At 36.0% G+C, this 288358-nt stretch overlaps 3 protein-coding genes and 1 long non-coding RNA gene across 5 annotated transcripts in view; all 4 read left to right on the forward strand.

Annotated features, from left to right (window-relative positions):
• Positions 1 to 6580, forward strand: part of LOC123246985 — a 19036-nt gene extending 12456 nt beyond the window's left edge. Inside the window, exons 2-3 of the long non-coding RNA XR_006506130.1 lie at positions 4559 to 4778; positions 6499 to 6580. This is a non-coding gene — a long non-coding RNA (uncharacterized LOC123246985). The remainder of the gene's footprint in view (positions 1 to 4558; positions 4779 to 6498) is intronic.
• Positions 6581 to 44969: 38389 nt separating this feature from the next.
• PKIB (cAMP-dependent protein kinase inhibitor beta) lies at positions 44970 to 166587 on the forward strand. 2 transcript variants are annotated; one of them, XM_044676889.1, is made up of 5 exons: positions 44970 to 45039; positions 127020 to 127081; positions 158857 to 159034; positions 164240 to 164330; positions 166485 to 166587. In XM_044676889.1, the coding sequence occupies exons 3-5, from the start codon at positions 158884 to 158886 to the stop codon at positions 166552 to 166554; spliced, it is 312 nt and encodes a 103-aa protein (XP_044532824.1). In that variant the 5' UTR covers positions 44970 to 45039; positions 127020 to 127081; positions 158857 to 158883; the 3' UTR covers positions 166555 to 166587. The 2 variants fall into 2 exon arrangements, with proteins under 2 accessions (XP_044532824.1, XP_044532825.1); XM_044676890.1 differs by lacking the exons at positions 44970 to 45039; positions 127020 to 127081 and adding an exon at positions 155091 to 155160.
• A 46166-nt stretch (positions 166588 to 212753) lies between these two features.
• FABP7 (fatty acid binding protein 7) lies at positions 212754 to 217130 on the forward strand. Its single transcript, XM_044674526.1, has 4 exons — positions 212754 to 212826; positions 213342 to 213514; positions 214805 to 214906; positions 217060 to 217130. The coding sequence occupies exons 1-4, from the start codon at positions 212754 to 212756 to the stop codon at positions 217108 to 217110; spliced, it is 399 nt and encodes a 132-aa protein (XP_044530461.1). The 3' UTR covers positions 217111 to 217130.
• Positions 217131 to 220701: 3571 nt separating this feature from the next.
• SMPDL3A (sphingomyelin phosphodiesterase acid like 3A) lies at positions 220702 to 255699 on the forward strand. The gene is made up of 9 exons (XM_044676891.1): positions 220702 to 220825; positions 228599 to 228812; positions 230125 to 230269; positions 234300 to 234396; positions 247990 to 248168; positions 249136 to 249316; positions 250610 to 250734; positions 253986 to 254303; positions 254519 to 255699. Exons 1-8 carry the CDS (start codon positions 220702 to 220704, stop codon positions 254301 to 254303), a joined length of 1383 nt encoding a protein of 460 aa, XP_044532826.1. The 3' UTR covers positions 254519 to 255699.
• Positions 255700 to 288358: the final 32659 nt, after the last annotated feature.

The following is a 288358-nucleotide window of genomic DNA, read 5'->3' on the forward strand; positions in this document are numbered from 1 at the left end:
TCTTTGCCACCACAAAAGAGCTGCTATAAATATTTTACACAAATGGGTTCTTTTCAACTATCTTATATCTTTGGGATACAGACCTAGTTTGATGAGTCAAAAGATATGCAAAGTTTTATGGCCCTTTGGGAATGGTTCCAAATTGCTTTCCAGAACAGTTGTATCAGTTCACAGCTCCACCAACAGTGTATTAACATCCTCCTTTTCCCACATCCCCTCCAACATTTATTATTTTCCCTTTTTGTCACATTGACCAGTTTTGATATCATTTCTTTTTTTTTTTTTAATTTTTTTTTTTAATTTTAAACCCTTAACTTCTGTGTATTGACTTATAGGTGGAAGATTGGTAAAGGTAGGCAATGGGGGTCAAGTGACTTGCCCAGGGTCACACAGCTGGGAAGTGTCTGAGGCCAGATTTGAACCTAGGACCTCCTGTCTCTAGGCCTGGCTCTCAATCCACTGAGCTACCCAGCTGCCCCCTTGATATCATTTCTTAAATTTAGTATGCGAGATTTTTTAAACTGATCTTTAGAGAAACTTACAATTATTAATTTTTCCATGAATTTTTACTTTGAGATCATGTTTTCCTTATATAGGGATTATATTTTCTAACATTAATGCTTTTTGCTTTTCTTTTTCCAGATTATCCTTCTATTTTGTCTATTTGCATTTTCAATCGGTTGATCTCTTTTGTCCCTATGATAAGGTCAGCCCACATGAAATGATCTTTTCCTCCTAATCTATCAATTATTTCTATTGTGTAAAGCATAAATTCTACTTTCAAAATTTGTGTTTCTTTTTTTCTTTTAAAGGATTCAGGAACACACAGTTGTGATTTTTATGTTCTTGTGACTCTATATGGTCTCCTGCCTCATCAGGTGTTCATTTTCCCTTTTCTTGTAATATTTATTCATAATATTTGGACTTGTTTAACTGATCTGAGACAATATTTCCTTTTTTTATTAATATCTTATTTGTTGATCTGCTTATAATCAGTCTTTGAGTTCTTCATCCTGAGATCTTTAGAATTTTCAATTTTTTCTCTTTATGTTCCTCCACTTTCTTTCCGACTCCTTTTGATTGTGGTTTCTTTGAGAGCTGGACCCTAAAGCTGTCTTAATTCCTCACCAGCCTCAGCCTCTGCCCCAAATGACTCCTATCATGGTTCAATCGTGCCCAACTCTTTGTGACCCCATTTGAGGTTTTCTTGGTACAGATACTGGTGTGTTTGCCATTTCCTTCTCTAATTCATTTTACAGATGAGGAAACTGAGTCAAAAGGAGTTAAGTGACTTGCCCAGAGTTACCCAGCTATTAAGTATGTGAGACTGGATTTGAATTCAAGACTTCTTGACTCTAACTCTGGTGCTCTAACTACTAGCTGCCCAAATGTCTTCAATGGAGACATAACTGGCCCTGGCTGGATACTGCCTGAAAGTTGTCCATACTGGCATCCTGCCTCAGTTCCCTCTGTTCCTTGAATTGTTGGATTGAATAATTTCCAGGGGTAAAACCCAATCAAAGCAACCCAAGCGTGATAGAGAGTCACTCCCAGTAGTGTCCTTTCCCTGTGTTCCTTAGCTCTCTGATTAAGCTCTGTTGTAGCATAGAGCTCTGATACACTGTAGTCCCAGGCAGGGAAGCTTCTGCTTTTTGGTTTTTCACCATGGGTGGTAGAACAAAGATAAATTATGTGGCAAACCTGTGGATTGACTTTTGTAGCTTTATCGAGAGCACACAGGTTTGTGGGAAAGGAAGTGTTGTGTGAGCGCAGGAGGAGTTCGGGATCAAACTTCTCTGCTGTTATTTTATCCGGATGCTACTTTGTTTATGTCACTGGTGTCTTTTACCATGGAGGCAGCTAAAACTGCTTTATCTCTCATGCCTAACTCCTGTCTGGGAGAGATTTGAGAGGTCATAAGTACCAGTGTCTAGTCCTTCATTTTTATTGGTTTCATGACCTCCTTTAAGTTCACTATTAGTCTGGATTGCATTTATTAAGCCACTACTACACGAGAAGCAGCTAGTGCTATAGTGTACAGAGCCCTGGTTTGGGAATCAAGAAAACCTGAGTTTAAATCTGGCCTCAGACACTTGCTAATAACTGTGTGATACTGGGCAAGTCACTTAATCCTGTTTGCCTCAATTTCCTCATCTGTAAAATGAACTGGAGAAAGAAATGGCAACCCATTTCAGTATCTTTCCCAAGATAATTCCAAATAGGATCCCAAAGAGTTGGACGTGACTGAAAATAGCCGAACAGCAACAGGAAAGGCACTATGTGAAGTATTAGGGATAAAAATACAACAATAAGAGTCCACATCTTCAGAGGGTTTTTATATCATATTATATATATTATAAAAATATATAATGGTTTCTCTGAAGCTCTCACTCTTATAACATCTTAAAACATTACATATTCCTCTTATGTAGAGAGGAATGTAATTTGCATACAGTTCTATGAAAGAAATATTTATGCAAAGTGACAATAAAATAATTCTTAAGAGGAAGAAATAATAACAAGAGAGGCTAAAGGAAAGGTATTGTGTAAAAGATGGTTTCAGGTTTTTTCGTTTTGTTTTTTAAGGAAGCTACAGATTCTTTCTACTAGAGATGAGCAAGGGAGTTCATTCCAGCACAGGGGACCACTTATGTAAAAGCAGAGAAGGCAGGAGACGGAAGAGAATAGGCAGCTAACAGTTCAACTTGAATGAATGGAGAGTGGAGAATGGGAAATAATATGAAAAAGAAATGGAGAATTAGATGAGAGCCACATAATCAAGAGCATTATATATTGGATTGAGGATTTTCTATTTTATTCTACAGAAAACAAAAAGTCACTGAAGATTTTTGAGTAGCAAAAAGAACTTAATTATGTCCTAGACCAGTGGTTCCGAAACTTTTTTGGTCTACTGCCCCCTTTCCAGAAAAAATATTACTTGGCCCCCTGGAAATTAACTTTTAAAAAATTTTAATAACAATAGGAAAGATAAATGCACCTTTGGCCATCACCGCTCCCCTGTATCGCTGCAGCACCCACCAGGGGGCGGTGGCACCCACTTTGGGAATCACTGCACTAGAGGAAACTAGTAAAATATCTGATTAATATTTTTCCCCATATCTTATATTTAAAAAGCCTTATTTCACAATATGTAGCATACCATAGGGTGATAAGCAAGTTATAAGTGTTTCTATTAAGCACAAATATTTGAATGAAACTGTTATAGCAAAAATGTGAATGTCGCCTCAAATGATTTATACTGTAACCATGTTAATTCCTGCCTATCCTGTGTAATTTGTATATATCCTCTCACAAATAATTCATCAGAGGGAAACCCTCTAAGGATGCTGGATGACTTCCTTGATTTCTCCCAGCATCAGTTAGAAGTAAAGCACAACTGCTGCCTACAGGTTACCTCCACAGGTATCTTTTGCTCTCACCACATGAATATCCCTTCTCTTTCTTTTCCCAATTATAAATTTCTCTGGCATATTTTTCTTTGCTTGGATCTTTAATTGCACCCCCTGCTGTACCTACCAGCAAGTTGCTTCCATGGTTATTCTTTCTTTCTCTCTAACATTTTCACTCTCTACCTGAAAACATATCTAGTTCTCTCTCATCCTTAAAAATCTTTCCCTAAATGGCTGAATGAGTCATATATTACTGTGCTGTAAGAACTTAGGAAAGGAGATGTTTCAGAGAAATCTGGGAAAACTTATAGAAACTGATAAGAGTGAAATATGTGGAATCAGGGCAACAATACAGCCATATTGTAAAGACAAACAATGTTGAAAGACTTAAGAGTTCTGACCAACACGATGACCAACAATGATTCTAGAAAACTAATAACAAAGCATTCCATCCAATTCATGATAGAGAGGTAATAGATTCAAGGTGAAGAATGAGGCAGGAATTTGTTTTGCTATACCATGCATATTTGTTTCAAAAGTTTCATTTTTCTTTTTCAGTGTTTAACGGAGGGGGAAGGGAGAGAAATTTTTTGTTCATTTAAAATTCTAAAATCCTTCCATTAACCTTGTTGCAGATATTTCCTTCTTTTATTTTATTTTATTTTTTTTTAATTTTAAACCCGTAACTTGTGTGTATTGACTTATAGGTGGAAGAGTGGTAAGGGTAGGCAATGGGGGTCAAGTGACTTGCCCAGGGTCTCACAGCTGGGAAGTATCTGAGGCTGGATTTGAACCTAGGACCTCCCGTCTCTAGGCCTGGCTCTCAATCCACTGAGCTACCCTGCTGCCCCTCCCTTCTTTTTTCATAGCCAAACTCCTAGAACAAGTTTGTTTATTGTCTGCACCTCTTCTCTTCTTACTTGCCTCTCAAACTCTTGTAGTTTCATTTTTAGACCTCAAGACTACTGAAATTGATTCCACCAAAGTTACTAATGCTCTTTTAATCATAAAATCCAGGGACTTTTTTTTCAATTCTCATTCTACTTGACCCCTCCATATTTTTTTATACTATTGACTACCCTCTGTACCTGTATACTGCAAGCTTGTGAAAATGGGCATGGGCAAATGAGAACGATTTGTTCCAACAGCCATGAAGGTGGCTGAAGAAGGCACGGTGAAGCACTTGGAGCTTGGTCAGACATAGAATACAGCAAGGTCATCCACCGTATCCTGGGCCATTGCCAGTCCTGACTTTTATCTTGCCCCTGGACTTCAAAGACTTTGGAAGAGAAAGTGAGGCTGAGCACTTTGTGGAACTCAACCTCAATAAATCCAACTCGCCTTGAAAATGAAGGATGAGTATCAGTTGTAAGTGACTTTATTCTCTCATGGTCTCCTTCTGAGTCTCCTTTACTAAATCATCATCCATACCCCACACTCTGATTTATGAGTGTCTCCCAAGGCTCTGTCTGGGGCTTTCTTTTCTTCTGGGGATTGTAGAAAAAGGAAGAGGGCCTTTGGCAGAGCTATTGCTTCTAGGATCAAAGACAAACTACCCTGTTTTGATATTTAAAGTCCTTCAAAACTTAGATCCAACTTCTCTTTCTAGGCTTATTACACATTGCTCTCTTTTGTCTAGTCTTTTTATTACTCCTGACCCAGCAGAGAACATTCCGCCTCTCATTTCCTTGACTTTGGACAAGTTATCAGCTAAGTGGCACAATGCATACACAGAGAGGATCTTGGAGTTAGGAAGAATTTGCTCAAATGCTACCTAAGGTTACCTGTGTAACCTTGGGTAAGTCACTTAACCCTATTTTCCCATCTATAAAATAGGAATAATATTACCAAACTTATAGGATTGTTGTGAGGATTAAATGAGAACTTATAATGCACTTTGCCAACCTTAAGTTTCTATATATTATTTTGAACATACCTGAAATGTATTGCCTCAAAGTACTCTATCCTAGCCTGTTAGAATCCCCAGGGCCCATCAAGTGCCACCTCCTCCATCACACTCTTCTAGACTGCTAATGTGTCCTGAAATTTTCATATATCCATTTTTCACACATTTTGTATTATACAAATAATTTCTTCAATAGAACCTTCTAGAAGACTCTTAAGTTTCCTTGAATCCAGGAAGTGTTTGGTTTTTATCTTTGTAACCCAGGACCTGGCTGAGAAATAGATGCTTAATAGATACTTGTTGAATTGATTCATTTATTGGCATTGCACCCATAAGTGTGCCTACTTTATTTTGGGAGACTTTGGCCTACTTGGCCAGTCTCAGCACCAACCTGTGAATTTTCTTGAATGGCTTAGCAGCCTGTTAACAATGTTTTTTACTGGAATTTTCTTATGCTGGCAAGCAGAGAATATTAATTGATCTGGTGTTTTTTCAATTTTATCAATGCCCCAACACACCCACTATTTCCCTCCCCCTTGTTCAAATCTTTTGTTAGGGTCAAAAGAAAAAAAGTTTGAGGGGGAAGGTGAGGTTATTTATTCCCTGATAGTACCTTGGAAGACACTATCCCTAGGAGAGCTGTTTTCTTTTTCCTTAGAAAATAGCAGGGATTGCAGCTGTTGCTGATAATAATCATTATCCTCAATTCATGTTTATTGAGCAACCTGCTGGGTGTATGGGACTGGCACTATATTAAGGACTTTAGTTTGCCAAATGTCTGACATAGTCTATCAATCATGGGCCCAAAATGTACATTGGGTGACGATAGAGCCCAGCATCTTTGGATGATGCTACTATAATCTGGTCCTTCTAAGAGTCCTCATAATTTGAGGAAATAAAAATGTAATTATTATATTATGCTATGATTTGGAACCTCTAAGCCCTTATTATTTCATCATAAATGTTATAAAAAGATAATAGAAAGCATTCCTATGTTTTGTGGATGGGGAGTGGTTTGCAGCTGAACTGTTAGATCTCAGGGAACATGCTGGCTTCTGTTTCCTGAATCCTCTTTCCTCCACTCCCCAATAGTATTGCTGCGTTGTTTTTGATATAAGGTTTCTCTCAGTGGATCTGCCCTATTCATCTTGATTTATAATTTCTCATTATTATCATTACTAGGCAGAACTGAATATCGAAAGCCAAATGGGAAAAGACAAGTTATGCAAATTGGTTAGGAGCCTCAGAAAGGACTTTAATGGATTTGCAAATGGAGCACATCAAGAAGATATTAAAACAACTTTTAATATAAACGTTAGAGGGAGGAAATCACTAAATCTTGAAACCTGGAAAACATTGTTAAAGGTAAATGGACTCATTTATTCTTCAACTTTCCAGCATGATTCCCTAGTTACTCATTTTCTTTCTCAGCCTTAGTATAGCCTTGCTTTTAAAATTCTAGTTTATGAGGGTATATTTGTGCTGTTTTAGCTTCTTTCCTCATTAGGTGATAAGATCCTTAGATAAGGACAGAGACTAGAATCATTCTTTTAACTGCATTGGCAAATAAATGTTTGTTGCCTGAGCATATTTTCCCTGATGTCAGAGGACAGGTACATTCTAGAACCATTCTAGCTTTGTTTATATCATAATTGTGTAAATCAAATCGGGCTGCTAAATGGTACAGCGAATAAAGTATTTGATTTAGAGTCAGGAAGACCTTAATTTGAATCCTGCCTCAGATACTAGCTGGGCAAGTCACTTAATCTTTCCAGACCTCAGTTTCCTCATTTGTAAAATGGGGATAATAATAGCACCTACCTCACAGAATTATTTGTGAGAATCAAATTACATTAAAAGTGCTTTGCAAACCTTAAAGTGCTATCTATATAAATGCTGGCCATTATTATTAGTCTAATATTTGTATGGAATATGTGCTAGAATTCAGAGGAGAGGCACTTGATACAACACAGCATTCTGATTCCACAAATGTCTTTTAAGGCAATGGGAGACTGACATTGGCCAATGAGAACCTAGTTCTTATAGAAGACTACATAGATTTTGGAGAATGTACAGCTGTTTTTATGGTCTATTAACAAAGAGGTGAAAAATATAGACTTTAGTCTATTGTATAGCCTAGGCTTGAGCATGCTCATTTTGCCTAGCATGGAGCCCACAGTGTTATTTTTCATATGGGCAGGGTCATCTCTTTTGATAGTCTGCCTTCATCTTTAAAAATGGTAAGAACATACACTCTTTTTCTGTCAGTGTTTCATCTGACCTATAGGTGACTCCCATTTGCTGTGCCCAGCCTAGATTCCATGAACTGAATTGGTGAAAGAGGAGGGAAATCTCTGATTTAGTTTATGGCTATATATCTAAAGGCAGGAAGAGAAAGTTACTACTCCATCTCATATTTTTAATTTTATTTTTTAACTTTTAGATTTTATTTTTTGCTCAAATACCCAATTTTTAACTTTTACTTTTTAAAAGTTTGAACCAAATTCCCCCTTTTCTTCCTTCCCTTCCCTAAAACACCAAGGAATATGATATAGACTTTACATGTACAATAATGTAAAAACCTTTTTCCCGTATTAGTCATTTTGTGAAAGAACTCCTGAACAACAACAAAAAAAGAAAGTGAAATGTAATATGTCTCAGACTGAATTCAGATTCCCTCAGGTCTTTCTCTAGGTGGCAAGTGGCATGTTTCATCATGAGTCCTTGGGGATTGTCTTAGATAACTGTATTGTTAAAAATAGTTTTCATTCACAATTGTTCATCATATTGCTGTTATTGTGTACAGCGTTCTCCTGGTTCTGCTCACTTCATTTTGCCTCAGTTCATGTAGGGATTTCACCATTTTTAAAGACTCAGAAGCCAATAAAAGAAGTCTATTCCACCAATGTGGTCGCCATGCCCGAGTTACAATTGACTGCTTATCCAAAACTGAATGTGTATTCAAAAGGCACCAATTATAACTGGTCAAGGCCCTCATTCTTTCCTCCTTGAGTACAACTGAGGGAAGAAGTGTTGGAAAGCTCTGCTTGGTGAAAGAAGCTTCAAAAATTCAGAGAAGGAAGCCACTAGCGGTTTGGGAGTTGGAGTATTTTCCAGATTACATAAACAGGAGAACTTAGCTACTTGCTTGCTACAGAATAGCAATAGAGCAAATGCCACCTAGAGGAAGCAGCAGGCATAGTAGTTTTCAAAAATGCTTTTCATATATTAGCTCATTTGATCTTCAGAATAACCCTTTGAATCATTCCCATCAGATAGATGAGGAAAGTGACTTGTTGATGGCCACAAAGTCATTGTGGAATTTGGGTCTAGGTCTTTTGGTCAGAGTCTAGCACACATTGCCTATCTGACATAAATATAGCTTTATACTTAAATTTAAAACAACAAAACAATAACTAAATAACAAGTATATTTTGCAACTGAGAATTTGAGTTAACTAGAAAATCATGATGAGTCTGCATTATGATATGGCAACCCAAAAAATCCAATATAAATTTAGGGTGTTTTATTTCTTAGTATCTAGCATTAGGGAGAAGCTAATCTAGCTATATTCTGACTTGGCCAACCACAATTAGAATATTGTATTCAGCTCCTACCCCAACATCTTAGGAAGTAAAGATATGGATAAATTAGTGAGCTTTTAGGAAAGAGCAATTAGAATGGTCAAGGGCCTTGAGATCATACCATAGAAAAACAAGTTGAAGAGCCTGAAGATACTTAGCCTGGAAAAGAGTAAGCCTTGGTGGGATTTGACATTTTTCTTCATGTTGCCTCTAATTTCTCATCTTCCACTCAATTTGTAACCCTGTGCAATATGTCTTCTGATCCCTCACTTGATTGAAACATGTCTCAAGTTCACTAGTTATCTCTTCATTGCTAAATTCAATGGCTTTTTCTTGGTCTTCATTCTTTTTGATCTCTTTACATCATCTGATATGGTTGGTTTTCTTCTCCTAGATATTCATTTCTTTTCATTTTTATAGCACTGTTCTTTCCTTGTTCTCCTCCTCCTCCTCGTCTGATGGCTTTTCTTCAGTGCCTTTCGAAGGATCATTATCTGTAGTCTTCCCCTTACGTGTGGTTATCTTCAGTGGTCCATACTGAACTCCTTTCTCTCTGTCTACACTTTCTTAGAGTTCTCATCAGCACAAAAGGGTTCCATCATCACCTCTCCAAAGATGACTCCCAAATCTATATAATCAATCATTATCATCAATCTCTCTTCAGCTCAGTGCTACATCTCCAACTACCTGTGGGACCTCTTTACCTGGATAGATACTTGAAAAACAATATGTCTAAAATAGAATATATTCACTTTCCCATAAATCCATTTCTCTTAATTTCAAAAACACTGCTTCTTTTCTAGGCATTCAAGGTCTATAAGTTTTTAAAACCTCAATCACCTGTGATTTTTCACTTTCACTCTCCACCTCCCTATATCCAATCATTTGGTTACTAAATCTTCTCAGGCTTGTTAATAGTATATTATTCAGATCTGAGAAATTCCATTGTGTTCCATAATAAGGCAGAGGGAAAGACTTGGAATCAAGAGGTTCTGAGAAATAATCCTGCCTCATACATTTAAAAAGTTATTTGACCATGAACAGGTCACTTAACCTTAGTCTTTTCATCTCTAATATATGGATAATAGGCTATTATTCTCATTTTTAAGTATCACAGGATTTTTCTGGGGATTAAATAAGATTATATGTAATTGTACTTTGCAAACCTTAGAGTTACATAAGTTTTGCTCTTATAATAGCCCCACTCCAATTAGTCTCCCTAATCCAGCCTCTCCCTTCTCTGATCAATCACTATCTAGCTGGAAATTTGAAAATCCTGAAGTATATGTCTAACTATGTCAACCTCCTGCTTAAGAAGTGTCAGTGACTCTCTTGCCTCTAGATTAAAATATAAACTTCTTTGTTTGCATTTAAAATCCTTTATAACCTGGTTTGAACCTTTCTTTTTTCAAGTACACATAGAAATAATTTTCAACAGTTGTCATCTGAAATTTTGTAATTCAGATTTTCTCCCTCCTTTCCCTCCCTCCTCCTCAAGGTGACAAATAGTCTGATACAGGCTACATCAGTGCTATCATGCAATACATATTTCCATATTCCTCATGCCATGAAAGAATATACACATTGCATTTATAAGAAAACTGAGGAAGGAAATAGAGTGAAAAATGGAATATTTTAATCTATAATCACTCCAAAGTTCCTTCTTGGCTATGGGTAGCATTTTTCATTATGAATCCATCCCTAAGAGTTATCTTGGAAACTTGCATTGTGATAATGGTTTAGTCCTTCACAGTGGATCATTGTACAATATTTCTGTTTCTGTATACACTGCTCTTTTTTCTGCTCACTTCACTTTGCATCACTTCGTATAAGTCTTTGCAGGTTTTTCTGAACTCACCCTGTTCATCATTTCTTATGTCTCATTAGTATTCTATTATATGCATATACTACAACTTCTTTAGACATTCCTCAATTGATGGATATCCCCACAGTTTCCAAATATTTGCCATCACTAAAAGAATTGCTATAAATATTTTGTGCAAGTAGATCCTTTCTCCCTTTCTTTGATCTTTTTGGGATACAGATTCAGTAATGTTGGGTCAAAGAATATGCATAGTTTTGTGGGCCTTTGGGCATGGTTCCAGATTGTTTTCTGATCAGCAGTTCACAATTCCACCAACAGTGTATTAGTTTCCCAATCTCCCCACATCCCCTCCAACATTTATCATTTTCTTTTTTGGTCACATTTGATTTCAACTCTTCTTACTAAACTGATTACATTTTTCTCCACACCCATACATTCTACATTCCAACCCCTTACAAATGAGGATGAAATTTTTTCCCCTGAAAGTTTACAGACAAAGCTGTCCCTGGGACTTGTTTGATTCAGGGGCCTAAGGCTCAAGTTGAACTTCTCTTGAAGCTTTTTGGTAATCGCTGGCAGTGTGGCTATGGCTTCCTGCTCTCTTAAGAGCATAAAAATTCTCACTTTTGCAAGAGCCTTTTAGCCTTGCCAAATGTCCCCAAATCATGCAAGTAACCTCACCCTGCTCTTTTGAGGAGATGATAGTTTCTTAGTCTGTTTTCCATTTGGAGACTAGGAATAGTCTACCCAAGCCAAGTATTGGAATATCCTTGTTCTCCTTTCTTTGCTATGGCTAATCAAACCTCCTGTTGTTAATGTCAAATGAGTTCCTTATTTCATTCTAGCATTAAACTTGAACTAACAGTATTCTGGCCTGAGTCCAGCCCACATCTAATACTTGTAGGTGACACACTCTCTCTATTACTTTGCCTCAGCACAGGCTGCCCTGGAAGTGAATACTTCTTGAAATCCTAAGTCCCTTCACGGTTTGATTCAGTGGTCACCTTCCACAAAAAGCTTTTCTGGATTCCCTCAAAATCATTTCATATTTATTTCACATTTATTTTGTATTATTTAACTGGGTATTTGCTATTTCTTTCAGTAGAATGTAAATTCCATGGTGTGAGGAGGGTTAGGGAATATGTAATTTTTGTCTTTATATCTTTAATACCAAACAATGTATGGAACATAGTAGGCACATAGTAAAAACATGGTGCTTACTAATTACTTGTTAAATTGAACTGAAAGTATTTGGAGGAGTGTCATTTGGCAATGTGCAGGGGCAGAGGAAGGAGGAGACTCGTTCTGTTTGATCCTTGAGAAAAATATAAAGAAGATGCTGAGAGGCAAATTTAGGCTTGATATGAGGAAAAAGCTCTTGTCATTTAGAGGTCTCTAAAAGTGTAATGGACTACTTCAAGGGAGAGTGGGTTCCTGCCCTGCAGAAACTGAGAGGGTGAATGGTAAATTGGGTGTGTTGGAGAGGTGATTCTTCTGCAAGTCTCAGATGGATAAAGTAATCTCAGAGCCTTTTCAAATCTGAGATTTTTGTTGTGCCCAGAAATAATAGATGCATACAGGAAGGTAAAAAGGTTGATTGATAGATGATTTATTGATTGATAGATGATTTGATTGATGATTTGATTGATAGATATAGATAAATAATAGAGAGAGCATTTGTTAAGACTTACTATGTGTCAGGCACTAGGCTAACTGCTAGGAGTTCAGAAATAAAATGTCTCGTGGAATGTACATTCTAATGAAGAAGACAACACAGAGGGGAAGGCATCCTAAGGTCAGGACAAAACAGTTGGTTTGGAGGTGGAGCAGAGAGAGAGCCAGACGGGAAGTGGATAGCCTGGCTGGGATTTCTGTTCATGTGGCAGGTCCTTCCAAGGACCCACCAAACATTGAGTCAGTCTCAGGGCAAAGCAACTGGTGTGGAGGTGGAGCAGACTAAAGGGTGAGCCAGAAAGGAAGTGGGCAGTATGACTAGGACTTCTGGTAATAAGATGGTTCTTCACTAATCATTGAGGAAGCCTCAATCTGAACCAGATGTGACTTGATAGAGAAGAATGAAATCTATACTTGACCTAGACACTATGCTACTCAATATGAGTTCAGATAACATTAGCTTATTTTGGCTGCTGTACCCTTCTGTTGACCTACATTGAATTTGTAGCTTTTAAATCTCTTAGATCTTTATCTCAAAAATTCTTGTCTAGTAATGTAATCTCTCACTTGTATGAGAGTGTTTGGCCTATTATTTGATCCTATCACCAGTTCTTTCTGTATCAGTTGTTTTGTGGAAGAGAAAGAGACTGTAATGAAAGAAGTCAAAAACCCTTAAGGACTTAACTAAGTGGGACTGTAAGGTCATGACCCAATATAACTCAGAAATAGCTAGTCTCTGACTTTTTATTTTTAGTTCCATCTTATTCATTGGCTGACCCCTTTTCTTTTAATTTGCCTTCAAGGAATGAATACTGCTTCAAAACTTTCCTTGGAATTTCTTATTCCTATGAGATAATTTTCCTGAGTTTCTGCCTTTCTTTTCAGAAGCAAGCTTGACTGAATTCCCTCCTCACTCTCCCCTAAACTTTAGGATTCCTTTTGTAGAGAACACAAAAAATAAATTGGTGGCCTAGACCCTAATGGTGAGTCAAGACTGCAGAGAGAACTCTGAGATTCACGTACATCTGAGACAATTCCAAACTATCCTTTCCATTCTAAGCATCCACCATTTCAGTCAGAGAGGTCATCTTAGGTTATGTCTATGCTACTCACAGTTTCCAATTAGACTGCTAGTTCCTGAGTAACTCCTGTTTCTCTTATTCTTCTCTTCTCCCTCTCCCCAAAGTATATTTTTGACAAAAAGTATTAAAGATATGCATGTTAAATGAAAGAATTAATGAATGATCGATAGACTGTTAGATGTAGAAGGAAAATAATAGATCATCCAGCCCAACCAGAGCTTGGAAGAGATATTTTATGCTCTAAGGCTGGAAAATCACACCCCATGTATGTTACTGTCCATCCTTGGCCTTGTATCTTCATGGTAATATGCACTTGACTTATAGAAAATAAATGTTTAATTGACACAAGAGAGAATTTTCTGGCTTTAAAAATCTGTGCATTTATGAAAAAATATTATTTAACTGTATCTTTTGTTGCTCCCCCCAGATGGATGCCTACTTTGTTTTCTTGTGGTCATATATCTGGTTCCAATATCCTGGTTTTGCAGATGACAAAAGTGAGGCACATAAAGGTGAAGGAACTGGGCAAAGGTCACACAAGTGACAGAATCACAATGAGAATACACATTACCTACTTCCAACACAGTGTTCTTTCCCATAAGACACAGACATTATCAGTGTCAAGTTCATGGAATTTTTATAACTTAAAATGCCATAGAATCATGCAATCTCAGTCAAAAGAAACCTTAGAAGCTGTCTAGTCTACACAAGAATACCTTCTATAAATTATGTCCAAGTGATCATTTTTTCTTTACTTGATGACCCTAAGGGGAGCAGAAGATTTTATTTCCTATGGCAACCCATTTCACTTTGGGATTGCCCATTGTTCCTACTTGTATTCTATTTGTCCCTTAAAATGAGTCTAGTCCCTCTTTCACATGACATTTCCTAAAATATTTTAAGACAGCTATTATGTTCTCCTCTTTATTCTAAACATTACCAGGTCCTTCAACAAGTCTTCATATGCTCTTCATCATTCTAGTTTTCTTTTTCTCTATACAGTCTTAAACTTATCAATATACTATCTAAAATTCATCCAGAACTAAAGATAGAACTCCAGGTGTTGTCTGACCAGGGCAGAGTACTGCACAACTATCACATGGACACTGGAACTGTCTTAATGCATCCTGACATCAAATGAGCTATTTTGATTATCATCACACTGTTGACTCAACTAAAGTCAAACAGGTGGTTTTTAAAATAAAAGCTATGGAATGTTAGATTATAGTATGGAATATCAGAATAAAATGCATGGACTCTTTAATTATGTTCCTTTCTTTTACAGATGGGACAATTAAGGCACAAAGTTACTTACCCAAGATAATTAGGGAGATTAGAACAGAAACCATGTATCCTCATTCCTAGTTCAGGAGTCTTTGCACTATAGAATGCTTAGGGCATTTACTGGGCGTTTTCTCTTTTCTCCATTCTCCTCATCCCATATCACCCAGATTACTTGCATTGCTATCTCCTTCTACATTGCTGGAGGAATAGGTGGTACTTGTTTTCTAAGGAAAACACCTCTACATGCATAAAATGATCCCACTCCATCTCATTTTTTCCAGTAGATTGTTCTCTCCATTATCCTTACATTCTTACTTATCTTCACTTTCTCCTTGTCTACTGGACATAAACATCCCCATGTCTCTTTTATCCTTAAAAAAAAAAAAAAACAACAACAAACTCATTTGATCCATCTATCTTGCTAGCAATCATAAATCTTCTACCTTTTATGGGTAAACTTCTTGAGAAGACTTTTGTAATTAATCCCTTTCTTTGCTTTTATTCTCTTTTTTAATTCTCCAAAGTTATTATTGATCTTTTTTGTGGGATTTATTTTATTTTATGCTTCCCTCCCTCTCTCCCAACCCCACATTAGAGAATGCCAACATTTGACACACACACATACACACCCATATGAAACCACATAACACATTTCCATTTTCAGTTCTTTACAAGATTATTGTAGTTGATATGAATATTCATATAACTCAAAATAGTCATCTGCAATTACTCTTTTTAAACAATATTAATGTTACCATATAACAAGGTTCTCTTGTTTTTACTTGTTTCATTCTTCATTATTCCATATGATATCATTATTTCCATGTTTTTTATAAAATCAACCTGTTCATCATTTCTTATAGGACTGTCATATTCCATCACAGTCATAGCATAACTTATTAAGCCATTCTCCAGTTGATGATCCTCTCAGTTTCCAGTTCTTCGCCACCCCAAAGAAAGCTACAGTAAATATTTTAGAACAGAAAGGCTTTTTTTCCTTTTTTCCTGATCACCTTGGGAAACAGACCTAATAGTGATATTTCTGGGTCAAGGGGATACATAGTTTTATAACTCATAAATTCCTCTCCTATCCATAAATCTGATAGGTAATATATTTTCTGTTATAATTTGCTTATGATATCTCCTTTCATGCCTAGATCATATATCCATTTTGATCTTATCTTAGTAAATACTGTAAGATATTGGTCTATTCCAAATTTCTACCAAACTACTTTCTAATTGTTTCAACAATTTGTACCAAGTAGTGATTTCTTATCCCTAAAACTTGGACTTATGTTTTTGTTAAATACAAAGTTAGTACAATATTTCCTTGATAATTTCTTGAAAAATGTCTCAACTCTTTATTTTATCATGACTTTTAGGTAGTCCAATGTAATTGCTCAGCTTATCTCTTAAATCTATTTTAGCTTTAATTTTGTCTGAAATCATGATGGTTAACCCTTGCATTTTTTTTTAGCATCAACTGAAGCATAATAAATTCAACTCAAGCGCTTTATTTTTATTCTTTGTGCCTCTCATTTTTAAATTTGTTTCTCATGAACAAAATATTCTTGGGTTCTGATTTTTTTTTATCCATTTTGCTATTTGTTTCCATTTTATGGGTGAATTCATCCCATTCACACTCAAAGTTATAATTGCTAGTTGTATGTTTTCCCTCCATCCTATTCTCTCTCTCTTCCTACCCATCCCCCCATCTCTCTTTTAAAGTCTAATTTAATAATATCTGGACACCTCTCTAAGAATTCTTTCCTATCCCCTTGCTACCCTTTTTTTCCTGTAATTTAAGAAGANACCCAATCCTCTCCTCCACTGTCATAGCTTTTCCATTTATGCTCCTTTTTGTATGAGATAATTTGCTCTCTACCCAATTTTATTTTTCAGGATCATCCCAAAGATTTTTATCTATGTATATTCTTTCAAAATACCACTGTAATGATAACATTCTTAGGAATTACAAATATCATTTTCCTGTATAAGAAGTAAACTATTTAACATTATTAAATCCCTTATAATTAGTATTTCATATCTACCTTCTTATGGTTCTCATGATTCTCATAAGCTGAATTTTCTGTTCAGTTCTGCTCTTTTCCTCAAGAATATCTCAAAGTTCTTTAGTTCATTAAATATCCATTTTCTTCCCCTTACAGGATTATGCTCAGCTATGCTGGATAGATTATTCTTGGCTGCAAATCTAGATCCTTTGGTCTTCAGAGTATTATATTCCATGCCCTTTGACCTTTAAATGTAGAATCTGCTATATCATATGTTATCCTGACTGTAACTGCGTAACATTTAAATTGTTTATTTTGAATTGTTTTCAATATTTTTTCCTTGATCTGGGAGCTTTGAAATTTAGGTATAATATTCCTATGAATTTTCATTTTGGGATTTTTTTCAGGAACTAATTGGGGGAATTTTTTTCAATTTCTACTATATCTTCTTGTTCAGGTACTTCAGGACAATTTTCCTTAATAATTGCTTGGCGTATAGTGTCTAGGATCTTTTTTTTAAAAATTATAACTTTTGGGTAGTCTGACAATTTTTATTTTCTCTCTTTGATCTGTTTTCCAGATTAGTTGCTTTTTTAATGAGATGTTTCATTTTCTCCTCTATTTTTTCATTTCCTTTGGTTTTTATTATTTCTTGATGATATTATATGAAGTCATTAGCTTGCCCTTGCCCTGTTCTAATTTTTAAGGAGTTACTTTCTTTGTAAGTTTTTGGATTTCCTCTTCTAATGCATTGACTTTCTTTTCACAGTTTTCTTGCTTTTCTTGCATTACTCTTATTTCTTTTCCCAATTTTTCTCAAATTCTCTTATTTTATTTTTGAAGTCTTTTTAAAGCTCTTCCAATAACTCTTTTTTTTAAACCCTTAACTTCTGTGTATTGGATCCTAGGTGGAAGAGTGGGCAATGGGGGGGTCAAGTGACCTGCCCAGGGTCACACAGCTGGGAAGTGTCTTGAGGCCAGATTTGAACCTAGGATCTCCCGTCTCTAGGCCTGACTCTCAATCCTCTGAGCTACCCAGCTGCTCCCCCCCCAATAATTCTTTTAGGGTTTATGACTATTTTGCATTCTTCTTTGGAACTTTACAAGAAACTATTTTATCTGCTTTTGAATTTTTGAACCATGATGTTCTCTATCACCATAGTAGCTGTCTATGATCTGGTTCTTTCTCTGTTTTTTAACTCCTTATTTTAAAAAATGCCTATTTCTTGACTGTTAACTTTATGTTACGGCCAGGAAAATTGTTTCACCCTGTCCTTTTGTGGGATCCTCTGCTCCAGAATTCATTTTGAAGCTTTATTTCAAAGTTGTTTGGAGAGGAATTTGGCACAGATCAAGCAAAGTCCCCTCCTTTTCTCCACCATCTTAGCTCTGCTCCTATCATAAAAATTATGATTCTAAGAACCTCTAGTCCTCATTTTCCTATTTTGACATCACCATTATAGATATAGTATATTTTCCAAGGACCAACTTATCTAAGTATGGAGAGGCTATATTTCACCAGTAGGCCAGACTGGTGCTGAATTCTTTGACCATGGCAACCTATAGAAGATCATTCCTGAAGCTTTTTCAGCATGGTGATGTCAGAGTTTTTATAGTTTTTGAAAATGCTGTCAGATTCTATTCCTCAGTTATTGGAATAGAACTTTCTAGAGATTTATTGCACATAGGCCTTTGTTTCATGGAGAAGCCTATCTTTTCTTAAAAAAACAAAACAAAACACAACAACCCTAATATTCTGTCTTAAAATCAAGACTGTGTGATGGTTCCAAGGCAGAATAGTGGTAAGTGCTAGGTAATGCGGGTTAAGTGACTTGCTCAGAATCACATAGCTAGGAAGTGTCTAAGGCCAGATTTTTTTTCTTCCTTTTTCTAGACTTCACTCTCAATCCACTAAGCTAGCTAGCTATCCACAGGCTTCTCTTTTCAATAACAATATTTCTCCAAGGTATTTATTTGTATGGCTGTGGTTCTTAGAATATGAAAAGTTTCCTAGAAGGCAATAGAATGGCACATGTCAGGCATGGATAGGCTGAACACATTACAAACATGGAATTGCAAAGGGAAAGTGGTGTAAATGTTATCAAAGAAATATATGATTGAAAAAGAGAATAGGCTGGTCACATGATAAGAATAAAGGACAACTAATGACCATCCCACATGTTCCATTGGTATCCTTGTGATAACAAGATGGCTCCCAGCATCTTGGTCTAAAAAGAGAATCAAAGAACAATAATTGATCAGGATGGGATGAGATGGATAGGTTTATTATGATTTATCACTGGGGAAAATATTCACATCTATGAGATCAAAGATTATTGAAGTATTAGAGTTTGTACTAAATTCTGTTCTATATACTGAGAATATGAAGTCAAGAAATTAAAGTGTTCCTTGCCTCAGAAGAACTAATATTGTTCTGGGGGGAGTGGGGAACGGGAGATTGGGAGAAAGGAAGGCAGAATACAATATGTACAAGTAAAATACAAAATAAATATTATTGACAACCTTGTTTTACCAAATCCCAAAATTTACCTCTGCCCCATGGGAACTTGCCTTCAAGGAACTCCTGTACTGACCTCTCCAAGATACTCTAGCCTCAGGCTACAACCTCTTTCCCAAACCCCTGTGTAACTGGTCAGTTTTCCTTCCTTTGCTATATGCCCTAAAGTGTATACAAGACCCCAAGTGATTCATTTTGATGGAAATTCCCATCTGTGGGACATTTTCCTGAAGACACTGTTCCCAGCGACTCAGAGCTTGGCTTGGCGTGGTATTGGTATTGTGTGTGCACATGACTGTGTGTTGGTTCTGTGTTTTTCCAGGTTGACCCTGTGGAATGCAGACATCAGAGAGGCTCCCTGACTCCAGGGTCAAAGTAAGCTTTAACCTGTTGAAGCCAGTATTATTTCTCTGGAAACTCCTCATTGTGGGGTCTGGAACCTGTTGTTCTGACCAGTTGACCAATCTCTTCAGTTTTCACTATGGACTTTTGTCTATTTTGTAAAATAACATGTAACAATTTTTAGAGGCTATGCCTTCCATGAGACATGCTCTCATCTGAAGTGTTGAAACTCTGCCCTTACTGGCCCTCCCAGGCACTCTAGTACTTTGGTGTTGTCTTGTGTTCTGAATTGCAATTCTTTTGCCTTGATTTAAGACCTTTGTCTTGAAACTTTGGTATTTCTCTTTGTGTAAGACTGACAATACAAAGTAATACAAAGCAATTTCAAGAGGGAGAAGGTGCCAAATTGGTGGGGGTGCAGAATCAGGAAAGACTTTATACCACAGTTTCTTAAGGCTAGGTTTACATTAAAATGGAAACAAATCAGGGCCCTGAAACAGGATTAACTCCTTTTACTTCATTCTATGTTTTTAGCAAAGTCCCAAAACAAGGGAGCAGAAACATGGGTTTGTACCTTCCAAATTGTTCAGGATCCTTTTTTCATATCTAACTGAGAGAACGTTTTAGTTCCTATTTAATTTTCTCAGTAGGATAAAAGATCAACATTTTCTTGGAAATTTTGGCACTTACTCTTCCAAAGAACACAGTGTGAGACAGAAAAGTAATTTAAAGGTGTGGTATTTTTTTAAAGGTGATTTAAATTTTTTTTTCAAAAGTTTATGTATTTAAATTTAAGTTAGTCCAAGTTATGTTTTCTGCTAGGCATTTTTTAATTATGGTCATAAATCCCTTGTAGCAAAAATATCAGAAGTATTCTCCATTTCGAGTAGTTAATATCCATCCATATCTTATGTGGAATAAGGTCTACTTAAGTAGCTGAGCTAAGAAAAGGGAATAGTGAAAAGAATTATTTTTCTTTCTGTCACATTTACTCTTCCTCCTTAACCCTCAACTAGCAAATTAGATGATTTTCCTCATCTAATTTAAGAATAGTTCTAGGTTTCCAGGAAGAGGCAAATGGAGTTCTTATTGCTTATCCAATGACTTTTGCTCAAATAAATTCAGTAGCTTTAGATAAAGTCTTTAGGCATTGCTATAGCTCAAAATGTTTTATTTACATGCAATCCCCACTTCAATTACATACTGCCCAGGGAGTCTTTCCATTACAGTAGAATGAGAGATATATTTTGAAAAACTCACCAAGGACCCTTTCTGCAAAATCTAAGGGAAGTTTGGAGAAAGCCAGCTCCAAGCAAAACTAGGAGGCAAAGGGTTGTTTGTGTTTTAGCCCTTCAAATCTCTTGTTTTAGTTTTGATTATCAGAGATATTTACATTTCAGTAGAAGTCATTGCAAATAAAAAAGTTTTCTTGGTTGCCCAACAAGGCATATAGTCAATAAGGATTTATTATGTAAGTATTTAAGTTCATTAATTATGTTAGGTTGTAGGGATAGAGACTTAAATGAAACCATCCCTCAAGCTTTCATTCTAAAATGGGAGACAACTTGCATATACATAAGTTTATAGTGTTTCCTGGACTGGTAGGCAGTAAACAGTTCGAGCTGTAGGTCCCTTTACTTCCCAAAATTGCTTTGTGGGGATGGAGCGTCTCTGGGATTCGGTTCTAGGAATCTAACTTTCTCCCTAGCCACTCTTTTGTCACACTCCCTTCTGAGTTGTTTCCTTTCAAACCTAGAAGCATGGAAGAAGATTATTGTTGCATTTTTGAATCACTACTAACCAGTTAGGTTTTTTTCTTTTATTGGCTGGTTTTGACCTAAAGGTAACCTGGGTAGAAACATTCTATCTTCTTGGAAATTAGTAAAATAAATCAATGAATTAATTTTTTCTGAGTTTTTCTTCAATTTTTTTCCTTAATGGTGACATGTTGTTTTATGAAGTTCTCAGGCACTCCAGAATTACCTTAGATAGGATTAGTGGGTTTGTCCTAGACTGAACATAAACCTTCAAGTGCCAAATGATTTCAGCCTAGATAGTAGTATATATAATCTAATCTTAAGTACCTTTCCATTTTAAGTTTCTCCCTTAGTATCTAGGTCTCTCCCAGGTAGTTCAGCCTCTGGCTAAATTCTTCCTTCCTTTGTCTCCATGTAAGCCAATCAGTTGTCCTTTCCTTCCTTTATTCTCCAAAGTTTATATAAGACCCCAAATTCTTAGGTCCCTTGGATTCCCATGATGGACTTTCCCATTCCTGGTGCATTTTCCTAAAGATATTTTTCCTAAGTTATTCCCCAATTGATAAATGGTCAAAGGATGTGAATGGTCCGTTTTCAGCTGAAGTAATCAAAGCTATCTATAGCCATGGGAAAAATGCTTTAAATCACTATTAATTAGAGAAATACAAATTAAAACTACTCTGAGGTACCATCTCACATCTAGGAGATTGGCTATCATGACAGAAAAGGACCATAAGAAATTGAAACACTAAAACACTATTAGTGGAGTTATGAACTGATTCAACCATTTTGGAAAGCATTTAGGAACTATTCCCCCATCTCACCTTCCCAGGCCTACAATATCATGCATACCCTTTGGCCCATCAGTACCACTACAAGGTCTTTCCCAAAGAGAAAATAGACAAAAAGGGAAAGGACTTATTTGTATAAAATATTTATAGTAACTTATTTTGTGAAAGCAAAAAGTTGGAAATTGAGGGGATGCCCATCAATTGGGAAATTGACAGGTAGGAAGATTTCGGAAAAACCTGGAAAGATTACATGAACTGATACAGAATAAAGTGACTAGGACTAGAGGAACATTGTACATAGTAACAGCAATATTGTAAGATGTACAACTGTGAAGTAGTTGGCTCTTTTCAGCAATGCAATGATTCAAGATAATCCCAAAGGACTAGTGATAAAAAATGCCATCTGCCTCCAGAGAAAGAACTGGTAGAGTTTGACTCTAGACCAAATCTTACTTTACCATATTTCACTCTCTCCCTCTCCTTCCCTCTTCTTCCACAAAAGGATTAATATGGAAAAATGGTTTGCATGATTACACATGTGAAATTCATATCAGATGTCTTAATGACTCAGAAGGAGGAGGAAAAGGAAGGGAAGAGAGAATTCAAGATTCAAAAGGGGAAAATGTTAAAAAATAATGTTTACATGTAATAGGGAAAAAGGTATTTTAAAAAATAAACATTAATTTCACCATTGGTACTATAAAGGCAAAATCTTTGTCCAGTGATGAAAAGGTTAACATGCTACTGAGAGAAAAGAAAAATATAATCTTCTCATTTTCATTATAAATGAACCCAAAAGAGAAAAAGAAATTACAGCTAAATGAGAAAATCGCTCACAAATACAAATTGTCAGTGGGAAGACAAAGTAGTTTATGGAGCTAGACTTGTTTGTCAAAAGTAATAAGAATTATCTTTCATGAGATACTTGATCATCTCATTTCAATGCTCATGATAGAACTTTACAGAAAAGCCACCAAGAGATATAAAACTGTATATAACCTTTAACCTATTAACACTAGTACTAGATTTGTATCCCAAAGAGACTAAAGAAAAAGGAAAAGGACCTATACATACAAAAATGTTTATAGCATTTTTTTGTGGTGGCAAAGAGTTGTAAAGTTGAGGGGATACCCATCAATTGGGGAAGGGCTAAACAAATTGTGGTATACGATTGTTATAGAATATTATTGGTCTAAAGTAATGGTTTCAGAAAAACCAGGGAAGATTCTTTTGAACTAATGCATAGTGAAGTGAACAGATTCAGAAGAACATTGTACACAGTAACATCAATGCTATAAGAATGATCAACTGTGATCAAGACAATTCCAAAGGATTCATGAAAAATGCTATCCATCTTCAGAAAGAGAAATGATAAACTTTTTCATTTTTTTCACCACATTGCTAATATGGAATTTTGCAAGACTTCACATGTATAATTAATACCACATTGTTTACTTTTTCAGTGGGTGCAGGTGAGGCTAATGAGGGCAGGAAAGTAGAACTCAAATTTTAAAAAATTGAATACAAAATAAGAAAATAGTCATTAAGATTTGGCCAATATCTATTCAAACCTTTCTCCCTACTTAACTCTAGTATGTATCCATTCTAGTTCATGGAGTCAATGTTGTATTAAATGATCCCTGAGATCTGTTTCAACTCTAAAAGCATGATTCTAAATCCTAATGCAAAATGGTGATGTTATTTTGTCAAAATTCAAAAGATCATTCAAGGGCATGGAAGGTCAAACACCACCAGAGTCTCAGTTTCCATGTGAAAAGGTTATGCACATTATGCCCACAGTCTCTCAGTGACGTGAGCCTGAAAGAAATACTCATGTTAAGCCACTGTGGATGAGGATACGAATTCAGTTTGACAAAAATTTGACAATCACATACCACAGTTTGTCTAGCCATTCCCTAACTGGTGGATACCTCCTCAATTTCTAGTTCTCTGCCACCAAGAGAACTGCTATAAATATTTTGGAACAGATAGGTTCCTTTCCTTTTTCCCTGAGCTCCTTGGGAAACAAGACTAAGCAACAGTAAATAGTTTTTCAATTCTGCTTTGTTCTCCATACACAAAATACTCTTAAGAAAATCTGAGGAGAAAAAAAAGATATTTTCAGCTAAGAAAAGATAAGGGAAAGCTACACAGCGGAGGTAGTCACTGACTCAGACTTTGAAAAAAGTGAAATATTTCAACAGGTGGAGGTAAAGAGGAAATGTGTTCTAGTCCAGCATGGCAAGTGGCACAAATGTGTAGATGTAGAAAAGCCAAGAGGAGAGTCAGTGATGCCAATCTCCTCCTGATTTTCAGTAGATGCTTCAAAAGAAAATAATTTGAATGTCAAAGAATTGAGAGGGCCTTGAGAAGTTTTATATAGCTTTCAAAAGTTTTTGTAGCAATTCTTTTTTATGACCCTCCTTCAAAAGTTCAAGTTGAAGTGAAATAATTTTGTGCTATTAAAATTTTGTCAGGAAAAATAAAACATTAAAAAAATCCTGGATTTATTTTTTGTTTGTTATAAGAATAAGAATGTAGTTATAATTAAAACTTATATTTTGTTAAATGTAAAATAAAAGACTTATTTTCATAATTTTCAATTATTTGCAAGATAAAATCTTAATGAAACATTTTTTCACTATCAAGAAATATTGATTCCTACATTTAAGTGAATTCACTACAGTGACCTTTTTCTAATCCATTGGATAATGTGGTCCGACTGTACTTTGATACTTTGTGATTTCATGGCAAAAGTGGACATATGAGAAGGAAGAGGAAAAAAATATTGGAAAATATACTTTAGGAGTGTTGTGGGCCAGGACATCAATAGATATGATTTGACCCTCCACCTCTTCATACTAACAACCAGCTCTATTCTGAGATAAAATTTGTGGACATGGGTGAGAACTGAATAACCTCCCCCCAAATGTACCTAATTTTATTTTAAAAGACAAGAATGATTCATTATTTCCGAATCAGCTGTTTGCATATAGTTGGACCATTGATTTGTTACAATAAAGATGAAAATTAATACAAAGCTAGAAGAAAGAATGAAAATGAAGACAAGATAGGGACTTAACTTGTGGGGTAAGGAAACTCACTAGACACTTCTGTTCCTTATATAGTCTTAGAGACCTACCCAGGACATTGATAAATAACAACTGCCATGATACCTAGAAAAAATATGGCATACTAATAAAACAACTCCAGTTTGAACCTCTTAAAATAAATAATGATGTCAAAAAAGGGAGGGAGTGAAGAAATACGAAAAAGGAAATTGGTACAGATTATAAGAATTCCATACAGAAGTTAAACTGATGCAAATGGATTATTGTGTTGTGAGGAAACTAAAAAAGTTTTAAAAAACTGCCTTAGTCAGCTAACACTTGGCCCAGTTTTCAAGATGGGGATATGGGAAGTGAGGGGATTATTGGATTAGGTTATGAACACATTTGTATAATCTTTTGGAGAAAGTGAGTATTGGATTATGAGTGGTATCACCTCAAAAAACAGCAAGAAGAAACAAGGAGTAATTTTGTTTTTGAAAAATTTAGAGATCTGATTAGTAAAATCATCCTAATGATCTTTAAGAATGAGAAGGAATGAGGATGAGAGTGAAAAATGGAAAAGTTCTGAAGAAATTTTCTAAAACAACCTATTTGCTATCAGGGGCAGCAGAGTCTCCATATTTACATTCTTCTAACATCATTGGCCCAGATGTGCTTAAAGGATTTGGAAATGGCTGAAGAAAACAATTAGAAGAAAAGCAATTGGATTTGGTCAACTATTCCCAGAGGCGAGTATTAGAGATGACACAGCTTTGAAGGTCTTGTGGGATAGAGTTTCAAAGTGTTTGAAGAAAAGATTCTCAAGCCTCACTTAAAAAGAAATAAAAAAGGAAGACAGCAAGCATAAATGAGCCATATGGCTACTTTCCCATCTCTATATATACATCAAGGGCATCCTTGATGAGACAGTTAAAAGAGAATAGACAGGCTTTTGCAAGTGACACAGCAGGCATTTTTTTACCATCAAACAAGTTATTGAAAGATATAGAATATTCAAAATATCATTTGGCTTATTTTTGTATCTATATACACATATATGTAATATTTATATATTTCTGTTTTTGATTTATTTGATAGAGCAAAATATTTCTTAAAATTCTTTTCAACACTTTGTCTTCCACAATTGTAAAAAAATATTCAAAATCCTTTAAAAGACATAATAACAGGGGTAACAATTTGATGACTGATCATTATTATCAACTAAGGCTTAAATTGATTTGGCCAAAGATGTCCAATAGTGTCATAGAAGAGATCTAAATCAGGGTACAAGTAAAAGAGGCATTCTGTATAAGTGGAGAGAATTTCAGTTTACAGATGACCATGCAGTGATTGTTTAGAATATTGCAGAATATTTAGAATATTCCCAAATGAGATCATAAAGAATCCAAAAAGTTTTATCTAATCATCTACATGGGGAAAAAACAAGACAGATAGATCATCCATCAATATATAGTAAATTATCTTTTGTTGTGTTTATTCAGTTGTTTCAGTCATCTCTTCATGGTCTCATTTGAGGTTTTCTTGGCAGAGGCACTGGAGTGGCTTGCCATTTCCTTCTCCAGCTCATGTTACATATGAGAGATCTGAGGCAAACAGGGTTAAGTGACTTGCCCAGGGTCACAGCTAGTATGTCTCTGAGGCCAGATAGAGCTCAGGTTTTCCTGACTATAGTCCTGGTGCTATATCTGTTATGCCACGTAGTTGCCCCTTAAGACACTGCAAATGGCAATGAGTTATACTCAAAATAGAAAAGGAGAGACCCTGCCCCAAGCCTTGTACGTAGTAAACACTTTAATAACAATTTTTTCCTCTGCCATTTCATATGTCCACTTTTGCCACGAAATCGCAAAGTATCAAAGTATAGTAGGGCCACATTATCCAATGGATTGGAAAAAGGTCACTGTAGTGAATTCACTTAACACTTAGCTTTCATTTGGCCATTGGTCCAGAGTTAAGGATTCTGAATCTGGGATTTGTGATCTTATTTTGAAAAAAGCATTTCAATATAACTGAATTCTTTTGTAATACTTTATTAAGCATTTAAAATATTATACTGAGAAGAGGTCCATATATTTCTTTTTTTAAATAATCTGTATACCTTTTAAAATATTTGTCTCCCTCCTTCCCTCCCTTCTCTGCAATAGAAAAAGCATTGTATGTTTCACCAGACCACCAAAAGGGTCCAAGGCACTAAAAAGTCTGAGAATCCCTGGCTAAGGTTCTTTTTTTTTGTGCCTAGCTCAATGTCTTCCTCAATGTCTTCTTGTCTTGGGATCATATCCACAGTTCCTTCAACTGCCCATTAAATGGCATGGTCTCCTTTTAACATCTTCTGGGCTGTTGTAGCTTGTGTCCTTCTTAAAGTGTTGCAGTACTTCAAATGTGATCTGTTCAGGATGTTGTTTTATTGTTTGTTCTACATTTTTAGGAGAGGACCAGTGACATCATGGGATGATATCCTGACTTGCAAGTGAAATGGGCAGAGTTGCATGAAATCATTAGCCTCCCTTTCTCTTTCAGAATCATTAAAGTCCAGTGGCAAGACAAAAGTGAGGACTACTAGTGATGGCTTAGGAGGCAGTGGATGACCTTGGCATCTTGAATGTCTGACCAAGCTCTAAGAGACTCACAGCATCTACTTTAGCCTTCATAACTATTGGAACAAATTATTCTCATGTATCCATTCTTTTGGGGGGAGGCAGTAGTCTTGACTAGGATAGAATCTAGCTGAATTATCAATTCCCCAGATTTGTATATTAAGGTCCTCTTATTAATAGCACAGGATAGCATGAGTTCTTTTGTCTTCCATGTCACACTGTTGGCTCATATGGAGCTTGTAATAAACTAAAACCTTCTGGACAAGAAATGGCGAACCACTCCAATAGCTTTGCCAAGAAAACCCCAAATGGTGGGGTCATGAAGTCAGATATGATTGAAAATGACTCAACAATAACCACAAAACCTTAGCTCTTTTTCTCAGGAAATGTTATCTAGCCACAATTCCCTCATCCTGTATGTATAAAGTTAATTTTTAAATTTAATATAGAATTTGATACCCCTTTGAAATGTCACCTTATTCAATTCTGCCTGTCACCATAATCTCTTGAGATCTTTTTAATCATGACTCTCTTACCCAACATGTTGACTGTTTTCTAGCGTCATTTTATATGAAACTTGACAAGCATGTCTTCTTTTGCTTCATCTAAGTCTAAAATTTTTAATAGCATAGAAACAAATAAAAATTACGAAAATACTCTTTCCAGGTTAACTTTGACCCATTTATAACTAATATAACAACTAATAATAACTTATATACTATAATATAATAACTAATCCTTGGTCCAGGCATTGAAACAAGTCCCTAAAAAACACAGAAATCTACTATTATCTAACTGGCATTTCTCCATCTTGTTAAAAAAGGGTTACAATATCTATTGTGTCTTCAGATTTTTGTTTCAAGAAGACTTTTCCTTCTAAGGAAATATTAGGTTACTAATTCTAGCTATACTTTCTCTGAATTTTTTATTCTTAACAAGAGACTATACCCAACTTTCTTTTTCTTCCTTATCATACACTCTATGATGGAGTCCTTTGTCCCAAGGTTTCCATCATTTCTGTTTCCTTCTTTTATGGTAGATTAAAGTCTGGCATAGTAATTCTCTTATCTCTTCCTCACCTTTTGAAGGATGAAGTGATTATCTTTAATACAAGATACAAATATATCAGTTACTCTCTTTTTGGCAAGGAGATTTCCAGCAGATATCTAGATAATTGAAATCCTACATCAGTGGAGTATCTTCTTGTGCCAGGGTGACATCAACAAAGACTGGTATGACTTATAAGAATTTATTTTTCACATATTATGTTAAATCTTATAACAGGGTCCTGGAGTAGAAGGGCCCCAATTCCTATATATTAGGGAGAATTACTGTATATTTCTATGTCTGGGATCTGGGTCAGAGATTCTATCTAGTCTACTACTTTTTGTCTTATAATCCTGTCACTGATCTGGTACTGTAGATATTATTATCCCCTTTTCTTAGGGGACAGCTAGGTTGCCCAGTGGATAGAGCACCAGGATCTGGAGTCAGGAAGACCTGAATTCAACTCTGACCTCAGAAACTTACTGGCTATGTGACTATGAACAAGTCACATAGCCTTACTTGCTTCAATTTCCTCATTTGTAAAATGAGCTGGAAAAGAAAAAGGCAATGCCAACAAAACACTAAATAAGGTCATGACAAATTGGACACAAATGAAAAGACTAAACAACAAAAAAACCTCTTTTTACAAAGGAGGAAACTATTTTGCTATAAGGAATAATGAACTGGATAATTTCCACATGAACTGGAAGAACCTCCATGCAGAGTGAAATGAGCAGAACCAAGAGAACATTGTACACAGAAAGTGAAATATTATGGAATGATCCAAAGTAATGGACTTTACCACTAGCTCCAGTGCAATGATCTAGGACAATCCCAAGGGATTTATGAGAAAGAATGCTCTCCACATCAAGAGAAAGAACTGTGGGAGTAGAAACACAGAAGAAAAACATGACATCACCTGTTTATATGGGTATATGATTGGGAGTTTTGGTTTTAAAAGATTGTTTTATTGTAAAAATGAATAATGTGGAAATAGGGATCAAGTGATAACATTTATATAACCCCTTGGAATTTCTTGTTGGCTCTGGGAGTGGAGAGGGAAGAAAAGAGGAAAAGAAAGTGAAACTGTAAACATGGAAAATATTTTTAAAATATTAAAAAAAGGAAGAAACTGAGGACTTAAGAGGTTGCTCATCCACAGGAACACAACAAGAGGTTAAATAGCTCATCCACAGGAACAGCAGAATTTAAACTCGAATCGTTCCTGACTCCAAGGTCAAGATCTCTGTCCACTCAACTACATGAATAATAGATAGCATGTAGTAAATAGGTGGCAATTTAAGGCACCTAAGTGGCAACATTGGGTAGAGTGCCAGGCCTGGAGTCAGGAATACTCATCTTCCTGAGTTCAAATGTGGCATGAAACAGTGTGTGACCCAGGGCAAGTCACTTAACCCTATTTGCCTTAGTTTCCTCATCTGTAAAATGAGCTGGAGAAAGAAATGACAAACTTTTCTAGTATCTGCCAAGAAAACCCCAAATAGGGTCATGAAGAATTGAGCATAACTGGAAATGTTGTGGGCAATGCTGATTAGGGTCTTTTCTAAGAAATTGATGGCTCAAACTGAATCCATTTGTGAGGAAACAAGCTTTATTATCAGAGATATTATTATGATATCAAATATTATTTATTATAGTAACAGAGTGGCTATAGACAATTAAATAGCTTAGGTAAGCAAAGGTAAAGGTGATAAGCAAAATTAAAGGTAAGAGTAAGAATAAAAGTGGGTAGAGGTTTTCAAGAATGCTTTTTTTTTTTTTTAATCTTGATTATTTACTAAGAAAGGGATCATTTGTTTGGGCAGTTGTTTCCCTGTGTTTCTAAGGAACTGAAGTCACTTTACCCAAGGTTCCCTTTGATCTGAGTGACTACCCATGGTTCATTCTGTTTACCCACTCAAGGGAATAAATGGAATGCTAATGATATGTTAAATACCCTGGGACAACTTTAGGTCAAATTTTGCTCTTTTTTTTTTTTTTTTTTTTTTTTTGCATAGACCAAGGAAAGCAGTAAGTGTGGAAATTGAGCATTGTCTGAACCTAGTTTCTATGTGCCTGGGAAACTGAACCACCTGTATTTGGCCATTTAGGGACCCCAACCAAGAACCTAGATTATATCTAAAGTTTAATCTGAGGAGTTTTCTCAAAATTGTGAATCTAAGCAACTCATATGTCTTATCTGAAAGGTAGCCCCATACTAATTAGCTAGTTATTGTTTTTGTGTTCTTTTGATTATTTACAACTACGTGGCAGGGTTTGGGAAACATTTTAGCCCACATCAAAATGACTGAACAACCACCACAAAGCACTTTGAGATTTGTGAAACATTTCACTCATGTTATCTCATGTGATCCTCAAGAACCCATTGAGATAGGTGCTGTTATTATCCCCATTTTTCAGATGAGGAAACTAAAGTTCAGAGAAATTATGTGGCTTGGCCAGAGTCTTGCAAGTAGTAAAGGTTACACATCTAATAAATCCCGTCAGAAGCATGATTCAAATGCTGGTCTTTCTGACTCAAGCCCAGTACTGTATGACCTGTAACACCTAGCCTCCTCACTACAATAAACAATGAAAACAGTCAAGATAAAGAGCAGTGATCTGTAAAAATGGCAAGCAATGATGAAATTAAAGTTATCAAAGGGTCAATGTAAATTATATATAAAAACATAAATGTGGTCAGTTCCAAATAGAGCACCCCTCAAATCCTAGATGAATGGTGTTGCTGGGGAAGACTCATTTTCTCAGACTTGGATAGTCCTAGGCTCCTTTGCCTTTAAAAAAATTTCCCTCATTAGTCAATGTGTATTTTTTGGCATTTCAAAGGAAAATCAAAAGAAACCAAATAAAATTAATATCTGAAATAAAGGGAAAGCATAAACAGGTGTTCGATGGGAAGTGGCAAACTTTACACTGTCATCACAGAAGGGAAGAAACTGGTTAAAATAATTCTGCTGCTGAATTCTCTGGCTGCTGCTAGCAAACATGATGTCATCTTATATTAAAAATCACATTCAGGAAGAGCTCCATGAATAGCTATTTTAAATAAAGTCTTATTCACAGCCATTCTTTCTGAGAAATATTTCATCTTATGAATTTTCAAGATGTTGTGACAGGGAAATAGATTACATTTTTTTGAAGTTCTTGAGAATCACTCTCCCCTCATCCTAACAACAGTCCTCCTCTCCTCCCCTACTCCCCACCATCACAGACAGTGGAAGAGGTTAGAAAGCTAACCTAAATCAAAACAATAAAAACATGACCCACACCTGGGAAATACTGAATTAAGTAGAGATCAAAGTTATCTGGGTAACTTGTGAAGGCAGAAATCCAAAGATACAATAATTCTTCCTTTTACTTGTACTACTCAAAACTGAAATCTAGAATTATCCTTTTTAGACAAGGAGGACATTGGGGACCATCTAATTCAACCCTCTCATTTTACAGATGAGGAAACTGAGGCCAAGAGGAAAAAAAGATTACTTTGAGATTACATAGCTTTTAGGTACCAGTTAGTAGAAGAGATGGGATCTGAGCCCAGGTTTTCTGATACTAGATGCAGCCCATTTTGAAACTGTTGGTAATAGTGATGGTATAATTCATCTGAATTTGAGATCAGGCAATTGTATGGTTAATCTGATGAAGCTAGAAAGTGAAAGATAAAATAATCCAATGTTCAATATGTACTTTTCAGTATTTGGAAAAGGGAACAATCCTAGCATTTTCCTTTCAAAGTTCCATTCCTTCCTTCTACATAAGATCTTTCATGATCCTTCTAGCTGTTCATGTTTCCCAGTCCTGAAATTACCTTGTGTTCACTTTGTATATATTTTGTATTTATTTATGTGTACATGTTATCTTCCTCAATAGAATATAAATTCCTTGATGGCAACGACTAGTTCCTTTTTAAAAAAATTTGTATTTTTAATATAATTTTTAATAATAAGTGACACATAATAGGATTCAATCAATGCTTTTGACTGATTCATTTTGGGGAAATAAGTGCTTGGAAAGTAGTATTTAGTATATAGATGATGCCAGTTTTAATATAAAAGTTTAATTGATTTTGAAAGAAGAAGGGGTTTATTGGTGGAGGAGAGAGGAATAGGCAGGAAAGAAGATCTATGAAGATTGTGTGGAAGGAGGAGACTTTTTAAAGTAATTTTCTGTCATGTCCAAACAGCTATTTATTCCATGGTTATAGGATACTCTTACAAGTTCTTCCTGACCATTAAAAGATGTAGAGTATAATGGATTTCACTTTGAAAAACTAATTATGTAATTTATCCTGCTTTTCAGGAACTCTCTTAGACTACAAGTTGCAGAGAAGGCATTGATCTAGAAAGAGATCCCTATACTGGTGAAGGTCCAGGTCCAGTGAAACAAAACAAATAAAATGAAATCTTTGATTCCAAGTCATTCTTGCCAATAAATACTTTTCTTCTTTTGATACCACCTCTTTTAGAAAAAAAAGTCATATGATTTAGAGACTTAACTCATGATAGTTTAATTTATTTACAATTTTGGTTTCTTAACAGATAGTAGGCTAGTGAAATCAATTTACTTCAATTCCATGTGCACTTTCAAGGTGTCTGCAGTGTGTTAGGCACTTTGAGAGGCAATGGGGATACAAAGGCAAAAATGAAAAAGTTCATAATTGATTCCTTTCTCTTTGAGGGTAGGGGAAGACAACACATATACAGGTAAGTAAATTATAAATTCAAAATAATCTCAGAAGGATAAGGAAGTGTTAATAACTTGGAGAATCAGAGAATTCTTGTAGGTGGTGGCCATGGGCCTGAGTATAGAAGAGGACAAGGGAGTCGAAGAAGTAGAAGAAATAAGGAAGGAAAGGATTCTATACATGGGGGCAATATGTTCAAAAGCTGATGGATGGGGAGAAAGCATTTTCAGTGAACATCTTTTTATGTTATTTAAAAGTTTGACCCAACATAAAATAGATGTCCTCCAGTTCATTCATTCATTAAAAGTAGAAAACATCTGGTCACTATCCTCTTTCCTCACCTTTCAGGGACAGGAGTTTATTTTTAGGATCAATAGTTGAATTATGAAATGACTCTAAGTAGGGAAGCCAGCACTCTTTTTCTGGGCTCAATGCCACTCCTGCTGGATGCTAATCCTATGTAATGCTTTAGAAAGTTCTTACCAAGGTACATGAGAAATTGGTCTAAAAGTCTTTTCATTTTAGGAAGGCTAGAAAATGAGACCTGGGCTAAAAACACAGTCACTCATTATATGCGGATTATTGATAGGAAGCCCAAACACAGATGTCTATCTAGTCAGATAGGGTTAGTAATAATGATGGAGACTTTTCCCCAAATTGTGGCTTTTCACTAAATTAGAAAACTGATTTAAGTCATAGCTCCTTCTTAACTCCTTGGAGTTATATTTGCATGAAAGACTTTGTTATGGTCAGTTCACTAATAAGGGCTCTATGGAAGTTATGACCTGTTAGGTCCACCATGAGTCAAACCTATCATTTGGTGTAGAACCACATTTCTGATAAAAGAAAAACTTGACTGAAATTGATTATATACAAAATGATTGTTTTGAAAGAAGCAATGGCCACAAATGGTCACTTCTTGACTTAAACTATAATTGGCAAGGTATTAGCAAAAGGGTTCTCATTTTAGACTAGCTACAAAATACTTGCAGGACTTTGGGCAGGTTATTTGATCTCCTTGTGACCACTTTTTTTATAAGTATCATTCACCTTATAAACATTTCCACCCTGTACACATACTCTCTCTCTCTCTCTTGATTTCTTATAACAAGGTAAAACAAACAAAAAACTAGTGATAAAATTATCTCATCTGAAAGTATCTGCAACATTACACATCTGTAGCATCCTGTTCCCACCTTTTTGTTTAAAAAAACGGAATTAATAGAATGCTATTTTTCTCCCTCCCACTTCCCACCCAATTGAAAAAAAGAGAGAAGAAAAACAAATTCCTTGTAACAAAGAGGCATAGTCAAGTATTCTCTCATCGATAGTATACAAAAATATATGTGTCAATTTGCACACTAAGCCTTTAACCTTTCTGTGAGAAGTGAATAGCATATTTTACTTTGGAATCATGGATGTTCATCATATTGATCATAGTTATTAAAGTATTCAAACTTTGTCTTTACAGTAGCTATTCTTGTTTACATTTTTTCTCTCCTGGTTCTGCTCATTTAATTCTTCATCAATTTATAGAAATTTAAAAAAATTAATAATATTTATGCTATACTAAAATTGTTCTTCAGGTTTTGCATACTTTACCTTTCATCAGTTCATACAAGTCTTTCTATGTCTCTGAAATCATCTATTTCCTCATTTCTTATAGCATAATTATGTTATATATTTTATGGGCCTAGTTTAAGTCCTATCTGCAGAAGACCTCCCTTTCAACTCTGATTAGGATCACCTAGTCTCCTTTTGAAGATCTCAAAGGTTGAAGAATTATTTTTTGTCTTGAGGCAACTCTCTACTTCAGGACTGCTCTAACTATAGGAAGGATTTTCCTTAAGAGTTCAAAATCTGCCTTTTTACAACCTTCATCCATTGCTGTAAGTATGGGCCACTTGGAAAATGTAGAACAGATAGATAAATCTTCATATGGTCACTTTGATCAATGCCCTGTGAGCTATCCCTAAGAACAAAGATTTTTAAGAGAGAAAAATAATCAGTTTAGGAAAAATGACTAATAAAATCTGTATTGCTTGATAATATATGCAATATTCTGTATTCATATCTTCCCACCTCTGCAAAGAAGAATTCTCACTTCATTTTGCATCTGTTGCCCCCTGCTAGGGTCCATAGTCTCTTCTCCCCTCCTTCTCCACTTGCCTCCCCACTGCTTTAGCTCCTTTGTTGTGTTTACTCCTTGAGATTGTAAGCTCCTGGAGGGCAGGGACTACTTTCTTTTTTTTTTTTTTTTTATTAATTGTATCCCTAGCTCTAGCACAGTGGCTAACACATATTTTTTTGGATTTATTAGGTTTTCTCAAATTTTTTTTTCAAGGTCAAGTTTATTTGTTCTAATTACACAGCATGGAATTTTATTGTTCTTTCTATTTACTTATTTTTAAAATGTTGTAATTTGAGTTCCTGGTCCTTTTTATTCATTTTGCATCAATTTATGTAAGTCATAGTCATCATTACTAGTCTTGTGGTATCCAAAAATTTGAGAAGAATGATATCTATTTCCTTATTCAAGTAAATGAAGGAAATATTTAATATTTGGTGTGAGACTAAGACCAAAACCCAGAGTACTCCACTAAATAACTCCCTCCACATTTGCACACACCAAATAATGCATCCAATAAATGCTTGTTTCCTTCCTTCCTCTAAAATTCTGACTCTGATTAAGACTGTGAGGAAATGAATAAGATACATTCAGTCATTATTTTAACTAAAAAAGGCAATTATATTTTTAAATGAGAAGTTGAGTAGTTTTGGGAAATAAGTCTATGATTTCAACCATCAAGAAAGAATTAAGTTTTCTGTAGTCAAAAAGCACAGTTTCTTGTTCTTGGGTTTTGAATTATTTTCTTAGAGAAGAATGATAATTGCCTTAGAAACAGCTGAATGTGAATGCTTTGCTTCTGAGGTACTCCAAATTGGAATGCTGAAAATGTTGCTTTTGCCAATGTGGACACTGGATTAAGCTAAACATTAATCAGTCATTGTACAGTGACAGCAGGCATCCTCTTTTTAAAAGGGAGGGATATCCAGTTTATATAAAGAAAACTTCATTATTTAGTCATTAAGTCACAGATTTTTAGTGAGATGTACTAGCTTGGAATTGGGATCAGATTATGTTGGCATTTTCTATGAAAATGGGCACGTCTTAGAGTTGACTTTCCCTACCAATCTATTCTAGCCACTAGATGATGGCCTAAGTGGTGTACTGTACTAGGTCTATCATTTCAAATATGATCTAGTATGTTGGATTTGGTAATTGATCCAAGTGGATGAAACTTATCTTCCTATCATATTGATATGGTGTCTTTAAAGTTATCATGATCCCATGTCAATTATGAGGTTATACATTTACTAGTAAACTATAGCATCCTCCCAGGAATCTATGTTGTCTGATCACAATTGTAGCAATCTTCATCACCTCTTACTTTTGGCCTGAAGTAATTTCCTCAGTTGGGCAGCTAGGTGGCTGCTAGCAGAGTGGATAGAGTTCTGGGCTCAGAATCAGGAAGGCTTATCTTCCCAAGTTCAAATCTGTCCTCAGACATTTACTAGCTGTATGACCCTAGGCAAGTTGCTTAACTCTATCTGCCCAAGTTCCTCATCTGAAAAATGAGCTGGAGAAGAAAATGGCAAACCACTTTAGTATCTCTAAGAAAACCCCAAAATAAAGTAATGAAGAATCAGTCAAGACTGAAGCAACTCAACAACAACAACCACAAATTTTTCCTCAAAGTGCCACCAAACAGTTTTGAGCTAATAGATTTATCTTATGAATAAAATGAATAAATTTTTTAGGAAGTATGATTTTACCTCAAAAGGGGCTTATCCTTAGAAAATGTGTCACAGTATAATGGAACAAGAAATGGTTATTGGGTCAGAAGATTTGGGTCTAAATTTGGTCTCTGATGATCTTGCATAAGTCATTCCGTTCACTGTTCCTTAATTTCTTCCTCTGTAAATAATAGGTTTGAACTCACTTGCTCCAAGGTCCCTTTTAGTTCCAGATCCATGATCTTCTGGAATGGAAAATGCATTTTGCTTGTGTACCTCTTTCAGGCACAGTTTCAGTATTTTCAAAGTAATTATTTTCACTACCAGTTGTTTTAAGGAATTCTTTCAACTGACTAGACTCCTTTATTGACAATGAATAATTTGTAACAGCGTAGAATTCACATAGGTTGAAATGTTTCAAAGGCAATATGTGGAAATTGTCAGGATAATCCTAGTAAAGGATATAAATGTTTTGTTTAAAGGAAAGAAATATATTTTTTCCAAAACCTAATAAAAAAAGCTCATTTAATTACAAAAATGGTTAGCAAGAGCCCCTTTTCTCTTCTCTCGAATTAACCCAGTATATAACTAGGTATCTCACTAGAACACTGACTTGTTTGATTATTGTTTATTGGGTAAAACTAAACTCTGAGATTTTAATTTATTTTAAATTAAGTAGCATAGATATGACAGTTTACACAGCAAAAGACAACCTCTGCAAATAAACATTTCAAGGAAATGTGAATATACCTCAAAACACATTCCTTACATATTTTTAAAAGCTATATTTAGATTAAGAATCTAATAGATATGACTATATATCTGATAGATTTGTCAAAGAATTTGTCTTCTGAATAAGAATGAGTGAGGAAAAAAGAGATGAAAGATAAACAAAATTAGATTGAATAGACAGGCATATCTTGGAGATATTGCAGGTCTTTCTATGTTTTCCCAAACTAAACCTGATTATCATTTCTTATGGTACAGTAGTGTTCCATCATAATCATATGCCACAACTTGTTTAGCCATTCCCCAAATGATGGGCATCTCTTCAAGGTCCAGCTCTTTGTCACCATAAAGAGAGCTATTATAAATATTTTAGAACATATAGGTTCTTTCCTTTTTTCTTTAATCACTTTAGGAAATAAACTTAATAGTGGTTTTTCTGGGTCAAAAATTTTATACAGTTTTGTAAACTCTTTGAGCATATTTCCAGATTGCTCTTCAAAATGGTTGGATCAGGTCATAGTTGTACCAACAGTGTATTAGTATCACCATTTCCCCACATCTCTTCCTACATTTTCATTTTGCCCTTTAAATAATTCATCTTTTGAAAGCAGTTCTTTCATGTCTTTCACAATTATTGAGGAACTGGTCTTTTCTTTGTCTATGTGTTTTTAAAAGAATTTTGTTAATAATCCGATTTGCTTATTTTAACCAACTAAAAATAACTATTATTGCTTAATGAAAGCTTATGCTTCCCGTTGTTGACCAAACCAAATGAGATTTCCATTTCTATTTAACTATTTGTCTTTGAATTTGGTTTCACACTTATTTTGATTTTAAAATATTGATTTTAGTCAAGTTTAGCCAAAACTAAAATGGACAACAATGTACTCAAGGTTGAATTTGTAGTTTAGTACATCATCTTGACACAAAAAGGAGGTAGATAGCAGTTATTGAATATGCATATTTAATTTTTAATAGATTTTAATAAGATTTGGTGCTATATAAAGTGAGATAAGAATTGAAATAAATGAAGTATGGAGTTGTCAGAAATGGTGATAATAATACATTATATAGCAAGGTACTTCTTAATAACTTTAATTCAACAAGAATTTAGAAGTACCTCCTATATGCCTTGTACTGAAAATTCAGTCATTTCAGTCATGTCTGACTCTTCATGACCTCATTTAGGGTTTTCTTGACAAAGATACTGGAGTGGTTTGCCATTTACTTCTCTAGCTCATTTTGTAGATGAGGAAACTGAGGCCAACAGTGACTTGTCCAGAGTCAGACTCCAATAAGTGTCTGAAACCACATTTGAATTTAACAAAATGAGTCTTCCTGACTTCAGGGCAAGCATGCTATCCACTGGGCCACCGACCTGGCCTCATGTACTGAGAATACAAGGATAAAAACAAAACAGTCAATGCTATCGAGAAACTTGTTTTCTGCTGGGGGATTATGTGGATTTTGTGTAGATTTTGATTGGGGGATTTTGTGAGGTTGAGGTGAGAAGGGAGTGTACCCACAATTAAGGGTATGGGGGAATACCCCAGTTAATAGCAATAAGGCAGAAGGTGAAATGTTGACTAAACTGCAAAGTAAGCTGACCAGTTTAAGGGAAGAAGAGCAGCAATAAGGCAGGAAAGGTAGGCTGAAGCCATATTTTGAAGGGTTTTAAAAGCCAAACAAAGCAATTTTATCCTAGGGGAAAAGGGGACCATTAGCACTATTTGATCAGGGGAGTGACATGTCTAGACCAGTGCTTTACAAATATCTGCTAGCTGCAAGGAGGATGGATTAGATAGGGGAGAGATTGGAAGTAAGGAGACCTATTAGAAGGTCATCAAAATAGTTTATACTAAAAATAATGAAGACCTAAACTGGGTGGGTTGAGTGGAGTGAAGACAAGATTTTAAGTGTAATTTGGAGATAGAATAAACAAGACTTGGCAATTAGACATGAGGGGTGAGTGAAAATGAAAGATTGAGGATTGGGTAGCAAACTGGATGACTATGGATAAATGACATGCTTTATAAAAATAGAGAACATAGGTAAAGGGAAAGATCTTTGAGAAAGGATAATCAATTTTACTTTAGACATCAATCATCCTATTATCAAAAAAGATAAGGTTTGAGAAAAAGCCATTCGAGTCAGCAATTGAAAAGTGTTAAGATTGAGAAGTCAGAATGAAAAGGGTTTACAAGAAAATTAGAGGAGAGGAAATGGAGGCAAAACAGTAATATGTTGGAGATGTTTACTAGATTTTCAGATGGAGATGTCTAATAGGCAGTTGGTGATTTGTGATCAGAAGAAAGACTGGGCTGATTATATCAAGATTGAAGTCTCTGATTAGAGGTGATAGTCAAAAGTAAGAGATCTATTGAGAAAAGCCATAAAGTACAAAGAGAATAGAGAAGGGGATTTAGGAAAAACTTTTGAGGTGGCAATGAGACAAAGATAATGATTTTTCAAAAGAGATTGGGAAGAAGCACTCAGATGGGTAAGAGGACCAAGAAAATCTAGTATCCTTACAACCTTGAAGAGAAGATGGGTTCCCTAAGGTGTAGGGCAAAGGTCAGGAAAGACTGAGAAATGTCAATGGGATTTGGCAATTAAGAGATCATAGGTAATTTTGGAAAGAACAATTTAAATTTAAAAGATAAAATTGGAAGTGGGATTATAAGGGGTAAATAAATAACCAAGAGACTGGAAAATGGATGAAATCAGTTTAAATTTTTTTCTAATCATTTAGCTGTGAAATTGAGGAGAAATGGCAGTAGCTTGAAGGAATGGTGGATCAAATTTAGCAACATCCTTCTAGTAGTTTTTCCCCAATTCATTATTCATTGGTTACAAGTCTAGTCACCAGGGTGAAACCTCTATTCCAGGTTCTAAAGTATTCTGTGGGTTAAAACTCCTGAACCATACATAATTCATGGGTTCTTACTGTTGTATTTACCTTTAATAGTTATTATACACAAGTAAATCAAAGCAAATAAATACATTTACTAAGATGGCATTATAAAAACAGTAGCTACAAAAAGCATCTCCCTTATAAATATGGGATCCCTTCCATAAGTACATTATCAGTGAGAAACATGAGCACATGAGAGAGAGGGAGACACTTAGGAACCTATGATGGACAAAGCAGTTCCTTCCATTGGCACTGCAGAGTCCTGATGGACTTTATTTCCTTGTGGTGTCTCCTCTCTTGAATCTTAGCTGCCAGGGATAATTATTTCTTGAATTCATAGTTCGTTCTCTCTCTCTCTCTCTCTCTCTCTCTCTCTCTCTCTCTCTCTCTCCCTCCCTCCCTTCTTCCTTCCCTCCCTCCCTCCCTCCCTCCCTCCCTCCTTCCAAAGGTAATATCCTTGGACCTACTTCCACTGCTTTGTTTTCTGCAAGGTGCAGTATCTTCTGGGAAAGTAATTCCGTTCTAACCATAACTGATGAGAAGAAGGGGAGAAGGAAGAAATTCTCTCCTTATCCCTAATACTGCCCTTTGATTAAGGCAAAGAAGTCATAAGTCTCAAGATCTGGGTTCTTTATTCATAAATGACTCTTTTCTCTATTGCCATGGGTCCACTTCTTAAAGCTGTTTCTTTCCTAGACATTCCCTCCCTATGGAGTCTTTTTTTTTTCTTCTTAAACCAGGAAAGTTGTGGCTTACCATCTGCCAGCCAATGGTTAACTATTTCTAACTCCATAAAAGAGAATCTATTTTCACATAGTTGATGATCCTTCTTTAAATATTTCTTAGGACACAAAGGCTTTGTTTTTTCTGTTCCTTGCCCCTTCATGTAATTCCACTAAATGGGCTGGGAATCAGTGTGTGGGAGGGAAAATAAATTATGATGGCCAAAACTCCATCTGCTCAAACACCAGCCAATCTTGACACTACCTATTTTCTTTTCTTCCCTGGTATCACTGTGGATCTATTACATTGTTGAGTAGGTGCCCACATTAAGTTTGGTCAAAATAGAAATAAAAAGTATGAAAAGACATATTTCAAGATTGTAATTTTACTTGTTAATACAATTTTTGCTCTGACTACAAATAACAAATTACTACAAATTTTAATGAAAAAATATAGAGTAAGAGCAAGGAGTGTGGAGATTAAGGTTGAGAGGTGAACTAGCTAGTCCAGATTGGAATCAGAGGTCAAAAAGTTCCTGTCAGATCAGAGTGGGACCAGCATAATGTAGTCCAAGCATTTCTAATCTGGGAGAGTCTTTGAACAAATTGATTCTCAACTTTTCCCCTCCCCTTCTCACACCCTCAATCAAGGAGGAAGTGAGTCAACCATTTAAAAATATTCAATCCATGGATCTCTCTAGTACCTAGCAGTGTTTTGCTCATATAAATATCAGTTCAATTAACTTGGGTCAGCACACCAGAAACCACTGGAGAGAGAGGCCAGGTTCTTAAAAAACGAAAAGCACTTTGAAGATTTAGGAAAATGAACAATTTGTAAAAGGCAGTATTTAGCAGCTATTGTTACGAAAAGTACTTTTTTGACAACACTTTCAGTTTCTACATTTTGAACCTCAGAAGAAATGGTAGATTTCACTTAGAAGGAGTTTACAAAGCCCTTCCTTACAGCATTCTTTTAAGAGAGAGAGAGAGAAGAGAGCAAACATTATTATGATGAAATGGAAGTACAGAAAGTTAAAATACCTTGCCCAAGACCTCATAACTCTGGCTCATAATGTTAGAGCTCAGATCCCAAGCCAAGGCTTCTGATTTCAAAACCAGTGATCTTTTGACAACTTCATGGTTATGCTTTTGATTGCCTAGTTTATTGTTACATTGGTCCTAGACAATTAACTCATACATTTGAAATGCAAAAGGTGAGTTTGTGTGTAATAAAATAGTTTTACAAGTCAATTCAGATTGGGTCTATTTACCCATGAATAGCTAGATGGATAGATGCCTTGAGTTCATTTAAGCTACTCTTTTTTTTTTTTTTTTTTTTTTTTTTTTTTTTTTAATGCCTGGGCTCTGCCATATAAGTGAGTCTTCCTGGAGTGTGATCCCTGATACTTGCTAGAGACAAAATCAGCTTCATGGCTGTTCATTGCCCCTATCTTATACTCCTCCTCTCCTACCCCCATTGTCCAGCCCAGCCCTGACCCACAGAGAAAGCTACAGATGACAATCTATTTTCCAAAAAATTTGCACAGGAGCAAAAGGCTTGAATTACTGGTATACACCTGGAAATACAGAAAAATCTGTTACTTTCATCATTCCTGCTTGGCGCTGATATTAATAAATTATTTAATCCTGGATGCCAATGGTAGATTTTTCTAAAGAAAAAGGTTCTAACAGTTCATATCAGAAAAAAACTATCCCAAAGTGGAATGTGATCCCTGGGGGGATACTGGGTTCTCCTGTCACTGGAGATCTTCAAACAAAGGTTCATGGCATCTTCTTGTTCAGATGTGGTTTGAATTAGATGGCTTCTGAGTTTCCTTCCTCTCTGAGAAGGATTAAGGTTATGGGTGGAGGTAGGAAGAGGAAGAGAAAATAATTAAGGGACGCATATTTTTTCTACTATTTTATGTTTTTCAAAGTGCTTCTCTCATAACCCTGTGAGGAAGGTAATGCCAATATTTTACAAATGAGGAAACTGAGGTTCAGAACAGTTAACTGACTTGTTGACAGTTACACAGGTCATAAATGTCTGTATTAGGAACCAAAACTCAGATCTTCTGATTTCAAGGTCAGAGCTCCCAGAAGCTCTCTCTTGATGAAGTTAGTGCTGAGAAGGAACTTGAAACTTGACTTTTGTTCCACGAAGTTACTTGGAATCTCCAGGGAACAAAGGAACAAGCATTTATTAAGTAGCCTACTACGTGACTGGCAGTGTGTCTTACAAAAGTCTCCCTTGAAACTCTAGCATGTCGGGAAGGAATGGACAGTCACATGGGGACCCTTTGTGAGCATCCAAAGTCAAATCCCCGCCCCTTCTAAGCACCCAGTTCAGGCAGACCTTACCCACACAGATAGGGCGGGTGAGGGTAGCTTTCTCTAAGGGATTGAGGTGACATTGAATTCTTTGTACTCCAGTATAGAACACCTGTAGTCAAAATGTTTTCTGATCTAACGTGTAAATAAATCAAGACCACCTGGATTCCTTGTATTGACGAGAGAACTGCCCTGTTCCATGAATTTCTCTGAGTCAGGTTGGGCTAAAAGACGGCTCTTCTGATTCTTCAGTTTCCCTAAACAACCTTATGCTTATTATTACCAGCTATTCCTTGGTCATTGCCAGCCGCTGCTACATGTGCCTATCTGCATACGTGTGCATATGTGATATGTGTGTATTTCATATATGTAAATATCAGTCACACTCAGGGAGCCTGAGTCTCCGTTTCCGTCTCCCTCCTTTGCTCATAAGCCAGGATCAGAGGAAGGACACCTTCAAGCTGTCAAGTCACGTAGGTAGGGACTGGGGAGAACACCCGTCTGTCGCTGACCAAGTGTGATTGAACAAGGCGTCTAGCGTATTGAGCTGCAACATCATTCCCTGAAAGTTAGATCAATTTGGACCTCCACCTGATGCGGCCGAGGCAGTAGGTGGGTGACTGTGTTGGTGTTCTCCTAGGAAGCCTGGGTGCGGGAGAGGCAGGGGGAGTGGTCCAGCTCCTTCCCTCCCTCTCCTCCTCCTCCTCCTCCTCCTCTCTGGTTCCCTCCCTCCGGCTCTACACCTCTCCACTTTCTAACGCCACTGCCGCCCTCCCGCCCAGCCTCTTCCCTGACTGTTAACTGCATCCCTCCAGACTGTACGGCAGGGAAAGAGCTGGAGAGTGGAGTGAGCAGCGCGTGGCGGGGTGCCACAGACTGACCAAAAGGCAGGAGAGCCAGAGCTAGCGGCGGGAGCTCCTAGAATCACTGCTCACAGCTGGTAAGTATTTGGGTCGCAAATACAGCGGTCTCAAGGAACAGGTGCACTCCGGGGCAGAAATGCCTGGTGAGACCAGACCAGAGCAGATAGGACAAGTGAAGGTGTGGTAAAGAAAACTTTCCTATTTTCTCGGCTGGCAGTTTAAAACTTGTTTATGAGGAGAAATTAAACCCCGTTCCTTTTTTTCGTTGTTGTTGTTTCCCCTATCCCCTCCCCCTACTCCTTAATTACCTCCTCTTCTTTCCCTGGCGTTCCTAGGGCCTAGGTCTTGGAGCGGTCTGGACGCCAAAGTGGGGGTGGGGGTCTGAGATGTGCTCTTCTCTCCCTGGTCTCTGTGCGCTCGGGGGCCTGCGGGAGGCAAACAGAGAGCAAAGATCCAGACTGGCGCGTCCTGGGGTTCTGGGTGCTCGATTGCCTTGGGGAGGAGCGGGCAGCGGTGGCTGAGGAAGAGCGGACGACCGAGCTGGTGGAGCTTGCTCGGGCATCTCCAGCGACTATGCCACACCTGACATGCGGGCCCGAGGGAGCTGGTAACGGGCTGCCGCCGCTGGCAGCCCGATTTGTAACCCTGGTGGTTACCCTAGCTGGTGCAAAGGGAGAGTGCCAGTGCGCTTGGGGGAGGGTGGGGGGCGGACGGGAGGTGGGGACCCTAGTGACGGGTAGAGCTACCTCAAACCTCTACCACGTAGCCGCAGGACCCTCTGCTCCTTTAATTCTACTTCAGCGTGAGAACTGAGGCATTTCTTCTGATTCATTAAACCTTTTAAAAAATCGTCATCTTCATATCAAAGATTTGGACAATGATGGCAGAGATGGTTTTGAATCCAAACTCTTGGAGAAATTGCAACCAAAGAGTTTACTTCTCTTTAAGGACTTTCCCTCCCTTTATTGAATTGAAGTAAAAGTTGGTATTTATTTTAAGATTCACAAAGCCCTTTTTTTCTAGTCATCCTGTTTCAAAACCAAAACCACAAATTGTTAGTCCTGTTATCGAACTGGCTAAACCGAGATTTAGAGAGTTTAGAATTCTTTTATCAGGGCTCCTGTGGCGCAATTGGTTAGCACGCGGGACTTTATAAGACAGCGCTGGTGGAGCAATGATGAGGTCAAGCCTCACCTGAAGCTAGGTAATTTTGAGAAGGTACTGTGGGATGGCACGAGAGATCAAGACAAATCCTTCTCTTTCCTCGCTGCCAGGCAACTCAAGTCTAACCATTGGCTTACCTCACTGCCTTAAGCTAGTGCTGTAGATCTTTAGACCCTTACTTTACCCTCTATGGTGCTATAACTTCCAGATCCTTTTACTTCTCGGTGGAAGTAATAAACCGTTAAAAAAAATCCAGAGGCACACTCTTTATTAAAATAACAACGGATAATATATTCTTTTAAAAAATCACTGGCAGTCCTAAAATAGGTACTGTCAACTTTCATTACAGAAAAGAATAATCAAGTGGACTTAAATATAAAGATGCAAATTGGAACTCTTAGTTATATGAGCCCTTGACCAGTGTGATATAATGGTCCCAGGACTGTACTCGAAGTCAAATCCTTTTTGACTGGAACTAGCCATATGATCTTGGACAAATCGGTATCCCTTCCTTCATTTCTAAGGGATCTTAGATCACAGATGATAGACACATTGCCATTCTGCTTCAAGCTGAGAATGTTTACAAAGCCAACACAGACCCCCAAGTTCCTTATTTTAATCTGATTTTAGGGTTCTTGGCTGCAAAATAGGGTTATTTATACACGCACCAGTTATTTTGGGAGGTTATGATGGAAAAAGTTTTAAGAGGGCCAGTATTGTTATTAGAATAACATTTTAGAAAACTGAATTAAGGCAGCCCCTTTAGGTCACTGGCACTATAATTTATGTCTCCCCAAAGCCAGTGTTCTTAAAACTTGTTTGTGTATATCATGGACCCTTTTGGCAGGTTGGAGAAGCCTGTGGACCCCTACTCAGAATGTTTTTAAATGCATAAAATACAAAGGCTTTCCAAGGAAACATTACATTGAAATAGTTCTCAAACTATTTTTTAAAAAGTTCTCAGACACTTCACTAGAATAAGAGTTGTACTGTACTTATTCAGCGTGATGTAGTGGATAGAGTGCTGAATGGCTTGTCTGAAAATCTTGAGTTTGAATTCTGCCTCTGGCACTTTCTAGCCCAGTAAGTCTGGGCAAGTCATTTAACATCTCTGAGCCCCAGTTTACTCATTTGAGGTTCAACTAGATAACTTTCCAACTGTCCCTTCCAATCTTAAATCTAAGAGCTCATGAATTTACTTATTAATAAATTCTGGTAGCTGAATGGTTTCATTACTTTGAAAAGAAATATGTCTCAGTAAACATTCAGTAATAGACATTTCTTACCAACAAGATATTGATAGTACCTGAATGTTAGAACTGGAAAGGATTTTAGAAGTTGTCTGGTCTACTCTCTTATTTTGTCATATGCAGAACACTCAAAAATATAAAATTTCCTTTTGTGGATAAGGAATTTATTTTTCTCTCCTGTTTAGGTAAGTGATTTAAAAAATCCTTAGATAAAAGACATTTACTTTCAGCATTCTTTCATTGTTCTTTAAACCTACTGTCTTAAGTTTTGCTGTAGAATGCACTTTAAAAAATTATGCATTATTAAAAGTGAAAGTTGTTAAAGAAATATAATCCTAGATTCAATGCATCTAAGTGACGCTATGTAGATAAATAATATCCAGAAGGGTATCACATTTTGCTGTGTGTAGAATATGAGAGTTCTGATGGAATATGGAATTTTTGGAAAGGGCTGGTAATGTTTCTTGGAAATAAAATATCCTTTACTTAAAATTTTTCTGCTGTGAATCACCATCATGGTTATATGAGAATTAGGTTCTTCCAGCATAAGATTAAATTGAGAGGAAATGTACTTTAGAGTTTGTATTTTTACATGGTGAAGGGACTTGAACTAGAGCAATGATTAATTTAAAAATAAATTTTATAACCTTCACTTCTTCAGTGTAACATTTTTACATGCCTTATTTCAATGACAGAGAAAACTAAGAATGTCATGAGGAGAAAAAAGAAGCAAGGATATCTCTGAAGTCACATTACTCTTGTGGAAAAAAAAAACACTTAACCCACTTTAGAGTGAAGAACTAAGGGATAAAAATTACATAGTTTGTATGTTTGAAATGATATATTCCCAGTTAGGGGTAGTTGCTGGTTCCTTAGGTTTTTAGGGTTCTTGTCTGCAAAATAGGGTTGATAGGTAGGTCTACTAATTGCTACTTCAGTAACCTTTTCCATTGGGCTAGCTAGATGACAAGCTTGATAGAGTATCCTTCCTGGACTCAGAAAGACGTGAGTTCCAGTCCAGACTCAGATACTACCTGTGATGACCTTAGGCAAGTCACTTAACCCTATTTGCCTCAGTTTCCTCATCTGGAAAATGAGCTGGAGAAGGAAATGACAAACCACTCTAGCATCATTGCCAAGAGTACCCTAAATGGAAATACTCAATAGAAATAACTACCCAAAGAGTCAGACACAAAAAACAAACCTTTTCCATTACCATAGGGTCTTAGACTTAGAGTTTGTCTATTCTAATTATTTTATTTTACAAATGAGAAAAGAAACTTAGACTGGGATTTGATCTGCCCACCAGAATACAGAGCTAAGCTTTGAATCCAGGTTCTCTGACTCTAGATGCATTGATCTTTCCCCTCTAGTACACTGATTTTTCTAAACTTTCTTGATCTAAGAATTTTCTGTAGAAAAATATATGTGATTGTACTCCTTGGCACCTATAATTATCTGGTACCCTGAATGGACTTTACAAAGGAAGTTAGACTACTCTCAAACAGCTTAGATTAAAGATAATGATGGCAATGAGGCATGTGTATTTAGCATTTTATTCACTATACTGGAGCTCTTGAAACATCAAGTTAAAGAGACTCTACTCCCCTCTAACAACTCATGTTCTGAGAAAGATGATGATATGGACCTGGGTACCAAACATTTTTTTCAGGATCACAAAAAACAACAATAAAAAACAACCACTACTTCAAGACTCTCATACTTCAGTGAGTACATTGTGTGTCTGCTTAGAGAAGGAAGCTTAGTAGAAGAATAAGTGAGACCATAAAAAATTCAGAAGATATACAAACAGATGGTAGTGGAACAGGAGAGGGTTATCTCACGTGGACTGAGGCATGTTAGAGCCCTATTTCTGAAAATGGAAAAAGAGGAGATAGGATGAAGTTCCACAAAGGCTAGAGTTCTGGAGTAGTGGCAGTGGCCAATGGCAGATTACATAAAAAGCTCTCCTTTGACACTTGGTCTTTCCCCCAAATTTCCCCTCCCCCGCTTAGCATCTACTATGCTGATGAAAAGGAATAGTGTGGGTACCTACAAGTTTTATATTTTTGGTAGAGAGGGGAAGGTTGAGATAGAGTAGGATAGTTTACTTGAGTATTTCTAGTTTAATTAACCATGAAATGGCATATTCTTGTCTGCTCTTTATAGATAATATAGATGTCTCAGAAGTTAAAAATACTAGTCTGTTTTGGTGAAATTAAGATATTTTTCTCTGCACACAATAGAAATAACTAGTCTAGCATATATATTTATTTTGAGAATTAGAATACTCCCATGCAAAGCCTCAAGAGCCAGATATAACATGAAAAATCAAAACACTTAAATTAGCCCTACGCATCTGCCTTTCTTTCCCAAAGAGGCTTTTAAATCTAATGGAAAGCCAAATTCAACATATGTCTTATTTTGCCACACTGAAAGCCTACATAAAAGGGGAATGGCTATGGAACGAGAAGAGAAAGTTCTAAACCTGAAATGCTACATCAAAGTTTGCATTCTCCTCAACAGCCTTCATCCAGAGGCAGTGCACCTGAACTAGAGAGCCAGGGTGAGGTGGGTGCTAGGGAAAGACTTTGTTCCTGCTGTTTAGGGACCCCTCAGTGGAACTCTCCCCAGTCTGCCCCAGGGTTGCCCTACAGCCCCACTGGAGGCCTTTAAGAAGGAGCAGAGCCTATGAGAGAGGAGTCCTGGGCAGACACCTCCGCACACCCAAGGGAACAGGGAAGCCCATTCAGGGTAGGGATGGGATTGTGTATTCTGGGTTGCCTAGAGAGGGAACAATTAAAAACCTGAATGGAGTCGTTTTCACTGTTCCAAAAAAAAATGAATTGTCATGAAAAACATCATGAATTCCTTTGGCCCTCTGGTGAAATATATTGTAAAGAGTGAATCAAACTCTCTTTGTTTGATTAATGAGAGAGAGAGAGAGAGAGAGAGAGAGAGAGAGAGAGAGAGAGAGAATGAGTGTGCACCAGCTAGCTTCCATTTATTTATTTGTTTTTGTTTGTTTATTTTTTTTACTTTTTTCTTGGTAAGATGTTCATATTGTAAAGAGTGAATCAAACTCTCTTTGTTTGATTAACTTAAAAATTGCTGATTGATAGACAGATTGATTTACTCTTCACAATATAAACATCTTACCAGGAAAAAAAGTAAAAAAAAATATATATATAAATACATATATATATATCTCCATAATTGAAAGAAATACTCATGTTTTGCATGATAATATATGTATAACAGATTGTATTGCTTGCCAGCTCTGGGAAGGGGGAGAAAAGATGGGAGGGAAACAATTTGGATTAGATAACTTTGGAAAACTCATGTGGAAATTTATTAAAATTTAAAAAAATAAAAATAAATGAAAGAAATACTAAATTTTAGTTTGAGGTTAGGAAAAAAAATTGTTTTTTTCCCCACCTGAGCTCATGGACAACTCCCTCCTCCCAAATCTATCTATGGTGAGAGATTGGTAGGAGACTGGAATGGTGTCTGCAGGTCCTACACATGAGTCATCACTGGAGACTCTAAGCTCATACCTGTTTGAAAATACAGAAGCAATCTGAAAACTCTTAAGAAGGCCAGAGTGATGAAAAGTTTAAAATGGATTATATTTACCCACTTCTAGACTTTCATAGGGAAAGTCAGGTGATGCAGTGGATAAAGTGTTGGATCTGAAGTCAGAAAATTGGTATTATTTAGTCATTTTTTGGTTCTATATGACTCTTCCTCTTATCGATCCCATTTGGAGTTTTCTTGGCAAGAGGGATTGGCCATTTTTTCCCTGCTTATTAGACAGATGAGGAAACTGAGGTAAACAGGGTTGAGCAACTTGCCTTGGGTCACCATAGCTAGAAAGTGTCTGAAGTTGCATTTGAACTTAGGAAGAGGAGAGGTCCAGACTCCTGAGGTCAGAAAGAACTGAGTTCAGTATATATCTTTGTCCAGAAAACCTACACACAGTATGGCCCACAAACCTATAGACAGTCATGGAAAGTCAGATGTGATTCGACAACAGACTTTAATGTCATTCAGTACTAGAGGAAAAACTATTTTATAAGGTGCCATTGAGGGTAAGACTTCTGCTCTCTTACATGAGACTTCTAGTGCTTGAGTGATGATAAGCTTCATAAAGGCAGAGGGATGATTTTATTCTTTATACCTGCATGATTGCACATCTAAGGGGCTCTGAACAAATGCTTTTTTTCTCTATTGAATTTTACATCATATATTGATATTTCAGGAAATATTTTGACCTACAATAAATCTGCCTCCAAGTAACAATGTTGTTTTATAACAGCAGTTCTAAGTTAATTCATCTCCGAATAGAAATGTAGGTTGAGTGTTTGACATGAAAGTAGATGCCTCTCTTCTCTCTTGCCGCTGGACTTTGATGATTCTGGAAGAGAAAGGGAGGCTGAAGGCTTTCTGTAGTTCTGCCTCACTTAAATACAATTCATGCACAAGTCAAGATATCATTCCATGACGTCATTGGTCCTCTTCCAAAAAACGAAGGATAAAGAACAATAATGCCTAGGGATGGAAAAGGCTAAAAGTTTGTTATTTTTATTTATTATTAAAAATAAGTTTCTCATTGATTTTCAGAACTTTTTATACCTTTCCAATAAGATATCTCAAGCAACAATTGATTTCTTTCTTCACTCTGTCAGTATATGTTTGCAAACAGGCCATTCCAACCTTTTTAGGAGCCCTAGCTTGGGAACTATTGACAAGGTTACTGCTAAGGAATGACATGTTTTTGGGTTTTGGTTATTTTTGCTCTTAAGTGTAATATAAAATCATTGTTGACATTTGTTCATTAAATGATGAATTTCTTACTTTTCCTCCCCTGTTCCTTAATGGATATAGAAAACTAACTCTGAAAATACAACTGCACTACCATAGCCCAGGCTAATAATAGATATTTTGTTAGGAATATTTACAGTTTATTCATATTTGTAGAAGTCACATTTTCCAAAGATAGGTTGCCATTTATGCTTGATGGTAGGGTGAAGCTTAAGAAATTATGGGACTCTGTTGTGAAAGTAGTCAACTACTTTTTTCTTCCAGATCCTCATGCTTTTTTGATGCCCCACTTATCCAGCATCATTGGGAGAATGAGATGTCCCAAATGAATGGATTTGTACCCAAATTCCTCCCATACACAAGACAACCAACACTTACTCCTTTAAGGAAATATTGTTTTATTTCGATGATTTTTGATGGCTCTCTTTACAGATGTGTTTTCTCTCTTATTTAACAGAGGTTACTCTTAATTTGAGTTTATCTTGATTACTCAGGATGTTATATTCATAATCTGGGAAGTGATGGATGCCACCTTCAATGACAGGGATGGCAGTTGGAAGACTCAGGATGTTCCCAGGTGCCTTGAGCCAGGGGCAAACGTCGGTTGGCCCCACGGTATAAATACCCCTGACAGCCAGGAAGTCTCTGGGCAGGACTCTCTGGAAATCTCAGAGAGGATGGTTGAAAGGTGGCAGGGAGGTCTATGAAGAAGAGGGCAGGAATAACTCTGAAGCTATTTCCTGATAGACTGTGAGAGCTAGTGCATCACCAACACTGGTAGTGAGAAAGCTGAGAGAATAAGATCATCAATACAGCCGCATCAATAGCTTCCCTATTCTCTGACTTGGCTGTGGCCAGGTCTGGCCAGAGGGAGTGGAGTGAGCAAATCTCCAGCTTCCACCTGATCAATAGCCTCCAGTCCTGATTGTTAACTAGTTTATAGATAATATATCAATAGGGTCTCCAATCCCCAATCCTTGTCCTTGTTATCCTTTTCCTGAGTATAGATAAAGAGAGTTCAACAAGTACCATCCTATGTGGTCTTTATATCACAGGCCCTGGGAAGGGAGTCAAACGCAGTCAGAGCCTAGTCATCCAAGGCAAATCAATAGCCCAATACTAATCTATCCAACCCCAGGTTGGACCTGAAAAGGTTACCCATCTATTTAACCTCTTGAGGGTCCTTCTTGGGCAACTGTTAGAGAGCAAGGGATAAATTACAGCAGCAGTAAAGGGTGATTGGAGTTGGTGTTCCTCCATCATCTGCAGCTGAGGAGAGTACAGATAGATACATCAACATTATCGTGCATCTATACATCTCCTTTGGACCCCTTTTATTTATAACAAGGATTATCAGTTGTGGTGCTCTTTTAGAAACTGGAAGTATGGTTCTGTTGATCCCTACATTGAATAACCTCACACTGGAGTGTTTTGAGTTTTGATGTCTTCTTTTTTTCTTTTTTTTCTTTTTCTGAATAATTCCTGAATGCCAGGCTGACAGCCATCACAGTTTCCTCCTTTAATTTATTATTTATAATGATTTTTGGAGGAACAGTAGTGGTGTATTGGCTAGAGAGCTAAATTTGGAATCAGGAAGACCTGGATTGCCACTCAGTTTCCCAGGGTCATACAGGTCTTTAATATTTTTAGCTGTTCATATACATGGGGGCAGGAATGATATTTCCACACTAGGAGTTTCTCATATTGCTGAAAGCACAAGTATGAACCCACTCCAAAGCAATCTTCAGTGATCATAGAGGGAGCATGGTATATTGGCAAGAAAGCTGGCCTAAGAATTAGGAGGACTCTGGGATCAAGTTCCATCTCTTACATCTACCCAAAAGAAATTTTTTTATGGGGGCAAAAATAGACACTGGAAGATATCAAATATTCTGGGATCCTCACTTCATTATTTTTTGCAAACTACTACAATTAACCATCTCTGCACTGATAATTTAGTATAAATTAAATGGACATTACATTTTTTAAAAATTTAAAAATTCTTTCTAGTTTAATTTTTTTCTTTTAAAGATGCTACATAGTCCAATAGAATTGATCATTTATGACATAGACTAATTTATAGTCAACTCTCAGTTATCCGCTTTGTGGATTCATTGGGGGAAGGTTCCCCCTGAACACTAGTTCCTTACTTGGTGGATTGTCATACCTGGCAATGAAAGAATAGCAAAATTAGGACCTTACTTATATTCAAATGTCCTTACTGTTTCTGCATTAGCTAAAATTTTGTCTCAAAAGATTTGTATATGGTGAAAAACCTCCTTTATTTTGGGCTGTTATTTCTTCTTCAGAAATATGATATGAGGAGGCATCATTTAATGAATTTACATAGTACAAACATGGCCTTGAAAATAAAATCTGCTAAAGCTTCATTAATAGTCAACAAGCATTTTAAAGCACCTATTATGTGCTATGAAACTTGCTAACAGGTAAACTAAGAGCATTCAAGTAATCCTTTATTGTTTTAATAAGCAGAAACCAATTCTAAAGTAATCTCTATTATACTCAGTTCTCTCCATCTGGATGACTGCCAACTAAGGAAGTGCCAGAGTGGGCACTGCAGGTCCATTGTCTATTTGACCAGCTATTTGGTCAGAATAAGTCACTTTGTAGGAAAGCCAACCTTTGGGATCTGAGATTTTTAAAACTGCTAAGTAGCTAGTTACTCTGGGTTGTGGAAAGACTGGTGGACAGGGAGTCAGCAGAGACCTTGACTAGAGATTTTGACTCTGATATTTTCTAGTTTGGGTCACTTAATCCATGAACATCAGTTTCATCTGTAAAACAGATGATATGCTGTAATAATTCAGCAATTTCTTCCTGTTAATGAGGATCAAATTACATGATATGTGCAAACCTCCAAGCACTATTGCTCTTCTTTTGTTACTTCCTGCCCACTTTTGCCCTGGATGATGCCTGCTCTTTTCTTTGTTGTGTCCTTTTGGAAACTTGTAAACAGAATTTGAATATAAGACACTCCTGACTCCAAGTCTAGTGTTCTTTCTTTTGAAGTGCCATATGTTATAGTTAAGTTATGTACATATCTTATATTCCCTACTTTTAAGTTCCACAAGGACCAGAACTATGTCTTACTCATCTTTGCATCTCCCATAGAGCCTAGAGTAATGGGTTGTATACAGTAGGTGGTCAATAAATATCTTAGGAATTGAACTGAATTAGTTGGCATTGAGTAAATTCAGTACCCACTCATTTTGTGAGTTTTGCTGTGGTTGTGTACAGGACATTTATTAGTCTAAAATATTAAAATTTTTGAAGTTTTCCTTGCTCCAAAAATTAAGTTTTGTAAGTTTAGTTTTTTTCCCCTTCCTCATGTTAGTAGCATTATAGACATTCAACAGCACAGATCATTTCAATCGTGATTTGTTTGAATGGGAAATTAAAATGCTGTTGCCGTGGGCATTCTGCCCTGCACATTGTGGTGGTCTGAATAATTCACCATCTAATCAGTCAATCTACAAACATTTATTATCCAACTGTCTCCCTTGGGTTTTCTATTTCCTTTTCAGCTTTAATCCTGTCATAGCCACTGGACCACAGGATGAGAAGGTTGAGGAAAAATTCTATCTAAATATCCTGAATGGAGAGGAGAGCATACGATTTTCCCCCTTTTTTGATATTTTTTAAAAAATGAGTCTTCTTTTACAACATGACCAAAATAAAAATATATTTTCTATAATCACACATATATAACCCAGATCAATTTGTTTATCATCTCAGACAGGGATAAGGAGAAGGAGAGGAGAGAATTTGGTTCTTAAAATTTTGAAAAAAATATATGTTAGAATTTTAAAAAGCTTTGTACAAACAAAACTAACGTGGCCAAAATTAGTAGAGAAACAACAAATTGGGGGAAAAATCTTTATAACAAAAACCTCTGACAAAGCTCTAGTTTCTAAAATTTATAAGGAACTAAATCAATTGTACAAAAAAATCAAGCCATTCCCCAATTGATAAATGGGCAAAGGACATGAACAGGCAGTTTTCAGATAAAGAAATCAAAACTATCAATAAGCACATGAAAAAGTGTTCTAAATGTCTTATAATTAGAGAAATGCAAATCAAACCAACTTTGAGGTACCATCTCACACCTAGCAGATTGGCCAATATGACAGCAAAAGAAAGTAATAAATGTTGAAGGGGATGTGGCACAATTGGGACACTAATACATTGCTGGTGGAGTTGTGAATTGATCCAACCATTCTAGAAGGCAATTTGGAACTGTGCCCAAAGAGTTTTCAAAGACTGCCTGCCCTTTGATCCAGCCATACCACTGCTGGGTTTGTACCTCAAAGAGATAATAAGGAAAAATATTTGTATGAAAATATTTATAGCTATGCTCTTTGTGGTGGCAAAAAATTGGAAAACGGGGGGGGGTGTCCTTTGACTGGAGAATGGCTGAACAAATTGTGGTATTTGATGGTGATGGAATACTATTGTGCTAAAAGAATAATGAACTGGAGGAATTCCATGTAAACTGGAAAAACCTCCAGGAATTGATGCAGAGTGAAAGGTGCAGAGCTAAAAGAACATTATACACAGAGACTGATACACTGTGGTAAAATCGAATGTAATGGACTTCTGTACTAACAGCAATGCAATGGCCCAGGACAATTCTGAGGTACTTATGAGAAAGAACGCTATTCATATCCAGAGAAAGAACTGTTTTGAGTAGTGAAGTGAGTAAATAAATACAAATACACACACAGGGCTTCTTCTGGGGAGAAAGGGATAAAGGAAGAATGAAGGTTGTAGATGTATTACCATCTTAACCAAATACAAAAGGGCTGTGCCAATGAGAGTGAATCACAGTTGGGATCCAACTGCCACTTAGATTAAAACATCCAGGGATACCTTACTTCTACAGGGAAAAACACAATAGGAATAAAAAACACTTTTTAATAGTTAACTTAAGATTAAAAGAGGTGGGAGAGGTCATACTACTCTAAAACACTATGGGATCAATTCAGGGTTAAAGATTAAAGATCTGGGAAATCCCTACACTAACACTATGCTGGCAGCCAGGACACAAGGGACTAGTGGAATCTCACATAGATGGTCTGATGGTCTTGATCAGTAGCTCAAAATATTTCGTTCCAAGCATATTCCAAGAGGACAAGTTTTAGCCAAATTAATCCCAAAGGGTAAAACCAAGGAGCTTTAATCAGCTTGGGATGTCCACCAACCCAAGTCTGATCCTCCAGCTCAACTTGAATTTCCCCACAGGCAGGTGTTTCTTTTGGGAGGCAAATCCACTCTCTCGTGGACTCTTTACTGGAGACAGTTTTCAGAATCCAACTGCTCTCTCAGCCATTACAGAATCTCGCAGGAAATCACTTCCTTCCTTGCCATAATTCCATCCTTGGAACCTTCAGGTTTTATCTGACAGCCTGAAAGCTTGGATGCTAATTTAACTAAATATCTATACTCTTCCTCATAACAGTAGAAATGCTGAATAAAAAAATATGATTGATCACATGGTAATGTTGACTTTAAATGATCTTTCTATTGCAAATAGTAATAATGTGGAAATGGGTTTTGAACAACGACACATGTAAAATCCAGTGGACTTGCTCGTTGGCTCCAGGAGTGGGGAGAGAAGAGGGGAGGGAAAGAACATGAATCATGTAACCATAATCAATTATTCTGTTAATTTAATAAATAAATTTAAAAAAGCAAATACTGGTGCAGTCATTAAGTAACAAACACTTTAGTGTGAATTAGTATATCAGGCCAGGCTAATACTATACATTTTTAAGTTTAAAGAGAATGTTGGTCTCTAGGGGCATTGAGGAAAGGAGTAGAGGAGGAGGGGTGGTGGGGAAGAAATATCATCTTCATTAATTTACTCCACTTTTTTTCCTGAGAGGGATGGAGGGGAGAAAAAAATGGACTATGACAAGTGACTACAATTTTGAAAGTTGTAAGAATTATCATCAAGTACAATGATCATCTCTACAGGTATTGCAAATGGCAATTTGTATTCAGACTTTTTCAATGTATTGATCAATTATGCTGATTTTTCTCCTTATTTTATTAGACTGTTATGTTATTAATTTTGGAAAAATTAATAGAAATCATTGATGCGCTAAATACCTCTGAAAGTTTGATAAAAGCTGTCATTAAAAAAAAAGAAAATTGGGGCAGATAGGTGACTCAGTAGATAGAGAACCAGGTCTGGAGATAGGAGGTCTTCAGGCTTCAGATACTTTCTAGCTATGTAACTCTGGGCAAGTCTCTTAACCCCAATTGCTTAGGCTTTACCACTCTTCTGCCTTGGAATCAATACTTAGTATTCATTCTAAAATGGAAGGTATGGATTCAAAAAAAGATAAGATGATGATTCCATTGTCTTTTGATATTACATTTTTTAAACTTTATCAATGTTTCATTTCCTCTATCTTTGCCATTTTATTACCTGCTGTTTGGGAAGTAAAAACGATAGGAATTAAAATCTAACTGAAATTTGAGGACTAACATTTGTCTTGAACCATCCTGGGCAAGACATTTATATCTTTTTTTCCTCTGTAAAATAAAGACAATATTTATTTAGCTTCTATCCAGAATCATAAGGAAAGCTGTTTATAAGCCTTAGAATACTATGTTAATATTATTCTCTGATTAGTTTTGAGCCAATTTTAAAACACAGAAAGAAATATGCTTATTGTAGGAATAATTAGTCCCTTATGACTAGGTCATAAGAATGACTGTAACCCGTCCCCTTGAGGATTATGTGGGCTCCCAGGGCTCAGGGCAATATCTCTAGTTAGATACTGAAATGCTATCGCTTAGTAATCCATGATGATGACTCATAGAGGGATTTGGCTGCTGGTACAAAGAAATGCTCCTTGACTCATGATTTACTGATAGTTGCTGTCCTTAGAAGAGCAGTAGTTTAGCAGAGATTTCAGCCTTTAAAAAACCCCATATTTTCCTAGTAACAACTGTAGGAGAGAAGAGCAAGGGCTAGGCAAATGGGGATAAGTGACTTGCTCAGGGTCACATAGCTATGAAATGTCTGAGGTCAGATTTGAACCCAGGTTTTCCCAATTTCAGGCCTGACTCTCTATCCAGCTGCCTTTGAGTTTTCAGCCTTTTGTAAAGCTTTGGTAATTACTAGCAATAAATGGCTAAATTTATATTTAAGGTAAAGTAACATAGCCCCTAAAAATGAGGAAGTAAGAATAACTTACAATGATATAGAACTTTAAGGTTTGCAATGCACTTTCCTTAAGATAACCATTCAAAGTCAGCAGGGCAAGTATTATTGGGGAGTAGAGAGGAAAGAACATGAAATATTCCTAGAGTCATAAGTCCTGTGTTCACAATGAGGATTTGCCACCGATCACCTATGTGACTGGACAAGTTATTTAATGACTTGGGACCTGTTTCTTTATTTGTAAAACAAAAGGATTGGACTAAGTGACCCATTAGACTCATTAAAGAAGTAGATCTAAGACCCTATGTTAGAAAATAAATCTTGTGGAAGAGTTTCTTTCCTTTCCAGGTATTAAAAGCTTACCTAAGTATATTTTCTTAGTGTGGGAAAGATTGTTTTCTTAAGCTGGTTGGAATATGCAAAGGTTTAATGTAAATCAAATATTTACACTTAACAATGGGGGGGGGGAAGGCAGAAAGGTAATACTATTCTGGTCAAAGAGATCTGGTTTAGGCCTGATTATATTTCCCTTAGGATCAAAGAAGGGACCTTTAATAGTAGTCTTCAATACTGGTCCATTTCTCCTCTTTTTACAAAGGACAAATATTAACAATTCTGTAGCATCACTTTTCATGTACTTTACTTTTGCCACAGTCCATAAATGACTCCTCTGGAGAACTGGGGAGAATTTTGAAACTTCATGTTTAATGAAGCCTCCAGAGAAGATATGTTGGCTCTGTTGCAGATAAGATTTAATGCTACTTTTATGGATAGGTTGATTGATTATGTCTCTCCTTAATCCTGCTACACTTTGTAAATGCTAGGGGACAATTCTTTTCCTGGTTCCAAAATAACAGTGTCATTTAGAAGCCACAGGATGAAGTAACAAACTATGTATTACCTTGTAAGAGAAAACAAAACAAGATAAAACCAAAACTTTATTTTTCATATTTGTCTTCTACATCAGTTTCCTCATAATACTTATTACTTTTAGCCATGGCCATTTGTTTTGGGGGAATGTTATCTGTTCCTTTTTTGGATTCAGAAGTAAGGGCTTTGTTCTGATGGCAAATGCCTTTTTATTTGAGTGTTCCCTCTTTTTCTGTAAAGCTTGAGAAGCAGGCAATTTAAAGGCATAAAAATCTTCTTACTGTTTTTGCTAATGTGTATAAAACCCTCATTTTGTCACGCTGCTCAGATGTTAGTTTAGATTACAGCACAATTAAGTTTTAAAAGATATTTTGTTTCCAGATATATAACTTTTAAGTCTATAGAAAGGTGATATTAAAAAAGTTTCTACTGGATATGCTTTCTGCATGAACATTCTCTTAATCAGTGCCTCTATTATATTTTAATGGCTTTTACTTAAGTCAACTTTATTCGAGGAAAATCTTATTTAAATTTCAATTATGGGGAACTTTTAAGCCAGGTGAGGCAGTCTGAATTTTACTTAGAGGGCAACTTGGAACCCCTGAAGATTTTTTGAACAGGGAAATGATGTGTGTAGGTCAACACTAAGAAAGTTAATTCTGAGCTCCTAATGAGCATATGAAAGACTGTCTCCAGTTCAGGAAAAGATGATAAAGCCATTTAACAACATAACCAGTTGATGCTTGTTTACTTGTACTTCTCAATATAGTCTTGTGAGAGATTATTTAAAAAAAAAAAGGAAGAGCTTAACTTTAGGAAGTAGTGCCAAACAAATACAGTAGTCCTAAGGCAGTTTTAAACTACTTTGTATTACTCATATGGAAATTCATCTTCTGTTTCATAAAATAAATAACTTTATGAAAAGAATGAGTTAAAGAAAGGTAAGTTTCTAGTCATCTGCTGAGTGACTTCAGTCATTTAAGTAGGGTTACTTGAGTGTACAGAGTTCTTGATGCAAATTGGTATTATGCAAATTTGACTATGTAAAGAATTCTCAAAGGCATGAGAAATAGAAATATGGATGAAAGGAGTTTGGAAAAAAAGGTATCCACAGTTTTGTTCCTGATTTTCTTGGTTTTGCAAAGATGAAATGTTCAAAGAAGTGAGTGACTAGTTTGTAAAATTAGCACAAGAACTAGAGCTAGAAGTGGATGAGAATGATGTGGAAGAGTTGATTGAATCTCATGGAAAAGAACTGATGAATGAAGACCTGTTTGAGCTGCTAGCTGCAAAGATTGCAAATGAAAGAGAAGCTTTAGAACCCAAGGTCTAATCAAATAGGGTCACAATGAAACAGTTGGCAGAAGCATTTCATGAGTTGAGTGAATTTTTTTCTTGTATTGAAAAGATGAATCCAAATGGTTCAAGATTTTTAAAAGTCCAAAGATCAAGTTAAGGATAATATTGTTTTCCATATTGTCAGATATACAAGGAAAAAAGAGAGTCTCACTCTCCAAACATCTCTTCATTAAAAAAAACAAAAACAAAAACAAAAAAAACCTTCAGAAAGACATGTAAAAGGGTAAAATTTTTCCCAATTTATAAGGAGATAGGTGGATGAGAGATAAAGATAAGAGAGGATCTTTTAGAAGAGTGTATAGATTAATAAAAGAGAGCTCAAGAAGATAAGATAAGGGAAGGAACATTAGAGTATGACAAGGGGCTATAGTAGGGAACAATAAAGGGTATTCATACTAGGAAATAAAAAACTAAGGTAGCCAAGATTACAAGGAAAGCAGAAAACTGCGGAAAAAACTGTGTACAGTCTCTCAGAGAGAAATCTCATATCTAAAATATATATAGAACTTTGTCAAATTTGTAAGAATATAAGCCATTCCCCAATTGATAAATGGTCAAAATATATGAACAGTTTTTGAATGAAGACATCTAAGCTGTAAATAACTATTTTTAAAATTCAATAGAACATTTTTGATTAGAGAAATACAAATTAGATTGACTCTGAGATATTCTCTCACATCTATCAGATTGGCTAAAATGACGAAAGGGTAAAAATGACAATTGTTGGAGGGGACACTAATAAACTATTGGTGGAACTGTTACCTAAACCAACCATTTTGGAGAGCAATCTGAAATTATCTCCAAAGAGTTATAAAACTGTGTATATCTTTTGACTCAATAATATCTCTATTAAGTTTATTTCTTAAAGTAATGAGGGAAAAAGGAAAAGAACCTATGTACTCTAAAATATTTATAGTAACACTTTTTATGGTAGCAAAGAATTGCAAACTGAGATGATGCCCATCATTTGGGGAATAGCTGAACAAATTGTGGCAAATGGTTATGATGGAATACTATTGTACCATAATGACAAGTGAGTTAATTAAAAAAAACTATAGAAAGACCTATATGAAAGTGAAATGAGCACAATCAAGAGAATATTATATACAGCAAAAGAAATATTATTTGAAGAATGACTTCTGTATGTCTACCTCCCAGAAGGAACTGAAAAATAGCAAGACATGGTTTTATAAATACACATATCTGTTTATTAAATGATACTTTCTCTAGTATGCTACAGGGAGAGGAGGGATACAGGAGATACCTGGGCATTTTAATGTAATAAACAAACAAATTTTTAAAAAGTTGTTTGGTCAACTACCAGTGATAAAGGCTAGGTGCAGTGGTTGGGGAAGAGGCAATATATTGCACACCTATGTCAAATTTATTGTATATAGTACTGTACATATTTTACAATTCAATTAGCTTTACCTTCCATTTAAAAATGTTGTTTATCATGATATAGTTTTAACATGTCTGCCTTTTATGACTTGTATAAAGTTATTATTTTATGTATACCTTTGTTATGTAGGCTAAGGGAAGCAAGAAGATAGGGCAAATTAATATTAGGAAAAATTGCTTTTTGTAAAAGTCTGTGAAATGATCACTTATGCCAACTGAGATCTGCCTGTACTTTGCACCTAACACTACCATGAGTACTATGAAGAACAGAAGGAACTAAAACACTCATGCAGTATTTCTCTCTGCCCAGTAGGAATATATGTTAATTGAGGAGAGAGATGAGAAACCTGTTTAGGTGGGAATTCTCTTCTCTCTCAATGAATATAATCACAGAAGACCCAGACAACTCAAATAAACCAGTCCACAGGGTAAATTAAGTTATATAATTTTCCTATAACCTTACCATAAACTTTTAATAAATTCCAAAGGATTATAGGCCATTTGATAAGGTAATGTCCCAGGCTTCTTATTGCCTTTGGGATAAAATTTTATTTCCTCTGTTTATCTTTTAAAGCCCTATTCAACTTGGGCCCAACATACCTTTCCAGCTTTGTTGGATATCCTTCCTCCTTTTGCATTCTGTGATCTAACCAAACAGCCTTCTCTATTTCTCAGGAAACTCCATATTTCCACCTTACTGCTTTTGCACTTGCCCTCCCCATCCTCATAAAACACTCCCTTCTTACCTTTGTCTCAAGGAATCTCTCTCTGTTTAAGATATAGCTTATTCAGTATCTTTAAAAACAACCCAAACCCCCTTACCTTCTATCCTAGAATGAATGCCAATTAGATCAAAGCTTCTCTTCCTATACAGAAAAACAATTTGAAGCTTTTCTCCTTTCTTCTTTTTCCACACAAATCAGAGTGGGTAGCAAAGAGTAATAGGCACTTCTGAAAGACTTTATCATTCATAAACTCTAGGGAACACTAAAAGCCCAAAGCAAGAACTCGAATCTCTATTCAGTCAACCAGGATTTAGCAACCAAAGCCTTCTTCTTAGCTTCTGCTATTAATTTCTTCAAACAGCTATGACAAAATAAAATTTAAGATTTTGAAATTATTAATTAAATAAAGGCTGTTTATTTCATAGGGAGTAATATACTTAGGTTTTACCCTACCAAGTTAAAGACTATTAACTGCCAAAAGGTATTGCTTTAATCCATTGAGAATCAAGAAATTGAGTAGAGAGGGTATTAAAGAATTTGGCAAGAGAGGAAAGACTTGGCAGGGATTTAGGAGGTGGGTTGAAAGCAGCTTTAAACTAAAATGGTGGCAACAAAAATGCAAAAGAAAGAATATATTTTTCCCTTACCTTTGCTTTCTAGAGTCTCATCTTGAAACTCTTCCCAATTCCCCCAGCTGCTGTTGTCTTTCCTCCAAACCAATCTTGTATTCACTTTCAAAATACTTACATTTGTACATATTGTCTCCTCTTATAGAATGTAAGAATTTAGAGATCAGGAACTATTTCATTTTTCCCTTGTATCCTCTGCATCTAACACAGTACTTGACACATAGTTGCTGCTTAATAAATGTTTATTGATTATTCATTGTCCCATTCCAGTACTCTTTTAATGGCTCTATACTACACTGTTAATTTCAATCAGAAGACCCAAGTTCTAGTTCCAGCATTGCCATGAGACCTTGGGCAAATCACTTAATCAAGTCACTTCTTTGTAAAAGGAAGGTATTCCTAAATGGTTAGAGTTGGAAGATAATGAAGGGATCAATAAGTCTAATCCCTTTATTTTATGGATTAATAATCTAAGGACAGGAACCATGTTGTACTAGATGGTCATTAAGACTCATTCCAGCTCTTAGGTTCTATTATTTCTTTCTTTTCCTAGAACATCTCCTTTATCTATATTTAAGTGTATGTTCTTGTGTGTGTGTGTATATATATATATATATACATTTATATATATATACATAACAAAACATATTCCCCAAACCAAAAATGATTAAGAAACATTTATCTGAATCACCATGCTCTTAAATAAAAGTTGATTGGGCATATTCAACAAATAGTAGAAATTTATCCCCAGAAGAATTGGATCATTGACTATAATCATTTTCACTGCCTAATGTGATTTCTATTTTGCTAGTGTCTACCATTTGTGACATTTTAGGTTACACCCTAATGTTTATAATATCTTAGAAAGCTATAACTAGGATGGAGAAACTAGTGCTGTGCCTAAGAAGTCAAAATCTAGAGGACCATACTTTCTTCTTGGGAGTGAGAAGTCTACTTCTTTCCTAAAATTATCTGGAGAATGGCACCCCCATATTTTGCAGTCTTCTGCTGGCCTGCAACATGGCGTAGATTAGGGGTAATAGAGTATTCTTAGAGAGCACAGGGAATCAGGCAGTCATAGATCTTATTGGACACCATCTTTTGGAGTATGCCATTGCCCTTGCCACATACCTGAATATTCCTTAGGTGTTTGGAATCCTAGTAACTTATCTGATTACTTAATATGGCATTTAGAACTTCATAAAAGCATAATGTTAGATCTGGAGGGGACCACAGGGATCATGAAGTACAACTCCCACATTTTACAAGCAATAAAACCGAGCCCAGAGAAATGAAACAATTTAACCCAAAGTTCATGTGACTAGTTAGTGAGAAAGGTAGAATAAGGACTCAAGTCTCTTTATTTCTAGTCTAGAAAGGTTTTTTTTTTAAATCTTTTCTGTCTTAGTAGCAACTTTAAGACAGAAGGGCAAGGGCTAGGCAAATGGGATTAAGTGACTTCCACAGGATCACACAACTAGGAATTGTCTGAGGCCAGATTTAAGTCAGGCTCTTCTGACATCAGAGCTAGTGCTCTATCCACTGGACCACTGAGCTTCACACCCTCCCCACCCCCACCCCCATCCCCAGTACTATCTTTATACCATAGAGCCTCTCTGATTCACATACTGCTTTGTAGCTATTTGTAGACACCCCACCTACTAAATCTGAAGTTCTTTAAGGGCAGTGACTGTATTGTATTGACATTCTTCCCAGCACTTGACATAGTGCTTCTGGTAGGCTATTCAATAAATTTGGGGCTGCATGGATGCATGAGGTGTGAGATTTGGCAAATCAGTGTTCCTTTTATCAAAATTCTATTAAAAGTTTGTCACCCATTTAGGCAAAGGACAATGAATATTTGAAGACCCAAAGACAGAGTCAGTAGGTATGTTGCCCTGGAAATAGACATTGGTTTCCAGATTAAGGACAGATGTCCTCATTCCATTAGTTATATGGTCTCTCATATTCTGCCCTGGGACTTAGTGGTCAAGATGTCAGTATAGACCAAGTTATTAGGAGTGGTGAAGGAATAGCAGAAAAAAGCTAAAGAATTAGAAGACTCCATATTTCCCAAAAGTTTTAGTTTAGTCCAAAAGTTGCATGTCAGAATATAATAAATAGAAAAATACTTCTTCAAGTAACATAGTTGGTAGCAATTATAGGTGTGTTCTAGAGGGGAGGAGAAAACCTGACAGTATTTATGGAGCTTAAAATAAAAAATCACTTGATCCTCACAGTGGCAACTAAACACTGCATGAAGTTGTTTGGCTTTTAATTGTTTCAGTTCTTTTGAAGATGGGAGAAATTACTCCAAAATTTCTGTTGTAACGTTAAAAGGAAATAGAAGAACTTCAGTGCAGCAATAGAGAAGGAAGGACCTTCATTACATAGCATGCTCTAGGGAGATAGATCCAGTTAGGAAGTGTCCAAGAACATTTGGAATTATTAGCTATTTACCCTGTAGAATAGAATAACACAGGCAGGACAAATAACAGCTGGACTGTTATCACTGTGTGACAGTTCTAGGCGATTAAAATTCTTCAGAAGGTTGCATAGCTGTCCTGAGCCTTTTTTCAAAATTCAGCCTGGTTCACATCCAAATGTGCTCTCATATGGTTCCACTGGGATTTTCTTTCTTTGGAAGCATGCTGCAAGATTCTTGAAGACTTAATAATCTCAAAGGGAACTTGTGGAAACTTTGTGTGATCACAGTTACTGATTTGGGATCCAAATTATAGTATGGTTTTGATAAAAAATCTGTTTTTGAAGTTGACTCCTGATATTTATAAAGATACACTTTGGGGGCATGGAATGATCGTTTCTGCTTAATAGTTTATCTCTACAATATTTGTAAACCATTGTTATTTAAACAAATAATAAATCATTGTCAATCATGGTACAGAGCCCTCCTAAGATTCTGGATTCATATGGACTAGATTAGAAGTTTGAACCCAGGGGGTTCAGGTTCTTTCTGGTACATGATGCTCCTTCCTTCCTGAATATTTTGAGGAATACATCTAAAATACAGGTTAGCTATAGCTTTTATCCAGACTTCTCTAAAGAGGGATAACAAGTTTCCCCAACATGGGTATTTGGTGAACAACATGGATAATAGGTATGGAAGAATCTTTATTTTACTCACTTCTGATGCAAAGAATGTAGTGGAATCCATGAACGTGTAAGGAAATATGAGATACTCATATAGCTCATTATATTCTATACCTGTACATCGTTGCTCCATCCCCTGTCCCAGGTAGACACATTGTATAACTACTGAACAAATATTCCTCATTAGTCCAGGACCTCTGTTGTATATTCACAGCCGTATGATGGAGGATTGACTTTAGTCATTGAGGTGTAGATGGATTCTCAGTGCAAGAATCTCTTTTCTTTTTTGGATGATGGTGTCTGACTCTCCAGCTTAGAGATTTTTCATCTCCTGGGAACTCTTAATCTCAGCATTACCCATGAAGTCACTTTCAAGCTGGAAATGTTCATTCTTGGGATTTCTGCTTTCTGATCTATCCTTAGAAAAGGAAATAAGGCAGAGAAGGTCATTAAAAAAAACCCAACAACTTCCTTCTTAGATTTATCTGGTAGATCATTTGGCATGTGCTTCTTCAAGTCAAGATTTCCCAACCCTGGAAATGCAAGGGAGAAAAGGTCCTGGAAAAAAGACAAAGGAAAGAGGGGAACTATTTCATGTCTCGCTAGAATAGACCATAGAGAGGTGGCTTCTTCAACAAGAGTTTGTTCCCTTGAACAGACTTCAGTTAATCTGTCATTGAGGAGACAGCTTCAGTCTCCAAAGCCTACTCAATGAGGTTTCAGAGCCACTTCAATGAGAAATGTTACTTAATGACTGACTAGAGTTCCATACACTATAATTGTATGAAATTAGCTAAATGGGAAGTCACCAAATTGATCAAAGGTGACTCAGTGGTGGCTCAGAGGATTGAGATTCTAGGCCTAGAGATAAGAGTCCTGGGTTCAGGTCAGGCCTCAGAAACTTTCTAGCTGTGTAACCCTAAGCAAGTCACTTGGCCCCATTGTCTAGCCCTTACTGCTCTTCTGCCTTGGAACCAGTATGCCATATTGATTCAAATATGGAAGTTTTATCTGAATATTGCATTATCATTTCACTAGAAAAGACTGAAACAAAAGGTGCTATAGAAAATTTAAAAAAGAGAAAGAAAAAATAGGGTAAATATAAACAAAACAAAAGTTCTGGCACGATGTTTGTATTCTGTGGTTTAAATAGTATGAATACTGAATTATGGTGAAATAAGTATGTGTCTAATATATTTTCCTCCCAAATTCTTAAGTCTTACCAATAGCACTGTCCTATTTCAATTCATTATTTAAGATGTTCAATAGAATACCACTACTGAAGGTCTGAACAGCAACAAAATATACCTTAAATTAATGTTATGAAAATAAAAAAAGGCAAAACAAAATAAACAGTAAAAGAAAACAAGGTTATAACATTAGAGGCAGCTTGGTGGTACAGTAGGTAAAGCATTGGACTGGATTTCAAATCCATCAAATCCAGATACTTACTAGCTATTTGACCTTGGACAATTCTTCCTCAGTTTCATCATCTGTAAAATAAGCATCATAAAAGCATCTATTCCTTAATGATGTGAGAATAACATTAGTTAATATTTGTAAAGTGTTTCCCAAACCTTACAGCACTATATAAATGCAAGTTATTATCATTATGATAATATCACTATTGCTTCCTGTGACAAAATTCTTGTTGGCAATATTAGTTACAGTCCATTTGAGGAATCAACCTATTTAAATAGAGGTTCCTCCATTTGTGAATTGGACACTTACACAAATGCAGAAAATCCAAAGATTGAAGGGCCATTTAAAACCCATTGGAATAGCAATGCCCTTTGAAAGAGGTATATTAACTACAAAAATGTCAAGTTACCTGAATTTTTGTTAAATAAAACAACCAAGCCTTTTATAACCAAGTAGGGAATTCTTCTCTAGAATACCCATTTAACTCCAGGATTAAATGAGAGTCATTTTGGGGCTTCTAATCCATTTATTAAAATTTACAAACACCATTCTGCACACTTGGGGTCATAAAGTACAAGACTAGTTATTGTCTCTCTCTCTACTTCCCTCTGACTGATACTTCTGACTTTTTTTTTAACTTTTTTGTCTCAAACTCAGATTTCTTTTCATGTCCTATTTTGATGGGAAGATACTCATTTTTTCTTTCTTCCCTTCTTGTTCTTCCTCTGCTCCTGAAATGACCAGAATATGAAAACAAATTCTTAAAATTTATTGCACTTGAGGAGAATTGGAAGCAAGAAGACCCAGGATCTTGATCTTATGGCTTTTGGCACTGTGTCCTTGAGTAATTTAACCCCTGTGGTTTTTACTCTTTGCATGTTTCAATTGAGGGGGTTTAACCCACTTTAATAATCTCCAAGACTTTTTCCAGTTCAGCATTTCCATGATTCTAAGTAATAATTAAAAGTTTCTGTTCACTGTTAATAATTCATAAAAAATGTTGAGTTGAATATTTGTCTTGTCTTTCCATTTGACTTTAGCCTTCTTGAGTACAAGACTATTTTAGCCTTGTACCATTACAGCCATCAAGGTGTCTTATAAATAGTAGACATATATTTTGCACATAGAAAGCATGCATTATGTACTCAGTATATACATAGCAGGCACTCAGTAAATATTTGCAGAATTAATTTATCTCACTCAAAAACAAGCATACACTTTAAATTTTATTTTTATTTCTTTACAGAAAAAGTCTTTTCCCCTCACTTTTGACTTTGAAGGGATTTGAGCCACATTCAGACATTGAAAACTTGGTTTTAATGAATTAGAAAGTTAGAAAAAGACACCAGAATCAATTATTAAATACATATCAAATGAAAGCCTTCAACACATGATACTAGGCACTATGAGACATGTGGAGAAGTATAAGACATTCTGATTGGGATGACAGGATTGCTCTCCATTTTGGGAGAGAATTCTTGATGCTACTGATTTGAAGCCAGAACTTAAGGATCCTAATAGTTGTGAATGGTCCTGAGTTGTTCTCATTTTTGTGCTTAGCCATATTTGATTCAATTTTAGTGTAATTTATATTTAACAAATCTGGTATATGGAAGACATTTTTCATTTTACTTCCACATGTAAATAAGGTCTGGTCATGACATATAACCTAAAGCCATGTCTTCTATCTCCTAGACCTAAAGGACTTTATTCACTAAGACAAAGCAAGTTTGTAAAACACGAATAGTTTTTCTTTCCTCTGGTACATTTTTAAAAAAGATAATAGTGCTCCTAGAAAACCAGACTTATAATTTTCTTACCATGAAATTTAAACATTTTCCACATTCAAACAGGAAAACTCCCAAAACTAAATCTGAAAGTGGGGGCATGTATTAGACTATGGTAAGCTGTGACCATCTCTGTAGAAATTACACTTTGAAAAGGAACACAGTTGAAGTTTATTATTTTGGTTTTAAATTCAAGATTTTTAAAAAAAATGAATTGCTTCCTTGAGTAATATGGGTTATTGTGGGGAAACCATCAGATTTTTCATCAGATGTTTGTGCAGAGGAAATGTACAGTTGACCTCTCTTGCTAATGAGAGTACATGTTGATAATTTTCTCTTCTGGAACTTCATGTGTTCAGGAAGAGAGGGGAAAGTAGAGCAGCTACATCACAATAAGATTGAGAAAAAACAAGAACATCCTTCTGTTTGTTGCTTGCAAACAGAGGAAATGCTGCTGGGGTGGATTAAGTGTTGCTTTTGTAATTACACATCAGAAGTCTGTCACTCAGCAGGTGAACATATTTCAGTAGAAATTTAGCTTGTAGAGAAATATATGTAGTGCCAAGTTGTTAGTTTTAACTGTGATTTAAAAAAATCTCTGACAGCTCAAATGATATTCTTTTAGGGAAAACTGCTTAGGTGACTTATGAAGTTCTTAGAACACAGTTGATACATTTGAATCCTGAACAAAGCAATAAAAACCTAGTGTTTTTATAAAGGCTATTACATCTCCTTACTAAAAAAATTGATCCTGAACCTGCTATAGATTAGCAGCCAAAAGGAGAAGAAAAAGAGGGTGAGAAAACAATAATGAAAATTGTCTTTTTTAGATGATAACACAATTGATCACTAAATTAAGAGCTATTTTATAAGGAACCATCTGTCCTTTTCTTGAGAGAGAGAAAACTAGAGATGTTCATCTTTATGCCTTTTCGCTTCTCCCTTTGGGGTCATGGTATTCTGGAAAAACACTCAGTCAAGAGAAAGCTGGAAAACCAGCAATTTATTGAGGCAAAAGGATTCTCAGGAGAAAGAAAAGGGCAAGGAGCACGTATATACTTTTGCTCTCTTGATCTTGGGACTGAGGGATTATTTGATTTATTATTTTTTTATCCCCAGTGCCTGGCACAATATTTAGCACAGAATAGGCACTAAATAAATAACTGTTGATTGATTAATAATGACTTGTTTAAAGTCCATGGAGATGGAGGATGAAAAGGAATAGTCAAGTAAAGAGATCTTAGTTTAAAAAAAATCATTTCATAGTAGACTAGTTCACAGATAAGTGACTTATATGTGAGTTTTTTCAGTAATTAAGATTAAGAATAGAGCCTGAGGCAGTTGGATATGTTACTAGCCCCTGATCATACTAGCTAGATAAATACTGGTGAGTTACTCAGCCTTTTAGTGCTCAAACACATATTAATTGTTCAGGAATTGCTAATCTGTAATAGGACCAGGAGTTTCCCTATAGCAAAAAATTACAAGTATGAGTTTTCTGCCCCCCAAAAGATCCAAGCAGATTAATTTGAATTTAGTATATCATATTTGATCTACTGTCCATCAATAGTTGTTAAGTTAGTTTGTTATATGTATGATTTCCTTCTCAATCCAATGCCTTCTTATTTAAATTTCCCTTGGTTTTATTTGGAATGACTAACCCCCAGAACAAAACAAAATTCAGTTACCTAGCAATTAAACTTGTTTATAATAACTGGCATTTATATGTGCTTTAAGGTTTGTGAAGCATGTTATAAATATCCTCAAAACAACTCTGGGAGTAGATGTTATTACTCCCTTTTTGCAGATGAGGAAACTGAGTCAGCAAAGTTAGATGACTTGCCTAGGCTCACTTAATGTGAGGATGTGAGGTTGTATTTCAATTCAGTCTTCCTGACTCCAGGCTGAGCACTTTATTCTTTGAACCAATAATAAACTAAATCTATTTTTTCTCATTTTTTCCAGATCTCATTAAAATCTACCAATTAAAGCATTAAGGTGAAAAGAGAAGTTTCAGCACAAATACTTAGTGAATGTGATGATTATTGATGGTCTAAGGACCATTTAGAATTGTTTTCTTTGTTTTATGGTAGCTCATGTATAGATATATGTAGATATATATCTTAATTTTCAATGCACATTAACATGCAGAACCTCATTCTGCCTAAAAATGGGTACTTTGACGCTAACCACCAACAGAAGAGTCATCAGTAGATAACATGTTCACATTGGATTCTACAAGATCTAAGACCAAAAGTCACTTTGGATACTTATTAACTATGTGATTATACTCATTACTTAATCTTTCTGAGAGTAGTGGCACCGTAAATTAGAGTATTGAGTGAAAAATCTGAATTCAAATCCAACCTCAGGTACTTAATAGCTTTTTAACTCTGGGGAAGTCATTGAAACCCTTCCTGTCCCAGTTTCCTCAGTTGTAAAATGGAGATAATAATAACACCTAACTCTCAGGGTCTTTGTGAGCATCAAGTGAGATGGTATTTGTAAAGCACTTTGCAGAATACTTGGCACATAGGTAAGTGTTTACTAAATTCTTATTTCCTTCCTTTTTCCGTTTCCACATTTCTAAGGTCACTTCACATAGTAAATCTAGGGTATCGTGAACTAATTCAAAGATTAGCTTCAAGTATCAGTTTTGAGGGTGGAATAGGTTTCTGTGTTCGTTATTTTCTTACAAAGTGAGATAATAAGTAGACATAGTAATTTTGGAAGTAGTTTGTAAAATAGGACCCATAAGAATTCTTGTTTGTTTAATTTGCACTAGTCATGCCAAAGTTTGTTAGAACTGGGTCTGATCCTGGAAGTCATCCCCCATTTTTATGTATTGTTTCCCAGAGCAGCAGTCTAAAAGAACCCACTAGTGCCCAGCTTAGCATTTAAAGCTCTTTTTCTGCTGGGCATAAAGCATCCTCACAGTTCCCTCCCACACTCATAAACCCCATAAAATTTAAATGCAAAGGGAATAGAAAGGAAGAATGAAGTTCACAAAATTAAGCTTAGGTTCACTGCCTAATTTTCACTGAACCTGCAGCCCATCTCTTTTTGTTGCAAGCAGTTTATATTCATGCTCCAAATATAGTGATATAGTTTTTACTTCACCCTTTTTTTGTTTGGTAAAAGTCTATATAACAGACAATGCAAAAATTTGAAATATGCCACCTGCGGACAGTCTGTTAATGCATTATTTTAACTACTACGATGAATTCCTAGTTATTATGGAAAAGTTGCAATCTCAACTTCTTAAAATGTAAATTGATCTTATACTTTGAACAAAAACATTTATATTTCAACAAATTCTATGACTAAAAACCTCATGCTGAGTGAAAATAATTTAAATATAAATTCGAATGTAGATAGGAAGCTTTAATAGGAAGTCAAGTTAACAAAGTAACTACTACCTGCCAAGCAATGTGCTAAAAGCTGGGGGTTCAAAGAAGGGCAAAAACATAGTCTCTGCTCTCAAGGAGCTCACAGACTAATAGGGGATATAAATACTCCCTGTGGAGATAGTCCAGATGTGCTATTTTCCCAAATAATATTTTGGATGAATTCCAGAAATGAGTTTCCTCATTGAAAAAGACAAAAAAAAGTGTTTTTGACCATTTCATGATAATTGCTCCCACCATCACAATATTCTGTGCCCTGGGGTATTAGAAGCCAGGGATGGGAATGGTTGAAAATCAGGGGGCTAAAATCGAGGAGTGAAAATCACTTTATATTTCTGAGGAAGAGAGTAGGAGGGCAGTTGGTGCCACAATTCTTTTCTTCTCTTGAGTGGTACCTTTGGTACTTACAGTCTTCCTGGTGTCCTGAAGGGCAAGCACATGGAGTGGGGCAGGAAAGGGTGACAGTGATAATCTCCAAATAACCTATTATATGTCAGTGCTACTTTGGAGCAAGTGTCTACATAGAAGCCACTGGCTCCAAAGAGTTGATCATCTTCTCTTTTAAAAACCTGATCTGTTCCCTGGGCTTGGATTTTCAGCTCTCTTCAAATTTATATATCAAGCAGCACCCTCTTCAGAGTCAGAGGACCTACACTCAGTTCCTGCCTGTGAAACTAAATATGTGTCTAGCTCAGGCAAAGCACTTGATGTCCATTTTCTTCATCTGTAAAACCAATGTGTTGGACAAGATAGCTTTTGAGGTCTCTTCCAACACAAGATCTATGATCTTCTTTAGTCAACTTGATATCCTGGAGATATCCCAAACTCAAAATGTCCCAAACAAAACTCATTTCCTCCTCTTCTGTATCCCAACTTCCGTGCTTAAAGTACTTCCAGTCTCCTTTGTTCAGTCTCTGAGTCTTGTAGTTCTGCCTAAAACCTCTCCTCACTCCAATCCATCCCCTAAAGTGCCTCCTTATTTCACATAGTGCTAACCACACAGTAGGCATTAATAATGTTTCTTAATTGATTGATTACCATTCTAGGTATCACTTATGACCTCTCATTAGGAGTATTGTAATAATCTCCTAATTGGGCTCTCTTCCTCTAATCTCCATCTTCCATAGCTGCTGAAATAATCTTCCTGAAACACACTTTTGACCAAATCAGGCCCTTCTCAGGAACTTTTAATGACTATATCTTCCATGGTAAAATATATATTTGGCATTTAAAGTATTTCACAGTCTGGTTCAAGCCTCTTTCTGGGCTTATTATACATTACTCCCTTTTAAACACTTTACATTCTAGTCAGATTGGCTTGCTATCCCCTGAACCTGGTACCCCATCTTTTGCCTGGGTTGTACCCCATATCTAAAATTTTGCCATTCTTCACCTTTGCCTCTTAAAATCATTAGCTTCTTTTCGGGGTTAACTTATTTGACTCTTTATGTGGGAAACAACCATCCCTCAAACAATCATAACTACAGACTTATTAGTTTAATCTTTTTAACTGACTATATAAGATCTTGAAGACAGAGCTTACTAAACAATTGCTTGTTGGATTGGATTGAAAAGAAGACATGGAACGAATGTAGAGAGGGAACTTTTCCCTGCTGTGTAGAAGGAAAGCACATTCTTCTCTTCAGAGTGTCTCAAACAGCAAACAATTTATTGACAAACAACCTCTAGAAAATGTATTGAAACAGAAATCTGAGAACAAATCAACAAATCTTGTAATGTATCAATCTGCTGCTGTTGAAAAACTTAATAAAATTTAATAAAAATGAAGGTCTGAATACTTTGCTTTAGGTATACAAAGAAATTCTTAGTTTATCAATACATTTTGTTAATGCTCTTCAGGGCAGGTAGATAGATGGTTGAGAGGATAGAGTGTCATTTCTGGAGTCAGGAAGACTCATCTTTCTGAGTTAAAATCTGACCTCAGACATTTACCAGCTGAGTGACCCTGGGCAAACCACTTAACCCAGTTTGCCTCAGTTTCCTCATCTGTAAAATAACCTGGAGATGGAAAGGGTAAACCATTCCATTATCTTTGCTAAGAAAATTCCAAATGGAGTCATGAAGAGTTGAACACAACTGGAAAACAAAGGAATAGCAATTCCCTTTAATGTAAAACATCATGGAGTTTTTGTGTTGTGTTTGTATTCCTGGTAGAAGAGCCAAGAATAAATATGGAGTTTATATAGGCTGTCTTTACATAGTGAGTATTTCTGCATGCTTTCATTGAGTGACTTAAGGAAATGGTATTTCTTGGTATTGTGGTATAATTTCAAATGACTTTACTTCTGGAAATGTAACCTGTGGTCTAGAGAGCTTTACATCAGAAGTAGTTAATTATATTGTTCCACTTCCCTAATTCTGTGGGTGTGCTACTGCCAGTCTTAACCCAGAGAATGTGAGTTTACACACAGCAGAAATTGGTAATTGCTATAAATCAGGGTTTGAATTATTGTTTGGTTTATTGTTTAGGTTTAAGAATATGTTAGTAATTCAGATTCTTACTGTGGGATCCTGGGTTAGTCACTTAATACTGCCTTAGTTTCCTCATCTATAAAATGAACTGGAGAAGGAAAAGACAAACCACTTTAATATCTTTGCCCAAAAAAACCCCAAGATGAAGAGTTGATTATACACAACTGAGAGAATCAAAAAAACAACAAAAATTTAATAATTGACAACAACCAAAAAAAGAGAAATGGAAAACAGAAACAATATTGATGCCCATTCTAATAATTTAGTCCAGAATCTTATTTAATGCAAATTAATGGCCACAACAAAAACCAAAAGTACTTAACATTAGTCAGAAAACATTGATCTCACTTATTAAATGGAGAGAGATAGCTACCAGAGAAAACTGGATTAGAATTAGAATACAGACATTTGTCAAGATTTATATAGAAAGATGGTGGACAGTTAAGAACAATAATGCTTCAGAAAGCAGAAAACAAAGAGGTAATGGAAGGTAAAAATCAATTTAAAGAAAGTTTGGCAAGATATCCAACTAAATAAAGCCATTCCAAGGGCTTCAAAGATGAAAATGGGACAACAAAGGGAAGAAAAAATGGAAAAGATTTTACTAAAATCCTTATAACAAAATGTTTCCTCCATCAAGAACAATGGAACCACTACACTTGGACCTCAACATCACAGTTCCACAAGTATTTGTAAGAGAAGCTGAAATGACCCTAAGGAGTTTGAATTGGACCAAGTATATAGAGAAATGATCAATTCTGAAAGCAACACAATTGTGATAGTAGTGAGGAATCACTATATGAAAGAAGGGAAGATATCAAAAGAATGGAGAAAAATCTCAGACCTTTCTTAATACCTCAAAAAGGTGACTAGAGAAAAATCAATAATGACTAAACCATGTCTACTTTCACATGTATAGAAAGTCTTTATGAAAATCATCTATATATAAATTGAGGAGATTCTCAGTGAAAATTTTAATAGTGTACAAGAAAGTTTTCACAAATGATATTCAACAATGAGCCACATCTCAACCATTTCACAATTAACAAAAGATATAGAGAAGACGAGATCTCACTATTATTATTTGTTTGTTCATTACAAAAAGTGTTTGTTCAGTAGAACAAATGTCACCTTGTAGCTTCCTTTAAAATGAGATCTTATTAATATCTGTATTCAAAACCATTTAAGATTCCTTGCAAAAGCCAACAAAAATTACTCTATATTTGGCCCCCTTACAAATTTTAGGTGAGGAATAAAATAGGGTAATGTATGCTTGCCAAATGTGTTTGCCACTATGACGGAGGAATTCTAGTAAAGAGTTCAAGTGGAAGAGAGAATTTTAGTAAACGATGAAGTCCTCCAGATTTGTGCTTATGCCTGACATTGTATTGATTGTATGAAGTTTCAGAAGACTGGTATCTCCTGTAAGAGATTTGTAATCACTCAAATGAGTTTGGCTTAATTAGCCACATAGAAAAAACAAATTGATAAAGCATATCTATCATATAGATTACAACATTAATTTGTATGGACAATCTGCAGAACTTTTCTCAAATGCTTTCTGCATCTGGGATAGACAGTACAAATGTATAGTAGATTGGTTCCAGAATTGAATACGAAAAGGAGAGTGGGATGTATTCCTTTCAGGAGATTACTGAGCTCCTTTGGCGATCACAAGCGTCTCATGAAATCAAAAGTCCATCTTTTCAGTACTAACATTGATGTTACTGTATGGAAGTGTTGTATGCAATACAACAGCCTATTAAGAACTGAAAATGGATCTCACATAGATGTTAAGAGGAGCGGTGCATAGTGGGTATGAACAAGATGCAACATGTAACTGCAAAGAAGGAGTAATGGTAGGGAGAAAAAGTTGGCTAGTCACATATGGGACGTGAGAGATGAGAGGTGGACAGATATGGTGCTCCATTGGTACCTTTGCAATGTCATGAGAAATAACGAAGTCTTCTAGTGTGTATAGAGGACTCCTTTTGTCAAACTAATGGGTGCATATGGATAAGAGTCTCTAAAGGATGGAGATATATATATGGTCTGCATATTGTAGAGATTAAAATTAATATAAAAGAACTAAGTATTATATTTTATAAATTTTTATTAATAATAAACTAACAAAAAAAAGCTAACTAAAAAGGTACTAATCCAGCCCACTAGTGTGACATTGAAATGGCAGAGTGGAATTCCAGTTGCAAGAGAGGGGATCAAGCCTCAGCTGAGAATTCCAGCCCCCCCCCCCCAACTCTGGGTGAGGGGGCAGTTTAAGGCAGTTAAGGGAAGTTGATTCCTGGGGTTTGGAAGTGAGCAGGTCACTTTGCTGTGCCCAGACCTTAGTTGCTCTAGAGGGCTTTAGACTTGAATCTGTACAAAGTCATTTTAGTTCTCTGCTGCCAACCTGTTTTAGCTTGACTAGACCTTCAATCAACATTATAGTTACCTTTAATTTGTTATTTAGATCATAGGAGAAGATTATCTATTAAGTTAGAGAGTTAATTAGCTAACTAAGATACCTTTCCCCTCTGGAGGGAGGTGCTGCTTGGACATAACAGTTTAGGGCTTCCCAGACCTCATATATCCTTGTTAAATCTCCCTTCCGTCCCTTCCCCACATAACATTAAACCTTTCATCATTTGGGAGCTGTGTCTGACTATATTCAGGGGAATACTCACAATTCCTCAAACTGATTTCCTCCTGCTGGGTAGCCCCAAAAGATTCAAGACATCAAGCTTTTACTATTTTCTCCTACTCAAACCTGTGGGGAAAATAGTTTAGAGAAAGTTAACATCTTTAGGAGTTTGGTCCTTCCTAGTTTCCAAACTGAGCCAGAAGATAACAAATCAACCTCCATTTTGTAACTGATTTCCTATCTGCCTAGTGGGAGGGGGAAAAGTGAAGTAGTACTCAGCAAGATCATACCCCTTCCTTCCTCCCAAGCTTGTCAGTGGGGGTGGGTAAGACCTGCTTGCTTCAGACCACTGGCATATATATACAGCTTCCCACAAATATATAACTGGTAAAACCAATATAACACTAGTGAGAGCAAAAGAGGAAGAGTAAGTCCAAGCCTCAGAACCTATAACCAAACATGAAGACACAAACATACACAAAGGGAAAAACATTGTGGGTAATACAGAAAGGAATTTTGGGTAATGTAGTTTTAGGGGTTCAAGATTTTCCAACTATACAATATCTATATCCTTAGAAGGAAATTTGATACATCTATTCGATACATCTATTATTTATGTATCTTATAGGAGGTGTCTTTGCTTTCAGTACTATCTTCTTGATTCTTTAGGCTGGCAAAAAAATAAGAATAAAAAAGAAGGCTCAAAGCATCCACATAATTCAGAAGTACCACAAATCACTATAGAAACAAAGAAATTGGCTCCACATTTTAAATCCAGAAACTCAGTCTTTTTGGGTCAACAGAACAGTGCTTCTCCAACTTTTCCATCTTTAGGAAACTTGTGACCATCACCTTTCCAAACAAAATGTAGAAAACACATTTTAATAAGTTGGATGAGGGGCAGCTGGATAGCTCAGTGGATTGAGTCAGGCCTAGAGACAGGAGGTCCTAGGTTCAAATCTGGCCTCAGACACTTTCCAGCTGTGTGACCCTGGGCAAGTCACTTGACCCCCATTGCCCACCCTTACCACTCTTCCACCCAGGAGCCAAAACACAGAAGTTAAGGGTTAAAAAAAAAATAAGTTGGATGAGCAATAATGTCTTTCCTTTGTTTCATCCTCAAAAAAAATTTAGGAATCATTCCATGTATGGTTTATGATATTAAATTAGTATTAGGTAGAAGAGAAGATTATTAATGGGAAAGAAAAACAAAATAGTGTAGAAAGAGAGACAAGAGGGGTACCTTGATACAACAGATGGGAGTAGGGGGTGATCTCATAGCCAGGAAGACATGGATTCAAGTGCTACTTATGATTTATACTGATTGTGTTACCATGGGCAAATAATTCAACCACAATACCCCAGGAAACTCTGGGACTATAGGTTGCTAAACAGTCAATATCCATATTGGTAGAGGAAATTTCCAAGTTCCCTCTACCAGTTAAATCATAGGTCTTGACCAAAAAAGAAAAAATGGAGATATCATCTAAATAAAAGATAAGATACAATTGAGAGACAGTAGATGACATTGTTTCCTTAGGCTTTGATGTTCAACTTGAGAAATAGTGACTTAACCACAAACAGTTAAAATAACATTATTTTAAGTTAAAAGTCATCTATATATCTATATCTATATCTATATCTTTACCTATACCTATATCTATATAATTAAAATTATAGTGACCTTGTGTTTGACTGGTAAAGATTTAAGTTTTGGGGGTGAGAATTCACTATTTGGTAAAAATTGTTGGGAAAACTGGAAAGCATTTTGGCAGAAAGTAGCTATAGATCAATATCTTACACTATTTGCCAGGATAAGATGAAAATGGATACATAACCTAGATAGAATATAAAGGGATATATTATAGACAAATTAGAAGAATAGGGGATATATTACCTATCAGATTTATGGATAGGAGAAGAATTTATGAATAAACAACAGACAGAAAGAATTGTAAAATGTAAAATGGATAATTTTGAATATATTAAATTGAAAATTTTTTGTAGAAATAAAACTAATGTGGCCACAATTAGGAAGAAAGTAATAAATTGGGAGAAAAATTTATAGAGATTTTCTATGATAGAGATCTTAACTATTATCTTTAAAACAAGTATCCAAGACAACTCTAAGGGACTCATGGCAAAAAAGGATATTCACCACCATCAAAGGAACAGACCAAATCTGAATACAGATTGGAGCAGATCATTTTTCACTTTATTTCCTTCATGATTTTTTCTCTATTGTAAGCAATATGTGTCTTATTTTACAACATAATGAACAGGGAAATATGTATTATATTATAATATATGTACAACCTAACATTACCTGCCTTCTTGGGGAGGGGGGAAGAGTGGGAGGAATGGGGAAAAGAAAGAATGAGATAGATTTTTGGACACAGCTAATATGAGGATTTGTTTCTCTTGGATAAGCATATTTATTATAAATCATTACATATTTATAACAATTAACATGTATTATATTATTTTTATGTTACATATTATATGTTATATACTAAAAATAAAAAAATAAATGGCAACAAATTTTTTTTTAAAAATTCCTTTCATCCTCTCCTGGGTCTTTTTCTATGCCCACAAAATCAGAGACACTTCCCTCGAACAAAGACTATGAAATATTAATCATTTTTAAGATCTCTTACATATTTGTTGAACTTCAATAAGTTTGGACACTTGGGCCAAGTGGCTCTTTTAATTATCCAAAAGATTATTTAGTTGTTTGTTCTTAGATGCTGGAAGTTTCATATTTCAGTTGAATTTTTAGTTTATCATTTTGGATTATATTGAATGATGTTATAAAGCAAAATTGGTTTTAGTAAAAGTATTTGGGACAGTGTGTTATGACTCTTTAAGAGAGGATCTGCTTATATATGTTGGATTAGATCATTCCTGTTTGGAAGGCATTGAAACTTTGTTTTTGTCTGAGTAACATTTTGAAGTAAATTAATATTGTTGTTTTTCTCTCCTGTTGTTTTATCTCTACTCCATCCCCAACAAAAAAACAAAACCATAGAAAAATTAAGAACATTGTGAGTTTATGTTAATATAGTCGAAATAACCAAAATTAATAAAAAAGTAATGAGCTCAATGGTGTGTAATTTTCTTAATGGTACTCCAGAGAGTTAATTTGCTTTTCCCAAATTTCTAAGAGGCTCCAAAGGTTTAGTTTATGTATGGGGAGAATATGGTTGAGAAGGTTTATTATACTCAGTGTTAAAATATAAGATCAAATAGTGCTAAAATGATACTCTTGAGGACATGATAAAAATAGAAAATTATATCTTTCACTTTAATATTGGCATTTAAAGATTGCCTTGGTGAGCAGCAAAAATCAAAGATGTAAAAAAATGTCATTTAATCATTTGACCTCATTTCTCTACCCTATCCCCATGCCTTATTTATTTACTCACCCATGCAAGAAGACATGAAGCAACACTAAGTCTGTCTTTAGATTTGTTTGAAACTGAAAGTGGTTTAACTCCAGATGAATATTATGAAACAATAAAAATCCAAGGGTGAAATAAAAAAATCCCTCCATACATAGATGACATCTTCCCAGTCCTATTTATACTGTCACTGGCTTTCCTACATTCCTGGAATGTTGGATAAAACAAGAGTTGTTCTAAATCTAGGATCCTATGATCCTATATATTTCCATAAATATTTTTTAAGGTAATGGTAGTAATGATTGGGTGTAAGCTATCAAAAAAGGTGTAGAATAATTAAATATAATTTAAATAGAAGAAAACTTATTTTGATCACTTTCATTTGGGGGATAGATCTGATTCTACTCATTGATAGTTGTACTTAACTTAATTAGACCCATTTTCTCTCCAAATTAAGGACCATCTGCTTCCCATATTTTCTTTTTTTCAGCTATACTTGTTTTCATAAGACTGCAAAAAAAGGGGAGAGTTGGCCATAAAATCATAGAACTAGATGGTAGGTTTGAAAAAATTTAGTCCAATTCCTTCTTTTTAAATATCTCCAGAGGATCTGAATATCTTCAGTTGAATTAAATAAATAATTTTATTAAAATTTTGCTGATGATTAAAAAATAAATGCTAAAAATTATTTTTACATACAGTTGGGAGAAAAATAAAATATTATTTAAAAATTAAGAATTTGCTGAGTTGTGCAGTAAGAAAGAGCCCTGGACATGGAATGGAGTTCAAGGTCATTGATTAAAATCCTCTCTGTCACTACCTATGTGGCCTTGGGCAAGCCAGGTACCTTTTCTAACCCTGTTCTCTCTTCTGAAAATCAGAGGCTAGATTAGATAACTTCTGAGGTTTCTTCCAGCACACAATCTAACATTTCTATGTTATATGCAAGAGGTTTATAATCTAATAGGATTAGACTTGTATAGAAATAACATAGGGGATCAAAGTGCTAAAAAATCTTTAGGAGAATTAGATTTCTTCCATTTGAGAGTGAACTTGGCCAAGTGCACACAATCAGAAATTCAGCCCAATGCACCAGCCCTTTAACCCATTGTATTGATGAACATTAAAAGTTGGTTTTTTTGGAGTCATTTCTTTGCCTGTGGATTTCCACAGTGTTGTTTTTGTTTTGCTGTAGTCATGATTGCTGGCTATCAACAGAATGTACAGTTTCCATAATACTGAAGGTGTCAAGAGTTGTGTTAGATACAGATTTTAGCTCAATCCAGAGGCTTTTCCAATCTAATCTTGAACACAGGAGCCACAGACAGGGAGCTAGCTCCCTTATGTCATAGTTTTCCTTTATTGTAAAGGCATATATTTTTATTATGTATGCATAATTTGAAGACAAGTCATTTCTTATTATGTTTTAATTTCAAAAGAGTTTAAAATAATTGAGTTTAATACAATTAAGTATGATAATTTAGCCATCTATAATTTTATCCTTTATCATTCTGTCTTCCAGTAAGGATTGTAGAAATAACTAAATGCAGTCAGTATTCTGTATTACTCTGTCTCAAAAAAAGTCTTAATGACATTTTGCAAATACCAAGTCCTAGAAACATGTTAAATAAGCATGAGATGATGGCACCATAGTGTGAAGGGAAGGATATTTCATTTGTAATCAGGGGATCTGGGTTCAAATCCTGCTTTGCTACTTGTGGGCAAATCGTTTAAATCTCCCTGAATCTTAATTTCCAAATCAGTAAAATGAAAGAATTATAGGAAGACTTCTATGAACTAAAACTGAATGAAGTGAGTAGAACAAGGAGAACAATTTATAACTAACATTAATATTGTAAAGACAAAAAATCTTTGAAAGATAAGAACTCCGATCAATGCAGTTATCTATCACAGTTTCAGGGAAGTGATGATGAAGCACTTTCTGAGAGAGATGCATTTGGACTAAGTGAAAAATGAGCCATTCATCTTTATGGACATGACCAATACAGGAATTTGTGTTGCTTGATGATGTTTATTGCAAGGGTTTTATTTTTCCATCTCCCTCTCTAACCCCTCCCCGCCCTGCTGCCCCCATACACACTGGAGAAAGGTGGGAAGGTGAAAAAAAATTTTTTGCTCATTAAAAAACTAAATTAAATTATTTTCAAGTTGAAGAGCTTAAACTAGATAAAATCTAAGGTTTTTTTAGTATAAATTTCATAAGTCGAAGTGAAATTTCTTCAAATTTCAGCTAATTATTAACCATCTATTAAATGTAGATAACTTATGCATTGTTAACCTTTGTCTGACATTCAAAACCCTTTATAACTTAGCCCTGCCTTACCTTTCCAATTTTTTTACACCTTATACTTTTTCTTCTACCCTTATACTCTTTTACACTGGCCTCCTTGAAGTTCTACAAACTAGCCTCTTCTTTTCTCAGCTCTGGATGGTTTTTTTCACTGTTCCTTATGCCTGGAATGCTTTTTGTCCTCATCTCTTGCCTCCTGGATTCCATAGCTTCCTTTAAATTTCAACTATAATTCTGCTTTCTCTAGGAAGCCCCTCCTAATTCCTCTGAATTTTAATACCATCCACTAAATATTTTCTTGTACATAGTTTGCTTCACATAGGATATATATCCTCCACCTTAGACTGTGAGCTCTTTGAGTTCAGGGACAGTCTTTTGCCCCCAGCACGCACTTAGCACAATCCCTGGCCTATAGGAAGCATTTAATAAATACTTTTGGACTGGCTACTATGAAATCCCAGTGTAGGACATTGTCACTGAGGGGAGTAGGATGTCTGCTATGATCCACCTGTGAGTCCCCATCATCTCTGAGTGGCTGTGACTTGGTGTGGAGTGAGAACTGCTCTTGGTGACATGGTCCCCCTTTCTGTTCTGCCTTTGGGCTTTGTGGGCTGCCTGCAGCATTTGCTCAGAGGGAATCACTCTCTGAATTTCTTGCATTGTCTGATGCTGTCCTTTGACATGTTCTCTTATATGATTTTTCTGAACTCCTCCCTTTTTTGTGATTCCATTTCAACATACTATACCTCATTTCTTAAGTATATATTTTTGTCTATTATGTATGTTTGAGGATCTAATTTGGATAATTTTTTCTTATAATTTTTTTGATAAAATCTGTAATTAATCACTCCCCCATCAATAATGTCTTTTGTAATTTTTAGAATCACAGGATTTCATTGTGAAAGACTTTAGGGATCACTGATTCCAACCTATCTTGAACCAAAATTACTCTTGGCAATGTTGGTGAAAAGTGGTCTTCCAACTTCTATGTGAGAAGGCTATCAAGTAGAACCTGCATGAAAAGTGGATGGGCACCCAAGGTAGCCCATTCCATGTTTGGTTAGCTGTCACTGGTAGGAAATATTTCCTCTTAATGAGCCTAAATTTTATTGTTGGTCAGTTGTTTTTCAGTTGTATCCAACTCTTCATGACCCTATTTAGAGTTTTCTTGGCAAAGATTCTGGAACAGTTTGCCATTTCCTTTTCCAGCTCATTTTACAAATGAGGAAACTGAGGCAAACCGGGATAAGTTATTTCCCTAGGGTCATGTAGCTAGTAAGTTTCTGAGGCCATATTTTAACTCAGGAAGATGAATCTTTCTGACTTTAAGCCTGACACTCTTGACTGAGACACCCAGCTGCTCGTAAATTTGTTTCCCTGCAATTCTGTTACTTACTCCTAGTTTTTCTGAATAGAACCAAACAAAATAAGTCTAGCACCCCTTCCACATGATAGCCTTTAAAATATTTTTTAATATAATTTTTATTTTATTTAAAAATATTTTTTCCATGGTTATATGATTCATGTTCTCTCCCTCCCTTCTCCCATCCCCACTCCCAGAGTTGACAAGCAGTTCCACTGGGTTATACATGTATTATCACTCAATATCTATTTCCATATTATTCATTTTTGTAACAGAGTAATCTTTTGAAAACCAAAACCCCATATCCCATGCCCTTATAAGTAAGTGATAAATCATATGTTTTCTTCTGGATTTCTACTCCCATAGTTCTTTCTCTGGAGTTGGATAGCATTCTTTTCCATAAGTCCTCAGAATCCTCCTAGATCATTGTATTGCTCTTAGTAGCAAAGTTTAGCATATTTGATTGTCCCACAATGTTTCAGTTACTGTGTACAATGTTTTCCTAGTTCTGCTTATTTCACTCTGCATCAGTTCATGGAGGTCTTTCTAGTTCTAATAGAAATCAAGCAGTTCATCATTCCTTTTAGCACAATGGTATTCCATCACCATCATTTACCACAATTTGTTCAGCCATTCCCCAATCGAGGGACACCCCTCATTTTCCAATTTTTTGCCACCACAAAAAGTGCAGCAGTCTTTTAATTCTTGACCACAGGAATAAATAGTCAGAGCTGGAAGAGACTTTTAAGAACTATCTCTTCAATCCTCTCATTTGACAGATTAGCAAAACTGAATCATAGAACAGTTAAATGAATTAATTGCCTTAAGCCACCTACATAGTAAGAGATAGAATTTGAATCCAAGTCTTCTGATTCCAGATCCATTGTTTTTTTCATTGTACCTCACTGTTTGAAGAGTATTATCATATGCCTCCTAGTCTGTTTTCCTTTTCCAGACTAAAATTTCTATCTCCTTTAACAATTTTCTGTATGGCCTAGTCTCAAAGCCCTCTTCCAATCTAGTTTTCCTTTTTTTTTTTTTATGAACTTGTTTGTTTGCACCATCTGTCAACTATGACATCTAGAACTAAAGACTATGCACTATCTCAAATGCAATCCAATCAGATGTTTTGGATACCAGTGTTGCGTCTGGCTGATCTCTTTTGTTTTTGGTATATGACCAGCCCACTTCTTTCCTGGTTACACATGTTCTTGATGATGCCCCTTATTTGATTTTTCATGTGCAAATAATTGCTGGCAACAGATTGCATCCTGCTTATTATCATACACTGGCCTTTGGGTTATCTGAAATTAGTTCTTCAGAGGAAATAGTGTTTAATGATTTTGAATCATATTTTGTCAGCTGGAGAAAAATGGTACATAAAAAGATAGACTTCTGCTGCATAGTCAGCAGCTTGATAACATTGAATATAGGGTGATATAAATAATTTAGCTCAGCTAGACCTAATTGCTATCAAATATAGGTTCTGATACTGAATCCATTACTGAACTTCTGTGTGATATTGGACAAATTATTCATTAGACTGTGTCTCAATTTCTTTCCCCTAATTTTCCCCCCAAGGCATATTGGAAGATTACTGATGTGGTAGAATGGTAGCAATTAAAATCCTTTCAAATGTGTCATTTTGAAGTAGTTGAGTTTTCCTGTTACTTGAGAGTTAATCCTTTAGATTCTGGGAATTTGAGTAATTGAGGGGCAGAGAACAGCAAGTGGAAGTGAGAATTGAATGAACCACACTGGCTGTATTTTGTGACTCAGTTCTGGAGCTAGCTCTGTTCCCTTTCTAGTCAGTTCTGGTTCTAGCTCAATTTCTGTCTTGTGAGAAAACTTGATTCAATCATAGAAATTGAGAGAAAACTTTATTGCACTGTTTGAAACTAGCCTGGTGTGGCTGGGTAGCTGGACTACCTCTAGATGCTACTTAGAGATCCTTAACTAAAGACCTATGTTTTGCTTTCCAAAAACCTGGTCAAAGTCAAAGATTGATGTCAAGGGGTTTTCTCACAATTATACATCTCAAGTAACCCATATATCTTATCTGAAAACTGGTCCCACACTGGTCAATTAGGTCAATATTGTTTCCATGTTCCTTTGATGGTAGATAGACACTTTTGGGGGGAGTGGGACACCTCTTTTTTTGATTTCAAAGAATTGTACCTGTTTGCTCTCTCTCTCTCTCTCTCAACTTGGAAAATCCCTAATCCTCAAATTTTGATTCCTGGTTAATTGTTTTCTTTTAATTTCTTTTAATTAGTTAATTTAAATAACTTATTCAGTTATTATTTTTCACATGAGAACTTGTCAACTCCTGTGTTTGGGGGCCAATGCCAAGGCCTGAACCCAATTTATTGGCATTGGGTGCAGGGAATCCTCCTCCCCAAGAATCACATATGGGGGTCCTACCTGGGTCCCGTGCTAGGTTTATATCACGTGAGAGCACTCTAGCATGGGTCACAGGACAATGACCTAGGCATTTGGCAGGGAAAGAAGTGGGATATCAATATGCGATAATAGGGGAGGAATAAAAGAAAGATTTCCAGGAAGTGGGCTCTCTCCATTTGCTTGGACACTTGGTGAAAAGACAGTGGTGGAGAGAGCACCATGGGGAGAATGCCATGTGGCTAGATTAGAATAGGTTTTAATTTCTCTCTATCTGTCTGTCTTTTCTTATTCACGTTAATATTAATAAACTCTATGGAAATTAAGGACCAGAATTTTAATTTAGCTTTAACAGCATGCTTTGCCTAATATATCGATATGCTTGGAAGCTCAGACCTTTGTTTCCTCCGTTATTTCATATTTTATTTGCCACCACATTTATTTTTTAAATGGAAAACTTTGAGAAGTTGACTACCTAAAATTGACCTCCTTTCTTAAAAAGAGAATGCTCTTATTCTAAAAATCAATGATTTCATAAGAATAGGCACTCCTCACTAATGCAGAAAAAAAGCCTCTGTTCCTTAGTTCAGAGTTTCTTAACAATTTTTTGTTTCATGGCTCCCTTTGGTAGGATAGTGAAACATTTGGGCTCTTTCTCTGAATATTTTTTAAAAATTCATTAAATTAAAAAAATCAAGTTACAAAGCAAATCAATTATATTGAATTATAGTTATCAATATTTTAAACAATTAACTAATTCTAGGTTAATAACCTCTGCCTTGGTAAATAGTTTTACAAGTTTCTGTGGCCAGAGTATTCACATTTTGGTCAACCTTCAAGTGATAAGTATCTCAGACATTTAGTTAGGCTAGTTCTCAGATAATAGACAGAGATGGAAACATAATCCAAATTTGATTCATAAATCTTACTTTTTCTTAAATTTTTTCAATCAGAAGAATTCTGACTTTTCTCCCCCTGCCCCATACCTCTCCTTCTTTTGAGAAGAAAGAAAAAGAAGACCTCTATTACAAATATGTATAGTCAAGCAAGAATAAATTTTTTCATTCAAGTTCTAAGAGATCTGGGCAATTTTCTTCTGAGATTTCTTAAAATATGCTTTCTAGACTCTCTTTTTAGTCGTGGTATTCAGATTAGTCCAGTGATTTTTATTTCTTTCTCCTTGATTTACTTTCCAAGTTAGTTGTTTTTGCTATGAGTACTCATATTTTCTTCTATTTTTTCAGTTTTTTCAATTTTAATATTTTTTGTTTCATGGAGTCATTCTTTTCTATGTGGTCAATTCTAATTTTCAGAGAGCTTACTGCTTGGGTAATTTGTATCTTTTGTGCCAGATTATTAATTCCCTTTCAGATTCCTCCATAGCTCTCATTTCTTTTCTACTTTTTTCTTTTAGAGTTCTTATTTCATTGATAAAATATTTTCCATTTAAAAAAACTTAAACATAATTTAAAAAACTCTTCCTTCATCTCTTTTAATAACTGTAGTTGAATTTGTATCCAAGTTGTGTTTTTCTCTGAAAATTTCCTTGTCAGTGTTTTGGAGTCATTCTCTTCTTCTGAGTTTGTGTATTGAGCATCCCTGTCATTCTTTCATCCTATTTCCTGACTTTGAGTTCAATACTAAAGTCACACTGCATGAACTTCTGTAGAGGAAATATGGGCTGGTCCTGTCATTGCTTTCTTGGGGTACTGAGTGATGTCCTATTCCAGAATCTCAGGGATAGATCAGACTGGGGTCTTGAAAATTTCCTCTGGTCCCAAAGGGATCTAGGACAAAATCCAGTTGTTATCTGCACTCATTCCACACCCTTACACCAACCCCTCATTTGAGCCCTGCAAGTTCTTGACCTGGGTTTGGGTCTGAGCAATAGAATTGTTGCTAAACTCAACCACTGTTAGCCAAGGGGGAAGCTCTGCTCTTCCGAGTGATAGAACTTTAGGTATCTATTTGGCCTGGAATTCTTGGCTTGGCTATTCCTCTGTTGGTTTCAGATTGGACTAGAAGTTGAAACGGAGAACCATGCTGTGCTCCTAGAGATCAGAGTCACATCACATCCATTTGGTTATGACCTTGCTCCTCTCAGCTCAGGTTCTGCTGCTGCTCCTGCCTGAAAAAGCAGGGAAGGTCTTCTTCCAGAGTCCTTTCTGGACAAAAGTATTCTTCCAGAGCCCTCCTTGGACCTGTGACCTGTAACTGAGTAGTGTGTGAAAAAACAGAATGTTGGCAGCTGCTCAATAGCCTGTAGTACCCTACTATGGCTCTGAGGTGTCTTCTGACTGATGTACAACCTCTCTCACTGGGTGCTGGAATGCTTTACTCATGGCTACTTCTGGCCAGATAACATCCTTGTTATTTCTGTCTCCTTATGTCAACCTTATGGCTAGAAAAATAATTCACTCTTACCTTCTCTGGGATTTCCTCATCTTGATTAGATCTGAATTTTCTAGAGAGTGGTTTGGAGAAGTTTGGGGCAGAAAACTCAGTTCACTTCTTAATGATACTCTGCCATCTTGGATTGTTATAAAAGTGTTAGATGTCTTTTGACCCAGCAATGCCACTATTAAGTTTATTTCCTAAGGTGTTCAGGGAAAAAGTGTTCTAAATTATTTATAGCAGCTCTCTTTGTGGTGGCAAAAAAATGGAAATTGAGGAGATGCCCATCATTTGGGCAGTGGCTAAATAAGAGTTGTGGCATATGATTGTGATGGAATGCTACCACACCATAAGAAATAACAAATTGGTTTATTTTGGAAAAACATGGAAAGACCTACATGGAATTATGAAGAGTGAAATGAACAGGACCAAAAGAATGTTATTTGCATCAATAGAAATATTGTTTGGAGAACAACTTGTGTTTGTTCACCTCTAGAGAAAGAATTGATAAACAGAAATAAGGCTTAGTTTTATATGTATTATATATATGTCTGTGTGTGTATATATATGTATTATATATATTTATATTTTTTGGTTCAATTATGCCTTCTCTAATGGGGAAGGAGAACATACATAATAACTATGTATGTTAATGTAACAAATATAAATTTAAATTAAAAAATAATCTATAGGGGGCAGCTGGGTAGCTCAGTGGATTGAGAGCCAGGCCTAGAGACGGGAGGTCCTAGGTTCAAATCCGGCCTCAGACACTTCCCTGCTGTGTGACCCTGGGCAAGTCACTTGACCCCCATTGCCTACCCTTACCACTCTTCCACCTATAAGTCAATACACAGAAGTTAAGGGTTTAAAAAAAATAATCTATAGGACTACAGGAGTGGAAACACAGAAGAAAAACAACTGCTTGAACACATGGGTTGATGTGGACATGATTGGGGATGTAGACTTAAAGGACCACACCAATGTAACTATCAATAATATGAAAATAAGTCTTGATTGATGACATATGTTAAAACCAGGGGAAATGTGCATTGGATATGGGGGGGTATAAAGGGTGGGTGTGAAGGGGAAAGTAAAAACATGAATCATGTAACCATGGAAAATTTTTCTAAAAAAATTAAAAATAAATAAAAATAAAAAACAATCCATATCTTCCATAAATATTTCCATCTATATTCCTTCCATTAGCATAACCTTCAGAAATCCTGGGCCATCCCTATGCCATGATGATGCATCAGAATAGTGCTTTATCAGAGAATTCAGAATTCAAAACACAATTTAACCTTTTTGTGATGATTCAGGCTCATCATTTTGAACATCAACATTTTGTACCTATCAGGTGCTTAAATAAATAGCGGTGAAGTGTATTATTCAGTATTGCAGTCTGCTGAAGTTGTGGGTCTGGGTACAGATGCAGTTGTTAGATGGGATAATACATAGAGCTAAATGAGTCTTGACCATAGCAGTGGCCCTGGAATTTGCTTTTTGTAAAAGTCCCTCATATCACCTTGCTTTTTGGCCATCTGCCTTTTTTACCATATGGGTGGAATGAGACATATGCAGATAAATAATCTCTGAGCAGTGTCACATGGATGTCTTTCTGCAGAATTAATTAGCAAACCAAAGGCTAAAATGACATTCTTCTCCCAAGTGGTTTTCTTATTCTACTAAAAATCATCTTCTTTAGTGTTGCTCTCAGTTCAATCACTTTTGACTTAAGGGAACTATTTAAAACATTTTGTTTGATTTCTGTGTCACTGATGCAATGGATCAAAAAGGAAAGAAGGAAAGAAGCACTTAATAAGTGTCTATTATATGCCAGGCTCTGTATTATATGCTTTGCAGATTTTTTTTCTCTTTTAGTCATATCATTTGGTCCTCACAACTCACCCCAGGAAGTAGGCAATATTTTTGTTCCTATTTTACAGTTGAGGAAACTGGGGCAGACAGAGTTTAAAATTACTTGCTCAGGGTCACACATCTAGTAAGTGCCTGAGGTAAAGGTCTTCCTGATTTAAGCTCCAACACTCAAAGATAGTTTCTGCCCTCAAGGAGCTGACCTTCTAATGGAAGAGACAACACATATAGGAAATGGTGGTCAGGGAGGTATATTTTGATTTGGAAAGCTACAGGAACTATGAGTGGAGCCACAGGAGATTAGTTGGCACATCCTTTCCAATAATAATGACATGTACTGATGTGACAATGGATCCCAAAATGGAAAGAGATGGGGAAAATGGGTATTAAATCCACCAGGTCATGGACTATGATTCATTTTACAGGAAGATGGAGGTCTTAGCTTCTCTCTTTTCTCTCCTCCCCTCTACTTCTAGTTCTTGAACCATAATTATGTAAATATTACCATTGTTATGAGAAAGGATATGGTTTAGGTGGGATGGGAATTGGCAAAAAGATGGTGGAAAATAAAGTGAAACATGACTGAAGCTGGTCTAGATATAGTAGATCATGAGAGGTACTCACCATCTGGATGGAGAAGGGCTGAAGGAGGAGAAATCCCTTACTATTTCATAGTTTTCTGGGAGTAGGTTTGGGAAAAGGCTTACCCTGAAGCTAGCAAATAACTCATTAACCTCTCATCATCATATGCCAGTAACAATAACAGTAATAGATAGGTACTGACTTGTACAAGCTGAAGTTGAACTCTACTAAAATAGCCATTTTGCTCCTCAGTTCATTCAGTTTTCTCCAAGATCTCCTTAATATTTGGTCTTAAATAGAGTAAACTTTCTTATGAATTCCTCTCTGTAACAACATTTTATATTTTGAATAGCTTCCTGGTCCATGAGTTAATCATTGAAATAAAATGAACTAGGAAGATGGTAAGATATCCCAGATTCACATCCTTCTTTTTGAATAGAAGCTCTATAATTGTCCAGCTGTAATTTAACTTTAGGGCAGCTTTGGGTGGCACAGTGGACAGAGTGCCAGACCTGGAGTCAGGAAGATTCAACTTCCTCTGTGTGATTCTGGTAAGTCATTTGACCCTGTTTGCCTCAGTTTCCTCATATGTAAAATAAACTGGAGAAGAAAATAGCAAACCATTCCAGAACTTTTGCCAAGAAAATTCCAAATGGAGTCATGAAGAATCAGACTTGACTGAAATGACTGAACAGGTTTAACTTTGAGCTCTTTAAGTGGGCTATGGTTCTGAAAAAATCTTTCACTAGCATTTGCTAGAACAGAAGATGTCAAGCAGTTTCATCACTATTATAAAATTGTTCAGGTGATAGACTTTTCCTAGAAACTAACTCTCTAAAAAAGTGACAGAATCTTCCATGACATTATTTGTTCGGGATTTTTCAACAGCCATAGTGAGACTTCCTAATTCCTTGTCTCAGTTAGAAATGCTAGAATTACTTCTCTGAAAATATTCGTGAGTCAACTTTAAAAAAATGAAATCTCTATTTTTCAGAAATATGGCACCCTCAGTTATTTTCAATTAACTTCATATTTGAAGAGCTCTAAATTGAGAGGGATATATCCTTTAATCTATTGAAAATCTGTAAAGAATTTCACTAGCTTGCCTTTCTAAGGTTTCATGGCATTTAAAGGAGATAACCAACAGACTTTTTATGACTATTCTTTTTTCCCTTTTTTTAATTTTAATTTTGAATATTTTCCCATAGTTACATGTTTCATGTTCTTTCCCTCTCCCCCAAACCTCCCACCCCCATAACCGATGCACAAGTCCATTGGGTTTTACATGTATCATTAAGACCTAATTTCATATTATTGATAGTTGGACTAGAGTTATCGTGTACTGTCTACCTCCCTAATAATATCCCCATCAGTCCGTGTGTTCAAGCAGTTGTTTTTCTTCTGTGTTTCTCCTCCCACAGTTCTTCCTCTGAATGTGGCTAGTTTTCTTTCTCTTAAGTACCTCAGCCTTGCTCTGGATCCTTGCATTGTTGCTAGTAGAGAACTCCGTTATGTTCGATTGTACCTCAGTGTATCAGTCTCTGTGTACAATGTTCTCCTGGATCTGCTCCTTTCACTCTGCATCACTTCCTGAAGGTCATTCCCGTTCACATGGAATTCCTCCAGTCCTTTATTCCTTTGAGCACAATAGTATTACATTACCAACAGATGCCACAATTTGTTCAGCCATTCCCCAATTGAAGGACATTCCCTCATTTTCCAATTTTTTGCCACCACAAAGAGTGCGGCTATAAATATTTTTGTACAAGTATTTTTCCTTATCTCTTTGGGGTATAAACCAAGCAGTGCTTTGGCTGGATCAAAAGGCAGGCAGTCTTTTAAAGCCCTTTGAGCATAGTTCCAAATTGCCATCCAGAATGGTTGGATCAGTTCACAACTCCACCAGCAATGCATTAATGTCTCAATTTTGCCACATCCCCTTCAACATTCACCACTTTCCTTTGCTGTCATGTTAGTTAATCTGCTAGGTGTGAGGTGATACCTCAGAGCTGTTTTGATATACATTTCACTAATTATAAGGGATTTAGAACATTTTTTCATGTGTTTGTTGATAGCTTTGATTTCTTTATCTGAAAATTACCTATTCATGTCCCTTGCCCACTTATCAATTGGGGAATGGCTTGATTTTTTGTATAATTGGTTTAGCTCCTTATAAATTTGAGTAATTAGACCTTTGTCTGAGTTTTTTGTTATAAAAATTTTTTTCTCAATTTGTTGCTTCCCTTCTAATTTTGGTTGCATTGATTTGTTTGTACAAAAATTTTTTAGTTTAATGTAATCAAAATTATTTATTTTACATTTTGTAATTTTTTCTAAGTCTTGCTTGGTTTTAAAATCTTTCCTTTCCCAGAGATCTGACAAGTATACTATTCTGTGTTTACCTAATTTTCTTATAGTTTCCTTCTTTATATTAGTCATTCACCCATTCTGAATTTATCTTGGTGTAGGGTGTGAGATGTTGATCTAGACCCAATCTCTCCCATGTTGTTTTCCAATTTTCCCAGCAGTTTTTGTCAAATAGTGGGTTTTTGTCCCAAAAACTGGCATAGACTGTCTTGCTGAGGTCACTTACCCCAAGCTTATTCCACTGATCCTCCCTTCTGTCTCTTAGCCAGTACCATATTGTTTTTTTTTTTTAAACCCTTGTACTTCGGTATATTGTCTCATAGGTGGAAGAGTGGTAAGGGTGGGCAATGGGGGTCAAGTGACTTGCCCAGGGTCACACAGCAGGGAAGTGGCTGAGGCTGGGTTTGAACCTAGGACCTCCTGTCTCTAGGCCTGACTCTCACTCCACTGAGCTACCCGGCTGCCCCCTACCATATTGTTTTGATGACTATTGCTTTGTAGTACAGTTTAAGATCTGGTACTGCTAGGTCACCTTCCTTCATGTTTTTTTTTCATTATTTCCCTTGATATTCTTGGTTTTTTGTTCTTCCAAATGAACTTTGTTATAGTTTTTTTCTAATTCAGTAAATAAGTTTTTTTTGGTAGTTTGATAAGTTTAGCACTAAATAGGTAAATTAATTTGGGTAGAATGTCATTTTTATTATGTTAGCTCGTTGAGGTTCAATTTGAACTTATTTTCTAGGCTTCAGACCTGTTGTTCTAACCATTGGGCCACCTGGCTGCTCCTGATATCACTGTACTATCCTAGAAATAGTGAATGCCTTTCCCTTTCATTCTCCCTCTCACTCTTTGGCTCCTTATATTTACCTTTCTATGTTTCTCTTTATTCCCATATTTGCATTTCAAAATATCTATTTACTCATCTTTGGTCTTTTCATTAGGAATTCTTGGAAATCCTTCATTTCATGAGAAGTCAGTACTGCCCCCCCCTTCCCCCAAGAGCATACTCAATTTCCCTGAGGAAACAATTCTTGGTTGAAAATTTATATATCTTTTGCCATTTATAAAATTGTATTCCATACTTTCTGGTTCTTTATAGTGGTGACTTTTAAAGCTTGTATGATCCTGACAGTGATCCCTTAATAATTGACTTCTTCCTTTTTGAATATATATAGTATTTTTTTATTTGACATGGAAGCTCTGATTTTTTTCTATGATGTTCCTGTTTTTTTTCATGAGAGTTTCTTTCAGGAAGTATCAATGGTTTCTATTTTCATTTTGCTCTCTACCTCTAAGAAATATGAGCAGCTTTCTTTCATGATTTCTTGAAATATGATATTCAATCTCTTTTTGTGTCATGTCCAGTGATTCTTAAATTAGCTTTCCTTCATCTATTTTCCATTTCAGTTTTCTTTTATGTGAGAGAGCTTACATTTTCTTCTATTTATTTTTAGCTTTTTGAATTTGTCTTACTCGGTTTTTTTATCTTCTCACAGTCACTTTTTCAAGGATTCTCTTTATTAGATAAGATTGTATACGTCTTATGCTAAGCAGCTAATTCTCTTTCCAAGTCTTCCTCCTTAGCTTTTATTCCAATTCTTTCCTTTATTGTTCTTTTTAAATTTGCAATATTTTAAACTCTAAAATTTTTTTTTGCATCATTTCTTGTAGAAATTTTAATTGGTCTTATGGGCAAGCTAGGTATTTGTTTGAACATTGCTTGTAGGTTTTTTGAAATTATTTTCTTCTGGATTTGAGACATGGGATTCTCTTGTATCATAATAGCTCTTTATCTTTTTGTTTAATTATTATTTCAGCATTCTGTTCTTGGCAGCCTCTCATTGTTAAGCCACCCTAGGTCATCTCACTGTGTAGACAGGGTACCAATCTCTCGGTGTTTCTCATAGTGCTTGTTCATAGTGTTTGCATGATCTTTTTAAGTTTAAGAATCCATGCTAGAACCATGGAATTATTTATATATACACAGATACATACTCATATATACATATATATACAAAATTCTATAGCACTATAAGAGCCGTCACCCTGCTGGTCCAAGCAAAACTAAACCTTTTAGTTTCAGTGTTTGTTTTGCTTTCTTTTCATTTTGTTGTTTATATTTTCATGTCTTCTTATGTCATGACAGAAAAGTGCCAGTCCAATCACTCTATTACAAAATATTGTTTTTAATTATTTGAAATTCTAGTTAATGTCTACCTCAGCATCTACTCTTAGTCCATATTTGGTTGCCCAATTTTGTTTCTTCAATTTTACTGGTTCCTTTTTTGATAAAAATCTCTGTCTTTTCCCACATCCCTCCTTCTTTCCTCTCTCTGTTCTCTCTCCCTCCCCCTTCTTTCCCTTCCTCTTTGTCCTCCATCCTCTTGCTTACTCTCCCCCCCCCCCCCCCCCCATCCCTTATAGTCAGTCAAGTTTGCCAGTTCTCAATATCTTAGTACAGATGCAATTGACACTCAAAGTTGTGTGGTTTGGGTTGCAGCTTTTTGTGTCTGCCTTCATTCTGTGTAAACTGATGTATTTCTTTATAACTTCAATGTTTCTGACCAGAGGAAAAAAGAAAAAAAATGAATTTATTGCTCCAGGTTTTTTCTTCTTTATGTGAAGTTTGTGTCTTCTATAGCAAAGAGAATATTTTTTATATCCTAATGAGCAGATTTTTTGTAGTGAACTTTTAATATTTTTACTTATAAGTCTCTTAAGAAAAACTATCTTCAATTATATTCTTTGAATCTGAAGTTAGGAAAAAAAGAACAGTCATTTCAGTTGTCTCTGAAAAAAAAATCCATATCTAGCTGGAGGATCTGGGGGCTGAGTCTATGATCTTGGCCTTTCTGGGAGACTTTTCCTTCCCTTGTGTACCAGCTTTCCTAGGTGGAGACAGAGTTTTACAATATGTTCTGAGTAATCTGTCCTATTTTGGGGGTCTGGGCATTGTGCTTCTAGGTTCTCTGGAAGCCCCCTATGTTACTAGCCTGGACCAGGGCTGAATCAACTTAGGGTGCTGCTCTCTTAGCTCAGAATTCTGGGCACTGATCCGGGACTACTTCTGTCCTACAGTTCCTGACCTAATCACTTGCCTGTAGGTTAAATTTGTGATCTTGGACTGGAAAAATGAACCAATACATGATGACCCAGTTTCTCCTTTGATTTCTGGCATTCTTTTTGGATCTTTGTTGTACTAATTGTGTGGATATTGGCTTTACCACTTCCTCCTACCTTGCCATCTGGCTCATTCTCCAAGGCATGACTTATATGAACTGATACAAAGCAAAATGAGCAGAACCAGGAAAGTAATATAGACAATGACTACAGCAATTTAAATTAAAATAATAACAAAATGTCCTGAAAAAATAGGATGCTTTATAATTATAATAACCAGGTTTGACCCTAAAGAAGAGATGAGAAAGTGTACTTCTGTAGTTTTTTCACAGAGATTGGGGATGGTGGATGTAGAACACTGAATATATTGTCAGACTCAATTGACATGTTGGTTGATTTTGTTAGAGGATCTTTAATTTCTCTTTAATTTTTTCTTTGTTGTAAAAGATGGATTTCTGGGTAGGATACCGAGAGGTATATGTTTGGAAATGAAGGTGGTGTAAAAACAACAAACTTTCAAATAAGACCTAAGCAGAACACTTTGTATGTTATCCATCACTTATGAACACTCATTCTTATATATCATGGGCCAATCTTCTCCTTTTTTGGTCATATCTCTGATAATATCCTTTATACCACAATACTTTTTTTTAAAATTTTAAACCCTTAACTTCTGTGTATTGACTCATAGGTAGAAGAGTGGTAAGGGTAGGCAGTGGTGGTCAAGTGACTTGCCCAGGGTCACACAGCTGGGAAGTGTCTGAGGCCAGATTTGAACCTAGGACCTCCCGTCTCTAGGCCTGGCTCTCAATCCACTGAGCTGCCCCCCTACAATACTGTTAATACAATACTGCAACCGATTCACTTCATTATTAGTTTCATAATTGTTTTCTGGGAGACCCACAGCTTTAATTCTTTGGTGATTGTAGTAGATTGTCAAGAGTCTGGACCTGTTGGCAGATAGTATGATTTCCTTTGCCTTTAGTAATGATTATGCTAACAAACCTTTCCCCTTGGAGATATTGTCTGATAGTCTCTCCTGGTTGCTTTCTATCTCTTTGTCAATCATATTATCTCAAGTGCTATCTATTCTCCCCATTTGGGAACCAAGGAAACTAAGACTAAGAGAAGATAAGTGATTTTTTTCAACTAAAATGTTCCTGAAACAGGATTTGAATTGAAGTCTTTCTGATGTTACATCTGGTATTCTATACATCAATGCATCTAGCTGACACTCAGCACTTTGTGGAAAATTTTAAAGAGATACAAACTCAAATGAAAGACTTAAGCTTACAGTTTAATGGGTAGAAGGAATGAGGGCTGGAGGAGCCACTAGGGACTAACACGTGAACAATTTTAAAATGATTAAATATTAAATTGATGTCATACCAATTTCTAAGTAAAATAGGTATTCAAAGAAAGGAAAAATGGATGTTAGAAAATGATGATTAAAAATTGCATTGACATGTAATCTGGAAAAATGTTAAAAAATTAAAAAGAAAAAAGAAAGGAAGATGGAATTTGCTGTGAGGTTTTTTTTCTCCCTTCTCTTGTCCATTGAATATGGAAATTTGTCCCAATCTCTCTGTTCTTTCTTGGCCTTAATCCTAAAATATGTTTTCAGCTTCCAGAGTTCTATACTCATTAATACTTAGACTATTTTAAGTATATCCCTTTCTTTTCTGCAGGTCTTTCCCCAACTGTTTAATTTTGTATTTCTATGATCTTACAGAATATATCCATTTGAATGTCTTTGCACTATTTCAAGTTTAGTAATTGGCATTTAAATAACAGTTTAAATTTTGCAAAGTGCTTTATATACATTTTTTTAACTTTGTTAACAAACTAGTAAGGCAGACACTATGGGCACTCTCATTTTCCAGATAAACAAACTGATGCTTAGAAAGCTTTTTGTCCAGTCACATATCCAGCACATATTTGAAACAGGATTTGAAGCCTGACTTCAGGTCTAATGCTCTAGTCCATAAACCTCACTCCTAATGGACTAGTTCATTTTCTAATTGTAATGTTTAGAAAAGTGCATGTTTATTTTTTATACTTAAATTGCAAACCTTTTTCTAAAATACAAAGCATGATTTATTATATACTTTTCTAAACAATTAGTTATATACTTTTCTAAACAATTTCTAAACACTCAAAATCAAATTCTATATATAATTACTTTAAAAATTTTATTTTTACATTGCCTTCATCTGGAAATAAATCCCTTCTTTAACTCCTCAGAGAACCATCCTTGTTACAAAGAATAAAAAAAGAGAAAGGAAAAAATTGCAATTCAGCCAAACTAACTAACATTTCAACCATCTGATGGTATATATATATATATATATATGTGTATATATATATTTATATACTTTCTCCTCCACACTGCCATTTCTACAAAGAAATAATAAAGATGCATTTTTCTCTTTTTACTCTGGAGCCAAGCATGATAATTATAGCTATACAGTGTTCAATTTGTGGATTTCTTATTGTTTTTATTCTTTCTATTATGTTATTGAGTGACTATGGTTATTGTTTTCCTGGACTTTAGCATTTTTGCTGATATTTTTACAGAATATACATTTGTATACATCTTCTCTATGTGTTTACTACCATCTTCTGTAAATGTCTTCTAAAAGTCCAAGTTATTTGGTGAATTTCCCGTATACCCACAAAGTCTCTATGGTCAACACTCCCCTTTCCTCCTTAGGATAATTTTTGTGTATCTGACTTAAGAATTTCATTCTTGAGTACCCTCTCTCCTAAGCTAACCTTGAGTATAAAATTTTAGTCCATTCAATCCCATTTTTATATATAGTTTTCCTTTGATTTAGTTGTAATAAAAGTGTTTATTTTCCCTTGCCTTGGTTTTCTTCACTTCATGTAACTTTGTATGCCTCAAATGTATTTGGTTATGTTCTTCACAATGTTCATTTAAAATTGTATTATCATTGGAAAGATCTGGATTCAAATTTGACCTCAGACACTTCCTAGTTAGGGTCACTTAGGTCATGCCACTATTCTGTCTTAGAATTGATACTAAAACAAAAAGTAAGGGTTTAAAAAAGTAAAAATAAAAATAAGATAAAATAAAATTGTTTTACAGCATTTCAAATATTTCACAATTGATTCACCATCTGTTGGATATTTTCAGGCAATTACTATTGCAAATAATACTACTATTTAGGCTTTTGAATAGATTTCTCATTTTAAATGATAATACTTCAAGGAGTATCTCCCCAGTAATAGGATTTGAGGGTTAAAAGTCATGATTGTTTTTTTATACTTGTTGCATAACTGGCTGATGACATAAGTTTTCTTCTTCTATTTCCAAATAGGACGAACTTCCCTTATTGTCTAAGTTATCTTTCTTTTGTCCAGATCTGTGTTCTCACTGGCATAGATGAGGAAAATGTTCTGGCAATGAGAGCAACTGTTATGCTATTAATAATCTTGGGGAGTGGCCTAGAAGACTGAGAAGTTAAATGACTTGCTTAGCATCTCTCAGCCAGTCAGTGATGTGTATATTAAAGATGGTATTTTAATCTGGGACTTGGTGACTTTGTAGCTCATCTAAGTATGAAAAATGGAAAGTTAATTCACATCCATTTAGAGAATAAACCAATGCCATAATTCCTGGTGAAATTAGAATTTATGGGAAGTAGAAATATCCTCACAGGAAGGCTGTTATGAATAGATAATCTGCAGAAGGAAAATCTTTTTCACTAGGTGAAAGAAGAAATTGGAGGGGGGAACTACATCAGTCACCGAATAGCTTGAAAAATAAATTGTAAGATTACTGAAGTAACTTTTTTTCTTTTCACAAAACATAGACTTGTGGCATGATTCTTGCTGTTGAAATACTAATTGCTATGAAATATGACATCCTTGTATAAATACTTTTAAAAAAGAACTTTTATCAATTTAAAATGTGCTTATCAAAATGAAAGGAAAATCAAAGATATAAAAACTATAATAAAAACTTCACAAATAGAAAAGAAATGTAGATGATGATAATTTATCTCCTTGTTTTTTTTTTTCACTTCTTTCTAGAAGGTCATGTCTTAAAATATGAGGTGAGGGTAAAAACACTAGAAATGTGTGCAGTAGATATGAATACAAGTGAAAAAAATGCTCCTTTTTTCCTCCCAATTACATATATTTGTGGGAGAATAAGGTCATCTTTAATATATATATATAGTTCCAGTGGTTCCCAAACTTTTTTGGCCTACTGCCCCCTTTCTGGAAAAAAATATTACTTGGCCCCCTGGGAATTAATTTTTAAAAAATTTTAATAGCAATAGGAAAGATAAATGCACCTGTGGCCATCACCACCTTCCCAGATAGCTGCAGCACCCACCAGGGGGTGGTGGCACCCACTTTGGGAATCACAATTCTATAATATGAATAGGTTAGAAAATTCAACATGTACTTGCTTAGACTTGGATAATGTGAGTTAATTTGTGAAATTCATTGAAAAATGATAGTATGGTCCCAAAAGACTTCATGAAATTAATTACCTTATCTTTGCAACCAAATGCAATTCATTGCTTCAATTTAACAAGACCTTTACAATAAGAATTTTGGCTTTTAAAATACACATTGTAATGGGAAAATGACATGATACCTTTCCACTGTATTTTTCTTTTGATACCTTTAAATTGTATATGAAAGATTAGTCTGCAGAAAGAAAGCTTTATTTATAATTTTTGTATTTCTTGCACATTGTGTTTTGTTTCTTTCCTATGGGAAATCAAACTGTTAAAGTCTGTCAGAAAGACAGGAAAAATAGACTTCAGGAATCATTATTTATCACAGTAACAGAAAAATACAAATCTCACTTCATGTGTATTTCTACCGTTCTTTTATATTGTGTGTGGGGCTTGGGGAAGGGGACACCTGGCACAAGGAAGAAAAAAAAATCGTAGGGAATATTTAGTAGATGACATTTTGTTTTCACAGTCCAGCTGCAGCAATTTTGTTTAGGCTGAAGTAGCTCCAGGCTGGTTGAAAACACTGGTGTGTTTCTAGTGTCTTGGGGAGGAAGACTCAGCAGGCAGAATGCTGGACTTGAAGTCAAATGATCTATCAACAAACATTTATTAAGTGTATACTGTCTTCCTGACTTTGTGCTAAATGTGGAGTACACACAGAAAGACAAAAATAGTCTTTGCCCTTGAGGAGCTTACATTCTAATCGGGGAGACAATATATACATAAATAGTAATATATGAGGTACATCAGAGTAGATGGAAGATAACCTCAGAGGAAAGACAAGCTTAAGGTCCCTGGAAAACCTCTTTTTGTTGTCGGTTGTTTTCAGTCGTTTCTGACTCTGTGACCCTCATTTGGGTTTTTCTTGGCAAAGATACTGGAGTGGTTTGCCAAATCCTTCTCCAGCTCATTTTACAGATGAGGAAACTGAGGCCAATAGGGTTAAGTGATTTTCTCAAGGACATCCAGCTACTAAGTGTCTGAGGCCAGATTTGAACCCAGAAAGATGAGTCTTCCTAACTTTAGGCCTGTTACTCTATCTGCTGTGCCACATAGGCATCTTCAACTAAATTCTTTTTGTCTCATTGTGAGTAAGAACCCCAACTGATAGAATTTCCAACTTAGACAAAAACAGTTAGCAAGGACGATTGACTGGAATCATTGAGCAAGACAAATCAGTGGTGATAATAGTCATATTGGGAAAATATAAAATCCACAAGTGTCCATGGGATCATAGATTGAATTGGAAAAAAAAATTTAATGTCCCTCAAGTCTACAACTATCCCATTTATGTTGCAGACAAGAAAACTGAGGCACAAAAAGGGTAAGTGACTTGCCTAGAATCACAAAACTTTAAATTGTCTAAATAATTTGAACCTACAGCGTTGCGACTTTAAGTCTAGTGCCCTCTACTAAGCTGCTTTTTGAGACTTTCTTGAAAGAAGGGCACCATAGTGATGGGACTCTGGATGGGGATGGCCAAAAGATAGTTATTATGTTGGTATATACCAATGGAGGACCACAAGGTGAGGAATGGGGATGCCATTTTCTTTGGAGAGGAAGCTGTTCTCTTCTCTGTGTCTTGGTTCTATGAGTTAAATTTATATATAATTGACTTTAGTTTATATTTGAACAGAATGGATTCTTGGTAAGCCAAAGCAAAAACAAACTCCTTGAAGGCTATCACCATTTCCCTTAGGCAACTTGAATTCCAAATCCTAATATGGTCTCAGATTCCCTCTCCTCCTGGATTATAGCAGCCTCTCCAGATTCTTGTGACATTGTTCTTTCTTGGTTCTCTTCCTACCCATCTGACCTTTCTCAGTCTTTTGTAGAATCTGCATTCATATTCTATCCTTTAACTGCAGCCATACCCCTATCCAAGGCTCTTTTATACTTTCTGGACTCTCTCACGAGTTGATCTCCTTGGTTTCCATGGATTCAATTATCAGCCATATGTAGATGATTCCCAGATCTAAGTATCCAGCCCTATTTTCTCTTCTGAGCTCTGGTTCTGTATCACTGCTTCTCTGTTGGATATTTGGAAATGAATGTCCCAAAGACATCTCATATTCAGAATGTTCAAAACAGAACTCTTTACCCCATTCTGAACTACTCATTACTGTTGAAAGTACTAACATTCTTTTTAGTCACCCAGATTCACAACCTCAGGAACATTTTAACTTCTCATTTGCTCAACCTAAATAGTTAGACAGTTAACAGATCTTGTTATTTTGACCTCCGCAACATCTCTCTTATAGGTCCCCCTTTCTCCATTTACATTGATCTTGTTACATCTTGCTGTACTATTGTAATAGCCTTCAAATTGGTCTCTCTACCTAAAGTTTCTCCTTGCTCTCTTCATCTTCCAAACAACATTAAAAGTGATATTTCTAAAGCATAGATCTGCCCATGTCATACTGTTATTATCTTCAAGTTAGTCACAGATTTGGCATTTAAATTCATAGCTTCCCCCTTTTTTACTCTTCCAATTTTCTCACATTCATCTGTACCTGGGATATTCTGTACATATTTTCTCCCTCATTAGAATGTAAAGTCCTTATGGACAGGACTACTTTTTGATTTCCTTTGTATATTCAGGGCTTAGCACATAATGAAGTGCTTAATAAATGCCTATTGATTGATTGGTGATCAGCTAAGTGAATCAGTACCTTCTACCTATATTCTTTTCAGATCACCACATTGCTTGTAGACAGTATAGGCAAATAAATAAACAACATCTAGGTCCTTGGAGGGAGCTAAAAAAATGAATCCCATTAGAATGGATATTGTTTACCTAAATTGCCAACATGTAATGGCTCATGACATGAAGAAAGAACTTCTCTGACATTCTTTCTCTAACTTCTTTCCACTCATACGACTACCACCTTAGGCAGAAACAAGTGGAAAGGAGGATAGAAGGGAAACATTTGGGAAAACTGGACAGAGATGATAACAGTTGAATTGGAAGAGTTCCAAAGTTCTCATCCCCTCTTGCCTAGATTAGTGCAAGTTTACTTATCAGTCCTCCAATTCAAGTTTCACAATCTAGTCCATCCTACACACGACCAATTTAATTTTAAGTTAAATACATATCTGACCATTCATTCCCCTTACCCTTTCAACTCTATTGTCTTTCTGTTGCCATTAGGATAAAATATAAACTCATTTTTTCAGCTTTTAAAACCCTTCACAATCCAGCTCTAGCATATCTTATTACAACTAGGTGGCACAGTGGATAAAAGTACTGATCTGGAGTCAGGAAGACCTGAGCTCAAATTTAGCCTTAGACATATACTGGCTGTGTTGTCCTAGGCAAGTCACTTTATTCTATATGTTCCATGTATTTCTCAACTGTAAATAGGGATAAAAATATCATTTACTTCCCAGAGGAAGTTATGAGAACCATATTAATGGATTAAATAAGGAACAAAAAATATGTAAACATCTGTTTGCCTAAGTTTCCTTAGCTGTAATATTAGGATAACAGTACTAACCTCACACGGTTATTGTAAAGATAACATGAGATAATATTTGTAAAGCATTTAATCTGGTGCTTGGCACAGAGTAGACACCATATAAACGTTTATTCCTTTCCTCCTTCCACCCCCCCCTTCCCTTTCCAGTCTTGTTAGACATCATTATTTCCCTTCTAGCAATCTGTAATCCAGGCAAACTTACTTTTTCTTCATCAGATGACATTCAAGGTCTCAGTTGTATCCTAAATAAATATTTAACGATCAGCTCTTAGGAGGTAGAGTGAGGAAGGAATGCAGGATATTATTTTTGGGTATAATCTACAGTATTAAAATTTTCTGCGTCATTTTTATAAGTCTAAACAATCAATAAAACAATAAATTAAGACCTGATTTATAGCATTTGCGAGCTCTAAGTTAAAAATGCTTGTGCTGAAAATTTAACAATCAGTTCTAAATCAGTTAGAATTGGCTCTAGCACACTCCTGCTGGAAGTCCAGATGATGTTTCTACCTTTGGGTCGGTCATTCCTGTTGCATGGAATATATTCCTTTCTTACCTCTGGCTCATAGAGTCTCTCTATTCATTTAAGGCAAAGCTCCAACAGCATCTTCTATGTAAAACTTTTAAAATAATCATAGCTGCAAATGTCTTCTATCCCAAGCTACTTTATATTAGTTACTTTATATTTATTAACTTTTTGGAGTTGGAGGACCTGATTCAAATTCTGTCTCTGATGCTTCTGCCTCTATGACCATGGCCAACTCGTTCTAGCTCTTTGAGTATAAAATGAAGATAGATTAGATGACCAGAGTTCCTGCCAGCTCTACATTTATGATCCCATGCTCATCAAGGTTTAGCATGTCCCAAGAACAACATCTCCAACAAGTGATCATTTATGTAAACTAAAGTATATAAAACTGTGCAACGCAGACTTTTATTTCAGTTTTTCTGTGATGTTTTTGAGTTTTATATGTAGATGATCAAAATAATGCATTCTGCTCACAATTTTAGAGAAGCTGTGAGGAGTAATGACTTAGTGCTTGCCACCAGCATTTTCAAAATGTCTTGGTTCTTCATGGCTAGAGTTTTTCAGACAGAGACTACATTGGTTGGGAAAACTGTAAAGAATATTTCTCCATAGCTACAAGCAGAACTAGATGACCCCTAGAGTCCTTTACAATTCTAATTTTATGGGAATCTATGAAAAATTCTGAAATACAGCCTTACAGACATCAAGGCAGTTCAGTCACTAAAAGCAGATGTAATGCTTTATGTTCCCACAGTAATAAAGAGTAAAAAGCAATAAAAGTGACTGGTACAGACTTCCTGACCAGGAAAAACAATCTTTTGATCTACTGAAGATAATTTCTGTCTCTCTCCAAAAACATCACAGATTTTGTATTCTTGAAAAACACAATATTGATGAAATCATTCAAAACTGAACAATCTTCTAGAAGAAGAGGGTAAGGCTAGCTCCTCCAGGCAGAGAATGTCATTGTTATTTGGTCATCTCTTCTTCACCCTGTATGGGGTTTACTTGGAAAAAACACTGGAGTGGTTGGCTATTTCCTTCTCCAGTGGATTAAGGCAAATGGGGAGCAGGTTGGTTAAGTGACTTGCTCAGTTACACAGCCAGTGAGTATCTGAGGGCAAATTTGGACTCAACTCTATCCACAGTTGCCTAGCTGCCTAGCTGCCAGGGTTTTGTGGCAAAATTCTAGGGGAAATCTTGTCCATAGAAAATGACAAACACAAACAAATGAGAAAAGTAAAAGAATACTAAAAAAGTACTAAATTTGGAGTAAGGGGAGATCTATATTCAAAATGTGACTTTATTTTATGGCCAGTCTCAGTTTTCAAATCACTGAATCTGAGTCTCAACTTTCTCATCTGTAAGAGGGGTTTAATAATATAACATTAACTGAAATTTATATAATGCCTGGGTACTGTGCTCAGCTCTTTTTAATTACCTCATTTGATTTTTGTAACAATTTTGAGAGGTAGGTGCTATTATTATTATTATTATTATTATTATTTTATAGATGAGGAAACTGAGACAAACAGAAGTTAAGTTAATAATAACTCTAGAACTTAATTTGCAGGATGGTAAGGATCCAATGAGGTAATGCCTATAAAATATTTTTTCAAACTTTTAGGTGCTCTTCTAAATATCAGCTATTATTATTGGATGGCCAAGATCTTCCAATTGATCATTCCATTTCACATTTTTGGATGGGTCTAGAGCAGGCAGTGTTGCTGCAGTTTTAAGGAATACGGAAAACAAAATTAACTTTCATGTATTCAACATTCAATTTCAATGCCAGACTATATTGCTTGATTTAGAGAATAGCAATCTTTTATTTCTGCAACTTGACAAGGATTAAAAAACCTTGATCCCTCATCTCTGACTCCTGAGTTCCCTGGCTTCCTTGAAGATTGGGCCCAAATCCTGCCTTTTCTGGTCTCCCCAGCTCCTAATGCTTTCTCCTTTCAGATAACCTTCTTTTATTCTGCATGTATTTTGTACATATCTAGATATTCCATGTTTTTTCCACCGTTAGAATATTTGCACCTGGAAGAGAGAGACATTTTTGTTGTTGTTTAAGTTGTTCAGTCCTGTCCAAACCTCAGCGACCCCTTTTGGGGTTTTCTTGCCAAAGATCCAGGTGTGGTTGCCATTTCCTTCTCCAGCTCATTTTACAGATGAGGAACTGAAGCAAACAGGGGTAAGTGAATCGTCCAGTCACACAGCCAGTAAGTATCTGAGGCCAAATTTGAATTCAGATCCTCCTGATTCCAGGGCCTGCATGCTGTCTATTGTACCACTTAAATGTTTTTTATCTTTCTTTATATCCACCGCCAATGGGGCATCTAGATGGCATGTACAGGCCCTGGAATCAGGGAGACCTGAGTTCAAATTTGGCTTCAAATAATGAATAACTGTGTAACCCTGGATAAAACACCTTACCCTGGTTTGCCTCAGTTTCCTTATGAGCTAGAGAAGAAAATGGCAAACCACTCTAATATCTTAGCCAAGAAAACCCCAAATGGGGTCACAAAGAACTACACATGATTGAAACAACTGAACAACAATAACAAATTAACACAAAGCCTGGCTCATTGTAAGGGCTCAATAATTGTTTGTTGACTAATTGATCTACTGATTCCCAAGCATGTTATAGGGTTAGTGGCTAAAAGAAAGAGCTAGGAGGGCTAGCTTATGGTTTTCCCAAATTTTGCTTTAGTACTAAATAACCACATGTGTTCTGTTTCTCTCAATAAATTAGGTAGTAGACCATAGAATCTAACTTCTTAGTAAGAATAACTGGAAAGAAAGAAGGTCATCTAAATCAGTAAAAACCTGTCTCAAACAAAACTAAATACTTCCAAATAGTTTTCTTCAGTAGGTTAAACTTCCTGCTTTCATCCCAAAACTTTATTTACCAAATTAATTTACTTAGCAAAGTATTTTCTTAAATTGACTGTGTATATCTTTTGACCATTTATCAACTGGGGAATGGTTATGTTTTTTGGATGAAGAAATCTAATCTATATATATTTATGTGAAAAAATGCTCTGTCGTTATTGATTAGAGAAATGCAGATCAAAACAACTTGAAGATAGCATCTCACACCTATTAAACTGCCTAAAATTATAAAAGAGCAAAATGATAAATGTTGGAGGGGAAGTTGGAAAACAGGGACACTAATACACTGTTGGTGGCACTGTGAACTGATCCAAATATTTTGGAAAATCTAGAATTATGCCCCAAAAGTGTTATAAAATTACGTATACCTTTTGACACAGTAATATCATTATTAGGTTTGTTTCCTAAGGTGATCAAGGAAAAAGAAAAGAACTTATATGTTCTAAAATAATTATAACAGCTCTCCTTGTGGTGGCAAAAAAAAACTGGAAACTGAAGGAATACTCTTTCAAATGGGGAATGGTTAAACAAGCTGTGGCATAAGATAGTGATGGAACACTACTGTGCCATAAGAAATGATGATCAGGAGAAAGAATGCTATCCACATCCAGAGAAAGAATTGTGGGAGTAGAAAATCCAGAAGAAAATGTGATTTGTCACTTGTTTATATGGGTATGTGATTTAGAGTTTTGGTTTTAAAGGGCTGCTCTTTTACAAAAATGAATAATATGGAAATGGGTATATATGTATAATCCAGTGGAATTGCTTGTCAACTCTGGGACTGGGGAGGGATGAGGGGAGGGAGAAAACATGAATCATGTAAAAAAATCCATTGAAGAAATTTAAAAATGAAAAAAGAAGTTAAAAAAATAAATGATGATCAGGTTAATTTTGGGAAAACATGAAAAAGACCTACATGAAATTATGAGGAGTGAAATGAGCAGAACCAAGAAAATATTATATACAGCAATGGAAATATTGTTTTTGAAGAATGTATGTCTACCTCTGGAGAAAGAACTAATAAATAAAAATAAGCAAGACACATAGTTTTACATATACATATATCTTTTTGTCCAATGATACCTTCTCTAATGGAAGGAAGGGAAGGAGAGAGGGAGTTACCTGGATGTTTTAATGTAACAAACAAACAAATTTAACTGAAAAAAATAAATTGAGAGTAATCTTCAATTTAAGGGACCTTCTAAATTATAGAATGTCAAAATTAGTGGAAATTAACTCTGTTAACTTTACCGGAAAAAAAATAGTTGTAAAATATTTTGAAATTAGCAGATGAAAAACCTGTGTGTGTGTGTGTATATTGTTGTGATAAGGATTTATTTAGCTTTCATTAAGAAGAGGTTTCAGGTCAGAGAATTATAACAGTATGTAGGTGGAAGTGTGCACACACATACTTGTTTGTGTCTGGATTCAGGGTGTGGGTGTGCTTCTATCTCTTGGGGTTAGGGAAAGAAAAGGAGGAGAATAAAAGTAAATTGATTAGTATGAAATATAATAGTTATAAAATGCCAAAGTAAGAACAGGAAAGCTTCCTTCTTCCTGTAAATAGGTTGTTCCCTACCAAGTCAATGTCAGCAGAATGCTTCTTTTGAACGATATTTTCAGTAACGGTTGGCATCAGGTGTATCTTCCCACGTGATCCAGCACTTACCACGGTGACTTTTTTCAGGGAGTATGACAAAATACAGTGGCACTTAAAAAAATGAAGAAGATAGTAAAAATAATGGATGCATTATTTAGCTAAGTGTACCAGACTGAGCTTACATGATGTTTCTGCCAGTTTCCTACCTACATTTTCTGTTATATATGAATTAGCATGCCACCAGGCAAGGAAAATCTTCTGTCTTTTTTGATCTTGCTAAGTAGCATTGCAGTTCTCTTTCACCCTTAAAACAAGGAGTTCGGGGCAGCTGGGTAGCTCAGTGGAGTGAGAGTCAGGCCTAGAGACAGGAGGTCCTAGGTTCAAACCCGGCCTCAGCCACTTCCCAGCTGTGTGACCCTGGGCAAGTCACTTGACCCCCATTGCCCACCCTTACCACTCTTCCACCTATAAGACAATACACCGAAGTACAAGGGTTAAAAAAATAAAATAAAATGCTTTATTAAAAAAAACAAGGAGTTCATGGTCTGAAAGCAAACACATTTTTCCTATCTTCAAGCATTTAAAGAACAAATTCAGCATACTGCCAGGCTCAAATGTTCCATAGCAAATTGTCTGCCTTTGTGACAGTGTGCTTAGGAAGCTTTGTGAGCTCTGAAAGAAGCTGATGAACACAAAATGGAAGCTGACTGTTAGCCTGTAAGGGGAGCTGATAAGCTACAATAAGACCATCATAGGGAACACAAAATTAAGGAGGAAAAAATAAAAGGAAGAAGGTATAGAAAAATCCTGTGTATGGATACACAGTAAACATGACAGGCAACAACAGAATGAACTTCACATAAGAAAAAAGGCATGTGAAAACACCGATTCTCTGCAGCATGAGACAGGAATACACTGAGAGAGCAGGTGAATCTGATTTTCCTTGACAAATGAAACAGAAATGACAAACAAACCTCTGGATGAATGAGAGGACAAACACTGAACCATCAGCAGGTGTAGTCAGAGCATAATAGCGCCCAGAGATTTTTGACATGCATAAGAAAACCTGCAGAAATAACTCTTGCCGAATAGTCATTTATCTGCTGCTTTTTCTTTTCTGTTGATGACAATAACCCAGTTATTGATTGATGGAAGCAAAGGCTTCTGTACATCCCTCATAGGAGTGAAAGCACAGTAGTGAGGTAGAACACTGGGAATGAGAAAACCTGAATTCTCATTCCAGTTCTTCTACTACCAAGCTCTATGACCCTGAGCACATGCAACCCCTAAAGACAGCTAAATAGCACAGTGAATAGATTGCTAGATCTGGGGTCAGAAAAACCCATGTTCAAATTTGACCTGAGATTCTTCCTAGCTGTGTGACTTAGACAAGTCATTTCACCCTATTTGCCTCAGTTTCCTCATTTGTAAAATGAACTGAAGAAGGAAATAGCAAACCATTCTAGTAACTTTGCAAAGAAAACCCCAAATGGGGTCATGAAGAGTCAGACAGGACTGAAATGAATTAACACATTTAACCACTTATCCTTTTCAGCTGTAAAATGAACAAGCTAGACTGGAGCAAACAGAAAACCTTTAAGCTGAGAAAAATGTCATTTAGTCCATCCACTGCTTAAAGAATGATTCCTTGTTATAATATCTTTAACCAGTTCTCATTCAACCTCCACTTAACAACAACAACAACAGCAATAATAATAGCTAACATTTATATGGGACACTGAATTTTGCAAAGCAATAACATATATTCTCATTTGATCCTCTAAGCAGATGTGATTGTCATCTTCATTTTCCAGGTGAGACACTAAAGTTGATAGAGGGTAAGTGATTTGTTCATAGCTAATAAGTAAGTCCCAAACAGAATTTGAAGTGAGACTTTCCTGCCATTAAGTCTAGCATTCTATCAATTATACCACTTGAATACCTCTAGAAAATGAAAATTCACTCTTTAAAGTAGATATGGGCTTTTTCAGCTCAAAAATCCCCTGATTGTGTTCTCACAGAATCACAGAAATTGAGAGTTGGAAGGAACATCAGTTGCCATCTAGTTCACCATGTTGTTGTTTGTCTTTTGCTTGGAAGAGGACGAATGACATCACGAAGGTGAAGTCTTGCCTTACCCATAAATTGGATTTAAGTGAGGCAGAGTTGCACAAGGTCATCAGTTTCACTCGCTCTTCTAGAGTCATTGAAGTCTAGAAGTCAAATGGCAAGACAAAAGTCAGGATGACTGATGATGGCCCAGGATGCAGTAGATGACCTTGGCATCTCGGATGTCCGACTTGTTTCACAGTGCTTGCTTCAACCACCTTCATTGCTCTTGGAACATATTATTCTTCTCTACCTACTGTACTGGAGGAAGTCTTTCCGTACTTGGGGCAGACGTCTCTCTAACTCAGTGATAGGTTTGGGGCCTGTTGGTTACCCTCATTCTGGTTTAGCCCTTTACCAAGTGTGGTCACTGTGCATAGTTGGATAGATAGCTTGCTAGAAACCTTAAATTAACTATATTCTTCCTCTCTTACACTAGAGTTTTATTGGAAAAAAGCCAAATCAAAATAAAAATGGGTTATTATCAAAAGCATGCTTTTTAGGAATGAAAAATAACTTCCAAAATATGTCCTGATGTCAATGTATATTCAAACTCATCCCCTATCCAGTTAATGGATTAATATTGGATTGAAATGGTCTTTAACAATAAGCCATACAGTGTTCTTTTCTATTGTCTTATCTTCTATATTATCAATCACTTTGATGAAGAGATAAGAGACATACTCATGAAATGTGTACATGATATAGAATTGACTTCTAAGAAGTTAGGTTACAGAATTAGGATTCAAAATTATTAAAAGATGAAATGATGGATGGAAACCTACAACCAGATTTAATAAAAGACACTATTATATTTTCTGCAGGAAATTCAAAGGTAAGATATGCAGTCCCTGCCCTTAAGAAACTTTCTTATCCTATTATTAACTAAGTGTAGAGAACAGACTTTTGCACAAAAATCAGGATCCTAAGGAGACTGAGTAAATGTAAAGAGATATAGGCCAAGTGCTATGAGAAATTTGATAATGAGGAAAGCTATTGTTCAGCTAGAGTGATGGACATCAGAGAAATCTTCATAGAAAATTTTCATATGAAACTTCTAGGTTGCAGAATGGGTAGAATACTAGATCTGCAGGAAAGAAGAACTAAGTTCCACTCCAGCTCTAATATGTATTAACTTTATGACCCTGGGCAAGTCACTTAGCCTCTCTTATTCTCAATTTCCTTATTTGTAAAATAAGGACAACAGCACCTAGTTCCCAAGGCAGTGTGAGAATTAAATGATATAATATTTGTAAGGCATGTTATAAACCTTAAAGTTCTATATAAATGTGTTTTTTTTAATTTTTTTAAATCTTTACCTTCTATCTTAGAATCAATACTGTGTATTGGTTCTAAGGCAGAAGAGTGCTAAGGGATAGGCAATGGGGGTCAAGTGATTTGCCCAGGGTCACACAATGTGATTTGTTTTTATAGAAGATTTGGTGCCTGCTTTGGGTTTTGAAGGAAGAAAGAGAATTTAACACCTAAAGGTTAGAGAAATAGGAAAGGAAGCATCCATTCTCAGCTTAGATAACAGCATGTCAAGAACAAAGAAGAGAGCATAACATAAGCAAAGAGAGGTGTGGAGAAAAGAGGGTAGAAGAAGAATGGAAAATTATGATTTTTTGCTAGAAGCAGATTATTTGGAAGGTAACTATGAGATAAAGCTAGAAAAGTAAGTTGTAGATAAAAGGTACTAGTCTTCAAAGCTAGGATTAGTTGGTACTTCTTTTTTTTCCAGTAAGCAGTGACTAGCCACTGGTGGGGGTTTGTTTATTTGTTTGTTTTTAGTAGAACAATGGCATGGTCAACTCAGGACATTCATTCTAGGGTAGTAGACATAAGACTAATTAGAGTTATTACTTTAAGTAGAATCCATAGGTCTTGACAATAGATTGGATTGTCTGGGAAAGGAAATAGTTAAGTGATTTCTAAGATTTTGACCCTGGATGATTGAAGGAATGGGGATGAGAAGGCAAGAGATAGAATGCCCATTATCATACATAGGAAGTCATGCAAAGCATATTTCCACATCAGCCACAATGCCACATCTCCAGTCATGATTGATCTCATAAATTCCAGGCTTATACCTGTTCCTGTTCTATAACTCTTACTTGGATGCCTTGTTGGCATCTCAAACTCAGCTTACCTAATACCTATTTCTTCATCTTCTAAAACATTTGTTTCTCCTCAAAGCTTTCCTATTTCAATTTACAGCAACACCATCCTTCTGGGTACTCCGACTCAAAAGATCAAGATAATTTTTTATTCTTCTCTTAACCTCTGTTTGTCTCAGTTTCCCTATCTATAGAATTGGAGTAATAAAAATGTCTACCTCCAAGGGTTATTGTGAAGATGGCATCAGATAATGATTGTAAAGTGCTTATCCAAGTGCCTGGCACCTAATCAGTAAATGTTAGGCAGCAGCAGCAATAGCAATTGTGGCTGTCTTCTATTGGTTTCCAATTCATTCACCTTCTTAGAATTACAGAAATTCAGAATTGGAAGTGACCTCAGAGACTATCTAGGCCAACTCACCCCTGAACAAGGAGCTTCTTTACAATATAGTCAACAAGTGATTATCTAACTTTTGAGTACTTCTAGTGAAAGAGAAGGGGCAGCTAGACTGGCTCAGTAATTAGAGTGCAGGGCCTGGAGTCAGGAAGATCTGAGTTGAAAATCCATCTGAAGAGACACACTAAGCTGTATAATCTTGGGGAAATCCCTTAACTGCTATTGCCTTAATCCACTAGAAAAGGAAATGGCAAACCACTCCAGTATCTTTGCTAAGAAAACCCAATGGACAATATGGTCCACAGGGTCATGAAGGGTTGGACACAACTGAACAGCAATATCAAATGAAGGGGGCAGCTGGGTAGCTCAGTGGATTGAGAGTCAGGCCTAGAGACAAGAGGTCCTAGGTTCAAATCTGACCTCAGATACTTCCTAGCTGTGTGACCCTGGGCAAGTCACTTAACCCCCATTGCCAAATAAATAAATAAATTAATAAAAGTTTTATGCACGCGCACACACACACATATGTATATGTATATATATATATATATGAAGGAAAGAACCCTCCTAAGAAAGCTTATTCTACTCATATAGTTATAATTTTGAACTTTGTAAATTCTACCAGTTGTTTCTGGTTCTGTCCCCTAGTTCTATGTCTAATTCCTAATTGACAATCTTTGAAAGTCTCAGACAACCATATCGTTCCCCCTAAGTCTTTTCTGATCTAGACTAAAAATCCACAATTCCTTCAAGTTATTTTCTTATGGCATGATTTTAAAGTGCTTTACCCTCCTCTGGATGATCTCTACACTTTACCAATTTGTTGTTGTTATTGTTAAATCATTTTTTTAGTCATCTTTGACGCCTCATGACCTCATATGGGCCTCTTGGCAAAGGTACTGGAGTGCTTTGCCATTTCCTTCTCCAGGAGTTTACCAATGCTCTTCTTAAAATATGACACCCAGAACCAAGCACAATACTCTTAGGAACATGGCATCGTACTTATAGTTGGAGACATTGTCTAAGATCATATTGTATTTGGGGGTGGAGTTATTACATTGTTGATTGATATTCAGGTAATATTTATATTCCACTAAAATTCCAATATATTTTTCAAACCAATTGATGCTCTTAGCTTATACATATGTACAATCTGTGTAAAGCATTAATCCTTATTAGATTTCTTCTTAATAGTTCACTCTGACATTGCTAACTTATTGGTGTCTTTTTAAAGTAGTTTATATATATATATATATATATATACATATATGTATATATATATATATATATATATTTATATATTAGTTCTCATAGGAAAAGGTCTCATTTGACCCTCACAATAACCCCATGAGTTAGGTGCTATTATCCTTACTAGTCCCATTTTATAAATGAGGAAACTGAAACTCAGAAATGTTAACTGGCTTGTCCAGGGTCATTAAACTAGGGCTAGAAAAGGGATTCAAACTTAGGTCTCCTCTTGCCTACAAGTCCAACCTTTTTTCTGCCCCAATATTCTCTGTAACCATTCCTTTTCAGTCTGACCACTCCTCTTTTTTGCTAGATCATCGTTCACTTGCTGTGCTCTAAGCACTCATCACCCAAAACTCTGCTCAGTGCCCTCTTCTCTTTCTCCACTGCCTCCTCTGCTGATTTCATCTCCTGGCATGAGTTCAGTGATCCCATCCAGGCAGATAATGCTAGATAGAACTTCTCCCAGACTCCTGTCCTGCATCTTGTCAGCACTTCAAACATCTGTCCAAAATGGAATTCCTTATCTTCCCCCATTCAACCCATCCCTCCTTCAAATTTCTCTTTCTTTCTGGCACCACTATCCCCCCTCGGTTCATAACATTTGAGTCATCCTGTGACCCTTTTCTTTCTCTCATCACAAACTTGTTCAGTGGCCATATTCTGTACAGTAGAATAGATGCTGGATTGGGAGTCAGAGAATATTGATTCAGATCTCCATCTGCTACTCAATCCCTGTATGACCTTGGAACAGTCACTTAGCTTCATTTTAAACCCTTACTTTCTGTCTTAGGATGGATACGAAATATCAGTTCCAAGGCAGAAGACTGGTAAGGACTAGGCAATCGAGGTTAAATGGCTTGTCTAGTTTCATGGTCAAATTGGAACAATTGATCTCCCATCTCCAGACCTGGATTTCTATTCACTATATTCCCTAGTTTCCTCTTTAAATTATTTAACACTCGTTTTCCTCAACCATAACATTAGAGGAAAGAGATGAGAGTAGATAAACAGATTAACGACAGATGAGCCTGCGGTTCTAACTCTACAATATGTAGTCTGGTTATTTTGTTTTAGAAATGAGAAGCTGAAACCGAGGGACTTGAAGTGACTTGCCTTAATTTGTGTAGCTAATAAAACTTGATTATTTTTGGATATGCCAGCTAAAAAAGTGAGAAGAATAAGAAAATAATCTTGAGGTTTGTAGTCTGGGTAACTTAAAAAATGGTAGTGCTGTAGATTGAAATAGGGAAGCTTTGAGGAGGAACACATGTTTAGGAAGATGAAGAAAGAGGTTTTAGATAAGCTGAGTTTGAGATGCCAACAAGGCATCCAAGTAAGAGTTATAGAACTGGAGCAGGTATATACCTGGATTCATGAAATAAATCATGGCTGGAGAAGTGGCACAGTGGCTAATGTGGAAATGTGTTTTGCATGACTTTGTATTGTAATGGGTATTCTATTTCTTGCTTTATCAATGATTGAGAAAGAAGATGGAAGAAGGGAAACACTGTGAACCTGAAAATAAAAATGAACAAACTAAATTAACAAAAAAAAAAGGAAAAAGAAAAAATATGGTAGCAGAAGAAGGCATATATATATATATGTGATTGTAGAAGTAGGTGTTAACATAGAGAAAGGAGTATTGGGGAACACACATAAGGGTGGAAGACAATGAAGCATTAGGAAAACAGACAAAGAAAGAGTAGTCAGAGATTTAGGAGAACAATCAGAAAAGTCCTTTCATAGAAGTCAAGGGAAAAAAGAGCATCAATCATAAAGAATGGTTGGCAATTTTGAGTGCTGCAGGGAGGCAAATGCTAGTTGACTGGTTTAAGAACTTAAGAAAAGGATTTGAATTTGTCAACTGGGAGTTGTCAGTGACCTTTAAGTAAGTGTTTTAATCAGTTCCCATTTATATGGTGCTTTAAGGTTTGCAACAGTTTTTTTTACAATAATTCTATAAAGTAAATAGTTGAGTTGTTCCCATTCCTATTTTCAAGTAAATTTTTAAAAACTTTTTTTGTTTTTACATCACCTACATTTCCTAGCTTCCTTCTTCCTCACAGAGATCAATCAGTGCCTCATGATAGAACATAAAAAAGAAAAAAAATTAGCCAAAAAATTCAAGAAGTCTGTCATATGCACTATTCTATACTTATAGTCCTTACTTCTGTAAAAAAAAGAGAAGATACCTTCTCTTATGTCTTCTTATTCGTCTTGATGTTTCTCTTTCGTTTTAGATGGACACATCTGGTGGCTCAGTGGATAGAACTCTGGGCCTAAAGTTAGGAAGGCCTGAGTTCAAATCCATTCTCAGATACTTATTAGCTATATGATCATGGGCAAATCATTTAATTTCTCTCTCCCTCAGTTTCCTCTCTGTTGTTCAGTCATTCATTTGTGTCCCACCCTTCACGACCACAAGGACCCATGGGGTTTTCTTGGCAAGGATACTGGAACAGTTTGCCGTGTCCTTCTCCAGTGGGTCCTTTTGTCAGGCAGTCAGATAGTAAGTGACTTGCCTAAGGCCAAGCAGGTTTTCATGTGCCATCAAGCAATACATATTTCCATATTCGTCATGTAAAAGAAGACATTAGAAAAAAACTCATGAAGGAAATGAAGTGAAAAATGCATCTCCATCTGCATTGACTCCATCAACTCCATCTATGGAGGTAATGAGTCCTTTGGCATGGTCCTGGATCCTTGCATTGCTAATAACAGTTATCATCCACACTTGATCATTGTACATTTTTGCTATCACAGTGTACAATGTTCTGGTTCTACTCACTTTACTGTTTTAAAAAATTATATTTATTATAAATACCGTAGAGAAGAAATACAAAGGCGTGTGTTTGAGAAGAGGGAATATAACATAACAGATATAAGATAGGGGAAGAGACTGGACCTATTTGTCATTGGAATAAGGAACTCCCAGATGAAGAAATCTCCTCTACCAAATATATACACTTAAATAGTAGAAGGAAATTTCTAACTTCTCCTGCAATTCTTACAACCCACTTTTTTTTACATAGTTCCTAAGCCTAGACCATTGCGCTGGCAGAGGAAAAGACCCAATCTGCCACTCTGACTCTATTGATGAGAGACTCTCACCTAGCAGAGCCCCAGAGGTCTCTCTCTCCTTCAGATTTCAGGCCTTATGGGGTGTATCACACTTTTTCTGATCCTCTACACACAACAGAACCTCAAAAAAGGAGTCATGAAGAGCCAGTTACAACTGAAAACAAAAAACAAGAGGGAGGTAGAAGGAACTCTAATGGAAATGTTTCAGGGAATTTTATCATGATAGAACAAAGATTCCCAATGGCATAATTAAAAATCATTGAGAGTAAAAAAGGGGTAGAGTGAGCTCAGGAATATTAGAAAGGAACTGAAATGAGATCATGGAAGAAAATTCTGTGGGTATGATAATTGTGGGTAGAGGTGGTTCATAAGGGTCAAATGGGGCAAACTTTTTGGTGTTTCCTGTAACTAGATCGGCTTGCTTAGATTAGCAGTGGAGGAAGGAATGTGCATATGTATGTGCAGGGCTGAGTTGTCTAAGTGGTCATAAGAGAAGTCTGTAGAACAAAGTAATCCCAAAATTCTATCTGGAATGATGGTGAAGTGGGTGTGGTCAATACAAGTTCTCACATCATCCTCTTCTCCTAACCAGTGCAGGGCTATAGCTTTGGGGTGGAAGGGTAGCTGGGGTGGGGAAAGCAGGTAGAGTAGCACCATTGGAATATTCTAATACATCATGCCTCTTGAATAACCCTATTCTTCTCTTAAGGTACAGTCCTAACATAGTCATTGCACAAAAGTTTATTTCTTTCCAATGGATGAAAAACTGCTACTGGGTCATGAGCAGCGATGCTACTGATGACTTTTTTGAACTTTTATACTGGCCCAGTGCTGGGAAGTAATTTTCTAGAGTTTAGACCTTAGAGGGACATGAAATGATGGTCTTAAATTTGACATAACTTTTCTACTTTTTGCTTTTTCTTCATTGTTTTTCTTATGGTAGCAATGTAGAGTAGTGAGTGTTGATTAACTTATAATATTAACTAATTTCAAACTTTGCTTCAGAAGCATACTGGCTTCTGTGTTTGGTTAAGACACTCCAAGACGGAAGGCAAAGGTTTAAAATTTTTTCAAAATATTAATTATCATTGTGAAAATAATTCCTTTAGTTAAGTCAAAGTTTCTTGTTAAAATGCTATTTGGGGGAGAGAGAGAGAATCCTTTAGACATTGAGACAACTTCCTTAGGAGTTGATAATAATCTATTAGATCAGCTGCCAGCATAATCCAGCTAAGCCATCACAATTTGATGGAGGGACCTAGAGAAGGAAGCCTATGGAATTCCTGGCAAGACAAACCTGGGTGAAGAAAGGGGTTGGAGTAGGACTTGGCCAGTCAAGAAGCAGGATGATAAAGCACCCTCGTGACTGGGGAGAGAGGATGCTGGTGTAGGTCTGGGGGAGGGAATATTAATATAGGTTTTGAATAGGTTGAGTTCTGAAAACATCACATCTTCCTAGGACTCACAAATAGAACCATGAGTTTGATGTTTCTTAATATTTTCATAGCTACCATTTTTAGATTTAGGGACATTCCAGAGTTTGGGGTTTCTGATTATTTCGTGTTCCCCTGCATCTTACAAAATAGTTAAGGATACAGTGATGTACAGGGGGTGGGGAACTATAACTTAGAAAAACAAAGCTTAACTCAGATTACAAGATGTTGACAATAATATGAGACAATTTTATTCTCATTAGAATGCATCTAAATGTTGACATCTCACAGCCATGTACCAAAATGACATCAAAATGGATATGTGATTTAGAAGTAAAAGCAAGTTAAAGGTAATGTACCTGTCAGACCTATGGACAAGGGAAGGATTTATGACCAAATAAGGCATAGACAAGAACACGACAAGGTGTAAAATAGGTAATTGTCTACATTAAGTTAAAAAAGTTTTTTACAAACAAAATCAGTGGAATCAAGATTAGAAGGGAAACAAAAAACTGGGGGACAAATTTTATACCAAATGTCTCTGACAAAGGCCATATTTCTTACATAAGGAAGGAACAGAGTCAAATTTATAAGAATACAAGTCATTCCCAAATTGATATATGGTCCAAGTATATAAACAAGCAAGTTTCATATGAAGAAATTAAAGCTATCTTTAGTCATATAAAAGTACTTCAAATCATTATTAATTACTGTAATGCAAATCAGATGGGTTAATATGAAAAAAGGAAAATGATAAATGTTGGAGAGGATATGGGAAAATTGGGATCCTTAACACACTGTTGGTGGAGCTCTAAACTGATACAACCATTCTGTAGAACAATGTGGAACCGTGCCCAAAGGGCCATAAAACTGTCCCATTTGGCCCTGTAGTACTAGTACTAGGTCTGTATCCCAAAGAGACCAAAGATGGGGTGGGGGGGAAGACAAGACCTTGTCTTTTACTTGTATCAAAATATTTTTAAGCAGCTTTTTTGTGGTTACAAAGAATTGGAAATTGAAGGGATGTCCGTCAATTGGGGAATGGCTGAACACATTGTTGGATATGATTGTAATGGAATACTATGGTGCCATAAGAAATGATGAGCAAGACAATCACAGGAAAAAATGTGGAAAGACCTATATGAAGTGATGCCAAGTGGGGTGAGCAGAACCAGGAGAACATTGTACACAGTAACAGCAATAATGTATAATGATTAACTGTGAATGGCTTAACTCTTATCAGCAATGCAAGGGTCCAAGACCACTCCAAGGGACTCATGATGAAAAAGGCTATCCACTGCCATGGAAGGAACTGATGACATCTGAATATAGATGGAAGCATGCCATTTTTCAATTAATTTCCTTCATGAGTTGTTTTCTAATGAGTGATATATGTCTTCCTTCACAACATAACAAACATGAAAATATATATTGCACGATAGCACATTTATAACCTCTATCGTTATCGCCTCCCATCTTGGGGACAGGAGATAAGTGGGAGGTAGGAAGAGAACATAGACTACAAAATGTCAGAAAATGATTATTAAACGTGCAATAAAATACTTCCAAATGGGTACTTCACTGGCTGACTATAGTTTTCCTTAGGTTGAACCTATTTCTTTAAGGTAATGGATCTATTTATTTATGCTCTGGCAGTATCCTAAAAATCTAGAGAATCTGCTTTTAGATATTGATTGGGTTTCATGTAAGGCTTTTGAATATCCTAAATGGTCTAGTGTGATTGAGTAGGGAAAACACTCCAAGGGAAATGGGTTACTAAGATATTAGCTGAGGTGATAATATTCCATTAAGCCTTAAGAAATCAATTTGATGGCCTTGATATTTAGAATGAACATTTTTTTTCCTGCTTCTCATCAGTTCAATTTTTGTGATGATGAGGACTTTTTTTAATGATTGAAAATCCACAAGGTGATATGACATAAACTAGCTTAGTATGCCAGGGCAATAGCCTATGATTCTGAGGTATAAATACAAACAACCTGCAAAGTCAGCAGACTGGCAAGGGATGCAGCTATGTGGGCTGACAACACGCATGGTGTGAGGGATGGCTGAGGCTTAACTCTCAACAGCAGTTACTTTTTAAGGAGAATTTTGAGGTGTGTCACTCTTAAAGTTTTCATTTACTCCCTTTAGAAATAGATAAAAATCCTTACATGCAGAATAATATGGTAGAGTGGATAGAATATTAGATTTGGAGCCTGAGAAATATGGTTTAAATCTGGCCTCTGATATGATCTGGGAAAATCACTGAATTTCTTAAAATGACAATTTTCCTCATTTACTCAATGAGGATAATAACCATGTTGCTGTTTAGTTGTTTAAGTCATATCTGACTCTTTGTTACCCCATTTGGGGTTTTCTTGGCAAAGATCCTAGAGTGGTTTTCTATTTCTTCCTCTAGTTCAGTTTACAGATGAGGAAACTGAGACAAACAGGGATAAATGACTTGTCCAGGATCAAAAGCTAGTAAAAGTGTCTGAGACCAAATTTGAACTCTTGGTCTGTTCTATTCATTGTGCCACTAGCTGCATAACTATATAGGACCTACTTCATAGAATTATTGTGAGGCTCAGTTGAAATAATATATGTAAAGTGCCTTTCAAACTCTAAAGCACCATATAGATGTCAGCTTATATTATTATTACCAGGTAATGATGAACTTGCCAGATATATTATAGGAAATTACTCAGCATATTTGCCTCCAAGATTTAAGGAGATATTGTTAGTATTAGCTTAAGATTTTATAATAATAGTAGTAGCATAACTATATTTAACATAATACTATATTTATATATAATGTATTACTATATTTACATATCATATATTTTTATATTTAATATAATGTAATATTATATTAAATAGAATACTATATTTATATAATACATTACTACATTTTACATATATCACTGTTTTTATATATTACTATATTTTATGTATAATGTATTATATATGACTATGTTTTTATATATATTACTATATTTATATATANACTCTAAAGCACCATATAGATGTCAGCTTATATTATTATTACCAGGTGATGATGAACTTGCCAGATATATTATAGGAAATTACTCAGCATATTTGCCTCCAAGATTTAAGAAGATATTGTTAGTATTAGCTTAAGATTTTATAATAATAGTAGTAGCATAACTATATTTAACATAATACTATATTTATATATAATGTATTACTATATTTACATATCATATATTTTTATATTTAATATAATGTAATATTATATTAAATAGAATACTATATTTATATAATACATTACTACATTTTACATATATCACTGTTTTTATATATTACTATATTTTATGTATAATGTATTATATATGACTATGTTTTTATATATATTACTATATTTATATATATTACTATATAATAGTAGTAGCATAACTACATAACAATAAAATAGTAGTAACATAAACATAACACTTTAGGGCTTTCCAAACACTTTATGTGTACTATCTTATTTAATCTTCACATGAACCCTACCAAGTTAGATGATATCATTATGCCCATTTTACAGATAAGGAAATTGAAGATGAAAGAGGTTCAGTGATAAGCTTGAAGTTTACATGGGCATTAAGTTTCTGAAGCAAGATTTGAACTCAGATTTTCCTGATTCCAAGTCCAGTGCTCTATCCAATAAATCACCCAGCTGCCTACAATTTTCTGGATTTTGAGGATTGATTCTTTTTCTTGATTTTAATATTGCTGCCTTGGAATTGAGTCTTTTATTATGGCAAAGAACCACAGTTGAGGGCAAGGTGTGCAGCATAGTAGAGTGGTCCCTGTTACTTGACAATCAGAAAACCTATGGCTCAGCTACCATCTCCATCCATCATTAATTGCATAGCCTTTTTTGAGCTTTTCTTCATCTATAAATGATGATAGCAGTCCCTTTAGAGGGCTGTTTTGAAGAAGGTGCTTGTTAAACTATAAAATGGTATACAGTAATTATCAAATCAGATAGTCTGAGGGTGATTTAGGGCAAGATTCACTCCATTCTTATAATGGGGATACTAAAACTATGGATGCCATACTGCAAAATCCCTTTCAAAGATGTGTTCTCTCAAGCTAAATTCCCAGAGGCTGCCATTGTGTAAGAATTCTATGGAAAATTTCTCTCATTCCAACCACTCTGCACTCTCCCTCTCTGCCCCCCAAAACCCATCATGCTTTCTCCCATCCAGAAAATGCATGCTGTGACTTCAAAGTCATTTTCAATTTTTGCACAAATTTCCTCATGTTGACATGAGCACTGCTGTGTTATATAATTACCCTTTAGATTTAGCTGATATTTAGTCAGCCTCTCCAGGAGAGACTGACATGTGATGATGGAAACAAAGCTGTGTTAACTTTTAATGGAAGGTTTCTGTTTTACCTCCACATTGACATTTGACCTAGGCAAGTCATGAAGCTTGGGTTAGTCCCAGACACTCACTGTGTTTAAGTGACTAGACATTATAATCAAGATGGCAAAAGTTATTGTATTGGAACTGGGGAGGCAGAGTTCCTTTTGGTTCATCACCACTGTTTTCACTTACAGGAGAAGCCTGGTCCAGCAGAACTAATCTTCAGGAGTACCTGTAAATCCTAATTAGGTGATCTGTAAGTGCGATTTACCTTTTCTTTTTCCTCAGTTATTTCAATAATTGAGTATTGATCTCTCAACAGGAGCAGATTCTTTTGACAACAGTGTGTAATACAATCAGAGTTTCATTGCTCATGACTGGTTTGAATGAGATTAAAATACATAGAAAAGCTATAAGGTTTCTTCTAGTTAGTGAAGAAATTGTCATAATTATTAATAATCTTTCCCCTTTGTTAGAATTTCTTGCTATTATAATTTTTTTCTTTGAAAAGCAGTTCTTTAGTCTGGTCTGCCATTGTGAAAAACCTTTTCTAAAAAAGGTTTTGCTGTTACTAGGTCTGTATGCCCCCAAAATAAAAAAGATAAAAGGACCTATTTATTCTAAAACATTTATTATAGTTGTTTTTGTGGTAGCAAAGGATCAGAAATTGAGGGGCTGTCAATCATTTGGGGAATGGCTGAACAGATTAATTTACTGCCATGCCTATCAAACTACCAAGGAACTTTTTTATAGAATTAGAAAAAATTATAACAAGTTCATTTGGAAGAACAAAAGACCAAGAATATCAAGGAAACTGCTGAAAAAAATGTGAAGGATGGGAACCTAACAGTACCATATCTTAAACTGTACTATAAAGTCATGATCATCAAAACAATATGGTACTGGCTAAGAGACAGAAGGGAGGATCTATGGAATAGACTTGGGGTAAATGACCTCAGCAAGATGGTGTACAATAAACCCAAAGATCCCAACTTTTGGAACAAGAACTTACCATTTGACAAAAATTGCTGGGAAAATAGAAAACAGTATGGGAGAGTTTAGGTTTAGCTCAACATCTCATACCCTATATATCAAGATAAATTCAGAATGTGTGAATGACTTAATTATAAGGAAGGAAATTATAAGTAAATTAAGTGAACATAGAATAGTATAACTGTCAGATCTTTGGGAAAGGAAAGAATTTAAGACCAAAAAAGAGATAGAGAATATTACAAAATATAAAATGAATCATTTTTACACTAAATTAAAATTTTGTTTGCACAAACAAAACCAATGCAACCAAAATTAGAAGGGAAGCCTCAAATTGGGAAAAAATATTTATAACGAAAACCTCTGACAAAGGTCTAATTTCTCAAATTTATAAGGAGCTAAATCAATTGTACAAAAAACTCAAGACATTCTCCAATTGATAAGTGGGCAAGGGACATGAATAGGTAGTTTTCAGATAAAGAAATCAAAACTATCAATAAACACATGAAAAAGTGTTCTAAATGTCTTGTAATTAGAGAAATGCAAATCAAAACAACCCTGAGGTGCCACCTCACATCTAGTAGGTTGGCTAATATGACAGCAAAAGAAAGTAATAAATGTTGAAGGGGATGTGGCACAATTGAGACATTAATGCATTGCTGATGGAGGTGTGAATTGATCCAACCATTCTGGAAGACAATTTGGAACTGTGCCCAAAGAGCTTTAAGAGAATGTCTGCCCTTTGATCCAGCCATACCACTGCTGGGTTTGTACCCAAAAAAGATAATAGGGAAAATATGTGCACAAAAATATTTATAGCTGCACTCTTTGCAGTGGCAAAAAACTGGAAAACAAAGGGATGTCCTTTGGGGAATGGCTGAACAAATTGTAGTATCTGTTGGTGATGGAATATTATTGTGCTGAAAGGAGTAAAGAACTGGAGGAATTCCATGTGAATTGGAAAGACCTTCAGGAACTGATGCAGAATGAAAGGAGCAGAACAGGAGAATGTTGTACACAGAGACTGATACATCATGGTACAATCGAATATAATGGACTTCTCTCTACTAGCAGCAATGCAACGATCCAGGACAATTCTGAGGGACTTATGAGAAAGAACACTATTCATATTCAGAGAAAGAACTTTGGGTGTAGAAACCCAGAAGAAAATCATATGATTGATCACATGGTCCGATGGGGATATAATTGGTGATGTTGACTTTAAATGATCACTCTATTGCAAATATTAATAATATGGAAATAGATTTTGAACAATGATACATGTAAAACCCAGTGGAATTGCTCATTGGCTCCAGAAGTGGGGAGGGAGGAGGAGAAGGAAAGAACATGAATCATGTAACCATGGAAAAATAGTCTAAGTTAAATAAATAAATAAATACATGATTTAAAGAATTTATGTGTTGTAAAAATAAAAATACTTGATGTTCCAGAGCCAAGTTGCAACTCTGCTGATGAAGTCCTATATCCTTCCAAGAATCCTTAAGAGTTTGAATTTATAAAGACTTCACAAGGTGCTTTTACCTCTCATTATTTTTATGTCAAACAGATCTTACTCAAGTCTTTTGAGTTGATGGCCATTCCAACCAGGACACTACACTAAAGTGTTCCTAAAATGCCTTTTTTATAATATGGAACTGATTCTGGTTTCTGGAAAGCTATACAAGCAAAGCTCAAGTTCTGGAAGGACCTACTAGGCTGCAAAAGCTTCGGTTATGGACCTGGTGACAGAATATATCTGTCATATGAGATCCAGCTTTTTAAACTGGGAAACTCATCATTAGATTGGCCATACTGTGGTGAATTTATTAATAATTTACTATGTGTAAGGTAACAGTGTGGTATATAGTGGACAGAGTCCTAGGAATAGAATCAGGAAGACAAGGGTTTGTTCTTCACTAGCCAGCTGTGAGTCCCAAAGCAATCACTTAAAACTCTTGAGTACTCCTCCCTAGGTCTTATCTTCTAAGTTCTGGGAGCTGGGATCCAGGAAAAGGTCAGGTTTCTAATCATCATGAAGCAACACAATACTTTGTGGAATAGAAAATTTGTATTTTTTCTGCAGAAAACAAATATTAGCTAATTACTGAAAACACATATGGGTAGTTCTTGCAGGAATTGGATTAGATTGTTTATATTTGCTTATCCATATGGGAGAGGGTTCATTAAATGTTTGTTTGGTTTTCTAGGACTTGGAATTGGAAAACTTAAGATTTTTACTTTCTACTACCCCTAGTTGCCCAAACCAGTCTTCTGTAAAATGGTGCTTTTGAATATCCACTTGATTGGATTTTTTTCCCTAGTGTTACATTTTAATTGGTTTCTCCTTTCTGCAAGTTTTCTGTTTCACATGAAAAATAAATGAAGCCCTTCCGAGCAGCTTGTAGGTTGAGGTAGTTACTGCATTTAATTTTTTTTGGATTAAGCCTATAAAGGCAAAGCAATTAAAAAACTTCTTTGAAATGGCAAGCATAAAAGGATAATAATTCATTTTATACTTTGCTAAAGACTGACGACAATGTAGCATAATTTGTTTTTAAATGTCACATCTTTATTGCACCTGCTAATTGCACAAGACTTTTTCTTTTCTCAAACACTATTCAGAAGAGTCAGATGTCACTCTCTTTTGTTCTTATAATAGACTGCATCCCTCCAATGTCTGTATACAGCATTTTGGAGATGCAAAGGCCTTGGAAATGATTTCTCTTTTCCAGCTCCCTTATTATCACATCATAATATTGGAATAGAGGGCACCTACTTCCTTAGTCTAGTGTCTCCTTCTGGGTCTGCAGCCTGCACAATCAATCAGACTACAGAAAAGAATTAGGTGTCTTTGATATTATCCAGTTCGGTTCCATAGACCTCTTGTTAGGATTACCAAGAAGCCTTCAGAATTTAGAAGAATGGAAAAGAGAAGATGATAACAGGTCATCGTTTGGTGAAAAAAGAAGTAAAAGTTATAGCAGATTTGTAAAAGGAAATTTGGGGTATTTAAGATCGCCTCAAAAAACTAATTTGGGGGAGTTTATTGAAAAGTGGAGGAGATGTTATGGCTAAACTTGTTCTTTATGAAGATCACTTTGCTACCTGAGTGGAGAATGGATTGGAGTGGGGAGAGGCTTTATGTGAGGAGACCATATATATTTTCTATTATATATTATTATACATTATATGTCTATGTTTAACAACATAAACATATAATGATGTATAATATGTTATTTTAATACTACATATAACACACATGTGTAATATGTGTATACTATTATAAAGTAAGTAATTTATAATATTATTAATCATAATAACAAAACATATGTATAATAATAATAGTACCAAGGTCTAGTTAGGTTAGTCATACCATAAAGACATAAATCTCTTAGAGGAAATTTTCAGTAGTATTTGTACATGTTAACCAACTTGTCTCCAAAAACAGTCTAACAAAAACAGCCTCATAAAAACTTTCCTACATATTCCCGATCTTTAAAAAATAAATATTTATTTGTTCATTAAAGTTCCCAGGTATCTCCCTTCCTCTGTCCCCTCCCCACACTAGAGAAGGCATCATTTGACACGTACACACAAAAAAGTATACATAAAACTGTGTCTTGCTTGTTTTTGAGATCAATGTAAATTCCAATTCATTAATCTTCACAACACCTAGTTGAAGGGGTTGACAGGTTATTAAATTTCTGATTTGAGAATAAGTTATCAATTCACCTCCAATTACTATGACTCAGTTGCCTAACGAAGGAGCTAAAACCTCTTTGATCGTCATGATGAATTTGGTGATTTGAGAAATGGGAATTACTATTGAGTAATGAAATTAAGGGAAATTGTGCCAGAGAGAAAACAGATGGTACAGTAATATTGAAGTCCCCCAAAAGATTTATGGCTACCTTGCTTTAGAGAGGAACAACTTTTATCCTTTTCTTGTAAAAGTATACATTTGGTACAGGTAGGGACCTTTTGAATGGTGGCAAGACCCAATGGAAGAAATATTGGTGCTGGAGTCAGGAAGGTCTGGGATTGAATCCTATCTCAGTCTTTCTAAACTTGGGTGGCTCATTTAACATCTCTTTGGACTTCAATTTCTTTATCGATCAAATGCAAGCACTAATAATGCCTAATTTATAGAATATCTTTGCAAAAGAAATGATATGTAAAACATTTTATAAACATGAGTTGATATATACGACAGACAAGCTTAAAGAAGTTAAGTGACTTATCTAAAGTCATACAGTAAATAAAATGTCAATCACAATTCAAACCCGATCCTCTGACTCATATCCACATATTAGTCAAGTCAATTATCTTGGACAGACTAAAGATGGGTCTAGTATTATTGGGTGGATACAGTCTCAATAGCTAAGTAAATCTACACTACTCACAACCATTAGACTAATTAATTAGACCATTAGAGATGGAATTGAGGGGATAGATAGAAAATCATATATTCTCTGAAAACTCTAAAGCTTACAACTGACCCCACTTACTTTTTGCAGGGCAGAGTACATAAGCTCACGAAGAGAAACATGAGATTTCCAGAGCCTACTCCTTTTTTGGTAAATTGGATCAAGTCAATGGTCAAAAAAGCCATCATGTTGTTGAATTGAAAAAATAAGAGGCCATCTGTTTCTAATGCCTTCTTTTCCTCTATTCCCTCTCTTACAATCTCCTCCTTTTTGATACATTCTTTGAAAAAGAGATGATGCTTATGTTTTCCAAAGTCAGCCCCTGTACTTGTCCATTTCTGTTTCCTTTTAGAGCTTTAAATTACCCTCTGCCTCTCACCTTCAGTCTGCACTGTTGGAGTGCCTACATGGCAGGATCAAGCATGTTGTGCCAATCTCTGATATAAGTGCCATTCATGCTAAATGGATATTGAGCTGTTTGTTGATTTTATGGATCTAGAGTTCATATTCAGAGTTATGGGAAATCTGGATATTGACTGAACTATGTCATTAATAGTCAATTCAAATGTTTGCATTGTTTTTGTTTGTACAAAAGCTTTTAAATTTAATATAATCAAAATTATTGATTTTACATTTTGTAATTTTCTCTAACTCTTGCTTGGTTTTAAAATCTTTCCTTTCCCAGAGATCTGGAAATTGATCATGTTTTTATGATGTGGCTAACACTATGCTTGTTGCTATTCAGGCTACAGAAAATATGTCTGGCAATTTTTAACCTGGAGGAGTTTACAATCTTTTCAGAGAGAAAGACCAAGATACTTAAAAACAATTGAAGAACAAAAGCAATAATATATGTTAAAAAAGATTATGAGTAAAATTTTGTTGTTGAGTCATGTTTGACTCCTAGTGACCCAATTTAGGTTTTCTTGGCAAAGATACTCGAATGGATTGTCATTTCTTTCTCTGGTTTATTTTACAAATGAGACCATCGGGATTAATGAAGGAGTTGAGAGTTGTTTTTTATGGAGTAGATGTTGAATGGAATTGGGTTTGAAATCCAGGATAGGAGATGTTAATACATATGAATCTATAGCATTTAAACAAGAGAAAAATAATTCTAATATGATGTCTGGTTGTATAGTAGTTATATTATTGAATTGTATGACCTGCTCCTTTAGCCTAAAGAAACTGGCAAATCTCTTTTGGAAATCTGTGTAGCATAAATCATAATTTTTAACCAAAAGTTTAGAAAAACATTTTCTTTTTGGAAAAGCAGTAAAAAATCCTCAGCTTTGTAAAGAAGTAATCTGCTTTAAAGCTAGGCTTATCTGTTTTCAGACAGTTAGAAGTAAAGCATATTTTGTCCCTAGAGAAGCATTGTTCTTCCCTTTCATCTTCCAATTTAATAACCTTATAAAAAGAAAAATCTGGGTCCATCTGTGTGGAGTTGTGCATAAGAAAGAAGTAGAATTAATTCACACTGTCTGGTGTCAGGATGTAATATGATTATGCAGACAAAGCTAAAAAAAGAAAATATCCAGAGCTCATAAAAAAAATTGGAAGAGGTCACAGCCACAACAGATGGGAAGAAAAGTAAGTCTCATCATTCAGCAGTTACTGAGATGAGGACACATTAACCTAGGCTTCCGTAGTATACACAGCTGATACAACCTGGTGAAGGTCACCAGATCTTAATCTTAAGCTAGAAAGGAGAGCTGAGAATTTTATATTGAAGTCCTGATTTGTCGTGTATATCTACCTCTGAGATAACCAAAGGAATTGGTTAGAACTATTTAATGGTTTAATATTTTGAAATACTGGAATTACATTCAACCCTCATTTACCTCTTTGTGGATAATTCATGGAAATTTTAAGATGATTTTTCTGATTTATTAATAAAACATATCAAATCATGAATGAAGTACCCAGACAACTGATAGAATCTCAGTCAGAAGGGACCACAGAAGTTATTTAGGTCAATTTATATTCCTGGTCATTTTTAATCTGATAAATTTAAGGATAGGTAAGATTTTGTGAATAAGTTCAAGAAAGAAGGAGAACTCTCCACACTGAAAATTCTGAAGATATGAAAAAAATTCTGAGAGGAGGAAACATGGAAGCTTTCTGAAGAGACTGATTTGGATTCATACAGAACTCCCCAAACAACTTAGATTTTTAGAAGCAGAGTAAATGGAAGCAAAGTTAGGTAATAGGATGAATGCAAGAGACTGACAAGATCCTGTAAAAATATTAAGAATGCTCAAGGTCATTATGAACTGAGGACAGCAAGGAAAACCAAGGCAGCAGCCCTTTCCTCTTTATTTGAGCTATATAGAGGGAAAGAGGAGAAACAAGGGATGAGGGCAATTACTGGCCTGGATGGGATGATGATAAATGACAAAGAAAGACAGGAGAACTGTTTTGTCAATCTAGATAGCCTTTTCATTGGAAAGGAGAGAATGAAAATGGTTAACAGGTGATTGATTCATAAGATACATAAGTAGTAAATAAATAAGCCTAGGTTATCCTTAAAAAAAAAAGTCAAGTCAACTGACATTTTATTGTTTGGTGACTTCAGTGCAAAGATTGGGGTAGATGAAGAGGGCAAAAAATATGTTAGAAAATATATGGATCAAGAATAAGAAATGAGAGAGACCAAAAAGTACAAGTCTATATATATAGACATATCTATAAGACAAATTTGACACCTACATATCTTTAAAAAGAAAAAAGAAACCCTTACCTTCTGTCAATTCTAAGGCAGGAGAGCAACAGGGACTAGTCAATCAGGTTTAAATGACTTGCCTCAGGTTCACACAGTTAGGAAGTATCTGAGTCCAGATTTGAATCCAAGTCCTCTCAACTCCAGGCCTGGTGCTCTGTACATGGCCCTACCTAGCTACCCCCACAGAGCCATACATCTTGAATATTTTCTTTGAGAAAACAAAATTAAAAGGTGCTAGGGATGCTGAATACCAGATAACATCAAACAATTAAATAGAATATATTTTAACAAACAAAACAGATAGCAAAACAAATCATTACTGACATGAGAGTTATTACTTGAATTCATTTTTTGTATAATCAAGTCATTAACTTGGTAGAGGAAAGATCATAGTATGTAATTATAAGAAAAAATAAAAATGAGAAAAAGACATGATCTATAATTAAAACAATTACAACATGATCTATTTAAATAAGTTATTGACAATGAAAATAAGATATAGATGAAAAGTGAACAGACACCAAAAATAATAACTTCAAACTAGTTTAAATTATGTGAATCAGTTGCCATAACAAGGAAACCAAAAGAGCCTAAAAATTTCCTTAGTCGGCAAACATTTAACTTACTTGCCAAGCTAAGAGATAGCAGCCAAGAGTGACACCAGTTTAAAATATAAACTTGTTTGTAAAATCTTAGGGAGAAATATGTTGGAAGATTATGAGCAGTAATATTTCACAAAACAGAGACAAATAGAGGTGGAGGGTAAAACTAATTTTTAAAAAGCTTGGTGTTTGACCCAGCAATACCATTACTAGGACAAGTCTGTATCCCAAAGAGATCAAAGAAAAGGGGAAATGATCTATATGCAAAAATATTTATACCACATTTCTCAAATATGTGGAAAACTGAGTCAAATTCATAAAAATATAAATCATTCCCCAGTTGATAAATGACAAAAGAATATGAAAGGGTAGGATAAGGTAACAAGACACTGAGATCCTTTCTTAAGCTCAACTGCCAAGCATTCAGCCTCTACTGTGGAGGATGCCACTCTGATGGACTGGCCACATTGTTTAAATGCAAAACACATTTACATAAAACACTATTTCATGGAGAATTCACTCAAGGCAAGTGCTCACATAGAGGTCAGAAGAAACAATACAAGGACACTCTTGAGGTCTTTCGGAAGAACTTTTGTATCAATTGTGAGACAGGGAAGACAATGGCACGAGACCATCCTGCATGACATTCCTACATCAAAGAAGATGCTGTGCACTATCAGTAAAGTAGAATTGCTATAGCTTAAAAGAAACGTGAGACATGAAAATTTAAAGACATCCTGAGACATGAAAGTTTGGGGACATCCTCATTCCAACATTCATGCAGGCTATTTGTATCTGACTTGTGCTCTAGCCTTCCAAGCTTGTATTGCTCTGAACAGCCACAGTTGGGCACATTGTACATTAAACCCAGTGTAGTGATGTCATTTTGGTCCCCTTTGAGTATGAAGTTCACCAACCCATTGTGTGCCAGGCATTGTGTTGATTGGGCCCTGGAAGCTTTCATTGCCCGGTGATAACTAGGAAGAGCTAGATGCAGAGGTGGCTATCTTCAGAGCCTGTGACCATATGAATGATGATTCTTGAGTTCATTCACCATTTCCTTCTGAGATATTGGTAATGAAACTACAGTATCTCTCAAGTTCTTCATGAGGTAATCCACTGGGTCATGGCCAGCCAGATCCAGATGAAGAATGGTGTGGGGAAGGGCATGACTTTCATAAATGGGCCCAGTGTGAGTCACACTATCACTGAAGTATGTGATTTAATAAATAATTATTAATTGCCCACTCTTTATAACAGGTTCTTTACTAAATACTAGGGATAAAAATTAGAAAAGACAGTCTCTGGTCCTAAGGAGCTTACAGTCTAATGGGGGAAGATGATGGAGAAAATGAAGCTAGAAATCGATGAGGGAGGAGATACTAGGGGGTACCTGGCATGGGGGGGCATCTTGTTCAGTGGAGCTAAAACCAGCTTGAGTGGGCCTCACAATGACTAGAGATATATAGGGACAGCATGGCCTGAATGGCAGCATGAATGACTGGAATATAGAAGGTCTTGAACATCTATGTCATCTTTTCTCTATTTGGGCAGCTTGAGTAGGTGTCTGTGAATAGTATGGGGTCCTCTTCAAGGGTCACATATGGCTCATTGCAGAGCAGTATGGTGCTCCATCTTCTCTAAGTTGTCCTAGTTGGTGAAAATGTCACCTTCAGTAGAATATCTCAGGGTTGGAATACCTTTTTTTGCTTTGGACCTTACGTTTTTCTGGCTCATGCCCATCCTCACACCCTGATGCCTGGGGCACCCAATGACAGTGGAGTAGAAAGCCTTAGGCAAATGTCTCCAGCAAAGCGCCAGCTTTCAGCTTTGTACATACTGAAGCCATTGTCAAAGAGGGCTGCTATATTCTTGATGAAATTTGAAATGTAAAGTTTAAAACTTTAAGCCAGAAAGAAGGGGACATGGTGGTGGCAGTAGTCTCACACACACTGTATGGAGGCACTTATAGCTCTGGCCGTTTTAAATTGAGCCAGAGCCACCAAGACATTCCTTCCCCCTGCAACTTTTTAAAAGATACTATTTCTTTCAGAACCTAGGTGGTTTGAAGTTTGTTTTGTTTGTTGCTCCCATTTCCTTACCTCTACATAATTTTACTATACTCAGATCTTTTACCCTTAAACCAAAGTTATTTTGAGCCTCATTCCCACCTGGTTTTCTTAAATTTATGTTCTGAATATCTACCTATCTCATTCCTTTATTCTTGGTTTCTGTCCCAGCTATGCTCTTACCCTTCTTGCTGACCTAACCTATTGATATTCTTCCTTTCCTCTTCAGATAGATTTTTCAGGATGAATCTTGTATTTTTGGATAATAGAATATTACTAAGAGTCTGATTGTCAGTGATAAGTCACTTCTGCTCTCAGGAGGTCCTGTGAGTTCAAAGAGATCTAGTGTAGCCAGACTAATTTAGACCTTTGAATTAAGTAAGATCAATTTGTCACATTCTTCCTAGAATATGTTGTCTGTTATGAGTTTCAGAAATTAAGAGGAACAATGTAAAATGTAGGGAAGATTCAAAGAAAAGCTACAAAATAATGAGGAATCAGAAAATGATACTTTAGAGAAAAGATGGAGAAGACTAGTAGTGTTCCCATTGGCCATGATTTCCAAGAAGTATTCAGGAGGTTACAAGTGAACTGATTTTGTGTTTACTGAGAAGCAAACATAGATTTTAGTTTTCTTGGTGTATTGAAGTTAGAGATAAGAATCTCAGTCTCATGGAATAGAATCTCATTGTGATGTGAATGATATGGAGGCAGAGCCAACAATCCTTGGCAATTGATTGGATCTGGAAGGTGATGGAGAAGGAAGAATTAGGGATGACTCGCAGGTTGTAAACTTGGGAGACAGAGAGAACAGTTATCTTAAGAAAAACAGGAGAAAGATGACAAAATCTGTTGTAGACATTGAGTTTGGGATGCTGGTGAAGAATCCAGGTGGAATCCCAAAAGAATTCGTAGTAAGGTACTGAATTATGGAGACAAATAAGGAATGGGTGAATAGATTTAGCAACCATTTGCATAGAAATGAAAATCCAAACCATCAGTTTGGAAGAAATCAGCAAAGGAGAAGGTATATATAGAGAGGAGACAGAATCCAGAGTTCTGGAGGAATTACAGCTGTTGGAAATGAGACCTGAAAGCTAATCTAGCAAAGGAGATAGAAGGATAATTCTAGAGACAAGCAGGAGATCCAGAAGAAAGCAGGAGAGCAGAAGAAAAGGGAGGAGAAAGTGATTATTAATGTCAAAATTGGGATAGTTTTGGATCATTGCATTGCTGACAATAGCTTCTCAGTTGTTCATTATAAAGTATTCCTGTTACTGTACAGTGGCCTCCTCTTTCTGCTTATTTTACTTTGCTCCAATTCATGTAAATTTTTCCAGGGTTTTCTGAGCCCCTTCTCCTTGTCATTTCTTATAGCATAATAGAATTCCATTTCAATCATTATATCTTACTCAGGCATTCCCCAATTAATAGGCATCCCCTAACTTTCCAAATCTTCCACCCCCCTTAAAAGAGCTACGTTAAGTATTTTAATTGTAAGAAAATATATGGCAGCCATGTTGAGTCAAGAGCGAAGGACAGTTACCTGCTTAGAATGCAGAATGGACTGAGCTTGCCATGAGCCAAGGCAGTTAGGGTTGGGTATAAAAGGAACAGACTGAACCTATCTTGGTCTCAGTTTGGAGATATTTGGGTGAGGGTGGATAGGGTTTAGGCATAGATTATACTCTCTTTACTCAGCAATCAGCTTTAGCTATCAGATTGATACAACTGTGTTCCATCAATCTCTGTTTCCCAATTTATAATCACCAAGACAATCAGCAAAAATAACTATCATTCAGCAGGGTCAAATCTTGACTCAGGGCTGTGGCCAGTCAGGCCTCAGCCAGGCTGTTAGCCAACCAAGATCCTTGATCAACAATATTCAAATGAAGATTCAACAATTTATTCATCTAGATTTATTTAGGATTCCCAATTCCCACTTTCCATCAATTACCCAATTCCCCTTTCCCTAATTCATCAACTATTAAATCATCTTATAAGAAAACACTTGCCTGAGTCTCAAAGATCTAATGAGGCTTCAGTTGACTGTGTTCTGAAAGGGGTTTACCAATATTCCTTCAATCAACTTCTTAAGAACAAATCTGCAGTCAGAACAGATCAAACTATTAATTGATCATTATAGATCAATAATCAGATTTATAGTGAATCAAGTCAAGGAATATAGCCATCAACATCAAACTTACAGGGCTTCAGTTGGGCAAGGGTTAGCTGAGTTCCACTATTAGCTGATTTCTAGCTTAGGCTGTTACCCCTGGGTTACTGTTAGCCATTTGGGGATTGGAATAAGCAGATTCTACATATTCTCCTTTTAACATCAGCTGCATTGGGTTTGACCTTTTGGGTTCACTACCATATCTAGGTGTCTCATTAGGATTCAACACCCCCAATTAATCCATTCCCTAGATTGACTATAACACTATACACATAGATCCTTCCTTTTTTGTCTCTTTGGAATACAAACCTAGTAATGGTATTGTTGGATCAAAGGGTATGTACAATTTTATAGCTGTAAGAGTTTGGGCAAATCTACTTTTTGGAACTGACATCCTTTTTGGGTCACTTCTGTGTTCCATCTGTCAGTTCCAAAAAGTAGATTTGCCCAAACTCTTACATAGTCCTTTAGCCATATGTCTAAATTGCTTTCCCAAGTGATTGAATCAGTTCACAACTCCCCCCAACAATGCATTCATGTCCCAGCTTTCCCATATCCCCTCTAAGTTTTGTCATTTTCCTTTTTTGACATAATAGCTAATCTGATAGGTGTGTAGTGATATGTCAGAGTTGTTTTAATTTGTATTTCTCTAACTAATAGTGATTTAGAGTGTTTTCACCTGACTATAGAGAGCTTTGTCTGAGAACTGCCTTTTTATGTTCTTCAGTCATTTATCAATTGGGAAATAACTCGTATTATATATTCAACTAATTTCTCTATATATTTGAAAAAAGGGCCTTTATTAGAGAGACTTGTAAAAAGAAATTTGTACCATTATGATTCCTGTGCATTTCCCCCCTTCTCCTATTTATCCCTGTTTAGTTTCTGATCTCCATTTACCCTCTTTTGCCCTCTTTTCTGTCAGACCCAGTCCCCTTATCTTATACCCTTCTTCTCCAACTCTTCTGTAGGGCAAGATAGCTTTCTGTATACCCAATATATTATTTGTTCTTCCCTCATTGAGTCAATTCTTTTTTAATTTTTTATTTTTTAGAAAAATTTTTCCATGGTTACATGATTCATGTTCTTGCTCTTTCTCCTCTCACCCCAACTCACCCCCCCCCACTCCCTGTAGCCGACATGCATTTCCACTGGTTTCTTCATGTGTCATCGATCAAGACCTATTTCCAAATTGTTGATAATTGTTCTGGGGTGGTCATTAAGAGTCTACATCCCAAATCATGTCCGCATCAACCCATGTGTTCAAGCAGTTGTTTTTCTTCTGTGTTTCCACTCCTGTAGTTCTTCCTCTGAATGTGGGTAGCGTTCTTTTTCATAGATCCCTCAGAATTGTCCTGGGTCATCGCATTGCTGCTAGTACAGAAGTCTATTACATTTGATTTTACCACAGTGTATCAGCCTCTGTGTACAATGTTCTTCTGGCTCTGCTCCTTTCACTCTGCATCAATTCCTGGAGGTCTGTCCAGTTCACATGGAATTCCTCCATTTTATTATTCCTTTGAGCACAATAGTATTCCATCACCAGCATATACCACAATTTGTCCAGCCATTCCCCAATTGATGGGCATACCCTTGTTTTTCAGTTTTTTTGCCACCACAAAGAGTGTAGCTATAAATATTTTTGTACATGTCTTTTTCCCCTATGATCTCTTTGGGGTATAAACCCAGCAATGATATGGCTGGATCAAAGGGTGGGCAATTGAGTCAATTCTGATGAGAGTAAGGTTCACATGTTCTCTTCCCTACCTTCCCCATCTTCCTCTCCACTCTGAATACTTTCATGCCTTTATTATGTACAATGATTTACACCATTCTATTTTTCCCTTCCCCCTCTTCTTCTTTCTCATGCCTTCATTTTATTTTATTTCTTATATCATCCTATTGTATTCAGCTCACACCCTCAATCTTTAAATAAACTCCCTTTAACTGCTCTAATAATAACAAGTTTCTTTGGTGTTACAGGAATCATTTCCCCATGTAGGGATGTACACAATTTAACCTTATTGAATGTCTTGATTTTTCTTTCTGGTTACCTTTTTATGATTCTATTGCGTCTTCTATTTGAGAGTCAAATTTTCTGTTCAGCTCTGATCTTTCCATCAGAATGTTTGAAAGTCTTCAATTTTATTGAATAGTTATGTTTCTCCTTAAGTATTTTGCTCAGTTACTGAGTAAGTGATTCTTGTTTGAAGTTCTAGCTCCTTTGCCTGGGAGTTTTGGAATTTGGCTATAATATTCCTGGAAGTTATCCTTTTAGGATCTCTTTTAGGAGATAATTGGTGGGTTCTTTCAAAATCTATTTTGTTCTCTCTTCTAGAATATTAGAATTATTGATTTATTGTAAGATGTCCTCTAAGCCCTTTTTTTGATCATGTTTTCGATGTAGTCCAATAATTTTAAATGATCTCTCCTAGATTTATTTGCTAGGTCAGTTACTTTTCCAAACAAATATTTCATTTTTTCTCTATTTTTCATTCTTTTGAATTTGTTTGATTTTCTTGATGTCTCATGAAGTCATTTGCTTTCACTTTCCCGAATTTAATTTTTAAGACATGATTTTCTTGATTGAGCTTTTGTTTCTCCTTTTCCATTTGTCCAGGTCTGCTTTGTAAGAGTTCTTTTCTTCTTTGGATTTTTGTGCCTCTTTTACCAATTGACCTATTCCAGTTTTTTTAAAGATATTAATTTCCTCAGTACTTTTTATGCCTCCTTTACCAAAGTGTTGACTGATTCTTTTTTTGTGAATATCCTGTATCACTCTCATTTCTTTTCCCAATTTTTCTTCTACTTTTCTTATTTGATTTTTTAGAATCCTTTTTGAGCTCATCCACTAATTATTTTTTGCCTTGAGAGCAATTCATATTTTTCTTGGAGATTTTGGAAATAGCAGTTTTAACTTTTTTGTCATTTTCTGAATTAGAGTCTACCTTGTCACCAAAATAACTTTTTGTGTTTATTTCTTTTTATTGTTGTTTGCTTTTTTCAGTCTATTTTAACTTTCAGTTTAAAAAAACAAACAACTATTAAAGTTGGGCTCTGTAACTGTTTCAAATTTCAGGTTCTTTGTGCATCTGCTTCCAGAGCTGGCACTGGGAATCTATCTACTTTCAGTTCTTCCAATATGGTATGATGTAGGGAGAGGTGTGTTTAATACTCTTTAGGTCTGTACTCTGGTCTGTGAGTACCCAAGCACTCTTTTATTCCTGGGAACTGGGACCAGGATCCCCTGGCCTGCTGTACTACAAGTGTTGATGTGTGCTGGTGTTCTTCCTCACCCTGTGACTGTGCCCCAGGGCTGTTCCTGGTTTTGTCTATGAGCAAGGTGACAAAAGTCTTGCTGCCAGAACCAGCAAAGGGGTCGAACAGTTGTCTGACCCTCCTTACCATCTGTGGCTGCCTCAACTGTGCCCAAAGCCTTTGGCCTCAGAGGAGCCTGCCCTGGCATGCTGCCCTTCACCTCTACCCTGGTGCACTAGATCTCTCCTGGTGCCCTTCTAAGTTGTTTTGGGCTGAAAATTTATTTCATTTTGATTTGGGGGTTATGCTGCCCCAGAATTCATTTTGGGACAGCATATCATTGCTTTTTGGAGGGAAATTTGAGGATCCATCTTTTTCTTTTAGCATTCTACCAATTTTTCTGTTTGTCTCTGAATGAATTAATATGGAAAGTATTTTATCTGAAGAATTTTAAAGTGAACTTCAATCAGGAAAATGGAGAGCTATAAGGTAGGTGTGAGCAGGCTGCAGCACATAACAAATAATGAGTTTCAAAAGAGGACTCAGGCAAAGAATATTGTCAAAGAAAAGGTAGAAAACATGGGCTGATCAAGTTGTGAGAGCAAATGATAGCACTTTCTTTTCTTACTCCTGTTTTCTGTCTTTTATTCTGAACTAGCATCCTACTACTAATTCTTTATCCTTGGCCATCCTTTCTTTCACTCATGTCCTTCCACTCATTAGGTTGAGGTGAAGGACTTGGAATATTTCTTGCTCCCTATTGCTATTTACCTATTGCCTCATTACCACCATCACTGAACAACCTTTTCTTCTTTAAGATTCACACTCTTCAAATTTATCAGCAATACAGATCTAGTGGCCATTATCCATAAACCTCCAGGTCATTCTCTCTTCCTCAATGAGTTTAGTACCTGACTCACAGTCTTTTCTCCTTCCTAATAAATCCTGCCTTCATATCAGGAAACTTTGGCATATATATTAAATCTCTCTTATGGAATTTCTCAGTTTCTTAATCTATAATTCCTATGAGCCAGTTCTCCATTCTACTTCATCAGTATACAGAGAAAATCCATACCCTTGATCTTGCCACTATTATTTAACATGTTTACTAATGATTTAGATAAAAGCATAAATAGCATTTTTACCGAATCTGATAATTACAAAAAGCCAGAAGGAATAGCTGTATGACAGGATAAGAATAAAAAAAACAGCATTAAGCTTAATCTCTCCTGATTCTCCTCCTACCTATCTGATCACTCTTTCAGTCTAGATTTATTACCTTCATGATTAAATATAAAAGGTTCAGTTAGGTACTTAAATTTTGTTGCAAACTTTCCCTCTCATGTCATGCCAGTCTTTTTACATTTTATTACCACCTATATACTTCACAATTCAGCAACATTGGTCTAATTGTTATTTTCTCCACCTGATATGATACTCTGTTGCCTGGTAGTGTGTGTTTTTCAGTGTCTGCCCCAGGGGCCTAGGAGGTCCTTCCTTGTTCGCCTCCATCTACTGGCTTATGTGGCTGTCATCAAGATTCAGCTTAAATTCTCCCTTCTACAAGAGGACTTTCCTGATCTCATTCCCTACTTCCTTCCCTTTGAGATTACCTTTCATCTGCTCGCTCTCTATATTGAAAGTACATAGTTTGTATGTTGTCTCCTTCACTAGAATTCAGGTTTCTATCTTTGGCTTGCTTTTGTATTCCCAGTGCTTGGGGCATGAAGCATACTCTTAATAAATGTTTGTTGCCTGCTCGACTGAACAAGTATGCCTCATTGGCGTTCTCACAATAGCATCTCACAATATTAATAGAAAGTGAGGAAAGTTCTTAGAATGTTAAGTAGACTTCCTGCAGAAGCCCTATTTGTGAACATGGGTGGACAAGAGTCACAGAACTGTGAATAACTTAACAATAATCATTAATGCAAAGAGTCAGGACAATTCAAGAGACTCATGAAGTTGAGAAGGGTTCTATGTGTTTCAGCAGATTGTCAGTGGGTCCATAACACACACAAAAGGTTAAGAACTTGGATCTTTGAAGAGGGATAGGTTGAAAAGCCTATGTTATCCTTATTTCTTAAAAGGTCCAAAAAAAGTAGAGAACCAGAGCCAGGATTCAAATAAAGGTCTCCTGACTTCAAGTCTAGAATCTTTTTCACTATATTACTTTCTATCAAATGAATTTAAGAATCATTTAATCATTCACTAAGTAGTTTCTGAGTACTTTCTATACAACCAACCCTGAAGAATTGAAGAACTGGGAGAGATACTGGAATGAGAGCAGTGGAAAGATATTTGGGGCCTGAGGTCTAGTTTTGCTACTAATGTTCTGTGTGAACTTGGGCAAGTTATTTAACTCCTCTGAAATTAATGTATTCATCTACATACAACGAAGTTTTACAAGATATCAAAGATGATGGCATTATATATAAAATAGATTGAATTAAATGATATTCACAGTTATTTCCAACTATAATATTTTGTTAATTAAAAGACAGGGATTTGTACAGTCATTTTATTTTAAACAGTGAAATGCACACAGAAGATGATAAGATTCTTCCCAATTGAAACAATTAAGGGAATTATTAGAAAGACGCAAAAGTGTCTACAATTAAGCTATTTTTGTATGTAGATGGACTTCTTATACATAATTTCTATAACAGAGTAACACGTTAAGAAACAAGAGTTCAACTTCAGGATAGAGAACCAGCTTATTATCTGAAATCAAATGATTAATATTAATTGAAGATTCAATTTTTAAAATAGCATATGCTATCTTTTCTCTTCAACTGAAATATTTTAAAAATACAGCTGTTAGACATGGTTCCCTAATATCATTTAGTCTAAAAATACTAATAAGGAACACCTCTGATGTTACTTAGCCTAATAATTAAATCTGAAATCAAGTATCATATGAGTCATCCTGACTTTGGAGAATTTTCAGGCAATTTCTTAATTTAAATTATTAAATGGGCAAATCAAAACCTAACAAAAATCCTGACAAATATTTTGTTCCATCTCACCTGTCCTCTTCTGTCTCACTTTCCTTTTCCTCATCTCTGAACTTCTCAGCATCATCACCCATTCTCCTTTTCTTTCCACTTATTTCAGAGGAAGAGAAGTCTGTGATTGTTCCCAAGGCTTATCCTTCCACCTGTATCCTTGATCTCAGCTCTGCCCACCTTCTCCAAGAATTTGCTCTGTCATCCCATGTCTTTCTACACTTTTAGTCTCTTCTTTTTCACAGATTCTTTCCTATATTATAAACAAGTGCTCAGGTTCCAATACTAAAACAACCCCTCCATTCATTCTTCAATTTCTCCAACCTACCACCTTTTCTCCCCTTTATGATAATTCTTCTTGAAAAAGTAGACCAAACTAGATGCTTCCATTTTTCATCACTTACTCAAATGAGGAAAGTACCTATATGAATATATGAAGTTTCATGACAGTAATTATTGGTAGTATTTTAAAATTATTATTTTCTCCTTTTTGCCTTGACATAATTGCAAAAATCTGTTAAGAGAGCTGGCAACTTCCTTTCCTCAGTTCTCTCCAGATTGTCTGGTGTACAAGTGGTATACAAGTACTATGTTAAAGAATACAATCTCTTGTCTTGTAGCTCGGTATAGCAGATGCACTGTTGTTAGTGCAATAAGGTAAAGGCTGTGTTCCCAGATAAATACATAAAAAGAAAATAAATGTCATTAAAAAGAAGTCTTGGACTTTTTACAAAAGTAGAAAATCAGTCTTAACCCCATTCCACCTCTCATTAGGCATCATAAGCAGGGTAACTAATTAGAGGCTGATAAATAGCTGGGACCCATCTCTGACTTCACAAACTAGTTCAGTTTCCAAGAGGTCAACACAGAGAGCAAATACAGGCATGAATATAAAACAACATGACATTTAAGAAGTTTACTCAAGTATAGAGGTCAAAAAAGTGCATAAAGGATAAGGACAGTAAGATCCTTAAGAGCTAAAGCTATTTTTCCCCTCTCTTTATGTCCCTAGCATTTAGCACAGTACTTGGCACGTTAGGCACTTTTTGTCGTTCATCCACGTCTGACTCTTCATGTCTCCATTTAGAGTTTTCTTGGCAAAGACAATAATCTACCATTTCCTTTTACAGCTCATTTGACAGGTGAGGACATTGAGGCCAATAAAGTTTAGTGAATTGCTCGGATCACACAGCTGGTAAGAGTCTGAGACTAGATTTGAACTGAGAAGATGGATTTTCCTCACTCCAGATCTGGTACTCTATCCTGTGAATAGAGCTGCCCTATTTAGGTACTTGATAAATGCTAGTTCACTGACTGAGGGTCATATTGTTCAATGTCTGCTTTCTTCTGCTGTTGGAAAGTGTGTNCTGTGAACCAGCCAGCTGCCCTATTTAGGTATTTGATAAATGCTAGTTCACTGACTGAGGGTCATATTGTTCAATGTCTGCTTTCTTCTGCTGTTGGAAAGCATATATATATATATATATATATATAACCTCATGGCTGAAGGTGAATTTTATGGAAGGTCCCTTATAGAGTGAGCTAGGACTATGTCTTTGGCCCAATATTTTTTTTCAATTGAATAGATAACATTTTTATCAATGGCTTGCATGAAGAACTTGAATATGGCATATTTATCAAAGTTAAAAATGACAGAGAGCTAGAGGATAATGCTAATACTTTAGATCATGGATGCAAAATTAAAAAAAAGTTTTTGGCAGGTTAAAATGATTATGGGCCAAGTCTAATAGGATGAAATTTCATTTGGGTAATGAAATTATCATAGCCTAGGCCTTTGATAATAACTGGAAAGACAGGAAATAACCTGTTGAGGAAGAAACTTGATATCTTGTTTAGTTTAAGAATGGATGAGTGGGGATTGTTAAATGCAAGAGATGGAACAGATAGGTAGGAATGGTTAGAAGAGATAAAGTTATAGTTTTAAGGAGGAAACTAAAGTACTGTGGGGCATTGTTGTTAGGTTATTTCAGTTGTGTCTGACTCTTCCTGACCCCTTTTGGGGTTTTCTTGGCAAAGATACTGGAGTGGTTTGCCACTGGATTATAATAAAAGAATCTTGAGAGTTACAATGGATTATAGAGGTCATCTTGTCCTATCTCATCCAATCCCATATAATCCTTCCAATGATATCGACACAGCATATGGATGATCTAGCCTGCTTAAACATCTCTAATGGCCTTGTCCACTGACTGGATTGGGATTCAGGAGATATAGGTTCTTGTCTTGGCTATAGCACTAGGAGCTTTGAACCAACTAAATGTTGGCTCAGTAGATAAAATATTATGCCTAGAGTCAGGAAAATCTGAGTTTAAATTCGGTTTTAGATACTGAGTTATATGGTCCTGAGAAAGTCACTTAACCTCATTTTGCCTCAGTTTCCTCAATTATAAAGTAATAGCACCTTCCTTGCAGAGTTGTTGTGAGGATCAAATGAGATAATATTTGTAAAAATTATATATTGCTTAGCACCATGCTTATAAATACTTATTCCCTTCCTCACTTCCCCTTCTTTTATACTTGAACAGATCTAATCCCAAAGAGGATAAGACCAAATCTACAAAATACCTTATATGCACTCACAGTTCTCTTCTAGCTATAAATCTACCATGGCTCATCCCCATCTGTGGCATATTTATTGAGCTTTTTAATCAACTGAGCAAAACTTCATCAATGATGACTACAAAGCCTCCAGACACAGATTTTTAGGTGGTGATTATTCTCCATTTAATGTCTAGTGGCATCTTCCAGAGAGAGAGTTGGTCTGGAGAGTAAGGACTTCCAGAGTGGGATTATACAGATTTTAAGATATTGACTATTATGTGTATTATATATATGTGTGTGAGTATATATACATATATATATGTATATATATTCTTTGTATTATATATCCTGGTAGGACATTTTGTTTTGATTCTACGGTCTGGCCAGTCCTCAAATATTTTTTTAATATGAATTCAATTAAGTTGATATGGTGAGTCTTAGATTGGACTTTCTGTAGTATATTTCATAATATGAATTTTGGAGCAAAATGGATCTTTGAGTACATCTCGTATATCTTCTCATGCAACTTTTCCAAAGTCACACAACTAGTTCCTGTTAGAGCTGGGATTTGAAACCCAGTGACCTATTTCCTCATCCTGTAGTCTTTCCACATATTTCATCACAGTGTTATCTTATGTTTGTATATCATCTTACAGTTTTTCAATGCTTTAAGGAACATTTCTTCATTTGATCATCACACCATCTCTGTGAGATATGTGGGTATTTTTAACCTGATTGGTAGGGGTGAAAAACAGAGACTCAGAGAAGTTATGACTTGCATAAGGTTACACTGCTCTGCTAGGAAGAGGCAGCACTGAGACTAGACCTGTTGCCGTCCAATTCCTAGACCAGAGCACATTATAATCCCTCTCCTGCAAGTTATATTTTGTACAGCTAACCTCAGTGATTTTGTTGTACTGGCCTGCCGTCACCATAACGAGAGGAAGGTTCTATATTTATTCCAAATTGTAACCAAATTGTGCAAAAATGATTTCCACTTCTCCTTCTTGTCCATATCATCAAACATTGTTTGCTATTTTTCTAAAATCCCCATTTTTATTAAAAGGGGAACTGGCCCCTGTGCAAGCGAATTGCTAAGAGCAAACCAGCTGCTTTTTTAGGTTATTTTTACTCTGCAGCTCATATTAATTCATCTGTTCATTTTGTAAATTATCCAGTGGTACCTAGACAACAAGTACCACCCCACTGTTGTTTTCTTATTAGGGCAAATATATAGGTGGGAAAGAGGAGAAAAGAATAAGCATTTATAGGCAGAGGACTTAAAAAAAGTTATCTCTTTTGATCCTCATTGATCAAACCTATGAGGTAGGTACCATTATGATCCTCATTTTATAGTTGAGGAAACTGACAAATGGAACTTAAGTGCTTATCAAGGTTCACACAGCTAGTAAGTGTCTTGAGTCCAGATTTGAATTCAAATATTCTTGACTACAGGCATAGTAGTGCTCTATCCACTGTGCCACCAACTACCTCTAAGACAAGATCATTAGACTTTCTGTGCTGAGTATCTTTGTATTTCTTTAGAGATTCTTTTAATGTTATATCTTTATGTTATTTTAATAGCAACATTCCACATAAATTTTTCTAAGTTATATGGTTAATGATGTCTCCTTTCTTTCTTCCTTCCTCTCCCCTCCCAGAGCTGCCCAGCAATTCAATCCAGGTTATACATGTATTGTCATGCAAAACACATTTACATATTATTCATTTTTATAAGTGAATAATCTTGAAAAACCAAACCCTCAAATCATATAGCCAAATTAATAAGTGATAAATCATATGTTTTCATGTGCATTTATGCTCCAACAGTTCTTTTTCTAGAGGTGGATAGCATTCTTTTCATAAGTCCCTCAGAATTTTCCTGGATCATTGTATTGCTGTTAGTAGTAAAGTATCACATTTGATTATCCCATAATATTTCAATAATATCTCTTTTGAAATCATTAAAGCCTCTGGATGTAGTAGCAGTTGATAAAAGGCAAAGATGAGAAACAATATAACCAAATTCAAGAGTCTTCTCAAATGTTTCCCTTAACTGGGCCAGAAAACTGAATTTCTTTAGGAAATCATGAGTGAAAAGGAGGAAGATGTCAATATTGGTATGGACCAAAGGATCTTAGCTTTTGAGCTATCAGGGAACTTAGAAGTCATCAAGGTCAACTCTCATTTTACAGATGAAGAAAATGAGGCCTAAGAAGATGAAATGACTTGCCCAGTATCACATAGGTAATGTGTTAAGGCTGAGATTTAAAGTCACATGCTGTGAATTTAACACTGTGAAAGTTTTGAGGTGAGGGAAAAAGGAATGAGAATGCTTCTCTTGCCTACCCCTCATCTCTGATTCTTCTTCAACCGACTCCAATAGTTTTGCCTTTGATATGGAAATAAGAGAATAGAAAAGATGTTAAGAGAAAAAGAGAATAGGAGAAAAGGGAGGAAAAATTTTTGGAGGAAACAAAGAACTTCATAAGCTCACAGAATATCAAAAAGAACTTTAGAGATCATTTGTTGATGTTCAATTGTTTCATTTGTGTCTGATATGTCATGACTCCATTTGGAATTTTCTTAGCAAAGATGCTGGAATGTTTTGTCATTTTCTTCAGTTTATTTTACTGATGAGAAAACTGAGGCCAACAAGATTAAGTGACTTACCCAGGGTCATACAGCTAATAAGTGTTTGAGTTCAGATTTGAACTCCTGAGTTCCACTGGACACCTAATTGCCCTAGAGATTTTCTGGTTCAGTCCTATCTATTTATAGATGAAAAAAGAAATAGTCTAGAATAGTTTTCACAAATAGTGCCATAAAATGAAAGCAACTGAAAAGAGTACTGAAATTTCTCTCCAGTGGTTCCCAAACTTTTTTGGCCAACTGCCCCCTTTCCAGAAAAAATATTACTTAGTGCCCCCTGGAAATTATGAAACTATTTATTGAACTCAGAATAGAATGTAATACAAAAAAAGGTGTGGCCATCACCGCCTCCCTGGATTGCTGTAGCACCCACCAGGATGCGGTAGTGCCCACTTTGGGAATCCCGGCTCTATACAGACTTTCTCAACTCCCTGCCCCCTATATTGAGAGCTATGTTAAAATGATTGTGTTCTGGAGTAAAATAACTGGAATTTTCTAAGGATGGCTATATTTAATGAAGAAGGGAAAACCAATTTATTTTTATTCTTTGGATCATAATTATCTTCAGGACTAGAGTTGAAAGGCAGAGTAATGTAGAAAAACTAGTGTATTGGTAGTCAGAAAATTGGAGTTTCAGTCTCTAGCTCTGTTACTAATTTATTGTATAATCTTAAGCAAGTTACTCCCTCTCTTTGAATCTCAGCTTCCTCATTGGGAAAATATAAAGGTTGGACCAGGGAATCTCTGAAACCCCTTCTAGAGAGAACCTACAATGGTGATGGCAAACCACTGACACATAGCCATTTTCGATGACACGCGGCCGCATGCAGCCACATACAGAGGAGTAGGGGACTGCATGCCAAGGATGAAACATTTGCTGTAGAATAGTGTAGACACTCTGTGCACTATAGATGACAATTCTACCTATATTAACTTACCTATTTTGGTTCATTAAATACAGTTATATATTACAATTATACGTTTTTGTTATTTAAACTATAAATTATGTGTATTTTTTTCGGTGACACACCACCCAAGTTATGTTCAGTTTTTTGGCAAATTTTCACACACCAAGCTCAAAAGGTTGCCCATCACTGTCCTACAACAACAGCAACAATAAGCATTTGTTATCTACCAAATGGGAAGTATATGTTAGGTACTAAATTTTCAAAGATAAAAAAAAGAAAGTCGTTGCCCTCAAGGAGCTTACATCTAGTCGTTAGAATATATACACAGAAAGTTAAATACAGACCATATTCAAAATAAATACAAAATAGTTTGAGAAGGAATGACATTAGCAACTGGGAGATGATACCATTGGATTTAATGAGATGAGCAATGAAATTAGAGGAAGAGAGGAGAGAATAAGGAAGAGAGAAGATAGAAAAGGGAAAGGGAAGATGAGAAGGAGAAAAGTCAAGGCTGAATATGCACTTTGGAGGTGTTTATTCTTAGAAGGGAGCAGGAGGAGTGATGGAAAACCAGAAAGCATTGACAGATTGGCAGGAGGAGAGCCATTTGATGAAAGCAGTGACTGAAGCCAATGAAAGATATTAAATGGAAGGGATGTCTGTCCAACAGGTCTTAATACTACAAAAAGGTCAAAGATGGTGAAGACTGGGAAAAGACTAAGATTTCAGAATCACTGGTTAATTTGAGGAGAGTTATTTGAATAGAATATTAGTGTCAGATGTCAAATTAAACATGGTTAGGTTTAATGAAGGAGTGAGAAAGTGAAGTCTGGAAATATAGAAGTTTCTCAATATAGGGGAGGAATTATAGGATGTGTGTTTGAAGAGATTCTAGGGTAAATGCAAAGTGTCTTTCAAATCATGGAACTATGCATATGTTTGTGGACAGATGGGAAGGAGCTAGTAGAGAAGTAAAGACTGAAGATGAAAAATGATAGAGGAAAAAAAGAGTATCAGTGGCACAAGGTCTTAATGGGGAAAGAAGTATATGTAGGGGGGGATGGGGTGAGGAAAAGAAAGTGTGATACCTGTGTGGTTCAGTCCTTTATTGCTCCAGGGATTGTTATAAGGAGTTTGGGAGATATTTTAGCTGTGTCAATCATGTTTCCGTCTTTGTGACCTAATTTGGAGTTTTCTTTTTCATTTTTTATTCAGTTTATTTAGATGAGGAAAATGAGGCCAGTAGGTTTGTGACTTCCTAGAGTCACATAGCTAGTAAGAGTCTGAGGCGAGATTGAATTCCAGAAAAGGAGTCTTTGTGGCTTTAGTTCTGGTACTCTCTCCACTTGCCCAACCCCGATACCCAAGATATGCCCTATGTTGTTTTTAAGTCGTTTTTCAGTTGTGTCCAACTCTCTGTGACCCCATTTGAGGTTTTCTTGGTAAAGATACTTAATAGTTTGCCATTTCCTTCTCCAACTCATTTTACAGACGAGGAAAGTGAGGCAAACAGGGCTAATTGACTTGTCCAGAGTAATACAGAGTTAGTGTATGAGGCCACATTTGGATACAAAGTTGTCTTCCTTACATCTCTAGCTTCCCAAGATATTAAGAGACTACCAAAATTTAGTGATTCTGATGAGGGTAGAAGGCAAAAGAGTCTTTTCCTCAGATGTCAATTAGGCTGACAACAAAGAATTAAAATCAATTAACTAAATGCACAGTATTGATTCTAAGATGGAACGTAAGGGTTTTAAAAAAAAAAGATGTTAGGCTGTTAATGAGATCTATTATTGTTGCATGACTCTCATTAGAAAAATGATGAGCACAAGATAAGATTGTGTTTTGCATTTTGAATACCATTTTGACCTCCCAAAGATATTCTCTTGGCTAAAAATGGTTATAATGTGTTTTTTGAATATGGTTTGAAAATGATTTTATGTCCAAAATGGACTTTGGAATGTGAAAACATAAATGGCATGTGTTTGCTCAAAAAGAAGGTGCATTGCTTTCTGGATTATATTGTAAGTTTTACTTAATGAGTGCCATTAAAGGTTTTTAGGTTACTTAAAAAAGAGGACCGGCCTGACTTTTTTTAAAAAGCAAACTAATGAGTAAATATATCCAACAACAAGATTTTAAGTTGATATTAAGTAAATAAAAACTTTTTTAACATGTGTCTGTATATGTTTCTGACAACTGTATTTACCCTAAGAAGACTTCTTAAAATGTGAATTGAGGATTTTCAAGGTAATAATAAAATGAAGATATTATTAGGATCCCCTTTATTGAGATTCAAGATTTGGAAAGGGGAAGAAAACAACTGGAATGTTAAAATTATGTTTACTTTTTCTCATCTGGTGACCTGGACAGCAAGATTGGCAGCAGATTAAATATTATTAACCAGAGGTATACTTTGCCTTTCTAAAAAGAATCTCAGCTCAAAATTACATTTAAAACTGAAAAAAATAATTAAGAATTCTGCCCTAAGCCATTCATTTGTTTAGTTATTGGTACCATGGTTGTACAGATACAAACTTGACATTTAATGTGCAATTAACTGGCAATTCTTCCCAGACATCTCCTTTGTTCCCTCCACCAAAAAGTCTCCTTTTATCTAGGGAAGTAACCATGACACCAGCTTTCCCAAAAACATATTTTGTTTTTCTTCCTTTGTCAGTTACTTTAAATAAATGCGCAGATTCTCTGACTCATTACCTCAAAAAGCTGTCTTAGTGAGCATACGGCTCATTCTAATTGTATTGAACAATGTAGTGGTTTTAGGAAGGTTATTCCTTTTACTCTGGCTTTGCATCAAGAAATGCAAATCATGAGACTTTCAATAGATATGATATTAAAGTGAAAAACTCTTGGAAACTTGAGATTCTTCAGAGATGAATGCTGTGGCAAGATAAGGAAGACTAACAAATATGCAAAAAGGATGGAGGGGCCAGGGTGAGTGAAAAAGAAAATACAATAAAAAAACTGTATTTATTTGTTTCTATATGGTGACTTTACACACAGTGTCAGCTATTTTTTATCCTATTGTGAGCTAGCCAGAGAAGTTTGTCATATGCCTCTAAAGAACCCTTCTGCTTTTCCAAACTGGTTGTGCTGGTTTTGTATTTACATTTCTGAGACTGAAGAAATGACCAGCATATATGACTATATTAGAGCTGGTAAAAGGGATGTGATTCTTTTGGCAAAGCAGTTTGTTATCAATTTATTTATAACAAATAGAAACACAAATGTGCCCTGGGTGATGTGAAATGACATTTCCTTGCCTATACTGATGGTGGGATCTTTGTTAATGGTCAGAATTTCAAAGGTAGTGTTTCTATTCTGCTCCTGAAAAAGAAGGTCACAATGGACCAGGAATTCTTAACCTGGGGTCCATGGATACCTAAGTGGTACATAGATTGATTTCAGGAGATACTTGAAATTGAATGAGAAAAAGTCATATTTATTTTCACAACCCCCTAACTGAAATTTAGCATTTCCTTCAATTATAAATGTAAGCCACAAACATTATTCTGAGAAAGAGGTCCATAAGCTTCAGCAGGCTACCATAGAGGTCCAGGACACAAACAAGTTAATAAACCATTGAAATAGACAAAACAGAAATGAGTCAGCTCCCCAGAGGAGAAAAGGGGATAAACTACTAATCAGTGACTATTTCGGTTAATACAAGTAGAGAGTAGACTGAATCATCTTTATAAGACAGTAAAATGAAAAACAAATCTTTTTTAAAAAAAGGTGTTTTCATTTTCCTCACTAATCCAATATTTTCCTTTCTTAAAACAAAAAACAAACAAACAAAAATACCTTTACCATTTACTTTAGAATCAATACTAGGCATTGACTCCAGGGCCAAAGAGTAGCAAGGGCTAGGCAATGGGAGTTAACTGAATTTGTCCAGGTTTATATAGCTAAGAAGTGTCTTGAGGCCAGATTTGAATCCAGGACCTCCCTTCCCTAGGCCTGACTCTCAATACACTGAGTCACCTAGCTAGCTGCTTCCAGTCTTTTCATCATTCTGACTCTTTGATAATAAACTCCTTGGGAACCAGAACTATCATTTTTTGTTGCTTATTTTTCTCTTAAAATACTCATAAATGTTCTCACATATGCATTATAATTAGTAAATGTCCTTTATTTTTATAATATACTGAGGATCTACAGGTTTATAATCTATTGACTTACTAAGATACAACTACAAAGGAAGCTTTCATTATTGCTTTTCACCTAGATAAAAGGCTGAATGATCAACACCTTTCTCTTAAAGTTAGTTCTATAATGGAGAATCTGGAGATCATCCAAGCAAAGTTTTGAGATAGTTTTATGGTAGTTTTGTCTCCAAACATCTAGCTTCAAACATTTCAATTAAAAACCTAGACAAATATTTATGTATCACATACAACGTCCAAGGTAATGGACTGGGGATATAAAGAATAAAGGATGACAATCCTGATCCCTAAGAAAGTTATAATCTAAAAGCAAGAAGATATGTGTACAGTTAACCATGCTACAAAGTAGAATGTAATTGTTGCAAAGAAGAGATTAATTTATCTGGAGAAAAGCAACAAAAACTCCATAGAGGAAGTAGTTGCTGAATTGGATCTTAAATAATTTCATCAAATGTCACGGAGTACGTTTGAATGATGGGAGATAGCTCAGGGGAATATATGAAGGAGGAAGGCAAAACAAAATCAGGGAGCAATCAGTTTAGTGGGAGTGTAGAAATGAAGTGGGAAATGTACACTGGTGCCACCATGGTGGAAGTGGAGGGCTGTAAATGGCAGGTTAAGAAATGAATATTTTGTCCTATAATAAGGTTTTTGAACACTGATTTCACTAGTCAAGCCTATGCTTTAGAAATATTGATTTGGTAACCATGTGAAGAATGGATATGAGAGGATAAATTGGAGACTGGAGCCAGGGAGACCAATTAGGAGGTTATTGTAATAGTCCATAGAAGAAGGTCTATTTACCTCCTAGAAGAGGGAAGAAAAAGGGAGAGAATCTGAATAGCAAAATGTCAGAAAACAAATTGTAAAAACATGTTTCTACATGTAATAAAAGCAAGTTTCAAAAATTTCAAAATACTTTTTCTTTAAAAATTAAAAGAAGTGATGAAGATCTGAAGCAGAGTAGTAGCAGAATGAGTTGAGAAAAAGGGTCTAATTCAGAATAATTCTTTAGAATTTAGAATTTAGAATATTTAGAAAGACTATGCTTAAAATATCAAAAATAACTTAATAATCTTCAAGAGAAGTAGCCAGGACCTGGGCATGGTGATTCATTTTCCTGGGGTGGGTTACTGGGGGTAGATTTTTTTGAGTTCTGGGGTTATGAGCTCCAGTATGGCTAATGACAATCGGGTGTCTGCAATAAGTCCTGCACCAATATGATGAGTCTGGGCAAGATAGAGAGTCCCAGAAGAGAAAGAGAGGGAGAGAAGTGGGAGCAAAGAAATATAGATGAAAGGAAATTTTTAATCTAAAAAATCATTGGACCAACAAGCCTTTATTGAGTGCCCACTACATACTAGGCACTGTGCCACATGCTGGAGGAGTCTTTTCAACAAATCAAGGCATATTGACTCTTACCAACATGCATGTCCCAAACTATTTTTCCTTTGACCTTTTCTACCTTAATATCCTTTTTCTTGGATATAATATGATAATTATTCTATTTAAATATTTTAAAGGATATTCTCAATACTTTGATAATTAGGATGATGATAATGTAATATTCAATGTTGAATTAGAAGGAATCAAAAAAGGCTTGGTGAAATATACATATATGTGCATGTGTATATACATGTTTTAAAATGTACATTTTAATGTATTTTTTACAATGATAGTCTAGGTTTTGATTCTGGCTTTATTAAAAGAGTGAACTAGCAGAAAACAAAGCATGATCATTAAAAAAAATTATCCTTCTACTGACCTCCATGTATCATAAAGATAATTCCTTTAGACTTCTTTGAGGTATAGATAATTGCTAGGCTACTTAGAGATGTAAAAGTAAACACTACTAACAGTTCTTAAAGGTATATAAAGAAAAACAAAAATTGTGTGCCCTTATCCTAAGACCACTCAAAAGTAGTTTGGAGAATAAAGTTAAATAAAAGGCTACAATTAAAATTTCAACTTGGCTTTGCTAAAACTTAGGGAAAAATTTTTTTGTCTAGCTTCCTCAAATTATAATAGGGTTTTGGCCAAGGACTCTATTAGGACAAGCAGATAGATTGGGGCCTATGAATAACCAAACAAATTCATTTTCATTTCCCTTTCAATTCTCATTCTGGTGGAGCCAATCTCAGAAAAGGGGAAGCAAATGAAAAAAAGGATCTGTTCACTTCAAAGGAATGGTTCTTAGGAAGTCTGAGAAGACTCTGTTTAAAGAACTTTAATTAACCATTGTGAGGACTCTCCACTGAGTTCAGGGGAGTTGTTGGTGTGCAGATAGAAACTTTGAGAACTGATGATTGGCAAACATGAGGATTTGTTAGTATCATGAAGCTAGAGCCCAGCGGCCTTTGGAAGGTTGTTGCTCTTGTCTTTTCTTATATTGAACTAGGATTGCTGGACTTTTAGGTTTTTAAAATTTTTTATTTCCTTCCTTTCTTGAATATTCTTTTTGCAGATGTTGCTATGAAGAAAGGATTCAGAAATGACTGATGTAGAGCCTGGGGTCCCAGAGTTTTCTTCTTCAGGAAGGTCAGGTCGTCGGAATGCTCTGCCAGATATCCGGGGATCTTCTGATACTCCTGGATCATCAGAACTGTCTAATGAGTTAGCCTCTAGCCTCACTTTGTCACAAGGTAATGCTGAAAATCCTGTTGACCATAATCAAATCTTTTGCTTTATTTTCCTTATTACTCGTTTCTTTCATGTCTTCCTAGTGTTGTGTAATTGGGGTATTTTCCTCTGTAGCTCAGAGGCTTGTCTTTTTTATGGTGGGCAGCATGGTACTCTCCTTGTGGTGAACAGAGCATATTGGATTGGATCTGAAGTCATGGACTCCCATTCCTGATTCTGGTACTGTTTGGCCATGGACAAACCACTTCCACTTCTCTGGGCTTTAGTTTCTTCATCTGTGAAATAAGGGGGTCAGACTAAACATCTTCTAAGATATTTTTCAGCCCCGTTTTATATTATAATTTTATTTTGTATTGCATAAGTGCTAAACTAAGTAAAATTGTTTGATTCTAAACCTAATTTAGATTTTTTCCCCTTCTGAAAACAAGAAAAATACTATTTTTTTTCCACTTTGTTATATCCTGACTTTAAATGGGCTGTATCTTCTTCTGTGTGTTTGTAATTTGTATATTTGTGGGGCTGGACTTTTGAGAAGAAGAGTAATCTAGAAAGATCACTGGTTTTGGAATCAGAGGCTTTAAGTTTAAGCCCGACTCTTGACTTGTGAACTATGTGACCTTCAGAAAGTTTTGAGATCTCCTTTTCTTAATATGTAAAAATGGAGGTGAGGGAGAGTGGTTTAGATTAGATGATCTCTGGGGTGCTTTTAGGGCCTGCTAGGGGATACAGTGAAAAGAGTGTGAGGCCTAGAGTAAAGAAGACTTATCTTCTTGAGTTAAAATCTGGCTTCAAACATTTACTAGCTATGTGATCCTGAAAAAGGCACCTAACCATATTTGCCTCAGTTTTCTCAACTGTAAAATGAGCTGGAAAAGGAAATGGCAAATTACACCAATATCTTCACCAAGAAAACAAAAAATGAGGTCACAAAAAATCAGACATGACTAAAAAATGACTGAATAGAGGGTGCTTTTGGACTATAAATCTATGATCACATGAAGTTTAGAAATTAAATCTCTAAACAGCCATCCATTAAAAATCATTTCTGGAAGGATTTTATCTGTACTTTGTGTCTGTACCTGCAGTGATCGACATTGATTATTCACTAAAGGCTTAAAGATAATGTGTATCATTATCAACCTGTAAAGAACTTCAGAATAGGAAAAGGAAGGATCTATCAAATCTAGAAGTGAAAAAAATGCAAATATTTCTGATTCCTCTTTTGGTTTTATAAAAAACTATGTAGTTTTCCAGAAGAATTGCACTATTCTAAAATAAATATATTGACAATTTCAATAACACTTCAAAAAGGGTATCATTTTCATCATAAACAAAATTATACTAGAACAGATTCTGAGGTATTATCTGACGTATTTTCCCTTCTGTAAAATGAAGGAATTTTACTATGTCAGGGCTCCTTAACTTGGGGCTTAAAGATCCCAAGATATCTGTGTCTATTGATTTCATGGGGCCTGTGTGTGTGTGTGCATGTATCCAACTGTGACTTTCCTTCCTGATTCTGTGATTCCAAGATTCAAATTCTTGTATGGACAAGTAGGGTGGGTGGGAGGACAAAATCAACACTGGAGATATTGTCAATCAGTGATTCCCAAAGTGGGCACCACCGCCCCCTGGTGGGTGCTGCAGCGATCCAGGAAGGCAATGATGGCCACAGGTGCATTTATCTTTCCTATTAATTGCTATTAAAATTTAAAAAAATTAATTTCCAGGGGGTTCTAATTAATATTTTTCTGGAAAGGGAGCAGTACGCCAAAAAAGTCTGGGAACCACTGTTGTAAATGGATATTTGGGATTGAGGCTGACAGTTAGCTTTGTACATAGAACCTTAGCTTGGATCCCTTGAGATTACTTTCCATATTATTTCAAGTAAGCCAAAGGTATAATTTTGGGAGCAATGAGAATAAAGACTCATGAGTCACTGCCAATCTGTTCTGTGTAAGGAACACAGAACAGGATTCTAAACTCCTTTCTTTTCCCAAGTGCCAAATATGCCTGCTTTTACATGCATCTCCTACCAAATGTGCCCATAGCACCCCCTAAATACGGAGAAAGGGAGAGTGGAGAGGATATTAAAGGAGAAGAAATAGAGGAGAAGAGAGAGGAAGGAGAAGGAAAAAAAGGAAGAAAAGAGAGGGAGAAAAAGAGGAGTAGGGATATCAGAATGATAAAGAAGGGAGGGAAAAGTAAAGTTAGAGAAAAATAGGAAAAGACAAGGGAGAAAGGAAGACAAATTTTAATAGGATTCAAAATCCAAACTTCTTAAGTTTAAGATATAGAGGAAGGCATGACTAAATAGTTTCTCTGAAAAAGATCTATGAGTATAACTAGATTGTAAATATTAAATGTAACTTGTATTTCAATGATCTGTAATTATATTGTCCACTAGTGAAGACTTCATTCCCTCAATGATTTAGGAGTCTTCAGGAATTGCTCAGCTGAAAATGTCATCAGCCAAGATGCAATCTGGTTGCATTTTTTCTAGATGTAATGATCATATAACAGATACATTCTGTCCAAAATCAAACTGTGTCATATGGCAACCAAAAAAAATAAAAATAAAAAGCTTGTATTAAGGAAGATTGCACTGGGACTAGGAGAGAGTTTCCTTCTATACTCCGATTAGGGGTTCAGACCATATTGTGTTCATGTCTGGGCACGAATTAAAATAAGAGTGCTAATATCTAAACCAAGAAAGACTAAAGGAAAGAATGAAAACATTAGACAAATATCATTAATGAATATTAATTCAAAAATTTATAAAATACTGTCCAAAAAATAATAGCAAATTATCTAAGAAAAGACTGAGGAACAAAATTGGAACAGAATGGAATGAGAGAGAAATAATGAGGTCAAAGTAAAGGAAAACTTCTGCCAAAAGGATGTTCCAAGAGACTGTTTTGGTTGGGAGAGTCAATATGAAAGATTTTGGATCATACAACCAAGTAAATAGAGAAAGCAGAGGTTCAAACGATGAAGAGAAGCATACAAATAACTTAAAAGGAAGAGATACCAACAACTTGGAAATTGGAAACCTGGAAGTTATTTAATTTAAATTTAATTAGAAAATAATTAAAAGTAAAATTAAGGGATTGGACAAGGAGGGAAAACCAAGAATCATAATTATGGGGAGAGAAGTTAGCTTTTGGTATGGATCATTTGAAGTGTGTCAGAAATGTTTAATTCTGCTACCACTAGTTGTGTGAACTTGGGAAAATTATTTCAGTTCTTTAGGCTTCAGTTGTTCTCATCTACAAAAACAAAATAAGGATTAAATGAGTTGTCAAATAATACCTAGAGTCTGTTAGAACTCATAATATTATATAATTCAACGATCTCTCCGTGCCAGGTATGGGAAAGGTTAAGCCAGAAGTTATCAAAAAGGTATTCAGAAAAGAGGCTAAAACTTTGGTCTAATATCTGAGTATTGAAAATTAGATGACTGGGCAGGCTGATCTTATGAAGTCTTATGATGAGGACAATAATTGTACCTTCTCCCAGGGATTTGGGTGAGGATCAAATGAGATAAAATTTGTAAAAAACTTTGCAAATGATTTTAAGGTTTATATATAAATGCAAACTGTTATTTATTGTTAGACAAAATGAGATAGGCATATATGTAAGAAAGTACATGGGAGATGACTCTTTTGTGGCAAGAAGAAAGAAATGAATAATGAGAATCAAAGAAGTATTTACATTGACAGAAAGCATTAGGAACAGTTGACTAGAGAGTGGCACAGTAATGAGACTAAGGCAGGATAAATTACCATTTTGCCTAGATGAGCTTTCCCTCATTGTGGCTTGGCAATGCTCACTATTTTTTGTTTTTCAGTCATTTTTCAGTCATGTCCCATTTTTGTGACCCCGTTTAGTGTTTTCTTGGCAAAGATACTAGAATGGTTTGTCATTCCTTCTCTAGCTTATTTTGCAGACGAGGAAAGTGAGGTAAATTGGGTTAAGTGACTTGCCCGGGGTCACCCAGATACCAAGAGTCTGAGGTCAATTTTGAACTCAGGAAGATGAGTCTTCCAGTCTCTGATGCCTTTGCCACCAAGCTGCTCCAGTGCTGACTTTAGTTAATTAACAATAAGGAATCTCTAAGGGACCCCTTAGAAATCAGTGAAAAAATAACCAACAATGTAGTCAGCCAAAAAATGTGAATTGTATATGAGGCTCCATTAAGAGAGGCATGGGATCCTGCACACAGGTGACAGTACCATTATACGGCACCCTAGTATCGCAGGGCATTTCTGCAGTTTGGGAAGTTTTCCCAAGATAGGCCAGTAATGCTTAAGGTTATAGACTTTTGTTATGCCCCATTTTAACTCACAGAAGAGAAGGTTGAAACAATATCCTAGGGCATGAACAATAAAAGTAAATAAGGTCATGAATTCTGAGAAAAAGCAGTAGGAAGAGTCTCAGGACTAGATTCAAATTTTCAGGTGTAGTTTTTTTGCTAGGGTACAGAGTTATAAATAGCCAAGTTTTGTGTGGAGAGGCTCTGGAGGCTTCTCCACATGGGAATAAGTATATAAAGTGGGGATGGGACAGGTAGTAGCAGTGTGAGAGCAAACTCATCTGAGCTGGGGTGGGGTATGTTTTGATGAGGTAGAGGAAACTTTTAATTTTAAATATTTTGCTAACTAGTTACTAAACCATCTACGTTATAAAGACCACAAGTACATTAGCACCCTCTAAATTCATCACCGTGCTGCAATACCCCACATTCCAAAATCCTAGTTATGACTGCTAAGTTATCATCACTAAATTCTAGCTATTTTGAGTTTGACTTCTATTGTTTATTTTCTGGATCTAAATTTGTACTGGAAAAAGAGAAGTACTCTAACTTAAATGCTGATAGAATGGTAGAACACTAATCTGCAAAGACACTGATGACCCCTTATATTCCAAGTCCGTTTTGCGAAGTAGATTCCATAAATCTAAATGCCTTATCTTCTTCATGTGTTATCTGCATGTTTATGAAAGTACAATTTATATTCAAAGGATCTTTCATGAGAAAAGAGAAAAAAAAAACAAATCAGGAAATACTGAGGGAAACTAAAAAGACTAAACATTTGTCTCCATTTAACAGTAAGTAGTTAACGCCTCTCAAGAGCTCTGTTAATCAAAGAGATAAATGGCAATGACCAGTTTTATATACTATATACTTATATTTATTTTCTTTCCAGATGATCCAACAAAAGCTGGAGGAAAACAACCTGGCAATAAGAACACGGAAAATGAAAGTCCAGAGATTAAAAAAAAGGAAGCTCATAAACAGTAGGGGGTGCTAGATTTATATATGCAGAGATAAATGGCCTAATGGTTCTGTTTTTCCTAAATTCCAAGATCTGGTCGTAACTGTAGTGACAACTTGAGATCTCTGCAACATGTATGTGTTTGGAAAACTTTGATGTGAATCAATCTAACGTAGATTTCTGCACCATTTTCTATTGTAGGTCATTCCAAAAGCCAGGTGCTCTTCAATTGTATCCAGGGAAAAAGAGGGGGAAAATGTGGGATTTTAAACAGCTGTTATTATGCATGCTGCCTCAGATGAACCCAATTAAACTAACTTTCATGATCTAAATTAGTGTAAACAATTGCATTAACTAACGTGACAGTAATTTTTCCCCCTTCGTTTGATTTTTATTGTCATAAGAAAATGATGACTGAGTGTGGAGTGGGGAGGGGGACAGGTTATTAGAACCAGTGTATTTTGAGGTCCATCTCTAGAAATGCTATCCAAATATCAACAATTTAGCACCTTATAGTTCTCTGTTAGTGTGACATAGTGCCTAGAGAATCAGTCTTGGAGTTAGGATGACCAGGGTTGAGGTGCCTCCGACACACCCTGATGATGGGACCTTGGTAAAATTGTTTAACTTCTCAGTGTTACCAGGCATTTCTCTAAACTACCAATTATAGATGACTTCAGTCTGCTTTGGTAGAGATAGTTTCCATACCAGGAGTTCTTCCAAACTAATGAAGTTACAAGTTCAGAATTTGCTATCCCTTATCCCTCCTCCCCAAAAAAGAACTTTAAAAGGAATAGGAGGACAAAAATAATTTACAAAAAGGAAAATTTTGCCCCAAGAATGTACCAGATTTTTCCTCTAACTGTGAAAATGTTTTGAAAAGTGGTAAACATTTTAGCAATTTGCAACTCTCTGAGCCCTTTTTTCTTTAATCATCTTAAGCTTAACACTATTCTATGTACTTTTTTCTGTGGGTTTTTTTTCCCTTTTATCCCTCAAAAGTCAAAATTTGTAAGCAACTTGACTTCTTTCATTGGAATATGTAGATTAAAATATTATATCTCCTTTTGTCTAATCTTGTATTTTCTATGTCTCTTCAATATCTTAAGGTATGTCACTAGGATATGATGCTCTTAAGACCAGCACTTGTAGAACAATTAAATGCTTTGTCTAGAATTAAGATAGTAGCAAGGCCTTGGTTGAAGCTACTTAATTGGAACATTGGGAGTAAACAATAGAAAATCATAATGCTAGTGTTATTAATGGGGTTAGAGGAGAGGTACTAGCATGCTTTTTTTTTACTCAAAAATATACAAAGTATTTAAAATAATCAAAATTCTTAAAAATATAGTTAATTAAAATTACTATTCCTAGACCTTGAAGTTATTGTTGTTTAGTCATTCAGTCTGACTTTTTTTGACCCAATGGATTATATATACTCTCTATGAGGTTTTCTTGGGAAAGCTATTGGAGTGGTTTGCCATTTTCTTCTTTAATGGATTAAGGCAAATGGAGGTTAAGAAACTTGCCCAGGGTCACACAGCTAGTAAATATCTGAGGCTGGATTGAAGCGAGGTCTTCCCAACTCCAGACCCCATGCTCTATCCATTGGGCCATTTAGCTGCCTCAAAGCTTGAGGTACAAAGTCCTAAAGTGTGATTTATTAAGGAAACCAACCCCTAAACCTTCTTATTGTCTAATAGTTACTTGTTTTCATTCTTTCACTTGGTCTAATTATGGTTTTTATCTGTCTCTTCTTTTATCCCCAGATGGATAGTATATGCAATTTTCTTTCCACTCTTTCATAATAAAAAAAAATAATTAGAAATAGATTTACTTTGAGTAAAAAAGCTCTTCTAGTTTGAACTCATGGCCATGATGCTGTCAGTTTTCAGTTTATCATCACAAAAGATGGTTGTCTTCTCTCTGGTAAAAGATGTGTTTGCCTGCTTTCAACTACTGTTGGATACTATCCCTTCTCCCTCTCTCAACTAGTGCAAAGGAGAATCTGCAAGACTTTCCAGTGATCTCATAGTTTTACCTGTTTCCAGTCCCATGACGACCTGAAGAAAGCGATTAATTCTACAGAAGCATGATGCTATGTTTCTACATGAAAAGTTGTGATTGACTTCTTTGAATGAATTTCCATATATGCATATATTTTTTATTTTTGCAGAAACCTTGTTCCTGTATCTCCTGATGACAAATACAAGTTGATACCAGAACATATCCTCCAAGTAGATTAAAAAAAAGATAATAAATAGTTTCTCTACACTGTTGCTCTGTCCATTTGTGTTATTCAGATTGGGCTTTTTTATTGAATATTTGTGAATACAAATATAGCCACACCCACTAAAAGTAGTATTTACTGAAATAGTTGAACCACTAACAGGCAGATGCACATATACATGCACACACAGATAAGATATAAGGATATATATATATATATATATATGTATATATATACACACACACACACACACACACACTTCAATTTCTCTCACTTCTCAGCTGGGATTGTATTTTTGGTTGGCCTACATTAAGGGTATATGCATAATCACACACAAAATAGATCCCAGAAGTCTTTGTTCTATTCAAACAATAATAACCCAACTTCCTCATAGCCCTCAAATGTGAGAGGCTTTGTGGTTTTATACTGAGGCTGACAAAGGGGAGCTGAGTCTCTTATAAACACACCATTTTAGAATTGTTTAGATAAATCTAAAGCATGGTGGTTAGTGGAATTTCTTTGGAATTACTGGCTACATTCATGGAAGTTCTTTCAGTCATTCTAGATGCTTTTATCTGCCTATTGTCCTTTGGGTAATTATCCACATGTACTCCTCTGTTGGATGAAGAGGCTCAAATGTCTCGTCCTAGAGGCATCATCATAATTTGCCCAGTTTCTCTTGTTTAAAATTTTGGGACTCAGTTGGACTGTTCCCTCTCCTTTGCCTCTTACACTCAATTATGAATCACTAATGATTTAATCCCCACAACATCTTTCAAATCTTCTCCAATCCCATTGCCACTATCCCAGCACGGGCATTATCAACTGATTGGACTATCAAAATAACTTTCTAAAAGTCCTTTTGGCCTCTATTCTCACTCCAACCAATTTTTCCTTCCACTGCCAGAATAATATTTCTAATGCACAGATGTGATCGTGTCACTTCTTTGTTTAAAATTGTCAATGGTTCTCTGTTGCAAACTTAATAAAGCTTAAACTCATTTGCCTAGAATTCAAGGCCCAGTATAACTGAGCATCACTCACACAAAACAAACTATTCTTTTTAGTGAAGGTACATGACGACCTCCGTGTATGATGCTCCCTTTGTTTGGAATGAGCTCTTTCTTCCTCTTGGCCTATTAGATTCCTATTTTTTAAAGTGGGTTGCCATCTCCTTCATGAAGCTTCCTTATTTTTCTTTTCATGAAGTCTCTCAAAGCATTTTGTTATGAGCTTCACTAACATGCTTATGTACTATTATATATTGTGATTTCTATGTGAATTTTTAGTCACTTACTGTGCTGAATGCTTCATGAGGACAGGAAGTCTGCCTTACCGAAACTCTACCCCCCTCAGTGCCAAGTAGTGTTCTTTCTGCACACAACAGACATTTAATAAATGTTTATTTAATGAGAGAGTGAATGGATGAAGGCTCACATTCATTTATTCTCTAATCCATTGTGACCACCTTTTAAGAGTTTATCCTAGAGAAGGTTACCACAAAAGCCTCCTCATTGGTTTCCCTGTCTCTAATGTCCTATTTCTCATTCCCTCTTCCCCATTCATTGTTCATATTACTACCAAATAGATCCCTTGAAACACCTCTGTAGTCACTTACAGAGGCTCCCTAGTATTTAATGGATGGATTCCCCAAGCGTCACAGCTGGGCATTGAAGGTCTTCCTTTGCTAGTCCACCTTACCTGTCCATCCTTCTGCTTTCAATATTAATGGGAACAACCAGTGATCCTGATAACACTGATCTATTTGAAGTTCCTTGAAATGTTAATATTAATATTAATATTACATTATATTATGTATGCATATATAATAAAATTAATATTAATAATAAATGAAAATATTAACCATCCATGTCTCTGAACTGGCTGTTCTACATGCTTGGAATATTCCACTCCTCCATCCCCTTCCTTTGAGTTCAAATCCCTCTTTCTCTAGGAGGCCTTTCTTGATGCCCTCGGCTACTTGTTATTATCTCTACAATGGAAAGGCAGTTATGTGGTGCAGGGGATATGCCAGGCCTGGAGTCAGGAAGACTCATTTTCCTAAGTACAATCTGGCTTCAGACTTTTCCTAGTTGTACTACCCTGAACAAATCATTTAACCCTATTTGCCTCAGTTTTCCCATCTATAAAATGAGTTGGGTAAGGCAATGGCAAACCACTCCAGTATCTTTGCCAAGAAAACCCCAAATGGAATCCAAAGAGTGGGTCACTACTGAACTACTAGACTAAATGCCCCTTTTGAGAAGGAACTGTTTTGTTTTGTCTTTCTTTGTATCATTAGCAAAGTTCTTGGCATATAGTTGGTAAGTGGTTTTTGTCCTTTATATTCAAAGAGGACCAACAGGAAATCACGAGGATATTGTCTTTTGACAAGCATAAATTGGATTTAAGTGAGGCAGATATGCACAGAATCCTTGGCCTCAGTCCCTCTTCCAGGCAACAAAGGTCCAGTGTCAAGAAAAAAGTCAAGATGACTGGTGATGGCTTGGAATGCAGTGGATGACCTTGGTTTCTTCTGTGTCTAAACAAGCTCTAAGTGCTCCACAGCACTGCCACTTTCAAAACAAATTGTTCTCATCTTTCCATTCCACTGGGGGATATCTTCACATGCCCTGGATAGACACCCCAATCCCCAAATCACCAATGGGTTGGAAACCTGTTAGTTTCTCTGAGATTGGTTTAGCCCACCCTTGCCAACACAGGTTACCTGGGTCTGGCCACTGGACATGCAACAGCTTTTGGGGCTACAAGTAAGAGTGGTGGCAACAGAAGAATCTCTGTTACTGCCCAACCCTGGGAGAGACCAATACTAGAATTTAGAAATCACCTTCACCCTTTTCCATGATACCCTTTCTTTTACCCTTGAATCGTTTTATACCTGAATAAACCCCATCTTAGAGATTTGAGTCAGATCTGGACAGCAGCTGATTTGGGAGGGAGACAACCTCTTCGTGGGTTGTGGAAGGAAAGTAGATTACTCACCATTTAAAACTACTCTCAGCTATTGGCAGTGGAGAGACTTGACTTAATTTAACCCAGTTCTGAACAATTGCCGGGGGACTTTCGGGGTTCATTCAATAGATAACATCTTCCCCTAACCTCTCATACTTAATTTATCCATATTGGGGATCTCCTACTCCTGAAACAACCTCAAGTGTCTCCCTAGTAAGGAGGAGTATTGTGAGTAGCTTTGGCCATATCCATTCAGGCAAGGGGGTTACCAAAGCACACCCCAACTATCTGCTACCCCCCTTCTTACAGTATCCCTCGACAGAAGAAAACTTTGCTCACTTGAAAGCACTTGATGAGTACTGCTGGTTATCCTCAGGTCCCATTTGAGGGGGTGGTCTACAGCTTGACTCTAGGCACTTAAATACCTAGTGAAGATTGTCTATTAAAATAACAAAATTTTTTAAAAATTTATTTTTTAAATTTTATTTTATTTAAAAAAACAAAAAAACAAGTTTTGTTTATAAAGTTTCTTTAAAGTTTTGGTAAAAGAAGTGATTTTAGAAGAAAGAAGAAAAAACAGACATTCTTTAAAAATAATGCATTTCCCTACTAAGTCATTTGTCTAAACAATGCTGTTACTCATTTATTTTGTATATTTGTGACTTAGTTCATATCGTTTCTCAGTCAATAAATCCATTCTATGGCTACTAAATTCATGAGATAACTGCCAGCACTCTCCTTTAGAGGCACTGAGGTAACGTGTTGTTCATAAAACACTGGATTTAGGAGACCATTGTACACAGAGACTGATACACTGTGGTACAATCGATCACTGGATTTACAGTCAGAAGACCTGAATTTAAATCCTACATTGAATATTAGCTGTGTAATGCTGAACAAATAAAAAAAAGTCTTTTTTCATCTTCAGCTTCTTTGTCTGTAGAATGAGGATAATAATGGCGCCTTCCTCACAGGGCTGTTCTAAGGATCAAAAATATAACATATGTCAAATGCTTTGCAGACCTTTAAGTAATTAGCTATTTTACCTCATTCTGTTTCTACAGTGGCCTTTTCTAAGCATGTAAAGCAATTGCAAGCATGAATTAAACAGTTCATAAGATCATAGATTCAGAGCTGGAAGAGAAACTTGAGTTTGTCTATACCATTCCCCTCATTTTACATTTGAGAAAACTGAGGTTCAGAGGTACAGCAAAGGTCAAACAGTAAGGATTTTAATGCATATCCTCAGTCTCTAAGACCAAGAATTCTTTCCACAATATTATAAAGACAAACCATGTTATAAGGCAGCATGTTTCAAAGGAGGAAGAGAATCCAACACTTGCGATAACAGAAGGCACTGGCTGTTTATCAAGCACAATAACCTATCAAAAAGATGGGTCACTGCCTTTGGCAAGCTGTGGGAACAGGTGCTCCTCCATGATGCCTCCCTCAACCCTAATATCACCACCTGTGCTAAAGAAAGCAGTTGTTGCGGATGGTGCTATGTACCACATGGATTAATGAATGTTAATGAATCTCAAATGATGAATGCTTCAAATTAACCTTCAACCTATTTGGCTTCACTTTGGATCTCTGTACTTCTTTGACAGAAACTTTTACAGAACAAAATCTTGCCTCACTTTTATTCAGTCAAGTACCTTTGCCATATGGATGACATTCAATTTGTTTCAAAATTAAGACACAGAAAGCATTTCGTTCGATATTTTTCCGTTGTGTTCAACTCTTCAGGACCATGACTCCATTTGGCATTTTCTTGGCAAAGATACTATAGTAATCTGCCATTTCTTTCTCCAGCTCTTTTTAAAGAAGAGGAATTGAGGCAGAGTTTAAGTGACTTGCCCAGGGTCACACAGCTAGTAAGTGTCTGAAGCCAGATTTAAACCCCAGACCCTGTATTCTATCCATAGCACCACCTAGCTTTCCCTAAGATGGCAAAAGAATCAGGTAATAGAGGAATGGAGGATAGATTCTGCAAAGTAGGATAACTTTAGGAATGAACAAGCATAACTTGGGAGTTAAAAAAATCCCTGTCAACATGTACCCCAATAAGTTACAAATCAGTTCATCAATAAATACTCATTAAGCACATACTATGGGCCAAACATTGTACTAAGTGCTAATATTACAAAGAAAGGCAAAAGATAATCTCTCCCCTCAAGGCGTTCACAATCACAAGTTCACAATGGGAGAAAATAATATAAAAAGATGAATATAAAAGATCATATTTTTTCAAATGGAGAAAAATGAAAGAGGGATTTTTTTGAGCCACAGTTATGGCTGGGAGAAGAATTCTTAACAAGAGGAGACCACAAAAGGCAAAATATATAATTTCAGAGGAATTATATGAAATTGAAAATCTTTTGGGGAAAAGAATAATGCTACAAGGATAAAAAGCAAAATTGTTGATTGGGAAAAGCTTTTGTATCCAATATCACTGAGAGATATGTGACATATAGTAAATTAATACAAATACATGAGTGAGAACCATTCTTCAATTGATGAGTAGTCCAGAGATACAAGGAAGGTTAAACTTTTAACAATTATATGAAAGACTGTGTCAAATCATTAAGAAAATAAATACATATTAAAGCTTCATCAAAAATACTGGCAATCTACTAATGAAGATGGGATTGAATGAGATCATTTGTATGTAGAGGGGCTTGCCTTGACAAGGAGAAACAGCCTTTTCATGTAAGGAAGTTGAAGAAGGAGAGAGTGGCAGAAGGCAACTGAATGATATGAGATAAGAAGGTCCTAGGGGGAAGAGGGAGTGTTTGACTAATGGGTCTCTTTTTTTAAAGTGAAATATGAGACAATATTCTCAGATAAGTAGATGGGAGCAAGAGGAACCATAGGAGCTTTTTGGAAAGGTGGAAACATTTGGAAAAGCTACTGTGGTGAGTAGGGTAATGAATGAATTAGGGAGATGTAAAAGGATTGTCTTGCTGTAGTGAGGACCCAGTTGAGTTTATGTACCATTAATTTGTAGTAGACCCAGGTAGGATGGTTTCATGATTTTCTCCAGCTCCATTCAACAGCATGTGAAGGAACAAAGGCAGTTATGCAGGGCTGAAGCTTGGCAGAGCAAGATTGACAATAGGATAAAGGGTCAAGAGACTCAAGAAGATTCTGTAGAGTTGACTTAGTTTACAAAGGGGTCAAAATGAAGAAGTGAGGAAAGTATAGCCAATGTAAAGGTTATGGTCTAGGAAAGAACTAGAGTGGAGAGTTTGAACAGAGTTAGGAAATGGAAGGTAGAGGGAAAGGTAAACAAGGATCTGATTGTGATAAGATAATATTTCAATGTTCACAAGCATAGAAGTGAAAGTGAAATGCAAGGTCTATAGCAAGAGTAAAAGCATAATGTAGAGCTGAGAAAGGGTGGAAGAATAGGTTATGGGAAATGAGTAAGTTGAATAACTAGGAAGTTAGAGTATTTGAGGAAGTATATGTCAAAGTCCTCTATTATGAGAGTAGGTATTAGAGAGGAAAGACTGTGAACTGAAATAGGTAAATGGGAATAACACACACATGGGAAGTACACACAAGGGTGTTAAATACAAAAAGGACCACTCCCACTAGTGGTAGGACACACAAGACAACCTTCACAAGGGATGTGGGAAATGGGTATTGGGCAAAGTACACACTAAGGTTGGCAATGGCAGTTGACAGTTTACTGGTCACTAGCCCAGCCAGGGAAACTCAGGTTTTGGAAGATATCTAACAGTGGGCTCTTTCCTTGGGGTAGAGGAAGACACAGGAAGTAAACAAATCCAGTTTAATGTTTTCAGGATTAGGGAAGTGGGTGAGGTATATCTAAAACCCAGGGATACAGCCAAATAGAATCCTAAGGATTGAGCTGTCTTTCTGCTTCTCTGCTAAACTAACTTCAGTCAGGCAGACAACTTTGGAAGAAGGCTAGAGTGGGCTGGATATTAAGATTCTTACAAATGGTCCAGGCTGATGCTTTGATGACTTCAGAGTACAGGAACCAAATCCTTGCTCAGCTAGTAATCCAATGAACACTAGGGAGGGAACACTAGGCTATCTGCAAGCTGTCCACCAGATGCAGACTCTTCCCTCTACCTAGATTTGCCTTGATAGATGGTATCTCCAATCTTCTCCCAAATCCCAAAGATCCACAGCTTGTAGAGTCACAGCTGACTGGACAACAGCTCCAAAACCTCCTTTTTCCAGCCCTGACAGTTCACTCTCACCTCTCTTCTCTACCTGCATTCTAATATAGAATGTCCATGGCTGGCAGCCTAAATTTTGCCCTTAGCCTGCCTGCTACCTGTCCTAAATTTCTATCCTACCCCATGAATTATTCATAACAGAACCAAGCACTAAATTCATTGAGGAAAGAGGTACAGTGTCCTAATGGGCATAGATAATGGCTAGAATCTTGATTAGATGATAAGTATCAATTGAGTGGATCTCAAAAGAGAAGTTACTGAGTGAAGGTGAGAGAAGGAGAGTCTGGAAGTGATTTGGGGGAACAAAGAGTATTCTGACTCTCCTGCCACAACCAATGAGTCAAGGGATATAAATGAAAATGCAACCAGTACTGGAAAGGATGGCCATTGAAGCAAAGTTGATGAGAGAGATCAGATCTCAGAAATGACAAGAAAATAGCATGGGAAAAGAAAAGTTCAAGGTGAAAACAAGTTTGTTATTCATAGAGTAGGCATTTCAGAGACACAGTGACAGGAGTGGGTTATTGTTTGGGTGATCAATTGAGAGTATGGGAATAAGGGAGCATTCAATGGGTGATAAGGACTAGGGTTTGTATGATGACAGTTCAGATTAAGAATCACTGAGAAAGGGAAGGTATGACAATGTAGGATATACTAATCAGTGAGAAATTAGTTTATTCAGGATATTATTATTCTCAGGAGGTCAGGCAGAAAGTACGGAGGTCAAGAACTGAAAAAAGGGGACATATATGTATGTATATATGTATGTATGTATACACACCAGAATATTCATAGAAACATTTTGCATGATAGCAAAGAACTTGAAATCAAGCTCATGCCAATTGATTGAGAACTAAACAAAATATTTGCAGATGAATGTAATAAAATATTATTTCTCTACAAGAAATTAAGACTGAACAATTCAGAGAAGCATGGGAAGATATATGAATTGATGCATAGTGAAGTAAGCTGAACCACGAAGATAATACAATGATTACAGTATTATAAAAGGAATGAATGATAAAATAAAATGGAAAGCTATTTAATTATTGCAACCAAGCCTGCCCCCAACTTCATCTAGTTGCATAAGCAAAGAGGTAAAGATGGCAGCTCCCTCATTTTGTTGAAGGGGTAAAGAGGCTGCTAAATTTTATATGTGGTTGATGTGTTAGTTGTTTTTTTCTGCATTATTTTTTCTTTTTAAAATCATTATTACTGGAGAAGCTTATTTGGAGTAGGGAGGGTGGTAATTAGAGATAAACGTGTTGCAAAAAGAGAAAGCATCAACAAAACTAAGAAAAAAGTCCTTTTCCCTCCCCAAGTAAGTCTTTTTTTTTTTACCCTTAACTTCTGTGTATTGGTTCCTAGGTGGAAGAGTGGTAAGGGTGGGCAATGGGGGCCAAGTGACTTACTTGCCCAGCGTCACACAGCTAAGAAGTGTCTGAGGCCAGATTTGAACCTAGGACCTCCCGTCTCTAGGCCTGACTCTCAATCCACTGAGCTACCCAGCTGTCCAAGTAAGTCTTTACTTGTCTCCTCAATCCCCAAATTCCCACCTTAGTCATTCATTTGGGTTTCAGGAACTGGAGTTGTTGTTTTTTTTTTTTTTTTTTAATTTTTTTAAGGCTAGGCAATGGGGGTTAAGTGACTTGTCCAGGGTCAAATAACAAGGAAGTGTCTGAGGTTACACCTGAATTTAAGATCTCCCATTTCCAGGCTTGGCTTTCAATCCTTACTGAACCACCTAGCTGCCCCCTACACATATTTATTTTTCACTGTTTTTACATTGATGTGGATATTTTCCAGTAGTGGAAGAATTTGTTTTTTTGTTTTAAAATTTAAAAAAGTTTGTAACATTTCTGTAAAGATATTCAATTAACTCCCTCCCCTCCTCACCCTGTTAAGAGAAGGCATCACTTGGCAAAAAGATATATGTATATATAAAACTGTCTTACTTATTTGTATTTATCAGAATGTGTTTTAATTTCCACAGTGTAGTTGGACATTACCATTAGAAAATGAGAAGTTATTGTAGCTGCTTTCATAAGCAGAGGCACTAGATGGTGCTCCCAGCTCACTTCCTACAAGTCTACACACTAGAAATACTGTGCTGGCTTTCCTAGATTTTGATTTTGATCAATTTGTCCACAAAAGGCATTTTTAAGAACTATTACAAAGCTCTGAGCAGTCTTTATTATAGAGGTTTGCCCAGAAAATAGAGTGAAATATAAAATATTTCTCTAAGTATTTATAGCTCTAAATCTATGATCCTATGTTGGGAAAGATTTTGGATCTTGCTTGGAAGTAAAATTTTTTGGATGAGGCTATGTGATATAGAAGCCAGCAGAGGGGGCCAGAACACACCTCAAATACATCTAGAACAATCATGGCTCAGAGATGCCTACTTTAAGAAGACCTTTTGGACTTCAGTTTTAGGAGGTATGTGTTCACAAATAATCTATTCACTAAGATCAAAGAATTTCTGAAAGCTTAGATCTACTGTAAGATCTCAGATCCTAATGGCGCTTTGATGTGTTTTGTTTTAAATTTTCAACTTTGACTCACACCTGCTTGCCCTTGTCTGAATAAGCCTGTGTTTGAATGTGTTGATGTGGCTTTTGCTTTATTTCAAAAATGTCCTTCATTATTGCCCTACACACTTAACAATCATTCTTCCTCTGTGGGAAAAAGAGAGTTTTAAGAAAACTACAAATGGGGTTACCACTGGTGACCTTCCTTGGATTTTTAAGGGAAGGGAGGAGACATGAAAAAAGATCTTCCTTGTCCATAGACTGCATTTCAGGCAGTACTGAGTGAGGACTGGTAACTGTGCCCATGAGGGACCCAAATAATGGGGTACTATAATGGAGAACATCTGGGTAAAGTGGTTCGTGAGTATGGTTCCTCTGTATTTGGAGTGTATTTTCTGGTTTCCCTGAAGAGAATTTCCCTTTTACAGTTTTGAATATATATGAGAAGGTGGGAAAGGTAGGTTTAGAGACTAGTGGGGATTTATCAACCACTAAATAATGTTTTGGTATTAGAAGTGTAAACATTCATCAGTTATGGCAGAAAATCAAAGAGGAGGTCAAAGGGACGGGGAGCTTTGTCTTGTCTGATCAAGGCACATGTCTCCTAAACCCAGCCGACGCAAGCTGAAGATTTGACTCCATTCAATTAACATTTATGATGCAAGTACCAAATGCTAGGCACTGGCATATAATAAACAGGCATGACACAGACCATGCTCTCAAGAAGTTTGTAATCTAATGGAGGAATCCAGGCAAGCAAATGAAGGAAAAACAAACCAGTATTTAACTACTTGCTCTGTGGTGGGCACTGTGCTAGACACTGGGAACACAAATACAAAAAGAAAGAGACCCTGTCCTCGAGAAGTTTAAATTTCCACACATAAAGGGCAATGGTGGCCAAGAAGGGCATTTGAGATTGTGAAGTCAAATGGATGATGAAAAGAACCAGAAAACAATTCATTGGCACATCTTTTCCAGGCATGGTAGTGTTGGTTTGATTACTGAGATCATAGTAAGAGGCAGAAAATTTGGAGGGTGGGAATATGGTGTGTGTGAAGATATCTGGAGATATCCACCTGGTACAAAGTCTCAGGTCAGAAGCTAGAGATTCAGGTGGAAAGTGAAGAAAGTTGGCATGAATATAGGATGAATGGAAGATAAATTTCTTATAGCCAAGTATGAAAAGTGCTTTAGTGCTCCATAACCATTTGAACACTCCACATCCCAAGTAGCATCACTGAAATCACAGGCCCAACCAGGAGCTAAAGGCTTACTCTTGTGTACAGAGAAACTTTTCACTATATCACTTCCAGGCCTGCACATATAATACAAGAGATGAAGCCCAGTGTGTGTTCCATCATGTCCTTGTGTACACAATCATCAGGTGTTCATGGATCCAGAAGCCTGACTAGATATGCCTTTTTTCCTCTGGGGTCTTGAGAGACAATCATTTGATGCTGACTTTTGTCATCAAAGGTCTTGAAAGTCTAGTCTTAATGGGGAGGGAAGATGGAATTGTATATTTATTTATTTGTTTAGTTTTAGCTTTATTTTATTTTAATAACAAATTTATACATAAGTTTTCCAAGGTTATACTATTCATGTTTTCTCCCTCCCTTTTTCCTTCCCCCTCCTGAAGTTGACAAACAATTCAATATAGATTATACATGTATTATCACACAAAACAAATTTCCATATCATTTGTTTTTATACATTGTGAGAAGGGAATTGGTTTTTGATTTAATCAATTAGGGGCTTGGACTTCACCTCTTTTTGTTTTTAATTTAATCAACCAGCAACACCTTGAGAGACAGGAAATTGATCCCATAGGCACTACCCCCTTGGGTGGTACCAGGCAAATTGAGGAACTGTGATTGGTTCTTGGGAGGTGATGTGGGAGAGATAGTGGGTGAAGAAAACTGCTTATAAGAAGAGACCCAGCATGAAGTTGGGGGATTGAGCACAGAGAGACTGATGGAGAGACTGATAGAGACTGTGATTCATTAACTGACTCTGGTGTTGGTGATTATATTGAAAACAGATTCTAGGGTGTTAGGCTAGATAATTCTTGTCTTCCTTTCTGTGTTTTCCTCCTTTTATTATATTTCTATTTTATCATATTAAAATTGGCAAAACCACTGACAGCCTTGTGATTTTGTGGTTTTAATTAATTGGCGACCACCTCTTTTAAATATTACAAAGTGAATAATCTTATAAAACCAAAATCCCAAGTCATATACCCAAATAAATAAGTGATAAATCATATGTTTTCATCTACATTTCCACTCCAACAATTCTTTCTTTAGATGTGGATTGCATTCTTTTTCATAATTCCCTCAGAATTGTCCTGGATTGTTGTATTGCTATTAGTAGCAAAGTCTATCACATTTGATCATCTCACAATGTTTCAGTTACCTATGTATAATGTTCTGATTCTGCTTATTTCACTCTGTATCAGTTCACATAGGTCTTTCCAGTTCTTTCTGAAAGCATACAGTTCATCATTCCTTATAGCTCAATAGTATTCTATCACCATCAAAAATCACAATTTGTTCAGCCATTCCCCAATCAAGGGACATATACTCATTTTCCAATTTTTTGCCACCACAAAAAACACAGTTATGAATATTTTTGTACAAATAGGTCCTTTCCCATTTTTTTTATCTCTGTGGGATACAGACCTAGGGGTGGTATTGCTGGATCAAAAGGCATACATTCTTCTTTTATAGCCCTTTGGGTATAATTCCAAATTGCACTCTAGAATGATTGCATCAATTTGCAACTCTATCAGCAATGCATTAGTGTCCCAATTTTGCCACATTCTCTCCAACACTTATTATTTTCCTTTACTGTCATATGGGTGATTCTGATAGGTGTAAGATGGGAATTACATTTTTATAACATTTTGCTCTGTGCCAGAAAACCCCCAAACAAACCAAGTACTAAGCTCTTTTTACAAATATAACTTCTAAGTCTGATTCTTATAGTACTGATCCCTCTCCTCTAAATGTCAAATAGCCACCTTAAACTCAACAAGTCTGAAATAGAATTCATGTCTTTTTTCCCCTGATCCATTCCTCTCCAAACTTCTTTATCTTTCTTGTAGTTAGCACTATTCTTCAATCCATTTAGTTTCACATTAGAATTATCCCTGATTCTTCCCGGTCCTTCAACTCCATTAACTAATTGCCAAATGTTGTTAATTCTGTCTCTACATGTATCTGTCTTTCTTCTCTCCTCTCCTCTCATGTAGCTTTTATCCTACTTCAAACCTTCATCATCTCTCATCTATATTATTGCAATAGTCTTCCCATTGTTCCCCCAACTTCCAGGCTTTCCTCTCTCTAACCCATACTCACATAGTTGCCTCACACACATGTCTAATCATGGCATTCCTTTGCTCAGGATGCTTCGGTGACTCCCTATTGCTATAAACTAAGATACGAATTCCTGGCTATATATTATATATGTTATACTATATATTAAAGCTATATATTCTATCGCCTATCTTTCTAAACTTTCTTGCCTTCTGTATTCTAGGCTCTACTAGTTGTTTTCCAAACTTAGGATTCCATCTCTTATAAGACTATACATAGTCTGTCTTACATATCTACTTCCTCCTCCCATCCATCTCATAAAATATTTAATTTCTTTCAAAAATCACCATTCCTGATTTCCCTAGGGATTGATACCTTTTCCTCAAATTGTCTTACATTTACACATCTGTGTACATGTTGTGCCACCCTAGTAAAATGTCAGTTTCCTGAATATAAGGACAATTTCATTTTTCATCCTTGAAAAGTATCTGGCATATGCTTAATAAATAATTATTCTTTGATGGAAAAAAGTACACAAATATGATGAGTATAATATAAATATGAAAGAAATGTTCAGGCAAAAATTTGAGAAATTTGAAAATAGAGAGTTTACTTCTACCTGAGAAAGGAGCTCAGTCCAACAAAGGTTTTGTTGTTGTTAACTTGTTCAGTCATGTCTTTGTTATCCTTGGACCAACCATGCATAGGATTTTCTTGGCAAAGATACTGGAGTGGTTTGCCATTTCCTTTTCCCATTTTAGGCAGACATTAAGTGACTAACCCAAGGTTACACTACTAAGTATAAAAGGTCAGATCTGAATACTGTCTTTTGATTCTTTGTCTTTCTGATTCTAGACACAGTGCTCTATCCACTATACCTTCTAGCTACCCCATTGAAGGCTTTGTGACATTACAATTAGGCCTTGACTAATGAAAGAGACTTTAAGAGTTAAAGAAGAGATGAGAGATTCTCATGGGGACCATTGAAAACAAAGTTCAGAGACAGGAGATGACTTGATGCAGTCCAATTGGCTGGAATGTAGAGTATATAGTCTCGAGATCTATTTATCATCTCCAGATAATCTGATAAAGACAGCTTAGTTGATAAGGAAGTAATGGGACACGGGAGGGGAACAGTGGCATAAGTATGGCAGATGAGTCTGGAACCAGATTTTGGCTAGCCATGAATGCTAGGGTTAGGCTTTTAGATTTCAAATGGAGGACTTCAAAAGGTTTTGTGTTGGGAAAAGGTTATCATAATATCAGTACATTAAGAAGATTACCTAGGCAGCCTTGCAGAATATAAATGAGAAGAGGATGGACCAGAGACTAGAGGATGAGTTAGACTTTATTACAACTGTCAGGGCAAAAAAAGAGATGAAGGATTCAGCTAATGTAATACAATATCATTAAGCACATAGCTGATCATTACAAGAACTGATCACAAGATGTACTGATCATTACAACTCTCTGATTATTACTATTTGGAAGTATTTGTATTCCTTTTAATCTATGCGTTTACTATAATTTAATTCTTTTTCTATGTTCATAAGTACTTAATTTCACTTTTTGTTATCATTTTAACATAAGAAGGAGAGGGACTCCTCAAAAAATGTATACAGAAATATCTTTCTCATGTGGTGTTTAAAGAAATGATCACAGGGGGCAGCTGGGTAGCTCAGTGGATTGAGAGTCAGGCCTAGAGACCCACATTGCCCACCTTTACCACTCTTCTGCCTTGGAGCCAATACACAGAAGTTAAGGTTTAAAAAAAAAAAGAAAGAAATGATCACACACATAGTCAACAGCACACCATTGTTATTATTTGCAAATATTAATTGAAGAACTATTGTGATCTTTAAAAAAACAATCTTAGTTATCCCCATTTATTCAAGCCAAATTTTGTTGAATTAACCTCTACTTTTGTCCCATCAGTCCTCCTCTTTCCACTGTCAATGCTATCACACCACTTCAGGCCTTTATCACCTGTCACATTTGGGTTATTACAATAACCTTGCAAATAGCCTTCCTGTCTTAAGCATCTTCCTTCTCTAATCTTTCCTCTTGATTCAATTGTCAAAGTTATTTTCCTAAAGGTAAGATCTAATCATGCCATTATACTGCTCAAGAAACTTTGTGAGTTCTTTTTGAGCTTTATGATCAAATACAAACTTCTCTATTCAGCTTTGAAAGTGTTAAGATTAAAATTATCTAGAGATTTTATATTAATTTATAATTATTTATAAAATAGTAAAAAAAGCAGATTGGAAAAAGAAAAGGCACATAGCTACTTGGCCAGTTGCACATATTCCTTCTTAGCTAAACAGAGCTCACTGCTTACCTCATATATCTGTTCATTCTCTTAACATTAGCCAGAAAGAAAACCCAGAACTTCCTTGATCCATAATTTATACCCCATGACATCTCTTTATCTAAGTCTCCTTGATTGTATAGATTTGACCTTGGTCTGGGTCAGAGGCCATCTTCTGGACACCAGGAGTCCTGTGGGAGCAGAGGCAAGTGTATTCTGGGATGGACACCAGGAGGCCTCAAGGCTTCTGTCATCCTCTCAGAGTTCACTTGCATCTCCTTACCCAGATGAGCCTCAGGTCTTGTTTTTAATCCAATTCAAGGGTGGGAATAAAACCCAAATGAATTTTTAAATTCAAAATGAAACTTTCCTTTTAAAAAATGGAAAGAGAGGCACAGATTTGTATTAAATTCTCATAAAAACCCTTCACAACATTGGACTAATATTTCCACAGTTATTTCTATTACTATTGTTTAAGCACTCTAAGGATTAGCCAAATTGAACTTTTACTTAACAAAACAATCGATCTCCTGTCTTAAATCCTTTTCACAGGCTATTTCCTCATGTTTGGAAAGTACTCCCTTCCTAATACATACTTCTTGGAATCCCTAGTTCCCTGAAAACCTGAGCTCAGGTGCCACTTCCCAGGTGAAACATTTCCTGATTTCCCCTATTGCTAGTGTTTCTCTTCTCAAAGTTGATTTGTATTGCAAAGACTCTGGGACCCTATTTGCATTGGCATGTCAGGTCCCCCAGAGGGCACCTGGCTACAACTCTTTTTCAGGTTCCAGGACATAATCAAGAAAAGTGATTTTTCTAGTGATTTAGTTCATTAGCCCCCGCCAGCATGATATCTCCATTGATTATCAATCTACATCAATTAACTAGCCAAATTTGCTTAGCTAGGTGTGTTCTGCCAAGGGATGTGACTCTTCTATATATTCTTTTTTTTTTTTTTTACACCCTTAACTTCTGTGTATTGGCTCATAGGTGGAAGAGTAGTAAGGAGGGTGGGCAATGGGGGTCAAGTGACTTGCCCAGGGTCACACAGCTGGGAAGTGTCTGAGGCCGGATTTGAACCTAGGACCTCCCGCCTCTAGGCCTGGCTCTCACTCCACTGAGCTACCCAGCTGCCCCCTTCTATATATTCTTGACAGAGAATGAACTCCAGGCTCAAAGTCAGGTATAGGATCACATGTATCCTAAATTCAGAGAACAAATTTCAGAAGGTCCAGAGGAAGTAAAAATAGAACCGTGATATTTATATTTCTCACTCTCTATTAACATGGCCACCACCTTTATATGTTCATCAACTTCTGTGACCATTGCAAAAATGAGGAAAATTTGGATTTGATGTCAGGAAAAATGTTCTTATAATTAGAACTATCCAAAAGTGGAATAGACTACTTCAAGAGATGAGTTTCCTACTCACTGGAAATTTTTAAGCTAAGGCTATATAACTATTTGTTGGATGTGTGGTAGCGGAGAATTTTTTTCATGCATTGTTTCGATTAGATGGCCGATGAGGTCCCTTGACATTGATATTCTATGATTCTCTGAAATAGAATAAGAATAATCATTGAGTATCCACAAATTGTCCCTACCTTTCCTGCTTTATTATATGTTGCTCCTCTCAACACAATCTTTTTCCCATTTCTCATATATCTCCTGACTCCATGCCTTTCAACTAGCTGTCTCCTTTGGCTAAAATGTTTTTCCCCCTTCATTTCTGGTTCTTAGAATCCTTGGTCTCCTTCTAGACTCAACTCATGCCTTACTTTTTGCTGGTCACTTCCCTTATCTTCAGGCGCTGGTATTATCCTCATTTTCAACTCAAGGTTACCTTTCCCATCCTAGGGTATGTGATTTGTATATACTTTAATATAAATATGTGTTCTTTGCTAGCATGTAATCTCTTTGAGGAAAGGGACTGTTTTTTCTTGTATTTTTGTATCACAGTACTTAAGAAATATTTGGTGACTGATTAATACAAATGTTACCAGCATATTTGGTGTTTTCTGGATGATAGATAATTATAAAGAAACAAGCAAACAATATTTCCCTAGAATAAAGTTCTTTGCTTTAGGTCTCTCTTTTCAGATTGAGGTTTTCTTTTTAGTTATTGATTGCAAAACCCTCATGTCTCTCTTGAACTCTGGTCTCACATTATCAATGGGCCCATTAGACATAATTATCTCACAGGCATCTCAAACTCTAAATGGTACTTATTATATCTCTCCAAAAACTGATCACTCTTCTTGTTTCTATTATACTAGTATATCTATTTCTACATGTATATTAGTATTTTTCTAGTCACCCAAGTTTACAGTCTTGGAGTTATCCTTGTCATTTTAGTTTCCCTTATTCCCTATGTCTCTGGCCACTACTACTTTATGTAGTTTTCTATGCTTTTTAAAAAACCCTTACCTTCTGCCTTAGAATCATTACCAAGTCTTAGTTCCAAGGCAGAAGAATGGTAAGGACTAGGCAATTTGAATCAAGTGACTTGCCCAAGGTCACATAGCTAGGAAGTATCTAAGGTCAAATTTGAACTCAGGATCTTCCATCCCTAGGTCTAGCTCTCACTCCACTGAGCCACCTAGGTGCCTCTCCAACATTATTTTCTTTTGATTTAATGCACTATTTCTAAAAATTAAATATGGGCCTAAAGGAGGAGCTCTTAACCAATGGTCTGTAAACTTCAAAAAATGTTTTTTGTTAATTGCATTTCAAAATAACTGACTGCTTTTGTAATCCTCAGAATTGTATTTCAAACTTTTAAAGAACATTATTCTGTGGAGAAGCTATTGGCTCAGTGGACAGAGAGCTAAGTCTGGAAACAGGAGGTCCTGGGTTCACATATGGCCTTAGAATACTTCCCAGCTGTGTGACCCTGGGAAAGTCATTTAACTCTAGTTGCCCAGTCCTTACCACTCTTCTGCCTTGAAACTAAGGGTTTTAAAAAAAATTATCCTGAGGAATTTATAGGCTTTGTCTCCACTATTAAAATGTAAAGTCCTTAAAGTCAGAGGCTATTTTACTTTTTTAATTTGTATCCCTAGGACTTACCCCAGTGCTTGATAAATGTTTTTAATTAATCATTGACCAATCAATTGGCAAGTCTCTAATTTTCCTTAGGACATCTCTCCACATCCATTCTTATCCCTCCATTCACATAGAAATCTGACTCCTAATTGCCTTCCCCTGCCTCCAGTCTTTCTCCTCTCTAGTCCATCCATCTAGTGGAAGCTGGGTGGTACAGTGGATAAAGTGCTGGATTTGTAGTTAAGATGGCCCGAGTTCAAGTCTTCTCTTAATTATTTACTATGTGATCCTAGGCAAATCACTTAATCTCTTCCTTTTACCGTTTTCTCATTTATAAAAATAGGGTAGCTAGGTGATGAAGTGGATAGAGTACAAGGCCTGGAGTCAAGAAGACATCTTTCTGAGAAGGCTGAAGGACAACAAAAAGTCTCCATTTCTCATAGTTTCTGTGAGGATAAGTGACAATATTCGTAAAACACTTTGCAAAACTTAAAGCACTATAGGAATGCTACCTATTAATAATAATGGTACTAGAATACAGCTATTGAGTTGATACTTCTCAAGTATATCTGACCATATCACTCTCTTGTTCAAGAAATTCAAATTATTTTCTTTTTAATTCTAGTATATGACACAGACACCTTTCTGATTGGCCTTTACAATCTAGCAGCCACCTATCTTCCCTGAATGATTTCACTTTCTTTCCTTTCAAGCATTCCAGATAAAGTGGCTTATTTCCTGTTCCCAATAGTGGCGATTCCATTTCTCAAAATCATGCCTTCGTATGGGCTGTCTCTCATGGCTAGCTCACTCTCTTCATGGTCTTTCTAATTGTTAATTATGTCCACAAACAACTTTGCTTTTGCTTTTTACATCATGTTCAGGTTTATTTTTATGGACCTCCTCTTCCCCACACAGTAGACTGAAAGTTCCTCGAAAACAGGAACTATTTTGGTTTTGTATCTCCAGAATTTAACACCGAATCTGGCAGTTTAGACACTTAATAAATGTCTGCTCAATTGAAATTTTTTGGGGGGGGTGTCCACTTCTTCCTAATGACTGTTCAAGGAACACAATTAAAAAAAAACAAGACCCTTCCCTTCCATCTTAGAGTCAAGGCCAAGAATTGACTGCAAGGCAGAAGAATAGTAAGACTTAGGCAATTGGGGCTGAGTGATTTGCCCAGTGTCATACAGCTAGGAAGTCTCTTGAGGACACATTTGAACCCAGGACCTCCTGTCTCCAAGCCTGGCTCTATCCATTGAGTCACCTAGCTGGCCCTCAAGGAATATAGTTTCAACTCAGTTTTGCTCTTAGTAATTAGATCTCAAACTCCATGCAGGTAGGTACTTTCTTTTGCTTCTTTTCCTATTCCCAGCACATGGCACAGTTTCTGGCACATAGTAGACATATAATAAATATTTATTGAATGTGCTTGGAAAATAAATTTCCTCCTCAGAAGATAGATAACAGTGAAAATTGAATTTTTCCAATATTTTCTCTTTCACTACTGGGACCTTTGGTTGTCTAATATGCCTAGAAAAAATGATTCAGAAGTGGCAGAAACAAGAACGCTGACATATCATGAAGATCTACTGTTGATTTACCAGAGAAGAATAGAATAATAAGTAGAATGGAGATGAAAGATTTATTCTAAAGGATAACATTTTGGTTTTATTCCTTATTAAAGGGAAGAAGGGAAGGAAAAATAACAAAGGGACAGGGAAAGAGGCAGAGGAAAGGAATGAATGAATAGAAAGCAGAGAATAGAAATGAAATAATAAAATAAAGATCACAAAAGGGGGGAAAGACTTTTTTTAAAACATTTATTAATATAAGACTTTTTTTTTAAAGAAAGACCTTTCTTTAGCACATACTAGTAAGTGGGTAATAGAAAAACCGGAAATGTTGAGACCAAGCCATATAAAGGCAGCTGGCTTTCTCTTCTTTTTGCCTCAGTCAATCAGAGTACCAAATGAGTGCCATTTCCAAGGAAACAGCATCCTAGCACTGGGTCTCTAAGTAATTGCTAAAAGACTCATTGTATTTCCAACTCTCTTGGACTTGGTAGTGTCAACTGAAGAATAAGATTATTTTGGGGGCATATCAGTTGTAAGAGTCCCTCTGTCTCTCATGTTCCTTCCTAAGCCATTTTGTTTCTGGCACCAACAGCAGTAGTCAGACAGAAAAGTTGGGGAATAAACATGAGAGGAATTACCAATCCTGGCAGTAAAAATATCACTGTAGAAACAGGGTGAGCAAAAGAAAGAAAAGCAGAGCAATCTAGGGAACCACATTAGCATGAGTAGCATTAAACAATAAAACCCTGAAGAATTAAATTTTTTAAAAAGAAGCTGGGGGACTTTGGGTAATGTGGAGTGGATATTTGCCAAAGTTTCTGTTGAAAAACATTTTTTTTCCACATAAAGAGCTTGGAAGGACACTTAAGGCCATGGAGAAAAAAAGTTAGGGGGGGGAAAGACTTACATTAAATCACAAAGCAGGCCTTTATCCTCCAAGGAACCATTCAGCATACATCCCCTACTGTTTTCCTTTTAATCAACTACTCATGGAAAAACAAAGGCCCGTAATTTTTAAAGCATTGTAAATCTACCCCAATTTAGTACTAGATTTCTATTTAGACAGTGCAAAATATAAATCAGTCAATGCAAGTTTTTCTCTTGTGGCATTCTTGGACTAGGCTATCAAGTTGAAGAGGGGGGAAATTGGACATCACACTCTATTATCTAGCTAAAGGAAAAGTTGTTTAGTATGTTACAGTCTTTGCTATGATCACTGTGTAGATAGCCAGGGTCTTCTTTTATTTTCCTTTTATATGATCATATATTTTTTTATGAACGAAACCACTTCACTTTAAAAGTATCAATGTGATGTAGACTAAAAATGAAAAATTTTAATACTCTTTTCCATAAACTCAAAAGTTGATGTTGATGCTTTTGAAAACATTTATACTAATTGTGGGGGTATTTTTTTTAAACTTGGCACCTTTCAGAAGATTCTCTGCTAATCAGAATCCTTATCTTGAAATATCACCACTCTGTGGCCAGAAGTATGGCTTTCCGGGAAATTTAATCCAGGAAATTTCTCCCAATGAGCAATATTCTTGGTCTCTGAGTATTATGAGAGATAAAAGCCCTAAGGCTTTACTCTTCAACCATATCCATTATACCTCTAAAATATTTGTTGCACATTTTTAGCTACTTGTAAACTTATAATGAAATTTTCTCCTTGTCAAATAGTGAAGAACTCCTACACATAAATCACATTTAAAAAATCTGAGAAAAATATTCTTTCCACTTGATGAATTGTTTGCTGTCAAATAAATCAAATACATGACATTAGAACATCTGCCTAGAGCTAGTTTTCATCCATATAACATATTGATATATCATATAATTTTTGGTGGAAAGTTCTGACAGTATGTTCAAAATAAAAGAACAATGCATTGCAACTAAGGTCTAAGCTTTTTTATGTTTTTAATAGTTTGATGCAGTTGACAGAACAGATCTTTTTAAAAAATTGTTAATATTGTCATGTATGAAGTGTAGTTATTTTAAAGTAATTGAGTTTTCTTGTTGCTTTATTAGTGCAGACAGTTCCCAGTGGAACTCCCTTACCAATGTGGAATGGCAAATATTCTAAAATCTCAGGCTGGTCTTAGAGACTTTCTTTAGAGACCAAAATGTTATATGACTTGCCCAGGATCATACACCCAGTACATGTTGGTAGTTAGACTTGAACTCAAGTCTATGCATGCAATACTGAGAACTATAAAAATCAGTATTTCCATTATCAGAAAAAATAGCTTGGATAATATTGATCAGTGGATAATTAGTAACACTTATCTAATTTAACTTTTACTAGGATCAGATTTGTTTGTTTTTGAATGTTTCCATTTGTTGTCAAGGTACCATAGAAAAGATTAGGCAATGTTTTAGTTAATGTTTTTCAAAATAGGGTTGAAGATAAGCCAATGCTTAGCTCACTGTACAGTTCAGTGTATGCATATAATGCATGCAAACAGTGGTAAACCCCAATTCACTTTTCCTCATTTTACATTATTTTGCACGATATAAATTTTCATTCTGTAATCATATATTACTGCTTTACCAAATGAAAAAAATTAAGAAGATAATTGAATTAGCACAATCCTTAGTCATTGTACTCTAGTTCAATAATGGAGCATAATAGAAGCCAACAGTGCAGGATTTTTTTTCTCTTAAAGGCTATTCAAGGATGCCAAGAACCTTTCTGCCAATTTCATTCAGTCAAAACAGAAGTCCTAAAATGATATGAATGAATGAAATCCTACAAGTGGGAATGTTGATCACAGTTTTACCCTGATCTTCACTATTTTGTGTACTAAACTAATGAATGTTTGTTTGATATTGAATTCGCAGCTATTAAAGGGCCTGATAAGACGTACTACACACACATCCAATGTACCTACTGCTGCTAAGCTACCAAATTGATTTGATCTTCTCTGGAGGAAGGTGTATATGGAGACAAGGGAGGGATATGGACATAAGGGAATAGAGTGGACAAAGGCGAAAGGTGATGATGGTGGACAGCTCCTAATGAAAGATTTAACTTCTTTCAAGGACACAAAACTGTAGCACCCAAAGGAATGAAAATTTGTGTGAAACAACCAACCAGAGCAGTACCAAATGATTGATTCTTATTTTTCTGGTATTCTGCCCCTCTGGAATGCTTCCTGGTTTCCAAATCCTGATTCTAGCACTAAAATCTTAAATATTATTTCATAGCAGGTAAAAAAAAAAAAGCAGTAGAACCTAACCTTTGGCCCTGAAATAGTTCAGTTATCTTCATGATTTGTCACTGCCATTCCTGGCACACAAAATGTCTCTTTAGATATCAATTGGAGCCATGATCTAGCAGGTAATATATACAGTTACCATAAAAAAGAATATAATTCTGGAAAAATTTTCCAAGTCAAAAGATCTTCGGGTTATATGGCAATCATAGCTGCAGTTTAGTAGAAAGGACTTTGGATTTAGATTTCAAAGACCTGAGTTTAACTTTTTGACTCTGTCATAGACTTGTCTGTCTGACCATAAGCAAATAATTTAACCTCTGGGGGGGACGGGGACTTAATATCCTCATCTGTAAAATAGCATTAATAATAACGGTGGTATATCTGTCTCACAGGGCTGTTATAAGAATTTGTTAAACCTGAAGTGTTATATAAATCTGAGTTATTCCCTTTCTATGCATGTTGTTGTAAGGATCCCAAAACAAGGATAATCTAAAAATGAAGATAATGCCTTAGTTTTACCAGATTAGTGATTTTATCCTTATAAGGAGCTCCTTATGAAGAATATTCTCCTCTAGTGCAGATGGCTACCATCTTGATAACTAACATATTTTTAGAGATTACCTGGGGGAACCAAGAGAGTAAATAACTTGTGTGGGATCATAAGGCCAGTATGAGTCAGAGGCAAAATATAATAGAATCATAGAATTTAGACTTGACCTTTAGATATTATGTGCTCTAGCCTCTTCCTTCCATATATGAAAAGACAGATTCTTAGTGGTGAAGTGACTTGTCCTGTTTTGGTCTGGTTCTCATTTGAAAGATACTCCTAATTATGTGTGACGATACTATGTGTTTAGTATTTAGAAATTGTATGTCATAAACAATAAATGTTTAATACAGACCATTAGTGGTATAGTGGACTGAAAACTGGATCTGAGATCAGAAAGTTTGGAGTTCAAGTCTTGCCTTAGCCATTTACTAGGCAAATCAATCAACTTCTCTTTGCTGCATTTTCCTTATCTGCAAAATTGAGACAATAGCTTCTTATATTTGAAGCATTTTGAAAAAACCTGAAAACACTATATATATGCTAGTTATTGTTATTATTAATATAGATAACTTTAAGGCTTGCAAAATACATATCCTTTTTATTATAGCATGCCTCTTGCACAGATGTTATGAGGGAAGTAATTTGTAAACCTTTAAACTTTATGTAAACATGTCAGAAGGCAGCATAGTATATTGGCTAGAAATTGTCCTTGTATTCCAAAGCAGGACTTGAACTCCAAACTTTCTGACCCCAGATCCAGTTTTCAATCCACTATACCACTAATGGCCTGTATTAAACACTTATTGTTTATGACATACAATTTTTTAAGACTAAACACATAGTATCATCATACATAATTAGGAGTATCTTTCAAATGAGAACCAGACAAAAACAGGACAAGTCACTTCATTGCTATGAGTCTGTCTTTTTCATATATGGAAGGAAGAAACTAGAGCAGATAATATCTAAGGTTCAATTCTAAATTCTATGATTCTATTATGTAGCAACCAAGAAAATACATATTTGATTAAGCTAATGGAGCATAAGTAGTTACCGATGAAGAAACCCAAGGACATTGTCATGGGAAGTCATGAGGAAGTAGTCACATATGAACACACTGTAATGGCTCTTCGGTACTTAGCTGAGGAGGGAGGTTTGATGATTGGACATGTTTCAATTCTGAGCATTCGTAGTTTGTGATTGACTTTAATTCCAACCTACCAATAACATGAGTTCTCCTGCCTTTGTTTCATAGGCTAGTGATTCATTAGAGATACATAGGTAGATTCATATGGCAGGGGTAATAAGAGCAGCTTTGGGGACTGTTTCTTTTGATGGCAATTGTATCAACTTGCTCCTATTCCAGGTTTAACAAAGGGGGATCTTGGCTCCTGTGGAGGCAGGAGGCTATCGCCAATGCAGGTGTTGTTAACCATAGTGTTTCTGCCTTTCCTAGCTACTTTGGGATGCTCATTCATCCTCTTATGGCTCATATGGTGCTACAAATCAACTATGGTTTGTATTTGGGCTTGTGGAAAAGGATTTTGACACAGAGTGGAGATAGAATGTGGATGAGGCAAGAGTGACAGCCAGCGGCAGCTGGAAGGTGGGAGGGAAGCAAATCCTCTGGAATTGATGAGTTTTAATCCTGAAGTTGGATTTGGAGCTGCTCTCAGTCCAGGGTTCAAAACTGAACTTCCTTAGTCAACTCCTCCTACCAGAAGTCTTTGTTTATAACAAGTTTGTGTTTTCTGACTTCAAAGTCAAGTGTCATTTCCCTTATACCATGTCTTCCTTTCTCTCTCTATTCACTCATTCATTCATTTGCAAACAAGCTATGTGCATAACTCAAACCAAGAGTTGAGATGAAGCAGAATTTCTTACTTTACACCTCTAACAGTCAGGTAGGGGAGGGGATATTAGCATAGATAACTATCTAAATTAACCACCAGAATAGAACATTATGCTTTATACCTAGTAACTGTAGATGTATATAAATCCTGCCCCAGATGCTAGCTGTGTGACCTTGGGCAAGTCACTTAATCCTATTTGCTTCAGTTTCCTTATCTGTAAAATGAGCTGGGGAAAGTAATGGCAAATCATTCCCGCATCTTTGCAAAGAAAACCCCAAATGGGGTCACAAAGTGTCAGCTATGACTGAAATGACTAAATAATAACAAAGTACAATATTGCCTATGTGTTTTAGAGAATTGCAGGACAAAGTGCTAGGAGAGGTTAAAAGCCCTAAAGTTACTTAGGAGAGCAAACCAATGTGACAGTGTATCATATAACATTCTATCCTTGCATTATACTTACTTGTACTTTATACTTACGTGGTACTGAAGGAGAACCGCTGATTTTCCCTAACTTGGGTGTGTTTTCATGATCCCCTAGGGCACCCTCCTTTTCATTTATTCATTCATTCTTTATATATTCAACAGATATTGAATACATAATAAACCTTGTAATAATTCTCTTCTGGCAATGCCCAAACTCAGTTTTATAAGGAATGTGGCAATAATGTCAAATACTTTACAGGTACGTAGGTGATCTTTTACCCCAAATCTTCTCCTCTCCCATATCTTCTAATTTCTGTCAAAGACATCATGATCATTTCAGTCTCCAACATCACAATTATCTTTGACTGTTTGCTCTCCCTCACTCCTCCTTTTCAATGAATTGCTAAGCCTGATTTATTCGATGTCATATTGACTCAAACAGGTCAACTCTCTAGATTATTCCTTTGACTTCTGCAATAACCTCCCTACCTCCAGGTCCTCCTTTCTACCATCCATTCCCTACACAGCTACCAAATTGATATTCCTAAAATGCCCATCTGACGGTATTACAACTTGCCCAAGAAACTCCAGTAGCTCCAATTGCTTCTTTGATTGAGCAAAAATGCCTATGTTTAGCTTTTTAACAATCTGGATTCAGCATACCTTTCAAGGTCTATGACACATTATTCTCTTGCATGAAGTTTATGTTCAAATCAAATTGACCTACATGCTATTTTTAGGTTGTCCCTCATGCCTAGAATTTATTCTGTCTGCACGGTAGCCTTATAGACTCTTGAGCTCTCTTCAAGACTCAGCTTGAGTCCCTCCTTCTACAGGAGTGATCCCAATTGCTAGCACACCTTTCCCCAGACACTTAGTGTTTACTTTGTATATATTTTGTATTCAGTCAGTCAATAAACATTTATGGAGCACCTACTAAATGCCAGGCACTAGGCTTAGCACTGAAAACACCCAGAGGGGCATTTACTTGTGATAGTGGATGGAAAACTGGTCTCAGACCTCAGAATCTTGGATTTGCTCTAGGCAACTCTACAAGACTATAAGTTGCAGAGACGATGCTGACTTGCATTGGCAGAATAAATTTCTTCACCAAGGAGTTCCCTATATCAATAAAACCACAAGTCCATCCCTGATTCCTGTCCCCTTCTACGTACATATAATACTTGTCAATCTCTTTGTCAAACCATGTTAGACACAAAATTATTTATTTTCACAGACATTTCAAGTGGATTGAGCTGAATATAATGGTACCAAATATTCAGACAAAAAGTGGAATTTGCAATCCACTATTTGGATAAATTGACTATCTGGTGCGGAAACATCTGCATATTGGGAAACAGATGAATGTTTTTGTTTTTATTCTGGTATTTAGTATCATTTAGGTACATGCCCTGGAAAGCTTCTGCATGAAAGCACAAAGCAAGACTGAAGCAATTCCTTAGACAATTGCAATAAAAAATATTTGACTTCAGTTAGTTTATCTCAGATAAAAGTTGTAAGAAGTTTGGGAGCTTCAGTTATTAAGATCATTGTTTGCTCCTGGATAACAGTGGTTCTTCTAGTGAGTGTGATGGCTAAGGTCTTCCAGGTCTTGCTCCTTCCCAGGGAGCTCCTATAATCCTCTCTTCAAACGCCTTTAGATTTTTGGCTTTACTTTGCCTATACAAGCTGTGAGAATTTATTTTTCACATTTAACATGAATTCTGATATTAGGGAGAATTACTGTATATTACTGTGTCTGGGATGTGGGTCAGAGATACCATCTAGTTTGCAACTTTTTGCATTTTCTTTATCCTTGGGAATGTCAAGGAATGCCTTCCTTTTAAACAGATTAATAAATGAAGAGAAGGGTATTTCTTGTATAAATGCAAAAGTTCACCTGCCAGTTTGGGGAAGGTCTGAGGGTCTCATGAACTACCTCTTAATTAGTTATCACCAGTTAAAGATGTTTTGAGATGGTCAAGGGAAGGACTGAGTAATGAGCTCCTAAAACGCTATTTATTAGACTGCTTGATCCACTTCAGGTCATCCTTTGGTATTGAGAGAGCCATGGAGACTCCTATTACTTTATTGGTCATGATGCTGGCCTAATCAATAAACCTGATACAAATACTAAACATATTTTTAACCAAAAATCAGTCTCTTGAGAGAGAATTTTAATCATAACAAAACCTAACTTAGGAAACAATTTAATCATTCAACTTCTTAATTTGACTACCTAGTCCTTTTTTTGACCTGATCACTTTTCCTGAGCACCTACATTTCACATGATTAAAGTGTCCTTTTCATTTGTCATACCATTTATTATATGAGAGTGTTTTATTAAAGTATCATTAAAATGCCAAAATAGGACATTCATCAGGGACATGATGGAAAACATAATACAGGACACTAGAAAACATAGGTCTGGTTTTATTCTTGAAAAATGGAAGGGGTAAGGTTCAGTGAAGAGAACAGCAATTCAAATCTGTTTTATTTTGCAGATGATACAACTAGCAAGCAACAGAACTAGGCTTAGATGTGTTGCTTTCTTTTTACAGTATTTGCTTCAAGATAAAAAAGAAATGGGTGATAAAAAATAATACTCAATGGAAACTTCAATAATGGATACCATCCTGGAATAGATAGTATATTGGTCTTGGGAATTAGGAAGACTTCATTATAAATCTGTCATCTGATATGAGCTATGCAACTAACCATGGGGAAGTCGCTATCGTCTATGTCAGCCTCAGGCCACTCTCCAAGACTATAAGTTATAACTGAAGTTTGTATTGGTAGAAAGGAAGTGCCATGTCAATTAAATTACAGGTCCTCAATTCATTTTTTTTGGTATAAATGGACCATATTTATTGGAAACAGTGGAATTTGGTAGATTTGGGGTCAGAAGATCTAAGTTAAAGGGTTACTTCTGCTTCTTATTTCCTAGGTGACCATGGAATCTAGCTAAATCTCAATTTTCCCAGCCTCAATTTTCTCCACTGTAAAACAGAGACAATATCAGTGGCCCTTCCTATTCTCTCAGGATTATTATGAAGACTAAGTAAGATCTCATATATCAAAGTGCTTTGCAAACTACAAAATGACATGCAAGTGTAATTTATTAGTAGTATTAATATAATAATGAGTTTCCTTGACAAATAACGTGGTTTTGCCAACCAATTCTCTTTGTGAGGGATATTGAGTTTGTGTTTGTGGAAATCAACAATCAAACTATATAGTTTTCTGGGTTATGTGAAGAGAACAACTCTTCCTATTTTTTTATGCCAGGAAGGGTTATTGTCCTGCCTTTTCCATCTTATAAAACATTTTTAACCAGTGGCTCATTTTTAAGTTCAGTGATCAAAAGAACAGGTCAAAGGTGACTTTCCTTGCCTTACACACCCAAACTTAATTATTACTTCTCTTTCTTCTTCTTTTTCTTTCCCATGCTTTGGAGCAAAATTGATTGTATATAATAAATTTCAAAGTTGATTTACTTTGTGAGAATATTTTCTGTTTGCCCTGACCTAGACCCATCACTTATCTAAATGATAGCTCTATAATGCATTATATAGTGTTTTTCTCCAATAATTATCATTTTACCATTATTATTAACTATTATTTAATAATATATAATGTGTAATATAACTTATTTACCATGATATATATGTATCATTTTATTACCATTATTATCCATAGGTTAAAGGCCTATTGGCTTCCCTTGTATAGGCACTATGGAGTGAAATTAAATAAAAAAACTGCCCAATAAAATTAGTAATGATAGTTAACATCTATATGTGCCAGACATGCTAACTGCTTTACAAGTATTATGTTATTAGATCTTCACAACAAACCTGAGATGTAGGTGGTATTATTGTCCCCACTTTTACAGATGAGGAAGCTGAGGCAAACAGAAGTCAATTTACTTGCCCAGGGCCATATAGCTATTTATGGGTCTAAGGTCAGATTTAAACTTAGGTCTTCCTGAATTCAGATTCTAGCACTCTATTCTCTATACCACCTAGTCATCTATAAAGCAGCTACTCTAATTCCTTCTTCAAAGTTCTTTCTCAACAGGCCCTGGAGTCCATAGAATGTTCCACATCACGATATGGTTTAACTGGGAATATGGCTCACTCTAGAACCACTGGAGCCATTTTAATAATAAAGCCAATTCACTCATATTCCTTTACAGTATATAAAGGTTTCTTCAGAACAACCCTGTGGGCTTAGTAATTCAGATATTTTTATCAATATTTTATAGAGGAAGAAAGTGAGTCTTTCGTTCACCATGCTGTTATAATGATTACATAGCTAGATTACTACAAACGTTTGTAATTGAACCCAAATTTCCTGATATCAAGTCCAATATTCTTTTTATTATACCAAGGTTTCTTAACCTTTTTTTGGCATTTGCCATGGTCTCTTTTGGCACTCTAGTGAACTCCTCAGAATTGTATAATTGCATTTAGTTCAATTAATTGCATAAAATAAAATGAATAGGAATACAAAGAAAACTAATTATTTTGATATAGTTGTCGAAATATATGCTATTCCAAAAGTCTCATTGCATTTTTAAGTGGAACATCTGCTTTAAAAATAATAATAAGTTCAGGGATTTGAGGTAAAGGACCTCTGAATTATACCATGATGCTTCTTCAGCTCCTGATAGAATGATAGAAAGTTATAGATGGAAGAAATGCTCAAGATTATCTAATACCATTTACTCATTTTATGTATGAGCAAACTGAGGCAGGCCTTGAGAGGAGAAATGACTTGCTTAGTTGCATAGCTAGTTGAAGGCAATATTGGTACTAGAATTCAGATTTCTTGACTCCTTTCCCAATGCTCTTGCAAAATAAAAACACAAAGCCTGACTCCCTTCACAAAACCCAGTTCCAAGTTTGTTCATGTTTTAGCACTAACCCCCCTCCAAAAAAATCTCCTTTCTTCAGAAGGATGCTTCATTGACACAATGGTGAGTTTTTTTTAATGAATTTTATTAATTCTGTTCCCCTCCCTTCCCCATTATAGGCTTGTCCTCTACTGTATTTCTATTCTGATGCTAGCTTCTCAAAGGCTTTATAGAGCAATCCAGACTCAAGGTAATTCTATTATAATGGAGGGAGGTGTCTCAATTATAGGTGATGGAGGCTGACAGTAGGTAGTGAGAGGCAGTAATAGGAATAGGGCTCTCATACTCTGAAATCTTGTATTTCTTACCAGTTAGCACTAGTTAAGCATCAACTGAAAATCTGTAGTTTCAGCATTAGTTAAGCATAAATTGTAGCACTGATCACTTGTAATAGATCTGTAATGTTCTATCCTGGGCACTGGCTTTGTGCTGCTGTTTATTAATTACTCATATAATTCTATATTTACTTTGGTTCTGAACTGTAAGACATAATTAATTGTCTACAGAGGTCCTCCAATGTACTATACCCCACTTCCTGCTCCAAGAAGGCTAGTGAGACCTCTCCCACATGACAAACAATGACAAGGTAGACAATGGGGGGAATATGGGACATACATACTAAGGTTCTGGCATCCTGGTAGGATCCCCCAAAACTGTGCATGATCTTTATTCCTTATTGTGTCAAACCCCCAAACACAATTCCACCTGAATTTGCCCATACCCAATTTCCAGGGTTCTCTGAATGGGATTGACTAGCCCCCAGACCCCTTTGGGGAACAGATAGGCAAGCCCTAATCCACAGGGAGCAAGAGCTGCTACTCTATAGTGGGAGTTTTGACCTCACACTTGGGTCTGGCTATTCCATCACCTAAGAGCTGCTACTCCCACAACTGGAGAGTTGCTTTTCTATCAGCTCCAGAGAGGCTACTCAACTGGGGGTGAGAGGGTTCAGGGCTAATAAATCAACCCTAGGGCTACCTAATTAGCCCCCTGGCTATCCCACTAGTTATTAGGCTATTATAACATCTTAAATCTCTTCTTCTTCAAGTAGAAGTATTTTCGTCTGAATTGGGTGGAGTTTGAGTTTCCCATTCTTGGGGAGAAACCCTGCTACAAACTTGGGTGTGTTTCTACTACAACATAAGTCTTTTGATGAATATATGTCCATCTGAGTTCAAGTCTAGGTAGTTAAGTTCATGAGAATGTTGGGTACAGGATGATAAATTTCTCAGCATAGCATATCTTGAATTCTTTAAAGTCAGAGGTTATTAACCTGGGTTCTGTTAATTAACATTTTTTGATCATACAATTGGTTTCCTTCATAATCCCATGTATTTTATTTTATACATTAAAAAATGTTCTAAAAAGTGTCTATAGGCTCTATCCATTGCCAGTGGGATTCATGACACACAAAAAAAGTTAAAGATCCTTACACTAAGCTGTAAAAAGGATAGTGTATGTGAAGGGATTCCAACATGATTGAAATGACAGATCCTTGAAGTATTAAATTAACAGCATTTTATCTTCACTAAGGACCTATTCTGATGCTTCATTAATGTATAAAAATAAGCAAGGGCACTCAAAGGCTAGTCTAATGGAGTACAAGCCCTGGCAGCTTCTATCAAGTTGAAAATATCTAAATATGAGCTGGTAATGAAATATGTGTGTCATCTGAGGGCCAGCCCAATTAGGTTTGGAAAGACTAAATAAAATTCAACTTAATGTAATTAAACAAGTACCTACTTTGTGTCAGACACCGGGGAAGATATAGGGATACAAAGATAAAAATAAACAACCTCAGCCCTTAAGGAACTTATAATCCTACTGGAGTAAAAAACATATAAAGAAATGTTTAAGTGCAAACTATATACAATGTACATATATGCCTGGCTTATAGCTTGTTACACATATATATTAAAGGCAAGAATGTACTTAGGGAGAAGTAATTTGTCCTTGAATCGAGGCACAGATTTTTGTTCTTACACCTTTCCCACTCTCATTCATTTGCATTGGAGACCAAGAGCTTTGATGTTGAAAAACTGGCTAGTTGAGGGTTCCTGAATCCGGAGAACACATTGTTCTCAACTGGGTCCTGACTAGGTACAATTTAGCAAAAAGAAATGAAGCCAAGGGCCACAAGGAGTTTCTTAACCTAAGTAAGTGTGAAGCTTTTGTCAGAGATACTATCTTTAATCAGGAACTTGTGGTTAAAAATAGACAAACCTGAAGATGCCATCTTTCTGAGGTGGGCCTATTGAAAAACATTTAGTACCATTTTCCTTTGTGCTGCCCTTTCTCCACTAAATGCTCTGCTAGGGCCATACCTCTTTCTGGGCTGCTGAGGTAAGGTTATGCTTTGTTAGCAAAAGCAGAAATCCTATAGAATTTATAATTCTGTTCCAGTGACTGAGTTTTGAGGTAGAATTACATTCTTTCAACCAAAATAGAAAACTCTAAACTTGAGATCTACAGTACTTCTCTAGATCTATTCCCTCGGGAGGTGGAAAGTAGCAGTATAAGGGAAAGCAAAGGGAAAGCTTGCCTTCTTCCACTCTTTTCTTCCAATGAATGGCAATGCAGAATGAATTTTCTTCTCAGTACCCATTGGAGGTCTCTCTTAATTTCAGATCAGATTAGATCAGTTCTGAATTCTTCTAAACTCCATTCTACTTTGGATCTAAAGCAGGATGCCTTTGATGAGATGACTCATTTCTATTTTATTATAAACCAAAATCCTTATTTCTGCCATCTATTACATAACTAGGAAAAAATGTATCCCATCATCCTTATCCCCATTCTCCTCAAGCCTCCCACTCTAGGGTTCTAAGCAAGTACCACTCAGCCCTTCCACTGTGTCCTCTGGTATGCCTGTTCCATTGGCAAAAACGTCCCTTCATCCTAAATCTTTTCCTTCCTTACCCATCCCATCTACTAGTTATTACTGAAAGCTAATGACACCAATTCCATGGCCACTCTTTCCAGTTCTGACTAAACTCATTTACCTTAGCTCACTGTTCAGAGTGAGACTTGAAATAACCATTGGTCCCCCTTGCCATATCTAGATTCTCTCTTTACCTCCATCACTCAGTAATCTCTCCTTTTTGAGATTTATGCTCTTCATATCTAGCTACCAAATTAAAATCCTGGTACCTAATATGTCTAGGCCTGTAGGTCACTCCCTGTTCTTCATGAATTTGGTATATGGCTCACACTTTTTCTGTCTTCTCCAACTCTTATCCTTATAGTAAATAATTTCAACAATCATGTTGACTCTCACACACTGTAACCACTAGTCCCTCAACCTATTCACTTCCCATGATCATTCCTCCACTATCTCTTAGCTACATTTAAATTGTAACAACTTGACGGTGCCATCATCCATGATCAAGAATTCTGAAATCCTCTTATCTGACTATTGAACTATCTTTTTGCTTTCCCTTCCCAAGTTCCATTTTTTATTCACACCATGACCTCTAGTCCCTTGACTCCTCAAATTTCTCCCAGATCATCTCTTCCTCACTAGCCTTTTCCCCCCTATATTCACCAATGGGTGAATTAATTCAATCCTACACTATCTTCTCTTGAATTCCAAACTTCTTTAGCATTTCTCTGACTATATTATGCCAAGACTCAGTCTTGATGCTCATTCCCATCATTTGTCACCTTCATTCCTACCCACATGCTGCTGAATTAAAGTGGAGAATAACATACAACCATTTTGACTGTGTCCACTTAAACTTTTATTTCTCTTGCAAATTACTTCACACGTGAAAGATTGTTGAAGTGTCTTTCACATCAGTGTATTTATGATTTTATTTTGAAGTTTTGTGTATGTATGAGTTTGCTCTTACAACAATGATCAATGATATGTTTTGCATGACAATAAAAATTTAAAAAATTAATTAGTTGATTAATTCAAAAGACCCTTTTGTTTCTCAGTCTCAACTAGGCCCTCACTGTTGCCTGACAATCCCACTATATTTATATCTCCTGTATTAATTAATTATCCTACTATCTTTACTTTGATTAAGTGCCTTTATATGGTGCTGCTTTTTTTTTCTCTAATGTTCTTATAATTTTCCCAGTTTCTTTGTCTTCCCATTAGCTAAAATGTCCAAAAGATACTTTTTTAGGCTTCTATTAGGATCTATGTGCAAGTTCTAGCACCTTCATAGTCTCTATATACTATATAAATGCAAGTGATTTCATGAAAGAAGTGCTAATACCTAGAAAAATCAAAAAGGACTTCATGCAAGCAGGAGCTGGCACTTGAGCTGAATTTTAAAGGGAGTGAAGGATCCAAGAAGCAGAGATAAATAGAGAGAGCATTTTGGGCATGAGAGATAGCCTGTCCAAAGGCATGAAGTAGGATAGTAATAGTGAATCTTTTAGAGGTGGAGTGCTAGGCTTTGCCCCATCCTCAAGACAGAGTGCAGTACCTGTCCCCTCCTGTGACCAGGTGCTGTGCCACTCCCCCACCCACTAAGTACCAGATGTGCCCAGGTCCCTCTCCTACCTACACAGGGAAGGGAGAAAATGCTTACACTGGGCTGCTGGGCAAAGGGGTGGGTGAAGTAAGGAATGTCCTCAGAGAGTGTAGAGGAGGAGGGATGTGGTCTGAGCACTCCACTCCCTTCTAGCTTTGTCACCTGTGAGCCACCCACTTTACCCCCTGTGCATTCCCATTGGGCTGCTGGACAGAGAGGCAGGTGAAGTGAAAAAATGTCATCAGGTGCACTGGAGAGGGGGAGGGGAGCAGCTCCACCCAAGTCCCTCTGCCTTTCTAGTAACTAACTCTGTGTGTGTGTGTGTGTGTGTGTGTGTGTGTGTGTGTATGACTGTGTGTCCACAGAGAGCACTCTGCGTACCTTCTTTGGCATCCATGCCATAGGTTCACCATTACTGAGGTAGGATACAGGGAACAGCAAGTAGATCAACCTGGCTCAAATACAAAGTACATAATAAAGTAGACCAAGTTCAGAAAGATAGATTGGAATCAGATTATAGAGGGCTTTGAATGCTGACTAGAGGAGTCTGTATTTTATTTTTATACTAAAGTCAATGAAGAAACATTGAAGTCTCTTGTCCAGGGCAATATCTCTGTTTCTGTCTCCTCTTCTCTCTCTCTCTCTTTCTGTCTATCTGTTTCTGACTCTCTTTCTCTCTCTGATGAAAGCAAAAATTATGAATTCTTGGGAAACATCTCCCTAGATAAAATAAAATCCAAGAATAAAGCAACAGAATTGTGGGATTTTTTTTTTTTACTTCCTTATAGTCAACAACAGGATAAACAAGAATGATTCTGTTTTTTGAAAAGGCCTCTCCCATCTTAGAGAGATATTATCAACATAAAGAATTATAAGAGTAACCACTGAGAAATGTATTTCCTTTCAAAACAAAACTGACTGTTAGCAATTTCTGTGGCCCCAAGGCTTGCACACTCTTCCTATTTCCTTTCCACTGCAGAATGCCACTGATTGGCTATGGAAATCTTGCTTACTGTGAGGAAGCCTGAAAAGCTATAAAAACCCAATTTGTGCCCTAAGAAGTTGAAATTGCTACCAGGAAACTGTCTTCCTCAATGCCCTAATAAATTTCTTTTTCTTTCCATTTGGCTACTCTTCCAGATAACCAGTTTTTCAAACCTCTGGGTGAGTGAGATTTCCCCCAGGCTCTCAAGGAAATCAGCCTAGGAAACTTCTACAATACTTCTAGCTCTCTCAATATGAATTTATTATTGTATGATCCTAGTCAATTCTAGCTCTCTCAATATGAATTTATTATTGTATGATCCTAGTCAATCTTAATGAGTTTACTGAAAATCAACTAAGTCTAAGTTAATATTCTATATTCCTCACACTCAGAACCTACCCACCTCCCAAACACGCACACACACACACACACACACACACACACACACACACACACACACACCAATGTACATCAGCACACACACATGCCCATGCTTCTTTTTCTTAACTATTAAAGTCAAACTTGGTCATCATAATTACACAGAATTCTGTTTGGGTCATTTTTTTCAATTTACATTGCTGGGGTCAATCTCTATATTGTTTTCCTGCTTCTGTTTACTTGATTTTATATCAGTTCCTACATTCTTCTCTGAATTCTTCATATTTTTCATATCTTTTATTATAGCAATATTCCATTACATTAATATACTGCATTTTATTTAGTCATATCCCAGTCAATAGGCATTTACTTTGTTTCCAGCTCTTTACTATTATGAGTCCAGAGTTAGGAAGACTTGAGTTCAAATCCAGCCTCGGACACTTATTTGTCTATGGGCAAGTCACTTAATCTCTTTTTGCCTTAATCCACTGGAGAACGAAATGGCAAACCATTCTAATATCTTCGCCAAGGAAACCCCATAGACAGTATGATCCATGGGGTCATAAAGAATAGACATTACTGAATTGCAACACATATTTTGGCAGATATGGAACCTTTACTTTGATTCACGGCTCATTTCTTATTTTCTGAACAAATTTCGACAAATAGAGAGTCCTTCCTACAGCAGTTTGTGCCCCTAACTTTATAGAATAACCCCATTAGACTTGTTAGGATAGAACTAGAACCTAATGATTCTGTGTTCTCCTAATGTCAACCCAGTTGATTAATAAGTATTTAAGTTGAAGCTAAGAAATATTAGGGATGCCTTAAATAAAATTCACGGTTTAGGTAGAGAATGTGCTACATCAGAGATGTCGAACTCTTGGCCTTTGTAATCCATTTCTATTTGAATTTGATACTACTATACTAGATGGCTTCTCTGATCCTTCTCAACCCTGTTAATTATTTTATGTTCTTTACATTCTATAGACCATGTTCCCATGCTATTATATTCTGATTTATGTGTGTAATGCCTCCTCTAGAGAGGAAAAGGAATAGAAAATTACATGGTTTGGAGACTGACCTTCCCTTCCCGGCCTCCCCTAGAAAAAGTCCTTTAAAGGCAGAAAGAGAAGAGAAAAGGAAGGGCACTTCCCCTAGCAACCCAGTGATACAGTAAAGTAGCAGAGACAGAATGATGAGAGCATGGCTGGGAACAGTGGTTCACATGGCTTGTGAAGCAGGAGCTAGTATGGCAGTTTGAGCATTAGACAAAAATGAATCTTTCTTCTCTTCCTAGCCACTAGGAGAAGATAACAAAAGGAGGGGAAGGACAGCCCATTTTATGATGGGAATAAAAACAATTCAGTTTTTAGTTGACTAGCATTGATTATTAGAGCAATCAATGCCTGCTTCACCATCTTACTTTCTTCTGTTCCCCCAACTCTCACTTGCTCTCTTTACCTTTCTTGTCCAGGGGCCTGGGGAAAAAAACACCAAGTTATCTCTGGCTCAAATTAACCGACCAGCTCCAGATCCCCTCTCTCCAGAACCTGTGCCATTTAGTTATGACCCTAGACCACAAGAGGAAGCATTGTGCCCCCTCTTGATGCATCCTTTCTTCTTTTGAAGGTTCTTTTTTAATCCTTCCATAGTTTCAAAACAATGTGACAATTTTTTTTTGCATTAGGATTTAAACATAATCTCCAGATCTTAGCTGACAATGTGTAAACAGACTATTCCTAATATAGAGACATTATTGTGACAGATGTCAATTTGAAGAAGAAATCAATAGCATCAAGAAAAAAAAGTTTTTAATTTGATGATGGAGTAAGTCATTTCATCTCAATTAACATTTGTGAAAAGTTAAAGGTTCAATAAGTGTACATGATGCCTAAACTAGTATTTTCTGTCTTGATTTCTTTACCTTTTTGTAATATTAGCAGCCACATTCAGATAAGATGGGAAAGTGCAATAATAAGGAAAATGTGCAATTAAAGAGGGAATCAAATCAACAAAACCATCAGAAAAACTGATTTTACAACAAAATTAGAACTTTAGAAGCTTGTGTTTACTTAGAAGAAAGTCACCAATGTGTTTATTACAGATGGTTTCTCCTCTGAAGACTGCTTTCAGAGGGATTTTTCAAAGACAGCTGGACGCCTTGTAGAGATGACATTTACAAAAGAGCTGCTTTTGGTAAGATTTTTTAGAATGTGAATTTCATTTTTTTTCCTCTATAGTACATATTGCCATCTGCTTTGCTGCTGTACCCTTAGCATCATAGGGCCTTCCCATCTCCCTTGAGCTGAAATTTCTTTTGTGTGTTGTTTCATCTTAATAGAATGTGAGCTGCTTGAGATCAGGGACTATGTTACTTTTGTACTGATACCCCTAGCACAGGGCTTTAAACATAATAAGTGCTTGTTGAGTGGTTTTTCATTCATTCATGTTATTATGTAAAAGAATGGGATAATACATGATTGAAGTTCCTTTTCCCCATTTTTTTTTTATTTCTGTCCAACACTATAATTCACAAACTGGATTGGGTGATTGGTTTGAACTTGTTTTTGATTCAAATACAGAAAAAATGAAGGTAAAATAATATATGGTCCAGTGTTGAAGCCCTGAGAATTTAAGAAGCACAGCTCACAACCCTGTATCATACACCCATACCCCACATTGTTACAAATGTAATAGAGGACAAAAAGCCTCCAGAAGTCTTTAATAAATGTGGGGAAGAATGCAAGATATGCAAGAATCAGATTTCAGCTCTTCAGTAAGAGAGAAGATCAGGTTTTTGAATTCTGGAGACAGTATTGTGGTCTAGAATGATATCAGTTTCACCCTAGAGCACATAAACTTTTATTTCTGTATAATAGATTTCATCATCAAATTCCATAAAGACCTCCCCTGCTGACAATCACATCATAAACTTGATATGACAATATATTCTCTGATACGTCATATTCTTCTACTAGAAACTGAATCATTTTCGAATGAGATAAAGCATGTCTGGGGGAAAAAGTATTAATAATTGCCATTTTGTTTGACAAAGTTAGGAATTAGAAGTATGGAAAGTAATGAATAATTCTTCATCTCTCTCAATGGATTAGAAAACTCCCCACCTCACTCTCTAGAGACTTAATAGCCTCTTTTATAAAGCATTTATCAATTTGTTCAATTAAGAGAAAACATTTAAATAAAACACATAGGACTTTACTCCAGGAGCTTTGTTTTAAAACAAATTTCTTTTCATTCAAAAGAAAGGTATAAAGTTTCTCATAAAGTTACCTGAATTATGCAATCCACCCAAACCTGATGAATAGATTTTAACTCTTCTCTTTAAAATACATCTACCTACTGCCTCTTAACTTCCTGTAATTATTTAGCTGATAATCATTATTCAAAGATGACTTCTGTTTTGAGTTTGCAGAACAAATGGCATAGTTCTGCAAAGCTCAGGGTAACAAACAAATCTTTCCTGCTTTCCAATTCACAAATGCTAATTAACTACTGTAAGCAAACAGGCATCTCATTGGAAAGAAAATTTCTATGAATTCATTTTGGCAGTAGGAACATTCCTACAGATGGTATAGTAAGAATCTGTCATATTCTTGTTAATAAAACTCTCATATCTGAATTAACATCAAAGTGTCCATTCTTTGCTTTTATTTTATTCTTCTTTACTTCTATTTTAAATTGAAAAATAAGAATTATTTTTGAGAAAAATCTAACTTCCCCAACAATCCAAGAAAGAAGAAGCCTGGATGCTGTAATGAAAGTAATATGGATATAAGTTCAATTCATTTTAGTAGTATTTATTAAACACATGCTAGATGCTAGACACTGTACTAGATGTCAGGGATCCAAAGATGTAGAATATGAACCAGATTATGTCTTGAGTCATTTTCCAGATCATGTTTGCACAGGGAGACAGGTTGGCATACATGGGACAGGGTCAAACCAGAAGGGTGTCAAGAGGAACCTTCCAGCTCAGAGACTGAACTAAGCCCTTGGGCTATATACTAGGACAAGAAGAGGTCTGCTGGGCGATTAGGTGGCTCAGTGGATAGAAAGCCAGGTCTGGAGCTGGGAAGACCTGGTTTCAAATGTGACCTCAGACTCTTTCCAACTGAGTGATCTGGCCAAGTCGCTTAACCCCAATTGTCTGGCTCTTACTGATCTTCTGTCTTGTATACTTAACATTGGTTCTAATACAAAAGGTAAGGGTCTTAAAAAAATGAGAATAATAATAAAAGGTCTGGGATCCAGCACAGAGGAACACCACATTGTGAAGATTGCAGAAATAGGTACTAACTGACAACTCTGTTGTTGTATCACAGGGCTGGATTACAGATCGAGTATGGATTCAGGAGGACACTGGTACTTAGAAATGTTAGATGAAGGCAAGAATTGGTCGCAGGCTTAAGGCTATGTACTGGGCAAGGATTAGGAACAGAAGCAAGAGCAATTATGCTGCTCTGACCCCAGATGTAGAAGAAGTCATAGATTCAGCCTCTGATTTAGTATGAATTCTAAAGCAGAGTAAACAGCACAGGTTGCTTTTACCAAGGGGGTACTTGTAGTTCTGTTCATCTTAACCTGCAGAACCTTCCAACTTGTTGAAGGTATTGGGTAGATAGCAGTCTACCAGAATTTTAACTAGGGGCAAACTCACAGTTGTACTGTTCATGTCCAAATCCAGGTCAGACCAAGCTCAGACCAAGAGGGCAATATTCAAAACTGGATAAGACCTCTTGGGGATACACTGAAAACTTTCAGGTCTCCAGACTGAGTTGCTCCTAATTTAAAGAGGACAGGACCTAATGCCCAATGAAAGAAGGAATAGAACTTAAGAGAATAAAAAACAAAGTTTAGCAAAACCCAGACATTCTCTCCAGAAATGCAGAACTTGTTCCAATATAAAGTTCAAAATTAATGTGAAAAAATGAATATACAAAGAAAAAAAGAGTCCCACCATTAAGAACTATTATGTTGACAGGAAGATGAAAGACATAAACTCAGAAGACGAGAAAGACTCTACATCTACAACTAAACTCTCCTAGAAAAACATAGTTTGAGCACAAATTCAACTAGAATTCCTGAACAAAATAAAGCAAAAGCTTAAAAATGATTTTATAAACAAAATAAGAGAACTAGAGGAGAAGCAAAAAAGAAACAAGAACTATGAAAAAAAGACTTGGATAGAAAATTAACCGCTTAGCACAAGTGGCAACCTTGTACCACTCCTGTGGCTTCCTATCACCTCCAGTATCAAATACAAAGCACTCTGGCATTCAAAGCCCTTTAAAAGTTATTCCTTTCCTACCTTTCCGGTCTTCTTATACTTCCTCCCCGTCATATGCTTTTTTGGGGAGTCAGGGATAGGTCATAGTTTATTTATTTATACTTTATGGTTATATTTTTCCCATTTACATGTAAAAACAATTTTTTTAGCATTCATTTCTGATATTTTGAGTTCCATATTCTCTCTCCCTCCCACCTCATCCCTGACCCTGAAATTTGCTATTGGTTATATATATGCTATCATATAAAACACATTTATATATTAGTCATATTGTGGAAGAATCAAAGTGAAACATGATCTCCTTTAATCTGCGTTCAGACTATCAGTTCTTTCTCTGGAGGTAGATATCATTTTTCGTCACAAGCCCTTTGGGTTGTCTTGGTAGAGTTGGCAACTAAATAAGCATTTTAACAACACATGAAAGGGTTAAATACATCAACTCACATATTTATGATATATCTTATTGCCTTTTCCCTATAATTTTCCTGTAAGTTTTAGGTAAAAACCAATATTCTTTATTTATCTATAAATCCTTATTCAAGCATTGGCAAACTTGTATGTGCTGCCTAAGAAGAGAGGCGAAAGGGTAGTCATCATATTCAGGGTCCAGCCATAGTTATTTTTCTATTAGCGGATCATCTTTTCACATTCCTTTTATCTTTGAAAAACCCTGTCTTAAAAGAAAAGACGACTTATAAAAGGAAATAAAAATTGGATTCTAATGTGTAAAAGGAAAATAATGCTGCATATAATAATCCTCCTAGATAATATTTTACCATTCTGCTCCTGTGTTATTGTAGAATGGAACATGAAAATTATTTATATCTACTAGGGTCAGCTATCTGAGAACTGCTTACCTACAGAGTGGTTTTGCAGCAATTTGTGCTTCATAGGCTGCAGGAAGATATCACTCTCACACATGTTCAGAGACAAAGAATGCAATCCAGAAAGACAGTATTCAATGTCTTTCAGTAGATATAATATATCTGGATTTCAAAGGCCTTTGATATTGTTATGATGTCCTTCCAGGCAAGATGAATAGAAGATATTTTCCTTGCTCCTAACAGCTCTGTGAGGTAGTTGCTACTGTTCTCTTTATTTCATAGATGAGGATACAGAGGCAGAGAGGTTAAATAATTTGCCCAAAGTCACAATGCTTGTAATATGAAATACTTGAGAGGGGCAACTATTGGTAGAATGGCAGGAGAAACTCTATTAGTACATTTCAGAGCATAGTTTCATGCACTGCAATATGTTTTTTGGCATTTCCTTATGTAAAGAAACAAGATTTTTTACTTTTTTATTTTCAAATTCACTTTTATTTTATTTACAGACATGTATAGTCAAGCAAAACAAATTCATATGCTGATTAAAGAACACTAAGATAGAGCTATAAGGGGCTTAGAGGGCATCTAGCTCAACCCCTTTTATCTTACAGATGAGGAGTGGGGTCCAGGGAAGTTAAGTGTCACAAAATAGAACCTTAATACATGTTTAGCAAATGAGAGAATGAATGCCGGACAAACTAATTTCACTGGAACAATCTGAGAAAGTTAGTTTTGAGCAAAAGCATCATAGGCATGTGAGGATGAAGTCAGATGTCAGAAGCAGACGTCAAGATCATGAAACAGGCAGTTACTAAAATGATTACATACGTGCATTACATATGTATTATAGATGCGAATTTTATGAAGAGATTTAGATAGTAACATTAACATTAACAGCAACGGCATTTATTCGTTTATTTTGTTTTATTTTATTTTCCCCCAGTTACATGGAAAAACAGTTTCCAACATTTAAAAAGATTTTTGAGTCTTGCATTCTCTCCCTCTCCCCCCAGATGGTAAGTTATTTCATATAGATTTTATAGGTACAATCACGTGAAACATTTTCCCACATTAATCCTTTTGGGAAGGAAACTTGAACAAAAAAAATCATGAAAGTGAAAAAAATTTTGTTTTTGTCTGGATTCAGACTCCATCAGTTCCTTCTCTGGATGCAGATAACATTTTTTATCATGATTCCCTTGGGACTATATAACAGCAAACATTTATTAAGGACCTCCTTGTAGAATAACTATGCACTGAGACAAAACTGGCCATCATAAGGGGCACACATTTGACCATAGAAGGTTCAACCCCTTTCCTCAGGCTTTCTGGAACTGCTCAGGAGATTGAAGTCAAGGGTTCTTTTTTTAAAAATATTTTGGTAACAATATTTCTATATTATTGGTTTCCTTTCTAATTCTATGTATTTTATGCATTAAAAAATAATCCTGAGAAAGACTTCATAGACTTCATTAGCCTGCCAAAGGGATCCATTAGACGGAAAGGTTAAGTACCCTGATTTAGGTTTTGTTTTAAGTGAATTGTTCTAGTCTACTGACAAATCAGAGTCTATTCCTGTGCTGGACCAATCCTGATGATTTGGGAGACTCACTGAATAACACGATCCACCTTGGATCTCTGCTGATTGATGAAAACTCATACTTTTGGCTCATCTCAGTCACCTGACCATAAAATCTTCCTTTTATGGCACCCTGGCTCCCCGGTCTCCACCTCTCATCTTTCCTTGGGATGGAAATAGTCAGATAAATATCATTGCTTCTGGGAAGGAGGCATAATTCCTTTGCCATATGGTTCTATTCCCTCTCCCTGTTCACCTTTTTCTAGCTCTTCATCAGTGCTATGTGTGTTGACTCCCCCTATTAGAAAGTCAATTCCTTGGGAGGAGGGGTTATCTCTTTTTCTGTATTTGTATTCCCACTCTTAGCACAGTGCTTCAAACACAATAAAGGCTTAATAAATACTTTCCCCTGCATTCGGGGTGATTTTGGAGCTTCCTGGGGAATACTAATAGCTGCTCAAAATTCTCAAGTAGTCTTAGAAATATTTGTTTTAACATAAGTCAGCTTGACTTCTTATAAGCACACATCCAATTTAGCTCTACTTTTCTTGAGTAAGGGCTTGGAAGGGGAGGGCTACACTTGCAGTTAGACACCCCTGCAATAGCTAGGGTATCTTTAACGTCTGTTCTCTTCTCTTTGCTGACTTAGCTTGATAGCCTTGGACAAATCAAAGGGTTCGATGTTTGAAATGCTTATATCATTGTGATACCCTTTCCTGCTATTTCTAGACAGTTTTTACTGTATAATCTGGGAAAAGGAGGAAAATTAGTACACTTTGTCCAGACCTCTTATTTCCTTTTTCTCCTGGTAACGAACCCTCATCTTATCCTTTCTTGGCTGATTTCTTAGTGCAATTTAGCTCTCTCTTTCTTGCTAAGGACAATGATAGCTCTAAAATCTGCTTGCTTTGTGTTGGAAGGGTGCCAAAAATAGCTTTAGCTCATTAATACTCAGCCAGGGCAACATTCAACATATAGGAAAAAAGGCCCTTTATCTCTTCCTTGTTTAATTTATTTCATCTCATATTTGACACACACAACACTCTCTCTCCCTATCTATAATATGAGATAAAATAAAATTAAAACCAGGAGGGGATAAAGGTCCTTTTTTCCAATATGGGGGGAGAGGAGGAAGAGGGACAGACAGAGAGAGTCTTTAATATCCTTTGTTTTAAAGAAATTTGCCATTACTCTAATTTTCTTCATGGGGCTTTCATTTGTCACCAGCTTCACGTTCAGCGGAAATCAATCTGAATGTCCTATTGTGAGTTTTTCTTTTCCCTTTTCAGAGCCTTATGCTACTATTGCCAAAATTTCAAGCTAAACCTGAAAGACCCTCTCTCATTTTTTTCCTTCCTTCCCTTCCCCCAGGCCTAATAAAGCCTCCCCTAACTAGCCCCATCAGGGATAAGGGCTGCAGTGTGCAGGGTGGGTGGTGCCTGCCCTACTCTGCTGACCTAGTGGCCTGAGCCAATCGCAAAGAGGATTGGGCCCCTTGCTCCTCGATTCCATTCCCCCTCCCCATCTCCAGGCTCCTAGAAAGAGGGACAGAGGAAGGGTGGGGATTGCCACTCTAATACTTGCTCTTTGCCTGCCTCTTCTTCAAATAAGAAGCCAGAGCTGAAGAGCTGGGAGATTTTCCAAACCATAGGGCCAGAAAAAGCAAGCAGATCTTAGTTGTCTCAAGCTAGAGAGGGAGGAAAAATAAAAGAATGGTGGAGGCTTTCTGTGCTACCTGGAAGCTGACCGACAGCCATAACTTTGATGAATACATGAAGGCATTAGGTAGGTAAAAGAAGACTCTGAAAATCACTGTGCATGCATTTGTGTTTGTGTGGTTTCTAATTCCTTTGTTAAAAACTGTTATATGTGCAAGACTTTAAAAAAAAGAAAAAGGCAAACCTCAGGTTTCCAATTCGGAGACTGTTTTTTTCCAGATGATTAAAGGACTGAAGGGATGTTAAAACAACCTTTATTATCTGCCCTCTCTCTTCCTAAGACTAGACTCTTCTCATTGGCTTGTGTATTCCACTTTAGGCTAAATTGCAGATGTTTTAATTTTATCTTCTTTTCATCAGTTTCAGTTATTTTGGCAGATAATATCATGTTACATGATTAAATAACTGGTTGTGCCTTAGGATGTGTTGAATTCCAAATGATATTTGGGAAAGAGGTGGGAAGGAATCGTGAAAAATATGTAAAGGTTTTGAAAGTTGTCTGTTAGTGCAAGCTCTCATTACAAATCCAGTAGCTTTTAGAGATCTGAGAGTGACCAGTATTGTTTCTCCTTGGTGCTGAAGGAGTGGGCTTTGCCACGAGGCAGGTGGGAAATGTGACTAAACCAACGGTGATAATCAGTCAAGAAGGGGACAAAGTGGTGATCAGGACCCAGAGCACCTTCAAGAATACAGAAATCAGCTTCCACTTGGGAGAAGAATTTGATGAAACTACTCCAGATGACAGGAACTGCAAAGTAAGTAATTCAACTTCTTCCCAGAAAGGGAATAACTAGGCGGTGAGGTTGTTAAAGAGGGAAATTTAAGCATTCAAACTGTCCAAAAGTAGAATGGGCTGCCTTGGAAGTGGAAGTTTCTCCATTTTTCAGAAGAGGCTGAATGACCACTTGTTGGATAGATCTATATCCATTTAACAATTATCCCCTTATGTATGTATATTAGTGGCTATGAATATCATATATATACATGTGTGCATATAAAAATATTATATATATGACAATCTTTTCAAGGTATTAGCAGGATGCTTGCAGAACTCTCAACTTTGAAATTCTGTGTTTAAAAGCTTTCCACCTATTTCTTTTCATGAAGGATTTCAATTTGCTGGCGGGGAGCAATGAAAGGAATAATTCTTTAATGGGAAGACTTTCATCCCACTTCTGGTGCTTGGGGTATCAGATTAATTTCCTGGGTCCATGATCTATTTTGAGTTCTATCTCCAGTTCAAATTTTCCCTTTCCATTGAGGAAACCTATTCTTTCTCCTCATTTTCTGCATGAGCCATATTTCTCAAACAGTGCAAACTCTGAAGTGTATACTCAAAAGAAAGGATGCATTCCTCCTAACCTCTCTGAGAAGATTGTATGAACAATAATATAAAATTTGTTTCATTTCAAGGCTTCATTTAGATGTAAATGGTACAGAGATGGATGATTTAGTATGAGATTTTAATATCTGATACATGAAGGCATTGAATTTTTTTGAGTTATGTGTTTTTAGATGTAACATAATATATAACAGAACAATAATGCACGTCATTTGTTATAAATATATAATAAACATGCTTATACAAGAGAAACAATTCTCATATTAGCCATGTCCAAAAATCCATGTCTCATTCTTTTTCCTTCCTTTCCCAAGAAAGCAGGTAATATGATATAAGTTCTACACATAGTCTCATATATATCCTATTTGTCATATTGTGAAAGGAGTCACATATTGCTTACAGTAGAGAAAAATTGAATTTTGAAATAAAATATGCACACTAATCAAATGATTAAGTATAGAGGTTGTGTGATCATGCTTTAATAATACAGTTAGTATACTTATTTATAATATAGCAATAGTGACAACAACCACAGATTTGGTTTTACCAAAACATCAGTCAGTTCAAGTTGTATTTACATAGACTTCCATTAAAGAGGAGTTGTAAACTGTTTGTTTCCTTTTAGGCTAATGTACTCTACTACACCAGATACCTTAACCATTTCTATTGCTGTCTTGTTCTTTTGTGTTTTTGTTTTTCATAGTCTGTTGTGAGCCTGGATGGTGACAAGCTAGTTCATGTTCAAAAATGGGATGGCAAAGAGACAAACTTTGTAAGAGAAATCAAGGATGGCAAAATGGTCATGGTGAGTAAGAATAAAGCATTTTGCGTGGAATTTCTTTGGTTTAAAATGGGCAATGTGAGTAGCAAAATCATATTTGTGTAAAAAGAATTTATTTCCATAACTGTTATGGGTAATTCGGGAGAAAGGGTAATATATGAAAAGTCAGTGTAGTTGTATATTGAATAGTGAACTTGCTATTGTTAGTAATTGTTACAATGTGCAAGTAAGAGATCTTTGGTAGAAAGAAATGTCTAAACCTTAAATGAAATAAAATTCTACATATGAAGTGTGAAAATATGAAAGAGATTGGTAATCATTTTGTAATTAGAATACTAAGCTAGTTGAATTACATAAAAATTAAAATTTACATATTCAATGGAACGCTTAATGAAAAGCAAGAAAAACTTATCACTCGCATGTATATTTAAAATATTGGACATAATTTAAATTGGTATTTGACTGATATTCAATTGATTCTGTTAATATTCTATTGACATTCAATATTTTTTATTAATAAACAAGATAAAAGTATATGCTGGAAAAATGAAGAGACTTACTTTCAAATTTAATTCCCTCAACTAGTTGAACAGAAGTGGCTTTATATGTATAAAAAAAGATATACTGTTTTGACCCACATACTTTGGACAGCTTATTTTATAATGCTGGACAACGACATTTTGGAGATATTTATACATTTGAATAAACTTATTCATTCTTTGTAGTTTTTTTTACATAATTTAAAAAAGAGAATCAAAAAAGAGTTAATTACATAAAAGTTTGTGTTGTTTTTATAATTGGCTCTGAACTATCATCATTTTGCAATGAATTAAAAAAAACTCATTGGATTGCTGGGTACTGAAAGAAAGGGGTAAAGGAAAAGAAAAAAATATTGTGTACTAGGAACTAGACTTTTCTTCCTTACCTAAGAATGCATGCACCTAGATAACATTGACCAAAGATAGATAACATATTTGAAATCTGCCTCCCAAACCCCCTCCTTTTGAGCCTAGATATACAGGATGCTATCTATGCAAAGTAAGAAACACTTTACAAACACTGGCAGGCAATGCAATATTATCAGGCCCATTTTACACAAGGCAATCAAAGTGATTTACTTTCTGAGCTCATTCTGGGACTTGCCCAATATGACTCAGATAGTAAAATGATGGCTCTTTTGAATCTGATTCCAGTATATATTTCCTCTCATGCCTGTTTTAAGTAAAGGTTTAACTGTAGTCAGCAATGAATTATAAACCAAATTTTGAGAAAACTAATCAAAGAAAAATTGACAGAAGACAATGATTCACTGAATTTGTGCTGATGATGTCTCATGTATTTGTACCGGCATGCAAAATCATTGATCCTAAAGAAACTGAGTTTGGCAAAATATATAAACACCATTTTCTTCTTCTTACTGATTCCATGTGCTAGAAAATACAGGTTAATAATTTGGACTATTTTAGCCATATTTGCTATCACACAAAAGATTGTACATTAACCTGATGATTTGTGTCCTGCTATTCCACAAACTACATTTTTGTCCAGATAATTTTTGAGTGGCTGTGTTTAAAATCTGCCAAAAATTCATTGATACCAAACTTAGGAAATTATGCTTTGTAAATTGCTATAAGAGAGTTCTAGTTTGGGATCTTTTTTCCTATGTGAAGAATGGCTCCTGAACTACCATTATTTTCCCAGCAGATAGCTTAAAAATCATTAGGTACATCAGGCCCAAAGTTTAGGCCACTTCAGGTTCCCTTAGTTAGACAAGCAATATGATAAAAGGTAGAGCAACAGAATTGTCCTGAAGTGACCTGGTTTCAAGTAAGTCCTGGCTCAAATTCTTTTTAGTGATAACATTCAATATCAACTATTATTGTTTTGATCATTTACATATAAAATTGTTTTCTGATCTGGCCTGGTTCCCTTACCAAAGTTTATCTGTTCATTTTGTCCACAGAGACTTATAATATGTATATATGTGAAAGAGTTAAAGCCATATAAAATCTTAAAAAGAAATGGAAGACTCAGTCTCCAACTGTACAGGCAAATTTTCAAGTATATGAATTTTAAGACTCTCCCTATAGTTTAAGCTACAATTTAAAATTTTAGAAAAGTCATCATTAATATGATTTTTCTTGAATTAAAACACTTCTTTCTTTTTAATATTCTAGACTCTTACCTTTGGAGATGTGGTGGCTGTTCGTCACTATGAGAAGGCATAAACAGCATCATGATGGTCCCCTGTCTAGATGAACATTTCAGGACAAGTTTTGGGGTTTTTTCTGTTACTCTGATAGAATGCCACTGTACTACTGATGTGAATGCCACTGATGTTGACCAGGAAGGTGATGAGCCTTTTAAAAATGTTGCTCATATCATTTAGCCCACTTGTAAATTGAATACCTACAAAATTTTGCACGGTCTTGGAACCACATTTTTTACAAAAGGAAAATAAATAATTTTTTATGATTTGTGGGGAAAATTTAAGTCAAATAAAGATAAGAATGGTAGAACTATGTGCAGCTCTGTGAATTAATATAAGTACTTTGACTGGGAGGTAGGCATTAGGGAAGCTTATAACAAATTAGTCTTTTATGAAGGCTTATAGTTCTTAGAGTCTCTTTGAACAGAATGCCAAAAAAAAAAAAAATACCCAAGTAAGTACACTGAAGCCTTGTTGTAACACTATCCTTAGAGTCAATGCCAAATTATAGATGAGAATAAAATGAGGAACTTTTGAAAATTAGACCCACTTATACAAGGGTCAAGATATACCTGCTATCTTGGATTCCATGAGATCCTGGGTTAAAACTAGTCTCAATAAGCAAAATAAGATTTTTCACGTTTTATTGTTTAAGAATATTGTACAAAATTATACTTGAATGGAGAGGAAACCTGTCAGTTGAGATTTAAATCTAAAAAACTTTTTTTTTGTGTCATGGATTGCTTTGGCAATCTGGTAAAACCTATGGATACCATCTCAAAATAATATTTTTAAGTGCATAAAATAAAATACATAGTATTACAGGAGGAACCAATTCTACTGAAATAAAATATCAAAACATATTTTAAAAACCCCAGAAGTTCACAGATCCTATGTTAAGAAACCAGTAAAATAGCCTCTTGAAAGAATTAACACTTTGTCTGGGTTAATTTCTAGAGCAAAAATACAGGATTTTCATTTAATATTCTCTTGATTTCTTAGGGAACTCTTTCTATGTGAAAAGAAAAATAAGAGTAAAACATTCATTTTCTGGGAAAGATACATTTCCATTTCAATGAACATAGGTGCTCTAAATCCATTTGAATTATACATTAAAAAAATTTGAAAACTTTTATTTCAAAATATCGCAGATAATCTTTGTAGGTTGCTGAATTAGTGATGATGATGTCTAGGGAGATAAGTTTAAAATCCAGGAGGTTTAGAATTAACCAATGAATGAAAATAACTACACATACAATCAGTTGACTAGCTGATAAGATAGAGACTGGTCTGACTAAGAAATCCTTATAGCTCTCCAAATACTGTGTCAGCACTCTGTCATAAGGCCTGAAATGGATCAATGACATAATGTTTGCCACATCATGTCCTGACAGCTGTTATTTTAAACCCTGCCTGAAGGATAATCAATTCAGATCTGTCTTATGATGTGCTTAAGTATAATATTTGTTTCCCATCTTCTCCATTTCCAGACAAGCAAAGTTGGTACTTGGGTTTCTTGAAATGGAGTGTGATTTTATAATACTAGCAGTCATTTCCATGACAATGGATTTCCTTGTGTCATGGAATGAAGGATGAAAACTTTCCTTTTTCCTGATGGGGGACTGCTAAATGAGATGGAAAGAAAAGCTAAGCTAAACTAGAAAGGGTAGCATTGGTAGGATTTAAAAGTAAAATAGCTTATAATGGCAATCTTCCCTCTCTCCAAGTACTTTTTCCCTCAAATCATACCATGGTTACATAGAAACAGAAGAGCACATTTATGTAGCCCTTAATTTACGAAGCACTATTTCATAGCATTCCTGTGTATTATTACCCCCATTTTAGACATGAGAAAACTTGATTCTCAGAGAGGATGTTGCAAAGTCAACAAATTGGGCAAAGGTAGGGAAAGTCTTTACTGACCTTTCTACTGTACCATAATAGCACCTTTGAGAGGTTAATTTTTTGCATGTTACTGATATAGGTATTTACTATAAAGACCAGCAGTGTCAAACTCCAAATATCAAAGGCAATTTAACCTATGAGTGATTTCTGAAATACCAAGGTCTAAAAGGTAAAGACTATGTTAAAAAATGTGTGTAACACAGAGCAGTTCATGTCCCATCACAGTTGAAAGCAGAAGACCCTCTCCTATCTGTTCTCACCAACAATATAGCCACTGACCCTCCGGCCCTTATTGGGAGAAATATAGATCTGCAAACAATTTATAAATATGTATACCAGGTTAGTATGAAAGAAATAGGTAGGAAAGAAGTCACAGAATATTCTATACTATTTTAATTATGCCTTTTATGGATGAGTATTCATTTTACACATACCATGTTTCACAGATTTTAGGCAGTATTATGTTGGTTTAGCTATTTCACACAGTAACAAACTGATAAATTTCACAAGGAATAATATTTCTAACTTCTTTGTAGGCGACATTAGTGATGGTTCAAAAGACATCTTTCCCAACTCACTTTTTCTCCTCCATTTGTTTAATGTTTGTATTAGAATCCCAGTTGTCAATCTATATTCTCTATTTTGTTCTGAAAGTTGTCAATTATTTCTTTTCTTTCTCCTAAGGGGCTTCATTGCTCAGCTAGTTCCCTCCCATACTTTTAACTTCAAAGCTTCCTTTGTGAGTCGAGTTTCCAAGTACCATTTTACTCTAGAGTAAAAAAAGAAATTGGTTTTAGCATGTCCCTGGATGGACTTGAATATAGAACTCAGTAGCTTTGGTTTTCCAATTTAAAGCCCTGTTCACTGGTCACAACACCTATTAGATTATAGGATGGTAAAAAAGGCGTTTCCCTTGAGGAGAAATAAAGGCACTTACACGAAGAATTTTCTGTGGATAAGAAAAGAGGAAGGCATTTTCTTTCCTAAAATATTTCCACATTCTGATAATTAAATGTGGGGGCTGATAACCTTTAGGACTTTTCATCTTCATCAAGAAACAATCATTAAATACTCAATACTAAACAATGGGAGATTTACACCTCTTGCTAACTTGTCCCAAAGGGTTTTTAGAAGAAAACAAAGCCTACTAAGTCCACTTATGAATTTCCTTACGAGTCTCAAATATAGAGTAGCAAAGATCCAAGACACTTTCCATTCCAACCTCATATTTTAGCCAATTTTCAAAGGCCAACAGATGTTCTAGGGATTTGCAAGTTTTTTTAAGGAAGTTGAAATAATTCATAGAAAAGAGCCGTTTGATTGGATAGATCTTGATATATAGGTTTTTGCGCCACATAGTGAAATCAAATGCTAGTATGCCCAGACGACAATAACAAGTATGAAGAGATTCACACGGCCCGAACTCCTAGAAGTGGTGGGGCTGAGATATTAGCAAATGGAGAACTAGTACTCAGAGCAGAGAACTTGGGTTTGAACTCAGAAGGCGTCAGACAGTAGCTCCTGGCTCTAAGCTGCTTAGCTGGGAGCATCGCTGGCTCTGGCCACCTGTGACTGGCTAGCGCAGAGCCTCCAGCAAACGCCCTCCTTTCCCCACCCCACCCCCAAGGGCCTGACCTAGGGCTCGAGCTTAAACGCTCATACTTTGCGGCTTCCTGGGCAGGCTCCAAAGTGCCTGGCCTGGGCTATGGACCTAAAGGGTACGTTCTCCTGGGCATGCTGCCTGCTGAGTAGTTTGTACGTCTCCTCTGCCTTTGCTCTCCCAGTCGGAGACTCTGCCCCTGTGGCCGGAATTCAAGATCCTGCAGTGGGTAAGTGCTCTGCCATCCCTCCCTAATGGCTGGCTATGGAAAACTGCAGGGAATGGGAGTTCCGGTGCTGCAGTGTTCTGATAATTTTTTAAAGAGCCTTCCGCATTCCCTTGAATTCATTTGGCTGAAATGGTGGGGAAGGCGGAGAGAGAAGGCAGATTGGAAAGGCTAAGGAGAGGGGAAGGGGAAAGAAAGAGAGGGCCCCCAGTCTGTCTGCCTGTTTAATGTAAGGGCCGGGAGGGAGACTGTGAGGGAACCGCGGCTGCCCAAGTGAAGCTGTCAGTCAAACAAAACTACTTCTGGTAAGTGAGCGCCAAACAACCCAATAGTCCATTTCTTTCTTTCTTTAAAAATGCGCAGCCACTGTTTTGTCACCTTTGGCGCTTAGAATCGGAGGTGGCCACCCACCTTTTCCGAAAACAACTTAGGGAGCTTTCTCCCTCTTACTCATCCAGTTCCGCAGGGAAGGAGAAAAAATTAGTGAAAATGCACCCTTCCCTGTGATCTTACATTGAGCTGGCCTGCCTTCTTTCAGTCCCATTAAGGATGAATTGAATGTTGAGATTAGTTATGTTATCTAAGTCGAAAAACCCCAAAGATCTAGGCGTTTCTTCACTTTCCCCAATCCCAGCATCCCGGAGTTCTTTCAAAAATGAAACTTCCCCGGAAGGACTTGGCTTCTTCACGAAGGTGGCTGTCTCTTAAGCGTGTGCTGTACTTAGCCTTGAAGCAAACACTGATGCCTCTTGAGCAAGTGATTATTCTCCTATAAAGTGTTGGGGCACATACCTCTGCCTGGCTGCCAAGCTCCTGTGACTCAGCTATTCAGCAGTTAAAAGAAGTCGGTTTCTCAACTTCTGTGAGTGACAGACATAACAAGAAAGTGTCTGATGATTTCCCAGATGTGAGCTGCTCCTTTTGTTTCGTTGCTACACTTTGCAATAGAAGTTGACTGAGCTGCTGTTCCGTGTCACCCACTGTGACAAGTCGCGGGGGTGGTGGGGAAGGGAGAACAGAGTTCAGATAAGTGAAGTTCTCTGCCCTCTGAAGCTTCCATTCTAGACGTTGTTGCGGGAAACGATGCTGTTCTTTAGAATTTAAAGATACAAATTCTCAGTTGCTATAAAAGAACTAAATAAAAGTTGATTTTAGGAAGCTAGTTAAACCTTGGCCTCTAATGAACTCCGCTCCAGGTCAACATTTTCTCTTGGGGAAAGGAAAGAAAGTTTACTTAGTATAAAAATTATGAGAGCCTCTGCCAAAACTGTAATAATAATCCCATCCTTACACTAGAGACCTGGAGGTGAAGGGCAAAAGGGGAAGTATAGTAGCAAAGTGTTTGTTTTTATCTTCATTTTATACCAGTAACAAATTTACACATAAGTTTTCCAAGGTTACATGATTCACGTTCTCTCCCTCCCCTCTTCACTCCCTCCTCCCAGAGCTGACAAGCAATTCCACTGGATTATGCATATATTCGCTCTCAAAACATATTTCCATATTATTAATTTTTGTAAGTGTAATCTTTTAAAACCAAATCATATACCCAAATAAACAAATGATAAATCATATGTTTTCATCTAGCAAAGTGTTTGAAAACCTAAAGTGCTAATGCAGCAATTGAAGATTTTATTATTGTGTTAGGGGCAGTTAGGTGGCTCAGTGGATAGAGTGCTGGACTTGGAGTAAGACTCATCTTCCTGAGTTCAAAACTGGTTTGAGACATTTAACTACAGACACAGCTTGTGCTAAGGGTACTAGGATAGGAATTGGCATATCCTGTGTAATGAATAGCAAGAAAACCAGTTTGGCTAGCAAGCCACCAGTTTATGAGGGGAAGCAACATTCAATTAAGTATAGAAAAGGAGACTAGGGCAAGATTGTGAAGGGTCAAATAGGAATTTGAGCTTTTTCCAAAAGGTAATGAGAAGTTGCTTAAGCTTTCTTGAGCAGAATTAGAGTTATGCTTGTCCATAGTCAGAAGAATGAATAAGTATTGTTGGTCAGGATTTATAGCATCATAAATTAGAACTGGAAGTCATCTGAAGTCTTCCAGCCTAACTCCTTAATTTTATAGATGAGGAAACTGACAGGGAGATATTGTCCTGTCACCCAGGATTTAAACTCAAGTTGACTTGAAATCCAGTACTGTTCCCAAAATTTAATTTCAGTTTCAGGATTTGAACCCAAGTCTCCTGACTCTAGAGTCAGTATGTTTTCTTTGTGATCATAATACTTCTAAACTTGAGATCGTTAGCAGGGAAAGTCTCAGAGAGGGGCCATGTAATCAAATAAAAATATTTGCTGGTCTACTTTTGCCTGCTGAAATAATCTTGGGTAGCATTATTTTATATTAAATCTTTCCAAACACTTCAAAGGATGGCATAGGAGTGTAAAGAGTGGTGAAGAGGGAGCCTTGGAGCCAAGGAGACCTGTATGCAAAGTCTGGCTCTGATAAATATTAAATGTATGATCTGCACTTAGCCCTGGACCAACTTAAATTACTTGTTGACTGATCTTGGACCAGTCATTCTTAAGAACTAGTGCCCAAGGCAACTCTTCTCAATTACAAAGCAGCTCTTAATATGAATTGGTAAACTAATAGGAGGAATTCCTCTTTGGAGCCTCTCCCTTCCATCTTCTTAATCTGCCTTTTCCAGTTTCCTCCCTTTAGCTTTTCTCCATCACTTCCCACTTTTTGTCTCTCCCTTTTCTTAGGCAGACTTTGCTAATTTACTGTACTGTAAATCTTTTAAAGCCTGATTTGATGTCCTTCCTGAAGCATTCCTTATTTAATCTCAATAGCCCTTAGTGACTATATCCCACCTCTTCTTTGCTGTACTACTTTTCATGTTATCAGACATTGTTTTGAATTACAAAAGCATGTAATATATTTCTATTAGAATAAGTCTGGTGTATTACCTAAATTTTGTATTTGCCCAAAACTTTCTTCCTACCCCTTCTTAATTTTAGCTTTAACCAGCACAGTTTTACACTTTTCATCCGTTGTTGAATCCCTTGTATCTTTTTCCTATTACCAGGCATTCTATGCCTATCTCCAGCCCTGAATTACCTTCATCAGCCTCCTTTGTTCATATTTTGACTGCTAAAAGAAGCTGGAGGAAGTTATCAAAATCTTGCTGGCCAGATCTACTACAAATTGACATTGTCTAATCTCAGTTGTGTGCTCACTGATGCATGGCAATCCTTTTTCTCCTCCCCTAATGTATTCTTTCCTTGTTCCTTAATACAATCTGTATTCCATTTCCCACAGAGATGCTTCCAAAACTTCTCTTTTCTCTTCTAGCCTCCTATGACACTCCTCCCTCTTCACTCTCTGCAGAGAACCTTTCATACTTTACTGAGAAAAGAGACTCCATTCTCTGTGAGTTTTCTCTTGTGCTATCTATTTCACAATCTCTTTGATATCATCCCCCATTCTCTCTTTTGCTCCAGTACCTGATGAAGGGGTGACTCCTCTGTTCACCAAGGCTAACCCTTCTACTTATTTCTTGATTTGATTTCAAAGCATGCCAGGTCTCTGATCCTTAAAACAAAACAAAATAAAAACACAAAAACAAGTCTCACTTGATTCTACATCCACTCAAAGGATCATCTTTTATAACTTCTTTTCACAGTCAAACTCTTAAGACATTTTACATTTATTATTTCCTCTTCTCAATTATTATAATCTGGTTTCCAGTGTATTACTCAATTGAAACTGATCTCCAAGTTTACTCCTGGCTTCCTAATTGCTGATTCTGAAAGTCTTTAGTCCATATCTGCTTGTCCTCTGCTGCATTTGATACTGTTGATCATTCTCTTCAGATATACTTTTTTCTTAAACCCTTACCTTCTGTCTTAGAATCAATACTGTATCTTGGTTTTAAGGCAGAAAAGCAGTAAGGGCTAGGCAATAAGGGTTAAGTGACTTGCTCAGGGTCACATAGTTAGGAAGTGTATGAGGTCAAATTTGAACCCAGGACCTCCCATCTCTAGGTCTGGCTCTCAATCCACTGAGCCACCCAGCTGCCCTCCTCTCCGGATATACTTTAACCTATCTGAATGTTCATGTCATTGTTCTTAGTTTTTCTCTTATGTGCCTAACCACTTTTCAAACTCCTTTGCTATATCTTTATACATACTCCTACCTGTGGGATGTACCTGAGGCTCCATCATAAACCCTCTTCTTTCTATACTTTCAACATTTTGAAGTCTGTGATATTAGTTACTCTGTCTAAGCAGGTGACTTAAAGATAGCTTTCTCTTTCTTTCTCTATCTCAAACCTCTAGCTTTATTCTCTCCTGATTTCTCTCTAATTCTGTAACATTTTCATGTCTCCTTATCCTTCCATTTACCCAGCCACCACTCTAATTGAGGCCTTCCTTGTGTGTCATTGGGCTATTCAGTTAATTTTCCTTCCATTGTCTCATTTCTCTAAACTGCTCTCTCTACCTCTGTACGTATAGCTGCCAAATTGATACTCTAAAAATGCAGGGCCAACTATATCACTATCCAGATTTAGAAGCTTCAATGGTTCTCTATTTCCTCTAGAAAAAAACATGAAGTTTCTTTTAAAAAAGTCAAAATAATAGTAAGAATTTATAGCATGTCAAGGTTTGCACTTTGTATTTATTAAATTTCATTTGGGGCACCGGAAATGATAAATACTGAATGACTTCACAAATGAAATTACTTGTTTCCTAACAGGCAGGTAATGTCTATTTATTGCTTGTGGGAATCACTTCAAAATCATTGACTTATTGGAGAAAATTTTAAAATCAATCCCAGATTAAAATCACATGATGATGTGAAGTTGCGATGTCTACCTGTTTAAATAAGCTGTACACACACACACACACACACACACACACACACACACACACACACACACACACACAGAGGAAATAGATAAAATAACAGAAAACTAATCTAGAAACTGCCCCAGTTGGCAAACAATTGCTCTACCACTAATTTGTTATGTGAATTTGTCAGATCATTTAATCCTTTTAGGCTTCAGTTTCCTTTTTTTGTAAAATGAGGGTATTGGATAACATGTTTCCAAAGTTCCTCTCAGGTTTGAAATTTTAGAATTCCATCTCAAAGTACTCTGCATAGCATCCTTTATAAAGCATAAACACAGTAAAACGAACCATGGACTAGGTTTCTAGATTAGAGTATAGGTTTTATCTTGGGCTAATTTTTGGGAAATCACTTGCTTCTTTATAGTTTTCTTGTCTATAAAATATGAATGCTAATGCCTATACCATCCTTCTTATGGGTTGTAACCTCATTGTATTTCATATATTGTTTGATTTGCCAAAATTAAATCTACAAAGTTTTCTAGAAGTAGAAAGTCATAGTCATAGTGATATGGTTGGAAAAGATTTTAGAGACCATCTAGTTGAACATGACCATTTTACAGAAAACGAAAATGAAATCCAGAGTTGACGGGGTCATACAGGGCTCTCTGGTATAAATGGAAATAAATAAATAGAGTGAATTTAAGCATATATTCAAAATACTTTTATTTCAGAACCATGAACAAGGTTGCTATATTCACATTATAATGTATTATGTAATCATATTTGGTATAAGGTGTTATATTCAGTAATGCATTGGTAAATAATGATTGTGAAACTTGAAAATTCTGTTTAGTTATTGGTTCCTTCTTCAACCCCTGCCACTCTTGTATAAATTGTTATAACCCAAGTTTGGGCTGTCTTCAAGGTAATTCTGGGCTTTTTTCAAATTCCAGGTGTGTATTGGGTAGAATTTGTGTCAGCTCAAAACAAAAGTTACAATGTCTTATAGACTTGGAGTAGAATACAATTTTCTTGATCAACATTCTCAAAGTTGTAGGCAGGGGATCATTAATTGACCAATAAAGGTTTCTGATTATTCTTGGTGACCAAAGTCTGGTTAGACATCAAAATGGTTACATATCAAATGGTTAGACATCAAAAACATATTTTTATGAAGTAGAAATGACATTAAAGAAGAGACATTAATATCTGATTTGCTACTCTATCCTAAGACCTTGGAGATATCTGGCTCAAAGTTGAAACTTTATGACTTGTTTCCCATACTATATATATTTATATATATATATATATATATATATATATATATACACACACACATCTGAGGAGCAGAGATTCTTACTTTTTTTTATAATTGTATCCCTGGTCTCAGTATAGTACAGTGCTTTCCACATAATAAGCACTAAATAAATACTTTATTCATTTATTCACACTTGCTGTAGATACCCAGGCTATTCTGTTTTCTTTGTAATGGTTTAAAAGGGCACTGCCTGGACAAGATGCCCAGAGATTTGGATTCTAACTTCAATCTTGCTACGACCTAGATTATGTGGCTAATTTCCCTAGGCTTCTTTTTTTTTTTTCCCCTCATTTGTAAAATGAGGTGTGCTGACCCAGGGTGATTGCTAATGTTTACTTCAGCTCTAAAATTCTATGGTTTTAAGGGTGTAATAATAGCTCAAATTTATAGTGTGCCTTAAATTTTGCAAAGCACTTTACAAATATTATCTTGTGTCTTCACAATAATCTTGGCAGGTAGGTGCTATTATTGACCTCCTTTTTACAGATGGGGAAACTGAGAAAAATTAAGTGACTTGCTTAGGGTTACATAGCTAATAAATATCTGAGGCTTAATTTAAACTCTGGTTTTCCTGACTCCAGGTCAGGATCTCTGTTCACTGTGTGCCAGCTTCCTAGCTGGATATAGATCAGTGACAGTGACAAACTAAGAAGTCAAGCCAATAAATATATATTTTTTACATTTGTTATGTGCCAAATCCTTGCTAAGATCTGGAAATGAGTGTTTAGAGTAACAGTAATAAAAATATATTTTTACAAGTGTCTAACTGTCCTGTTGGCATGTGCACATTATACACAAATACACTTGAAACTTTTGTGTTTCATACAACTGAATTTAGCAGTCCTCAGTGGAGACCCTCACTACATCCCTAAGTGTAAAATCTTTGACCCTTAGGGTAGTTCCCAAGCAGGGATGGAATCAGATGTTTGTTAATATGAGTATATTACATTAGTTTTCAGCAGCTCTATTGGAGCAGAATTGGACTATTCTCCCTTACAATTGTTTTTCTTGATAAGTAAAGTAGAAGGAAAGCTTAGAAGATGGGCAGCCTAATATTAGGTAGCTTCCAAGAATCCTAAATGGAAATTCTTACATTTAGGCTAAAAGCTGCTGCTTTAAAAATTGTATTCATTCTCTGTTAATCTTACGTGTTGCTTCATATGAAAAACTTAAGAGACAAAGATTTCATTCCAGGCTCTACCATTAATACTCAGCATATAACACTGGACAAAATCATATTACCTTGCCATATGAGTATGCCATGTCAAAAAATACCTGGAGTCATACCTGGAGAATAATTGTAAAGTCTTAAATCTTTCAAGGAAACATGCAATATTACTATCCTCCCATAAGGGTGTCTCCATCTGTTTCATTATTCAAATTAGATCTTACAGGTTCACACTATCTCTGAGCCCATCAGTTGTGGCTCAAGTTTGAGTCCCATTGAGTCTTCATTTTTTCCAACAGTTTTTTGTTTCCTCACCTACTCACATGGAAAGATTGCATTTAACTGCAGAGCATAGGAGCCCATAATTTACTCAAAATTTCCTACTTTGTCATGTGGGGAACTGCTTCCAGTTTCTTATAATATTGTGTTATGGAAACTTAGAGGAAGAAGAATTTCAATAATATTTCCTTTCAAACCATAGGACAGTTTTGGCATGTGACTGACTTACATCTAGACCCTACATACCACATCACTGAAGACCATACAAAAGTATGCTCATCATCCCATGGGGCAAATGCTTCCAATCCTGGTCCTTTTGGAGATTTTCTATGTGATTCTCCATACCAACTCATCTTATCAGCATTTAATTTCATTAAGAGTTCTGGACAGCAAGCATCTTTCATGATATGGACTGGGTAAGTGATCAATCAAACAGCCTAGAATTTATCCAGCATCTGTTTTATGAGAAGCTTAATAGAATAGGAAATAGCTTAAGAAGATAATTTATATAGAATATATTTCTTCAAGTGCTTTACATTTATTTGGTTCAATAACACTAGATAAAATTAAAATATTTTTTCAGAGATTTTAAGAGGTATCAAGAATGCTCCTCTTAATGTGAGATAGGGACTATGTTTTTTCATATAGTACTATATGATTTTTCATATAATTAAAATGATAGCTATGCATCATGAAATAGTGCCTTGAAAAATGTGTTTTACAAAAAGTATTGAATACACTTTATCATTGTGATGATAGTTCTCATAAGAAGGCATGGAATATATGTTTTATGAATTTTAAAAGAATTTTCTTCTGTAGTCTTTCTATTTTACTCATCAATTTACTCCCTGTGTATCTAGTACATAAAAAAGATCCAAAATCAAAAGATTGCTTGTTCTCAGAATCCCAGAGTTGGAAAGGACCTCAGAGGATGCCTAGACCAGTCTGGACCTAAACAGGTGGCTATCTAGAACAGACTCTAAGAGTGCTCATCTATTCTTTGCTCAAAGATCTTCAGTATAGAAGCTACTAAGGTCGCCCATTTTACTTTTGGATAGCTCTAGTTTTTAAGAATTTTTTCTTTAGAGCAAATTCCTATCTTCTTACCTGCTACTGCTACTTTTTGATTGCTTAATTTTACCTTTTGGGATTAATCAAAACAAAACCAGTTCCTTTTCTACAAGATAGTTTTTCAAATGCATGAAGAAAGAGATTTCTTCCTGGGGTCTTTCTCTTTCTTCTCTCCTAATCCTTGTGAGTCAGTGACTTAGCTCAAGACTCTCCCAATACTGCTTTTCACATTAAAATGTTTTCCTTTGGTTTCAGTATTCTTGGTCCCTCTGGATTGAAAAGAACTTTCTTTTTCCATAATGACTACTCACTTTCTATACTATTGTTTTAAGATTACCAAAATCTGTCACATATATTATCTCACTTAATTCTCACAAAACCACTGTGAACTAGATGCTATTATTCTCAGTCCTATTTTGTGGATGATGAAACCTAGTATGGAGGAGAAGGAAAGGCAAATAAAACTCTTGAGTGTGTTGGTGAGGTAGTGAAACATATGGGTGGTACCAGTACATTTTGGAATATTATTTGCAGCAGTTTTTCATATCATGATTTGTAAACATTATATGTCTAAGATGAATGGCAAAACTTATAAAATACCATTTTCCCTTAATTACAATCTGTTTTATTAATAGATGAGCATTATTTTCTCTTCAGGGATAGCCCTCCTCATGTTCCAGTTAAGGAACTCTCCACGGATGTAGTCATAAATGTCATTGGCAATATGACAACCACCATCCAAAGCCTCTTTCCCAATTTCCAGGTTTTCCCTGCTTTGGGAAATCATGACTACTGGCCTCAGGTAACTTTATCTTCCATAAAATTTAAAATAATTGTGATCTTTAGGGTTTAAAGGTAGAGCTCTCAGGATCTGTTATTGACTATTTGATGGGAAAAAGAGGTGGGAATGGGGTAAACAAAAAGAAATATACTATTACTTTTACATAATGTAGAGTCACTTTTCTTGATTTTTCAAGGATTAATAATCCATTTTGCAATTACTACAGCCCTTTTTATTAACTTTACTCTCATCCTCTAATTCCCTTCTTTTGAGTTGCTTTATTTTTCTTTTTTGGTGGGGAGGGAAGGAAAGATCATAAATCTATACTTTTAGGCTTTCATCTTGTCAGTAAAATTGGCAGTGAATTTGAAACTCTTGGTTGAAATCATATTCGGGAATTATCTAAGGATTCAAATTATTAGAGCTATTACAGCTCCCTATTGCTACAGATTAAAATACATGTGTTACAGGTTGTTGTAATACAGATTTTAGAATCATTTCTGCCACTACCGGCCTCACACTGTCCATGGGCTGTGCCTCAATTAGAAGGACTTGGGCCCCCAACCTCTCAATGGTTTCATGCCTCCCTTGAACTCTCTCTTCAAAGTTCTTGATTGATTACATTCAAAATAAACAAAGAGTTTAATTCTCTTCACAGAGTGAAACTTAAGTTTCAGTTGACTTGTAAATACTAAGATTTAGTACTGTGAAGGATGATATGGGGAACTGTGAGGCAGCAAAAGTAGATTGTTAAGTCTTGGCAGACAATGTTCAAAGACAGATATTAAATTCAATATATTTTTTGTTTGTGCTTAAATGTGATATAGATGTTAAGCAGTGTCAGAGGTCACATTTTAGACACTTTCTCTGAAAATGTGTTCTAGTTTATATAGAGCATCTTTGTCTCTTCCAGTTAGGACCAATACCACTAATTTCTTACTAATAATGCCAAATACTAACAATGGATTTTTCAAAACAGAGACTATTTCATGTTTCTTAATAGTTAAGTCAACAAGCACTTGTTAAACACAAGTATACAAGAAAAGGCAAAAATGATCCCTTATCTTGAGAAGCTCACAGTCTAATGGGGAAAATAACATGCAAAATGACCACATAAGCATAAAATACAGACAAATCATTTTGTGAAAATCTCACAGGGAAGGCACTAAGATTATGGAGATACGGGAAAGGCTTCTTATAGAAAGTGAGACTTCATCTAAAACTTGAATTAAGAAAGGAGGCAAATGAAAAAGAGGTAGAGAATTCCAGGTGTGTGGCATAGCCAGTGAATATAGAGGTAGAAATGTTTTAAAGGCATCTGGAACTCATATGAGTCTAAAGCTTAAAAGGAAGGTTAATACTGGAGATAAAAAAAAAATTGGTAGTTACAAACTATAGGAATGAATGAATTTACCAAGAGAAACAGAGAAGATCCAAGGACAAAAAAAAACAACTAAGAAACACACAGCTTAAGGATTTAGGATTGTACAAAGAGCCATTGAAGCAGATTTAGACATAACACTTAGCCAAGTAGAAAGAGAAGCAACAGTAGTATATTTTATCTGAAACTCAAGGAGGTGAGAAGATTTTGAAGGATGGTGTGACCTATCAGCATTCCATAAAGCTTGAGTAGACTGAATATAACCTAAACCATGAGAGCTTCATTTGACTTACCATATATATACCCATGTGTCCTCTAGTTAATGAATCTTTTTGGTAAGAGAGCTTTAATTTTTCAGTTTAAATATCAGCAATAGAATGTTTAAAAATCTTAACTTTTGTTTTTACACTGCCTTAATTGTGAACATAGCAGGATTTTGCCACTCTGTAAACTAAACCTCATAATAAAGAATTGAAGAAAAAAAAAAGGAAAAAGTTCAGAACTGATCAAAACATCAACCATGGCTGTCAGTGTATGCAATGTATGTGTGGTTGTAGTTCTTTCAATTCATTTTGTAATCATTGTATGTTTATTAGTTTTCTTGCTTTCTACTTACCTTCTGCATCAGCATAAGTTTTCATGTAGTTTTATGAACAGCTCACATTTGTTTCTTTTTAAAATAATTTCACTCAACTTTGTTTCTGAATGTATTCCTTATATATATGTATATGTATGCTCCCTCCATATAAATGAGAATATGAAAGATGAGAAAAAAATAAAAATCACCATATTGAATTTTTGATATGTGCAATGCTTTATACCCATAGATCTCTCCCTCATTTGTTAATTTTATTAAAATGACTTTTGTCCTACCACCATTAATAGAATAAATTGTACTGTGGAAAGCACTGAGACAACTCCTTCCAGAATTATCTGTAAATAATAAAAGTAGATATTAGGCAATAATGACTGAGAAAGATACTATTGAATTAGAAGCATCATGTCTAATGAAGACATGCAAATATTTACCATAGAGACACAAACACACATGCATATATTCACATCTCCACCCATTACAACAAAAGAGGTAGGTATTTGCTTGGCAATCTTTGAAATTCCTTTTTGCTCCCACCCAAGGAAGCAGTCTGGGTCAGGGTCCTTAATTAATCAGTAGTTTTTTCCCACACCCCTGTACCAGTAAAGCTGGGTGAGCCTAGTGCCCTTCCTTTTAAACTCCCTTTTCTTGGCCTTGGTTGTGACACACCCACAAGGCTGTGAGTTAGACTAGATAAAAACATGGCACTGAAGAACTTCATTCTGGTTGCAATCCTCCTATTGTGGTGACCCTGAGCAAGTCATTATTCCCTTATCTATAAAATGAGAGGCTTTGAATATGTGATATCTAAATTCCAATTCACCTCTAAAAATTCTGTGATTCTAAAAATCTAAGTGCTTTATTTTTTTTTTTTGACCTAGCACATTAGATTCTCCACTTAATCTCAGTAGATAGAACCTGACCAAGGAGGTTTTAGGGTTCTTATGCAGTGGATTTTTATTAAATGCCTTTTCGGGATGTCATTCTATAATATATTCTATCAGGTGACCTTGACCTCTGGCACAGAACAAAAACAAAATGAGGTAATTATTTCCAGTTAGAACAAGCTGTCTAGTTATTACTTAACATAAATATACAAAAGTTTCCACCATCTACTTGGCAATTAGGAAAAATCATCTTGAACTAATGGCTTGGGTGTCACATCAGACAAAGACTAGGATGTTGTATTGGTTTTGGAATGTGGATTTATATCTTGGTGGAGTTTCCATCAATTCTAAATAGGTGGGCAGTCATGAGGAAAAAACATAGCTGTCACAAAATATGAATATATACAATGATTTCCTGATTCTGAAAGTGTCTGTAGAGTTTTAATTTACATCTCCATTGTTTAAAATGAAGGTGTTATGGTTTTGAATTATTTATGCCAATTACAATATCTATATCTTCTCCATGAATATAAAAGTAGTTAACTTGAATTTTTCAAGAGTTCTTTGAGAAGGTCAAGCTTTATGGAATGGTAAAATGAAAACAGCTGTAAAGAATCTCCAGGTGACTTGATAATGTTAGAATAATGATAATAATAAAGATAATAATATTAATCATGATAATGATAACTAATTTTTAAATAGTTCTTACTATGTGCCAGGCACTATGTTTAGCACTTTAATGCTATTTCATTTGGTTTTCACAACAGTACTGGGAGGTAGGTGCTATTATCCCCATTTTACAGATTAATATATAAAAGTCTGTGATTTCATCAATGTAAGGAACTCCAAGTATGGAAATTTCCTCCCCCAATGAAGATTAGCAAATGTCAAGAGATAGTATTCAAACCCAGGTCTTCTTGACTTCAAGTCCAGTTCTTTATTCTCTATACCTACATTGCCTCAGATAAAGCTTGCTAGAGTAAATCATGAAAAGGGCTATATTGTGGGCAAATCATAGGAGCTAAAGGAATCAAATTAGCTTCTATAATCATTAAATTTTCAGAAGATTGTATGTGATTCAGAGTTCTTATAAGAATCATATTTGGCTTATTTTAAGAATTGTTCTACCATCATTCTTTTTCATTCATGCATCTTAATCAAACTTTAAATGTTGTTATATTTGATCAGGACCAACTGCCTATATCCAGCAGCAAAGTATATGATGCTGTAGCCAACTTCTGGAAACCGTGGCTAACTGAGGAAGCCATCCATACTTTGAGGAAAGGTAAATTGCAAGAGCTATAAAGGCCTTTTTTGCCATGATTTGAAAACATGTGGTTTAGACTTGGTCCTTAATTAATTATATTTGGTTGGGTGTGTCATTATAGCCCCAAAGAGCTCCAGTACCCTGTTTTACTGGAAGTCTGAGAGCTGTAAACACTGCTCTAGTACAGTTGTTGTGAACCAATTTATTTTGCAGGTATTTCTGTCCTCTGTCTCCTTCCCTTCCTAAATTTCTTTGCTTATTTTTTAATTTTAATATTAAAATTATTATTAATTTATTACTGTATGGAGAAAAATGAGAACATGACACATGAAACAAAAGCTGATATGGATTTGAATATGAGTATAAATTTTAAAAAATAGCTCAGAAAGCAGTGGAGTAGCCAAATCATTTAAAAAGTGTGAACATATGCAAATTCCATCTTTAAGCAAATAGCTACAACTTTGTGAGACATGTAAAATATAAATGACTGGGCTTTTCCAATGGAGAATGGACTGGTGAGATGCTGCAGATTTGAAAATGGGCATACAGGAGATATTATTATTATTATATCTATAAGGAAGAATATAAAAACATAGATAGTATACCATAATGCCCTATCTGGTAGACGCCCTAAAAGTAGGTTCTTTCTTTTACTCTCCTGGCCATTTAGGGTCTATTTAAGTGATACACTAACTGAACACTGAAAAACCCTAAATGAACTTTCTAACCTAACAACAAACTCCTAGAGACAGAAGAACTTGTAGAAATTTCAAATCCAGGCAAATTGATGACTAAATAACATCCTTAAGGAAAGTTTAAATGGAATATTTCTGGAGGAAAAGTCAGTCAGTAAGCATTTATTTAAAAGTACTTTGTGGGTCCTGGTAATGTATGTTAACTAAGAACTAGATGGGCAAAGGCGATCAAATTAAATGCTAATAGGACCATGGAGAAACAGGCCTAATATGATATTTCTAGAGCAACTGTGAATTGTTTTAGAAAACAAGATGGAAGTATACATTAAGAGCTATAAAGCTGATCATACTCATTGACCTAGGGATCCCATTACAAAAATTGGGCCCCAAGGGCATTATTAAGAGGGTAAAAAGCAATGTATAAAGGAAAATATTCCTGGATGCTTTTTCTGTTACCTCAAAATAACTGGTAATAATGTTAATGCAATGAATGGAAGAATGACTGAATAGAGGGATATTTTAATGTAGTGGATTATATTATGTTATTAGAAATGGCAAATATTGGAAATATAAAGAAAATAAGGGAAACATGAAGAGATCAAAAGAGATAAGAATAATAATTCTATGATTACATTAAAAAAAAGCCAAAAAAATCAAGAGCAAAAAGTATCCAAGGAAAACAAATCCAAAGGGAACTCAAAAGCAGAGGATGTTTATATTAGTATCCACATATAATTTATGTATCTTAAAAGAAATTGTAAGTGGTGTGGAGTTTGTGGTTTTGCACATAATTTTTTATGCATTTGTTAATTAAATTTTTTTTTGATGGTGGTGGTTACTAAGTATATTTAAAAAAAAAAAAAAGCACTTTGTGTCAGGCACTGTGCTAAGTTCCAGGGATATAAAGAGGAAAAAACGCAAGGTCTCTTTTCTGTGGGAACTCTCTAACAGGGGAGATAACATACACACACAAGATATATACAGTAGAATTTGAAGGATAGTTTTGAAGGGAAGAGACTTGAGATGGGGAACCCAGAAAGACCTCCTGAAGAAAGTGGGATATCAAAACTTCTGTTTTGAAAGAAGTCAGGGAAGGTAGGAGTCTGAGACAAGGCCTTTTAAACATGAAAGAGAGACCACCAAAGCTTGTACAGGGATTTGAGAGATGGAATGCTTTGAGTGTACCCCAGTATTTCAATCCACTATTTCAGGGGCAGCAACAAGGCCACTGTATTGAGTTGAGTGTGCAGAGGAGAGTAAAGTGTGAAAATAAAACAAAACTAGAAAGATAAAAAGAGGTCAGCTTGTGAAGGGATTAAATGTCAAACAGATGAATTTATATTTGGTCTTGAGGTAATAGGAGCCACTGGAGTTTATTGAGTAAAGTATTTGTCAGATCTGTGTTTTAAGAAAAACACTTTGGCAGCCCACTGGGGGGTGGATTGGACTAGGGAATGATTTGAGGAAGAGAAACCAATTAGAAGGCAATTGCAAGTCTAGGCAAGAAGTGATGGTAGTTCTCTGCAAGAATGGTTGGTTTGATGAAATAGAGAAAAGGGAGATAGGAAAGATGTGAAGGTTAAAGGCTATAACTTTGACAAGAGATTGTGAAGAGAATGTGAATGAAGAGGCATCTGGTAGTTTAGTATATATAGCAAGACTTGAGTGAGGCACAAATGAATTTAAACCTTTCCTCTGATATTTACTAGTTGAGTGACCTTGGACAAGTATTAATAATGATATCTGTGACAGAATTATTGTGAAAATAAATGAAAAAATGTATTTTCATTTATATACATGTAAGCACACATATGTATAACATATGACAAATATTAATACTGTACTCTGCATTTTAGACTCAAGTCTTTCAAAAGCAATTCTTTTAAATATATCATTAATCTTTTCCCAAGCCATTTCTAACTTGGTGAGATGTTCAAAAAAGGATAGTATCCTGTTACCTCTGATGTGACAGAAAAATTTCAGTGAACATTTATAGGAATCTTGAAAGAAGAAAAAAAATATGTTAAAATATAGTCTGGGTTTAAGCTTATTCAAGAATAGTTGAGTAGCCAAGTTATCCCCTTCCCTCTTGGAATACTTCCTATATTCCTGGAGTAAGCAAAGGAGCCTCCTATCTCCCTCCTTTCAATATTTTAATCCTTTCTCAATTGAGAAGGGTGAGTCCTCAGGCCAATCTCTTCTGGTAGGAAGGAAATGAGCTAAGCTTGACTATCATCCTTAATACATTTTTTTTTTTAAATTTTAAACCCTTAACTTCTGTGTATTGACCTATAGGTGGAAGATTGGCAAGGGTAGGCAATGGGGGTCAAGTGACCTGCCCAGGGTCACACAGCTTGGAAGTGTCTGAGGCCGGATCTGAACCCAGGACCTCCCGTCCCTAGGCCTGGCTCTCAATCCACTGAGCTACCCAGCTGCCCCCTTAATACATTTTTAAAAGTCATTTTTTCTCTCTTGTCACCTTTGCCTTCCACCCATTCTAGAGAAATTTAAAAAGATTAAAAATATGCTTCCACACACATAGATACATATCAATAAAGGTCTTTGCAATTTTAAGGCATTTTATAAACGTTAGAAATTATTATTATTTCCAGAAAAAATGGACTAAAGAAAAGAAGGATAAGAAGAAATGATCTTAAGATATATGAAACTAAATAGGGTTAAGTTACAGACTGAATATTTTAAAGTTTGCTACTTAGAAGACTTGTTAAGCATTGGAAATAGGATTTGGAGACTGATTCCAGTTTCATTCTACTAAAGCTTTAAAGAACAAGTCCCTCTGGGCAAATCATTTAATTCCCATTGCCTAGCCCTTACCATTCTTCTACCTTGGAACTAATGCACAATATTAATTCCAAGAGAGAATGTAAGGGTTAAACAAAAACAAAACAGCTCAGATCATGAATTGGACTTACCCTTGACTCTTTGCATTGTACAGGTTCTCTAAATGTAAATTTCTCATCTGTGCAAGAAAACTTTGACAAAGATCTCTCTGTCTATGGTTTTTTGACCAGATAATACCATACCAGGAGGTCTGACTAGAGACCTTAGTTTGACGCACCATTAATTAGGAATTCTCCCCCATGAAGAGACAGTTTCATTTGATCATATTACAAAAATTTTAATTTAAGATACATACTGTTTATTATTTTTAGGAAAGGACCTTCTTTTCCTATACTTTCTAGTGTTTTCAGTAGGATTGGGTGTTGTATTTTTTCAAAGGCTTTTTCAGCATCTATTGAGATAATCATGTGTTTTTTGCTGGTTTGCTTGTTGATATGGTCAATTATATGGATGGTTTTCCTAATGTTGAACCATCCTTGCATTCCTGGTATAAATCCCACCTGATCATGACGGATAACTCTCTTGATCACTTGCTAGAGTCTTTTTGCTAGTATTCTATTTAAGATTTTTGCATCTAAGTCCATTAAGGAGATTGGTCTGTAATTTTCTTTCTCTGTTTTCGATCTACCTGGATTTGGAATCAGTTCCATATTGTGTCATAAAAGGAATTTGGTAGGACTTCTTTGCTTATTATATCAAATAATTTGTATAGTATTGGAATTAATTGTTCTTTGAATGTTTGATAGAATTCACTTGTGAATCCATTAGGCCCTGGCGATTTTTTCTTAGGGAGTTCTTTGATTGCTTGTTCAATTTCTTTTTCTGATATGGGATTATTTAAGTATTCTATTTCTTCTGCTGTTAATCTAGGCAATTTATATTTTTGTAAATATTCATCCATCTCACCTAGATTGCTATATTTATTGCCGTATAATTGGGCAAAATAGTTTTAAATGATTGCCTTAATTTCCCCTTCATTAGAGGTGAGGTCTCCCTTTTTATCTTTGATACTGTTAATTTGGTTTTCTTCTTTCCTTTTTTTTTATTAGATTTACCAGCACTTTGTCTATTTTATCTTTTTTTTCAAAATACCAGCTTCCAATCTTATTTATTAATTCATTAGTTCTTTTACTTTTGATTTTATTAATTTCTCCTTTGATTTTTAGTATTTCTAATTTAGTTTTCATGCAATGGGGATAAATTAGAAGCCTTTTTGATAAGATCAGGTGTGAAATAAGGATGCCCATTATCACCTCTATTATTTAACATTGTACTAGAAACACTAGCAGTAGCAATTAGAAAAGAAAAAGAAATTGAAAGTATTAAAATAGGCAATGAAGAGACTAAGCTATCACTCTTTGCAGATGATATGATGGTCTACTTAAAAAATCCTAGAGGATCATCTAAACAGCTAGTAGAAATAATCAACAACTTTAGCAAAGTTGCAGGATACAAAATAAATGCACATAAATAATCAGCATTTCTATATATTTCCAACACATCACAGCAGCAAGAGGTAGAAAGAGAAACACCATTTAAAATCACCCTAGACAATATAAAATTCTTAGGAATCTATCTACCAAAACAAACACAGGAATTATGCAAAAACAACCACAAAACACTTTCCAAACAATTAAAACTAGATCTAAACAATTGGAAAAACATTGATTGCTCATGGGTAGGACGAGCTAACATAATAAAAATGACCACTACCTAAATTAATTTACTTATTCAGTGCCATATCTATCAAACTACCAAAAAACTTTTTTACTGAATTAGAAAAAAACTATAACCAAGTTTATTTGGAAGAACAAACGATCAAGAATATCAAGGGAAATAATGAAAAAAAAAACATGAAGGAAGGTGGCCTAGCAGTACCAGATATTAAGCAATACTATAAAGTAGCAGTCATCAAAACAGTATGGTACTGGCTAAGAGACAGAAGGGTGGATCAGTGGAATAGACTTGGGGTAAGTGATGTCAGCAAAACAGTGTATGATAAACCCAAAGAACCCAACTTTGGGGACAGAAATCCACTATTTGACAAAAACTGCTGGGAAAATTGGAAAACAATATGGGAGAGATTAGGTTTAGCTCAACATCTCACACCCTACACCAAGATAAATTAAGATGGGTGAAAGAATTGAATATAAAGAAGGAAACTGTAAGTAAATTAAGTGAACACAGAATAATATAATTGTCAGATCTCTGAGAAAGGAAAGATTTTAAAACCAAGCAAGAGTTAGAAAAAATTACAAAATGTAAAATAAATAATTTTGATTATATTAAATTAAAAAGTTTTTGTACAAACAAAAACAATGCAACCAAAATCAGAAGGGAAACAACAAAATGGGAAAAAATCTTTATAACAAAAATTTTTGACAGAGGTCTAATCAAATATACAAGGAACTAAATCAATTGCATAAAAAATCAAGCCATTCCCCAATTTATAAATGAGCAAAGGGCATGAATAGGCAATTTCAAGATAAAGAAATCAAAAGTATCAATAAGCACATGAGAAAGTGTTCTAAATCTCTAATAATTAGAGAAATGCAAATCACAACAATTCTGACATATCACCTTACACTTAGCAGATTGGCTAAAATGTAGCAGGGGAGAGTAATGAATGTTGGAGGGGATGTGGCAAAATTGGGACAATAATTCATTGCTGGTGGAGTTGTGAATCCAACCATTCTGGGTTATGCCCAAAGAGTGATAAAAGAATGTCTGCCCTTTGATCCAGCTATACCATTGCTGGGTTTGTACCCCAAAGAGATCATAGATAAACAGACATATACAAAAATATTTATAGCTGAACTCTTTGTGGTGGCAAAAAACTGGAAAACGAGGGTTTGCCCTTCAATTGGGGAATGACTGAACAAATTGTGGTATATGTTGGTGATGGAATACTATTGTGCTCAAAGGAATAATAAACTGGAGGAATTCCATGTGAACTGGAAAGACCTCCAGGAATTGATGCAGAGTGAAAGGAACAGATTCAGAAGAACATTGTACATAGAGACGGATACACTGTGGTAAAATAGAATGTAATGGACTTCTGTACTAGCAGCAATGCAATGACCCAGGACAATTCTGAGGGACTTATGGTAAAGAATGCTACCCACATTCAGAGGAAGAACTACAGGAGTAGAAACACAGAAGAAAAGCAACTGTTTGAACACTTGGGTTGATGAGGACATGATTAGGGATATAGACCCTAAAGGACCACACCAATGCAAGTATCAATAATATGTAAATAAGTCTTGATTGATGACACATGTTAAAACCAGTGGAAATTGGAGTTATCTATGGGTGGGGGGAGAATTTGAGGGGGTAAAGGGGAAAGTAAAAACATGAATCATGTAACCATGGAACATTTTTCTAAAAAAAAAAAAATTAATTAAAAAATTTTAATTTAATTTTTTTCCCTCAGGGAAGCAAGATGCCTCCAAGTAGCTTTATTTGTTTGTTTGTTTTTGGTTTTGTTTTGAATATTTTCCCATAGTTACATATTTCATGTTCTTTCCCTCTCCCCCAAACCCCCCTAACTCCCCTTAGTTGACACACAATTCCACTGGTTTTACATCTATCATTGATCAAGACCTAATTCCATATTATTGATAGTTGGGATAGAGTTATCATTTAGTGTCTACATCCCCAGTAATATCCCCATCAGCCCATGTGTTCAAGCAATTGTTTTTCTTCTGTATTTTCCTTCCCACAGTTCTTCCTCTGAATGTGGCTAGTTTTCTTTCTCATAAGTCCCTCAGCCTTGCTCTGGATCCTTGCATTGCTGCTAGTAGAGAAGTCAGTTATGTTTGATTGTACCAGTGTATCAGTCTCTGTGTACAATGCTCTCCAGGTTCTGCTCCTTTCACTCTGCATCAATTCCTGGAGGTCTTTCCAGTTCACATGGAATTCCTCCAGTTCTTTATTCCTTTGAGTACAGTAGTATTCCATCACCAACAGATACCACAATTTGTTCAGCCATTCCCCATTCGAAGGACATTCTCTCGTTTTCCAATTTTTTGCCACCAGAAAGAATGCAACTATAAATATTTTTGAACATGTCTTTTTCCTTATTATCTCTTATAAATTTAAAATTTTCAATTAACAATTTAAATTAATCAATTAAAACATCTGTTTTTCCCTTTTCCTCCCTCTCTCCCTCTTTGTCTCCTCACCCTCCCTCTCTCTTATACCCACCACTCCTGTATTGGAAAACTTTTTAAAAACCTTTATAATTATATCATATTCTTAGAGTACCTGTTAGTAGATAGCTAGGTGTTTTGTTGGATAGAGTGTTGTGCCTGAATTCATATCCTATTAGCTGTGTGACTCCATTAAGTCATAACCTCAATCTGCCTAAGTTTTCTCCTCTATAAAATGGAGATAATAATAACACCTAAACTAAGGGGTGTTTAGAGTTTTTTAAAGTTTAAAGCACTATATAAATGCATATTATTAGTCATCTTTAGGCTCTTGAGCACCTTTACTTGACTTCAATGACACCCAGAGATGTTAATATTCTTGATTTTGTTGTCACTCAAAAGTGTTTCACCTCCATAATCCTGAGCTCAGGCCTCTTTGTGACCATAACTATATGTCTTTCTTTCATTCCTCTTATTGCTGCTTCCACTGGTTCCAATCCTCCATTTTCCTAAGTTATCCTCCTTACTTGAACCTTACTTTTCTTCTTTTGAAATCTCATCCTTGTAGTTCACCTGTTCTATTTTTGCTGTTCTTGACTCTTGCATCAATTGCTTTATTGTTCTTTTGAAGCTTATCACTTTCCAGATCCCAACTTTCTGCACTCCTACTCAAGAGATGTAAAGCTCTGCTAATGGAAAGTGACAGAATTTTGCTTACTGTGTCTACTAAAATTTTGCCACCTAGGGCTCTTACAACTGTATGCTAATCCTTTTGCTTGCTATTCTCTTTTTTCAAACTACCTACACTTCTATCTCCTCCTTTTATTTTGGCAGAGGACATTCATTCATACTTCACTGAAACAATTGAGGCTATCTATTATTAAATACTTATCTTCTCCAGTTTGGAATTTCAAGTCATTTCACTGTCACCTCATACTTTTCCTCCTCTACTTGAGTATTGGAGTATTGAAACTGAATAATTTCAGCCCCTCTTTGCTTTTAGTCTCATTCCTTATTATCTCTTCTGGTATCCTTTGGTTATCCCTCCCCTCCAATTCTCCTTAATTTTTCACCTTTCTTAAACCACTGGCCCAAAACGATCCATTTTGTCCCATTCCCAAACCCCATCTCCCTTTTACAGAACACATGCATAAGCTACTCACACCCAGTGTCCTTTTCTTTCTCTTGTCTGGATTACCAGGGCTAGTCCTCCTTTAAATCCATGACTTATTCTCTTTTCTATCTCAAGATATCAATCTCCTGAGCTACCTCTTTGTATTCATATCAGCCTCTGCTCCCTCAACTATGCCTCAAAGTGACAAACCTTTGTACTCTTGGTTGGAATGTTTGCTACTGGGTCAAAAGCTCTGGGACTAGATGCCATGGCTGGTAGAAGGTTAGGTGGAGAGGAATACCTCTCTCTTCTCATGCTATAGGCATGAACGTCTCTTCCCCAAAGCAGTGGGCTCTCTCCCTAAACCATCTAGTGTCATCAGCAATTTTCACTAGGACAGTGGGTGTTCCCTTTTCTAACTCTTTGGGGTTATGGTATTCAGCATTAGTAAAGGGATAACAGGGTGTTAGCACATAGTTAAAGTATTTCTCTATGTTTATATCTTGTGACTGTCAATTGAATTGGGTGGAGAAACCAAATCTATCTTATTCTTCTAATTAGTCTCTCTATAGTAGACTCTTCCTTTTCCAATCCTTCTCCTACACAATGGCCAGATTGATATTAATAAAGCAGAAGTTTCACCATGTTACTTTCTTACTCAAGAAGCTTTAGTGGTTCTTTATTATCTTTAAAAAAAAAAAACAACCCTTCTGTCTGAGATACTAAAGTCTATGCTAAATATTATTAGGCAATTGGGGTTAAGTGACTTGCCCAAGGTCATATATCTAAGAAGTGTCTAAGGTCAGATTTTAACCCAGGACCTCTTTTTTTTTTCAGTCCTGGCTATCTAGTCTATTGTCTTACAATGTGATTAATACAAACTCCTCTATTTGATTTTTAAAGACATTGATAATACAGCCCTAGTCTCTAATTTCTGACTGATTTCACAAATACTCTCATATATTCTTCAGTCAAGCTAGACTTGCTTACTTTTTTTCCTCACACATTTCTGTCTGTGCTTTTATACAGGCTGTCTTTCATTCTTGTAACATTCTCTCTCCTCACCCCTGCCTTTTGGGGCTCTGGGTTTCCTTAACTAAGTTAAAAGTTCCACCTCCTTCAAGGGATCTTTCTTGTTTTCCACAATCCTCACATTTTATAGATAAGGAAACTGAGATAAAGAGGTTCAGATATGCCTAGGGTGAGTAACTGCCTGGGAAAAGATCTAAACTCAGTTCCTTTTAACTCAGATTATGATGTTCTATCCAATGAACCACCTAGCTGCCTATATATTTATTTTTTAAGTCATCTATTGCTTATCTGTAAACATATATCTTTTAGTAGAATGTCAGCTCATTTCTGACAGACACTGTATTTTTTCTGAATTTATTCCTACAGGGCTTAGCATAGAATCTGTCATAATATCTATTGACTGATAGACTGACACCAAGGTCTTCCCATAGTTCTTACAGAATCTTGTTGTAATGGTATTTTAAATTCTATCTAGTCTTTGCTGTTTTTTGGTTTCTTTGGTTTTTTTAAATATATTTTACATTAATTTTATTTGTTGAGTTTTTTTGTTTTGGTCTTTATTGTGGGAAACAAAAGATAAATTGTAAAAGGGTCATCTCTAAACTTGGAAAGATGCTTTTTCTTGCCTCTTTGGAAAACTATACAAGAGCATCTTAAGTACATGTCCCACTCTGACCTGTGATATTTTCTTCCACCTAAATGACTTCCTTTCTGGGGAAGCCAGCCCCAAAGATAGCCTAGAAATATTGCTGGAATAGTGTTGCATGATTATTCTTTATATTCATATATTCATAAAATTTCTATCTGGAAGTGAACTTGGAGTAAACCAAGACCCAGAAAAATGAATTAACTTGCCCAAGATCTCATATAGTCAGCTGACTCTAGAGCCAGTGTTCTTTAAAAAAAATTAATTTTTTTCATTATATTAAAATACTCAATTAACTCCCTCTCCTCCTCCCCTCTCCCCATAAGAGAAGACATCATTTGACAAAAAGTGTTTATATATATATATATTTATATGACATAGTGTATACACATATATGCATGTATACTATGTCTTACTTATTTCTTTTCAGTTTTTTCTCTGGAGCTGACATACAGAAAAGTCATTCTTCAAACAATATTTCTTTTAGTTTTTTAATGTTTTTAACGTTCTTTAATGTTCTCTTGGTTCTTCCGATTTTATTTTTCTTGATTTCATGTAGGTCTTCCTATGTTTTTCCAAAATTAACCTGTTTATCATTTCTTATAGCTCAGTAGTATTTCATCACAATCATGCTACCACTTGTTTTGCCATTCCCCAATTGATAGGCATCCTTTCAATTTTTTGTTCTTTGCTACCACAAAGAGAGCTGCTATAAATATTTTAGCATATATAATTCTTTTCCTTTTTTCCTGTTCACCTCATGAAATAAACTTAATACCGGTATTGTTGGGTTAAAAGGTATACATAGATTTATGACTGAGGATAATTCTTGATTAAAGAGTCAGAGTTTGCCCTGTACCATACTACTTTCCTAGTTCAGTATGACTCCCCCTAGCCTTCCTACCCTGCCACTACCTTGTCATCATCTGTTTACCATTAGGCTAGACTTTAGAAAAAACCCCTACAATGACCAAGTTTGATTTCTTTTTATCTTGCCATTAAACAAAGTAATTATTTTCAAGATAAGAGTTGTATAGCCATTTTCTTAGTTACATGGTATGTTGTAATAGGACCAATATTTTTCTGACATATCTCCTTTACTCACACTCACAACATTTTGGAAAGCTTTATTTGAAAGAAAACAAAGTTGCCCCCTGGACCTGATTCCTTGATTCAGCTTCCTGATCATCAAGAGACATGAAAATTTTCAGCTACATGTAGTTGGTACCTACATGGTAGATGCCTAAGACCATAAGAATCACCTTACCCTGATGATTGATTATGAGATATATTTCCAGATGGAGATGAGTGGGATTGTGAACAGATTACTTCATATTCTTGCTCTTTTAGGACAAGGTAAACCTCCTGTGTTAAATGTTGAGTGACTTCAAATTCCTCATTTTATCTTAACATCAAACCTGAAATAAGAAGGTTCTGGCTTTAGAGCCACACCTTGACTGTGTGTATAATAAGGATTAACATTTCTGTTTCATTTGGTTAGGTGTAGTCAGTTCTGTCTTATGGTAGGTTATAATTCACATGTGCTTAACATTTTCTCTTCCATAGTCCTCAATGATAAAGGGTATAGACCCACATGTATAACTTGAGATCATGAAAGTCGCTTTCCAAAAATAAATTTGGTAGAAAGTTCATATTCATTCTTCTCTACTGCCATTACCCACCCCTATAGTGAAACTATATCCTGTGGGAGAATACTGAAATCTTAATTAGAATACTGGGTTTGGATCTCATCTGGGCTCTTTGTGTGAATTTTGGCTAGCCACTTAATGTTTTGGGAACTATTTTCCTTTCCTATAAAATGAAGAGGTTAGGGTAGATTAGTTGTATAGTTTCTTTCATCATCTCTAAATACTATAATGACATGAGATAAAAGAGGAAGAGAAGTAGAAGGAGGAAGATGGAAAAAGGAGGAAGGAAGAGGCAGAAGAAAATAATGACAATGACAGGATGATTAGAAAAAGTCAGGGAGGAAATATATAAAGAAAGGAGACCAGTGTCTATAATTATGAAGGAAGGTTTGTACCTTCATGAAATTAATTCCTGTTTTATTTTATGGGATTCTATTACAATCTCCACTATTAGAAAGTTTCATCTTAATATTCCATTCCTCCTATACCATGATACCTTCTATTTTTCACCTCTTTCCCATTTTCCTTGAGCTACCTCCAAAACTCCTTGGCATTCTTTACTCTGTCCTTTCTACCTGTCTCTGATGAAAAAGTAGTCATTCTCCTGGATCTCATATATTCTCCAAATAATTGTCCATTTGTCTTATTTCTCTCTAATCCAGTGGGCATTTCAAATTGGATACTGATGAACCATCCAAATTCAACAAACCCCAAACAAAACTCCTTGTTTCCCACTTAAATAAGCTCTTCTTCTATTTGTTAATGGTATCACAATCTTTCTAATTAACCTGGTTTTATTTTATCTTATACTGGTTCTCATTCACCATCACTGGCATATCCAATCATTTACTGAATCTTGCTGTTTTTATCTTTGCAACATCTTTCAAATATGACTTCTGTCCATTCACACAGCTACCATCTTAGTTCAGGTCTTCATGACTTATAACCTTAATGGTGTCAAACTCAAATACAGTTTGAACAACTATAGAATGGGGATTAAAATAACACTAATCTTCCCAGCGTTGTGAGGAAAAATGAGATAATATTTGTGAAGCACTTTGTAAACCTTAAAACACTATATAAATACAAGCCAGTATGGTTAAACACAGAGTCCAAGCCAGAATTTAGTACTGTAGTTTCAAAACTTGCATTTAATCTGAGATTTCATTGACTTGATGAACTCTCAGTAAAGACACAACATCTACCAATGCAGGTCAGCCCCTGATTTGTTATGTTTAGCCTTTAGATTCCACTTAATTAATTAATTAATTGCATTATAAAATGTAAGTTTCCACTATTCTGTATCCTCCTAATGGCAAGCTATGACTGTTTTTGAAGGGCAGTTACAAGGATCAAAGCTCCCTTTTGGATAGCAGATACTTATTCTCAGTTAAGGACTTATTTGTGTGTGTGTGTGTGTGTGTGTATTTTCCTGTAATGAGTATTTAATTTGTTTTCACAGGTGGTTTTTATTCACAGACTGTTCCATCTCATCTGAGCCCTCAGCCCCTCAGGATCATCAGTCTAAACACCAACTTGTACTATAGCCCCAATACTGTCACTCTCAACCAGACTGACCCAGCAAATCAGTTTGAGTGGCTGGAGAACACACTGAACAGCTCTCGGCAAAATAAAGAAAAGGTTAAAGACCATGTGGTCCAAACTCTTCAGAAGTTACCAAGATATTTATGCAATTGGGCTATGGAGTGATAGGTTAGGTAAAAGAGAAAAGAAAGTTTGGGAATAGAATAAGGATCCGATTCTGCTGGGCACTTCTTAAGGACACAACATAGAGAACTAGATCTGAATGGATGCTAACTGGGGCTGAAAAAATAAAAGGAAGAGAAAGGCAGGCCTATTTAGGGAGTATGAGGTGGGGAGATAGTTTTACTATCTCCCAGAGTGGGTTTTTTCCTACTCAAATGACAGGTGTTAATAATGCTTAATTAAGCATGTTCAGCAGAGGAATTGACAATCTTATTATATACAATTACAATTTTTAACTTGTTCTAGATCATAGACCCAAAATTTATTTTTCAAATTATTTCCATAAATAACTTGTGTGAAAGCCAAATGTTACAGAGGGAAGGACATTGCCTGGAGAGTCAGACAATCTGAGTTCCAATCTCACCTTTGAGGCTTATCACCACTAAGACCTTGAGCAGGTCACTCTCTGCATCAGTTTCCTCATCTCTAGAATGAATGAGCTGGACCAAATTGCCTCTGAGGTCCCTTCCTACTTCAGATTTATGAATCTATAATCCTATGAATAATTCATAGCACTATCACACCTAGGCATCTGTATAGTTCAAATGGGAAAACAGCTTAAAACCATGTTTATAGAATTATTCCAGGATAATTTCAGGGGAATGATTTATTAAAGCATCCCCTCCAAAATAAAACAACAACCAGGTTATAGTATTGGGGTCCTATATATTTCAAATGACCTTATAATTAGACTTTTTACAATGAACACAACTTATTTAGCATGTCTTAAATACTAAATTCAATTCCAATGGGTGGTGGCCTTTACTAAGCAAGGTCAATGAGAGAGATCTAGGTTATTACTTACAAATATGCTTTAATGTATTTGGTTTTTTTTTTCCAGGTATATGTGATAGCACACGTACCAGTGGGATATCTACCGTATTCAAGAAATACAACTGCTATGAGAGAATATTACAATGAGAAACTGATTGGTATTTTCCACAAGTACAGTGATATTATTGCAGGACAATTTTATGGACACACTCACAGGGATAGCATTATGGTCCTTTCAGATAGCAAAGGTAAATGTTGGAAGGTGTTTGCAAACTGTTATTTTTAAAAATGATGGAGGCCGACCGATACATACTGTCTGCCAAAAAGCTAATGTGATACAGAAGATTACAAAGTTATAGTCCATTGAAAGCTATGTATACCGAAAGGTACAATAACTCAGATTCTCCAAATCCCATCTTTTTCTGTTGCCTTTTGGGTTTCAGCCTACAAGTAGAAATTATCCTATCTGCTCTAACATGTTATGATAGGAATGATTTTACATTTATACACAGTAGTTCTTAACTGTATAGGCTCAACATTACTTGATTGGTCTCAGCAAGAGAGCCCCTTAAGCTCCAGCTAAGTTAATTTTGTTTTAGAATAAATGTTATCCTTGAATTTTGAGGTATTCTGCTGACATTTATTTCCATTGCTCTTAGCTCAATTTATTTTAAAGTGCAAGGAACTTTGGGGGCAAAGGTCTTTTTTTATTAGTTGTTTAAAATTTAACATATTCAGTGGCTAATCTGCAATAAATCTCTCAATTAAGTACTTACTGATATTGTAACCGCTTCTGCTTAAATCAAAACCTTTTTTCATACAAAAAGGGTCTATGCTTAATCTGACCAAAGAGGAGGAGGGAACGATCATTTTATGGCAAAAATTTCATATCCACTCCAGGAAAGATGTACCACAGCCAGCAACTTCATTTTGAGAAGCCAACTCTGCCTCTAGCTGGTACTTTGTATTAGTCTAATAGTTTTCTTTGACAGTGCATGAAAAGCTTGGCAGAGGGACAGGAAGGAAAAATGTGGCAACTTAATAGGTCTTCTAGAGCCATATCATCAGACTGAATGATCAATCGTGGTATAAAATATTGAGAATAGCTTGGATACCTAATATATCTAAATTTTACATATAAGAACAAAAATCCATTCTTAATTCAATTCAGAAGTAGATTTTTCACATTTTGATTATGTATACATTTCTCTCCATTTTGTACTTGAGAACTGATTATTCTTCCTCTTTTCACCTAAGATATTACTTTAGTTTGTATTCTTTGCTTTTGTTGTGCTTTCCAACAAATAAAGAATTTTGAGGAAAATGATCCATTTCTTTAGGGTATTGTGACTTGTTTTTCCTCAGGAAGATATTCAGAACTATAAAAAGTGCCTACTACTATTACTACTACTATGGCATGTGAATAAAATTCTTAATACATAATCTATTGGGAACAAAGTAAGTGAGAGGAACTGAATAAACTACTTGTACTTTTAAGATCTTTGTTTAATATGGTTTGCATGCGTATGTGTTTTAACTAGGAAATCCAAAAAGCTCCTTGTTTGTGGCTCCTGCTGTGACACCAGTGAAGAGTGTTCTAGAAAAACTTACCAACAACCCTGGAATCAGACTGTTTCAGTATGATCTTAATGATTATCGATTGCTGGTAAGTAGACATTATTCAAATAGGGTTATTAATATGTGTTTTGGTAGGTTTCTTTAGGTTTAATTAGGATTTTTAAAAAATTCTGATGTAAGGAACTATTGCTATAGATCTCATTTAGCAACTGTAATTTATAGTGTTAGAGAATTGCCAGAGGCATTGAAAGATTAAGTGACTTGTCTAGAATTAGATGTCTAGTATGAGTCAGAGGCAGAACTTCAACCCCTTTCTTCCTAATTCTGAAGCCATCCTTCTTACTGACTCTACAGACTGTCTTTTAGGTTATCCCTACAAGGCAAAATATTACATATGTTCTAATATATGTTACATATGTAGTCTTGTGATGTCTTCTGTATCTGCTTATGTGTGATAGTTATAACTTTTAGTTTGCTAAGGGGAATTTACTTATTTCTTTAATTGAGCAAGCATTTATTAAATACTTTCTTGGATAAAAGCCTTGCTATGCATTAGGGATTCAAAGACAAAGTGGAAAAAAATTCCTGCCCTCAAGAAGTTTACATTTTAATGGGAGATATCACATCTAAAAAAATAAGTAAGTACAAAATAATTTTAAGAAAGAGAGAGAAGACAAACAACTAGAATAATCAGGAAAGGTTTTCCCTAAGAGATAGCATCTGTTTTGAGCCCTCAGGGAAACTAAGGATTCTAAGAGATGGAGGTAAAAAGAAGTGTTTCCAGCCTGGAAAAAAGACATGAAGATTGGAAATGGAGTGTCCACCACAGGGAACAACTCTGTTCTTAAGATTATTTTGGCAGCTATTATTTTGAAATATAATTGGAGGAAATTGGATTAGGAGACAAATTAGGATCTTAGAATTATAGATTTTGAGCTGGAAGGAAGATAACTTAGAGGTCATGTAGTCTAGAGATTCAGACATTCCAGTGAACTGGTTTAAGGGGCCTACAACACTATAGATGTTGGAACCAGATTTAAATATAATTGGGAAATATATTTAACAAAATGAATACAAATACAGCATACAAGAGATAATGTTAACTTGTGGTTCTCTGGGTCAAAATGTGCCTGCAAAGACCATTTTCTATTTGAGTTTGACACCTTTGATCTAGTCCAATTTTTTCATTTTACAAATACTTTTTCAGTTTAAGTGATTTACTCAGGATCATCAAGGTAGTAAAAGTAGGAGACTCTTCTTTCTTATGATTAATCACTACCCTATTAAAAATATCCTGAGGTCAAACTAGACACTTCCTTATAATTCTTTTGAATCAGAAGCAATATGTGAATATATTCTGAGCTATGGGCTTTAGGTTTAGTCCTTTGTAGCCTTAGCTAGGAGTACATCAGTAGAATAATTTCTTTTCCTCAGATTGAAGCTAATATAATTCCCCCAGAAGTTTCAGGCTTTGTCTCTTCAGAGCTTTCCCCATAGAAAGGAATTTCATAGCCACTTTACTAATTTGTTCCAAGATTTTCCCAGTCACTGAGTTGGTTATATTATAACCTAACATTCACATTCATTCTTCTCCTTAAAGCATTATAGACATGCTTAGCTATTTTTTTCCTGAGGTAGCCCAATTTTTTAAAAAACCCCTACAGTTTATAGATTCTAAATTGACTTGACTAGAAAATTTAAAAAACATATTTGAACATAACTTTAAGTAGTTTATACAGAAAAATGTTTTCTCAACAAAGTTTGAGAAGTAAACTAGGGAGATGTCTATAGAAACAATCATAGGAATCTTAATGCTATATTTAGTAGCAATTTTATTTTTCCCCTCTGAGTGTGGCAAAGGACTTTTTTCTAATATTCCCACTGCTCAAATATATTTTCACTCAAGAAGGCCTGGAGTATGCAACTCTAGCTGTATCTAGCCACACAAAGTGAAGTGGAGAATTAAAATAACTAGTTAGCAGTCTGGCCCAGTATAACCTTTTTTGGCCTCAATTATCTGGCTTTTTGTAATAAAAGTATTTTTTTGGCCTGCATCATCCAGCAAATTTTATCAATTCTGTAGCTCACTTTTCCCATACAGATTCAGCTTCTGTAAATGAAGAACTAATAATGTGACTTCTTAGGCTGAAACAAATAACTAAGGTGGAAAATGCTTAGAGAATTTTTGGAATTATGATACTTTATAATTATGTAGCATCTTCCCCTTACAGTGATTCCCAAAGTAGGCACCACCGCCCCCTGGTGGGTGCTGCAGTGATCAAGGGAGGTGGTGATGGCCACAGGTGCATTTATCTTTCCTACTAATTGCTATTAAAATTAAAAAAAAATAATTTCCAGGGGGCTAAGTAATATTTTTTCTGGAAATGGGGTAGTAGGCCAAAAAAGTTTGGGAACCCCTGCCTTAGAATAAAAGATCACTGGAGTTGTGAGGTGGTTCAGCAGATAGAAATAACTAGGCTTGGAGACAGGAGAACCTGTGTTCTAATCTAGCCTCACACACTTCCTAGCTATGTGACCCTATGCAAATCACTTAATCCTGGTTTCTTAGACAATACCATACCTCTCCCTTGGAACCAATACTTAGTATCAATTCTAAGATAGAAGGTAAAGATTTAAAAAAAAAGCTTATTATAAGTAAGGATAACTTCATTCTTTCCATATGTATATGCTATTATAAACTTTAAAGTGCTATATAAATGCTAGTTGTTGTTATTATTTTTTCATGTGTCCCCAGCACCTAGCATAGTGCCAAGCACATCTTGGGCTCCAAGTAATGTTTATGGATTGCTTGTTTGATAATACTCAAATGTTTGGTTGGAGAAAAGGGAACACAGGGTTTTTAATGGAGCAAAGGTGCAATTTAAAAAAAAATAAAGAATAAGTTTCTTCTTGGTTCCTCCCTTTTTTTTGTAGGTTGAGCTACAAACATCCATTTTAATCTTATCAGTTTACAATAACTCATACAAGTCTTAATTGGTGTTATCATTGTATAATAATAACTAACATTTAAATAATAACGTGGTTTACAAAGTACTTTTTGCCCATCTGTTAGTTAGCTGGCATACATATTATTATCCCTATTTAATAAATGAGGAAAATGAAAATCACAAAGTTTAAATGTCTTGTCCATTGATTTTTGGAGTTAACAGAACAGGGACTCAAATCCTGGTCTTTTGAAAGCAAGTCTAATTTTCCTTTCATTTTAACACAATTTCCTCTTCTTTCCTGATGGTGAATGTGGAGATATAAATAAGGATGTGTGTGTGTGTGTGTGTGTGTTTGTGTGTGTATTCATTCATTCATTCATTTTGATTGCAGGATACTTGGCAGTATTATTTAAATCTCACAGAGGCTAACATGAAAGAAGAACCCAGCTGGAAGTTGGAGTACATCCTGACAAAGGCTTATGGGATTGAAGACTTGCAACCAAAAAATTTATATGGGTTAGCTAAGCAATTTACAACCTTAGACAGTAAACAGTTCTTAACATATTATAAGCATTTCTTTGTGAGTTATGACAGTGATGTCATGTGCAGTGGAGATTGTAAGACCTATCAAATTTGTGCAATTATGAATCTTGACCAGGAATCATATACAAACTGCCTCAAGCAATATGGCCTTTGGCACGTGCAATAGGTATGTCTGATTAAATGATTAAATTTAAATGATTAAATCTAATCAATCTATTTATGAAATTTATAAATTACTGTTAGCTAAATGGAGATCTTTTCCTCTTAATTATGCCCAATTTTGTATATTTGTTTAACATTCTGATTTTTCAATATTGTTAAACAGTGTTTATGACTTTGGGATGTGAATTCTCATTCCCTTGCTTTTGTTATTATTTCCAGACTAGAGGAACTTGTCATTTACGCAGCAAAGCAAATGACCCAAGTTGAAGCCACAGGACTTATTTTCAGTGCCCTGCAATATGAACTTTATAAATAATCTTATCATATAAAAATATTTGAAAAACTAGATAATGCAAGATTTGCTTGCACTAACCTACAAAATGGGAAATGGGAAATTTATTCTTATCTTTCCATGCAATTGGTCTTAGGTAAAACCACTGAATCTATTTGTGCCAATTTCTGCATCTGCAACTGAAAACTATGATATTTGGTATGTGATCCAATTCATCTTACCCTATATGGGAAATAGAGCTATATGGAGCATTTTTTGTCTTTGGGGATTAAAGGAAAAGAATTTCATCCATTCTTCTTTCACTTCCCACTGCACCCCTACTGCACCAACTCTATGAATGTTAGAATTTGGGGGAAAAAAAAAAGACTTTCAAAAGGATCATGTTTGGATCGTAAATGGGATCTGATAAGAGAAGAGAAAAATGTGTTCTTATTGTGGGTGGGGATTTATAATTGCCTTTTTATCTGTATTCTCTCAACCAGACCCCAGGTTACTTCCTCATTTAATATCCTCTTCTCCTGCTGAGTAAAGTTATACTCTAAAGGGAATGAGGGCAGGGAAGACTAAGCCAGTAACTTTATACCAACCAAAGGGAAGAATTATGTTTAAGCTTCTTTAAAGTCTTGACTTGATGGGTTAAGAAGTTTTATAAATACAAGATGTTTTTATAGTAAGACAAAATTATTGCAAGTCCTATGCTGGATACAATGAACATGGAAAACACTATACTTACTAATCATTAGATAATATGTTTTTGTTTTGCTGTGGGTTTTAAAAGGTTTTTTAAAATGAGAATGCTGAAAAAATATTTTGTATACATACTGTGGGAAAATCACTTGATGTGCACCTTCAGCTATAAAATGTGGCATTCAGGTTTTGTGCAATACTTTTATTACTGAATGTTTTTATTTCCCATAGGAAAATTGGAACATGAAATTTAAATAAATTATTGTGGAAAACTAAGGAGCATTTTGTTCAGTACTTACTTAGATAATTTTTGCATTCTTCAGAAATACTTGGCAATTATAATGCCTGTTTTTATTGTCATTTCAGGTTGTGTCCAAATATACAATAAATTATAATATATTCACAATAATTCCTCTCTGGACTTTGCCTCATTCATTGATAGATCTTTAAGACTTAATTAGCTTAATCTTATGACTGAATTTAAAGCTACATTCAGCTTCACAGACCTCAATTGATCAGATCAATTTAATACCCGCTATGAAATACACTTATTTTCACTGACTGACCATTTTCTTGAAATGACTTGTTTAGGTGGTTGTAGAAATAAGCAGTCATGTCCCTGGCTATAACCAAATAACACTGAAGTCAGTGTTCAATTTTTAAAAAATTGATTAAAATTATTCTGACTTGTTATATGTAAATATCCAATGACTACAATCATTTACTCGTATAAATGATGAGCTGCCTGAGGTATTAAATAGAGATTTCATTTTGATAGGGTTACTAGTTGCTCTTCTAAAGTACTACTGTAAGGGGCGGCCAGGTGGCTTAGTGGATTGAGTCAGGCCCAGAGATGGGAGGTCCTGGGTTCAAATTTGGTCTCAGACACTTTCTAGCTGTGTGACCCTGGGCAAGTCACTTAACCCGCATTGCCTAGCCCTTAACCATCATTCTGCCTTGGAACCAATACACAGTATTGGATCCAGGACAGAATGTAAAGATTTTTTAAAAAATGTACTATAGTGATGCTGTAAGATGTATAAGATAGAGGTGACCTTAAGTTCTTGAAAGCTGAAGTACTGGAACAAAATGATTGGTCAAACTGAAAAGATTCCATTATGGGGCCAAGTAGTGGACTGTATGCATGTTGTCTAGCCTAGCTAAATTAAAAAAATTTTTTAAATTCTGAACTTAGATGTCAATAAAATAATTTTCATATACATATTTGAACAGAAGATGAGGACTATACATGAGAAATCTCTTGTGTAGAGATTACTTTTAAATATAAAATAAATTCAATCTATAGCTTTCAAAGTTGTCCTTGTTTTTTCCTTTTTTCTGGTTTTCCTTCTTTTTTCTTTGCATTAAAAAATGTCTCCTTCCTTCCTTCCTTTTTTATTGGGAAAAAGAAAAAAAATGGAAAAAAGTCTTTTAAATAAATGTCAAATAAAATGAAAGAAATTCCCCTCACCTCTTAATAGGCAGATAACATGCTTTATCAAAAGTCCTCTGGAATTTTAGTAGATGGTCATTTCTTTGATCAGAGTTCTCAAGTTTTTCAAAGCTGTTTTTCTTTTTAACATTATTATTGTATAAATTGCTCTCCTGTTTCTACTCCCTTCATTAGTTTATATAAATTTTTTGATGTTTCTCTGAAACTCCCATTTGTAATTTCTTAGGATGTTATAATATTCCCATTATAGCTATATAATAAATTTGTTTAGTTATTTAGCAACAAATGGGCATCTCCCCTTAGTTCCTAGTTATTTTTTTACTAAAAATAAGACTTGGTATATTCTGGTACATATAGGTCCTTTTCCTTTTCTCCCCAAAATTTTTAATTTTTAAAAAACTAAAATTTATTGTTGTATTTTGTTTTCACATTGCCTACAATTTCCCCAAATTGTCCTCCATGAATCATCCTATATAAGAAATATTTTTTTAGAAAGAGAAAAAAGAGAATGTCAGCAAAATTGATGAATGCATTAAAAACAAACTCCCAAAATATATGAAATGCTTTATGCCTGTAGACCTCACATTTCACCATCTTTTAACCCTTTCTTTGCTGAGTTTGGAGGTATAGACTTGCAAGTGATATAGCTGAGTCAAAAGATATGTAGCTTAGTGGTTTTTAGGGTATAGTACCAAACTGCTTTCCATAATGGCTGGACCAATTCATAGATCCACCAACAGCAGCTTAATGTCACTTTACCCTATGCCCCTAACTTTTACAGTTGTTTCTCCCTATATCACAGTTCACTTCTTGTGGCTTCACTGTATCTCAAGTTTAAAAAAAAATCTTAATTCTGTGCCATGGTGTTTTCACTATATCGTGGAATTTTGCAGAGAATGGAAATGCAGTATATCATTACTGCTTGTGCAAGTTTGCCAATGTGAGATTGTACCTGGCTTTCAGCTGATGGGATGTGTATGTAAGGGCGATGGGACAAAAGGAGCCAGAGAAAGCAGTCACTGACAGTTGCTGACAGTTGAGAGGAGCAGAGAATTCTGGGATTCTCTCTGAGGAAGAAGGAGAGGAGAGGTCTTTGGGCAGAGGACTGGGAGGAGAGAGGAGGAGGACAACCCAGGTCAGATCTAGTACTGAGGGCTTCCTGAGCATCTTTGGAAATTGAAACCCTGATTCCCTAATAAAAGCCATTCCATTCCATTGCATCTCACCCATCAAGACTTCAACCATAGAGTTAGCTAAGTTTTTGGACTCTATTTTGGGAGTGATCTCTTAGTCTCCTTCTCCCGTCACCCAACCTTGCTGAGAGACCCCCTTTCAGTTAAAACTTAGAATTATAGAAAAGGATAGAAACAGAAAACTAGAAATAGAAACAGAAGGAGAAGGGGTGGGGGAAGAAGCTTAGAAGTGGAAACCCCAAAGGTTCCCACCCAAGTGATGGACGCCATAGAAATAGAGAAGCAAGCACCCCCAAATCCCTCTGCCCTTCACCCCTTTCCCCAATCCCTGAATTGCGAATAATAAAAGCCATTCATCAGTCAGATAGAATTCCAGAGTGCCTGAGAGACAACAAGGGATAGAAGCAAGTTACCACACACTTTATCATCCTCAGAGTTCAGGTCAAGTCAAGAGACTGAAGCAAGAGACCAAGACTCTCATTGGCACGATCTGTTCAGAGACTCACATGAAATGGACAGAAATCTTACGTCTAATTCTGTTCCATCTTAGAACATGTCCAAGTGGGGATTTACATCTGTCTCCGTTCAAGATGTTGTATTGACGTGCAATTTGGCAAGGAAGAACTTGTAAACCATCTTACATTTCTATGTTAGGAGGGGACTGTCAGCTGGCAAAATATATATAGACATTGCAAACCAGGATAAAAGAGCTGCATAAAATGGGTGTTGTTCAACAAACTACTCCATTAGATTATGCTTCACACAGTATCAAACCAGGAGACGAAGTATATGTGAGAAACTTCAATAGAAAATCAGCTACAGAAACAAAGTGGGTCAGTCCATTTGAAGTTCTATTAACTACTCCAAGTTCAATCAACGTAGCAGAGAAAAATGCCTGGATCCTTTGTTCGCACACCAAACTCAATAAACAAACCTTACATCAGTAGAAAGAATCAAAGTGAAACGGAAGATGACAAAGATAGTGCTGAGAATGAAAATCAATCAGAACCAGAACCATTAGATCACAATGAAAACCTAGTTCCAGACAAAGTTTCAGAAGAAGAATAAATTGACTATAGGCAAGCAAGGACAACCATCAAGATGTTAGACAACAGGCAATAATAATCATGAAGGGGATGAAAGGATGCAAAAAGAAAAGAAATACCAGTCCAAAGGAAAAGGCAAGAAAGAACAAAAGCAACAAGAACAGACAGGAAAACTTTGGATAGTTAACAGAGACAGTAAAATCTCTCTGAACTTTGTAAATACTGTATATAAGAAGTGAACAGAAGAAAACCAGAACTGATGTAAGATAAAGTGTGGCATTAGCAGAAAAACATTAATTTTAAATATTTTTGCGACATCCAACATATACATATCTTGCAAGAACTGAAGAGAGCCATCAGTCAAAAAGTGAAGTGAAAGTCCAAAAAACAAAGATGTAAGTATTTCATGCAACACTACACAAAAAGACTCATTCACAATTCACAAACTGATATGATTATATGACTTCGTGTAGATAAACAAGAGTCTATATTTACAATAATGCAAAATGTATAAATAAATAACTAGATGCAAAAGGTCTTAATCGGATAGAAAAATCACAAGTTTTCTATGTAATTAACATCAGGGAGTAGGGAATTGCATAATTGTATATTTTTACATATACTTCTCTGAGAATGTTATAAATACATGTAACATGGGTTTGGCATTTGTATCTAGATACTTGTGAATAGTGTAGCATAGCTTGTAAATAACATATATAGAACATGAATGAGGTAGCTTAGAACAGTTAGCATAACATCTTATAATAAGTTAGAATTTAGTTAAGAGTTAGGATAAGGAATGCATAGGTAATTAAGTTTCTTTGCAATAGAATTTAAACCACATAAACAGAATGGTTTTTTTTAAGGAAGTTCTTTGTCACAGCATCAGCTGAAAGTTGTGTTAATGGAAGATTTATAGTTGAATAGTTTTAGCATAGTGATAAGCTTAGGTATACAATTGTTGTATTAGTTTAGAAGTAAGGATAGTCATACTAATAGTAGGTTTATTGATTTGTTTGAATACTTTTGTTTTGCAGCATTTGCTTTCTATTTTCTGTAATCATTTTTTGTAAACCCCAAATCCCTTACCCATAGCTTTCCTGAAAAATTTCTTAGAGTAAGTAGAGATGTACCATAGCATAGTGTAGGAAAGGGTTTTTTTTTTATTATTTTGGGGAGAGTGGGCTAGAAAATAGCATAAATTAACTCAAAAGTAAATATAAATATTAATGACAGTGACCTTGGGAAGGTCATATCCTGAAAGGGGACAAATGAAGGATTTAATACAGAATGGAAATGGAATGCTGGAGAAGCAGGAGTGACAACTAGGGGCAGTTGGAAGGTTGGGAGCAAGGACTTTTGGGAAGTAACTGTCTCTGACTGGAATTGAGTTCTGAAGCCTGGACTGAACATAACTCCAAATCCCACCTCAGGATTGAAACCCCACCATTTCCTGAGGATTCCCTGATCTTATCCAATGCCAACATTGACTAAGAATTGATCCTGTTTCTCTGTATCTGAAGACCTGTGTGGACTGACTGAACATACAGCTGCCTGAGAGGGTTTACCCTGAAGGCCAGGCTGTGTCAGTCCCGAAGCCAGAAACATCTCTCTCAGCCAGCCATATTTAAAGACATTTGTATTTCTTTAATACTAGATTAGATTAGCCAGCATAAGGGAACCAAGAAGACAGAGACTGCTTCCAGGCTGGTCTTTTCAGCTATTGGCCTAAACTGAAAGGATCCTTCATCACTCTGTGGTTTTAATTTAGGGAACTCCTGTTTGACCTCTACCCTAATCTCACCCTTGTTATCCTATCTTCAAATAAATAGCTGTTGTTTATAAATTAGCAGTCAGATCTTGAAGGGAAGGAAAGAAGGTTGGTGGGTGAACGTTTGATTCAAAGGAGGAAGGTCTCTATCAGATCCAGGTTAAACAAAGTCCTGGATCAAAAGTCATTGATCTTCCTCCAGGAAGGAGTTTGAATCAGGAAAAGCACCCAGGGGATTAGGTCTTGCAAAATTTACCTAATCAACTGTCATTTCTCCCTCCTGCAGTGTTCTTAATCTGTTCACTAACACAAACAAACTAACCATTATACCATCAACCGAGGTATTGTTCCTTTCTCCCTTTTAACATGACTTTATGTTGGAACTCTCTGCTTCTCTGTGTCTTTCTTCTTGTCTTATGCTCTCCTTTCCTTTGACTTTAACTCTTCACCCATATTCATTCAGTCTCTGGTTCCCATTTCTAGTGTTCTATCCTCAAGGAACTTTTAATGAAGTCGGTGGATGGCTTTATTTTAATTGTATATTATAATTTTTCTTTCTTATGTTTCCCCCTCTATTCTGGATAGTCATTCAGCCAGTATCTGTGACTATGAAAATCACCAAAGTTTTTGTATATCTAGCTTTCATTGCATAGAAAAATAGAAAGTTTATGTAATACTAATTTTTAATTGTCCTGTAATTCAGACCTCATCTGGGGGTGGGGTTGAGGGGGTAGAAACTTATGAATGGCTGCAAAAATTGTGATTGGGGCTTTTTACTTCATTGGGAGGATTGGACTTGGGATGAGTATGTAAAGTTGAGCTCTATAATATCTCATTTATAGCTTTTCATTTTATTACTTTTATTTAATCTATGCTTTCTAAGATAATGAAACTTTACAGAGATGTAATTGGAGTAGCATACTGGGAAAGAAATAAAAGGGCATCACAACAGTATGTAAATAGAATGAATCATACTTCTAGATTGATAAATATCCAAGAGGTAATGTGACAGTGTTTGGCAGGGTTCAGGGTTCTTTTATAGGTACCTCTGTCCTTGGTCCTGACAGTACATAGAGACCTACACACATATCCTTTACTCTGGTGTACTTATTACCTATGGGGACATTATCTAAAGTTTCATAATTTATTTTATGAGCTATTTAAATATTTGTTGGGCTACATATTATCTTATTTCTCACTTTATACAAAATTACCTATGTCTTCTACATCCTTAAAGAAAACTTTCATTTGACTTTGGTATTTCTTTGAGCGATTATCTTTTGCCTCTCCTTTCACTGCAAAACAAGAATGAGTTTTCCATTCACTAGTATTTCACTTAATTACCACAATCTCCATGTGGGAATCCTAGTCACCACCAGCAAGCCAGGTAGGATCCAGGCAAGGTCCCAATGCAGAAAAAAGTCCTCATGAGCTGAGCTCACTACAGCAAGTGAACCCAACAAGAAAGTCCTCAATTCCAAGAAGCTCCAAAGCCAAAAGTCTAAGTCCCAAAGCTGAAAACTCCAGTCAAAAGGCCCAAAGCTCCAAGTTGAAGCTGAAATTCAAAAGCCCCAAGAAGCCATCCTCCAAAGAAGAAGTCCAAGGGAGAAGATCCAAGGAAGAGAGACTCCAAAGAAGAACTCCAAAGGAGAAACCTCAAGGAGAAGTCTCTCAGATAGGAAATACAGGAACCAATCATAGTCTTTCAATTTGCCTAGCACTGCTGGGGGAGGGGCGGGAGGGAATGGCTTCTGGAGTTGTCACCCAGTATAGCAAGTGATCTGTGGATTCTCATACTTAGTGACTGGTAAGGTACTAAGTAGGGGTATTTAAGTTTTTGATTGATTAACTTAAAAGTCACTGATTGATAGAAAAAGAGAGTTTGATTCACTCTTCACAATAGGTGTGCTCTTTAAAGCATATAGATCTTTCTTTAGAGAACAATCCTCTTCTGATAATTAAACCATAAACTGATAGTACTCCAGGACTTGCCAAACATGGACTTGACATATTTTGTATTTGAACTGAAAGTGTAAGTTAATTCTCCATTATTTTTGATATTCTAAAAATTATCAATGTATATCCAGATAGGTCATTGGAAAGTAAAGTACCTCTATATTATCTCAGCTGCTGGCAGACATGTCCTTTTGATTTAAGGCAATGTTATGGGGCAGATACGTGGTTCAATGGATAGAATGTAAGACCTGGAGACAGAAGGTCCTTGGGTTCAAGTCTGGCTTCAGATACTTCCTAGCTATGTGGTCTTGGGCAAGTCATGTAAGCCCAATTTCCTAGCTTTTACCACTTTTCTGCCTTAGAACCAAAGCTTAGTTTCAATTCTAAGTCAGAAGGTAAGAGTTAACAAAAAAGTTAATGTTTCTCCCTCAAGTTTTATAAAAGACATATTAAAAATAGCTACTTGAGCATTTTAATGTTTTATGAAACAATAAAGAAAGCATTATTATTAATTAATATTATATGTAGGACTCACATAATACATCTCTTAATTTCTTCAGGAAAAAGCTCATTTGTAAAAATGAAATTATTTGCATTTTTTCCATCAGATATAATGTGTTTCCTTTTATAACTTAGGAAGTTTAGGGCTAAACTCATGTTTAACTACATTAATTAACAGACATTTGGATTCCTGGTAACTTATCTTTTTCTTGGATAAATAACTCTGGATTGTAAACCCAAATCTTTTGCCTTTCTGAATATTATATTCCATACCTTTAGATCCTATATAATGTAGAAGCCACTAGGTCCTGTGTGATCCTGAAGATCCTGGCTGCTTGAAGTATTTTCCTCTTGGCTTGGTGGCTCTTGAGCTATTTAGCTATTACATTCCTGGAGGTTGTCATTTGAGGATTTCTTTCTGGAGGTGATTTGTGAATTCTTTCAATTCCAATTTTATTTTCTTGTTCAAGAATCTCTGGGCAATTATCTTTGATAATTTCTTGTAATATGATGACCAAGGTTTTTTTTCTTAATCATGTCTTTCAGGTAATTCAGTAATTTTCAAATTGTCTCTCCTAGATCTATTTTCTAGGTCAATTGTTTTTTCAATAAGATATTTCATGTTTTCCTCTGTTTTTCCCCATTCCTTTGATTCTACTTTATTGTTTCTTGTTTTCTCATGAAATCATTAGTTTCTAGATGGTCAATTCTAATTTTTAAGACCCGATTTTCCTCTGTCAGTTTTTGGTTTTCCTTTTATAAATTGGCCCATTTCTTCCTGTATTACTTTCATTTCTCCTTTTATTAATTTCCTTCTTGCATCACTTTCATTTCTCTTCCCCATTTTTCCTATGTCTCCTTCTTTTTTGAAGTTTTTTTTAGCTCTTCCTGAATTTGTGTCCAATCCATATTTTTCTTTTGACCTTTATGTTTCTTTTGCTTTCACTATCCCCTTCTGTGTCTATACCTTGCACTTTGTCTCCATAAAAATTCTTTAGTTAGGTGCTTTTTTTGTTGTTTGCTCATTTTTCCTATCTAATTATAGGTAGGTTCTGTTTTCTGGGAAGTTGAGGGACCCTCTTAAACTTTAGTCCTTCCTTGATGCTATTTTTAGCTTATTTTCTGGGGTTTTATGTGTTTCAATTCTTGGAGGCTGATGTGATGGTCTAAGGGCTGAGAGCTCTGAGAGCTCCCCCTGCTGATTCAATTGACCCTTGAGGGGCTGATGGCTTAAGGACTTGCCTCAGGCTTGGGCATAAGCTTTTGATCTTACTCTGAACTTGATTAGAGGCTGATCAAATTCTAGCCCCAGGCTTAGGCTCAATTTTTTTTTTTTATCTCATTGTACTTGATCCAATCAGGCATACCCTTGATTGCCTTATCCTGATATTCTTCCCTTAGTTTTTGGCAACAGTATTAGGGGGGTACCTGTGATCTGTATCCTCACCCTAAAGTGTGAACTATGTCCTCATCCCAAACCCAGATTGGGATTCCTGGCTTTGCTCTGGCTTTAAGATTGGGCCACTTCAGCCCAGACCACTCTTTTCTTTTTTTTAAACCCTTAACTTATATGTATTGGCTCCTTGATGGAAGAGTGGTAAGGGTAGGCAATGGGAGTCAAGTGACTTGCCCAGGGTCACACAGCTGAGAAGTGTCTGAGGCCAGATTTGAACTTAGGACCTCCCGTCTCTAGGCCTGACTCTCAATCCACTGAGTGACCCAGCTGCCCCCCCCGCCCCCAACATGTCTTTTAATAATCAGGAACTACAATGCAAAAGGTAAATGATGAAAAAAATATTTTGGAAAATAAGGTTCAGGAATAAGATAGAGATGATATTAAAGACTGTACAAAGGTCTTCTGTCTGTTTATCTGGAATATGTATATTTTTAACCCTTGCCTTCTGTCTTAGAATCAATAGTGTGTATTGGTTCTAAGGCAGAAGAGCAGTAAGGGCTAGGCAATGGGGTTTAAGTGCTTTGCCCAGGGTGACACAGCTAGGAAGTGTCTGAGGCCAGATTTGAATCCAGGATCTTCCATCTCTGGGCATGGTTTTCAATCCACTGAAACACCTAACTGCCCCTGGAATATTTTCTTTAAGAAGAAAGTTGGGAGGTACTTAACATGTCAAATACTGATAAAACTTCTTGAAAATAAAACTGATTATCTCAAAAAATAGGAGATGACTCTTAAGTGGTATAGAAATCATTTACACATCAATTATATGTCTATAGTCTGATGAATAAACTACCAGATCAAAGACAGAAATAAATATCTCTTTGGAATAAAAATGAGATACGGTATGTAATCAAAGAATACCACCATAGTGTATTTAGGCAATCTATTTACACTATTTACAGGTCAAATCAACAAGTATTTATTAAGCCTGTGTTATGTGACAAGTATTATGCTTTCCCAATTGTTTGTAAAAGAAAATTTAAAAAAGCCCCTTCCCTTTGAGGTGTTTATAGTCTAATGTGGAAGACAATATGCAAACAACTATTTATGAACTAAATACATAGGGGATAAGTTGGAAACAATCTTAGTACTGGATGAATTTGAGTTCCCATTGGAAAGGAATTCAGCAGGAGGGTCCTAAGGAGGATCAGGAAAAGTGTAATATTATTTGGCATTACAATATGAAAAGCAGGATGATTGACAGTTATCAGTTTGGAACTTAGAACCAACCAAGCTTGCTATGAGCCAGCAAGGGCAAAAGTCAGTTCCTGGGAAGACTATAAATAGCAGGATTTTGGACCAAAGGGGGTCTCAATTTGGAGAAGGGCTTTGGTGGGAGGTTTTGGTTGGTTGGGTAGGCCAAAAGTCAATTTAGGGTACCAGCAACCAATACTGATCAATACCTTAGTTTCCAATCCTGTGTGAATCTATACTATACATCCCAATTAATTAATTAATCATCAAAGAAGAAGCAACATCAATACAATCAACCAACCTGGTTCAGGTTAAAGCAGCATGGCCTGGCCAGGTTGCAACTGAGAGAGACAAACCTCTTCAACTGTCAATCTCAAACCCTGACTAACTTCATTTTGATATCACCTGATCATCTGTAGCTTTAGCCAAGAATTTCCTTTATACCTCTTTCCTTCAGTTTCCTATTTCCCTTTCCCTAAGTCTGTTATCATTAAATCTTGAAACTTACTTAGGTGGATGTCATTTTTACCCTAAGGATCATCAAACATATCCTTGGGTATCTGAAGGAAGAGGGATTATCCAACCAAAGGTAAGTTGCAGTCAACTAGTATTTATCCACATTTTGGAGCCAGGATAAACAGTCAAAGGATCTGTGTGATCTAACTCACAGCCTCTTCACTTGGTCACTTATCTTGGAACACTGTTATATGGAAGCTGGGTGTATTAATTTCTTCACACGTATTCCTGTGGGGTCCTTAGTGTTCACCACCACACTTAGTGCTACACCTAGGGATTTCTACACTCACTGAGTTTCAGCTCCTCATACCATCAGAGAACCTTGTATTCCCATTATCCTATAACAAAAGCTACTTGCAGAAGGTGGAACTATAGCTGAATCTTAAAGGAGGTCAGGGTAGCTAGGAGAAGGAGAGAGTTGGTTCCAGCCAGAAAAAATATATCTAGAATTAGTATACTGACTGTCTTGTGTGAGAAACAGCAAGGAAGCCAGTTTAACTGAACCACTGTATATATTGGGGTGTGTGTGTGGGGTTAGGCATAAGAGGATTGGAAAGCTATAGAAAAGAGCCATTTTATGAAGTGCTTTAAAGTCAGAGAGGATTGTATATTCAATCCAAGAGGTAATAGGGAACCAATGGGGATTACTTTATAGGGGAGTCAACATGGTCAAATCTCTGCTTTAGGAATAATAATCAACTAGAGTGGGGAGAATTGAAGCACTGAGACCAACCCACTGGCTACTACAATAGTCCAAGAAAGAGGCGATAAAGATCATCAGGATGGGGACAGAGTCAGAGGAGAGAAGAGGGGCATATATGAGAAAGGTTACAGAGGTTAAAAAAATGAGAGGACTTGACAAATAATTGGATCCCTACTGAAGAAATGTAACTGAAGTAAAGAAATTACCATAATGAAGAGACAAAAAAGAGCCTAGAAACTATCTAACACAGAAAGCTTTTAGACTCCTTGCCAAGCAAAGAGCTGAGACAATCCAAGGACAGTCCAATTTAGAAAATGAATTCTGTCTAAAAATTTTATAGTAGAAACTGATGGAACATTATAAATAGGAATATTTCATAAAATAGTAAGAAATTTAGAATGGGAAAACAAGTTTATGTCAAGGTTGGAAAGCTCCAATTTAGCTAGATCATTTCCATAGCATTTTAGTACAAAGCTAGTGGGAAGACAATTAAACATGACAAGTGGAAATGATCTGTCAAGATTACTGTAAAAAAAGTATTATGTCTATCAATGATATGGAGACACTATTTTTGGACTTTAAGTAGAAATGACAATGAAGAAAACAAAATTGGGAGAACTATGAGACCCAGGATATATGTGAAATAAGTCTATTCCTAGATGTGATATAATTTTAATAATGTTGAAGGATTTGTTCTCAATACATCTGAAAGACAAAAGGATGTCGAAAAGTTGGGTAAAAATCACAGACGTAATTATTGCTAAAAAATTAAGTGATTGAGAAAAGCTGCCTATTTTGTTATCTTTATAAATTATAAATGAGAATAATATACACTTGTATCTGGTGCATCCTTAATGAAAATATGAATGGGGGTTATTAGGTTTTCATAAATTCCTTTCTAAAGCAAACCTTAACTTTGTAGTTAAATGAAATTATAGACAATATAAGATCCCACAATGTTTGTTGTTTGTCAAGTATAAAGAAAGTAACCATCTTAGATTTTTTTTAAAATTTAAACATTTATTAATAATCATTTTTAACATGGTTACATGATTCATGCTCCTACTTTCCCCTTCACCCCCCGCACTCCCCCCACCCATGGCCGACGCACATTTCCACTGGTTTTGCCATGTGTCCTTGATCAAGACCTATTTCCAAATTGTTGGTGGTTGCATTGGTGTGGTAGTTTCGAGTCCACATCCCCAATCACGTCCACCCCGACCCATGCATTCAAGCAGTTGCTTTTCTTATATGTTTCCTCTCCTGCAGTTCTTCCTCTGAATGTGGGTAGCGTTCTTTACCATAAATCCCTCAGAATTGTCCTGGGTCATTGCATTGTTGCTGGTACAGAAGCCCATTACATTCGATTTTACCACAGTATATCAGTCTCTGTGTACAATGTTCTTCTGGCTCTGCTCCTTTCACTCTGCATCAGTTCCCGGAGTTCTCTCCAGTTCGCCTGGAACTCCTCCAGTTTATTATTCCTTTTAGCACAATAGTATTCCATCACTCACATATACCGTAGTTTGTTCAGCCATTCCCCAATTGAAGGACATACCCTCCTTTTCCAGTTTGTTACCACCACAAAAAGCACAGCTATAAATATTTTCGTACAAGTCTGTTTATCTATGATCTCTTTGGGGTACAAACCCAACAATGGTATGGCTGGATCAAAGGGCAGGCATTCTTTTATAGCCCCTTGAGCATGATTCCAAATTGCCAGCCAGAATGGCTGGATCAGTTCACAACTCCACCAGCAATGCATTAATGTCCCAATTTTGCCACATCCCCTCCAACATTCATTACTCTCCCCTTCTTTCATTTTAGCCAATCTGCTAGGTGTGAGGTGATACCTCAGAGTTGTTTTGATTTGCATTTCTCTAATTATTAGGGATTTGGAACACTTTCTCATGTACTTATTGATACTTTTGATTTCTTTACCTGAGAATTGCCTATTCATGTCTCTTGCCCATTTATCAGTTGGGGAATGGCTTGATTTTTTTATACAATTGCTTTAACTCCTTGTATATTTGAGTAATTAGACCCCTGTCAGAGTTTTTCATTATAAAGATTTTTTCCCAATTTGTTGTTTTCCTTCTGATTTTGACTACATTGTTTTTGTTTGTACAAAAGCTTTTTAGCTTAATATAATCAAAACCATTTAATTTACATTTTGTAATTTTCTCTAACTTGCTTGGTTTTAAAGTCTTTCCTTTCCCAGAGATCTGACAAGTATACTATTCTGTGTTCACTTAACTTATTTATAGTTTCCCTCTTTATATTCAAGTCGTTCACCCATTCTGAATTTATCTTGGTGTAGGGTGTGAGATGTTGATCTAGACCTAATCTCTCCCATATTGTTTTCCAAATTTCCCAGCAGTTTTTTTCAAATAGTGGATTCATATCCCAGAAGTTGGGCTCTTTGGGTTTATCATATACTGTCTTGCTCATGTCATTTACCCCAAGTCTATTCCACTGATCCTCCCTTCTGTCTCTTAGCCAGTACCATATTGTTTTGATCACTGCTGCTTTATAGTATAGTTTAATATCTGGTACTGCTAGGCCCCCTTCCTTCACATTTTTTTTTCATTCTTTCCCTTGATATACTTGATCTTTTCTTATTCCAAATGAAATTTGTTATAGTTTTTTCTAATTCAGTAAAGAAGTTTTTTGGTAGCTTGATAGGTATGGCGCTAAATAGGTAAATTAATTTGGGTAGAATTGTCATTTTTATTATGTTAGCTCGACTTACCCATGAGCAATCAATGGCTTTCCAATTGTTTAGATCCAGTTTTATTTGTTTGGAAAGTGTTTTGTAGTTGTTTTCATATAATTGCTGTGTTTGTTTTGGTAGGTATATTCCTAAGTATTTTATATTGTCTAGGGTGATTTTAAATGGTGTTTCTCTTTCTACATCTTACTTCTCTAGTGTGTTGCAAATGTATAGGAATGCTGATGATTTATGTGCATTTATTTTGTATCCTGCCACTTTGCTAAAGTTGTTGATTATTTCTACAAGCTTCTTAGTTGATTCTCTAGGATTTTTTAAGTAGACCATCATATCATCTGCAAAGAGTGATAGCTTAGTCTCCTCCTTGCCCACTTTGATACCTTCAATTTCTTTTTCTTCTCTAATTGCAACTGCTAGTGTTTCTAGTACTATGTTGAATAATAGAGGTGATAATGGGCATCCTTGTTTTACTCCTGATCTTATTGGGAAGGCTTCTAATTTATCCCCATTGCATATGATGTTTATTGATGGGTTTAGGTATATACTGTTTATTATTTTTAGGAAAGGTCCTTCTATTCCTATACTTTTCAGTGTTTTCAATAGGAATGGATGCTGTATTTTGTCAAAGGCTTTTTCAGCATCTATTGAGATGATCATGTGATTTTTGTTTGCTAGACTGTTGATACGGTCAATTATGTGGATGGTTTTCCTAATGTTGAACCAACCTTGCATTCTTGGTATAAATCCCACCTGATCATGGTGGATGATCTTCTTAATTACTTGCTGGAGTCTCTTTGCTAGTATTCTATTTAAGATTTTTGCAACTATGTTCATTAGGGAGATTGGTCTGTAGTTTTCTTTCTCTGTTTTTGATCTCCCTGGCTTTGGACTTCATTCACCTCTCTTACCTCTTTCTTATTTATTTTTTGGTTTGATTTATCTAGATCTGAAAGAGGAATATTTAGATCTCCCTCTAGTATGGTTTTACTATCTATTTCCTTCTTGAGCTCTGCCAGTTTCTCCTTTATGAATTTGGATGCTCTGCCACTTGGTGCATATATATTGAGCAGTGTTATTTCCTCTTTGTTTATACTGCCTTTAGTCAGGATGTAATGACCTTCCCTGTCTTTTTTAATCATATCTATTTTTACTTTGGCTTTGTCAGAAATCATAATAGCCACTCCTGCCTTCTTTTTCTCATTTGATGCCCAAAAGATTTTGCTCAAACCCTGAACCTTAAAATTGTGTATGTCTACCCGTCTCATATGTGTTTCTTGTAGACAACATATGGTAGGATTTTGGTTTCTAATCCACTCTGCTATTTGCTTCCGTTTTATAGGCGAGTTCATCCCATTCACATTCAGAATTATAATCATCAGTTGTGCATTTGCTGACATTTTCAAATCCTCCCCTATTCCTACCCCTTCTCCTTAAACTATTTCATTTAAAACCAGTGGTTTGCTATTAAGACCCTATCCCTTATCCCCTCCCTTGATTGACTTCCCTTTCTGCCCCCTCCCTTATTCCCCCCCACTTTTTGTTTTTAACGACCTTATGAATTCCCTCCCACTTCTTCTCCCCTCCCTTTTTTTGACCTCCCCACTCCCCTGTTTCCCTTGATTTATCCCTTCTGACTTTCTCAGAAGGGTTAGATAAGAGTTTTATGTCCCAATGGATAGTATAGCTACTCTTCCCTCTCCGGGTTGATTACACTGAGAGAAAGGTTTGATTATTACCTCTTAATGCTCTCTTCCTCTCCTTCTTATAATAGTATTTGTCCCCTCTCCCTCCCATGCCCTCTTTGTGTGTAATAGAATATTCTATTTTCTTATTCACTCAAGTTTCTCTTGGTGTCCCCTGCTATTTACCCCCTCTTTCCCATCCCCCACGCCATCTTAGATTATTTAGTGTTCCACCCTCACCCTGTGAATTATTCTTCTGATTACTATAATAGTGAATATTATAATAGTGAATAGAGTTCACTACAGAGAATTATACATAACATTTATCTACATAGGAATACAGATAATTAGATCTCACTGAGGCCCTTAAAAAGGCAAATTTAAAAATTATAAGTTTTCTTTCTTTTCCCTCTGTATCTTATTTACCTTTTCAGGTTTCTCTCGATTTTTGTGGTTCGATATCAAACTTTCCATTTAGCCCTGGTCTTTTCTGTGCAAATACCTGGAATTCTTCAATTTTGTTGAATGCCCATACTTTCCCCTGGAAATATATAGTCAATTTTGATGGGTAGTTGATCCATGGTTGCAGGCCCAGCTCTCTTGCTTTTCTGAATATCGTATTCCAAGCCTTATGGTCTTTTAGCGTGGAGGCTGCCAGATCCTGTGTGATCCTGATTGGTGCTCCTTGATATTTGAATTGTCTCTTTCTGGCTTCTTGTAAGATTTTTTCTTTTGCTTGAAAGCTTTTGAATTTGGCAATAATATTTCTAACCGATTTCTTCTCTGGGTCGAATGTAGTAGGTATTCTATGAATCCTTTCGCTGTCTATATTGCCCTCTTTTTGTAGGACTTCAGGGCAATTTTGCTGAATAATTTCTTTTAGTACGGAGTCCAGGTTTCTATTAATTTCTGGTTTTTCTGGAAGATCAATTATTCTCAAATTGTCTCTTCTAGACCGGTTTTCTTGGTCTGTCACTCTCTCATTGAGATATTTCATGTTTCCTTCTATTTTTTCAGTCTTTTGACTTTGTTTTATTTGTTCTTGTTGTCTTGAGAGATCATTAGCTTCTACTTGCTCGATTCTAGCATTTAGGGATTGATTTTCGGCTATAATCTTTTGGTTTTCGGCCATAATCTTCTGGTTTTCGGCCATAATTTTCTGGTTTTCGGCCATAATCTTCTGGTATTCCTTTTCAATCTGGCCATTTCTGGTGTTCAATTTGCTTAGTTCATTTGGTTTCTGAGCCTCACTTTCCAATTGCAAGATTCTACCTTTTAAACAGTCATTTTCTTGCCAGATCTCTTCCATTTTCCTCAAAATCTCAGTTTTGAACTCTTCTATAGCTTGTGAGGAGTTTTCCTTATTTGAGGAGGGTCCGGATGCTTGTTTGTTCTCCTCCTCTGTTTACTCGGTTGTCTGGATTTTCTCTGTGTAAAAGTTGTCGAGTGTTAAAGGCTTCTTTTTCTTGTTGTTATTCTTTCTCTTCTGAGTTTCCTGAGTCTGGGTAGCCATCATTAGCCCAGCAGCTTCTCAGGTTTATCCTCGCGCTCAGTGTCTGTCCGCGGTCTATTGGCACCTGAGGTCTGAGTTCTGGTTTTTTCCAAGGTCAAGCCCCCTAGTGGACCGCCTTGCTTGATCCTCTGCAGGAGGTTCCTTTACAAGTCTCAGGGCGCTGCTTCCACAGTTGTATACTGGTCTGCACTGGTTGCCCACTCAGGTTTTCAGAGCTTTAGTTCCTGGCTGTGTCTGCCTCCACCCACGCCTCCACCAGTGCCTGTGCGCTCTGCGCTGGGCGTCCACTCTCTGTCCTCGCGCTCAGATTTCGCTTGCGTTCTCTGGCTTATTGGGGTCCTAAATCTTGCTGCTCTCAGGAACAGGCCCCGGAGCTGCCAATGACTCGATGGGTGCCCCAAACTTGCTCTATTTCTTTTTAACTGGCTTCGGCGCTATAGGTGGTGAGTGTGGAAGGGGTGGGGGTGGGGTGGTTGCTCAGCCCGCGATTTAGTGAGAGCTGTTTCACCCCTTTATAGCATGGAAATGTCCCGATTCCACGTACCTTCCACACTGTGCCCTGTTGTGGGGTTCCTCCGTTCGTTTGGACTTGTTTTTATGTCCCCTTGAGGAGTTTTGTGTGTTTCGGTCAGGAGAGGTTAAGAGCTACTTTTTACTCTGCCGCCATCTTAACCCGGAACCTCTAAGATGGTGAAGTCACCATCTTAGATTTTTAAAAAATATACACAAAATGTGGAAGAAAGAAGACTGGTTAATGGATGTAATGATTGAAATTCTCTAGATACTGTATATTAATTTTATAATCAGTATTTATTAAATAGCAAAAAGAAGGGGATATCTATGCTTATATATTATATATATTTATGTACAAATATATATAAAGAGAGAGAAAGAGAGACAGACAGAGCACTAACTGGGAGAGCTAGAGATTGGAGCTGCCTAGCCAGAGGTCTTCTGGACACTAAGAGTCCTCATGGCAATCCAGAATGGCTGGCACATGTATTCTTCCCCACAAGGTGTCTCCCTAGCTAATTTAATTACTTCACTACCCAGGAGAGTTCTTGTTTACAGATAAAACAAGGATCTGGTCCCCACTTTGCCACTTTTTACATCTAGATAAAAGAAAGGAGGACCCAACATAGCCTCTGGGAGAGATATAGTTAGTTTCAGAACTAAAATAAAGCTGTTTGAGTTTTAAAAATCAAAAAGCTGTTTGGGAGGCCAAAGGAGTGCAAATTAATATTAACTTTGCATGTGGAATATGAATACAAAAAGTATGCTGTGGTTCTTAACACTATTTCAAGGGTACCACAGATCCAAATGAATTAAGACTGCAATAGAAACATAAAAGACAACAACAACAAAAAGGGTTATTTGAGATATATTGTGGAAAAGGTGAAGGAAGGAGAGATGGAAAGAGAAGGAAGAAAGAAGGGGAGGAAGGAAGGACAGAAGGAAAGAAGTAAAAAGGAAGGAAGGCAAGGAGGAAGGAAAGAAGGAAAGAAGGAAAGAAGGAAAGAAAGAAAGAAAGAAAGAAAGAAAGAAAGAAAGAAAGAAAGAAAGAAAGAAAGAAAGAAAGAAGGAAGGAAGGAAGGAAGGAAGGAAGGAAGAAAGGAAAGGGATTTGCCAAGTGTCTTTTTCTATGTTTCAGGCACTAACCTAAACACTTTTCAAAGATTATTTCATTTGATCTTCACAACAACCCTGGGAAATAAATGCTAGGAGAGAGTTGATGAAACAATGGATAGAGTGCTGGACCTGTAGTCAGGAAGATTGGAGTTCAAGTCCCACTTCAAACACCTATCCCTTAAACTCTGCCTGCCTCGGTTTCCTCATCTATAAATGGAGATACCCCTTAAATTTTTTGCCTTTCAGGAGGCAGCTATGTGGTTCACTGAATTGATAGCCAGGCCTAGAGATGGGATGTCCAAGGTACAAATCTGGCCTCATACACTTCCTAGCTGTGTGACCCTGAGCAAGTCACTTAATCCCTATTGCATAGTCCTTATTGCTCTTCTGCCTTGGAACCAATACACAGTATTAATTCGAAGATGGAAGGTAAGGTTTTTTTTCCCAAAAAACAAATTTTTTTTTTCCTTTCAAGATGCTAAGTCATTAACAACTACCATCTGAGTTACAGCCACCTACTCACTTCATTTATCTGGAGGACCATACATCTTGTTTTATTAGAGGCAACTCTTTCCAACTTTCCCTATTCTTTATTGAATTAAATTGAATTCGATAATGGAGAGATGGTGGTAAACCATTGAATTCATTTAATTCAATAAATAGTAGATAATGTATATACACAAGTGGGATAAAATAAAATGACCATCTATATAAATTACAATTACAAACTTAGAGTCAGAGAGTGGATAGTATAAGAAGCAGTCTTCATTCTTTCTCAGGAGAAAGGGGCAATTGCCCTAATGGAAATGCCAATGCATGAGTACATTTACAAACACTTAAAAAATTCCTGATGCAAGACCCTCACTCCATTCTGTCCAATATCCCTATGTTTGGGGCCCTGAACTTGCAATCTAGGCATGAAAGTCTACCCAATCAGAAAATACCAAGTTACATAGCAAGAGCTCATCATGAGCTTCTACCATGGAGGGAAAAGGTTATGGGAGGATAACCATATCCTCAGGCATGATCCCTCTTGCTCATAAAGGCTTGAGGAGATAAGGAGGTAGTATAGCCAAATGGTTTTTTTCTTGAGCTAAGAAACCTCCCAATTCACTGGGCCTGTGACAATAATGAAATGTCCTTGTGGTCTTATTCTGTAACCCTACCTAAACAGGCTTTCATTCCCTAATGGGGTCCAGGTTGGAGGTCCCCCCTGAAAAGAACAAATTAATTCTTTTCATTCCACACTTGTAGAATACATAACCGTTTCAGTTTTGAAGTTCATGCATTCTTTAATTTTTTTTTTTCTACTTTTCCCCATTGGAATCAACTGACCTTCAGGGTACTTTTCTAAATCACTAAATAAAAATACTTAGCTCATGATTTTCTTCCAACTTGTCTCCTGCTATCATTCTTATGGACTTCATTGTATTCATCTTGTTTTGACCCCTCTAAGACTGACCACACAGTTACAAATTCTCAATCTTCCTAGTTTCAGAGTTCTTCTTTACCACTTTAATTCAGCCACATACTGGCATGTTCAAATTGGAGCTCTAATCATCTCTTGGAATTATTATCTGGAACTTAAAGTTCTGCTTTTCCAACACAAACCTCTTATTCTTCTATCTCTCCACTCCTTCCCTCCATGAAACTAATCCTAGTCTGCATTCATGTCATGACTTCTGGTCCTTTGACCTAATAGCTTCGACTACTGTCTATCGAGGACTCCAAATCTATATGTATCAACCTTTGCTTCTCTTTTGAGCTCCAGACCCACACTAAGAACTTCATTTGGATGTCAAATAGGCCACTCAAACATACAAAATTAAGCTAATTATCTTTCCCTCACTTCTTTTTATCTAATTGTTCAACTTTTCATTTCTTCTAATTTACAATTATGAACATTCTATTTTTGACAACATTGTTTACTTAGTTTCACCTGTTTAAAAACTTGGAGGCACTTTTCTTCTATTTTTCTTGCTTTTGTGTATTATCGATGAACAATTCTTATTAATTCAATCTGCACAATATCTCTCAAATCTTTTCTTATCTCTATTCTAACAAGTATTTTTCATTACCTAATGGACTCTTGAAATGTATTATTGGTCATCTTGCCTCAATATTTTCTCTTTTCTTCAGTCCATCTTTCATATTAATGCCAGTATTATCTTCCTTATGCATCTATCTGATTTTATCATTCCTTTGCACAAAGATCACCAGTGGTTCTGAATTGCAAAATGAATAGATTTTAATTTTTTACTTTTCAAACAAAGTTTTCTACAGTCTAGCCGGAACCTACATTTTGGACCTTACTTGATTGTTCCAATCAAGCCCAAAGAAGTTAGTGTCCCCATAAGCCTGAAGGAGAACAATGCCCATTGCTAATAGCAATAATTGAGGTGTGGTCCCATTAAGGGGATTATTCTTTAATTTGGTTCCTGTGTTACAGCCATATACAACTAAGCCTTAAAGGTCTGTGGAGACAGTAATGATCAAAGGCTATTTGAGTGATTGAAACCAGGTAAGGCTTCATAGCTATGGAAACAGCTACCATAGTTACCTAAATGTGTTAAGGACCTGTGATTTCATTAGGGGGAAAACTCCTTCCATCCCCACAGATTGCAACCTCTCTGTGACTTACAATCTTATGCTCAGAGAGGCAAATGAATAGCCCATGGTCACAAAGCTTAGCAAATATCAGAGATAGGATTTAAAGCTAGGTCTTTCTGACATTAAGTCCAATGTATTATTTGCTAATCTATGCTGCCTTCTTACTGTAGTTCATTGTTAGCCAGATAAAATTTGAAGTGCTTTCCTGTCCTTAAACTCTTTTGTGCGTGCTATACTCATTGAAAAAATTTATTCCAAACATGACTTCCAAACTGTGCCAGAATTGTTCTTGGAACAATCCTTAGTGTTCCATGGAAGCCTTTTCTCTGGTATTCATTTGTCTTCACTCTTGTTAATCTAGCAAATTGCTGTCAAGAGGTGTCAAAATGCCATAGCAACAGACCTAGGCAGCTTCAGTTCAGCTGAGGCTCCATTAATCACCCTTTGCCTCTGAAATCTAGCATGTTTCTTAGCCAGAATCTGCTACTAAACATGTGTGCTCTCATTATATGCCTTTTTGTTTGGGAAGGTCGACAGAATTGCTAACAGAACATATTACACATTAAAGCACTTTGAAGTCTTTGAGAGAATGTTATACTATAAATCAAGGGCTTTATTATGCTAGTTATTCTTTAGGAATTTATGGTTTTTGCTTTTTTTTCCTTCAAGTGGAAGTGAAGATAGGAATACCAGTAAAAGACAATCCCTTTAGTGAAAGGGTTCTTAACCCTTTTGTGTGTGTGTGTGTGTGTGTGTGTGTGTGTGTGTCCTTTTAGGCTCTCTGGAAAAGGTAAATGATGTTATGATTTGTTGCTTGCTTTTAAAAATGAAAGACAGCTAAGATTGTAATTAGAGACAAGGGAAAATAAAGATGTATTTTTCCCCTTCCAACTTCTTAGATCCCCTGAAATCTTTCTATAGAACATTTGAGTAGGTGAGGTACTCCAGTTCAGAAACATCTGCTTTAGTGAGATTACATTTCAGATACTGCTTCTAGCAGTGAGAATAGTTTATCTGCATTCAAATGGGAACACTAGCTTCTTTAAATTTTGTTTTTTATTGCCACACAGTGAATGGGAGTTTGCTTATTTGGACCACTGGCTCTCAAACTTTTTTGATCTCAGGATCCCTTTACACATTAACATATTATTGAGGATTTCTACAATGAACTTTTGTTTATTTTGGGTTATATTTATTAATATATTAGAAATTAAAATATCTTATGAAAATTATGCTGAGGTTTTTATGAAAATAGTTTTAACCTCAGGGTTCTCCTAAAGGGGATGTTGGGTACTCAAAGAATTTCCCAGACCACACTTTTGTAGTGAAGTTCTAGATGTTTCTACGCAAAGAGTATTGACTGTGTGGGGTGGAAAGAATTCAGGATATGGGAGTCGAAGAGACCTGAGTCCATAATCTTACCTCAGATACTTAACAGTGTGGCCTTGGATAATTCATTTAGTCTCTCAGAGCCTCAGTTTCTTCTTTGTCAAAATAGCAATAATGGAATTTGTATTACCTACAGCATGAGGTTATGGTGAAGAAAATATTTTGTAAAGTCGAAGCATTCATAGAGACTTGAATTATTATTTCCATTATTTAATTGTAACAGTTTGTAGAGTCTTGAGACTTCAATTCACATTGTTTGGCTGCAACAATCATGACTATATTTTTTGAATCTCTGTGATAGGAAAGGTGTTCATGTGCTCTGGGAACTGAATGAAGTAAGGTCTTAGAATTCAGTCCATTTTAATTTTAAAGAAACAAAAAGATGAACAGGAAAGTGAAAAGTTAATTTCCAGATAGAGTAACACAAAGATGTTTTCTTTCCCCCGAACATTAAATGTTTTTGTCAGATAAAACCTTTTTTTCTGCCCAAATTCAAGGGAGTTCTTCTCAGTCTCAGATAACGTGTCCCCATATAATAAGGTTTTAATGTGTAAACAAGATTCATTTATGCCCTGATCCTTTCATAACATGTGAACATCTTTCTCTGACAGAATAAAAGGAATCCATACGATAGGTTGAGAAAACAAATTAGCCACATATCTCTTTAACCTTAAATAACTAAGTCCTGTAGAAGGGAAAATAGTTAAAGTTCAGAGCAGTTTAAATTTGAGAGCTGGAGGCAATTGTGGAAAAGATTATTGTTTGCTGTTTTTCAGTTATTTTTAGTTGTGCCTGACTTTTCATGATCCTTTTGGGGTTTTCTTGGTTAAAATACTGGAGAGGTTTGCCACTTCTTCTCAAACTCATTTTATAGAAAAGGAAGAAACTGAGACAAATAGGAGTAAATGACTTACCCAGGCTCATACAGCTACTAAGTATCTGAGGTTGGATTTGAACTCATAAAAATGAGCCTCCTTGATTCCAAGCCTAGCATTTTACCTAGTGTGCTACTTAGCTGTCTTGTGAGAGATCCCTCCTCCTCCATTAGAGGGAAGGAAGGGTGTGAGAGGTTTGTCTCTTCTCTCCACTCAGTTGATCATGTAGTCAGAACTACTGGATGCCTAGGAGACACTGTACCCAGTTCAAAACAGAATTACAGACATTTAGACCAGCATTGATACAATCAAGCTCTCACTCAAAGGGGGAAGCAGTTTTTAGCAGCTTGAGTGCCTGACAATCAGGAGTAAGGCTACAGCAAAGAGCCAACTCCAGAAACCATAGTTACTCCTTTATGATTAGGCAAATACTTCCAAGCCCTGAAGCAGTGGTTCCCAAACTTTTTTGGCCTACCACCCCCTTTCCAGAAAAAAACATTACTTAGGCCCCTGGAAATTAATTTTTTTAAAAATTTTAATAGCAATTAATAGGAAAGATAAATGCACCTGTGGCCATCACAGTCCCGCTGGATTGCTGCAGCACCCACCAGGGGGCGATGGCACCCACTTTGGGAATCACTGCCCTAAAGCAACTGGAAGTTGTAAGTTGCCTTTACCACTTCTGTATCCTAAATGTGAATGTGGTAGTGAGACATACAGAATTTGAATCTACTCTTCCTATGGCCACTGTGCATTTGTGGAAGAGAATGCTTCAGGTTTATTAGAGAATGTTTTGAAGCAACTATTCTTGCCATACTATCTTAGAAAATGTTTTTGCTAAGAGTTCATTGTGTTTGGTATGACTTTTTGTATGAAACATACTGATGGAAGTGTATGAACTAATACTTGTCAGGAATGAAAAATGTCAGGAATGTAGTCTCAGAAGATTACCCCTACAATCAATGATACCAGTTGTCCCTCTAGGGAACCAACCATGAGTTTAAGTGCCAAATTGGGAGAATGGTACAGAAAGAGTTCTACAGTTTATTTTATATTTTAAAATTGTTATTTGCAGGTTGCTATACTAGGAGAATGAGAGCTCCTTGAGGCAGGTACTGTTTCTTCTTTATCTTTATATTCTCAAATGCCTGATGTATAGATGGTGGTTGATTGGTTGTTGTCTTTCAGCCTCCAAGAGGACCAAAATGACACCACTATGTTAGGGTCAATGTACAGTGTGTCCACTGTGGCTGCTCAGACCGAGATGAGTTCAGAAGGCTTCTACCAAAGTTCAGGCACAAATAGTCCATATGAACATTTTGGATAGAAGTGTCTCTAAATTTGCACATCTCACATTTCTCCTGAGCTACAGAAATTCTGCTTTGTTCATAGAGTACAATGTCTTTTTTTTTTTTTTAATGTGAATTAGCTGTGTTGAATGGTCCTGTGCTAGTATCTCACAGAATTAAACAATTGATTCCAAAGGTCTTCAGAGAGAACTTTAGAGTGTCCTTGTATTGCTTCTTCTGATCTCTGTGTAACCATTTGCCTCGTGTGATTTCTTTGTAAAATAATCTTTTGGCACTAGAACAATGTGGTCCGCCCAAGAGAATTGTACTAGTGCTTGATAATTGCTTGTGAATTTTACAAATTTTCTGGGCAATTAGCTCTGTCTATCCTAAACTGCATGAAGATATAAACAGTAGGAGGGCAGCATGGGGTACTCTTGGTTCTACCCTTCTTCCAATCCCTTCTCTGAGATTTCCTTCTATTTACCTTCTTTTTTTCTTTTCTTTTTAAAAACCCTTATCTTCTGTCTTAGAATCATCAAGGCAAAAGGGTGGCAATAGAGGTTAAGTGATTTGCCCAGAGTCACATAGCTAGGAAGTGTTTGAGCCTAAATTTGAACCCAAGGTCTCCCATCTCTAGGCTTGGCTCTTTATCCACTGAGCCACCTACCTTCCCCCTTCCATTTACATCCTGTACATCCCTTATTATTTCTATGCTGTCTCCACCATTCGAATGTGAACTTTTTGAGAGCAGGGACTATGTTTTGCTTTTTTGTGTGTGTACTCAGTGCTTAATACAATGTCTGGCATGCAGAAAGCACTTATAAATTTGTCTTGACTGATCAACCAGAGTTAGTAAAATCTGAGTTTAGAATCTGCCTCTACGATTTACTAGTTATGTGACCATGGGCAAGTCTCTAAACCTTTTAGCCTCTGTTTCCTCATATACAAAATGAGAGGATGTAATAGCTACCTCATGGAATTGTTGTAACACTCAAATAAGAGAATGCATATAACGGGCTTTATATAAAAATGCCATTTAGCATCATAATAAGAGAAAATATTAAGTATTGAGAAAACAAATTAAACAAATTTAGTAATTTTCCTCATGTAGATTTTTAATATATCAGGAATTATGTCTTTGACAGCAAAAGTTCATTCCCATAATTCCTGGGGGAGGGAAGGGCTGATGGCAACCATTTTCCTCCCACTAAGGCAACATTACTGATTTTTTATGGCATTAGTCTGATCTCCTATGTTGAGCAGTATTTTCTGCAACCATCTCAAAATACCATGTTTGGATAGTTAAGTCTTGCTATTTTCTATAACCTATGAAAATTCTTCTGCCTTGAATTTTACAAGATTCTATTTTTCCTATCTTGCACTTATACATCTTTTGGGCAGTTGTCTGCTATTATATGAAGTCACTCTACATTCAAGCTGGACTACATATGTTTTGGTTTATCTCCCTCAAATTTCAAATCCCTTTGTCAAACGTCCTGATCAAGAAACAACTTAGAAGCAATGAACAGAGAGTCTTGGCCTCTGAATGGGAGATGAGTGTGTAAAATACAAAGATAAGTAATTCAGAAAACAATTCAAGGCTCGTTTTCAATGTATCCAGGCATTTTTTTAAATTAAAATTTAATTTTCCCCCAGTTACATGTAAAAACAGTTTCCAACATTTTTCAAAGAATATTGAGTCTTGAATTCTTTCTTCTTCAACCCCTCCCAAATCTCCCCCATGAGTTGGTAAGCAATAGCATATAAATATTTTGTAAAATATTTTCCATATTAATCCTTTTGCGGAAGGAAACTCAAATAAAAAAATTAACACAATGAAAAAAATTTGCTTTGATCTGGAATCAGACTATCAGTTCTTTTTCTCTGGAAGCAGTTTTTTTTTTTTTTTTTTTTTATCCTAAGTCCTTTGGGATAGTTTGGGATCATTCTATTGCTGAGAATAGTGAGATTAGTTACAATCGTTCATTATATAATATTCTTATCACTGTGCTAAATGTTCTCTTGGTTCTACTTATTTCATTCTGGTTCAGTTCATAGAAGTCTTTCCAGGTATTTCTGAGCTCCTCCTACTTGTCATTTTTTTTTACAGCACAAAGACATTTCATTGTATTCTGGTATTTTTAAGACCAATAGAAGCCAAATATCTGACTATCATGATTTTTTCTGAGATCCTGAGTCTTTTACATGTTGTATGATAAGTTATTTTCACTTCAGGAGGGATTATCAATCAAGAGATAAACAATACACAAACATTCTATGCAAATATGATGGTTCCTTATCTCTGATCCCTCTTCTCACTTTAGGGTATAGCTGAGAGATTTTTACTGTGAGTTGATTTAGTCTTCTGGCTCTATTCATTCATGCATTCTTTTATCTATCTAATGTATGTATTTATTCATTCATTCAATTCTTTATTTTGTGTCTGGGCCAAGGGTAAGTTCCTGGAGGGTAAAGACTATTTTTTTTACTTGTATTCATAATCATATTACTTATCATAGTGTCTCACACATAATTAGTGCCCAATAAAAGTTCTCTCTATGTAAGAAGAATTAGAATTCCTTTGAATGTTTTTGAATAGGTCATTGATACGACCTCTGTTTTAGGAATTTCAATTTTGCACAAATTGTAGATGGATTAGATTTTTAAAATATGCCGAAAAGAAAGTAAAAAAGTTCAGAGGGAGATGCAAATGGAAATTTTATAGTGCCATAAATGTAATAAATTATAGTGCCATAAATGCAATAAATATTTTAAAAACTGCACATGGTAGAAGTTCACAGTTTCATATGCAATATCTTCTTTGTTCTTCACTGTGTATTGAAATGTTTGTTCATATTTGTTTAACCCGCACAAGTAAATTTTTTAAAGAAGAGATGCTGATCAGAGGAGAGAGACTAGAGTCAGGAAGACAATTAAGAGGTTGTTGCAGTAGATCAGGTAGAGGGGGATGTCTTGAACTAGGGCAGAGTGCTGAAATCAAGAGGAGAGGGATATGACAAATATTTTGAAGGTAGGATCAATAAAATTTATTAACTAATTACATATGGAGGTTGAAAAAGAGCCCATGAGGAGGGCAGCTGAAGAACACAGTGGCTAGAGTGCCAGGATAGGAATTTGGAGGATCTGGGTCCAAATGTGACCTCAGACACTTCCTAACCATGTAACCCCCAATTGCTTAGTCCTTACCATTCTTCTGCCTTAGATAGCTATATTGTTGTCAATCCCAAGACAGGAGATAAGGGTTTAAAGTGGGGGTGGTGATGGGGAAGAGTTAATGAGGATTCCAAGTTTGTGAGCCTTGGTAAAAGGAAGAATTGCAGCACTATTAACAACAACAACAACGAAAGGGAAACTTTCAGGAAATATGAAATTTTTTTTGGGGGGGAAATATGAACTCTATTTGATGTATACTAAGCTTTTGGAAGTCTAGGTGGAGCTTTCCAGAAATCAGTCAATAATATATGATTTAAGTTCTGGAGAAAGGTTAGGGCTGTAGATGTAGATTTTGGAATCATTTGCATAGAGATGGTAATTGAATAAGTGGGAGCTTATGACCTCACCAGGAGGCTATCGAGAGAGATGAGAAGAGGGCACAGCATAGAACCTTGAGAGAAATCTGCACTTAATGGGTGGGAAGAAGAGGATGATCCAGTGAAACAATCGGAAAATGAGTAGTAAAATAGTAACCCGGAAGTTAAGAAAGGAGAGAATATCTCAGAGGAAGGGATGAACAACAGTATCAAAACCTGACTCTAGTTCAAGAATGGTGAAGGCAGAGGAAAAGGACACTAGATTGAACTATTTCACTTTGCTGCTTCTCAGTGAGCTTCTCAGTGAGCTTCTCACTTGTTCTAATGGTACTTAAATATATAATCCTATTTTTTCCTGAGAAAAAAATTCCCTACCAACTTTGCATCAAATCCTTAAAAATAGTACATTTTAAGGGAAGTAGTGGATAACTACTACACAAACATGTTTAAAAATAGAAGATTGTAGCTGAAATGCCAGCTGACTATCACATTAAAGTGAGAGAGAAAGCTTTTTCTATCCAAAGCGTGGGGGTGGGAAAAGAATGTGCTAAGGATGATTGTAATGGAGCAGAGAAGACTAAAAAGTAACCGAGCCTCTCATGGGCCCCTCACAAGAGCCTAGCTGGGTTTTCACCCAACCTCTTGTCTCAGAGGCCCCTCTGGGGATCGGCAGCCTAAATGAACCTTCTCCCAACTTCTTAACTCACTTCCCTTCTGTCCACTTGCCTGACCCTCCCTAGTTACTAACAGCATCATATTTTGCTCCTGAGAAACCGCTTGCTTGCTTAAAGGAATGTATATTTTCAAACACACCAATCCAATCCTTTAAAAATGCGTGCCAAAGAAAAGCTCCCGCCAACTTATTTTCCTACATATGTTCAGTGCATACTTATGGGGGGTGCAATTCTCTCTCATGTGAGGAGGATGCCGCGGTCGGCTAGTTATTAAAGGTCCCTAAAACTTCTAAACCTGAGTGTTTGGCATTTTCCAGGAGGTGTCCCACTTCATGATGAAAAAACAAAACGTTCAATTGAATATTATATTAAATAAGATAGGAATTTTTGATCTCTTAAATCATAAACATGATAAATAATTTCATGACCCATTTTTGTTTTGTTTTGTTTTTTCCTAAATTCTTTTACATTTCTCTCCTCATTTTCTCATACAATTGTTGCTTGGCATCTTGTTAGTAAGTAAGGAAATCAGAATAGCTGGAACAAATGGCAAAGATTTAGGGACAGGGTCATGGCACCAGGGCATACTTTTTCAGTCTCCATAACAAATTCAGAGCACAATTTCCATAATCTTGCGTTGATTTAATAATTTCTCTTATTTTAAATTTCTTTATGAATTCATTATTGAGAAACCCGGCTTATCAAAATATGCACTTTTATGTATAACCTATCTTTGTTTTGATCTTGATGAATTCAAATCTTTAAACAATTAAAAATTCTTTTTTTTTTTGCTCTGGCCTTAACTAACAATTGGATTGAATCTAGCAACCATCCCCAGTGCTTTTATATAATCTCTATTCAGGCCTCTCATGTTTAGCATTTCTTATAATGAGGCTGTCTGAACTATGGTAACCCCTTGTCACTTGATAAACAATGAGAATTAGATGGATCTTTCTTTCTAATGGTGTGTTATGAGGTAATCGGCTTTCATTACAGGATTTTTTTTTTTTGGGTGGGGGGGGGGTAAGAGATTAGATGCTGTGAGCAGAAGGTAGGACCTATCTTTTTCTTCTCCCCACCCTGAAAAAAAAGGCCAAGTTCAAGACTTGTATGAATAGTTCCTCTTACTTTCCCACAGCCATGATCGGTTTCTTCCCAAGTTAAAAAAAAATTCACCCTCAGTATGCTTGATTTCCTCCCACCTCCCATCCTCTCTTTCTCTATTTGGCCCCCCAGGGGAGAAAATAGCTCCAACAGCTCCATCTCTAGCCATACACAGATTTAGCAAAGGAGTGACCCAGAGAGAAGTTTGAAAAGCAGCCTTTCCCTGGGGAAGAAGAGATGATTTTGGCCACTCCTCTAAATGACCTTGCTTTTGAAACTGTAGAGGTAGTGGTGCTGGAGATGGAATGTGCAGGTTCAAAAGTAGCATCTTTCTTGGAGGGGGCTGGTGAAGAGGCAAGTGTGTGTGGGAATGAAGTAACTTAATTAACATCTTAAAATCAAACTGAATACTCATTTTCCTGCCTTTAGGCAGAATCTAACTTTGTTTGCCTTTGTCTTCAGATGTTCACCATAGGCTGGATTATAAACTTGCTACCAAACACTTGTAGGCTTCACTGAAAAGCTTTCAGTACTGTTGCGAGCAGTGTTTATATCATATTATCAGAGCCCCAGCATTTTCATCTTCTCCTGGTGCTCCTACTGCTGTGAAGTCATTATCACTGAAGAAAATGTGTCTTTTAGCCACAGGAAATATTGTTACACCTGCTTTCTCATGCCAAGTCAAAAGCCAGGCTTATAGGTCCCACTGTGTCTCTTTCAAGGTTCTAGCATGTTTCTCTCTGATCTGTTCTCTTTGATCCATCTGGGATGGCAGCTAATTAGTTTCTTTTATTGAATGCTGGTATGTTTGGAAATAGAGGTTTTAAAGAAACAACAGCTTATTTTTGGTTTCAGAAAAAGATGACTCCCCAGTCTTCTTTGGGGACATCATAAATATTCTCCTCCTCAACTATGTGTGTTCCCTAAAGTTCTGTCTGAAGGCCCCCCTTTCTCTTTCCCCTCTACATTCTGTCTCCGTAAACTCATACTGCCCATAGGTTTAACTATTAGATTCCTATAGATAACTTACAGAACTACGTCTTTTACATTTAGTTCTAGTCTCTCCCCTGAGCTGCAGTCCCATACCTCCAGTTTTCCATTGGACATTTCAATCTGAATGTTCTAAAGACATACGAAAATCAGCAGATTCCAAAACGAATTTATTACCTTTCTCCCCCAGATTATCCCTGCTTCCAGACGTCTCTATTTTGAAGGCAATGCAATCTTTCCAGTGTCCTGGATCTGTAACCTCAAATTATCCTTGAACTCTTCTTTGCTATTCTTTGAACAAGACACTCCATTTCCAGACTGTATTCATTTTCACAGCCTGCCTTTTAGCTTAGAGTTCTCTCCCCCCTCATCTCATCCTCCCGATTCCACTGCCTTCCTTCAAATTCTAGTTAAAAACCTATTTTTTACAAGGCAGAAGAACTTAATGACATGGGCATTGTGCAGAGATGGCAGGGACCCTCTACCCCTTAACTCAGGCAGGCTGTGAACAGGGAAATTCCCTTCCCCCTTCCTGCCCTAGTGACTCCCAAGGCAAAGACCATTATCCTTGGAGGTCCTTTAGGTTGAGATAGACAAAGAGCAGGCCACACCTTGATAGCCTAAGCCCAGAGGATCTTGGACAGACCCCCCACCCACTGAATGCCTGAGTGCCACAAGTCACGTCCACACTCTTGTAAAGGATACAAAAACCCCTGAACTGGGGCATCTGGGGAGCAACCCCCGATAGTTGCTCCACTGATGCTGCTGTGCCATGTCTTGATGAGTGACCCCCCAGGATTGTTCCACTCATGCTGTCTTGCTGGCCATTAATCCTATCTTACTAATAAACCTTTCTTTTTACTTTTAGGCTAAGTTTGGAGTCCTCTCATTCTGGAGGAAGGTTTCCTTCCCGAACCCAGGGGTTCACCATTTGCACCCCTATAACACTTAATCCCCCTTAATGCTTCACAATTTATCCTGTATACATCTTGGTTGAATGGAGTGTCTGTGTGTTGTCCCTGCACTTGAAGGTGAGCTTCTTTAGAACAAAGACTGTCTTTTGCCTTACTTTGTACCCCTAGACCTTAGCAAAATACTTGTTTAATACAAAAGGTGGTTTGGGGTAATTCAGTGACCCAGGGATTGCCTTTATTATTTTTAAGAGTAAAGGACCCTCTTAAGTCACAGATAGGGTCTAAGGCAGAGATGGGGGACAGCTACACAAAGGCAAAGAGGGAAAAGAAGGGAGGA

This window comes from Gracilinanus agilis, chromosome 4, assembly GCF_016433145.1.
Source record: "Gracilinanus agilis isolate LMUSP501 chromosome 4, AgileGrace, whole genome shotgun sequence".
Taxonomy (NCBI): Eukaryota; Metazoa; Chordata; class Mammalia; order Didelphimorphia; family Didelphidae; genus Gracilinanus; species Gracilinanus agilis.

What these genes read in the sequence shown, in the direction of transcription:
- PKIB (XM_044676889.1), top strand. Translation starts at nt 158,884, where the DNA reads ATGACTGATGTAGAGCCTGGGGTCCCAGAGTTTTCTTCTTCAGGAAGG. An exon ending in TAGCCTCACTTTGTCACAAG is followed by an intron (nt 159,035 to 164,239) that starts GTAATGCTGAAA and finishes TTTTCTTTCCAG; the next exon opens with ATGATCCAACAAAAGCTGGA. An exon ending in AAAAAGGAAGCTCATAAACA is followed by an intron (nt 164,331 to 166,484) that starts GTAGGGGGTGCT and finishes TTATTTTTGCAG; the next exon opens with AAACCTTGTTCCTGTATCTC.
- FABP7 (XM_044674526.1), top strand. Translation starts at nt 212,754, where the DNA reads ATGGTGGAGGCTTTCTGTGCTACCTGGAAGCTGACCGACAGCCATAAC. An exon ending in TGAATACATGAAGGCATTAG is followed by an intron (nt 212,827 to 213,341) that starts GTAGGTAAAAGA and finishes TTGGTGCTGAAG; the next exon opens with GAGTGGGCTTTGCCACGAGG. An exon ending in AGGATGGCAAAATGGTCATG is followed by an intron (nt 214,907 to 217,059) that starts GTGAGTAAGAAT and finishes TTAATATTCTAG; the next exon opens with ACTCTTACCTTTGGAGATGT.
- SMPDL3A (XM_044676891.1), top strand. Translation starts at nt 220,702, where the DNA reads ATGGACCTAAAGGGTACGTTCTCCTGGGCATGCTGCCTGCTGAGTAGT. An exon ending in ATCATGACTACTGGCCTCAG is followed by an intron (nt 230,270 to 234,299) that starts GTAACTTTATCT and finishes ATATTTGATCAG; the next exon opens with GACCAACTGCCTATATCCAG. An exon ending in CTCGGCAAAATAAAGAAAAG is followed by an intron (nt 248,169 to 249,135) that starts GTTAAAGACCAT and finishes TTTTTTTTCCAG; the next exon opens with GTATATGTGATAGCACACGT.